The sequence below is a fragment of the Lagenorhynchus albirostris genome, chromosome 12 (assembly GCF_949774975.1).
Source record: "Lagenorhynchus albirostris chromosome 12, mLagAlb1.1, whole genome shotgun sequence".
In the NCBI taxonomy this organism is placed as follows: Eukaryota; Metazoa; Chordata; class Mammalia; order Artiodactyla; family Delphinidae; genus Lagenorhynchus; species Lagenorhynchus albirostris.
In genome coordinates this window covers 2,133,776-2,420,490 of record NC_083106.1, presented here as the reverse complement: position 1 = coordinate 2,420,490, position 286,715 = coordinate 2,133,776, and the positions used below count along the sequence as shown (strand labels likewise).

At 48.3% G+C, this 286,715-nt stretch overlaps 5 protein-coding genes and 1 pseudogene across 14 annotated transcripts; 2 read left to right on the top strand and 4 right to left on the bottom strand.

Annotated features, from left to right (window-relative positions):
- Window positions 1–24,490: 24,490 nt before the first annotated feature.
- On the bottom strand, window positions 24,491–46,902 carry RNASET2 (ribonuclease T2). Its single transcript, XM_060167583.1, has 9 exons — window positions 46,804–46,902; window positions 43,784–43,844; window positions 40,551–40,606; window positions 39,192–39,249; window positions 35,735–35,808; window positions 31,605–31,718; window positions 27,949–27,991; window positions 26,496–26,567; window positions 24,491–25,652 (listed from the first exon to the last, which is right to left on the bottom strand). Exons 1-9 carry the CDS (start codon window positions 46,878–46,880, stop codon window positions 25,452–25,454), a joined length of 756 nt encoding a protein of 251 aa, XP_060023566.1. The 5' UTR covers window positions 46,881–46,902; the 3' UTR covers window positions 24,491–25,451.
- Window positions 46,903–75,969: 29,067 nt separating this feature from the next.
- Window positions 75,970–104,176, top strand: CEP43 (centrosomal protein 43). 4 transcript variants are annotated; one of them, XR_009543740.1, is made up of 15 exons: window positions 75,970–76,127; window positions 76,840–76,893; window positions 79,075–79,129; window positions 79,609–79,697; window positions 80,150–80,287; window positions 82,662–82,742; window positions 85,154–85,213; window positions 93,177–93,403; window positions 96,717–96,829; window positions 98,235–98,303; window positions 99,695–99,734; window positions 100,634–100,730; window positions 102,300–103,051; window positions 103,560–103,630; window positions 103,904–104,176. XR_009543740.1 is itself a non-coding variant. In XM_060167246.1 (13 exons), the coding sequence occupies exons 1-13, from the start codon at window positions 76,026–76,028 to the stop codon at window positions 102,372–102,374; spliced, it is 1,200 nt and encodes a 399-aa protein (XP_060023229.1). In that variant the 5' UTR covers window positions 75,970–76,025; the 3' UTR covers window positions 102,375–104,176. The 4 variants fall into 4 exon arrangements, 2 of the variants coding, with proteins under 2 accessions (XP_060023229.1, XP_060023230.1); XR_009543739.1 differs by having other exon boundaries at window positions 103,560–104,176; XM_060167246.1 differs by having other exon boundaries at window positions 102,300–104,176.
- On the top strand, window positions 102,995–180,745 carry CCR6 (C-C motif chemokine receptor 6). 5 transcript variants are annotated; one of them, XM_060167241.1, is made up of 6 exons: window positions 102,995–103,051; window positions 103,560–103,630; window positions 109,293–109,367; window positions 124,337–124,474; window positions 177,255–177,364; window positions 177,606–180,745. In XM_060167241.1, exons 4-6 carry the CDS (start codon window positions 124,450–124,452, stop codon window positions 178,722–178,724), a joined length of 1,254 nt encoding a protein of 417 aa, XP_060023224.1. In that variant the 5' UTR covers window positions 102,995–103,051; window positions 103,560–103,630; window positions 109,293–109,367; window positions 124,337–124,449; the 3' UTR covers window positions 178,725–180,745. The 5 variants fall into 5 exon arrangements, with proteins under 5 accessions (XP_060023224.1, XP_060023225.1, XP_060023227.1 ...); XM_060167242.1 differs by lacking the exons at window positions 102,995–103,051; window positions 103,560–103,630 and adding an exon at window positions 104,714–104,836; XM_060167244.1 differs by lacking the exons at window positions 102,995–103,051; window positions 103,560–103,630; window positions 109,293–109,367 and adding an exon at window positions 104,798–104,836.
- LOC132530906 (methionine adenosyltransferase 2 subunit beta-like) lies at window positions 110,084–111,935 on the bottom strand (annotated as a pseudogene).
- A 14,600-nt stretch (window positions 180,746–195,345) lies between the features above and the next one.
- On the bottom strand, window positions 195,346–196,299 carry GPR31 (G protein-coupled receptor 31). Its single transcript, XM_060168379.1, has one exon. It carries the CDS (start codon window positions 196,297–196,299, stop codon window positions 195,346–195,348), a length of 954 nt encoding a protein of 317 aa, XP_060024362.1.
- A 15,976-nt stretch (window positions 196,300–212,275) lies between these two features.
- Window positions 212,276–234,721, bottom strand: UNC93A (unc-93 homolog A). 3 transcript variants are annotated; one of them, XM_060168173.1, is made up of 8 exons: window positions 234,549–234,721; window positions 233,220–233,401; window positions 232,078–232,307; window positions 230,351–230,476; window positions 225,804–226,018; window positions 223,814–223,949; window positions 222,591–222,722; window positions 212,276–213,038 (listed from the first exon to the last, which is right to left on the bottom strand). In XM_060168173.1, exons 1-8 carry the CDS (start codon window positions 234,591–234,593, stop codon window positions 212,773–212,775), a joined length of 1,332 nt encoding a protein of 443 aa, XP_060024156.1. In that variant the 5' UTR covers window positions 234,594–234,721; the 3' UTR covers window positions 212,276–212,772. The 3 variants fall into 3 exon arrangements, with proteins under 3 accessions (XP_060024156.1, XP_060024157.1, XP_060024158.1); XM_060168174.1 differs by having other exon boundaries at window positions 234,361–234,688; XM_060168175.1 differs by having other exon boundaries at window positions 233,220–233,396; window positions 234,549–234,632.
- Between the last annotated feature and the right edge of the window lie 51,994 nt (window positions 234,722–286,715).

Genomic DNA, 286,715 nt, shown 5'->3' with positions numbered 1-286,715 from the left:
ATTTACTCATCTCGTGACCCGGGCTGATGGCTTCCCTTCTCTGGGCGTCAATTCCGCCACAGCAACAAGAATGTCCGCCTTACAAACACCAGCGATGGCAGCCGCACCTGCCGGACACCACAGCTCACACCAGAGACAGGCTGGGACCTGGGACCTGGGTGCCTTTGCTGCAGGGCTTGCACCTGGACACACGTCTCCTCCAGCAACAAAATACAAAGAAACTATAAGGGACTAAAAATAACTGCATGTGCAGCTGGGGAAAATTATGGACAAAAAGATACAAAAACACCAAAAACCCAACTGCCACTTCTGAAGAGCCAGGAGCAAAAACAGGGTGTTGGGAGCAGAAGCAGGGCACTGCGCATGCCCCCTGCACACACCACCACCTAAGGGGTGGCAGACCACCTAATGACCCCCCCACCCCCACCCCAAATAAGGAACCAGCTTGACCCTCCCCACACCTTGGAGCAAGTGAGCAAGGGAAGCTGTTACTTGTCCTCACTCTGCCCTGCTGCAGCAGGGGCCCCAGTAGAGACTCGCGTGGATTTCCTGTCTGGCTTCTTATCAATTTCTCTTATCAGCTAAAGAGGCCAAGAATCCTGGTCCATAACACACCCAGGATGATCAGTGAGCTTCCCGGCTCCAAGACAGGCAGGAGCATCTCCCACTTACGTTACAGAGTGGTGCAAACCCAGAACCCAGGAAGGAAGGGCTGCCCCCGAAAGCTGTCCATGGGTCAGATGGTGAGGGAGCTAAGTGCTCAGTGAAGCGTCTGGAATAAGTGGAGACAGTGAGTCCTGCTGGGTCGGGAGAGCGGTGCTCTCGGTGGCTGGTCTTCCCTCCTCCATGTGCTGGCCACCACCTCCTGAATGGGAGCCCCAGCTGGGCATGGAGGACGGGAACCTGTCACCTCTATTAACTTCACCAGGTTGTTAGGGGATCAAGTAGGTTAATGCCTGTGGAAGTGTGGAGGGCTTTTGTCTATCACGATCAACTATACAGATATTAATGTGTTCTATCATTGTTGGTGACTGATTATTCATACTTCAAGTCTTCCTTCAAAATTTGCTTCTCCTTGAGGCTTTCCTGTATTCTTCCAAGGCCACTGTGAACCACTGTGCACAACTCATGGCGGGAGGGGAGCTGTAATGTCAATGGTGCCACTAGCATTGTCCTGTGCCTACACAGCTGTATGCAGTGACCCTGTTCCCAGGCTGCTTTGCACAATCCTTCTCTTAAATCCGCACTGGATTTCGTTAGGACCTTTATAACAATTACCTAAGTGTGTTGCATTTACTTTCACACCCTGATGCTTTATGCCCACCTGTTCAGTCTTCTGACCTGGAATCAAATGATTTGAGACCTTAATTCTACAGCTTTATCTCTAACACCTACAGAATGCCTTGGAATTTGCTCAATGAATTAATAAAGTGAATTATTATTATAACTTTAACACTGCTTCCATCACAGAATGATCAAACCTCATTCCAGCTGGAGCTGTGTGTCAAGTGGTCCAAGGACCAGCACAGGTCAGAAAACAGACCAGATGGTAGGGGAGGAAGTTAGCATGGGTTTATCAGGGGAGTTTACATGTTGGACTGACACTGGGTCCAGGCGAAAAAGAACCACAGCACGAGGGTATTTTTTACATTGGTTGACAGTATTGATAGGGATAGTGTTTAAGGATTAAGTAAAACGCTCTTTTTTTTTTCAGAAAAGATAAACTTTGTTTTCATCACTCAACAAACCAACCTCCTGAAAGTAACAATCACTGACTGTATACAAAATACTAAAACAACTACCCAAAGGCTCTGAGAATAAACTAAAGCAGGTTTTGGAAGGGAAACAAAATTTGGAATTAAGAAATAACACATGGTGAGTTTCTTGTTTTATGATTTTTTGGGCATCGTCACAGTACGGTTCAGCTAAAACTGATCAAAACCCACAGGAATTTCTGTTTTCAGCCAGGATGAAGTAACAGGGTCTGGATCTGCCCTCCGAGCTGAAATGAAAAGATATGAGGCAAATATATTTTTCAAAATATGTGAAACAACGGATACGGATCATATTCTGCTCCTTCGCTTGGCTGAGCATTTTGACTGGACACTGGACGTATTAAATTTCAGCTCAGGACACAGATCCCACAGACCACTTGCTTGAAAGAAGAGAAACAGATAAGGTGAAGCCTAGGACTGCCCCACATTACTGCCTGAGAAGAGTTTCCAGGGGACACAGCAGGAAATAAGAGTCTAAACAGAGTCTGGTGGTCCCCCTGAATTAAGGAAACAGATTTGGGATTTGGGAAGATAACAGCAGCTAGAATTTCTGGTTTTAAAACCAATGAAGGGGGGACTTCCCTGGTGGGGCAGAGGTTAAGAATCCGCCTGCCAATGCAGGGGACACGGGCTCGAACCCTGGTCTGGGAAGATCCGACATGCCACGGAGAAGCTAAGCCGGTGCGCCACAACTACTGAGCCTGCGCTCTAGAGCCCGCGAGACACAACTACTGAGCCTGCTCGCCTAGAGCCCATGCTCCGCAACAAGAGAAGCCACCGCAATGAGAAGCCCGCGCACCGCAACGAAGGGTAGCCCCCGCTCACTGCAACTAAAGAAAGCCCACGCACGCAACAACAAAGACCCAACATGGCCAAAAAAAAAAAAAAAAAAACCAATGAAGGGAATCCCCTGGTGGTCCAGTGGTTAGGACTCCATGCTTTCACTGCAAGGTGAATGGGTTCGATCCCTGGTCGGTGAGCTAAGATCCCACAAGCCACATGGCACAGCCAAAAATAATAAACAAAATAAAATAAAACCAATGAATGTGGGGGATATATATATATACTCAGCCTTTAAAAAGAATGAGATGATGCCACTTGCAGCAGCATGGATGGACCTAGAGATTCTCATACTGAGTGAAGGAAGCCAGAGAACAACATCACATAATGTCACTTATATGTAGAATCTGAAAAAATGATACAAAAGAACTTATTTACAAAACAGAAATAGAAAGCATAGAAAACACACTTATGGTTACCAAAGGGGAAGGGGGGGGAGTGATAAATTAGGAGTTTGGGATTAACATATACACACTGCTGTGTATAAAACAGACACCCAACAAGGACCTATTATATAGCACAGGGAACTATACTCAATATTTTGTAATAACCTATAAGGGAAAAGAACCTGAAAAAGAATATATATATGTATGTATGTATGTGTATATATATATAGATAGATAGATAGATAAATAGATATATCTCACAGAAAAGGATATTATTAATAAAATGCTCTATATATAGAAAATCCTAAAGAATCTATGAAATAATTACTATAACTAATAAGTGAATATAAAATAGTGCTAGGAGATGGAAACAACCTAAGTGCCCATCATCGGATGAATGGATAAAGAAGATGTGGCACATATATACAATGGAATATTACTCAGCCATTACTCAGAAACGAAATTGAGCTATTTGTAATGAGGTGGATAGAACTAGAGTCTGTCATACAGAGTGAAGTAAGTCAGAAAGAAAAAGACAAATACCGTATGCTAACACATATATATGGAATTTAAGAAAAAAAAGTGTCATGAAGAACCTAGGGGTAAGACAGGAATAAAGACACAGACCTACTGGAGAACGGACTTGAGGATATGGGGAGGGGGAAGGGTGAGCTGTGACAGGGCAAGAGAGAGTCATGGACATATATACACTAACAAACGTAAGGTAGATAGCTAGTAGGAAGCAGCCGCATGGCACAGGGATATCGGCTCGGTGCTTTGTGACTGCCTGGAGGGGTGGGATAGGGAGGGTGGGAGGGAGGGAGATGCAAGAGGGAAGAGATATGGGAACATATGTATATGTATAACTGATTCACTTTGTTATAAAGCAGAAACTAACACACCATTGTAAAGCAATTATACCCCAATAAAGATGTTAAAAAAAAATTATTATCCAAAATAAAAAAAAATAGTGCTAGGTAATCAGGTTAAAAAACAAAATTCATATTTTAATGTATTAATATCAAATAAATGGAAAATTAAATTTAAAACAAGTACATTTAAAATACCATCAAAAAATAAAATATTTAAGAATAAATTCAACAAAAGATGCACAAGATCTCTACACTGAAAACTACAGAATATTTTCAAGAGCAATTAAAGAAATTCTAAGGAATGGAGAGATACATCATAGTCATTGATTGGAACACTCAGTACTGTTAAGATGTCAACTCTTCTCAAACTGATCTATACATTCAACCCAATGACTCAATCGCAATCAAAATCTCAGCAGATTTTTAAAATAAAAATTGGCAAGCGGATTCTAAAGTTTATATGGAAATTCAAAGAACCTAGAATATCCAAAGAAATCCCTTAAGAGGAAAACCAAGTTGGAGAACTTGAACTACCTGACTTCAGGATTTGTCAAAAGCTACAGGAATCAAGCCAGTAGGATCCAGTATGATTCAGCAGAAGTACTGACAAATAGAGGGAGTATAATGGAGACCCTAATAACAGACCCCTATTTATGCAGTCACATGATTTTCAATAAAAACGCCAAAACAATAATGAGGAAAGGAATGACTGTATAACCATGTGGTAAGAAAAGGAATCTTGACTCCTCATACTCTACACAAAAAGTGACTTGCATTTGATCACAGTTAAAGCCACAAAACTTTCCAAAGAAAATGTAAGAAGAAACCTTTGTGACTTAAGAATAGTCAAATATTTCTTAGATAGATCACAGAGGGAAGTACCATGAGAGAAAAAATTAGATTTTATTCAAATAAAAACTTCTCATCAAAACATATCGTCAAGGAGGGACTTCCCTGGCAGTCCAGTGGTTAAGATCCTGCGCTTCCAATGCAGGGGGCGCAGAATCAATCCCTGGTCAGGGAATTAAGATCCCACGTGCTGTGTGACACTGTCAAAAAAACAAAAACAGAAAACAAAACAAAAACTATATCATCAAGGAAATAACTAGGCGAGCTACAACTTCAAAAAATTACAAAACCTATATCTGACTAAGAACTGGTGTGCACGACACGTAAAGAACTTCTACACCACAATAATAAAAACACAAACAATCCCCTGAAATGGACACGAGATTTGATTAGACACTTCTCAAAAGAAGATACAGACATAGCCAATATGCACATGAAAAATAGCTTAACATGATTTGTCACCAGAGGAACGCAAATTAAAACCACACGAGGTACTACCACCTACCTACTAGAATTCCTACAGTTAAAAAGGGCAGTGCCAATATGTATGGAAACACAAAAGACCCCAAATAGCCAAAACAATATTGAGAAAGAAAAACAGAGCTGGAGGAATCAGGATCCCAGACTTCAGACTATACTACAAAGCTACAGTAATCCAGACAGTATGGTACTGGCACAGAAACAGAAACATAGATCAATGGAACAGGACAGAAAGCCCAGAGATAAACCCACGCACCTATGGTCACCTTATTTTTGATAAAGGAGGCAAGAATATACAATGGAGAAAAGACAGTCTCTTCAATAAGTGGTGCTGGGAAAACTGGACAGCTACATGTAAAAGAATTAAATTAGAACACTCTCTAATACCATACACAAAAATAACTCAAAATGGATTAAAGACCTAAATGTAAGACTGGACACTATAAAACTCTTAGAGGAAAACATAGGCAGAACACTCTATGACATACATCACAGCAAGATCCTTTTTGACCCACCTCCTAGAGAAATGGAAATAAAAACAAAAATAAACAAACGGGACCTAATGAAACTTAAAAGATTTTGTACAGCAAAGGAAACCACAAACAAGGTGAAAAGACAACCCTCAGAATGGGAGAAAATATTTGCAAACCAAGCAACTGACAAAGGATTAATCTCCAAAATATACAAGCAGCTCATGTAGCTCAATATCAAAAAAACAAACAACCCAATCCAAAAATGGGCAGAAGACCTAAACAGATATTTCTCCAAAGAAGATATATAGATTGCCAACAAACACATGAAAGGATGTTCAATATCACTAATCATTAGAGAAATGCAAATCAAAACCACAATGAGGTATCACCTCACACCCGTCAGAATGGCCATCATCAAAAAATCTACAAACAATAAATGCTGGAGAGGGTGTGGAGAAAAGTGAACCCTCTCGCACTGTTGGTGGTAATGTCCATTGATACAGCCACTATGGAAAACAGTATGGAGGTTCGTTGAAAAACTAAAAATAGAACTACCATATGACCCAGCAATCCCAGGGCATATACCCTGAGAAAACCACAATTCAAAAAGAGTCATGTACCACAGTGTTCACTGCACCACTATTTACAATAGCCATGACATGGAAGCAACCTAAATGCCCATTGACAGATGAATGGATAAAGAAGATGTGGCACATGTATACAATGGAATACTACTCAGCCATAAAAAGAAACAAAACTGAGTTATTTGTAGTGAGGTGGATGGACCTAGAGTCTGTCATACAGAGTGAAGTAAGTCAGAAAGAGAAAAACAAATACCATATGCTAACACATATATATGGAATCTAAAAACAAGTGGTTCTGAAGAACCTAGGGGCAGGACAGGAATAAAGACACAGATGTAGAGAATGGACTTGAGGACACAGGGAGGGGGAAGGGTAAGCTGGGACGAAGTGAGAGAGAGGCATGGACATATATACACTACCAAATGTAAAACAGCTAGCTAGTGGGAAGCAGCCGCATAGCACAGGGAGATCAGCTCGGTGCTTTGTGACCACCTAGAGGGATGGGATAGGGAGGGTGGGAGGGAGACGCAAGAGGGCGGGGATACGGGATATATGTATGCATATAGCGGATTCACTTTGTTATACAGCCGAAACTAACATAACACTGTAAAGCAATTATACTCCAATAAAGATGTTAAAAAATATATATATATATAAAATAAAGAATAAAAACAGCAGTGCCACCAAATGTTCGCAAGAACGTGGTGCAACCGGAACTCTTACACATTGTTGGCGCGAGTATAAAATGACATAACCACTTTGGGAAAAGGCTTGCAGTTTTCAAAAATTAAACAGATACCTATTCTCTGACCCAGCAGTTCCAATACTAGGTAATTACCCAAGAGAAGCAACATATATGCCCATCAAAAGGTCTGAACAACAATAATCAAAATGGCTTTATTCGTAGTAGCCAAAAATGGGGAAAATCCCCACTGTCCATCAACAGAATGGAGAAATAAACTGTTCTGATACAGTGAAATACTGCTCGGCAATAAAAAGGAAGCAACGACTGATACAAACAAGACGGTAAATCTCACGATTGCTATGCAGATGTGGCCGGGCAGACAGAAAATGCCCCCTAAAGACACCCAAGGGCTAATCCCCGGAAACTGTGCCTAGCCCAGCTTATTCGGCTTCCCTTGGCAAAGGGAATTCAGGTTGCTAACCAACTCATCTTAAACAGGGCAATTACCCTGAATTACCCAGGTGGGCCCAGTGTAATCACGAGTCTTTAAAAGTCCCAGAGGGAGGCAAATACAAGTCGGGGAGCTGCAGTGCGAATGCCTGATGGGCCAGGGCAGGATTTGAAGATGGAGGAAGGAGGTATAATGTTGTCATATAATAAATATAGATCCTGGTCTTTGTCTACAGTTCTAGGCTCCTAGCTCCCAACACCTTATAATTTCCTAAGTGATTACAGCATCAGGGGCATCTTTTGTCATAATATTTGGTTTTCGGAGGCCTTGCTTCCTGAAATAGCTTCAGAATAATAAAGGTGAAATGGGTTTTTTTGTTATTCATAACAAACCTCTGAGTTCCCATTAATGAGGTGACTTTTGCAAAGCCTAGGTAGGGGTGGGCGCTGATTGGCAGGAGAACCAGCCATGTGATTAGAGGGCTGGACCTCTCAGCTCCACCCCCAATCTCCAGGGAAGGGAGGGGCCTGGAGGCTGACGACAGCCAACGATTTAATGTCAGGCCTACGTACTGAAACCTCCATAAGAACAAAATGGGATGCGGGGTTCAGGCAGCCTCCAGGTTGATGAACACAAATACGTCCTCGTGCCGGAGGGGGTGCAGGCACCCGCCGTGGGCACAGAGGCTCCGTGCTCGGGAGCCCCTGGACCCTACCCTGTGTACCTCCTCATCCAGCTACTCATTTGTAGCCTTTAATAGTCTTATAATGATGAGACTTTTTGTGTTTTGATTCTGTCAACTTAAAGAAAAACACACAACATAGGAGTTGTGACTCTCAGTTTTATTCGGGGACCTTACTGAGGACTTCAGCCCTGGAGACGGCCTCCCAGTAGCTCTGAGCAGCTGCTCTGAAGAGGAGGGGGGAAGCCAGTTTATAGGTGCTTTTTGTCTGGGGAATGTGTGACATCAAGCACACACATCTTGGTAAAGGACTACTGCTAGTCACAAAGAAGAGACATCTCAAGTTAATGATTTTAGTGCTCTTCTGTGTTTGGGAAGCTACAAGAACCTGGGCTCATTGAGTTCCTCCTGAGACAGACATGCACCTGTCTAAGGGGCTGCTCGTCCACAGCACAGAGCATCCTGTTACCCTCTTAACTCCGTCTCAGAGGGCACATGGGTCAGAGCCTGCCACAGGGTGCGACTCCATCCTTGTAGAAGTGGGTGGTGAGCAAAAACGCTCTTCGTTCTTCGTTGTTAAGAATTCCTACTCATCTTGTGTGAAACTTAGTTTAAGACACGTTTAGTTCAAAATGGAGTCACAGCGGCCAACGTGAATTTCCACATTAGCTGTTCTGACAAAGCCGCTGTAGGATGTGAGTGTCTTAGAGTGATTCTAAGAAAAATTACTCTAGACAAGAAGTCTGATGGGCAACGGACGTCACCGGGACAGACAGACCGCTGGTAGAGCCAAGACCCCTCCCCTGGGGTAACACGCCTTAAAAGGAGACCACTGAGCCCAGTGACCTGGAGGCTCCTGGCTGCAGGACCCGACCCCAGTCACCGAGAGCTGGTCCAGGTTCCACGGGAGGCCCTGGGGGAGAGGAGGGGACGTACCCCTCAGGCTTGTCATGGGACCCTTGCCAGACCGGAGCCACTGCTCGTCCTGAGATGCCTCGTCCCCGACCTCTCCTTGGAGTGGCTCTTTTCCCCCTTTCCCTACTCTGACTAACCTGTGTTGTGCGCTCACTGTGTGCAGTTAACCCAGTGATTCGTCAGTTGCGTGCTGGCTACAGTCTTGTGTTCCTCTAATTCTCACCTGCTGGGCCCTGCGACAGAATAATTCTTTCTAATGAGCCAATGCTCTGCAATAGTAAGTAAACCGTCTTCCTGAGTTCTGAGGGTCGAGCAGGCAAGTCAGTGGAACTCAAGGAGGAGCCTGTGGAAACCTCTGATGTACAGAAGCACAGGTGACAGCCTGGACGCATGTCTGGGATCTGAAGTGGTGCGTGAGGGCAGCCTTGAGGGACTGCGCCCTTCACCTGTGGAGTCTGTGCTCTCTCCTGGCAGACGGTGTCAGAACTGAATCGAATTGTAGGCCACCCAGCTGGTGTTGCAGAATCGCTTGGTGCTGGGGGGGGGCACCCACACATTTCATAGCCAGAAGTGGAAACAGGGTCTTTGCAGATGTAATAAGACGAGGTCATATTGGAATAGGGTGAGCCCTAATCCAATGACTGGTGACCTTACAAGAAGAGAGAAATTTGGACACAGACACACAGGGGAGAGGCCACGTGAAGACAGAGGCAGAGACTGGAGTGAGACACAACCAGCAGCCTGGAGAGGCGAGGAAGCATCCTCCCTATGGCCTCAGAAAGAGCACGGCTCTGCCCACACCTTGGTTTTCGACTTCTGGCCTCCAGGACTGGGAGAGAAGAAACGTCCGTTATTTTCAGCCACCCGTTTGTGGTAGTTTGTTATGACAGGCCTCGGGAATTAAGACAAGCAAGACCTGTCACTCCAGCTCCACCTCTATCCTGTGCTAACTGCCAGGCCTGCCATCTCGGCAGGCAGTGACCAGGGAGTAACAGCGAGAGCCCCAGCCCCGGGCAGGTTTCTGCAGCATCTCTGCATCCCCTTCGCTTTGACAAGAGCCTCTCCCCCTGCAGGCAGAGCGGAACGTCTCACAGTGTTTATCGAGCAGGTGACGGGGCGGAAGGTGGCCTGAGGCCCCGAGGACCAGCCTGATTCTTCTCCTGTGACTCCTGAATGTTGGAAGGTGCGCGCCGGCCTCACTCCCTGTGCAGAGGGAGAAGGGACAGATCGTGGCAGAGGGAGTGCAGAGGGGCTGCCGTCCTGAAGAGGCCCACGATCGTTCCTTCTCTTCCCCGGGGCCCTCGGTCTGTGTTTCACGGGCTCTCAGAAGCGGGATACAAGGACCATCTCTTGGTGTGTCTTTCCTGGGTGGAGACGACGTGCAGGCTTTTTCACTCCGCAGCACCTCTGGCTGGTGCCACCTGAAGGCTGAACCCCATGCAGAACTGAGGGGGACCTCTGCCTGGTATCACTCACTGGGAACAGCTTTTGGTGGGTTTACGGACAGACTTGAGCAGGCCCCCAAGTTAATTTTCCCTCCCAGCATTTAGAAGGCGTATGCTGGATCCCTCACTAAACGTCCGTGTTTCGGGACACGACAGACACGAGACACTGAAACGAGAGACTGACTGTCAGACAGAGCATTTACCACACCCACTTGCTGGACGTGGCCCTGTCGCTGGCTCTGGCCGGTGGGCGTGGGAGGGACGGGTCCTTCCAGCACCGGCATAAGAAGTGGCTGTGCTTTCGCTGCCTCTTCTTCCCTGACTCGTGCCCGGAGGTCTGAACCTGGGTCAGAATTCAAGGGCGTCTGTGAACTCGAGCGCCAGGACAAAATGACATTTGTATTGCTAATCTCTACCCGATCTTTAGCGTCTCCTTCAGTTATGAACGCAGGCAAAAAACGCAGCTGCACCAGGATGAATGATTTTGTATTAATAGAAATCACATTTTCATATTACATACTTTGCTATCCTATGTGCTTTTGAAAATGTATTTAAAAACACTATTCTGAGAAAAAGCCCATTCACGAGACCACCACACAGGGTTCAAGGCATAAAAAAAGATGAAGCCCACCGATAAGGAGAAAGGGGACCCACGGAACCACCACACCAGGAGCCTGGACCCCGAGTCACCGTGTGGAATCTGCCCAACAAGTAAAACATGGGTGCTGGACACTCCAGGAGTGAGAACTAAACTTGCAGGGGGGAGCCGCTGAAACGCTGGGTATGTTATTACAGCAGCTAGATCGCCCAAGTGGTACAGAACACACCAGGCAATGGGTGGGAGCAGGGGTCTCTGCAACTCAACAAGCCTGGTTTGCACACTGGTGTGGACGGCCCGGTGCCCCGCGATCTCTGTTCACCTCCCCGGCATCACAGTGCCATCCTGGGGGTAGAGGCGGCTCTGGGCCAGCCCGAGTCAGGCTGCATGGACTGTTCCTCCAGCAGGTTCACAGAGCTCTGCCCATCTGAACTTTCTCTCGGTGAGACGCAAGGCCACTGATGTTAGGTCATTATCACCCTGGCCTTGGAAATGAGGCCACAGGTCACGTCACCCACTGGCTTCACAAGGGTTGTGGGAGAGTGGAAATGGTTGTGGAGTGACCCCCTTTCATGCAAAGGTGTCCGAGCGCTGTTTAACCAGCAACTGTCTTTCCACCACAGGGGATGGGCAGTCACATCCACGCTGGAACGCAGCCACGTAGCGGGAACGCTGAATCCTCAGCAACGTGGAACAGGAGGACAGGAGGCTGGGGGCGTGGGTGAGGATGGGACCTCCACCCGCAGGAGGGTGGGCCGCCTCCCGGACCAGGGTGATAACTGCGAAGCCTCGGCTCGAGCCAGAGTCAGTCTAAGCCCTTTGTACCTGTCACTCCCTAACGCGCCCCATTTCACAGCAAGGAAAGTGAGTCAGGAAGCCAGTAGGTACCGTAGGCAGCTGGGAGGCAGACCCAGGGCTCTGCATCCCTCCTGGACCCTCATGATCCGAGGCCCCTGCCTATGGGTTTTGTTGCTGTTCTCACTGCCCCCAGCCCCCGACCCTGTCTGTGTTCCTGGCTTGACTCAGCCTTCTGGTTGCTGTCTCAGTGGTTGTGAATATACATGGGTCCATGCCCTAGATCTAGAGCCCAGTCCTACATCTGCCTGGCCGGAAGCAGCATGGCGCAGAGAGGAAGCTTCTCGTCTTCCTGTGGGAAGGACGGGGCAGGGTCACGCAGGCCACGAGACCTCCCAGCTCCAGGCCCCTGGCTGGTGTGTCACCTGAAACCATGCTTCTCACCCTTCACCAAGCACCGTCATCACCTGGGACCCTGTGAAGATGCAGACTCTGACCCGCAGGGCTAGGCAGGGCCCGAGACTCTGCATTTCTAACCAGAGGTGCAGATGCTGCTGGCCCAGGGCCCACACTGGAGTGCCATGACCTCTAGGAGCTGTTTTTCACATCCTTTAGGATGAGCACGAGTACACCTGCCCCACTCCCTCCCGAGAGCCGCTCAGAGCACCCGGTGAGTAGCAGCAGGAGGAAACAGTGAAATCAAAGCTCTGCCCACGCCTCTGTGATTTGCTGCTGGAGGGACCTTTTGGGTTCCTGCTGTCAGTCCCTGAGGAACCAGAGCGGAGATCTTAGCTCAGAAGGCTGACAGCAGGGGCCGGCTGGCCGCCAGGCCACACAGAAGAAAAAGATGCAGACCGCAGGAGCCGGCGGGGAAAAAAGCACCCACGAGACATGGCTCCCAGCTGACAGTGCCCTGGTCAGCTCCCGACACGGTGAGATGGACACCAGCAGCTCGGCTATTACAGTGCCGGGGGCAAGAGGATGCCGGGTAAATCCCAGGTGAGCATCTCAGCTGGGATGTAATTTAAGGAAGAAAAGGTGTGTCACTTCTGGTCTCTCCCTTACTCCTTGAGGGTTATAATGTTAAAAGGATGTTAGAGTCACTAAACACTTGCCCAGCAAGTCCCAGCTGGAGAAGTAAAGCTCAGGGTCAGCTGGGCCTTCTGGTCTACCCAGTCACGTGGCTCCGAGCAAGTGACAGCACATGCAGGACCGTGACCCAGTAGAAGGGTGCAGGGCCATTCGGTGCAGTGACTGTCTGGGGAGCAAAATACCGCAATTGTAGCCTCAGCCCAACTCGATAGATGTGGGCTTTGAAATTCAGGTCACAATTCCCAGCACCGAGATTAAGAAGTCCAGCCTGTGGCTCTGTGTTTCCTCGTCCTGGCCCACCTCCTCCCTCTGCTCCAGCCTTGGCTGTGGTGGGAGGGGCCCCAAGGCTGAGCTGGGTTTCCATGGAGGTGCAACGGCTGACAGCACTCGGCTCTGGACACTTGCAAGAACACATTACGTAACGTCCACAGCAGAAGGGCAAGGACACCCAGTGGTCTTAAACTCCTGAAGGTCTTTGCGGAGGTTTGGAGAGAGATTGAATTTTTTTCTGTTCTGGAAACCACAGACACAGGGCAGGAACCAAACAGAATGTGGAAGCAGATAGAAGAGAGATACTTGGGGACTTGGGCAAGATCTCTGTGACGTGGGACGTCCCCTGAGGGCCTCCCGACCCTGACCTCACACCTCACATGGGAGCATTTAAGTGTCGTCTTCTCTGATGGGCAGGAAGAGGGAGGGGCCGCATTTCCCCTGCTCACATGTGTCCACAGCCTGGGGCTCACCACCCCTCACCCCAGCAGGCACTCTGTGAACTGCTGTTGAATAAGTGAACTAACAAGTGAAGACGACATTGGGTGGGAAGCACAGGAGTTGCAGAGGACAGGGTGACAGACCCTCCCTAGGAAAACGTCCATCACCATAAATAATAAGCCCACAAACCACCCATCACAGAAATGTAAAACACAGCTCCACGCGTATCCAATGTACATTTTCTCCCTCCAGAGTTCATGCGTTCTTTTCCTTAGGACAGATGGGACACTCTGGTAAAATAATTTTTGTCCAGGAAGCTACTAGGAATCCTGGTGACTCTCGGTCTGGGGTTTCCGGAGGGACCTTTCGCACAGCCTCTCAGTCATTCCCAACAGAATGTGCTGCGGCCCCTGACACCCATCCCAGCCACAGCCACACGCCCTCCTTCCACTCCACAAGCTCCATGAATGGTTCTGAACCCCTGCAGTGGACAACCGTTCACTCAAGTGCCGGGTCCAGCTCTGCCCTGCCCCAGCCTCCTTCTGCCCCAGGCCTGGTCCTCCTGCTTCTTCCCTCACTACCTCTCCTCCGTAAGCTCTCCAGCATTCGACTGGAATTGGAGGTGTTGGTGTGAACTCATGGTTTGCCATAGACGTGGATCAATACAGAAATATGTGTAGATGTTAATGGTAGAAAGGTATTTTTTCTTTGGAGAGAAGGCTGGTTCCAGCGCTGGAAAGTACGACACGACCTTGAGACACACTGTTGTACCAGAAAGTCAGGAAATGCTCAGCTGATAACAAAGACGTGTGGAGGGAACAGGGCCAGCCCACAGGCTCCCGCCAGCCAAACTGGGGGCTGTCTGCACATTAGAACAAATAACAGAAGTAATGGATTGCTACTCAAGGAGGAACACAGGAGCCTTGAGTCCACAGTGACTTCAATTACTAAACTGAAAGGATGATAAGAAACGGGATATTAACGTAACTCCAAATCTGTCCACACACAAAGCAGTTTTTAATTACAAAGAAGGAACTTGGCACCTGCGGGGGTGTGACAGGCACCCGCCTGACGGGTCACGTAGGAACCAGGCGCCCGCTGAGCGGGGCCCGCAGAGACTCGGTAGGCATGACAAAGACGCGTGACCCGAGGAAACGTCAGACGAAGCCACGCGGGGGACAGCCTACCAAATACCTGCCTGTGAGTTCCCAGGTGCCAAGACCATGAGAGGCACCTTAGTCCCGGGGAACGGCCCAGACTGAAGCGGACGGTGGCCACTAAGTGTGGGAGGGGGTCCTGGGTGATGCTTTGCTCCAAAGGTGATGTCGGGACAATCAGTGGAGGTGGCGTGAGGTCTGCGGATTGGGCAGCAGTGGGGCATCAGGGCCGCTGTCTGGATCCAGGCGGCTGGGTTGTGAGTGTGGAAGAGAATGTCCTTCCTTGTAGAAAACGCACAGTAAACGTTTGGGGATGATGTGTGTCGTGGCAGCAACTCACTCTCAAAGCCTTCAGGGGGCAAACGTTCTTTGCACCATTCTTGCAACTTTCCTGAATACTTAAAACTCGTTAAAAAGAGGAAGAGATATGGTGTCAGGTGGCCACGTGTCCCTGAGTGACTAAGGGGCAGGATCGGGAGGGAGGGCCACTGGTCACCACATACTTTGGTTCCACGTTTTGCCTGTTTCCACCTATTCTGTTCATGTTGGTAGTAACATCTGTGTATTAGGGTCCCCAGGGAAACCTGCAGGTTTATAGGCTAGAGATACACGTAGGAGGGGATTTATTGTAGGAAGCGCCTCATGCAGTTAGGGACACCGGAAGTCCCACAGTCGACCATGAGAAAGCTGGAGACCCAGGAAAGCCCATGGTGTGATTCAGGCTGAGGTCGAAGGCCTGAGAACCGGGGGCTCCCACGCCCAAGGGCAGGAAAAGGTGCCCATCCCAGCTTCAGCGGGAGAAGAATTCGCCCTTCTTAACCTGTTTGTTTCATCCGGGCCCACCTCACGCCACTGAATCACAAGCTCTTCTCTTCCGGAAACCCCTCACAGACATAACCAGGAGTCTGGGCACCCTTAGCCCAGTCAAGCTGACACAAAGCATTAAGCATCCCAGTCTGTATCTGCACACGCTCATTCTTTCTTGGAGGTGGGGACCCTGCAGGACGCCCGGCATGAAAGCGTGAGATGATCTCTTCATCTGCCCCACAAAGGAGAACATCGGCAAACAACCAGCTCAGAGGGAGACCCAGGAGCTCAGCTGGCGGGGGCCTTGCACGTGTCAAACAGGCAACGCGTAACCCGAAGTGTATACATTAGCCAGGGCTCTCCAGAGACACAGAACCAACGGGTGCGTGCATGCGTGCGTGCGTGCGTGCGTGTGTGTGTAGAGAAAGAGAGAGAGAGATTTTAGTTTAAGGGCTGGCTCCCATGATGATGGAAGCTGGCCAGCCCCAAACCGGCAGTCCAAGTCTGAAGTCTGCTGCGGAGTCCCCTGTTGCTCAGGGAAATCAGGCTTTGCTCTATCCAGGCCTTCAGCTAGTTGGCTGAGGGCCACCCGCAGTGGGGGCACCATCTGCTTTACTCCAAGGCCACCCCTTTAAAAGTAAATCTCATCTAAAAACACCCTCGCAGAAATATCCAGAAAAATGTCTGACCACATATCTAGGCCTTGTGGCCCGGCCCAGCTGACACAATAAATGAACCATCACAGAGGATCAAGACATTGACCACAAAGCCCAAAAGGAAAGCAAAATAAATTTTCAATTCTCCTAGGCTGTCTTTTCATGATATAGTTTCATTGTTTTAATACAGGGTAAACTGCCTGAACTTCATGGCTACGGCCCGAGTGCGGCGACATATTCAAACATCCATGTCCCTGTTCCCCTGCGTTACCAAGTGTGATGGATAGCACAGTGGCTCCCCGTAGCATTAAAGACAACACAAGGGCAGACCCGTCCTGAGCTCAGCGGAATGAGTGACCCGTCTGTGGAATTTACAAGGCTGGCAGACTCTTTCCTAGAGACACTGTCGACCACAGAAAGTCCCTGGTGAGACGTGAATCCCAGCAGCCAGGGAGGAAGGTAGAGGAGAGCTCACGGATCGTGGGCTGCTCACCCAGACGCTTCTGCAAACCAGGAAGTGACAGCAATGCCAACAGCAAAGCCGAGCGAAGAGGAACCAACAACTAATTTTATCGTAACAAGCCACACTCACCTGCCATCCGCCTGCCGTCACAACCTCGGGAAGTTACCATTCAGATCTTCTGATGACAGACACGGTCGTGCTGCCCTTCCTCAAAGCTGGCCAGGCTGGGTACAACTCAGAGGTGAGAGACCCGGGACTGGGGTGTGAGGCCGACAGGACACAGTCTGGAAAACGCTTTGCTTCCAAAAAGGCTCAGATCGTCTTCAGGGCTCTTGTCCCCGGAACCCAAGGTGTCACTGAACCTGTCATCGTGCTTCCCACAAAAAAGGAGGCACCCAGGCCACCCAGTCCTCCTGAGACTCAGCGCCCTCGAGGCTGTGCTGGCTGCAGGCGACACATGCGGAACGGACGTCGCAGGCCCGAGTCAGCGCCATCCTCTGCTCCAGCGAAGAACTTGGGGAAAAGGCGTCACCACAAAACCAGTCGCCCCGGATGCAAAGCACTCCCGCCAGCAGCGGGGCCGAGGGCAGCCTGCTGTCTCCGACAGGACGCGACCCCGGTGTCACTGCATCATCGGAGCCGCCGGGGACACAGGTGGCCAGACGTCCCCTGCCCGGACGTCCCTGCCCGGACGTCCACAGAGCCATTTGAGGAGGTGTCCGGGGGTCTGTGTCCGCAGAACCCCAGCAGGGTTGTTCTGCTGAGCCCCGACCTCTGGGGACCTGGACGGCCCTGCCCCGGCCAGCGGGCCCCCGGGCCCCAGGGCAGCCTCCACCAAGTCCAGAAACTTCTCTGCGCGCAGCAGGGCCCAAAGGAGAGGGGGACACACGCAAGGCCACACCTCGGGCCTCTACCCACAGTTAAAGAAAGTTGGAGACGCCCCTGTAGAAACTCAACAGAAACTCCGACCAAATAGAGCTGGGCGGCCAGAGGGGGGAGCCTTGTGCCCTGTGACCTTGGCGGAGCCCGACGGGAAGAGAAGGACTCGGCCAATGACCATGCGAACCGTGACTGCGGCCCTCCCACCACTTCCTCTTCCTCCCAAACGCTCTCCGTCCGCTGCCCTTCGGGGACTCGCACGGGCTCGCGCCCTCGGCCCTGCATTGCGATTCTCTGCTGATCCCAGGAAACCCATCTTTTTTTTAAATTATTTTTTAATTTATTTATTTTTGGCTGAGTTGTGTTTTTGTTGCTGCGCATGGGCTTTCTCTAGTTGTGGTGAGCGGGGGCCACTCCTCCTTGCGGTGCCCGGGTCTCTCATTGCGGTGGCCTCACCTGCAGCGGAGCACAGGCTCCAGGTGCACAGGCTTCAGTAGTTGTGTCTCGCGGGCTCCAGAGGCAGGCCCAGCAGCCGTGGCGCTCGGGCTCAGCTGCTCCTCGGCACGCGGGATCCTCCCGGACCAGGGCTCGAACCTGCATTACCCGCACTGGCAGGCAGACTCCCAACCACTGCGCCACCAGGGAAGCCCAGGAAACCCATCTTTGCCAGGCAAACCTCTGCCAGGCTGTTTCAGGCTGGCGCCAGCAATCGGCCCGGGTTGTCCGGCTGAGCCTGTGCCCCCAGCGCCAGCCTGGGAACAGGACCGGAGGGCTGGCGAGGGAGTAGCCTGGCCTGGGAGCAGAGGCTGGTCACCCATTTCCGCCCTTCACAAACTTGATGGGCAATCTGCCCTGGTACCGGGAGTGTGCTCGGCTGGCATTTCTAAAAGTTCCAATGCATTTTTCATGCCAGTAACCGTCACTGTGTCCTTAGCAAGTTGGTTTACGTTTTTTTCCCTCTGTTCTTAGTTAAAATGGCAAGGATTACACCCTGCAGGGTTGTTACAAGAATCAAATAAGAACATTCATGTAAAATAGCTCATATGTGACTTTAGGCCCTTATTATGTATTACAGTTAAGCACGAAACATAAAATGTGGTTTCTCTGCTGGAATCCCCCAGCTCTGAATAGTGCCTGTAAGAAGGGGACCACTTGTCCTTCTATGTCTTCTACAGAAGAAATGAAAGAGAAAAAGGAGTTTAGGGAGACTCGGTTCAGGAGAGAGTTGTTTTGCTTTACAAAGGAAATGACCTGGAACCTGCTGCCAGGTGGGCTGGAGGCCTGGCACAGCTGCTGCCGTTTTGTCCCTCATGGAAGCCAGGCTCAGGGAAAAGCCACCATGTGGAGGAGGACAGAGCCCAGCCAACTGTGCAGTAATGGAGCTGGGCCCCCGATCAAACTGTACCTGAAGGTAGCGTTTTCAATTACTTGAACCAATTAATTCCCATCATTTTAAAGAAAGCTTCCATTTTTTTGTTATTTATAAGTGTAAGTGTCCTAACTGATAAGCATACGTGCATATCATGTTGCCATGAAGGCATATGTTTATATTTATGATGGTGATATATGAATGTGAAAGAAATACCTATAAATGTGCTCATGGATCACTAAGACACTTCAAAGGGAAGATTCTCCTAATTCTAGTAAATCCTCCTTCGTTGCTGCCTGCCGGGTAATATTCTACACCTCAGTTCTTTCACCAGCAGTAAGTGGCACCCCACTGTCCCCCACATCGCCAAAACCACTGGGTTTCTAGGTGTTGCCATAGATTAGACCCTCAGTTATAGCAACATTGAATTATATTCATGCGGCTACCCTAGCAGCGCAGTGGTTAAGAATCCGCCTACCAATGCAGGGGACATGGGTTCGAGCCCTGGTCCGGGAAGATCCCACACGCTGCAGAGCAACTAAGCCCGGGAACCACAACTACTGAGCCCACACGCCATAACTACTGAGCCCACGTGCCTAGAGCCCATGCTCTGCAATAAGAGAAGCCACCGCAATGAGAAGCCTGCACACCACAAGGAAGAGTAGCCCCCGCTCACCACAACCAGAGAAAGCCCGCACGCAGCAACGAAGACCCAACTCAGCCAAAAATAAATAAATAAATAATAAATTTGTTTAAAAAAAAAATGATATTCATGGATTTAAATAGAGCTGCCTACCCGGGAGGGAGACACCTAGCGCCCTGGATGGGGCCACTCAAATATTTCTTGCTGTGGCTGTTTCTAGTCTGCTCTAAAACAGAAAAACAATTCAGGTGACATTCAAGTCTCTGATGAATGGGGTACCATACATCTGAATAGGGGGAACATGTTGGTGATTGGGTGAATGTTCTATTTTCAGCCACTAAGTGGCCACTGATGAACATGGTCATCTTTGATCCATTGCTGACTGTCTCTCCCCAATTCTGGGTAAACATTTACTAAGTACCTACCATGTCCAAGCAGCTGTCAGGACACCGCGGCAGCAGGAAGAGCTCACATCTCGTGGTGGGGCCCGAAGGTACCCCAGTAACCAAGAGGGCAGCACAGGTGGGGACCGGGTCACTCCAGCTGTGCAAGCTGGGTCAATGTCTTTGCTGGTAAAAATTGGCCTGTGTTACTCTGTGGGCTGTTCAACATCAAAAAGGAATAAGAAAAGTTATTGCATAATTCTCCTCCAGAAAAAAAGGGCCTGTGAATGTATGACAGCTGCACAGGTTGAAACGTTCAAAGCAAGCCTGTGCAGAGTCACTGCAGGATTTTACATGTCCTCACCCTGTACATCTCCAGCTTCCTAATAACCTCACCTCATCTGAGCCTGGGATGCTAAACCTGTCCTTTCTGCCTATAGCAAATGCAAGACTCACTATAATCACTCAGAAAAATGGAATTCCCATCCCAAAAATTATGTAAACTTGCAGCATTTCTCACTGTCTGTCAAAGGTTTTGCTCAGGACAAGCAAATCCTAGTCACTGCCCTCCTCCTGTCTATGGGAAACTGAGACCATCCCATAAATGATGCAATAGATTTATCTTCTTACAGAAGCACAAATACTGATTTAATTTGGGATTGTGTCCTGCTCATTTCATTTCCTGAGCCAGATCTTGTGAGGAAAGGCAGCTTTCTTATCTTCCCCTAAGGGTTTTTCAGCCCTCTGCAGTGATGAATAGAGCCAATAGAGCTGAATTTTGAAAAAAAAACACTTACAGTACAATTTCAGTTGCCTTAGGCCCTGGATTAAATTCTTTTATTCCTGATTGAAAGTTTACAAAACACCACAGAAAGATAAGACAGACAATTAGACAGTTTGTGAGCCCTCCTCCTCTGGGCACGATGTAAGCTAACATGCTTCACAGACATCTCTGCCACATGCATCTCTTCCTTCATTAGTTCATTCATTTATTCACACAATGACTAGACAACATTTTGAGCTAATGCCCCTCCAGACTCTTTGGTGACTCCACGGGCACAGAAATAACTCCCTGCCTTTAAAGGCTGAGATGACCTTTCAGGCCCTACACCACTGCTGCCTGCTCACAGCCCAGTGGGCCAGTCGCAGCGGCCTCCCTGCTTTTCTCAAACACACCAGGTATGTGCTGCCCCCGGGCCTTTGCACTTGCTGTTTCCATCACCTGGAAGATCCTTCCTCCATGGTTGGCTGCCTCACTTCCTTCAGGTTCTTGTGCAAAATTATATTCAGTGAGGCCTTCCCTGATGACCCTGGCTCCTTCCCTGGGTTTCAGGCTCTGAACACCGACTTCTACCTCCCCTGTCGCCTACGGCCTGGTGCTTACTGGATTTGATCCAAGTTATCAGACATGTCATCACTACCTGCTACTATGCTCTAGGCCACACAGAAATGTTGATTAAAAGTCATAAGCATTTACTGGGCCATGAACATGTTACGAACTGCTAAGCCTGCTCTTCTATTTATCCCACGTGGTCCACAAAACAGCTCTGAAATCACACGACCGTCGACATTTTACACTGTGTTGCGTTTCACTCCTCAGATCACCCCCCCTTACTGTTACACCATCCTGCTGAAGTCCCAGTCTACCCTCAAGAAGTGCTCAGACTGTATAATAATAATTTTTAAAAAGACTTTATTTTTAAAAAGAGTAGCCTATTAAAAAGCGCACCCAGATCTTCCCTGGTGGCACAGTGGTTGAGAGTCCGCCTGCTGATGCAGGGGACGCGGGTTCATGCCTCGGTCTGGGAAGAGCCCACATGCCACGGAGCGGCTGGGCCCATGAGCCATGGCCGCTGGGCCTGCGCGTCCGGAGCCTGTGCTCCGCAGGGGGAGAGGCCACAGCGGTGAGAAGCCCGCGTACCGCAAAAAAAAAAAAAATCATTGAGTTTCAGGTGTATTTCTTTCATACACCATAGAGTTAGGTTTTGCTTTTGAGCCAATTTGAAAAATCTCTTCTTTTTAAACCCACAAGTGAAGTCCACTCACATGTATTTACGTGGCTATGTTTGGTCTCAGTTCTGTCAGTTATATCACGTTGCAATTACCGTGTGCATTATGTTTCATTTACTGTTTCCCTGTGTGGTGTGCCCTTTGTTCATTTATTCTGGTGCTTAGGAAGGTTTGTGTTTTCACTCTAGTGATAATCTTTATATTAAGGCTCTTTACAGTGTAATTGTGTTACCGAGTCCAAGCTCGCTCTGCCCGCCCGCTGCACAACAGGCCAACGAATCGGAGATGAGGTGTTGAAGCAAGGACCTTATTCGGGAGGCCTGCAGACCAAGAAGATGGCAGAATAAGTCTCAAAATAACCATCTTATCGGGGTTTGGATGCCAGTTTCTTTTATAGCACAGAGAAGGGGAGGAGATGGGGAAGTAAAGTATAAAGGTGATAAGTTTTGCAAATATCCCGTGGAATGGCCAGCCCTGGGGAGAGAATGTGTTAATTTCTTCTTTATTGCAGCCATCCCCAGGTGGACAGGGTCCGGATGTTTCCCTGAACAAAGGCACTTTGATTTAACCTTCAGGCAGAGAGTCAGGGTTCCCTGAGGCAGGCCATTATGTGTAGACAGTATCCTTTTAGTGAACAAAAGCGGCTGAAAGCAAAGGTTCAAGTAAAAGAAACAGATCAAACATGGAGTCAGATTTGGTCCTTCCCTGTTACAGTTGGTGTTCTCGAAGAAGAAAATTAAAACATTACAGAACTAACATTTAAAACTATAACCCTTGAAAACATTCCAGAGATAAAAGACATGAACCTACATATTTGAAAGGACCCACTGGGTACCAGGAGAGATTGAACCAGAATGATCGCTGAGACACATCCCAGCCAACCGGCCCCATGGAACCCACCTTCACAGCCCTTCTCAACCATCCCGCCCCCCTTCACCTTCTGCCCCCGGGGTTGGGCTGTTTGCTGCCTCCTTTGCCTCCAGAAGTTCATGCGTATAGAGCTCACCTGAGGACCCACCTGGCTGTAGCTAAGCTACTCCCATCTTGAACGTACACATTGTGAGAACAGACACATCTCAGGTGCTGCTGTCTCATCTTAGTCCTCATGCATTATGACAAAGGCAAAAGTGACAAAGAATAACCCTAAACTTGTCTAAGAAACCCCTTCAGCCCTGACCAAGTCAAGCCACTCAATTGCAGGGGTTTCACCTGTGTTGCTTCTTCAAAGATTTCCTTCTTCATTTTCTTATGAGGCTAATAGGTCAGTGGAGAAACTAGACAAGGCACTGAGCAAGGTCTGCTCGAAAGGGTACAAAGGTGCACAGCCCGATGGGTCCTACTTGCTTGCAGGTGTTGTGGGTGAATGTGTCCCCAAAAGATATGTCTGCATTCGAATCCCCTGTGAATGTGGACTTATTTGGAAATAGGGTCTCTGCAGATATAGTCAAGTTAGAATGAGTTTGTTAGGGTGGACCTTAGTCCATACGACTGTGTCCTTCTAAGAGAAAGAGGAGGGAGATTTAGATGCAGAGACAGACAGACAGACAGACACACACACACACACATAGAGAAGCCATGTGAAAACACAGATGGATTGGAACAATGTGTCTATAAACCGAGGGTTGCCAGAAGCCACAAGAGATGGAGAAGGATCCTCCCCTGAGGCCTTCAGTGCGAGGCTGACACTTGGTCCCAGATGTCTGGTTTCCAGAAATGTGAGAGAAGCCATTTCTGTTGTTTCAAGATGCCCCGTTTGTGGCAATTTGCTATGGCAGCCCTAGGAAGACACAAAAAGCCTTGGAGACTCACCGGAATGGAAATAAAATTAGGATTTCCTCTGATGAGAAATTCACTGTTTAAAAAAAACCTTTATGCTATTAGAATCAATCCCACTTGCTTGTTAGCTAATAATAATCATACAACATGAAGAAGCAGGCTTTATTCCTAAGTGTCACCTTTCATAGTGATTCAATTTAATAGGTTAATTTTTTAAAAAATTATTGTTTATTTATTTTTGGCTGCATTGGGTCTTCGTTGCTGCGCACGAGCTTTCTCTAGTTGCAGCGAGCAGCGGCTACTCTTTGTTGCGGTGCGCGGGCTTCTCATTGTGGTGGCTTCTCTTGTTGCGGAGCAACAGGCTCAGCGGCCGTGGCTCACGGGCCCAGCCGCTCGGCGGCATGTGGGATCCTCCCGGACCGGGACACGAACCCGTGTCCCCTGCATCGGCAGACGGGCTCTCTCTCAACCACTGCGCTACCAGGGAAGCCCCCAAGGTTATTTTTTAAAGATAGGATTATTTTGAAAATATGGTTGTTCTTAGGATTAAGTAACATTTTTAAGTGCTTAACATAACGCCTGGCACATAGTAAGTTCTAATTTGTTAAGTAAAAGAAACAGGGCAATGTCAACCTGATTAAGACAGTATTGGGCGTCACAGTTTAGCCCACACAGCTAAAAGCATTTTAAAAAAGGACAGAGACTGGGGAGAAATAATGTTAAAAGGTAGTTTTAATAAAGCACAGGAAGTCCACTTCACAGACCACTTTAGGTATCCTCACTTTACAGGTGAAATGCCATTCAGCAGGTAAGGACCATGCATGCAGCAGCCCACCTCAGCCTGGGACTCGCATCATCTCCGAGACAAGCCCTGTCACCGGCATCACTACCCAAGGATGCAGCCCGCCCCTGGGGCCACGTCAGCCCCAGCGCTCTAAGGCCTGATGCTGCCTTCCGACAGAAGGAAAGGAAAGCAGATACAGACTGACCTACAGCATTTCTGGTCTGCAGGGAGGAGTGCCCACTGACTCGGGGTGCTGGCTGGCACTCGGTCATGCACCCAGATTTCCTCTGGCGAGAAGAGAGAAGCCTGCAGCACCCCGCCTCCCCCCCCCACAGAGCATCTCACCCTCAGAGGACACGCCCATGCCCACCCATGCCAGGTCACCGAGGGAGACGCTGGTGGGTGACCACGGAACAGGAGCCGGCAGCCCTGAGGTCGGAAGTGGAGACGCCCTCCTGTGCACCCCCTGCGAGGCGGCCCGGGCTCCTGCTCGAGGGATGGTCCCAACGGCCCCCCAGGAGTATTCAGAGCGAGAAGGCAGCTCTCTGAGAGGGACACTGAATCAGTACCATCTGCCCGGATTCGTCCTCCAAGGCTGTCACAGAGACTGATAAAGGAGAGAAAAAGAAAACCATAAGCTTTACTGCGGTCACAAAGCAGCCAAGAGGCGGGGAACTTTCCTCCCTTTCAACGTACCCAAAGTTCACCCCATCTTTACGTGTACCATGAAAATCAACTCCCAGACACGGAGTGCAAAGCAGAACAAACAGAACAGGCTTAGGTGAAGAGGTTGTAAACAGGAGATTTCACTTCGGAGTTGCTTTTTAAAAAGCAGTGGTTTGTCAATTCCTCTTGCTTTTCAAAATAAAGACTATTTACAAAATGTGGGCATCAGTGATTGGTCTTGTTGAGTGCGGGGTAAAAGAGGACGCCGTCCCTGCAGATCTCCAGCCCCAGGCTCGCCGCCGGCCTCGGCGGCCTCGCTTCCGGCCCTCGGGGCGCCGGCTCCCCGGGTTCCATGCAGTTTTGCAGCTGCAGGTCCTTGGAGAAGCACACTTCAATCTGCGCAAGGAGCTGCACCTCCTCGTCGCCCTGCAATGAGGAACAAAAGACGTCTTAGAATTCAGGTTGGATCATCATGACGGTTCTATGATCAGCGAGTTTTAGAACTTGAAGAAAAACAAAAGCGGTGGCTCTGGACCCAGGATCCATGTTCCAGGAGCAGGCCTAGCTCCAGCAGTGAAGTGGGGCTGGGGCCCAAGGCAGCACCTGGGGTCACCATCCAGCCACTCCCCTGCGCCAGGCCGGCGGCGTGAGGGAAGGGACCCCACTTTCATCTTAGAAATTTACACATCAGTAACGGTGCGTGCAGACACAGCCAGACGCACCGCATCTGCATCACTGTCCCAGGAGAAGACACAGCTTTTTGTTGATAAGTAGGTAAACAGCACCCTATCACTAAACGAAGTTAAGACTTTATTAGCTGACAAAAGAAAGTACAATCCATCTATGAGTTGGACAGGTAACTACAACTGAAACGTCTAAGACTAACAATGCGAACACTGAGAAATGTTTACCTGCAAAATATACCCACGCTGCCTCGCCCCTACTGCACCACCCCTCCAGGACGGGAGCCTTGTTAGGGGGAAGCTGCCAGGAAACGAGCCCCATCCTAGCACGGTGTCAACAGTTTATTATTTCAAAGTGTGCGCGCACACACACACACACACACACACACACGCGCGCACGTGCACCCATGCACACACACACACGCGCGCACGCGTGCGCCCATGCACACACAGCACAGCCCGTTTGCACACCCACACATACACCACTCTGTCCCGGGAACTTCACGGTGAGGACAAAGCTCTCAGAAAAGCTGAACTCGTCTTCTTGATGGGGACAGAAAGGATGACAGAACAGCACACGTCTGACCTGTTTTGGAAGACACTGGACTTTGGGCACGACTCCGTACACACTGACAAGGGCATCTTTAATATCTGAAATCTGAAATTAGATAAAGTGCATTAGAAATGAAACTTCAACAGAGAAAATGAACAGTTCCGTTTTACTCAGAACGAGTGACACTGGTTTCTACTCTCACGAACGCAAACAACCGACAACAGCGTCATCCCGAGCTCCCCTGGCTCACAGATAGAACTGGAAGATGCTGGTGAATAAACTGCCCCACCCCCCCATCCCCGAAGGAGACGAGGCTGCCCCCCTGGGCTCCCCACTCCAGACCGGAATCCACACAAGCCGCTCTACAAGGGTCTCCGTTCTCCTTGCTGTCCTGATCCAGGGCCTAGAGGCCGCGTGCTTTTAAAAGCACCAACTCTCCTGCTAGGAGATCAGAGGTCAGGACCCTGCCTGTGCCGTGCATCACGCTACTTCAGACACCAAACCTGATGTCTCCAGTACAGAGGAGCTCAGAAAACATGTGCTGTCACTGTTGCTTTTGCTAGAATCGAAATCAGTTCTCTGAATGTCAAGTTCTGAGCAAGGATGTAAAAAATTCCCTTTATGTACTTAAACGGGAGTCCAGATGAAACCAAGGGGCCGGCAAGCACACGGCCTCACGGCCTCCTGGCAGGATGGACAAAGGGCAGCTGACACTCCTGAAGGGCACCGTTCCCTCTGGTCCCTACTCTCCAGGGAGGGACGAAAACAGCAGATACAAAGAGCAAGACTCAAGTGCAGACTTAGCTCCACCGACTGTCACGAGACCAGAACGATGGTTCAGCATCCAGCCATGGCACCGAACTCAGAATTGCGAAAATCAGTGACTGTCAGGCTTTTATATATCTTGTATCGGGCTTTTTTACAGCCACACCTTCAGGCTTTCTTATATCTGCAAAGGGCCACAGAGCAGAGGCTGCGCGCCTGTGGTCTGGCGGCCACCGATGCCAGGGGTGGCCCGGCTGAGCACAAACGCAGCTGTGCTCACAGAGGGTCACCCTGGGTGGAAACAATGACCTTCTGTAGAGGCCACCAGCCAACAGGCTCTGCCATGCTTAAACTTCTAGTTTTCTCACGCAACAAAGCATAGTTATATCATAAAAACAAATTTTCACTTTCTTCCTTAAACTATTATAAAACGGTGGTTTCCAACTACATATTCTACCGAACCCAGAACACACTTCTCACCATGAAATCATCAATCTGCTTCAAAATCATCGGTTTAAGTAGCCTTTAGTTTACACTCAAAACACAGAGGAAAACAAGATTTAAATAAAACCTATTTAGAAACATAATAGTCAGGTCAGAGGGTCTGGTTTGGGTCGCTTTAAAACCTGAGTGTAGCTCACAGGCTGATGGGACACTTGAACGTGGCCAGGTGTCCCCAGTTAGCAGATACACATTTGATTAAGCTGAAAGCAAGACTTACCTGGTAGTAAGTAGATGGTGTTATCCCCAATTTTTGGAGCGTGCTAAAATTTAAAGTAAAAAAAAAATAACTATAATGAAGGTCCATTTTCCTTTCTTGTTCTTACCATATTTCACAGTAAAAATGAAGACACTTAAAGGAAAGTGTGTACTTTCTATTACCTGGGGCAACAAATCTGTTGACAAGGGCAGCACATAAATGGTGCTCAGGCCGCCTGGACCTCCCCTGACCCTGGGCGCACGCGTGTCTGATCTGGGCCCCCCTTCCAGCACCGGAACCTCTCGGCAGCGGTCCGGATGGCTGCGACCAACTGGAGCTGCTATCACATAACCACGCATCTGCCACGCCCGTCCTAAACGATACTTAGCAATTGATTTGGGATTCTAGCCTTATCCTAACAATCTTGCATTTGGTCAGATCTTTAAAACAGGTTCAATCCCCCCTACAGCCTGGAATCACTTCCTAAAGCACGTGGTTTTAACCAGCTCTAGTGAATGCTAATCATAGTATGATATGGTTAACTTACTAAATGATAAGAGTACGGTGTAAAAATATTCTCAGGTTAAGTAATTCCAAAAATGCTCTGTATCCCCCATCACGGCTCTGGATCATCCCAGCTGTGACCACGTGGAGAAGATGCAGGGACCCCAGGCACTGACATCATCAGACAGGGGTCTGCCTGAGGGAAACAGGACTCCAGCCGGGCCCTGCCTCCGTCAGTCATGGTTTCTGGCAAAAGCATTAACGAGACAGTTTCTCTAGAGACTGCACAGCGGTGACCTATGGATTTTTGCTGTGTGGTCCTAGAACAAGCGGGAAGAGGTCCTTGAAGACACACACCCACTGCCCGTCCTTGTGCTGTCACTGTAGGATAAATGCCAGATTTCAAACACTTTATGCTCCCCAAATGCAAAACTTCTCAATGATTTTTAAGTATTTATTACCAGTTGCAGTGATATTTGGGATATATTGGGTTAAACGAAATACACTATAAAACCAATGTTTCTTTTTGCTCTTTTTAATCGGGCTACTAGAAAATTTAAAACCACGTATGTGGCTTGAGTTCTATTTCTTTGGGGTAACACTGCTCTAGAACCCTCCTGGGTTAAGGCATCCAGGAAATACAGCAAAGAGAGAGAGAAATACTGGGGGAAACCTGGCATCTAGACCAGGATAGAGTACACTTCTTCCTACCGAGTTGATTAGTTTGGCGTTAATCCCCTGGTCCATATCTGTGGGTAATCTGAGCGCTTCGGTTCAAGATAGTTCACATTTTTCCAGGTTTGCTACCTCTATATTATAAATTGAATTTAAAACTGCTACTTTATGATAATGTGACAGGCTTACGTTTGAGAAAAATACAATCTGTAGTAATGGTTTATAATTAGAGAAAAATAGAAGGGATGTTTAAGTTTTGACTCAATTTTAATTTTATGAGTACTAAGAGTTTAGGTTTCCCTTGGAGAAACTGGGAAAGAATAGGATTTCTCTGTGGTTGTTCTATATAGTTTTTTTTTTTTTTTTTTTTTTGTGGAACGCAGGCCTCTCACTGTTGTGGCCTCTCCCGCTGCGGAGCACAGGCTCCGGACGCGCAGGCTCAGCGGCCATGGCTCACGGGCCCAGCCGCTCCGCGGCATGTGGGATCTTCCCAGACCGGGGCACGAACCCGCGTCCCCTGCATCGGCAGGCGGACTCTCAACCACTGCGCCACCAGGGAAGCCCTCTACATAGTTTTTAACAGACATTGTATTCCCAGGAGTGCCTTTCACTCCGTGGGCCCCTGTGAATACACTCCAGTGATTCCAGAATTCAGCAGCTTTGCACCCGTGTGTATAAAGGTAAAGCCACCGGCATTCAAAAAGCGTTAAGCAGGAGGTCCTTAATAAACAGCTGCTGGATGAAGGGACGAATTATTCAGACATTTGACTTTAGAACTGTCAGCATGTCGGTTTATTCCCCTTTTCCTGTTTGATTCAATAAAACCTGGGCTGCAAAAAGGAATGAAACTAGGTCATTTGTAGAGACATGGATAGACCTAGAGAGTGTCATACAGAGTGAAGTAAGTCAGAAAGAGAAAAACAAATGTTGTGTAATAACGCATATATATGTGGAATCTAGAAAAATGATACAGGTGATCTTAGCTGCAAAGCAGAAATAGAGACAGAGACGTAGAGAACAAATGTATGGACACCAAGGGGAAAGGGGTGGGGTGGGAGGAAGTGGGAGACTGGGATTGACACATATACACTACTGATACTCTGTATAGAATAGAAACTGATGGAAACACGCTGTATAGCACAGGGAACTCACCCGATGCACTGTGGTAACCTAAATGGGAGGGAAGTCCCAAAGGGAGGGGATACCTGTATGTGTAGGGCTGATTCATTTTGTCGTGCAGTGGGACTCACGCTGCTCATGAATTGGGACCGTGAGGTCCGTAGTGGGAAACAGAGGGCACCTTCCTTCCCTCGGGGGCTGGTGGGTGGGAAGCACCCGTGGCTCTCGTGCGCTGGGTGCTGCCCGACACGCCCTGGGCTGCCTCTCCCCGGGACCTCTGCAGTGGGGAAATGTGTTCACAGGGCCTGTTCTTCTGCTTCCAGCACGAAGCCCGTGCAGGACACCCAGGACGTGTAAGAGGCTGCCATTTCTATCACATCCTTAGCGCGGGCACTCGGCCCTGCAGATCCAGAGCTGGAGGCGACCTCGGGCTCCGCGGGCGGCCCCCAGCACCTCACAGCAGCGAGCAGACCCAAGAAGGGAGGAGCTACACGACTGCACGACTGGCCCCCATCAGGAACTGGGGCGCTGAGCGCCTGACTTCGGGGGTGCCTTGTGGTTCCCCGTCTCCCCAAGGGCGCTCCCCTCCCGCCTCGGCCTGAGATCCTTCCCATCCAGATCCCAGCCGTCACTCCGCTCTGATCGCAGTGAGCGGGGCGGGGTGTGGGACGGGGACACGTCCCGTGGAGCCCCCAACGCTGGGACGTCGGGGCAGGTGCAAGGAACCGATGGGGGTGTCCTCGTCTCAAGGAGACGCAAAGGTTCTCCACAGGACTCGGGCACGCTCTGCCGGCCCAAGTGAGCTGTGTCACCTCCCCGCCACGGCTTTTACACTAGTTCCCCGTTTGTTCTGAGCACCGAGATGAAGGAGAGGAAGAAACGCTGCCTATATGGCGGGCCGGCCTGCCCCAGCTCCCCGGGTCGAGCCTGGCTCTCAGCAGGGCCCTCGCTGGGTTTCCGAGTCCCCAGAGCTCACCCGGGGCCTGATCGTCGCTAGAGGTTCAAGGACCTCACCCCGAACCCCCTCCTGCTTGTCGCGGGGCACCAGAGCAAAGACCTAAGGATTCCGGGCGTGCGGGTCTTGATAATGCAACACGCTTCTATCAGGATCCACAGCTAAGAGGCGTGCCCCCGTCGGTCTTGCCCGCTTCAGGTTCAAGCACGTCTGATGAGCCCCCCGAGGCTCTCAGGCTGCTCTGAGTGGTCGGGGCCTGCAGGCATCTGGAAAGGCTCAGGGGAGGAGTGGCTGTTTCTCAGGGCCGACCCCACTGGACGCTTCCCCGGGTCCCCGGCAGCGGAGGCAGGGACGCTGCTCCGGGATTGGGGTGACTTGGGAGAGTGGGGCGAGGAAGGCGAGGCTACAGGACCAAGTCACCCACCTGTTCAGGGCAAGCTCCTTAGACAGATCCAGGCTTTTGCCGAAGTATTTCTTCTGGGAATTGAGGGCTTCCAGCTGGGCGGCACAGGTCCCGTGCTTCTCCCACTCATGCTTCCTGGAAGGATGTTTTTAAAAAAATCTCTGGTTAAAAAGTAATGAAACTACCTCCCAGTAAACCGTCTGCACGGGCTCCTCGGGCAGGGCATTCCCGGGCAGGCACGCTGCTGCTTTCACAAAGCGGGAGGGGTAAAGTTCCTCACCTCAACACGGGCAGCTGCTCAAAGCCCCCCACCCCCGCTCGGGACCGAGACCCCTGAACCCAGCACAAGCGCCACGAGCACTCATCACTGCTCTCCAGGCGTTCCTCTGCTCAGCTGCTCCAGTTCGCTTCGACAATTAACAACAAACCCAAGCTGAGAAAAAAGAGAACACCATGGTTCAGGCACCCACAGAATCACACGGCACTGGGCGTCCTCCCGGAAAGCCACGGCTTGCCAGCCAGGGGATTTCACAGGAGCGGCTGAACAGCCACCGGCACAGAAAAGGCAGCTTCACTGATCACCAGCACTGCCTGGGGCCAGTTCCGCACTTGCTTACGGCGCAGACGTCCGTCTACACAGACACCTGTTCTGAAGCAACAGGCCAGCCCAGTGTCTGCAAACAAGCAGCTGCCTGTATTCAAGAAAAACACTGCTATTGATCGTAACTCCTCACATCTTATCAACGATTAAAGTGCTACAAAATGTCTTCCCATTCTTCATTTGATTCTCACAACTCTGCAGAGTGAAAACATTATTGCTGGTTTAGAAATGGGGAAACCGAGGCTCAGAGGGGCTGGCTAGGAACCTGGCTTACCTGCCACCCGGCCAGGTAGCCCCTGACCTGCACCCGACCCCAGGCTCAGGGCCCTTCCCACTGCCTTGCGCTGCCATCCAATCAATTGCTGAACGTAATTTATACCCACTTTAGAATGATTGACAAATTTGTCAGTTCAGATGTTAACCATGGTTAGCATGGAGAAACAAAACGGCCATCAGCTTTATCAGTGATTAATTCATGAAGAGTTCACAAAAAAAGTTCATGCAAGCATTCAAAAGGCACCCACATGCAGTCTCCCAGAAATACAATCTAAATGTGCGCTAATTCTTTGATAACATCACCCAGAGTGCCAATTCTAAGTGACTGCAATGGCTGTAAGTTACAAGTCTCTCAGACCTAAGAAAGCCATGAGGAAAAATAGAAGTAGATAAGTAATTAACTTTCTTCATCTGGAATAGCTTCCAGGGTGATGTATTTGATAACTTTCTAAATTCTATGAAGTAGAAAAAGGAGACTCTTTCCAGCTAACTGAACATGTAACTGAATTATGGGTGCCTCACTTTCTGTAGGACAGGGGCAGCAATTCTAGAACGCCCTGCAGGGGCTGTTGGAGAAGTGAGGGGTTGAAGCCCACAGAGCACGTCACACACGCCCAAACATTCCTAGCCTGCAATAACAGTCAAGATGTCCACTGCTGTTATTCTTGGAGCAAGTTGTTTTTAAATTTTATTTATTTATTTTTGGCTGCGTTGGGTCTTCGCTGCTGTGCGTGGGCTTCTCATTGCAGTGGCTTCTCTTGCTGTGGAGCACGGGCTCTAGGCACACGGGCTTCAGTAGTTGTGGCTCACGGGCTCAGCAGTTGTGGCTCGTGGGCTCTAGAGCACAGGCTCAGTAGTTGTGGCACATGGGCTTAGTTGCTCCGCGGCATGTGGGATCTTCCCAGACCAGGGATAGAACGTGTGTCCCCTGCATTGGCAGGTGGATTCTTAACCACTGCACCACCAGGGAAGTCCTTAGAGCAAGTTTTTTTTAATTAATTAATTTTAGTTTATTTATTTTTGGCTGTGTTGGGTCTTTGTTGCTGCACATGGGCTTTCTCTAGTTGTGGCGAGCGGGGGCTACTCTTTGCTGTGGTGCGCAGGCTTCTCACTGCGGTGGCTTCTCTTGTTGCAGAGCACGGGCTCTAGGCACACGGGCTCAGTAGTTGTGGCCCACAGGCTCAGTAGTTGTGGCTCGTGGGCTCTAGAGTGGAGGCTCAGTAGTTGTGGCTCACGGGCTTAGGTGCTCCACGGCATGTGGGATCTTCCCGGACCACGGCTCGAACCCGTGTCCCCTGCATTAGCAGGCAGATTCTTAACCACTGCGCCACCAGGGAAGTCTCCCTGGAGCAAGTTTAACTCAACAGACATTAGAGATAAGAGGATGCTAAAGTCCTGATATTACTATCGTTCAAAACATCGAATCACACATCTTTTGGAATCGGACACTCTCCATTTAACACGAAATTGTCTGTCACCAATCAGACGCGACTATGGTGTGGCCCTCTCACCCCCAGCAGGCACTTGAGTGATGTCACGTCACCCTCCACCACGGCCTGGCCTGGCCTGTCTCAGGGATGAGAGGCAACGATTCCTGCTGAGGCCCAGGAACACCATCCACAGTGAGGCTGCATCGCCAACCAGGAATGACCAAACTCTCGCTCTTTTTCTTACAAGAATCAAAAAACCAACAAAAATCCTCCTTTGCAGAGGGCCGCGCACATAGTATTTTTCAGGATGGCTGACGGTGTTAATAGATTTAATCTTAGGGAATTACCTTGAGCACCAAGAGATACCAAGACCCTCTCCTTCGCATATACGAGTCTTAATTGAGATTGAAGAGAGCAGTTTTCGGACGTGAGCCTGCCCCTTAAGGACAGGAGAGGCCGGGGTGCCTCCATGGACGCTTTATCACCTGCACGCCAAGGCGACCTGGGCCACAGCTACCCAAGTGCAATAACCAGGGAGCCGGTAATGGCAGGGCCACGGGGACCGAGTCCACATCCAAAGGCATAAATATTCACCCGAGTGCAATATTACCTCTTCCATTTAGAACAACAGTTTTTAAGTGTGTAATTTATCCTGAAAAGGTAAATCATTTTGCCTTTATTAGAACACAAAGTTGAATGTGTATTCTGCCCACACCATTGGACCAAATCTTGAAGGACTCAGCTCACGGGAGGCCATCTTTGTGTACGTTTAGTGATGGATTTTTAAGTCACTTGACAAAAATCTGATTGACTCTATCACGGAACATCCTAACAACTGGAACTATTCTCTTTTGCTCGCTTAGTCAGCAAAGACTCTGCTCTGAAGTATACTGTGAAGTGCTATCTGAAATTTTTTCTATTGTTTTTCACATTCAACTCATCAAGGCCATAATCTACTTTGAAACTGCTTTCTAGAACACAGGCCGCACAGAGCCAGCACTGGAGACCTGGACCACTCGTCTCCCGAACTTTCAGGGGGGCTTCTCTCTTCCCGTGCAGGGGGCACGGCAGCCTCCAGACCCAGACCCGCGCATCCTAAAACACCTCTCCCTGCCACGCACCCTCGAGTGAACTCAAACCGAACACCAGTGAACCAGGGGGCTAGACGTCACTGTCACTCCATTTTGTTTCAAAAAGCTTTTCTCCAAATTTAACTCTTCCTGAAGAGTCTACACAAAAATATTTCAAAGTTAAATTAATCACTTGGGACAAAATCTGACTCATTGTCATGTGAGTTATAAATTGCCGCCCTGCAGTGAGGGAGAAAATGAAGAATTATCTTGGTTAACACAATGTAAATAAAAGGAATGTCAACCTTATCTTCTCCAAAAGCAACCACTGGGAAGACCTCACCTTCTCTCTGCCCTGAGTCACAAGAGAGAAGTCATTGTCTTGTGAGGACGTCTTTTTTCTTATCAATTTCAGGACAACAGCACCATTTCTCTGAGGAACACTCTCTCCGGTCTGATTTGGGGCGATGGCATCTTAGATATGCAAGTATTTGGCTTAATTAAGCCTCAGGAGAGGAAGTTTTTAAAACGAAGTCATGAACGATCTAACAGATTAAAAAGCAAGTTTACAAAGTAAATTCTACCTGCCCTCATTTTTTTATCCGTTGAAGACCAGCTCCACAAATGGCACAGCAGATGCAAGGCCACTCCCGCTTCTGAGCCTTGGGAGACAGGTTCTACGTTACCTGTGCTCCCGTAGTTGCGTCCGGAACAGCCCCGAAGCTCTCACACCCGTGCTTCAGGCTCGTGACGGCCCCCAGAACTCAGACTCACCACAAATGGAGGCTGCGGTTAGGAGACGAATGCAGCAGGTCGGGCCAGTACATCCTCATGTCTGACAAAAGGTCCTGTGCAGAGTGACAGCAATGACAATAAATCGAGGTAGGACCTAACAACTCAAAACCCAGAAGGCAAACCTGAGAAGCTAATACATAAACAGAACTGAGCTCTGCGGATTAGTAACACTCAGGTGAGTCAAGTGATTCTGGGCTTATTTGGCATGAAGTGTTTCTTAAGACATATCTAAACGTGAAATCTGGGTAAGCATGAAAGTGTATTTGAAAATACAAGCTCTGACAGGTGAATGGATAAACAAATTGTGTCCATCCAGATAATGGAATATTATTCAGCACTAAAAAAATCAGCTATCAAGCCATGAAAACACATGGAGGAACCTTAGTACGTATCACTGAGGTAGAGAAGCCAACCTGAAAAGGCTACCTACCGTATGATTCCAACTACATGACGTTCTAGAAAAGGCAAAACAATGGAGACAGTGAAAGTCAGGGGCTGCCAGGGGTTGAGGTTGGGGAGGGATGAACAGGCTGAGCACAGGGGATTTTTAGGGCAGTGAAACTACTGTGTGTGATATCATAATGGTGGATACATGTCATTACACATTTGCCCAAACCCATAAAAACCACACAACACGAAGAGTGAACCTAACGTAAACTATAAACTTTAGTTGGTAATGAAGTATTAACACTGGCTCATCACTTGTAACACGTGTACCTCACTAACGCAGATGTTTGGACTGGGGAACGCTGTACAGGGTAGGGGCATGGGGGGAAGTGTATGGGAACTCTGTCCTCTCCACTTAAATTTTCCATTTTAGGTTTCTAAAACTGCTCTAAAAAAATAGTGTCTACTAATGAAATCAAACACAAAATACAAGTTCTCGCTCTCCCTAGAGAAGAGCTTGTCTGGGCTGGGCAGTCTTAGCCCTACACTGGTCAGTCACCCTAAACTGAACAGCGTTCAAGTTTACTTTCCAATTCCCACACACCCACAAGGCCAGAAAAGGTTCCATTAAAAAAAGGTGTGTAACCAGGCCCAGGACGACCTCACCTTCTCAGTCCTGCCACCACTCCCGCCGTGATGGGTCCTTCCCATCAACCCAGCAGCTATGAACCGATTTCACACACCGCCCCCGACCCCGCACGGCCGGACATCTCCCCGGATGCTGCCCTCCCCGACTGTCTCCATTCCCACCTACCCTCCGCCTGCCCCCACAGCCCTCGGGGGAGCAGGGCGACGATATAATTTATTGCCCAAACTAGGCTGCTTTTGTTTGGGACAGATGCTAGATTGGACACTCTGCTACAAAGCAAGTAAAGCGGCACTGTTCTGAACAAAGGGCTGCTGCCGGTCACCTCCTGGCCTGGGCCCACAAGCCCTCCATCCAAAGGGCCCCCCGCCTTCCCTTCAGGAACCCTGGCTACACTCCTTCGCGAAGCTCCCCTCTGGCTGCTTCTCTGCGTGGCCCTCGTCCCTCCGGGGCTACTGGAGGCTGGTCCCTGCCAGCTCCACGCTACCCCATCCGCACTCACGCGTACGCCTTACTGACTGCGCTGATGCCGAAGTTCATCCCCAGCTCAGCCTCTCTCCTGACACACTGACCCTACCTGGATGCTTCCAGGGCACTTCAAACTCAATGTGTCCACAGCTGACCCTCAATCCCATGCGCCAAGGCGCGGTCCCCTGGGCCGGGGAAGGAGGCTGACACCCCCCTAGTTAGACAAGCCCCCACCCGGAGTCGGTCCTGCCTGTGCTTCCTCCCCCTCCATCCCCCAGCCTCCGTCTATTCCAGGCTCCTGGCCTCTGGCAGGGACCCTGCAGAGCCTCCTCACTTAACAGGCAGGCAGCCGGGGCAACCACAGAAAAGCCACACTGGCTTCCTTCACTCTCCAGCTTGAATGCTTCCAACGACTTCCCTCTGGGTCTTCACGCAGACAAACGACCCTTTACCAGTACACAGGCTCTGTAGGACCTGGCCCTCAACACTGCCCCGGCCCACGGCTCACCCCCCAGCCACACTGGCTTCCCCCCAGTTTCTCAAAAGCTCCGTCCTACCCCGGGGCCTTTGCACATGCTCCTGCCCCAGCCTTCCTCTCCCATCTCCTGGTTAAGTCGGATTCCAGCCCTCTATCACCTCCTCAGGGGAGCCTGGCCCAGGTCCACCGTCCTAAGCTCTAAGTGCTCTCCCCCCAGGCACTCCGCTTGTCACTCTGTGATGTGTGTGCTGGCTCCCGGCTGCAGGCAAGGTGGCCGGGAACCTCGTCCTGCTCTGCTCCCCGTGTCCCCAGCCCCTGGCCCGGTGCCCGATGCACTGCAGGCGCGCAGAACACCGTTACGAGTAAATTAACCTGGATGCCGCTGCAGGATCACAAGACTCTAACCAGGAACGTCAGCGGGAGTCGAAGTCAGTCCGGGAAGAGAAAAGTAGGTCTGAGGAAAGAGACCTCACCAGGCTTTGGGGCTCCGGCCTCTCAGGCCTCCAGGCTCACAGCACTGAAGGTCCTCATGAGAAGGAAAGAGGAGGAAACAATTCCATTTGGACTAGAACCTGTGATGGGTTTGGAACTCATTACCTTGTCCTCCTGGGGGCCACACAGTCCTGGAAGGGGTCCGTAATTCTACCCCATGTTTTCAGGGAGGCCCCAGTAGCCGCACAGGCCCTGCCCTGTGAATCCAGGTATAGTTACCTCGACAGCTGACTAGTCACATGAGGGGCTGTCAGCACCCTGTGCAGAGGTGAACACACGCGTGTGCACGTGTGCGCGTGTAGGCGTGTGCGCACGTGCGGAAGGAGCGTCTGCTACCAACTCTCCCAGTGCCAGGAGTCCCTCTGTACCACGAGCCTTTGTCCTAGAAAGGTCCACCGCTCCCTCGCTGCTCACGGGGCCCACTGAGAAACCCATCCTGCCCGCAGCCAGCACGGACAGCCTGGGGGCCACGGCGCCTCTGCAAGCCAGGGCCGCGCACACACGCCTGAGCACACGCCGAGCGGCCGGGAGTCCCGGAGCAGGGATGACGGGCCGCGGGCTGGGGCCAGGGTCACCTCACACAGTCACTGCGGCGCTTCGGGCCCAGGGCAGAGGAGGATTTAACTAAATGCAAATCGTATTTAACTTGTGGGACTATTTCAGATATCAGTAAATGCTGGTGAATACATCTTAAAGCATGACTTCGAGGGCACACTTAGAGGAGGAATAGATCTATTGGGAGATTGGGATTGACACGTACATGCTGCTCTATTTAAAATGGGTAACCGTAGCACACGGAACTCTGCTCAATATTATGTAACAACCTAAATGTGAAAAGAATTTGAAAAAGAGTAGACCCATGTGTATGTATAACTGAATCACTTTGCTGTACACCTGAAACTAACACAACATAGTTCATCAACTACACTCCCATATAAAATAGAAAGTAAAAAAAAAGTTAATACCTTGATCTCTTCTGGATTAAAATGCCAGGATCGGTTACATCCTTCACTTTTATCAGGCCTTGAAATTAAAATCGAACAAATAAAGAGAAATTAGTCTTGGTTGGGCTGGTTCCAAACGGCATGAGAAAACACCTGCGTTAAGGTCTGTAGAGAACGAAAGGGAGGTGACTTCTAACTGGGAATTCCTTCTGCCACGTGAGTCATGCTCGGGCACAAGCGATCACTATCGGAGTTTCTTTCAAAGTGGAAAGTCGTTCAAAACATCCAGGCACCATGCAAACCGGCCGACTTCCTAGCAGAGGAAGCACAGTAAACAAGCCGGTAGGGGGCGCCCCGGAGCCGGCCCGGCGCCGGCCCGGCGGGGATTTCTAGCCGGGCTCTGAGTCTGCAAATGTCCCCTCATCAGCCACAGTGTGAGAAGAGCATGAGTTCCCGTCTCCTTAAAGGCGATGAGGATTAACGGGACAACACATGTATCGTGCTCAGAAGTGCCTGGTATGTTTCTTTCAGCACCGAGCACGTGTACCCTCCCGACCTGCGCATGTGACGCTGTCCTCACGTGTCTAATTCTGGACGTGTCAACTCTCAGCCTCCACCTGCAGCTGACATCATGAGGGACCAAACCTGCTTTCTCCAGGGTCGGCAGGCCAGCCCAGCACCCGAGACCAGGCCCAGCTCCCACAGCGCTGGGTGCCGTCCCCCAGCTCAAGGACAGCCGAGGACGTGAGCAAAATCCCAGAAACCCAAAGGTGGGATGAGGCCAGGTCCTCAGGCCCCGGTTTAATTTGCTTTCTGCTGACCCCTGTCCCTAAGGAGCAGCCCAGCACGAGCCAGGATGACCCTCCTCTCGGGGAGAAGGGGGACCAGGCCAATCCCTTTGGGCAAATTAGCACACGTAGTTTAACATCACAAATATACGCACATACAACAAAAAAATAAACTAAACAAAATGCAGGCAAAACCAGAAAAATAAATTTGGGTGTCTGTGAAGTACGTATACTATACATACACATCATATATATATGTAATAGACACACATTTATTTATTTATTGTTATGCATTTACTTATTGGCCCCAAAAGGAAATAAGAAAATTAAGATTTAGTGATCTAAAATGTACCGAGAATCCTCAAATGCATATTTAAACTAGACTGTTACTGTTCTATCAAAACAGAACTCAAGTACGGCAGAAGTAGGGTTATGTTAGAAAGACTAAAGATGTTTTTCAATAAGGATCTGGTCTATTGAGTAAACTCCTAACAGAAATCACAAGTATACACATCAGGATCAGACTCAAGCTAGATCTCCAGGTCAGCCAGCTTCCGAGGCTGCTGAAGTTTTAAACGCATGAAGTACTTGCCATAATCCGTGGATGGTCCAGTAATCTGGGGGGTCTTTGCAGTGGTCCTTAACTTCCTATGGAGAAAAGACAGAGAAGACAACTGTTTTGTTGTTTGTTAAATACACTTAACAACCTTCCTTTCTTCTGACAAATATCACTGAGATCCAATACAGGACTAACACGAAATAAGTTCCGTGGTAATTTACCATAAGCAGTATTCATGAGAATACCACAGGGGGGGGGGCGGCTGGATATTTCATTGGAAATGAGTGAACCAACGATTTGGAAAACAGAATTTAATAGCTACTTTTGTTCTTTTTATGTGCTTGAAAATTAAGTCAATCTGATGGATACACTCATATTTACCCATGAATAATTTTCTTGTCATACAATCAAAAATGAGAACAAGAGGCTGACGGTATCCTGCTAAACTCAAGTTTGTTCAGGCACCAGGCCCAAATACAACAGTGGAATAATAAGTATTGAAAATTTGGAGCCAAGAAAAATGCCAAGGTGAGCATAGGAGCATATCCTTAACATTAAAGATAAACTCTAGAGATAAAAATCTCAGTGTAACACGTTCTAGGGACCTCCAAATTGTTTAGCTAAAATGGGGTTTTTCCAAAACAATAATCACCTCAGCTATCAGGCAGTGGGTCAGAAGCCAGGCCCAGTAGCCCCGCCGTGAATAAGCAAATGAATAGTGCATGCCGGGCCTGGTGAGGAGTGCTGAGACATCCTGCCTACGCGCAAGGCCCTCCTGTTTGAATCACCTTTTGATGTAGCGAGGCTGCTGCCTTTTACGGCCGGTCTGGAAATGAGGGCAGGCCTGGTTTAGGTGCCTGAAATGTCTGATGTGAGGCTACAGAACAAGGGGGCAGAGGGCGGGAGGACAAAGTGCGGGATCAGAGCGAGAGGTCGTGGACTTCATCTCATCCCCAAGGAAACCACACGCAAAGCAGGCGGGCCCTTTCCCACAGTGCGAGGCTGGGGACGGGCAGACAGGCCCCAGCGGGGATCTTCCACCTCAGCTCTACACCCAGCGTCTCAGAGGAGCCTCTACGGGGGGAACTGAGGTCAAGGTGCCGCTTCCTTTCCCGCGTCAGCAAGCATTCGTGAGGGGCCGTGCTGAGCACTGAGGACAGACCTGTCCCTGCACCTGTGACGCGTACATCGCTCACAGGGGCAGGAGCCCAGAGACGGCCCTGTCCCCGGGATGACACTTGACTGGGATAGCAGGACCCTTGTCATGGCCGCCCTGGATCGAAATGAATCCCCTAAGAATGATATTTTGCTAGTAATTGATTTTTTTCATCTCATTTCTGAAGCCTCAAGGCAGGAATGCACTTCCATGCATATTTAGTCAGCACACGGGAACACCCACAAGTTTCGTCCCAGGCCCTGAAGGCAAATCTCCCAGTGTTACCCAGGGTAGGAGCTCCACACAGGTCCTTCCTGAAGGAACCCACGGCTCCCATGCGTCCTCACTACGTAGGAGTGAGAGCCAGATTCCCAACAAAACTGAAAACAGCTTACAGGCAACTCCATTCTGCCCACCGCCAACTGTCCTCCCCACCCTGGAGCAAAGAACCAGCACCAGAGGGAGAAAGACACAGGAAGTTGTAAAGTTTGGGAAACTAAAACCAGAGCAGTCTAATACAGTAAGAGATCCCCTGTTAGAAATGAGTTTCCAGGGGCAGCGTGGTGGCTGCCAGGGGCGGGGCTGGGGAAACGGGGAGAGAGATGCTCCTCAGAGTGTACAAACCTCCAGTTATAAGATGAACAAGCCTGGGGATCTAACGAACAGCATGGTGATCACAGCGAATAATGCTGTTTCACGCACTTGAATGCTACAAAGAGAGCAGACCTCAATGTTCTCACCACAAGAAAGATGTGGCGGCCATGTGATGGGCGGGTGGTAGCTAACGCTAAGGTGGTGAGGCTTTGCCATTTACACATGTCTCCGCCTCCCAGCACTTAAGAAAAGGCCTCAAAATTGAGAATTTTCAAGTCAAAATTTCAGAAACACTGTCAAAAAAATTAGGGCCAGCTGAGCAATATGATGAAACGACTTTAGAGTCGTGGCACCAATACCAGGATCGGCGCGACAACTGCCCCCAAGATGGACGGGGGGTGGGCACGGCCCGCAGGCAGCAGGAGGGGCGCCAGCTGGCTGCTCTCGGGACAGAGCCTCTGCAACACGCTCTACAAGGACAAGGGCACCAGGCGAGGCAGGGCCAGACGGAGGCCACCCTGAAGGAGGGAAGGCGCCATCTGTGCCGAGCGGAGCAAAGGAGGCCGGCAAGGCTCCGGCGGAGACATTTTAACGAGATTTGCGATAGTGGACGGAGGGGACAGGTCAAGGCCTGTCCCCGGAGGGCATGCTGAAGTCCTAATCCCAGGCCCTTCTGAAGGTGACTTTATCTGGAACAGGGTCTCTGCAGGTGTCATCAAGTTAAGAGGAGGTCAGACTGGAAGAGGGTAGGCCCTCAGTGAAATCCCTGGGGTTCCTATAAGAAACAGACACACAGGGGCTTCCCTGGTGGCGCAGTGGTTGAGAATCTGCCTGCCAACGCAGGGGACACAGGTTCTGGCCCTGGTCTGGGAAGATCCCACATGCCACGGAGCTACTAGGCCCGTGAGCCACAACTACTGAGCCTGTGTGTCTGGAGCCCGTGCTCCACAACAAGAGAGGCCGCGATAGTGAGTGGCCCCCGCTTGCCACAACTAGAGAAAGCCCTCGCACAGAAACGAGGAGCCAACACAGCCATAAATAAATTAATTAATTAATTTAAAAAAAAGGAATGGAAAAATAAAAAAAGAAACAGACACACGGATGGAGACCACGGCGCGGAGGCGGGGCAGAGGCTGTGCCTACAAGCCAAGGAGCGCCGGCACCGCCACAAGCCAGGAAGAGACCTGGAGCACTTCTCCCTCGAAACTTCCAGAAGGGGCCTCTGCCGCACCTTGGTTTCAGACTTCTGACCCCCAGAATTGGGAGGATACATTCGTGATGCCTGAGCCAGCCCCCGCCATCTGTGGGCCTGTGTCACCACCCCCAGAACCTTATGCAAGGCCCTCCCCGAGGGATGGTCTCCGGCCAGGAAGGCGTCGCCTCGTGAGGCAGGACAGGCCGGGAGGTTCGGTCAGAAAGAGGCGCTCGGTGAGAAAACCTGCTGGGCAACCTCCTCTTCACCTGGGGGGGGGACGGGGAGTCACTGGTCAGAGGGGCCGGTCAAGGCAGAACTCACCTTGCACACTGTCGCAGGCCAGTGGTGAACCATAATTAGTTTATGCCACTCATGGCTGTCACTGTTAAAAGACAAGGGAGGTATTTTTCAGGAGCTTTTTAAAAAGGTACAGAAAGGTCAATTCATCCATCCACTCACTCCAGCGTTCATTCGGGGAACACGGGGCGCCTGCCACAGGCCCGGCGCTGCGGCTGCGCACGCGGCCCTGACACGGCTGGGGGACCGGGTCCCTACCGTCCCGCAGCGCACCTGCCACCTGCCAGCGAGGGGGACAACGGCTGTGCCGACTGAGGACACGCGGGATGCACGGCGCCGAGGGCCAAGGGCTGTGACTAAGGAGGACGGCAGGCCTGCCAGGTGGGGAGAAGGTGGAGATGCTGGATCAGGCAGCCGAGAGGGCCCCCGCTGAAGGGGAGCAGAGAGCGGCAGTGAGGGAATGAACCAGAAGGCGCCCTTCCCCTCAGGTGTTCACGCGGTGCAGACACAGACCCCTTACCCCTCGGCAGCATTTGTGAGACCCAGAAGCCTGAAAACAGAATGGTTTTCGTAGCTCACATGGCCACAGAACAGCACCTAGGGTGGCACGCGAGGCTGCTGTCACCACCCCACCCACCGGGAAGCTTTACTCGTTCTCTGCAGGATGGGTGACGTCTGATCCTAGGGGCTCCTTCCCACGTCCCCGTGAAACCCACCCGTCCCTCCCTGAGACTCCATGAGGGGTCGTGGAGTAGCATTCACACGGGGACCCTCCCTCCCACCAGGTGTGCAAGGCTTAGCACACACAGAGACAGAGGCAGAAAGGCCGGCTTGTGAAAATACTCGCTGTACAGACGGAAAACAGCAGCAGCAACAGGGGATACAACTCGAGCAGACACGTAATTCAGGATTAATGCATTTTTAGAAGCAAAGACTCAACAGCAAAACAGTATTAAGTTGTTACACATTAGTTTTGTAAATAGTTGAGTACTGCTGAATAAGTAGAGAATTCACGATATTTCGAAACTTTTTTCAGTCTGAACTAATGAGCAAGTGCTCAGTACAAGAGAAAAGAGAACTGCAGCATGAGCATTAGAGCTGGGAGAAGCATTAGAAGAGGGTTTTTTTGTTTTTTTGTTTTTCTGGGTACGAAAACCTTATTTCACATAGGTGGAAACTGAGGCCGGAAGGTCAGGCAGAGGCCGGGAAAACTAGACCAGCAGGATGCAGTTTACAATAAAACTACCAAGACTCACAACGTCTGTCACACAATAACCACCTACGACCCAGAGAGAAACATCCTCCCAAGGCAGCGGAGATGCTGACTGTGCTGTAAAGAGAAAGGCCCACTAAGCAGAGAAAGAGGACCTGGGAAAACACCCGCTGACCCGTGAGGCCCTCAGGGTCTGAATCACCCGCACGTTCTCGCCAATTGTATCTGTGGCATGAATCGCGAGAATCAGCTGGAGGTGACCACATACTACACGTACCACAGCCTAACGTCTTCGCTGACATGTACTGATTACTATCGGGCAGGCATGGTTCTAAGCACATTCTGTACTTTAACTGATGTCTCCTGGCACCAAGGCTAGGAAGCAGGTGCTGTTACTCTCTCGGCTTTAGGATGAACGACCTTGATGGAGAGCTCCAAGGTCCTACAGCTGGATATGAGCCAGCAGTTCATACTCAACCCGTGCACCGCACTACGTCTCCGATGATACACTCTTAACTTGACAGCAAAACTTGACAGCAACAATTAGTTAATTAATGGAGCTCTTTTTCAGAAAATACACTTCCTGGGAAAACTGAAATTTAATGGTACTTTTTAAAGTGATAAAACAGCAACGGCAGTTCACTAAAAAAGAAAAACAATGTACACTCCCACCAACAGTGCAAGAGGGTTCCCTTTTCTCCACACAGCCACTATGGAGAACAGTATGAACTGCCCTTAAAAAACTAAAAGTAGAACTACCATATGATCCAGCAATCCCACTACTGGGCATATACCCTGAGAAAACCATTAATTCAAAAAGACACACACACCCCGATGTTCACTGCAGCATTATTTACAATAGCCAGGACATGGAAGCAACCTAAATGTCCATCAACAAACAAATGGATAAAGAAGATGTGGTACATATATACAATGGAATATTACTCAGCCATAAAAAGGAACGCAGTTGGGTCATTTGTAGAGATGTGGATGGATCTAGAGACTCATACAGAGTGAAGTAAGTCAGAAAGAGAAAAACAAATACTGTATATTAATGCATATATGTGGAATCTAGAAAAATGGTACAGATGAAGCTATTTGCAAAGGAGAAATAGAGACACAGATGCAAAGAACAAACGTATGGACACCAAGGGGGGAAAGAAGAGGGTGGGATGAATTGGGGGACTGGCATTAACATATATACACTACTATGTATAAAACAGATAACTAATGAGAACCTGCTGTATAGCACAGGGAACTCTACTCAATGTTCTGCGCTGACCTAGATGGGTGGGATGGGGGGTGGGGTGGGATGGGGGGTGGGGTGGGATGGGGGGTCCAAGAGGGAGGGAATGTGTGTATACATACAGCTGATTCACTTCTTCGTCGTACAGCAGAAACCAACGCAACGTTGTAAAGCAGCTATACGCCAATTTTTTAAAAAAAGAAAACTGACCTTTTCCCAGGCCTGCGAAGTAAGTATGAAATCCTTCTGTTAACTGAAGCATTACCCAAATAAAACAAGAAAATTAAAATCTGGTTCTCAAATCTCGGTCTCCACTACATTAGTAAAATGAGACTCCTCTCCCAGACAGCCTGTTTACCCCTTACACTGTCAGCTGCAACAGAAAGGATGGAAAGAGGGAACGAGAGGGAGCGGAGGAAGGGCGAGAGAAAGAAACCTGGAAAGAGGAACCACGACCACCTCACCAGGATACCGGACCTTGGACGGAAAGCGTGCGCGCCAGGCCTCCGGGAGACGCTCGGTGGCTCCGGGCACCCGTGTCCCCCTGCAGGCCCTCCCGCCCCCCCGCGCCCCTCCGCAGCTCACCTCCTCCAGAGCCCGCGCGCGCCGCCCAGGCAGCACAGCGCCAGGCACAGGGCGCCCAGGCGGGCCGCGGGCTTCATCGGCCGAACCCGGCGGAGGACCCCGCAGGGGTACCAAGGCGCGGCCTTCCGAGGGCGCGAGCCCTTGTCCAGCGCCAGGCCCTGCGCTTCCCTAAAAAGGGGCAGATTTCCTTAAGCCGACCGTGCACCGGGCCGGCGGCCACCGAACAGCGCGGCCAACCCCAGCCCACGGCCGAGGACGCGGCGGGCCCCCGAGAGTCGCCGGAACCCCGCCCGCCGACCACCGGGAGCCCCAGGGGCCCCGCCACCTCACCGGGACCTCCAGGCGCACAGCAGTCCCAGCCCGCGCGCACCGCGACCCTCGCCGAGACCCTCGCCCGGACCCCGCGGCCCAAGCCGAGCCCTGCTTGTTTCCGCCCCGGGCGCCTGACGTCACGCCCCCAGCCCGGGCCCAGCCCACAGCCTCGGACTCGCCCAGGGCGCCCCAACGCCACGCCCCTGTGCGACGGACGCGCGCCCGGCTGGCGAACACGCCACGTGAGGCCCCGACGCCACGCCCCTTCTGGAGGGCACGCCCCTTGTGGTGGACGCGCCCCTTGTGGAGGACGCGCCCCCATCGAGAGGACAAGCCCCCGGCCCAGGTCAGTCCTTCTGCCCCTTCGCCTCTTTGACGCGGCTTCCCCTTCGGTCTAGTTCCTGACCGCCTTTGGCCCGGACCCGTGAAGTCGACTTTAAAGCCACCTTCTCTGATGTCCTCGGTGCCGCGGCCCCTCCTCCCGGCGTTGAGCTGCCCGGGAGCCGGTGCGGTCAGGGCCAAGTGGCCAGCCCGTCAAGGAGTGGGACAGTGTGTGGAGACAGCGGCTTGGGGCCGCAGAAAAGTGCGGGGAGGAGGCTGCTCCCTTGGGGCCATGCTGTCTTCAAGGAGGTGCGACCCTCGGGACCCAGCAGGCAGAGAGGCGCGTGTGCCATGTCCTCCCCACCACAGGGGTGTTAGGGGCAGCCCTCGATCCCCGGGCAATCATGTCTGACCAGCTCCAAGACCGCAGAGGGCCCCCCTACCGTGACCCCACGCGATTCCCTTGGTCTCTGCTCCATTCACATGGGCCCCGCTGTGTGCAGCGCTTCACAGACTTAGAGCTGCAGGACCGTCGGGGCTGAGCCTGCCCCCAGGAGCAACGGGCAACTGCAAATCAAGCCTGTGCCGGCTCCCTCCTCCAACCACACAGGGAATGTCCTGGGTTTAAGAGCCAGGGAAGTGCAGATCCATCAAAGCGATGCTCAGTTCCATGGGCGGGGGAGAGCAGGCGGTAGTGGACTCCACCCCACAAACGCTGGCCTTGTCATTCCTCAGCCACTGTCTCTGCTAAGATGCTCCCCTCACACCATCCCCATCCCCACATGCTACCCTAGTTAATGCCCATTCATATTTACCTTTTGAGTAAAATATGCCTTCCTCAGGTTCCTCTGCCATCCAGGACTGTCCAAGTGCACGGGCAATGTGCCCTCTGCCTTGTTACTCACCCACATAGTACACACCACTGTTTGAAATGGAATATGTGTGTGATTATTCCATTCACTTCTGTCTTTCCCTGTAGACTGCAAGTCAACACTCATATCTAGTTTACTCACCACCGAGTCCCCACTGCCTGGCACGATGGATGGCAAGTAGTAGGTGCTCAGTAAAATAGCGCCTGTGGAAGGAATGCATGAGCTCCTCCGTGGTCTTATGCAGCGTTGTGCCTTTCTTGCCTTCCCCATTTCTCCAACTGCTTGCCTCTTTCAGGCTCCTTTAACCACTTCCTCTAAACAACCTAGGCACACCCCACAATTCTGTCCTCTTCCCTCTCTTTTCTTTCAGGCTAAAAATATCCATTTCTTAAAACAAAATCACCTCCCATAAACCTAGTTCTCCCTTGAACCATTGTCCATCTGTGTAAATCACTCCTCCATGGGGAGGGCTTTCCTAACCACAGCCAAATAAAAACAGAATCTGACTTAGAAAAGATTTTATTCTCGAGGATACTGCAGGGCGAGGGGACTCTAGCGACAGCAGAAAGCTCTGACTTGAAGGTCTGCGAGCTTCTCAAGGGTTAGGCGAAAAGGGCTTTCTTTACAGAGAGGGGTAAACACAGCTAGAAAGAACCGGGGGTGGGAGATGGGCTGGGAGGGTGGCTTCCTAGGAGAGGACGTCAGGAGGGGCTCCTGCTGGCCTGCGTGTGCTCAGGAGGGGCTCCTGCTGGCTCTGGGTGAGGCTGGGCCAAAGGTCTAGGCCTGGAGGAAGGAGAGAAGCTGAACGGAAGGTTGGTTACTGAGCGTCATGTTCCGAATGACCACTGGGGACTGAAGTGCGTTGAGGAATGGGAATTCGGAGGGTCCGTGTCTGGCCTTGTCCCAGGTAAACAGGGGCATCTTGCAGTCGTATCTGAGTCCTTGCAGTGAGCTGTTTTCTGGAACACAAAGGGCAGAGGGACTTTTTAACCTTTGCTGTGGTTCAGGATCACAGGCTCAAGTAACATTCAGCATCGTCACCACTGGCTACTTCCCACTGCATCACCTTGTTTATTTTCAGCAAGGCTCTCTTCATCGCCTTTGAGTTTCCTGTTATCTCTGTGTTCATCCTCTCCACCCCTTCCTCACCCCAACCCCTAGGGTGCTTTGACAGTGAAGCTGATGAGGGTTCAGCTCAGGCCCCTCACTGGCATGGGCCTCCAAGGCCCTGTCCCTCATTTTCTATTCATGGGTTTTTGTTCCGGTTCTCAGTGAGGGACCTCCAAATTGTACAAGTTTTCAACCCCCAAACCTGGATCTGGACCTGGGATGTCATCTTGTTCAATACTGTCCACCTAGCTAGATCCTAAACAGAGCAGGGGGAGAGTCCAATAAACATACAAGAAAGAAGGTATAGCACAGGGAACTGTATTCAGTATCCTATGATAAAGCATAATGGGAAAGAATATAAAAAAAGAATGTATGTATATGTATGGCTGAGTCACTGCTGTACAGCAGAAATTGACGCAACCTTGTCAATCAACTAGACTTCAATACAAAAAAAATATAAAAAAAAAGGTGGGAGGGGCAGCTGGGGTCCAGGCCAAACTGGGGCTCTGGAAGCTGGCGAGTTGTCACAGGGCCATCATGCTGTTTAAGAGATAGAGTTAGCTTGTGAAGAAGCATGTCCACAGGAGGCAGGGGACGAGATGGCAACAGCCATTTCAATGACCAGATCGGCCTTAAACAAGTGCTGATGCCTCAGACTCTCAGGAACCTTTATTACACAACTTCTTATTGGTTTAACTCCCTTTGCTTTCCTGTTCCCAACTCAGGAAACTCTGCAGGTTATACTGCGACAGCAAACACCTCCCAAATCTCAGGGCTTCACTAACTACACCAACAAAGGTCAATCTTTGCCCGTGTTCCATGCTGGTGGTGGGTCAGGTTCTTTTCACTCTGGGACCCAGGCTGAAGGAACAGCTGGAGCTGGTACCTGCCTTTCCAACAGCCCAGCGGTGGCAGAACCACACCCGGGCTCCGATCCCTCAGCATCTGACATCTGGTCTTCTATTCAAATTCTTTTGGCCAGAACACGTCACATGGCCAAGCCTGGTGACAATGAGGAAGGAAGTGTACACCTCCCACAGGGGAGGGCATTGTAGTCACAGAGCAAATGTTGAGAGCGTACGGGGAACGTCAGCCAATAGCTGGGAAGAGTAACATGGTCCACCGTCAATGAGGAGGCGGAAAGAAGGCCTTGGAAAGCCAAGTGGGCAAGCGGAGGGTGGGAGGTGGGCACAGGTTGCTCGTCTGTGCTGGCCGCGGGTGTGCCCCTGCTTCCCCCCGCCCCCGCCCCGCAAGAGATGCCCAGTGGGCGGAGTAACAGGAACCACGGAGCAGCACAGATTTGGCTGAAAAGCCCCGAGTGGGCGTGCAGCACCCGCTGGTGGGGGACTTGTCAGATGCGAACTGATAAACGCTGAGCGCTCAGCTGCAGAGCAGGCACCTGTGCTGAACGTCAGAGCAAAGTTTTCCAACAGTGCACTCCGCGCTGATGTCTGCATTGGCTCTCAGGGAACAGAGCCCGGCGCTGGGGGCCGCGTGACCCACAGGGGCCACGGGAGGGGCTGGCCAGCTGGGGTCCCGCTCACCTTCACTGGCGTCGTGCAGTCTTGCCGCCCCGTCCAGGCCAGGGGAGGCTCAGGTGAACGGGGGCTCTGGGTCAGGTGTCTCCAGTGGTTGGGGACGGGCCTGTCTGGGGGTGAGTTCAGACTCTCCACTTACGGCCTGTGTGACCTTGGTAAGCTAACTGGCTTCAAGAAGCCTCGGCTTCCTCATTTGTAAAATAGGAAAGCAACGCACTCTGAGGACCTGTCATGATGGTCAAAAAAGTGTCGTTAGCGGCTTAGTGCGAGCCCACTGCGCCTGGCACGTATTAGGAGCCCAGTGCTGCTTTGTTTCTTATGACAGAGCCTGTGGACCCTCACCTGGGAGGGAAGGACCTCAAGGGGCTCCTGGGGGTCTCGGCGATTCTGCCTTAGCCCTGAGCCTGGTGCCGGTGGGCGTTGGTTTTAGACCTTGTGTGTTAAAAGCCATAACAGGAGAGAATGTCTCCAGTCTCGGTGGCATCTTTTTAGGTTCTGAAGCTTTAAGTAGCTTTGTCACACTTTGGGGACTCTTTCCTTAAAAACTCCTTTGCATTCTAAATTATTTATATATTGAGAACGTTGGGACACTTTCTGGGTGTTTTCCCTCTGACCCTTCTCCGACTCTCATAGGACCAATACGTGTGGCCTTGCTGTGCCCGCCCGGCTGCTGAGGGAGCTGTTCTGCGGAGCTGCTTTACTCTGAGCTGTGGTTACGACAAAACAGGAACAAGAAAGGATCAGAAAAAGATCAGCCAAGTGTTTTTCATGGTGTCGTTTTTCTTGAAGATTCACTTTAATAGTTGGAACTATAGGGAAGAAACGTTTTGGAAGCGAGAATAAGACTACAACAAGCCAAACAGCATGATATTCTAATGGGAAATAAAAGAATGTATCACTTCCTGAAAAAAGAAAGAAAAAAATGAGCTCACTGACACACACGTGTGCACCTGTGCACACATCCCACACACGTTCCTACATGGATATTAGAAGAGACTGTTTACTTGGATTTTTAAAAAATTACTTATCTTGGGCTTCCCTGGTGGTGCAGTGGTTGAGAGTCCGCCTGCCGATGCAGAGGACACGGGTTCGTGCCCCGGTCCGGGAAGATCCCACATACCGCGGAGCGGCTGGGCCCGTGAGCCATGGCCGCTGAGCCTGCGCGTCCGGAGCCTGTGCTCCGCAACTGGAGAGGCCACAACAGTGAGAGGCCCGCGTACCGCAAAAAAAAAAAAAAAAAAATTACTTATCTTAAAAAAAAAATAATCAGAGGAGGAGGGAGGGGGGGTTTAGAGGAAGGCTGTCAAAAGGGACAAACTTCCAGTTATAAGATAAATAACTACTGGGGATGTCATGCACAGGATGATAAAAGTAATGAGCACTGCTGCAGGTTATATATGAAAGTTGTTGAGAGAGTAGTCCTAAGAGTTCTCATCACAAGAAAAAGAATTTTTTTTCTATTTCTTTAATTTTGTGTCTATGTGGATGATGGATGGTCACCAGACTTACAGCGGTCATCATTTCAGGATGTACAAAAGTCAAATCATTATTCTGTACGCCTCAACTGTATTCAGCGCTGTGTGTCAATTATATCTCAATAAAACTGGAAGAAGACCAAAAATTAAGCAGACTTAGACTTCTGAGATTTTACGACACGACTGAGCTGTTTTCCCTTAGATAAGCACTTCTGCCTTACAAATAATAGTTGAATATTCATTAACAGTTAATGTAGTGGATATTCTATTAATATTTAGTCTTGATCAATAGTGTTTAGTAGCCGATATAAATACATATAACTAATGCTCAAACATACTGGAAAGGGCTCTGAAGTCAGCCATCGAGTGGCCTTAAAGCTACTGTGTGACCTTGAACAGGTGCAGCTGAGGTTTCCAGCTGTGCCCATGCATGCCCGGGAGAGGGCCTGGCACCCTGCATTCAGTGCACCGGCCCTGCCTCCCCACAAAGACCTCCTCTGAGTGAGATGGGTAGTGGGAGCCCATAGGCGTTATATAGGAGGCTGCCGTGCGGAAAAAAGCTCGTGCAAGCTTGTGCTTGCTGTGAATATAAGTCCCAAATAATTAGCCCTTATGTACAGGCACTGACAAGTCAATTTCAAAGAAAAAAAATCCCAGCTTATTCAAATGGGATTCCTCCTTCCCTCAAAGGAATGAGAAGCGTGGGCCTCCTGCTGGCCTTGCAGCGCAGCTCTGGCTTCCTGCTCGCGCCCGCTTCCCCCCTTCTTGGGGCCCCTGTCCTCGTCGCCACCAGCACCGTCCATCCTTCCAAGTCCCCTCCCGGATCCGCTGCCTCGTGGAATCCCTTTGCAGAACTGTCCCCATTCTTCTCCCGTCTTCAAGCATTTAAAACGGACGGACAAACCGAACCGCATCCCAGTGTCGTGTCATTTTCCAAAGTGGCCACGGCGTTCTTGCCAGCCCAGAGACTCTTCCAGAACCTTGTCCTGCTCCGTGGAGTTACGGAGGCCCCTGCTTCAGTGACCCTGGGTGGGATTGCTGACTCTTCGCCTGGGAGAACGTAGCAGAGGGGACGCTGTGTGGCTTCTGAGGTCTTACAGCCTCCCTGGGCTCTCTCTCCTGGGATGCTCCCCGGAGCAAGCCTGCCAGGCGCTGAAGCGCAGACTCAGGCAGAGAGGCACGTGGGACGGCCACCTAGGAAGGACCGGAGCCAGCAGCACTGCCCCAGGTGACCCCAGCACCCAACCTGACTCTTCCAGCTGAGACCCGACATCGGAAAGCAGAGTCAAGTCACCCTGCGGGGGCGTCTGAGCTGCGGCCCCAATTAGCGAGTGTGATGGACGGCGGTGCACGGCACTAGGTTTGGGGCTTTTGTGCTGTAGCCTCAGTAACTGGAACAATTGGTGACCAGTGGAGGAAACTAACCAAGGGACAGGACGGAAGCCGGAATTCTTTGACTGTAATTGTTTGGTAGATTTAACTTCAGAACAGTGTAGAATAAATGTTTCACATAAAAATTCTTAAAAGGCCCCCCCTCAAAACTAAAAGCCAAGTGGAAGAAGTGTCTGTGTATTGGGTAGGTGGCTTGACCACACAGGAAGAGGCATTTCAAGTATTTTTTAAACACAGTGATTTTACTTCCCAGCACTTCCTAGGGGCACATATCCTCAGGCCAGATGCCCGCAGAGGAAACTTACACTGTTTTCTGTTTCCATTTTGTTACTAAGCACGGAGTATTGTTACTGTGAAACTAAATAAATAAAATAAACACAGCAAATAAATCATGATATTAATGCCACTAGGGATGTTTTAAGTCTGAGAGAAAGTCAGTGCAAAAAGGGAGATTAAAGAAATAAAGAAATGCATGAAAATTAAAAGTTGTGTCATGCTAAATTTGAATTGTAAATGTCAGTGAACTCATGATATATTTTCTTTAAAAAGAAAAGAGAAAAAAACAGCTGAGAAACAAAAAGCCTTACTACCTAGCTCTATCCACTGAAAAGTCCTGGTACCAAGGACCAGCTCAGTACCAAGGAACACCAGGACTGTGGTCTCCAAAAGGAACCAGGGCTCCCTGAGAAATGGCTGCCGCCAGGTCTGTAGAAGGAAAGGTTGGACACGAGCCTGGAACACACTGTTGCATCGGAAAGCAAGGGAGCTGCTGGGGCCCTGTCAAGAGAACTCACAGGCGGGCCTGAGGGGATGATTTGGGGGCATCGCAAAGAATAATGACTACAATGGGTTGAAATACATTAAATCTGTTAAAATCCATGAATGCATAATGACACCCCTCCCCTCCCAAATCCTCTTGGTCACCCTTGGGGATTGAGTGTCAACAGAAGCAACTCGTTATTCTGAAAATTTATAAATAAAAAGTAAGAATCACTCATTTATTTATTTTTTTATAATTTTTTTTAAATTTTTAATTTTTTTTAACATCTTTATTGAAGTATAACTGCTTTACAATGGTGTGTTAGTTTCTGCTGTATAACAAAGTGAATCAGCTATAGGTATACATATATCCCCACATCTCCTCCCTCTTGCGTCTCCCTCCCTCCCTCCCTATACCACCCCTCTAGGTGGTCACAAAGCACTGAGCTGATCTCCCTGTGCTGTGCGGCTGCTTCCCACTAGCTAGCTATTTTACGTTTGGTAGTATATATATGTCAATGCCACTCTCTCACTTCATCCCAGCTTACCCTTCCCCCTCCCCGTGTCCTCAAGTCCATTCTCTATGTCTGCGTCTTTATTCCTGTCCTGCGTAGGAAGCACAACTCAGATTAATCAAATAATTGAGGAGGAAGAGTTCTTCTGTATGGAATTCCAGATAAAAGATGAAATAATAGTATTACAATATTACCCTTTTGCAACCCCACATAAAATAACAAATCCCGGGCTATGATCATCAATGGAAGCTAGAGCAGTAGAGGAAAGCTGAGAGGGAAATTTACAATGGATGGGTCAGTCTGAGGTCGTTAGGAGCCACGATCAATACTAATGTCACACAGAGACAAGCACACGTGACGCCACACAGAGACAAGCACACGTGACGCCACACAGAGACAAGCACACATGACGTCACACAGAGACAAGCAGAGAACCCACCTCACCGCCTGTGGAGCAGCCGTGCCACAGTCTTACCTTTCTGTGTGTTTTGCTTTTAGGTTATTTGGTGCTATAGCCTCAGGTTCTCGTTATACAATTTCCCTTTTATCATTAAAAAAAAGTCCCTTTTGTATCATAATGCACTTGCTTCAGATTTCACATCAGTGATATCCATATTGCTATTCCTGCCTTATTTTGTTAGAAGGCACCCTGGCTCCGTTCAGTGGACGTTTGTATTTGGAGACCACAGTCCTGGTGCTCATTGCTACTGCGTTAGTCACTGGTCCTAGTGCTTTCCAGTGGACAGAGCTAGGAAATAACTTCCGTTTGTCCTTTGGTTTTTGTTTGTTTGTTTTTTAAAGAAAATAGACCATGAGTTCATTCTGACATTTATGAATCAAATTCAGGATGAAAGAGCTTTGCTATTTTCTTATTTTGATGTATCTTTGTGTCTCCCTTTAATGTCTTTCAAGCATTTATTTGGCCACAGATTAAAAAGGGGACTCTATTGGTCTACATGCTATCTTGCTTCCTCAAAATATAGCTAAGCATTAAAGTAATTTACTTTTCCCTTGGGGCTGATTTTGGCTTGGGAAACTGATTAAACCACAGAGTAGTTTACCTGGACCAGATTAAGATGCCGACTCATAACCTGTCTTAACTAGCTTAAAGTAAGCAAGACTTCATCCTCAATTGACTTTCATCATGATCTTAAGAAGTAGGGGGTCATTTGACACATCACTGCTGTTAACTCTCCTTCCAGGTCCGTTAATGCAACAGCAAACGCCGCAGGGGAAGACGAGTTAAAAGGGGGTCCCAGGAAGAGAGTGGAGGCTGCTTCCTGCTAGACCAGCAGTAGGATTAGAGCCTGGCAGTGCCCCAAACGTAAAGGCAGCCGTGGTACGTGGGCTCAGAACGCCAGAAATCCTGCTTTTTCCCAGTCGTCTCCCTCCTGCAGCGCTAGCGTTTCATTTTCACATCTCTGCTGGGAGCTCTGTCTCCTCCTGCCCTTCAAATCCCCTCCATTCCTCAAAACACAACTCAGGTTTCATCCTTTTCCTGAAAGCTGACCTCCTTCACCTAATTTCCCCAGCTCCTGAATTCTAATTTCTCTTGTAGGCTAAAGTCTTTGAAAATATGCTCTTGTGTATTGATTTATCCCTCTCTTCCACAATATTATAAACTCCTCGGGACAGAGCTGTGTCTTTCATTCCTTGCATGTCTCCGCTGTGCTGTGACAGGGCAGGCACTTAATAGTTATTAATAAGCTAGTTTATTGCTTTCGTCCCATTCAGCCAAACGCACTTTGTCGGAAGATATGCCCCATATGTGCTAAAAAACAAAACAAAGCAAGCAAACCAAAACCCCCACCAAACCCAACTTACATTTCTATAGTCTTTCTGGATTAGAAAGCATTTTACTTCCATTATCTTACTTCGTTTTCTAACAACCCTGACGGTGGACAGAGCCGGAATTTACGTCCCTTTTCCAAAAGGAGGAAAGTGAGGCCTTGAGAAACTCAGCACCTGACGAAGACACAGCTCCTCGGTGGGTGAGCCAACGGCAGAGCCAGTGTAAGCCTTCAGATTTCTCTTCCTCCTGTACCCCAATAGTTCTAGAAAATGTGTAAGAAATGTTACCTAAAATCTTGGCGATAATGCAAAAAGATGCTTCCAGGTCCTTTGAACGTCATCCTGGAACATCACCTCACAGGCCCCCAAGGATGCTTTATTCTCTGCAACAGCTGTTCTCAAGCTTTTTGGTCTCAGAATCCCTTATACCCTTAAAAATTATTGAGGACGCCAAAGAACTTTTGTAAATATGTGTTATATTAACAATATTTACCTTATTTGAAATTAAAACTGAGGAACGTCCAAAAGTTTATTACTTAATTTTAAAATAATGGCAAAAGCCCACCACGGATTAACATAGATAACATATTTTTAATAAAAATTAACATATGTTCCAAAACAAAACCAACTGAGTGAGAAGAGTGGCATTGTTTCTACATTTTTGCAAATGTCCTTAACGTCTGGCTTAATGGAAGAAAATTGGATTCTCATACTTGCTTCTGTTTTTAGTCTGCTGCAAGAGGTTGCTTGGATAAAGAAAATCCAGGCCCACGCAGGTATGTAGTTGGGAAGGGGAGGAGTATTTTAATAGCCTTTTAGAAACTGGACAAATAATCTAAAGTGATAAAAGCTCAGCTGCAATGTGGAATCTGAAGCTCTATCAGTGAACTTTTTGCACTCTGTTACCTGGGAATCCATTGCTCTTTCTGGAACGTTGAAGGGCATCATTTGTCCACACGTGTAGGCAGAATAATGGCCCCGAAACACACCCCCGTCCTACTTCCCTGAACCTGGGAGATGTGGCAAAAGAGACATTTGCTGATGTGCTTGTGAGGGACACTGAGAGGGAGACAGACGGACAGAAGAGAGTGACAGAGATGCAACAGGAGAAGGACTCAACCCACCATTGCTGGCTTCAAAGACAAGGAAGCAGATTCTCCCCTGGGGCCTCCAGAAAGGAGCACAGGGAGACCCGTGTCAGACGGCAGAACCGCAGAACTGCAAGATCACAGAGCTGTGTTGTGTGAGGCGCTAAGTTTGCGGTGGTTTGTTGCAGCAGCAATGGGAAACTCCGACACCATGTAGACTTTGTAATGTCGTGAGCTGGTCATTTGGAAAGTAGTGGTTCACTGGGTTATGTGCAGATTTTCCCAGTGTTGACGTGGTTCGTTACACAGTCTCAGAGAATCATTAATATCACACTGATTTCATCAGAAAACTCTTTAAATATTAGGAAGCTTTCAAGGACTCAACAGCAGCTATCCAAAATTTTCACTTGAAAACTTTAATTTTATCCTTGGCAATGAATACTGTCAGTGGTTTTCCTTGAAGTGACAGACTAACTTCATGCACTCTTGAAAAATGTCTTCTAAATACTGAAGTCTAAACAACCAGCTTGTCTCTCAGTGGTTCTTGCAGAAGAAAATGGGTCTCGGGCTGGATTAACTGAAGTGAGCAAAGGAAAAGACAAAAGAGCTCCGGAAGCCTCAGGTTCCTCTCCTTTGCTTCTTTGTCTCGGGCTCTGACTCCAGGGCCACCTTCCTCCTTTCCTTCTAAACCACCTATGCCTCGCTATAACCTCCATCCGGTCACACACATTTTCCCACCAAACTTTCTCTTTTCTCACTCCCTTTTCCTCTGAACTTGTCAGAACCCGTCCCTTTAAAATTAAGCCTTCTGAGAATCCAGGGACTAAACCCTGCATTTTTCATATTCCCTGGACTAAAGCTGAACTGCAAACTGTAGCCAAAGATTTTCTCAAAGTGACTGAAGATCCTCACAGATGTGCCGAGGAGCTTAATATAGTCACGCAAACTTATCGACATGGTTTCTCTGACTCGTAGCAGCCAGTTCAGATGCTTATCAGCGAGGGTCAGGCCCAGATTCAATGAAAACTGCTAATTTGGAAAGTCCCAAAAGGTGTCTAGAATCACAACTGGGAGACCAGCCCTCTAACTTATTATATGATCAGGTTCAAGCAATTCCCAGGGCTTCTCCAAAGCCTGTTGCCTGGAACAAAATTCAAGCTTCACACAAAAATCTGATGAACTGTTCATGGTTATTGTAATTGACTTCAGAATGTTTTCAAAGAAAATTCTGGTCTTTCTTCAGATGTTGACTCCACCTGGGTAGCTTTTAGTTCTGTTTATTAATAGGCTGAACTGGGATCTTTCTAGTAATAAGGGCCAGGATGGAACGGGAGGCTGTGTCCACTCCAGATTTAGTCACCCTGCCAAGTCAGCTCTCCCACACTCTAGATCACTCACCTCCAAGGAAGACCACGAAAATTCTTCACCTTCACCTCCAGCAAATGAAGGCTCCTGAACAAACCCCAGACCCTCCTAGCTCCTGCTCCTGTTGCAAAGAGCCAGGACATTGGAAAGGAGAGGGTTACAAATTTGAGCATGTCAGGGGCCTTCCGCTCTCCAAGCAGCCTCTCCAGGGACACCCGGTTCCCGGTGACGGGGCTCCCAGTAACTACAGGGGCTCTTCCCAACCCTCCCTCTTAATTGGCCTGAACATCTCTCCAGGTGGGGATGAGCCTTTTCCAGTCCTAACTGATGCTGGAGTCACGTGCTCAGTGCTCAGCCCCACTACTATGGATGGAAAACAGTCCCTGCCTTGGAGTACTAACACAGTTCAAATAGTGGGGATCTCTAATGAACTTCAAAAGGTTCCTGTCTCTGGGCTTCCCTGGTGTCGCAGTGGTTGAGAATCTGCCTGCCAACGCAGGGCACGCGGGTTTGAGCCCTGGTCTGGGAAAGATCCTCACACGCCGCAGAGCAACCAGGCCCGTGAGCCACTACTGAGCCTGCGCCTCTGGAGCCTGTGGTCCGCAACGGGAGAGGCCGCGATAGTGAGAGGCCCGCGCACCGCGATGAAGAGTGGCCCCCGCCCGCAGCAACTAGAGAAAGCCCTTGCACAGAAACGAAGACCCAACACAGCCAAAATAAATATAAATAAATAAATAAAAATTAAAAAAAAAAAAGGTTCCTGTCTCTGAATCTATTCCCTTTTGTTTAGGCCCTTTGAGAAATACCCAGCCTTTTCTCCTTAGTTCGTCCTCTCCAGACATTTATCAGGCTGAGACTCTTTAGAGAAGTATCATGCCACAGTTTCTTTCTCCCAAAAGGTGGAAATAACTCTAGAATTTGGGAGTAGTCATCAAGCAACACACCAAGTGAATTAAATGACACTTTGACGTCTTTTATTTCCTCTGTCTCTCATTGTACTAGAGCGGATGCTGAAAGCACTGATCATCCGTCCCTATCGAATCAGCTACCACCACCTTATGGGCAAAATCTCTAAGTGGCAAAATTAACAGCACATCTCCCACTGAGGTTCTAACAGACCCCTCAAAAATCTCTCCCCAGAATTAATCAATGCCCTATAAGTAAAGAAGCCCTTCAAAGCATACAGCCTGCAGTAGAAGATTACAAGGCTCAAGGTCTCATCGCCCCTTGTACTAGCTCCTGAAACACTCCCATTTTACCAATGAGAAAAGCCTAAGGGCCAAGGGTGAAGGCTTGTCCAGGACCTCTGAACAATAAACTACATTATTATCCCTGACACCCTGTTATTTCTAACCCTCATATGTTACTAACATCCATTCCCAATGGAAGCAAATTCTTTCCGGTAATTGATTATGCAGTGCATTCTTTAGTATCCCAGTTGATGAACCTAGGCAATACCTTTTTGCCTTCAGTTGGAACGAAAAACAATTTGCCTGGACAATAATGCCTCGGGGTTTTACTGAGAGTCCTTCTTATTTCTCACAAATCCTGAAGGCTGATCTGGGTGATCTGAAGTTCCCCAGGAGTTCTACTGTGTTGCAATATGTGCATGATTTGCTTCTTTGCTCTTTCTCTAAAGCCTCCTCGCAAAAAGGCAGCGTCCACCTGCTAAAGCTTTCAGCCTTAATCACGTCTATATTCTAGCTCTATGTGAGAGTTACTTCTTATGCCTCTGCAAAAGGATGATGGCTCGAATTTTGGACCAGAAGAAACCAAAACTGTTAGAAATGTTGAAAATATTTTATGAATTTCCAACTGTTTCCAGTAACTTTCTCATATTTAAAACAAGAATAGCACGTGAAGCAATAGATAGTGAATCAGCCTCATATGTTGAACATTTATTGTATGGAGCAATGAGCTATGTAAGATTTAAATGGACAAGAGTCTGAAAAATAGCAACTGACCAAATTTTTAAACATTAAATTGAGGGTGAAAAGGCTCAATCGTTTCCACAAGAATGTTCTCCCATAACTGACTTATGAATAAATACAATCTTGACTTAGAGTATTTTAATTTTATCCAGTGAAATTAACTATAGAGGTTAATCACTAGACAGAAAGCATCTATCCTTCTATGTTTTTATCACATTCTTTTTGGTTAAATTTTGAGAAGCTACAGTCATGTAATTTAGTTTGGAAGTAATGTCAGTCTTCATGAGAGGTTATGCGCACACACACACACACACACACAAATGTCTTTTGACAGCATCTAAATGCTTCTGTCCGTATCTGCTTCTAAATCTAAGAAGTAATTCTCTTTGAAAGAACAGCCTTATATAAGCTTTTAAAATCCTAATTACGAGCTCAGAAATTCAGCTTTGAATTACTTAAATTACATAAAATTGATATTAATCATAGGTGCAGAAAGCTCAAGGTCAAGGCAACTGTCCTGAAAGCCACTCAAATGTCTCAGCAAACTGGAATGGAAACAGAAATGAAAGCTATAAAAATGACTAAGAGTGAAAAATTCACAGATTTTCTATTTGTTATTTGGGTTTTCTCACAAAACTCTGCCTGTGAGATATACATACATGCACATATGCACATGCACATACATATATGTACAGGCACCATGTGTGTGTGTTGATTGAAAAATAACTTTTCTAAACATTACGACGCTGAAGTCATTTCACTTACCTATTCACTCAACAAATTTATTTCCTACTCTGCCAGGCATCCAGTATGGGGAAATAAATATGAAAAGAAAATGCTCTCTTTCCTAAAAGGGTCCATGATCTACTTAAGAGACAAACATTTGTAAATTATTGATGAGTAACAAATAGTTGTAGAAATGTAGTAAATGTTATAATAAAAGTGTAGATTAAGTGCTATGTGGATGCAGAAAAAGAAATGGCCAAGTTGCCTATGAGACATAGAAGGTTCCTCAGAGTAGACAGCATTTGAGCTGAATCTTAAGAGGATGAGGACTTTTCAGGTAGACAACACAAGGAAGCATGTTCTGGGTGGAGAGAATGAAGAATACTGAAAGATCATGCTGTGATCAGGGCACGTGAATAATGGCTCAACGTGGCTGAGAGCAGAATTCATAAAGAGAGTGAGGAGAAATTAGGTTGAACGGGGCTGTTGACCTAAAACAAATAGGCTGCCAGATATTTCTCCAGCAAAGATGGGTTTATTCGGGACCAGCAGAGACTTGCAGTTCAGGGTCTGCAACCATGGCGTGAGCCACATGCAATCCCTGCACAGCAAGGGATGATGAATGCTGTTATAGAGGGAAAAGGAAGTTGGGGGGCGGGGGCTACAGTAAACAAAGAGTCCCTGGCTTTTCATTGGCTGAGTCCTTGCGGAAAGAAGATGCCTCTTTCTCTTCCGGTTGGGCTCTGCCATCAACCATCACAGGGAGTGAGAGCTCCTCCTTCTGGTCTCCCAACCCTGGTTAACTGAGGTTTCTGTGTATTAATTTTTCACATTTCCCCTTTTGATCAAGATCTTTCTCTGAAAGCATCACTGATCAAGAGTCAGGTTTTATATTTCAGTGGATTTTTGTCCCTCAATGCCAGGAAGGACTTTTCAGTGTGTAGTGTCCTACGTCGGAGGGAAAGTGCACAGATTGGAAACCTATTGAGGTCACATTTCAGTAGCAAGGAGGACCAGGAGGGAGGGAGAACTCTCAGACACTTTTTGTCAAAGTCTATATGTGGGCTTCCCTGGTGGCTCAGTGGTTGAGAGTCCGCCTGCTGATGCAGGGGACATGGGTTCGTGCCCCGGTCCGGGAAGATCCCATATGCCACGGAGCGGCTGGGCCCGTGAGCCATGGCCGCTGAGCCTGCACGTCTGGAGCCTGTGCTCCGCAACGGGAGAGGCCGCAACAGTGAGAGGCCCACGTACTGCAGGAAAAAAAAAATTCTATATGTTATCAGGATCGTAGACACTGGAGATCATCTAAAGCACTATGTCATCTTCAAAGGTTTGGAGACAAACTTCCAACCGGCCCGGTCTAGATATCTTGGGAAAGCTATCTCATCAATTCTGGGAAATCTTTACTTTCAGGTCACCAGATGACATGCAGGTCCAGTCAGGGTTCAGTGCTTTTTTTTTAGGTGTACGATGTGAACCCAAGAGTCTCTTCTTCGGAGTTTGGTGGCACAAGGGTGGGTTAGCAGCACCTGATAGGGACCTTTCCAGTGAGATGGAAGAGAGTTCTTCTGGAGGTGACTTTTCCAAGAGACCAGAGCTCCAGGTTGCAAGGTGTGATGCTTAAAGTCTTGTCTCCTGAGGGCACACTGTGAAGACTGCTTTACCAAAACATGGCTATTTTGAAATAGAAGCAAGTAGGCCTTTACAGTGTTGGAGTATCTTTCCTTTTATCAGCTGTGGGTCAAAAGAAGGAGGAGCCAAGTGCATCGAGTCCCTGGGACTTTCTCAAACCGTTAGAGGTTGTGAATTCCAAAAAACATGCATCTGAGATTTAGAAGGACCAGTGGCAAATTTTGGCCAAGGTATTTTGCCAACTGAGTCTTAGGAATTCCCTTAGCACGTTCTATGAAACCAGAGGATTGAAGGTGGTTAGCACAGTGGCAGCGTTGTAAAAGCAGCTGGACAGCACAGACCTATCCAAGCACCTGGCCAAGGGATGGGTTCCTCCATCACTGTACAGTTTGAGAGGACAATCTTTTCTGAAAGGACTTTAGCCACCGAAGAGGCAGTAGCCTGTCTGCAAGGGAAGACTTTAGTCCAGTGTGAAAACATGCAGACCATGACTAAACATATTTCTATCCAAGAGATAAAGGGAGTTGTATGAAGTCCACTTGCCAGACCTTGAATGATCTATTGGGCAGTTTTAAATGTCCAGGGCAGTGTGAGTTGTCTTCCCTGGGTTGTACTTTGGACAAGTGGGACAAGTGAGGTAGGCAGTTTTGCGGCCTTTTAAAATGTTTCCCCACTAGGGACTTCCCTGGTGGCGCAGTGGTTAAGAATCTGCCTGCCAATGCAGGGGACACGGGTTCGAGCCCTGGTCCGGGAAGATCCCACATGCCATAGAGCAACTAAGCCCGTGCGCCCCGACTACTGAGCCCGCATGCCTAGAGCCCGTGCTCTGCAACAAGAGAAGCCACCGCAATGAGAAGCCCGCGCACCGCAACGAAGAGTAGCCCATACGCAGCAACGAAGACCCAACACAGCCAAAAAAAAAAAAAAAAAAAGTTTCCCCACCAATATTGATTCATAATAGCTATCGTTTTGCCAGAACAATGTTTTAATGCATGTATAGCAGCGGAGAGTGGGAACTTTAGAGTCTCCAGTAGGACTGGCTTATTTGGTCCCAACCAGAGTTTCTCTTTCTATCAAACCAACAGTTGTTGAATTTCCAATCTTGTTTTTCCTTTTCTGAAGCCAGTTGTTGGCCTTCTCTAGGCAATTTTTCTAAGTTATTATTTGGGGAAATTTCCCTTTGGACCATGACAGAGGTTTGGCTTCTGTAGGTCCTTTTAAGGGTGGCATTCCTAATATGTTATTAATAAGTTCATAATTATTCAAATATTAACTTGATCCCTAGAGGGTCAAGTTTAGAATGCCCTGGAATCTTAATATCTGAAGTGGCAGGTTAAAGTATTGCATTTAATAATTCCTGAACATAGGGAACATTTTAAATTTTACTTCCACTGGAAGTAAGGAAGCCACGTTGCTTCCACAAGATTCCAATATCATCAGCTACTCCAAATGTACACCTACTAAGAGTATAAATATTGGAAGTTTTGTCCTTGGCTAAAGCACGGGAGTATACAATTCAGCCTGTTGGGCTGAAGAAGCCATAGGTTCTTGTTGTCCTTACCTCAGACAACATCAAAAGGGGTTGTAACAGCACACCCAACCCAATGTCGTCTTCTGTCATCTTTTACATAAGAACCCTCTGTGAACCATGGAATCTCCTGTGGCCCATCACAAGGAATCAGGATGTGGTCCATCAGTGTTAAATGGTCACGAGGGACTTTGTCATTGTTGGAGGGCAGAGGAGTAGCCAGGGTAAGGTCATTACAGTGTAAAAGAGGTATGTGGGGGGCAGTTAACAGAAGGGCTTCTTAAGAGGTGAGGTGGCTGGCTGAGAAATGTTGAGTGTGGCGGGAATTCAGGAGGGCTTCCGCTGCATGGGGTAAAAATGGTTACAGAGAATCCACCAGGATTTTGTCGGTGGCCTTAACCAACAGGGCAGAGGCAATAGTGGCTCTGGGGCAAGGGGTAGCTCTGTGCCAGAGGGTCCCGTTCTGAGGGATAATAACCTCATGGGTCAAGGGTGGGCCCCATGTTTTGGGGTGAGTAACCACAGGGCATTCCCTTCCTTTTCATGTACAGAAAGGAACGTGATAACTGAGATGCCCAAGGGAAGGTGGGTTCATCAAACTTTCTTTTAAGGCCTTGAAAGCCGTGTCATCCAGTTATTCCCATAAAACTGGGTGTGCGGTGTTACTGTTGAGGAAAACATATAGAGGTTTGGCTTTAAGAGAGAAATTTGGAATCCAGTTTTGCGATAACCAATTATCCCAAGAAAACCTCACAGTTGGCAATCAGTTTTGGGCTTGGGGAAACTTAGGACCCCATGAAATCCATCTGGATCTAGGTGTAGCCCTTGTTCTGGTATCAGAAGCCCTAAATATAAAACTCAGGTTCGGGCAAACTAATTTTTTCCTTTGTAACCTTATGTCCCTTTATAACGGGGTTGGCCGAATGTAAATGACATTCTAGAAGTTCTCTCATTAAGAACGTTTTGTCTTAAATAATGATGTTTTAAATATAGATGTGAACACATATGTGTATACATAATATACATGGATTGAGAAAAAGCCTAGAGAAAAACTCTGAAAAAATTTCTTTTATTTATTTTCCGAGGTTTTATAATGACCACATGCTACTTTCGTAAACAGAGATATAATTTAAAAAATTAAAATCTAGAAATACAAAACTTCATCTTCATCTGGTTTCTTGTCAATCTAATTAAATTCACAAGTCTTAGCTGTTCTAGAATAGTGGGCACAATACTGAAAAGCAGGCATAGAATTCTCACTCAAAGTAGAATAGAAGTATATAGAAAAATGCTAAATCAAACCTCCAAATTAAAATCTTTCAAGCTGCACGAAATGACTGATTATCAGTCCGAATAATACTTTGTTTTTTAAGTAACATTTGCAGGTCAGTGTCTGCCACATGAAATTTCCTATAAAATATACACTAAACACAAGAAGTTAGTAAACGAAAAAAGTATAACATTTTAATGTTATAACATGTGTCATAATAGTTTCACTTAATGAAGAAATATTCTTAAAGTAAAATGAAAATCTTAAAGTAGAGCATACTTTGTTTCTAATTAAAACATTCATTTTATTATCCTTTTAAAGTTATTTTAAATTATTTCCCAACTGATTCGTGAATAGTTTCCAGTCATATCTTACTGTTCCCAGAAGCAGCCTTTTTCAACTCCTTTTATTGTTTCCACAGATACTCATTTCCCTCATTCTGTGTTTGTACTTACATCTCTCCCTGTATCACTTTATTTATTTATTTTTTTACTTTTAAGTGAAGTTTTTATTTATTTATTTATTTTTATTGGAGTATAATTGCTTTACAATGGTGTGTTAGTTTCTGCTTTATAACAAAGTGAATCAGTTATACATATACATATGTTCCCATATCTCCTCCGTCTTGCGTCTCCCTCCCTCCCACCCTCCCTATCCCACCCCTCTAGGTGGTCACAAACCACCAGGGAGCTGATCTCCCTGTGCTATGCGGCTGCTTCCCACTAGCTATCTACCTTACGTTTGTAGTGTATATATGTCAATGCCACTCTCTCACTTTGTCCCAGCTTACCCTTCCCCCTTCCCGTGTCCTCAAGTCCATTCTCTAGTAGGTCTGTGTCTTTATTCCTGTCTCATCCCTAGGTTCTTCATGACATTTTTTTTTAATTCCATATACATGTGTTAGCATACGGTATTTGTCTTTCTCTTTCTGACTTACTTCACTCTGTTTAAGACATTCTTGGTGGTCATCCAATAATGGAAGATAAAGACTTAATGGCTTCTCTAATCATCTTCCCAAATTTTCCTCTTTCCTGCCATGCAGTAAGGATTAAAACAACATTAATTTACCCTTTATGAAAATATAAGTACTTTTTCCTGCGAGACAAGTTGTATACCATGATTCTATTTCTTATTTCTTTCTTTTACAGTGTTTGCTTTTCCTAGGGTTAAAAATTTAGGTGTCTTCTATCATTTCTCTTCTTAGGCTCGCCAAAAGAATTATGTTAAAAAACAAAACTAAACTAATTGCTATTTCCAAATGGCCAAGCATATCAGCACATCGGGGAGTTATTGTTTCAGTCTCTCTGGCATCATCCTCCGTTCCAGTAGAAATAGGTTTCTTCCTAACCCTTCTGTACACCTGTCCTCCCAGGACTTCCGTTTACTTCTCACTTCTGCTGTATTTGCATCTCCACAGCCAGGAAAAATTCTCCGCTTTTAAGGACCTGTGTGATTAGATTAAACTCATCCAGATGGTCCAGGGTAATGTGTTGAGAGCGTTAATTTAATCACACCTGCAATGTCTGCTTCGCTAGATAAGAAAACATATACTCAAGTTCTGGGGATTAGTATGCGGATATCTTTGGGTACCCATTATTCTGGCCACCTTACATATCTTTTGTATCTTCCTAATTTTGTCCACTTATTTCTCTTAATGCATTATCAGTTTGGTTAATTTGCTCTCGTGTTATTATTTTTTATAAATTTATTTATTTTATTTTATTTTTTGGCTGTGTTGGGTCTTCATTGCTGCGCGAGGGCTTTCTCTAGTTGCGGTGAGTGGGGGCTATTCTTCATTGCGATGCGCGGGCTTCGGTAGTTGTGGCGCATGGATTTCAGTAGTTGTGGCACACGGGCTTAGTTGCTCCGCGGCATGTGGGATCTTCCCGGACCAGGGCTGGAACCCGTGTCCCCTGCACTGGCAGGCGGATTCTTAACCACTGTGCCACCAGGGAAGCCCTCATGCGTTATTTTTAACACATACAAATTTAAATTCTTTCCTGAGTTTGTCACTTCCTTTCTGAGTTTTTCTAAATCTGACATATGTTGCTTTTCCATATCTTATGTCATTCTTTATGTCTGCTGTAAACCTAAAACAATAAAACAGCCAGTTATTTTACCAGCAAAACAGGTTTATTCAGGAGCAGCAAAGAATTGCTATTTGGGACCGGCAACTATGGTGAACCACATGCAAGCCCAGTAAAGCAAATGAGAGAAAACTCTTTTCTAGAGGACAAGGGGACGTCCGAGGCTGTAACAAACAAAATTCCCTTGGAGGAAATTAGTTTAAAGTATAGTGGCTGTTCATTGGCTGAGCTGTTTCCAGACAAGGAGAAAAAAAATCTTTCTCCCCACTGCGGGAGATAGTAAAGTAGCATCCATTCCTGGGGGAGATGCAAGGTACGTCTCTTTTTGTTGGCGTCTGTATTGACCTTGAGTGGTACGTGCATGAGAGCTCCCCCTTCTGGCCACCCCACTCTTTTAGTGAGGTTTCCCTTTAATAATTTCCACCTTAATTTATTTTAAAATATCAGATTATCGTTCCCACCTATGTGGGAGGCATGACTTTCTGGCTTCCCTAGAGCCAGTGATCCCAGAGAGCAACATAGGAGAGAGCGCCCTCCTCTGGAACCCAGCCTCCGAAGCCAGACGTCACCATTTCCCTCGCATCCCACTGGTTGCACACTTATGCTCTCCCTGTTCGGTGTGGGAGGACATATGGACCCTAATTAAAGGACATTCTACAAAAGACCTAACCTGTCCTCTTCAAAAACGGCGATGTCATGACAGACAAGAAAGGCTGATGCCACTCCAGCTTACAGGAGACTAAGGGGAGTTGACCAGTGGTGACTGTGGACTGAATCCTGAAATGGGAACAACGTCTGCTATGGGAACAAACAAATGGGAACAAAGTTTGACTATGAATGGCAGATTAGATACCAGTGGTAGTGGGCCCAGGTGGCCCAGAGCTTACGGTTAAATATTGAGGAATCTTGCAAACTGGGTGTTAAATTGTAGGTAACTTGAAATCAGCCATGGCGAGCCATTTCCCATGGAAGTGGCAAGTGTTAGGAATTAGGACTCCCCCTGCCTCACCCCCAGTGCACCAGCATGCCACGTGACAGTTGGATTGTGACAACATTCAATTTCCTGATTTTGGTCACTCTACTGTGTAGGGCGACCTTCTTTTTCTCAGGGAGTCCACAGTGAAGTATTTGAGGGTAAAGGGACCCAATGTCTGCTGCTTGCTCTCAAACAGTTCAAGATAGATCAATTAATTGATCATACGTAGGTACACATTCACAGGTGATAGACAATAATACAGTAATACAACAAAATGGTGACCTTTGGTAAATCTGGGTAAATAGTTCTTTGTACTATTCTTGTCACTTTCTGTACGTTTTAAATTAAAAAAAAAACAAAACAGAAACAAAAAGCTCCAACTCTCATATGCTGTAGGCTATGAAGCCCTGGAAACATGACTGACTCGTGGAAGTCACACAGGATGTAGCTCTTTAGCCTAAGGCTCTCATAGCACCTTGAAGTGGCCTTTCTCAGAGATTTAAAATTTTCTTTAAAATGTCTTATGATAGGGCTTCCCTGGAGGCGCAGTGGTTGAGAGTCCGCCTGCCGATGCAGGGGACGCGGGTTCGTGCCCCGGGCCGGGAAGATCCCACATGCCGCAGAGCGGCTGCGCCCGTGAGCCATGGCCACTGAGCCTGCGCGTCCGGAGCCTGTGCTCCACAACGGGAGGGGCCACAGCAGAGAGAGGCCCGCGTACCGCAAAAAAACAAAAACAAAAACAACAAAAAAAGAAGAGATGGTATATGTATGTACACGTATATATGAGACATTTGAAGTGGCTGGGGTTTCTTTCAATGGACATATCCTGATCTTTGTGTGTTGTGTATATTTTATTCTTCTTGTTTATTTTTTAGATTCACCAATTAAAGGAGCCTAATTTTCTATATCACCCATGTTTTAGAGAATGAATTCACATCTATCTTGGACTTATAATAGTATTAAATTCCGTTTAATTTAGTTAAGTTAATGGTTTTATTAATTTACCCTAGCTCTAACATACTGGTCAAATTCTGAACTTCGGCATCAAGGGTATTTAACTAGTGGGTTAAAACAATGGATCAAAATAGTAACGACAACTCAAAGTGATTTTTTAAAATCTCAATTCTTCAAGAATGAGTAGTACACAGCTTCTAAAACACAGAGAACGTACATTTCCAAGGTTTGAATGTACCATACACTGATATGGTACCATAGAGATGGCTTCTTGTACCAGCCACTTATGCTTAGACGTGTACTTAGCAACAAGATAATTAAATTCATGAAGAGGGCTAAACATTGTAAAGCTAAATAAATAAATAAAACCTGAGAGAAGTCGTGCAGTAGAAGGAAACCACTTTCATATTGTCCTTGGCATTGAAGAATATCTAATTTAAAGGCATTAGCTAAGTGGTGAATCTATTACCTGACAGCATTAGCTATCATATCTTAGAGCAGTTAATGAAAATTAGTGAGAAAGGTGATCCTTGCCAGTTGTCCTGGTGCACGCTGCCCCCTGGTGGCTCTGAATGCATCTTTGAGAAGGTAGACTCAGCTTTCCTATCTCCTGCAGTCCATGTCTTCAACCAATCATTTTTTTCTATTTCTTTAATTCCATTTGATTTAATCAAGTTACATTATCTAAACATTGGGAGGAGTATTTCCATAAACTATTTTGAGAACCAAGTAGACTTGGATGGTTCATCTTAGCTGCTGTGTGACTGTGGGTAAGCTGCCTAACTTCTCTGAGCATTAGTTGTCTCATCCATAAAACAGAGCTTAGAAAACACAAAAATTAGCTCAGAGTATCATGGAAAAAATGCGATGAGGCTGTATATAAAACCAACTCATAATAGTTAATATTCCTATCGTGCTCTCTGTTTTAGACATTCAATACTATCTAGCAATCTTTCTAACTATACATATTCCCCCACACGGAGAATTTTACCCCGTTTACAAATCGGAAACCAAGGCACAGAGAGATTAAGGAACTTGCTACAGTCAACACAACCAGTAAGAGGATCTGAACTCATGCAACATGGCTCAAAAGTCCACACTTTTTTTTTTTTTTTTTTTTTTGCGGTACGCGGGCCTCTCACTGTCGCGGCCTCTCCCGTTGCGGAGCACAGGCTCCGGACGCGCAGGCTCAGCGGCCATGGCTCACGGGCCCAGCCCCTCTGCTGCATGTGGGATCTTCCCGGCCCGGGGCGCGAACCCTTGTCCCCTGCATCGGCAGGCGGACTCTCAACCACTGCGCCACCAGGGAAGCCCCAAAAGTCCATACTTTTAACCACGACACAAATCCCGTTATCAGAAAATCTTCGTTGAAGTAATGAACTAAGTAATTTCAGAAATGTATGATGAATATGCCAACAGGGGAAGTACAGACTTCTCTTTTCCAGCGTGTTAGTGTCGTTCGCACAATCTATGAAGCATTTATGAGAACTCATAGGTCATGAAGCACTTTGTTCATTCTTCACCTCTGTCTAAACCATCCCGACCTCTCAAGCACAGGACGGCTGACCTCAAGAGAGAAAGCATTAATACTCCTGAGTGCAGATGGAGGGACTATAGCCCCATGAGTCAATATGCATTTTCAATTTCTTGATATTAAAGAAACAGGGACTTTCTATGCCAAGAATATGCAAGTAGGAAGTCAGAAGGCATTTCCCCTGCTCCAGCCTCCTGAACTTATTATCAGAATCTAGTAAAAGAGTTTGTTTCTATAACATAGTCACATCTCTTCAGTCCATCTTCTCTGTACCCTCACTTCCGCAGCATTGCAGCATGAGTCCAGGCCCTTCTTCTTCTTCTTCTTTTTTTTTTTTTAAAGCAAATTGTCTATTTTTAGGTGTCAATCAGAAATACATTGAAAAATATATGTTCACACAAAAAGTTGTACGTGAGTGTTCACAGCAGTGTTTTTCATAATAGCCCAAACTAGGAAGCAATCCAAATGTCCACTGACTGATGAGTAGATAAATAAAATGTTATAACCATACAATGCAATATTACCGCTTATTAATAGTAATACGAAATGAAGTACAGAGTCAATGCCACAACATGGATGAAAATTAGAATGCGGTGATGTTGCACAACTCTGCAGATGTATGAAAATCATTGACTTGTACACTTTAAATGGACGAATGTACGACGTATGAATTATTTCTCCACAAAGCTGTGACAGAGTGATACACTGAATAACTCCCACAAGGAGGTGAGTTCAATAATGTCAAATCATCAACTGTGTGCTGTTTGTCTTAAATAAAACACGGAGGCTGCATTAGAAAATACAAGAACAAGCGGAATGTGAGCACATAATCTGGCACCACATCTAAGGGGATCTTTTCTGTCATTTCATTGTAAGTATTTTTTTAAACTTTTAATCTATCAGTTTTGGTGAGATATGGAAATTAATAAATGAATAGCTCTCTTACCTCCCAACTCAAACAATAATGCATTTCCCATTTCTTCTTTCTTAATTTAAGGCTTATTTGGGACATTTTAAAAATTTAATGGTATGTTTCCTTCAGTTAGTAAAATAAACTTTAAGCAGTAGTATTAAAAATCCCATGTTGAGGCTCTGGGGAGGGGGAAGGGTAAACGGTGACAAAGCGAGAGAGAGGCATGGACATATATCCACTACCAAACGTAAGGTAGCTAGCTAGTGGGAAGCAGCCGCATAGCACAGGGAGATCAGCTCGGTGCTTTGTGACCGCCTGGAGGGGTGGGATAGGGAGGGAGGGAGGGAGGGAGACGCAAGCGGGAAGAGATATGGGAATATATGTATATATATAACTGATTCATTTTGTTGTGAAGCTGAAACTAACATACCATTGTAAAGCAATTATACTCCAATAAAGATGTTAAAAAAAAATCCCATGTTTACAAATGATAAATAGTGACATCTTCGGCCTTAAAGTGCTCAAGGAAGTGAATGCTTTTGCACAGAGCTTCTACTTCGTTGACTTTATGATAGGAAAAACAGCATGCGTTTTAAGGCAAAGTCCCCCGTTGTATAAAGGACTCCCTGGGAGTGAGGAGTTATACTAACTTTTATGATAGAGTAGTAATTGAAATAATACCCTAGTGACTTCGAAAGTTATCTTACAAAGCTGCTAAAAGAATCGAAATGGAGAACCGTAGCTTAGCTGAAAGAGGAACTCTAGTTGCAGACCTAGAAAAAGCCAAATAAAGATCAAGTGCACCGTGGCCTACTCACTGCCCACAAGTTCCCTCTGCCCGCGTCCATCTCCCCTCACCCCCATCAGCAACAAATCAGATCCACATTTATGTTATTTTAAATTACAAAACTCTATGAGTTAGGTTAATACTCGACAGCTGAGGAAACCGAGGCTGAGAAAGGTCAAGAGGCCTTGAGAAGTAACAAACGGTACAAATCCTCAGACCCAGGAAACCCAGCGAAGGCAGATGTGCTAGTAAACGTTTAACACCTGGCTCTCTGTTTCTTCTTTTTTTAAAGCCCTCATTTACAGTATTTGTCCGTTTCCTTAGTGTTTCCTACCATAGTGGGTTTCAAGCTACCAATGTGATATCATGGGAACATGCCTTGGGTTGATAGTTGGCTGTCATATTCTTCCTTCAGCATTTTTCTATCATTAATAAAAAAAACCTGACTCCACAGTCTTTAAAATTTACCATTGCCCCCATTTCCACAAATGCTGGAGAGATCGCACAAGTCAGAGCCCCCCGCCCCACGTGCATCCCCTCCCGCTTAGTCACAACTGCAGAGCTGTGACACCACCCCGGGGGGTATGGCCACCCCGCTTACTACCGAGGGTGGGTCCTTGTGGCCATTCGGCTGGTGAGTACCCCGATTCCAGAACCCCCTTCCCAGGTCTGCTTCACATGACCCGATCTGGGGCGACTGTCTTGGTTTGAGTGCCCCAGAAGCAGAGCCTAAGATAAGGCTTTGGGTGCAGTTTATTTGGGACAGGATGCCAGGAAGCACCAGTGGGGAAGTAGGGAAAGGGGACCAGGCAGGGAAAGAACTAATAAAGGATGTGTTTTCAAGCACCTTTCTATTTAACCAGAGCTCAAACCCGAAACACTGGAAGCTAGTGGACACAACTTAGATGTGCCTCCTGACCCCAGGGGCGAGGGGCTAGCGCTCCTTACCCACTCATTGCCTGCAGGCAGACAGCTTCTTTTCATAGACATATTACAAACACACAAGTAATTTTTCTACTTCCCTAATTTGGATCCTTTGCTTACCGTCTTTTTTTTTTTTTTTGCGGTACGCGGGCCTCTCACTGTTGTGGCCTCTCCCCTTGCGGAGCACAGGCTCCGGACGCGCAGGCTCAGCGGCCATGGCTCACGGGCCCAGCCGCTCCACGGCATGTGGGATCTTCCCGGACCGGGGCACGAACCCGTGTCCCCTGCATTGGCAGGCAGATTCTTAACCACTGCGCCACCAGGGCAGACCCCACTTACTGTCTTTTAATTTACTAATTTCACTTCATAATTCCTAACCATCTCTCTCTCTCTCCCTCTCTCTCTCTCTCTCTCTCCCCCCCCCCCCCCTCTCTCTCTCTCTCTATATATATATTCTGCCTCATTCTCTTTAACTCCTGCATTCTGTGTAAGGATGTTTCACAGTTATGCTTTGTAACGACTACGGTCCATTTGCATTTGTTTTGTTGCTGTGGAGGTTACTCATATCAGTGGTTACAAACACAAGGGGAAAATACTGAAAGGTCTGAGTCCTCCCTGTTCCCCTACGCACCACCTGGTACCATACCCTAGACTCAGCTACAGTTAAGGTTGTTTTTAATTCTTCTAGTTCTTTTCATTATAACTCTAAATAATATACATCCTGACCCATCAACCGTAAATAGCATATTTTCAAAGGATAAAATTTTATTTTCTCTTTCAGCTCCTAATTTTAAAACTTACATTACTTTTAGTTCTAATGGTGGAAGATTTTGTGACTTTATTTACCTAAGTCATTATTTATAAACTCACATATTCCCTATTGGCTCCCTGCAAAGGGAGATGAGGAAATTAGTATATTTACTCTCTCTCACCCCCCCCACCAACGTTACAATTCTGAGTTCTACTTTTATACTGTCAAGAATTTGCATTCGCCTCTGCAATTATGATTACATCTTTCAAACTTTGCCCATAATTGACTGAAAACACTCAGCAGCATTCACGATATTAGGGGTACAGCGGGTCTGTAGGCAGCTCGCATATGCCTTTCAGCTGAACCTTTTCTGCACCCGGGTCAGCCTCCAGCTGTCAGCACTGAGATGACTTGGTGTCAGCTTTGGCTTTTACCGGCCACCCGAACCTCCTCCGCTTCGCCCACCGCCCCCAAAGCCCCCGCCTCCGGAGACGCCCGAGGCCCCGCCCCGCGCCCGTGGCCCCGCCCCCGCTCGAGGCCCCGCCCCGACGTGACGGCTGGCTGCGCGCCGGCGCCGGGAGCGTGGGCTGACCCGCGTTGCCGCGCGCCGTGCGGGCTGCGGCAACCGTCGGCAGTCGGCGCGGCTTGGGCGGTTGTCTTGGAGAAGCAAGATGGCGGCGACGGCGGCCGCGGTGGTGGCGGAGGAGGACACGGAGCTGCGGGACCTGCTGGTGCAGACGCTGGAGAACAGCGGGGTCCTGAACCGCATCAAGGTTGGGCGGGAGGCCGGGGGGCCGGCGGAGGGGAGGCCGGCCGCGGGCGTCACAAAGGGGCAAGGGACGCATCCGGCGGGCCGCCTGGGCTGAGGTCCGAGCTCGCGGGCCACCTCGGGGCGGTCCGCGCTCGGGTCGAGGGTCTCTCCCGGGGAGCTTCCGGGCCGCGCGGCGGCGAGCGGGTGGGGGGGGGGCCCGGCCAGCCTTCGTCGGAGGAGGCCGACCGGCGTCCGGTGGTCGAGTCGCCCGCTACCCACTCTGGTCCCGTTCCAGGCCCGGTGGTCGAGTTGCTCCCCGCCCTGGGTCTCCCCCGCCCCTGGGTCTCCCCCGCCCCTGGCCTCTGCTGCTGGGCAGCGAGCCCCTCCCGCTGGCGGTGACGAGCGGGTGGCGGGCTGCTTCTCGGAGTGTACTTTGCAACCTTGACGCGACCGATGGGCGTCATGAAGGACCGGAAATCAGGATCGCAGCCAGAGTGATGGGTGCTGACAGTGCCAGGGGGACAGACGGTGGGCACGGGGCACAGAGAGCTTGCGCCCCTTCGTCAGGACGTCTCGGGACGCCTTCTGGTCTCTCTTTGCACCTGCCTGCTGAGCGTTATCATCGTGCTAGTTTTCCCTTTGCCTTTTGAAATTTCAGCTGGTGAGCTTCTCGTCCTGAAAATGTCCTGAGATCATTTTTGTTTCTTTACCCCTGCCCCCCGCTTTTTTTCAAGGCTGAACTCCGAGCAGCTGTGTTTTTAGCGCTAGAGGAGCAAGAAAAAGTAGAGGTACGAAATCTACAAAGTTTAATGACTGTATTCGTTTATGTTTAATTTCTAATTACTTAAAAGCCACTCTAAAACAGTGTTTAGAGGAGTGTGTAGCCAGGGACAATTTTGAACTAAGGATTAAACTTCTTTACTGTTGGGAGAGGGTCAAGATTATTCTCTTTTCATGTATATTTTAGAGGTTTGGAGTAATCTAAAGAAAGTTAAGGCACCACAACTCCGAGGCCGATAGTAAATCTCATAGATCTCTTTCCCTAGGGGAAATCCAGAACACCTGAAGAAACGGTTGCACAGTGAGTGGGTTTACTGCGGGACCCCTTAGAACCTTTAATATGCTAATATGCACTGTGAATCCCCACCAGGTGGGAGGAATATCGTATGCAGCTTTTCTCCAAGTTATCCGGTCACTCAGTTATTTTATTTCATTTATTTATTTATGTATGTGTGTATGTATGTATGTATGTTTGCGGTATGCGGGCCTCTCACTGTTGTGGCCTCTCCCGTTGCAGAGCACAGGCTCCGGACGCGTAGGCTTAGCGGCCATGGCTCACGGGCCCAGCCGCTCCGCGGCATGTGGGATCTTCCCGGACCGGGGCACGAACCCGCGTCCCCTGCATCGGCAGGCGGACTCTCAACCACTGCGCCATCAGGGAAGCCTCACTCAGTTATTTTAAAATCATGTAGTCTTTCTTATGTCAAAGGTCCTGTCACTTCTCTCTGTATAAGTGTATTTAGTTTTTTCTCCCTACGGCACGTCCTGCCACCATCTTGAGTAAATATCCTGGAACCTGCCGTCAGCAAGCGTTACTCCATAATCAAGGCCTTCAGCTTCCTCTGTGACAAATCAGCCTCTTCTCCTTCTCACTTTAGACCTAGATGCCTTGCTCCTCTGTCACTTCATGAAGGTCTTCACTTCTGTGTTTTTCCAGACATGTCTTCTCTTAGCTGCCTCTTGTTCTTAGCTGGTCTGGACCCCATGGTCCATATCTCAAAAATCCTCACTACCTCGGGCCTCCCGGGTGGCGCAGTGGTTGAGAGTCCACCTGCCGATGCAGGGGACACCGGTTCGTGCCCCGGTCTGGGAGGATCCCACATGCCGCGGAGCGGCTGGGCCCGTGAGCCATGGCCGCTGAGCCTGCGCGTCCGGAGCCTGTGCTCCGCAAGGGGAGAGGCCACAACAGTGAGAGGCCCGCGTACCGCAAAAAAAAAAAAAAAAAAAATCCTCACTACCTTGCCTTCCAGCCATACTTGATTTGGGGAAAAATCTTAAGGGTCATTTAGTTGAGCCGATTAACGCCCCTCCCCGTTTGTGTCCGTCTGCGCTGGAGCGGTCCCCGCGCTGGACTGCTCATGTTCCTGGTTGGCAGTTCCAGCCTCTGAGGCCGTGAGCTGCTGACCCTGATTCTCGTCTCTGCTCAGCAGCTCCCACTTCGCCTTCACGTTAGCCTCTTACATCACCTGATTCCTTCACTGTTGACAGACGGTCTTGTCTCTCCCTTCACTAAGTAATAGAAGCATCAGATCCTAACTTTTTGTGTCCTCCCCCACAATCTGTCACTCATCTCAGAAAAAGCTCCCCTGCATCTGTGTTCATCTGTTTCTCGTTCCTTCCTGCTTTAGTAGAGGCGACTCTATCTTGTCCAAGAATAATCACTTTCTCTGGGTTTTACCTTCTAGGTGTTGGGTCAGTGCCTCTTCTATACGCTGTTAATCTTTGGCCTCTCCCTTTCTGCTGGCTCTTCTGTTGAGCGTGGGAACATGTTTACGTCTCTCTCAAGGAGAAAGCTGATTCCCTGGACTCATGTTCTGCTTTTCAATACCTCTGCAACTTTCTCCCTCAGTTTTGAAAGACTGTGTCTGTCTATACCTTTCCTTGTGCCCCAGGCACCCTCTAATTCATTAACATCCTAAACCCATCACTGCTACACCTAAGTAATTTCTTTTGTTGCTGTCAAGAAGAATCTCCTAGTTGAGTATATCTCAGTCCTTACCTGTCTTAGTCCTTACCTTAGCAAAAAATAGTTCCTGTAGTAATCAGTAGTTATAGAATGGGTTTAGCCATCATTTTGTGAGTGACAGTATTTAACTTAATATCTTTGCCAAAAAATTAAACTTTAGTCTACATTTTGTAGTCGTTTGGGGATAAATGTATAACACTTAAAATATTTCATTTTTTAACAGAACAAAACTCCTTTAGTCAATGAGAGCCTGAAAAAGTTTTTAAATACGAAAGATGGTAAGATGTTTGTTGTTGTTTATTTTGTCTGTCTCTGAATTTTCAAATCTTGACTCCATTTGGGAGAAATAATGAATTTCAGATTAGTTTTTGAAGTATCTGATTCTTCTAGGTTCTCATTTTAAATTGTATATTATTGTACAACTGAGTTGCCATTAAATATCAGTGGTCATGGGAAATTGTTGGTTACAGCCAATTTTATTGTAAAAAACTGATTTTCCTGTGAAAAGCAAAACACTCATCCATTTATGAAATGTCACATTGTGTTACTGATAGTTCCAGACCAATGGTCCTAATGCAGAAATGACGGAACTGAGATGTTCATCACCTCATTGTATTATTCAAGAGAAGAAATTTGCACTTTGAAACATTGAGAAACTTCTTTTCTCCCTTTACTGTAGTTACCTTACTTCCAGTGTCAGTGAGGAGGCCTCGGGCTCCTAAAGACCCTCTCCCACCTTCTCTTTTGCTCTTTGCAGGCCGGCTGGTGGCTAGTCTCGTTGCCGAATTTCTTCAGTTTTTCAATCTTGATTTTACCTTGGCTGTTTTTCAACCTGAAACTAGCACAGTAAGAATGATGCTTTTTACGTCTGTCTCTGAAACTGCCTTTGATACAGATGGGTTCATTACAAGCTGAAAGTTAACAAAATTTGACAACTTACTGAGTTTAATCTTGCATAAAGATTATATTTTATAGTTGATTATCTTTTTCTCAAAAGCCATCTGAGCTGTCAGATAGCTGGCATCAGTGTCCCTGCTTCACATAACTTGACAGAAGTGTTGTTATAGAGTTAACTTGTTCTGCTCTAAGCCTATACCTGGTAATGGAGACTCTGAATGCAGAGACTTGGTAAAAGAAATATATAATTCTTAAAAATGGATGTTTCATTCCTTAGAAAAATGGCCTCTTTGAGTTGAGAGATGTCTTTAAGTTCTGAAAATATTTTTCTTTAATCTCTGAAAATAACTTTTCTATATTTTGGTGCATTTATACTTCTTTATATCTTATTTCTTTCCCAGTTTCAAGGTCTCGAAGGTCGAGAGAATTTAGCCCGAGATTTAGGAATTATTGAAGCAGAAGGTACGGTGGGTGGACCCTTATTATTAGAAGTGATCAGACGCTGTCAACAGAAAGAAAAAGGGCCAACCAGTGGGGAAGTAAGTACAGTCCTGCCCTTCGTTACCTGTTTCTGTTTTGCAGTCATTGCCTGTCTAGTGCGGCCACGCAGATTAGTGCATACGTAATGAGTCAGATTTAAATAAAAAGAGGTTATTCCTTCAAAACAAAAGAAGACATACTCAGAGATTGTATAAATGCACATTTTGATGAAAATTGGAGATGCGGTAGCTCTGAGGCTGCTGCCGCACCTGTCCTGGGAGTGATGCTCAGATCAGGGAGTTCAGGGGCTGGGCTGTGTGGAGCCAGTCCCAGCTCCTCCACTAACTAGCCTCCGGCCTTGGTCCTCCTTTGTAGATGGGATGGTAGCCTTCGTTGCAGGCGTCGTGGGGCTTACAAGTGTGAGTTAGTCCACGCGTGAGTTACTGCATGTGAAATGCTGAGAACACTCAATTGTTGGTTGTTACTTTTACTACTATTTTTAAATGTAGAAGGGCTGAATTATAGGCTAGTTAACAATTTTTTGAACTTAAAGTCTTTTTTAAACTAGGCTTAAAACTCTAAGCTGTTGATTTTGCAGTTTCTAAACATTTTCATACTTCGTTTTTTTCATTAGCCATTGTCTTTCTTATCCTTTCTTTTTAGAAATCGTGCTAATGAGATTAATGGTCTGATTTCCTTTACAAACATTAGTGTTACATAAAGATATTGTTTCATGGATGTAGACAACATCGTGACTGTTCCAGATACCTGGTTAAATGTGTGCTTTTAGGTCAGGTTGGTCTGTAGGAATGTGGAAGGTAATGAACTTTGGACTTGTGATGCTGGAGAAGAAAACTAGACGTGGATTAGCCCACTGAACTCAGTGAAGCTTGTACCGAAAGTGCATTTTAGCCCCCCCTTAAAAACCAGGTTGCTATGCCCACATCTTTTCAGTCTTTTCTATTCATGATTGCTGAATTAATTCAGCTCTTTCTCTATTTCTTTCCTCTTTAAACGTTACAGTGACTATGTAATGGCAACTGAATAGTCTCCAGGTTCCTCAACTTGAAGATCCTGCAGGATGTGGCACCAACCTGGCTTTCTAGCCTTACACCTTTTTTTGAAATGTGCAACCTTGTGCTTAGGCCAGGTGGAGCTTACCTGTGAAGTGGCTTTTGCTTTCTTGCCTTCCCCCTTTTCTCATCTATTCTGCACCTGAAATGGTACATCCTCTCCCATACCTAGCTGTGCAATGTTACCATCCATGGTCTCTCTCTCTTTTTTTTTTTTTTAGTATATTTATTTTATTTTTTGGCTGTGTTGGGTCTTCTTTGCTGCGTGCAGGCTTTCTCTACTTGCAGCGAGTGGGGGATATTCTTTGTTGCGGTTCGCGGGCTGCTCATTGTGGAGGCTTCTTTTGTTGCGGAGCACGGGCTCTAGGCACACGGGCTTCAGTAGTTGTGGCTTGCGGGCTCAGTAGTTGTGGCACATGGGCTCAGTAGTTGTGGCTTGCGGGCTCTAGAGCGCAGGCTCAGTAGTTGTGGCTCACGGGCTTAGTTGCTTCGCAGCATGTGGGATCTTCCTGGACCGGGGCTTGAACCCGTGTCCCCTGCATTGGCAGGTAGATTCTTAACCACTGCACCACCAGGGAAGCCCCACCATCCATGTTCTCTTGACTCTGACTTCGGGGACGTTTTCTCTTGTTTTTACTCACTCCCTCTTGGCAGCCCCTGTAATTTAGTGCCTCATCCCGCATAGTTGTAATAGTTACCTGTTTTTTTTAAAAAATTTAATTTTATTATTATTTCCTTTAGACAGCAGGTTCATATTAGTTATCCATTTTATACATATTAGTGTGTACATGTCAATCCTAATCTCCCAGTTCATTCCACCCCTCCCCACTCAGTTACCTGTTTTTATGGGAGTCGCTTATATCTATCTGTTCATAGATCTATCTATCTATGAATAACGCAGCACCAGGAGCCGCTTTTGGAATGTACTCCTGTTTTTATGAGAGTTGCTAGTTGATTTTTTTTGAGACCGTGAAGTAAGGAAGCAAGTCAAGGAAAGGTAGAAAGAGTAGATCTTTGAGAATCACAGGACAGTGTTAGTGTGGCGAGTTGGGAAAGCAAAGTGAGAAGGTTAAATAACTCTGGAAAGGAAGCTTGGGGGCATGTTTAAATGTGGCCTGAGTATAGCCTGTTCAAGGTGTTTGGGTGAAATACTCAGCAGGTAATTAGAATCACAAATCTGTTTGCTTTGTGTTTTGGTAAAATTTGAAGAAAATCTAATGAGGATATTTATATTAATAGGAAGAAATAAAAGTGCCAATATTGTATAGTGGTTTTAAATGCTGATATTCTGTTGAGGTATAATTGGTATGTTCATGCTGTATTTTTAAATGTTTTAATTTTAAACTGTGAAATATTTCAGGGTGCACTAGATCTATCTGATGTACATTCTCCACCAAAGTCACCAGAAGGAAAAGCAAGTGCACACACTCCTCCCAGTAAGGTGAGTGGGCTAAGGCTCCACGGGGCTCTGCTTTCTGTCTCTACTCTTGTTGCAAGTTTTGTTGTTGTTAAAGTGCTTTTTTGTCTTTGATGAAGTATATATTTTAATGTTTATTTATTTACTTATTTATTTAGAGAGTCTTCTAAAACTTTAATAAGCTCCTTTGGGACCATTATTGCAAGACAGTAGGTTTTTAAAAATGCCATGTAAACATGCTCTTAAATTTTTTTGTCGACAATTTATATGTTGAGCCGCATGAGATTTTGATCTCAGTACACACTTTCCATTTTTAAAATACTGAATTTATTAAAAAAATTTTTTTTAATTTTTGAAAATTCTTTGCTTTGATATTGTTTTGAATATTGTATCATAGAAAGAAATATGCTGTTAAATAACAGAATTGTAGGATGTTTGGATTCATTTGGTACTTTGAGCGTTTTGTCCTTCAATTAACAAGGAAATTTACTTTTCATTTATAAATTGCTGTAATTTGAGAATACCAGGCTCCAACATATAGAATTGTTGTGTTGAATACTGTAGACAGGGGCCCAGGTTTGGAATTGTAAATGACCATGATTTTTTTATACTAATGAGATATTTTAAGGATTTATAAAAAGTCTATGCACTCTGGTTATATTTGTATGAGCTGTTAAAGTTAAGGCCTTCTGATTTCAGGGATTTGGATTAACGGAGAAAACAATTGTGTGGAACACTTGAATTTAAAATCAAGGCTCTCTGTAACAGTAGGAATGGATAGAAAGGTGGTGGTCTGGAAAGGCATCTTCCTGTGCCTGGCTGAGCACAGCACGGTGGATGAACCAGCCCATCTTACCCCAGGACGGGCTTGGGTCTGATTGTGTTGTGTGACTTCCTCTGACTTCTGTTTGGAGAGGTGCCGTGGAGTACATCCCCAAGGTGGCTCCTGGTGCTGTGTTATTCGTAGATACAAGTTGTGTCTTTTTAAATTAGGGCAGCAAGTGTGCTGCTAGGTTCCTTGCTTTTCCAGATGCCTGGGCGTAGACACCAGTGAATGGTTCCTGTTGCTGTTTATTGCTGGTTCTTTGATTTTGTTGCTCCTTTTTATTTTTTAGATTTAGAAATCAGAGGAATGCTGTGCCTTGGGAACGAGGCTCTCACGCTGCTGGTAGCTGTTCTTTTTCCCGAGGCCTAGTTAGCCTTTCCTAATAGGGTCGGTTGGTCTTGGAAGCATTTTCCCGTGATGCTCATTGGAGCCTGGAACCTGCTGTACAGGGAGAACGAGGTCGTGAGTGAATCTAAAATTCACTTCAAATTAAGTGCCAGATATAAGAGCCTTAGTAAAAAGAAAGGTTTGCTTTCTGTGAAAATATCTGGCTTTAGAGGGATTAAAATTAACCATATTCCAAAACACGTATTAACACCTATAGTATTGAGTTATTTGGAAGTTCTCTTCTTAGCATATTATTTTCTAAAGCATATTGGCAGTACTAATTTTCCACATATTGTGTGTCTTCAAGATAAAATGTTAATGTCTGTTTTACATATCCGTATGCTCTCTACATAAAAAGAGTTTTAAGCTCTATCATGAGAATTATCAAGAGAATCTTAAGTTTTAAGTCAGGAAATGTTGCTCTAAATACAGAGAAGTGATGGTAATTTTTAAGGTGTCTCCAGGTGGTCCCTGCTTCTGCCACCTTCCGATGGTTTTCAGCCTTGCCTGGGCTCTCAGTCGCATCATCGGCCCGCGGGCGCAGTGAGCACTTCCGGACACCGTGGCCCATCTCTAGTGGGGCTGGATGGGGTCTATTTTAAGACAAGGCATTCTTTTGGCAGTTAGACCGCAGTTCCCCTGTTGTCCTACAGGGTCTGGATTTGGGATTCCAGCCCTTGCCCCACCCTTTTCTTGCCCACTTTCTTCTCTCTCTGAGGTCTTTGAGTGGTTTGGGGGCTCTACGAAGGGCCTACAGGGCGCCTCATCGGTCTGGAGAGCACTAAGAGTTCCGGGAAGTTGGGGCCAAGCACAGGGTCCAGCCCGGCCCTTAGAAGCGTGCTTTGTGTCCTCCCGAGGAGGGAGAGGTGAGGCCAGGGCGGGCCCCAGAGGAAGCTGCTGAGGCGTGCAGGCTGGCTTTCTTAGCGCGCTGCTGGACGGAGCGGGACAGGAGTGAGTCCCCACCCACAGGAGCTGAGCAGGGGCTCTGGTCCCTACGTTGAACCCCGGGACTGTCGGAGGGAGAAATTAAACGTGAGCTGAACCACTTTAGGAAGAGTGTGAAGAAAAGACTAAAACATTGGATTTCAAAATGAAGCATATTAGTTAGATTTTCCATTTTTAAGAAATTTTCTAATAGGAATCTGTATTGGTTTGGTATGAATTAGTTTATTTTTAAAGATTTATACTTTGTGGTAAAATGTCATTTTATTCTCATGCTCAGATACCAAGGTATAAAGGACAAGGTAAGAAGAAGCCAAGCAGGCGGAAGTCTGGTGCCAAGGTAACGCGGGGCGGCCGAGGAGGAGAGCGGCCTGGGCCGGGCCGACCGCCGGCCTCACGCGGGCCTCCTCGGGCGCTGAGTTCCCACTGGCCTAGGGTTACGTTTTCCTTCGAAATGTCACTTTCTTTTATCTGTGATCAGAACATGCCAAAGTCATGGTGACGTAAAAGAAAAAGTAGTCTGACTTTCAGTTTTTATCCAGGTGAAAATCATAGTGCTGTATTTTAAAACTCTGCTCTCGGTTTTGCTTTGAGAATTCCTTGTTTTTTTGGCAACAAAAACAAGTTGAAGATACTTACTTTCCTCTTGAATGGATGGTCACCTATGTATTCTTAACGTTATGATTTTTATCTGAGGTAACTAGAACATCAGACTACTTTTTGGATAAGTTCCAGTCGATGAGTAAAGGCCAGCCCTGGTTTCCTTCAAGACACTTCTGTTTGTGTTGAGCAGCTCGTCAGCCCCTGCACGTGTTAGCCTTTCTGAGCGCTGCCCCACAGCAGACTCACGGGGGCGCCACTGTGTCACCGCCTTGGCTGCTTTTTCTCCTTCCCAAAAGATCTGAGAATTCGACTAAGCTAGTAGATGAGCTGCTTATAAAATTTAAGTATTGGAGTTCTCAGAAGCATTAATTATCTGTATAGTTCTTACACTCATTTAGAATAAGATCAAGTTATTTAACGTTCAACTGTGTGAGAATATCACTAGTCCTTGTTGAGCCTGTAGTTTATGTGTAGATTTTTTCACTAAGTTGAGGGCTTCCAAAATTAAAGGCTTTTGAACAATTGTATTTGCTGTGTTAGCTGGCTTTAGTTCTAGTGGTTTCAATGGTAAGTTCCTGTTACTATATTTGTTCACACTATGCTTTATGCACTACTACATGCGAAGATGTTTTTAAATGTATTCGAGTATGTTTGAACATTTACATAGTGAAAGTCTTTGTTAAGTGCTGGGGGCAAGACAGATTTAACATGGGTCCTCACTTAAGCAGTTTATGGTCAAATTGGAGACGTGAGACAGACCTTAAGAAAAATAATTAAGCATATAAACTAGGATGCTTTTTTATAGATGTTTTAAGTCAGTTTCTTGTACTATTTTAAAGTATATTTCGTCATATTAAATTTTAAAAATCTTGTTGGTGTCATGAGTTTTAAAGAAGTTAAAACATTTGAAAGAAGTTGATACGTAGAACCAAAGCCACTAGGAGACACATTTCGCTTTGTGTGCTGGACGCAGGGGCGAGGGCGCAGACATCGCCCTCCCTCTGCGCCTCCCTCTCACGTGCTCTGCGGGTGACTGAAGAGGCTGCACAGGCCTTATTCTGGAGCTGCAGGCTGCACGTCGGGCCCCTTTTATTTCACGATTATATTCCTGAGCCCAGAACACTTCCTCAGCAACTTGGAAACCTTTTCCATTCTGTTTCCCTGTTCTTGTTTCCAAATTGCGTCTATAAGAAGTCCGTGTTGTACCCAGCGTTGCCTGTTTCCAGCCCAGCGGAGGAGCCGTTAGCTCTCCCTCCCTCTGCCTTCACCTTTTGCCCTGTGCATGCAGCAGGGTCCCAGTACCCTTAGTATCCTAACTTTCTTAACATCTTAATAATCCAGATCCTGAGCTGCATCTGGTCATGGGGGTTGTCCACAGCCAGGCTCCAGGGGGAGCCGTTCACAGGGTAGGTAGTGGCACCTTCGGGTGGGCAGAGCTGGGAGTGGTAGCCCAGGGCGCCCAGTAGGAAGTGTCTGTGTCTTACTGTTTCTTTTGCCTGCGGGGAGGCACAAGTATTAACTGCTCATTCAGAGACTTCTGGCTGTTTTCAGAGAAGCTATATTCATATCAGAAATAAACTTTAAAAAATCAGTTACATGTTTAACTGGTTTGTACGTAGTATTGTAAGCCCGTTAATATGCAAAGCAAAATCTAAGGGTTTTGAACTAATTTAATTTGAGTAAAAATAAAAGTTACGTTTCTTTTTGTTATTGTTGTAGGACAATAAAGGATGCTAGAAGAGTTAGAATACAAGATGCATAAATATTAGATGGGAGGGCATTTCTTTAACGAGTTAAACGTTTTAAATGTGCATTAACACTTCCAAAGTATCATCCGTAATAATGTATTTTGGTGTGAACCATTTTGTTGTACCAAGCATGGTGCTAGTTGTCTGAAAAAAATAAATGCATTTTATTTATTATAACAGACTTTTGGTAGGCTCCACTAAGGTTTTTACCATTCAGTTGAAAAAACTAAATAAGGTATTTGATGTTTTCGTTTGTTTTTAACACGAAGCTGTTTTAATCATCACATTAAATGTAGCATGGAAGGTTATCCTTTCTTTTCCTAATCGATTTTTAGGTGTTTTAAAACTGATTTGTGTTGAGGTGTTTTTTTGCTTCAAGTTCTTAATAAATGACATTTCTAAATTTGTTCCTTGTTTTCAAAATTCTGGGATAAGCCCAGCTTTATGTTGATTTAGGGCATTGATGGGGATCACGTGTTGTGTACGTTTGGGAGCGTGTGTTTCCGCATCTTTTGCGGTTGCCTTCGGGTTTTCGAGCTGTAGAAATGATCCCCGAAAGTACAGTCTCACCTGAGGGTTTTCTAGATGAACAAAACAGTATTATTCTGTACACACACACGCGTGCACACACCCACACCCACACCCACCACCCCCTCAATGAAGGGATGCATGTGGGTGAACAAGATGCCAGCACTTGGCCCATAACCCATAATTGTGCCAGGCCTTCTGCTTCAGATCCCAGACTTCTTGTCCGCTGAACCTGCGAGCTGGCTGCACAGGGTAAGAGAGCAGAGCCGCTGGACAGCGGGTAATCTTCAGGCCGACTTCACAGCCAGACATTGGTTCTCATGTGCATCTGTGGGAATTACAGATTGTTTATACGGCATATACAGAAAAACTGAGTTTTTAGAAAGAGGGGCTTGTATGTCTGTTTTGTGGTTTTCAAATTCCACAGTGTTTATTTTCTAGATAAGTAAATTAAACCTTTAAATATATGTGTGTTGGGCTTCCCTGGTGGCGCAGTGGTTGAGAGTCCGCCTGCCGATGCAGGGAACACAGGTTCGTGCCCCGGTCCGGGAGGATCCCACATGCCGCGGAGCGGCTGGGCCCGTGAGCCATGGCCGCTGGGCCTGCGCGTCCGGAGCCTGTGCTCCGCAACGGGAGAGGCCATAGCAGTGAGAGGCCCGCGTACCGCCAAAAAAAAAAAAAAAAAAAAAAATGTGTGTTTTACACACATATACAATGGTAGTAAAACTACTTTTCTAAAGAATTCATTAGTAAGTCATGGGTCACAAACTGTCTTTGGCGGAGTCGGGGAGGGGAGCTGCAGGCTGAAGTGTGGGCGGGGAAGAGAATTAGAATTGCACAAGTATTTTTGAATACTTTTGCAAAACGGGGATGTTTCTTTGGCTTTGCTGTTCCTCTGTTATGAACAGTGCAGATTAAGCCTTTAGTTTAGAAAAACAAAATTATTTCTTCCAGGTTTTTAAGACATTCTACTGATAATTCAGTTTTTGGCTACTGGAAAATTGGTAGTTATTTCTCTGTGAAACTTCTTTATGATGCTGATTTGCTGTTAATCTAGAAATGATTGAAATCTTGAATGTGTAAGTATACTAGTAGAAAATTAAACATACACTAGAACTTCCTTACAGTTTGGCTGTAATTTACCATAAAGCTTATTAGCCCTGGGGTCCATCCAAGGGCTTAAGTGACCGCTGTAGTGCTGTGCAGTAGGCCTTCTGATCTGGAAAGACAAGACTTTGTTGTTTTATTATAATTACCTCTTAGTTCCTCGGGCAGCTGTAACAAAGCACCACAAAGTTGGTAGCTCGAAACAGCGGAAGTTTACTGTCTCACGGCTCTGGAGGCTGGAAGTCTGAGATCAAGGTGTCTGCGGGATTGCCTCCTCCTGAGGCTGGGATTCTGTTCCCGGCCTCCCTCCCGGCTTCTCGCAGCTCGCAGCAGTCCTCGGTGCTCCTTGGCTTGTAGACACATCGCTCCAGTCTCTGCCATCATGTTGACGGGGCTTCTCCCTGTGTGTGCCTGTCCTCTCTTGTTGGGACACCAGGCGTATTGAGTTAGGGGCCTGCCCGCCTCCACTGTGCCCTCCCCTTAACTGGTTACATCTGTAGTGACCCTACTTGTAAATGACGGCACATTCTGAAGTACTGGGTGTTAGGACTTCAACTTACCTTTTGGGGGGATGCAGTTTAACCCATAATAACCTCCAAGGCTTCTGAGGTTGTCCAGGGAATGAATTCTAAGGCATTGTCATAGGAATTTTTTGTTTGGTTGCATTTCTTTATTTTAAACAATTCTTAATCTTAGCTGTTTAGATTTATCCTGAGTCTTAATTTGTCCACATCTAGGTGATAGAGACTTAAGTAACTGAAGTTTGTGTATGAGACTTGTCTTAAGCCATGATAAAAGTTTTTTAAACAGATCCCAGTCTATTTCAATTTCAGTTATAAGAAATAGACCATATTTTCACTAGACCAGTTCTTCTTCCTGTGTTCTCAATATCAGTTGATAGTCTCCAAAATTGAAACAGGGAGCCATTCTTAAATCTCACCCCTCTCGCAGTTCCCATATTAAATCCATTACCAAGTCCTGCTAACTTAACTTGTATATGCTTGTCTGAACTGTCCCGTCTAATTAATCCCTATTCTAGCTGTCAGTTTCCTCATAGGCAAAATGGAATGATACTATGTCATTCCTGTCAGCATTATTATGCCAGCTTTACAGATAAAGAAATGGAAGCATAGGGAGGTCAGGGCCTCGTGTAAAGTTACATAGAAGAGTTGGGATTTACACACAGCATCCAGCTGCTCTACAGCTCTAGTTAAATCCCTTGTACCTTCTTTTTTGGAGTTTTACTCAAACAGCCTCCTAACTGTTCTCCTCTTTTAAGGGTTTTGGCTCTTCAGGTTTGTTTTTTACGTAGTCACGTGATCCTTCTAATATGCAAACGTGACTCCTCCGTGAAATCTCTCTGTGATCTGGGACCTGTCTTGCTTTATTCTGCTGAGCCTCGCTTTAACTTCACACTTTAGGAATTCTGAGCTCTTTGTGTTTCTTGGTGCATATCCGTTGTTTCTCAATTTTGTGCCTTTACTCTAGCTAATCCACTGCCTAGAATACCCTGTCCTTAACTCCTGTCTTCAAAGTTCTGTTTATTTTTAGAACTCAGCTTAGACATCTTTACCTCCAAGAAGACATTTTAAAGCTTCCTTTTTTTAAAGTTTGTATTTGGTGTCTCTCTGTACCCCATGTGTATCTCCATTATTAAACTTACCATTTAAAAATCTAAAAAATAAAAAAATAAATAGATCCCAGGGTATATGCATCGTGAGTTGATCTGTTGTTGCTCAAAAAATTGGGGCTTCCTCCATGGAAAATTGCTCTTAAAGTTTTGCAGTACTTTTGTTTCAATCTACAGAATATTTTGATAAATGCTTCTCCTCTTAGTGTGGATTTTTTTTAATAGTAAAAAATATTCGGAATTAAGTTTAGTGAATTCATTACTAACCCGGTTAGGTAATGGTCTTTTTGATAAAAAATGAGCCATAGTTACGAAGTGATGACACATTCCTATGTGATTTAGAAATTGATTTTGACAGCGCTTCCAAAGCAGATTGCGTGTTTTTAAAGTTTAATTTTACTCCATAGATAAATAGAACTATAATTTTAAAACAAATTATTATTTTAAAAAATACGTATTGTGTTGAACATCATAATATGCTACTCCATGAAACTTGTCTTCCTAAAACTAGTCTTTTGTTTCATAGCAAGACTAAAACCTGTCAAAAATAATCATGGATCTGTATTGGTTATTAAGTTCAGATAGTTCATTATATGGACTTAAATTATGTTGCTGTGAATTCATGGGGAGGAAAGACTTTGTTGGAATAATGATGGTTTCCTGTAATGTGCTTTACATTTGTATTTGTCCGTTTCATGTCAGGTGTCCTTTTGAATTTTCTCACGGATGTTTTGAAGGAGACAGTCTTTCACTGTCTCAGTATCTGTAATCATAAATGTGTTTAAACAGCACAAGAATGCAGGGTATTTATTTCCAAATGCTATTCCTTTGAAAAGATATAAATCAATTTTTAAAATATTTATAAATCAGCAATTATAACGGGCATGAATGTACTTAAGAAATACATAGGTGGATGATGCTTCTCTATAATTGATAATAGGAAAACTTCAAGAAAGTTATTGGGAAGTTTGAAAATGTGTCTGCTTCTTTGAAAATATCCTATGTTGTCTAAAAGGGTGATAACTTGGTATTTATTTCTCCAGACATCTCTTTTTACAACCATTGATGTATCTGTATTAATAACATATGGAATGTATAGCTCTATACAAGGCCCTAAAAATTGTACAGCATATATCTTACCTTCTGTCAACTAATCATGGCCTCTAATTAGTGTAAAACTATAAGTGTATATCTTACTGCATGGTACCTTCTGTCTATACACAGATTGAAAGTGCAGTCATCCTTAGTGTCTCCTTGAGTAATTTCTAACCTGCATTATTACCACTTTTCCCCAGCTGCCCATCCCTTTTTTCTTACCTCCTGGTAATAATTTGACTTGGGAAAGACTACTGTGGTTCAATCCTTGAGGAAATTCATGCCTGAGAACATTAAATTCCTTACAATCATATAGTTAGTAGTCGAGTGTGGACTACATCACACACTCCGTGTTTCAGGAGAGAGCTCATCTCACACCCTGTGGCATCTGACGCAGCACTGCTCTCTGTAGTGTGAAGGCTGAATCTTGGGAAACTGTCATTTTTAACCCATAAAAACTACAGTTTCATATGACTCAACCTAATAGCAGAGCATAAGCCTTTAGAGCTAATCTCTGGAATCAGACTTTGATATCAGACGCCTTTACTCCCCGGCTTGACAAGTGACTGCAGTGTCTCTACATCTCCTTTTCCATTTCTGCAGAGAAAACAGAACCTGCCCCACACACCATAAGGTTATGTTGAGGATTAAAATGAGGTAACACATGGGAAGCATTTGAAGACTTTCCATAAATGTTAGCTACTTTTATTATTACTATCATGATATTTTGGTTTTGTTGTTATTATTTTTATGTTGTTGACATAGAAATGTCTAAAGACAAAAAGAAATCTGACCAAGGATAGAATAAAATTAGGTTGTGAGGGTTAGGGCTACCTGAAAACAAGAAAATACAGTGTGCAGTATATTTTCTGCTGACATCACCAGATCAGTAGGACAGGAGTAAAAATGCTTGAGAATTTTGTATGTTGGTTTCAGATATATAGAAACATATACATCAGTACATGCATCCATGGACGTTGAAGGGAGGTGTGGAATGGGGAGTTACTCTGAAAGTCTAAAGACCAGTGATAAAACTAGCAAAACTTTACTTTAGAAATGTGAACGGTAAAGGCGGCATCTTTCACCTTGATGTCCGCTGTATTTGGCACTGGATGGAAAACTAGTTTTATTGACGACCACTTTGTTTTAATGCTTGGTTCATTTATGTGATGAACTAATGATAATGAACTAATCTTCCTTATATCCTTTATTAGTAATGCTTTTTATTTGAGAGTTGAAAACATATTAAGGTAATTTATGAAGCAGTGATATATAGGTAAGAGGAAATGGGAAAGTTTGTGTATAAATGGGCTAGGTAAAGGTATTTCCATTTAGGGAGGGAGGAGAGGAATGGTACAAACATGTTTGACGTTTTTCCCCTTCAAAAGTTAGTTATGCTCTGAAGGCTGGGGATGAACTGGTAGGTCCGGGGGGTCCCACTGCACCTCATGCAGTTGCAAGACCCCACGTGTGTATGCGCGTGCATACACAGAATTGTGTATGTTCACGTGACTTTTTTTTATTATTTAAGATGTCTTATTAAAGTTTTATTTCGCCAAGGAGACCTTTTCTCTTTTCCTCTCTTTTTCTAGAAGGCCAGCAATGATGCTAGTCAGAGTGATACCAGTATCTCATCATCAGAACCAAAGAGCAAAAGTAGTCTTCACTTACTGGCCCATGAAACAAAAATTGGATCCTTGTTAAGCAACAAAAGTCTAGATGTCAGAGACAAAGCTGGTCCTTGTCCAGATGAAGATGATATGGAAGGAGATTCTTTCTTTGATGATCCCATTCCTAAACCAGAAAAAACCTATGGTTGGTGAGTAACCTGTGCTTTTATATTATCAGACTAGCGGCTTGAAAATAGAATTTCTAAATGTTTTATGTTTAAGAAATAATGAGCTACCAATGGTTCTGTAATTAGTGAATTTGTAAGTCTGATTTTGTGTCATTAAAGCCTTTTACGTTGTCAAACAATTCCAAGTTTTGAAGGACCTAGATGTTAATGATCTCAGCAGGTAGGCTTGTACTGAGTGCCTGCTGTATGCAGGTACAGGTGCAACACTGTACCTGCATACAGGTACAGGTACAGGTGCAACAGGTACAGGTGCAACACTGTACCTGCATACAGGTACAGGTACAGGTGCAACAGGTACAGGTGCAACACTGTACCTGCATACAGGTACAGGTACAGGTGCAACAGGTACAGGTGCAACACTGTACCTGCATACAGGTACAGGTACAGGTGCAACAGGTACAGGTGCAACACTGTACCTGCATACAGGTACAGGTACAGGTGCAACAGGTACAGGTGCAACACTGTACCTGCATACAGGTACAGGTACAGGTGCAACAGGTACAGGTGCAACACTGTACCTGCATACAGGTACAGGTACAGGTGCAACAGGTACAGGTGCAACACTGTACCTGCATACAGGTACAGGTACAGGTGCAACAGGTACAGGTGCAACACTGTACCTGCATACAGGTACAGGTACAGGTGCAACAGGTACAGGTGCAACACTGTACCTGCATACAGGTACAGGTACAGGTGCAACAGGTACAGGTGCAACACTGTACCTGCATACAGGTACAGGTACAGGTGCAACAGGTACAGGTGCAACACTGTACCTGCATACAGGTACAGGTACAGGTGCAACAGGTACAGGTGCAACACTGTACCTGCATACAGGTACAGGTACAGGTGCAACAGGTACAGGTGCAACACTGTACCTGCATACAGGTACAGGTACAGGTGCAACAGGTACAGGTGCAACACTGTACCTGCATACAGGTACAGGTACAGGTGCAACAGGTACAGGTGCAACACTGTACCTGCATACAGGTACAGGTACAGGTGCAACAGGTACAGGTGCAACACTGTACCTGCATACAGGTACAGGTACAGGTGCAACAGGTACAGGTGCAACACTGTACCTGCATACAGGTACAGGTACAGGTGCAACAGGTACAGGTGCAACACTGTACCTGCATACAGGTACAGGTACAGGTGCAACAGGTACAGGTGCAACACTGTACCTGCATACAGGTACAGGTACAGGTGCAACAGGTACAGGTGCAACACTGTACCTGCATACAGGTACAGGTACAGGTGCAACAGGTACAGGTGCAACACTGTACCTGCATACAGGTACAGGTACAGGTGCAACAGGTACAGGTGCAACACTGTACCTGCATACAGGTACAGGTACAGGTGCAACAGGTACAGGTGCAACACTGTACCTGCATACAGGTACAGGTACAGGTGCAACAGGTACAGGTGCAACACTGTACCTGCATACAGGTACAGGTACAGGTGCAACAGGTACAGGTGCAACACTGTTTCAGGTACAGGTGCAACACTGATGAGACAGGCAAAATCTCTGCTTCCGGGAGCTCATACTCTGGACAGCAGCAGCAATAAGTTAAGAGTCCCCAGGTGCTGTGTTGCGTAGATGCAGCCCGTGTTACAGGAACTGAGAGAACGGAACGGCGGAGGGCGGGAGTGTGGGTGTGGAGGGCGGCCGGTTCTCAGTAGCTGTTGGAGAAGGCCTCACCTCAAGGGCGAGCTTATGGAGGGGAGAGCAGGCCAGGCGTTGAGCTGGGCTTCCGGAGCCCTGCACAGGCAGAGGTGAGTGGTGCGGCGGGTCCGAGGACCTGCGGCAGAGGAGCTTGCAGGAGGTGGAGTCGGGCCAGGGGCTGGGGCCACCGCAGGGCTTGGCTTGAACCCGAGGGGCCCGGAAGCCCCGGGCTGTGAGCAGCAGCGTGACTGCTCCGACGTGCTCAGTGACAGGGCCCCCTGGACGCTGGGTCTCCAGGCGGGAAGCTCTTAGGGTTTTCCAGGTGAGGGGTGATGGCGGAAGTGGTGAGCAATAGGCGGTAGGGGATGTATTTTGAGTTTGGATCCAAAAGGATTTGCTGGTAAGTGTGCGAGAGGAAAAGCAATATCAAGGGCAGCTCCAGGGTTCTTCCCAGGCTGAGTAACTAGGAGTTTTTCCAACTGATCGAGGTGAAGAGCAGGGGGAGCGTGGCTGGATCGCGCAGGTGAGCCGCGCGGCGGTCCAGAGCTCACTCTCGACCGGCGAGTTCGAGAAGGTCGTCAGTGGAAAGGTGAAGCCTGTTTTCGGGTGTGGGTGTGGGCATTCAGGGAGAGGTCTGGGCTAGAGGTGACAGGGAGGCATCAGTCTTGGCAGAGGTCACAGCCGGGAGACTGGAAGAGGTCACCAAGGAAGGGGCACTGCAGCGGGAAGGGGACCCAGAGAACCGGAGGGAGACGCGTCCTTGGAGGAGGAGGCCCAAGTGAGCAGCTGAGTTAAGTTCTGCTGAAAGTCGCCCTTTGCACTTAGCCCCGATGCCCCTCGTGGGCGGCCCTGGGGCAGTGTTAAAGGGTTAGCGTGGGTTCAGGAAAGCCTGAGGCGAGAGGACTGTGTGGCAGAATGATTTCCTGATGAGTTTTCCTGTATAGGGTACAGAGGGATGCGCGGTGGCTGGAGAGCGGGCATGGGGCTAGAAATGTTAAACTGCGAAGAACGGTAGCGCGTACGTGTGTTGATGAGAATGATCCGGTTTTAAAGAGGAAAGATGAACGAAGTAAGAGCGGGAGAGGGGAATTCCTGGAATGCTGCACCTCCGTGCTGGCGCTGGAGGAGGTGAGAGGGCGCCAGGCCGGAGGGCGAGCCTGCGGGCTGCTGGGCACTGCCCCGCGTCCGCTGCAGGCTGGCGGTCAGGGCTGTGTGCTGAGGTCAGCTGGTGGCGTCATTTGCGGCCTGCTCTCCGGGGCACGTCTGGGCTGTCATGCTGTGTTCGTCAGCTTCTGCGCTGTCCCTTGCCTGCATCTCTGGGCCACGGAAGGGGCTTCCGATAAAATCCCCGACAGTGAAGCCCCATGAAGCGGAGCGGTTTAATTTGTGAGACATCACACGCAGTTCTAGAGAGGGGGAACTTCCTGTGCGAACCTGCAGTGATTCTTAGTCTGTTTTGCCTTGCCGGGTGTACTTCATGATTTTGAATCTGTGAAATGTATATTCTTTATTTCCCAGCTCCTGTGTTGCCTACAAGATATATTCAAGCTGCTTGTGTTTTAATGGCAGAATGTAAGAATCCCATTTAACTGTACACTTGTTTCTTGCTAGGAGAAGTGAACCTAGTAAGCAAGTAGGAAGCCTTGCTTCGCTCTCGGACGCCCCCCCCTTAAAAAGTGGACTCAGCTCCCTTACTGGAGCTCCCTCATTGAAAGACTCTGAAAGTGAGTGTCTGGAAGTCCTAGGTTTGCTGACTGAAGACGTGGACTTGGAATGCTGATGATATTTTTTTCTCTAATTAATTAAGTAGTGTATGATCATTGTTTATTTTTTCAGGAAAATATATGTAAAATCATAAAAATAGCCCATAATTTTACTACTCAGTGATATTTTCTGTTAATATTTTATTTTTAAAATTTCTTTTGAGCATGGTCATATTCTCTGTATTGTTTTGTATTCTGTTTTTCCTATGCCATGGAAATATTTTTAGGAAATTGACTTTTTAACCGTCTTCTATAATAAATAGACATTATAATTTTTAAGCCATCTCTTTTTTGGACATTTAAATTGACTTATGTAGGATTTACTTACAATTAATTTTTAAAACTTTGTTTCATAGATTCTGTAGATAGCACAGTAATCATCGTAAGAATGTTAAAATACTGTTCTCCCTTTAGGGATTTGGATCAGATGTGTCTTTTTATATGCAGCAGAGGTAGGGATTGTTAGCTAGACGTGGAATGGCTCTCCTACTGCACACAGATGGTGACAAGACCAAGGATTTAAAAAGCAAAGCCTTAAACATGTAATCATGCAGATGAGCTTTGTACAGTATATCATAGTAAATATAGGATTTAATTGGCAGGGTGTTTAGAGTATAAATGTGCCTCTTTGAGTAGATCTTTATTAGGAAATTGCTGTGGGGTTTTGCATAATCTTGTAGTACTTACTAACCATTTTGTGTTATGTGATACCACTGTAGTAGGATTTCTCGGGGCACATAGAGTAAACTAGCCATGAGTCTGTTAGTTCGGCCCAGTTTCCCTCTTCTTCTCCTTTCCCATGGTATTGTCACCTTCAGTGAAGGAATCCAGAGTGTCATGATCATGTCACTCTTAATACTGACTAGGAAATAATGATTTAGAGAGGGCCTTGAGAACTGGGCACTGAAGAAATAAAAACCAATGAGGAGATAAGTTTGGTAAATGAAATAGCGATTAAATTGAAGCAAAATTTAGATGTTCAAAGGAAAAATAAAACTGATGAGAATAATTAACTGTAGTCCATGAATTCATACCCAGTAGGGCTTCTTATAGAAGGCTGATATCTGATAGTTGGGTAGAAAATGATTTTGATGGTCAGGTTCCAATAAAAAGTAGTATGGCTACAAAAAGGACATGTAATAGTGTGGTTAAAAAAGGGCTGTGTGATACATAGTGTAAGCATATTCTATTGTGTAATGCATAACAATGCATAATGCAGTGTAATTAATCACAGTTTGTAGTTTTCTTCTTAGTTTTTGGTTATGATGTATCAACAAACCCTGTACTGCAAAAAAAAGTTGACATGGTTTAGAGACTGTTATATTCTAAAAGTCAATTTAATGTGACTATTTTTTCCTGTTCACAGGTAAAAGGGGAAACACAATTCTGAAAGATCTTAAATTGGTCAATGATAAAATCGGATCACTTGGTTTAGGTCAGTAGATTTCCAGTTGCAGTATGGACTGCTTTAAGGCGATTATTATTATTATTTTTTGCGGTACACGGGCCTCTCACTGTTGTGGCCTCTCCCGTCACGGCGCACAGGCTCCGGACGCGCAGGCTCAGCGGCCATGGCTCACGGGCCCAGCCGCTCCGCCGCACGTGGGATCCTCCCGGACTGGGGCACGAACCCGTGTCCCCTGCATCGGCAGGCGGACTCTCAACCACTGCGCCACCAGGGAAGCCCTAAGGCGATTATTTTTTAGAATAAAATCTTAAATGAAGTGTCGGTCAGCCTACCGTGGGCATCTCATGCACAGATGGTTGGACGGTTTTTATGTATCCAGGGTTACTGTGTCGGCCAGGGGTGGAGGGAGTAGTAACCACAGCGGATTCTGTCCTCGTGGGGTTTAAACCTAGCAGGAAGATGGGTGTTAAACAGGTGCCTTACGGGTACTTTGAGTGTTAGAAGAGTCAGGCCGCAGCCTTACGGAAGCGGGGAGTAGTTTGACTTAGCCTAGCCTTGGCGATGGGGGAGCCTCTCCCAGGAAGTGACTGCTCTGCGAGACCTGCTGGAGCAGGCAGAGGGGAGAGCCTGCCGTTCGGACCGCGAGCATAGTGCGTGCCGAGGCAGAGGCGCTTCCCTGGGGCTGGCGGAACGTGGTCCGGGCCCCAGGGAGTCAGTCTGATGGGGATGGACGTGTAACAGGAACTCTGGGGTGTTGTGCCCCGTCCTGTGGCCTGGAGCAGCAGCGGGAGCGGTACTCCTGCAGCAGGAGAAGCCTCCGAGTGCCCTGGGCCACTTGTGGGCACCGTACCGCCTTCAGAACCTTGACGCTTCTGGAATAAGGCTTTAGAGCACAGTTTAGTTTGGGAGACAAAAATATTAGTCAAAGGCACTCACGTTCACAGACAGGTGCTTCACATGTGTAAAGCACGAGTCGGTCAACTCCTCCTGTAAAGGGCAGATGGGTATTTTAGGCTTTGTGGGCCACACGTGGCCTCTGAGTCTTCTTTGTATTTTTACAATCATTGGAAAATGTAAAAGCCATTCCTGACTTGCAGGCTGTAGAAAAACGGGTTGTGGGCGGATTTGGCCTGCAGGACAGGCTTGTATGTGTGACCAGGAAGTCAGAGGCTAATGTTAGGCTCCAGCCCACTCTTCAGTGACTATTTTGTCCTTGAATTGGCTACAGAAGCCGGAGGAAGGTGGGGGAGTGGGTGGTTAGTTTCCCCCAAATCCAAACTACAGCCCAGCTGTTCTTTTTAATGATGCCATATAATTCAGTAGTGTAGTTTTCGAAGGAAATGTGTGTCTAATTGTAGATAAATTGTGAGGTGTGTTTATATAAATATAACATATATATCTTTTCTTAAACTTACCAGGGACTGGAGAGGAAGATGACTATGCTGATGATTTTAATAGGTAAGAAAAATGGTTGGACAAGAAATACATAAATTGTAAACAGTTCCTGAACAGGAAAGTATGACAGGATTACGTTGGTGCTTATTTTAGTCTTTGATTCTCTTGTTCATATTGATTGAAGGTGAATGAAAGATAGTTAATCCAGAATTATACATTGGACTTTGAAGCGTGTTTTTGATTTTACATTAGAATAAGAACATCTGTATTATGTGCAGGGAACTTGATAAGAATAAGGAAAGGAAGTAACATTGAAGGATCGACTCAGAAGCCAGCAGAAGCAGTTAGGCCACTGGGTTGTCAGTGCTTTCGTTCTCCCCTTTCTGATCTCAGTGGGGGGAATTGTCTGCATTCGGCTTAAACAAATTGCCCCCTCAAATGGTTTTTCTGATTCACGGGACATTTCTTAATATTTTGTTTTAGGTAATTTTTTTATATATGTAAAGAAAATATAACCTATGACTTGGCTAATAATTAATTTGGAAGTAATATTTGTTGTAGATATGATTAGAAATTTTAAATCAGAGTTTGAGAATTTTATGTAACTGATAGTTTTTTTCCCCCAATTTAGAATTTGTGTTTACTTCCTAACATACAGTGTTTTGAGAGATGAAATTTTTAAAATCTGGGTTTGCTTCTTTCATGCCATTGTGACCATAGTCACTAGTATGAAGCTTAGTGTTCTCATCTGGTAAATGGACTGGACTATTCCTATGCCCTTGCTGAGTTATTTTAAGGCTCAAGTGAGATGAGATGTATGGAATTAATGATGTGTAATAGTTTATTCTATTTTATTTAAAGAATTAAAATAATTACATGAAAGACTGAAGAATGCTAGTTACTCTCTCTAAATGTTTATATTCAAAGTTCTTATTTTTCTTTTTTTTTCCCCCTGAAATTAGTACCAGCCATCGCTCAGAAAAAAGTGAGCTAAGTATTGGTGAAGAGATCGAGGAAGACCTCTCTGTGGAAATAGATGACGTCAATACCAGTGATAAAGTATGTTGTTGTGCTTCTCCCATGGAGTGCTATCTGTGCCTGTTGCCTTGAGTTACTGTAAAGCTTCAAAACTTTATACTTTTTGCAGGGCAGGAATAGAAAGGCAGACTTAGAGAACAGATGTGGGACACAGGAGGGGAAGGGGGGAGGGTGGGATGAACTGGGAGATTAGGTTTGACGTAAATACACTAGCATGTGTAAACTAGATAGCTGGTGGGAACCTGCTGTGTAGCACAGGGAGCTCAGCTCGGTGCTCTGCGATGGCCTAGATGGGTGGGATGGGGGTGGGAGGGAGGTCTAAGGGGGAGGGGATGTGTGTACGCGTAGGGCTGATTCACTTTGCTATGAGGCAGAAACTAACACAACATTGTGAAGCAATTATACGCCAATAAAAAAAAAAATTATACTAACTAGGAGAAAAGCAGTTGAAAGTTCCGTAAAGTTTATGATGGAGTTTCCTGGTCCAAATCTAAAAAGAATGTCTGTAATGAATGTGTAAAATTGTTTTCAGTTGTCGCCTGCTTTGTTAACTGAGTGCTTGTGAAATGCTGGCGTGTTATTACTGGGGCTTCAATTGCTGTGGATGTAACTGGGCCATGGTGGGTCAGGATGAGAGTCAGAATCGACCACCTCAGGGTGTAGACACTGTAGGTAGGAGGTCCTTTTAAGAGACGTCAGTATCGAAGGTTTGTGTGTATATAAGATCCCTGTGAATGCAGGAGCTGAAGCAGAGACTGGGGTGTGGACTGTTCTGAGCAGGCAGGGAGACAAGACAGCAGAAACGGGGAGTCAGGGTGTAAAATTAGGAGTGCGTTTTGGAGATCACATTTGACCTTTTCTTGGGCAGAGAGCAGATACTTAGGTGTATGATAGATCTGAGATGTAAGGCAGCATCTCAGGATCAGATATCAGTGCCCACGGTAAACTGTGGGTGAGTCTGCCTTTGAGGTTGTAGGTCGCTACAGCCTGGAGGTGAACCTTGCTTTCCAGAATGAGGAGAGACTCTCCAAGTGCTCGTGACTGTCAGGGACTGTCATGCAGGGAGAAGGCCTTGGAGAGAAGCAGCGTTTTATATGAAACTGGGCCCGCGTTCCTATTCTTTCATGCATGTGCTTTCTCAGGCGAGCTGCAACCTTTGATCCTCGGTTTCTTTATTCGTGAGAGGAGGTGTCAATGCCTCCCTCACAGGCTTGTTCTGAAGGTTAAGTGATAATATATAACGTGCCTTCTCTAATTCCTGAGACGGTATAAGTTTGTAATAATTTGTCTTTCTCTTTTTACCTTATGTCATCCTAAAGAGGCCTGAAAATGTTGCTTTAAAGTTACGAAAAGAGCTACAGATGGGTTATTTTAACAGCCAGTCTTCTTGTTCATGTAGAGTTCAACTGTTAGCTCAGCTTTCAAAAAAATCTCAGAAAAGGAAGAAGAAAGTGAGGGCGAGGCCTCCTGCCTGTGCAGCAGTTTGTAGAGCATAAGACGGCGCTTAAGCTACAGCGTAGGTGTTAAACATTATTTAAGACTCTGCTTGCATCCTGACACTAGTTCTTTTCTTTCTTTTGAACAACGAAGCTTGATGACCTGACACAGGACCTGACTGTGTCCCAGCTCAGTGACGTTGCGGATTATCTGGAAGATGTTGCCTAGGCGATGAAAGAAGGAAGTATTCTAATCGGCAAAGGGACAAAGGACTCTGATCAGTTCTTTTTTTTTTTATCCTGGACAATCTCTCTTTGCTGGAATGTCTGCTCCCTGTTGGTGCCTGTGTTCCAAAAAGATTACAGATATTAAAAAAAATTAACTGTTGGGCTTCCCTTGTGGCGCAGTGGTTGGGAGTCCACCTGCCGATGCAGGGGACACGGGTTCGTGCCCCGGTCCGGGAAGATCCCACGTGCCACGGAGCGGCTGGGCCCGTGAGCCATGGCTGCTGCACCTGCGCTTCCGGAGCCTGTGCTCTGCAACGGGAGAGGCCACAACAGTGAGAGGCCCGCATACTGCAAAAAAAAAAAAAAAAATTAACTTTTCATTATACTAAACAAAATACTCCTATTTGAGACCATGCGTGGAAGATTCAATATTCTTAATTTGGTTTAGCTACGTGCTTCTCTATGGAAGTTGATTACGCTCAAATTCACTACAAGGAGCGAGTCTGTGAAATGCCAGTATTAAGCGCATAACGAAGGCGCCAGTAAAGCCGTAGGTTCCCAAAGCTCCGCGTGCGCACCTGTGGGGCAGCCGCCTGGGGTCAGGCACTTCGGCAGCAGGTGGTCCTGCAGGTAGTTGGCAGGTGGCCTGGGATTTCTGCAGTCCTGAAGCCCATCACTGTAAGTTACATTTGATAGGTTGACTTTATTTTATATTTCCTTCCATTTGGAAGGTTTGTTAGACCATTAAGGTTATATTAAAATACTCGTGTGTGCTACTTAGTTTTGCTTGTTCTAAAGATTAAAATCCAGATGTGGTTATAACTTTTGATTCATGGAATTGTCTCTGACAGCACTTGCAGTCGCCGCGCTATGTCCATGTAAGAAGCTTTATTCACAGGTTCTCCTTGTCATAGTCATAATTTATTATTTGTAAAGATGCCTTGAAACATATTAAATACCAAAATGCATCTGAAACCATTAAGCAGTGCTTTTATTTCAGATCTATAAGTTGGTTATACTAAAATCCAAATTGGACTGTAACAGTAGTAATGGCCTAAGACCATATCCAGTTTGACAAGCTTTATACACTGTACGTAGTTTCATTGTAACCCTTAAAAGTTGAGCCAATGACAGAATTTCAGGCAGTCTCGTTTACATTCTACCCATTGTGCTGCTGTTTATGTAGGTTGCAGACATTACTGGTCCTGAAGTATCAACAAGCACAGTTGGAAGCGATGCATGCGTGTTCATGTTGATGTAAGTAAGGCTGGGATTGTGCTAAATTTTGTACTTTTTAATTTCAGTTAAATTAAAGCTTTTTATTGTCACCTTTATTAATAAAAGCGAATTAGACCTAATTCATTGATCTCAAGAAGTGAACAGACTTTGTGGTTTGTATAATGTTAGTTTTTCATTGCATACTAGTCTAAACATTTCAGAAATATTTACTAGGCTCCGAAATGTAAAGGGAAGTGATCATGTATGGATCAAGGTTATGTGACATTAGAATCTGATTTTATACAATTTAAGTGAAGCTGAGCCATGAACACCGAGAGGAAGCAGGACAGAATGTGGGCCAGGGCAGCCTGGGAGCCGCTCCGCCAAGCTGCCCTCAGTCTGGTGGCCGTGATCTCAGTCTCGATCAGGCTTTTTGTTTCACGTGAGGAAATAGCGCTGCGTGAAGAGGTAGTCTGTTGCTAAAAGTCCCCCATTGTGCTCGCTGTAAAATGTATTTCCTTGGATGTCATCTCTGTAAAAAGTCATTTTCTATAAAGATTGTGGTTCTGTTCTGGCCCTCTGGAATCTGTGTCAAATGTGTGATTTATTTTTGATATTATTTGATAGGAGCTAGGTTTCTGTGCAATGATTTGAAATCGTTTCAATGGAATGATCATTGGGGTGTGGCGCTTTAATTTTGCAGAAAACTTTTGAATAGTAGCATCTGAAATCTGTCATTTTTCTGTTACCCACAGAATCTGATCTTTTTATGGTATCTGGGAGGATGGGGAGAAAATGCCAACTATGAGACTCGCTTTGTCATCAGCAATACATACATCTGATCCGATAGTTTTAATAGCTTAAAATTCAGCTGTGAAAAAGCTCTCTTTCCACATGTGTCCCTTGATTAGATAGAAGGTTTTGAGTGTGATTAGCGTTTTCTTTTTGTTGAGAAGTACATATTGAAACATTAACCCAGGAAAACATTTTTATGGTAAAACCTGTATTGTACGGTGGAGTTTTTCAAATGTTTCTTTGTGTGTCAGATGTCAATAAAAGTCTCGTTTTATTGATGATGACTAAAGTGAGTGAAAGCTCACGCCCTTTGTATTTTGTACTGACAGTAACCGGGCCCCAGTTGTGCTGACCTTGGTCCTGCCCCGATGGCCGCCGCCTGCCTCTGCCCCTCGCCCCTCTTTCCTCGCTCCCCGCCCCAGCGCCGCACAGCACCTGCGAGCTGCCAAGGTGGGTCCTGTCTGGGGTGTATCTGCCTCTCCTTGTGTGGATCGTCCTTCCCGCAGAATCCTGCCGGGCTGGCTTGTTTCCGTCTCGTTCTCAGAGAAGCTCCAGCCGGAAGGGGATGCCCGTTGTCCCTCCCGTCACTGTCACGTTTGCCCTGTGTATTTTCTTCATCTCTCATTGCTGTCTGAGATGCGCTGGGTTATCATCCGTAAGCTCCGTTGGAGCAGGGACTTTGTAAGCAGTGTGTATCCCTGGTGCCTGGAGCGGAGGTCAGCCCCAGTACGTGCACGGGGAGGATCCAAGGCGACCACATGCACAGATCCAGGGGTCTGGGAAGCACAGGCTGGGGCTGGGCAGCTGCCGCCCGGGGACGACACGGTACGCTTTCAGGGGGACAGCCATCCTTACCCTGAACCCAGGGAGGCCCCCGCTTCAAGTCTGGGGAGTGGCTCAGGGACAGCGGGCCTGGCTGCCCCGCCCCCCAGGCTGGTCGGAGCATCGCTCCTGACGGACGTGGGCAGGCCTCCTGTCTGCGGCTCAGTGTGGACACTGCACAGGGCAGCAGCGGGGTTCGAGGTTGTGCACTGACGGCCCCGTTGGATGTGCCGGAGGGCAGCGCTCACCTGGGGAAGAGCACGCCCCACGGCCCAGGTGCAGACCCTCCTGGACTCGGCCTCGGGCTGCCTGGGACCCCACCTGGTCTCTGCCCTTGCACACTAACCCACCCCGCCCTCCTGACACGGTCTACACTGCCAGCCCCCATTGTACGAAGGGGCGTATTTGGTGGAAACAAGTGCAGAGGAAATGAGGGCAGCCACTCTCCTGGGTCATCCACACTGGACAGAGGAGGAAAGTGAACAGCATGTGACAAAGGCTGAGATGAACCAGCAGAATGGCTTTTCTTGGGGGAAACGATTCAGAGAACAAAGTAATTTTGAAGTAAAAACCTAATTGAACTACTTGAGATTTGAGAACGTTTGTACCTACAAAGGGCCGCTATGAAAAAGGGGCAATCAGAATGATCTTTTAAAATCAATTATCTTTGGCTGCGTTGGGTCTTCGTTGCTGCGCACGGGCTTTCTCTAGTTGTGGTGAGTGGGGGCTACTCTTTGCTGTGGTGCGCGGCCTTCTCATTGCAGTGGCTTCCCTTGTTGCGGAGCACGGGCTCTAGGCGTGTGGGCTTCAGTAGTTGCAGCACGCAGGCTCAGTAGTCGTGCCTCGCGGGTTCTAGAGCGCAGGCTCAGTAGTTGTGGCACACGGGCTTAGTTGCTCCGCGGCATGTGGGATCTTCCCGGACCAGGGCTCGAACTTGTGTCCCCTGCCTGCATTGGCAGGCGGATTCTTAACCACTGTGCCACCAGGGAAGCCCCCAAAATGATTTTTGATTAAAAAATTGTTGCGCCAAGTCATTCGGTGGACGGATTGAATGATGGGATAATGCAAAAAAAAAAAAAAAATTAGTAACCTCAAAGGTAAAGAACTCCCTGCACGTGTAGCAAAAAGACCAAGGTGGAAACAGAGTGGTCAGGAGATGTGGACAGAGGATTGACTAAGGACTGCAGCAGGTACGTGTCCATCCACAGGGTTAAAACTGAGGCAGGAAACATTGGCAGAAACGTGCACAGGTTCAGAGACACCTGAGCGTCTGGATGAGTGAAAGCCAGGCCCACAGCTGGGTGGGTCCTGATTAGTGATCATTTTAAAGGAATGAGAATGAAATTGCCTGACCGGATGCTACAAGTCATAGAGCAATAACTACAGAGTTAGGAGGGAAAATGAATTTTGAGCATAGAATTTCTACCCTGATGGAAAAAAAAAAAAAGCAACCTTCCTGCCTTGTCGGAAATGGATCGCAAAGCAAGGTAAGATGGGTCTGGCCTCTAACGTGGCATCAGGCTCACGTCACGTCTCCGCGGGGCAGTCTGTGCTGCTACCGGCAGTGGGAGGGGACCTGTGGACCCCTCCCCACCTTCTGGAGCACACTGGGCCTTTACCAGGGCTTTGCCTCTGCAGTATGGTAACTCTGGGTAAAGTCGGGCCTGCTTCCCCGGAACCAGGAAGGAGAAGAGAGGGCAGGGGGTTCCCGGGCCTGCATCTCAGGGTGGATGGAGAGGAATAGGGACAGGGGAGCAGCAGGATAGAGGTGTCTGGGCCATGCCTTATATACAGGGGTCATTTCGGATATTTTCACCTGAGTTTGTTGTTTTGGCAATTTATGAAATCTTCCGGTTTGATAATGAAATTATTTTTCCCGTAAATGTTTAATTTTCAAACCCTTCTAGTTGCTAAAAGCCAATTTGGGCATGTTTTATAAATCACTAGACTATTGGATATGGACCTTAAACTCTCTTTTAAATCATTTATAGTTTGTAAAACTGAATGGTAGCTCTTCCGAAATGGAAACTTTTGATGAATGAGTTCCCTTTTTACTTCAGGCATTTTTACTTCAGGCATTTAGCATTTTTACTTCAGGCATTTAGCATTTCTCTCCCCTTTCTGTCTCAGTCCATGTGATGTGTGATTTTTTATCTGACCTTATGTTGAAATTTTGGTATACAGAATGCTGTGCTGCGCCCACCATCCTTAGTCTGGTGTTGGGTCTTGATGGCAGGCGCTCCTGCAGCCCCAGGTGCGTTGGCTGTTTGGCTGGGGTGCCACCTTCCCTGACCCCTCTTCCCCATTGCACACACCTGGGCTACGCTTACCCTTTCTCCTCTTTCAAGGCCCAGGTTAGAGGAAGCAAGTGTTTTGTCTCCTCGGTGTGCCAGGTACTTGTCATCTGTCCCTTTGACTCCCTGCACATCCCGTTGTGGGGGAAGTATACCAGAATTCCAGCCGATGTTTACAAACGTTTAAGGTGCTGGGTGCCAGGTGCTGTGCCGGTTCGCGCACGCTCTGTGCACAGTCGGTAACGGGGACTTGGGAAATACCACATCTGTGCCACCGCGTGCTGCTCACGGGCCCTGTGAGAAGGTTACAGCAGGACCACCAGAAAGATGATGCCTGAGATGATCTTTGGACTTTGGTTCCCTGGAAACTGGTGGGCTGATGGGTTCTGCCCAGGGTTGCCGGACTCACGGGGAATGAGCCAAAGGCCCTTCTGAGGAGGAAGGGTGTCACCAGCAAGGAAGTGTGGGGCAGCAGAGGTGCAGGGGGTTGAGTAGCAGAGGGATTGGGTGTACATGTTGCAGCCACTGCACAGATCAGGATCCTGGACACCTTACTTCCTGGCTGAGTGCTGTCGGGCAAGTTATTTATTATCAATGTTCTCAGTTTGCTCAGTACAAGGGGGAGTGAATACTGCCTGACCGAACGGGGCGGTTGTTGTGTAACATAAGTAACGTATGCAGAGTGTTGAGCAGTGGTCTTGGCAAATAATACTCAGTAAATATTAATGTATTTTTTACTAAGAAGGTAAGAGTCACGGGACGTAGTTTAACTTGGATGTGGAGGGCAAGGAGAAGAGAGAGTGCCTTGGGTAATGGCAGATGAATTTCTGTTCCTCTCCCGAGGCCTGATTCAGATGCCACTTCCCACCAAGCCTTCTTCCCCCACCTCGAGCTACCCGCAGTGTAATGTGTTCATGGTCTGGGTTTTCCTTGTGTCCCCGTCAGTGGTGTCCCAACGGGAGTTTCTAGCTGTGACTGCACACCACTTAAAGGAGACCTGGTGTGGTAATGGAATGAAAAACCCAGGCTGTTGGAAAAGTCACAGTATGCCATAAAAATTTATATCAACTATGATTTTAACACCCCAAAATGTGTTGTAATTCCTTTCACAAGGGAATTATGGGATTAAAAAGTAATTTCTTAGTGCACTACAGGCTGAGCTGTTAAGGGTGAGGTTCAAGCTTGAATGTACAGGGTGAGCATCTTTGTTCAGTCTTGCTGCTGGGGGTCTGTGTGATGAAGATGATGGAACATCAGAAGTTACCCCGACGTTAAAAGCTAATTGTAACAGGATACTTTCTCAGATCGTACCAAACGTAGTAATTCATGAGTTAGATTTTGAATAGAAATAATCACTAGGCTCTTGTATTGTTCGATAACCCAATGAATGAAGAGGAGTGCATCATATAAATACACTGTAAAAACATTTAGATTTACTACTGATTTGACACAATATATTGATGCAGACCATATTAACACTATGATATGCTGTATGACAAGAACGTTAATAAAAACTGGTGAATGGACATAATTAAAAGAGAGCATGTATGTTACTAAAATGTTACGAGTCACTGAAAAAAAATTGAAATGCTATAAATTCCAAACTCATGTGAAAAAAGAACTCGAAAAAGGTTTCCAAAATTTGACAGTTCTAAAACTTACATGCATGACATTTCCAAAATGAATTGTGATTGAATTCATCCATCGATGAAACTCTTAAAATATGTCAGTAATTGAAAAACCATTTTGATCAGTCATCCTAGAGTAAAATTATTTTTTTATCTCCATAGGAAGATGTTTTTAAGTCATTCGGATATGAAGAGGTGATATCAGAAAGTGTGCCGTTAAAGCAATGTAGGAAAAATGTGTTACAAAAATACAGCAGTTAATGAGAATATTTATTTTCCTGTATTTTGCGATGTTTGTGGTATTTGTCAGATTTATTTATTTTTTATATTTTTACCATGCCAGCAGTACCTATTTATTATTGTTCATGAATGGTCAAAAGACTTACAAGGCTCCTTACTATTAGTATAACCACACATACGAAATATCACTTGGTGACATGGAGTGAAAAGGACAGTTTCATATATATTAAAAAAATACATACACATGTTCTCTCAAAGGCTCACCACTCACCGCTACAGAAGCAGGAAGCATCAAGCTGCAGGAGTTCCAGTATACATGACAAGTTGAAACATCTCAAGCGGAAAAACTGCACTTCAATTGCAAAAATAAAGTTTCTTCAAACATTTTGATCTGAGCTCAAGCAAAGCAAATAATGAACACCAATGAGTTTTATACTATTTAACACACTTTAAAACAGAAAAGGACCAACAGATGCAAAAGTCCTGAAAATGTAGAGGTTATTTATAGGAATGAACAATGCATTTCATCCAAAAAAAAAGTCTACAGCAGACGTGTTTCATCCTGGCTCTCAAATATTTGAGAATCATAATTTACTATATTCAAACAGCAAGTTAAGCCAGAACAAAATGATAAACAGAAAACTCATGACTTCAAACAAGGCATTATTGTCCTTGGTTTCCTTAGTTTCACCAGTGCAAGAGCATCATTCACCTGAAAGATCGTGAGTCACAATTAAGAGCACTGGTACAGAACGGCTTCCTTTTTTCTTTAAAAAGTGCCACATCTCATTTAAACAACAACAACACACATAATGCTAATGAAAGACCGTTTGTCTCCATCTCTTGTCAATGAGGAAAGGCCAGAGTGATTATTTTTTTTTTTTTTTTTGCGGTACGCGGGCCTCTCACCGCTGCGGCCTCTCCCGCCGCGGAGCACAGGCTCCGGACGCGCAGGCTCAGCGGCCATGGCTCACGGGCCCAGCCGCTCCGCGGCATGCGGGATCCTCCCGGACCGGGGCACGAACCCACGCCCCCCGCATTGGCAGGCGGACTCCCAACCACTGCGCCACCAGGGAAGCCCCAGAGTGATTCTTTGATTCCAATTCGAAATGGTGTTCACTGGCCAATGCCTAAGGCCTCCAATTTGGAGGAGTCAAGCTGAGCGTTTCTCAGACGTGCTCCTCAGACAGGCCTGTCGGTTATCGGTCTCAAGTGGCTGCTGGGGAGCTTGAAGGCGTGTGCAGTTGCACGTGCCGTTTCATACTTAGTCATCTGTTCATTGCCGGACCAGTGAAAGGTTCCGTTAACTGATGGATCCAGCATCCTCTTCTGTGATAACTGACGCACACAGTGCCACATCTTTGACGTGTGTGGGGAACCGCTGCTGCTGGTGGTTGCTGTTCGCAGACTTGTTGCTGAACTGCACTTTATCAAACATAACGGTCACGGCACTTTCCTCAAGCTTTTCGACTTCTCCGTACAGGACAGGAATTCTCAAAACAGCAGCTCCTAAATTGTTCTCCAGGATGGCCCTTTCTCCTTCTAGTTTTGTTCTGCCGTAAAGATTTAGGGAACTTGGTACGTCTTCCTCTCTCTAAGGTGGGCTTGTTCCAGCAAAAAAAAATCATCGGAGCTAATGTAGGTTAGAAATGCTCCGACTGCAGCTGCGTTCTTCACCGAGTTCCCGGAAGCATCGACGTCAGGTTGCGAAGCAGCATCCGGCTGATTTTCGACAACATCTGGCCTCTCTCTGCTGCACAATGTACTAGGACACGGGGCTGAAAGTCATAAGTGATGTGATGAACTGCTTCAGACTCCAAGAGCTTAAGCTGCTCAGATTTTGGTCTTGCTCTTCTAAAACCACAGCCGGCGGCCTGCCGATTATTCTGCTGAAATTCTGCTAAATTCTTAGCTCTGCCAAGAAGCCTGGTGGCACCAGTAATCGGAACCCGCCAGCTGGGGCTGCTAACTTCCTCCTCCACCAAAGGGCAGTTCACGGGGACAAGGTGGATACAGAGCTCCGTCTCCCGCCCGCCGTGCCCGCCGTGTTGGCGTCGCCGCAGACTCGTTTTCACTCCAGCGCCCTCGGCTCTCCTCCCCTAGGTCCGGGCCGGCCGATCTGTCAGACTTTTAAAATTTATAGTTTGCTGGGCTCTTGTGTCTCTTCAAAGTATGTATGTTTATAGCTAGCTTTGTACAGGTCATTTCGTATCCCTCCTCTAGCAGAAGGTAATCCCAGATGTTACAGGCTGCTAAGCGAGGCCCTGCCCTAGGCAGTAGGCTAGGAGTCTAGCCAACAGAAAACAGTGGAGTTTTCTCCACTGTTCTCAAGGAGCGTTGGTCGTTGAAAATATGTAGGCGTCTGAAATTTGAGCAGATTCTGTAGATCAAATGAGAAATATTGAAAGTTTCTTCATGAAACTCGAATCCTGAGAACCTTTGGTGGGAGAGTCCGCAGCACCGTTGGCACCCGTCTTCTCCCCGTTCTCACAAGCCTTCACGCAGCGGGTGTGCGGCCTGCTGGCTACCCGTCCAGAGGGACACATCTGGTCGTCTCCCGGGCATCACGCCTGCTCCAGGGGTTTCAGCGTCACAGAGGCACTCGGCAGTCTGCTGCCGTCAGCTGCTTGTTTTGTACCCTCTGGTTCAATGGCAAGCTTCCTGGTTGCAGACAACAGTCTCAGTCTATCCCTAACTTAGACAGAAATGCAGTTTCTTGGAAAGATACAGGATGGAGAATCAGGCGTCAAACCAGCCAGGAGCCTAGGAAGATGGGTAAAGAAACAGCCTGGTGGTACCGCAGCAGGATTTTTATTTTTTAATTTTATTTTTTCCGTAACGTCATATGGAAAAACCCGAACAAACTTCTTGGCCAACCCTATACATCTTGGATGCTCAGTTGTTCGAGCACCAGTGGAGAAAAAACTATCCCTTCTCCACCGAACTGCCTTTACTCCTTCATCAGAAATCAGACTGTATTAAATTTGACGTTTATGAAGACCCCTCCCTGCAAGTTTCTCAGCCAGCAAGACTGTTTAGTACATAGCAGAGAAATGTAAGGAATGATAGATGTGTTCTCGTTTGTTTTTACCTTGCCTCTTAAAACAAATGATTTGCATTGGCAACTGTTACTAATGGCTGTTACTAATAGCCACCATTCATAGTAATAGGCAAAAACAGCTGAAGACAACCTTTTCGGTTGGTGGAGCGCTCTCCCAGGAGGATGGGCGTTCACCAGGCAGGAACTTTGTTTCAGTCACCGCCGTCCCTTTAGGTCAGTGACAGATGCTCCCAACAGCTCAGGGGGAATTACTTATTCCTCTTTTACAGGTAAGACTGTGTAAGTTGTAGAGGCGGGACCTCAGCATTTTCTGACAAGATGAGCAGGGCTTCTATCCACCAGCAGAACCAGGACGTAGTTCAGAGAGCGAGTTGTGGAGTCTGAGGAGTGGGGCTGCTCGCTGCACACACATCGGGTACTGATTTGCATTGAAGTTTTGGTTGAAATCTGTACAGTGGCCTAGACCTGATTCTGATGGTGGCGAGGGCCGGAGTGGACATACCTTGGTAATTTTTCCACGCCCATGTTTGTTTGTGTTGTCCTGAAAGTCGATCTGGGGTTCCCTGGGTGGGGACTGATTATCCCTAAGAGCGATAACCAGATTTGTTTCCTTTGCTCTAGTGTTTCCCCTTCTGTGGTGAGGTGGTGAGGGCCAGATTGCTGTCACCTTACCCCTTTCGGGGGTCTGTACTGTAGGTGAGAAACCCTGAAATAAGAATCTGCAGGCTTATAGGCACATTGTTCCTCTCTCCTCCTGAGAGAGGGAAAGCAACTTGATTCTCCCAGTATAAGTAAATCCTCCTCAGGAAGAAAGGGGGAAGGCTCCTGGGTTCTTACTCTTTGGAATGTAATTCAGTGTCTCCAGGAGGAGAGATTGCTGGAATATCTCCATGGCTCCAGGGCTTCAAACCCTTTTGAAATGTAAGCACAGATCATGAGAAAGGTGAATCTCTATTCAGTGAAGACCTGCCCTTTGTCCAAGGTCCCAGTAAAATTTGTTCCGTAAGCCCTAACCATGCAGAAATATAGAAATATTTTCTCTGCAGCCTACAGTCCCACACCCAGTTGCTGGTTGTAACTCACCAAAGAACAAGCTGGAATAGCTGAGACAAACTTCGGGGCCAGAAAATGGTCAGGGTGTGCATTGCAGGCCGGAACATGCCGTAATGCAGCTCCTCTCGCTTTCCAGTAATTTAAACAGCTTTACTGAGATATGTACACACCATGCAGTTCACCCATGTCAGGTGTACAGTTCAACAGTTTTTAGTCTATTCACAGAGTTGTGCCACCGTCACCACAGTCAGTTTTAAAATATTTTCATCACCACCAAAAAGAACCGCATACCCATTGGCAGTCATTCTCCCTTTTCCCCACCCCTCCGACCTTCCTCCAAGACAACCACTTCCTGACTCTCGAGAGTTGCCTCTTTCATAAATAGCATTAGACAATATGTTATAACATGTGTTCCTTCGTGACTGCCTGCTTTCACTCAGCATAATGTTTTCAGGGTTCATCCATGTCGCGGCATCTATCACTACTTTATTTCTTTTCATTGCCGAATGATACTCTGTATGGATATGCCATATTTGATATGTCAGTTCGTAAGCTGATGGACATTTGAGTTGTCTCCACTTTTTGCTGTTATGAATAATACTACTAAGAATATTCGCACAATACTCACATACAAGTTTCTGGGAGAACGTTTTCTCTTGAGTACATACCTAGAAGTGGAATTTCTGAGTCATACGATAACCCCATGTTTAGTGTTTCGAGGAATTGCTGAACTGCATTCCCCAGCAGCTGCATCATTTTACATCCCTGCCAGAAGTCTGTGAAGCTTCCAGTTTCCCCACATGCTCAGCAACACTCATTTTTGTGTGTGTGTGTGATGAAGGTGGATATGATTTTATTTTTGAAGTTTTGAATTTTATTTATTTTTTATACAGCAGGTTCTCATTAGTTATCCTTTTTATACATATGAGTGTATACATGTCAATCCCAATCTCCCAATTCATCCCATCACCACCACCTCCCCGCCAGTTTCCCCTCTTGGTGTCCATACGTTTGTTTTCTACATCTGTGTCTCTATTTCTGCCCTGCAGACCAGTTCATCTGTACCATTTTTCTAGGTTCCACATACATGTGTTAATATACGATATTTGTTTTTCTCTTTCTGACTTACTTCACTCTGTATGACAGTCTCTAGATCCATCCACGTCTCTACAATGACCCAATTTCGTTCCTTTTTATGGCTGAGTAATATTCCGTTGTATATATGTGCCACATCTTCTTTATCCATTTGTCTGTCGATGGGCATTTAGGTTGCTTCCATGTCCTGGCTATTGTAAATAGAGCTGCAATGAACATTTTGGTACATGACTCTTTTTGAATTATGGTTTTCTCAGGGTATATGCCCAGTAGTGGGATTGCTGGGTCATATGGTAGTTCTATTTGTAGTTTTTAAAGGAAACTCCATACTGTTCTCCATAGTGGCTGTACCAATTCACATTCCCACCAGCAGTGCAAGAGGTTTCCCTTTTCTCCACACCTTCTCCAGCATTTGTTGTTTGTAGATTTTCTGATGATGCCCATTCTAACGGGTGTGAGGTGATACCTCACTGTAATTTTGATTTGCATTTCTCTAATAATTAGAGAAAAAGAACTGGAAACCAAACAGGAAAAAGAACTGGTCAATTTTTGCCCAGTAGGATATGTACTTTAGGTGGAAGTAGCAAACAAACATAATGAGGAACGAATGCTCATTGGAAATTGGAAGTGGTCTGTTTGAAAGAAGGAATCCTGGGCTGTAGTCAAACTAACTGGCTTCTGGACCTCTCAGCTCGGCCCCTTCTGTGGACTTTGCCTCTCACGAGTCAGCTGAGGGTGCTGGACGCTTGGTTCCGTGTTTTCACACTGGACAGTAGGAGCCCAGGCCTCTCAGGGTGCCTCAGGGGCTGAGGAGGGGGGAATGGAAAGCCCCTTATCTGCCCATGACATATAATCAAGTTCTCATATTTGAAAAGAAGAATTTCCCTTTAACAGCTGCCCTGGGGGAAGCTGCTGGGCTGCGTGCCTCTGTTGCTGCGTCAGCATGCTGCCCAGAAGGTGTAACCGCCGGGCAGAAGAAAGCAACGTTTTGTAAAGAAAGCAGATGGGACTTCTCGGCGAGCAGCCAGCATATTCTAAGAAAACATGGTGTGCATACTGTTGTCTAGTGAGTCTTGCTCAAAGTTACTGAGAGTAATTACTAAAATTAATGTATTAAAAGCAACCCTCCCCCCCAAAAAAACCACCCACCTAAAACTGTGTCATGTTGTTCTGTGTCATGTTTAGGTATTAAATAGCATCATCTGCTGTGATATGCCTAGTAGTAGGAGCGAGTCAAACTAGGTCATTTACCCAGTATGCGTTCTGAAGTCTTAGCACTAGAGAAGGAGGTGCAGTTGATCTGCAGCTATTTCCATTTCTTTGAAAAAGAAAAGAATAATTACCACGGGCTTATGCAGATATTGGCAATGGGTCTCCTAAGAAAGAGCAGAGAACCTTTAAAACTTTTTACTGAGAAAATAGAAGACTCTAAAACTTGGCCATAGAGTGTTTAAACACTCTGTAAGTTTGTAACACTGTAAGCCTATAAAATGGCCAACTTTATAAGAACAAAGAAATAAATAGTGGTTGATTCATTATGGTCAAGTAAGGATGGAGAGGGAGAGCACAGGAGACAGACAAGGGAGAAAGTGAAAAAGAGAAATGGGTCGGGAGGAGGGGGCAGGAAAGCGCAAGGGCTGGACCCCAGGAAGGAGAGTGACCACGTGGGCGGGGGGGGGGGGATCGATGATTCCTGCAGGGAAAGAATGTGAAGCTGTCTTTGTCTTCCTCTTAGGAGACTGGGCCATCAGCTGATACAGTAATGACCCACCATACACATTTGTCTTATCACTTCTATCAGTGATTGACTTTTTGGGATCAATTAGCCGCAGAAACTTCCTGGGAAGAAATATTCTCAACTGCTGCGGTGTGGACAAAATCATCTACTAAATTACTTGCTTCAAGATATAAAATCCAGCAGATTTTCCCTTGTCCAGTTCTGAGGTTGCTAGAATCCGAAAGGCAGGGAGGGAGGTATATATATATATCAGGCTATTTTTATAGGTGATGTCTACTCCTTAAGTAATTCTCAAAAAACGAGTTGATAAAAAACTCCAGGATTCTCTGAGGTCTATCTCTGCATGTTGAAAAAAGAGTGAGATCTGTAGTGCTGTGAAATATTTTAAATATCTCCCAATATTTAAAGCCTGTCTGTGAGATTGAATACAGGGCCAGAGAGGCAAACTCTCCAAAAATACACATTTTTTTCATAGAGACGAGTTACGTCGTGTGGGCTTTAAGAAGCATTAGAAATATAGGCCACCTTAGAATGCATAGCTGAATAGGAAACTTTGCAGAAGATAATCTTGCTATTTCTCTCCAGAGTAGCTGAATTTTCCACTGTGGTTTGGCCTCTGTGGTTTTAGAAATAATTTATATGCTAAGTGCGTGTTCTGTTATATAATAGCAACCGTACTGTAGGTATCCTTGTCCATCAGCCTTTATTCACCATACTTGTATGCGGTAAAGCCCTGCTTAGTAAGATGACTCATAGGTGGAGGGCTCTCGTTAATTAAATTTTACCTTTAAATAAAAGATTTGGAAACTTTAACATAGAAAAGGTTTAAAATGCAAATCCATTAATTAATAATCTTAATGTTCAGACTAAGACGTCAAAGTAGCTACTATAATAATGCTTCTTTTTTTTTTTTTAGGTAAAACTAATTTTAATAATAGATTTTCTCAAACACAACAGATCCAACATGCAAAAACATATTTATATAACCCAATATACTTCATCATGCAAAAAGTATAAAAATATTAATAAGCTGTTTTACATATTTTAAGTTTAGTTTTAGTTAGTTTAGTTAGTTTAGTTTAATTAACATTACTTGATTCGTAGTTAAAAGTAACCATGATAGAAATCAGGTTTGGTTCTCCAGTTTTTGAAAGTTTGTTCCCCAGCTGAGTGCCTTGTGTCCAGAAAGAAGGGGAGAATAGAATTAGTGGGAAAACTGGCCATCAGTTAAATTGCCTTTTTCTGTCCAAAATAAAACTTCATCAGTTTATAAAAAAACCAGTTAAATTTCTGATTTCTCCTTAAGAGTACCCGATTTGAGTACTCCCCTTAAAAGTGCTCTGATTTCAGTCAGATCGGAGAGGGAGACAAAGCGGCTCTGCTCTGGCCTGGGCCCGGCCGTGGGACGGAAAGACGAAGCAGACGAGCTTTCTTCGGCTCCCTTTACAGCGTTTCTCCTCCCTGGTGTGTCCCGTGGCCTTATTCCTCATGATGCAGCTGGCCAGGCACCGGATCTTTCTAGCAACCTCCAGAAAAACTTGGCTTTCTTGTAATCCACTTCTGAAACACCTTGTACCATCACGTGTGGGGAGAGCATGGGACACATAAAGGACAGATTTTGGACTGAAATCTAATTCTGATATGCAGTACATGTATTAGGGCCAAGTTATTTAATCTCCCTCCAAGCCTCAGTTTGCGCATCTGTAAAATGGGGACAGCACCTCATTGGCATAAAGGTTGTGAATACTAAGCAAGGAAGCAGCACCCAGCACACAGTGGGTTCTCAATTCATCGTCTTCCCCCTCACCTCTGTTTTCGAAGACTTATTATCCCTAAGCAATATGTGTGGATTTTAACAAAGATCTGTGGGGCCACCAGTATAAAGTCAGCATCTCCAGATGGTATGTCTTCTGTACGTAGGGTGTGGGTATAGAGATAAGTCAGTATGTTGTAAGTACTCCATTTACTAAGAACATAACGGAGTCCTGGGGTCCGATCCTGGTTTCATTACTTCCTGGCCATGTGACTGTGGGCACGTTTCCTCTCTGCTCTCAGCTGTAATGTTTCCTCCTCGTAGGTGTGTGGGGGAAACAGCAGATTACCCATGCAAAGTGCTTATTAGCACACTGCTGGGTGCAGAGGTAGGGACCCAGGCATGGCGCCCAGAATTGAGTGCAGCTTTTCTAATACCCTCTAGGAGGTGGAGCCCACTCTCTTCAAAGGGCAAGAAAGGACTAAAATAACCCTGCTTTAGAGCCACTGAAGTACGCCTCTTGAAGAAGTGTTCTAAGAAGTTAAGAAAATTTTAGATCATTTCTCTTTAGGGAGATCTTTGTTTACCTTTTGAGTTTTCCAAACTTGTCACTTATGATAAACCAACCAGGTCACTCAGGGTAGGCTAGATTCTGCTACGGTGGCAGCCTCATGTCTCGCCCAGATCCGTGTCCCTCCCGGGCCTGGCCCACACTGCCATCACTTGGGGAGGCAAGCTGACAGGGCTCCCCCGTTTGGAGCACCACGAGAGGAGAGAGGATGTGGCTACTCGGACGCCAGCACTTAAGGGGCTTGCCTGAAAGTGCGAGGGCTCTCCTCCAGTCTCGTTCACGAAGGAAACTGACTAGGTGGGGAGCTGGAATCTGCCCTGTGCATGTGTACGGACATGTATACAGAAGCAGGGCATTTGAGCACACCAATTCCACCTCGCCCTTGAAAGGACTCTGCACTTCTGGCAGCGCTGCACTGGGGATGGCAGGGTACGTGGTCCTCTTTGATTCCCAGAGGAAAATTCCAAACAAGACCCACCATTTCACGGTTGAGTTTACAGTGATTTTTAGGAATAACTTTTTCGAGGAACTAATGATCGGATAAAGATGGATTTGGGACCTAGAGACTTGGAGCCTGGAACTGTGATTTTATCTAAAGTGAAAAGCTGAATATCATTGCTCCTAATAGAAATTAAGTGTTCAATAATTTTTGCCACTGAGAGGCTGATAGCAAAACCTCTAAGGAAAAGACAACGGGTTCATACGGACCATATTCCCACTTCAAGTGTCAGCAGGAACTTTTTTTTTGGTGACAACTTTCACGCCAACAGATCTGTTATTAAATAAGACCCCACGAGTTCTGTGTTACGTTGGGAACTGGTCTTTCTTAAGATGTGTGCCCAGTGTACACATCTTCAAGTAAGTGGTAATTTTAGAAGATCTCACTGATAGCAGCAGATGTCTAGTTGGCTTTAGCATAAACTGTGTCCACTGATTGAGATGTCACTTAATGTAGAAGAACACACAGCAGAAACACTCAGGGATTGTGAGTAATGGAGTGACAAGGGTACGTCCTTCTGCTGGGAGGGTAGATTCCAGGGGTTAGGGGAAGGATTAGAGCTGTGCAGACAAACTGAAATTGGCAAACAATAGGCTTGTATTTTGTCCCATTTGTAGAGTGTATTAATGCGGAAAAGTAAGTAAATAATGAACACGGGGGGCAGCAACATACCTAAAAATGCTTAGTGCCTGGCTCAGAGTGGGTGCTTGACAGTTGCTTTGATGGAACTCCATCAGCGCTTTTGCTGGGTGTTAGCTCTGTCCTGGAAACCTGGGGAAGTCCCGGTTGCTACAGCGAGGCCCTTCACAAAAGCCTCAGTTTCAGGTCCTCAAGTTGAGACATCCTTTTAGTCAACTTGCAGAGTTTCTAGTTACACATTCTTGCCCCTCCCAGGGTTTATTTAGTGGTGGGAGAGCTGGGAGGGCTGCAGACCTTCTAAGAGCGCTCGGTGGATCCTAGATCAGCGCCCGGTCTGTGTTCTGGAAACTTGCTGCCCAGCGAGTGGTCCCTGCACTGTATCAGCACTGTGTCTCCCAGGGCTTGTTAGAAATGCAGACTCTCGGGCCCACCCCAGGGCTGTGGTCCCAGTGTCCGTGCGTTCACGAGATTTCAGGGGATTTATGTGCTCCTTAAATTTGAGAAGCATGAGACTCTCAGAATTAGAAATGATGGTTTTCTGGGTTCTCATCTAAGAACGGGCTGTTGCACAGCTAATCAAAGAAGCCTGCTTCACAAGCCCTGAGTTTTAAACTTCTGGTAGGAGGAGACATGTCTTCTGTTTTCTTCCACACTTTGATCTCTAATGACCACACTCGGGGCTCCTCATGGAACAGAGAGATGACACACAGCTCAGCCCGTAACAGATGACCGGAGGACAACCACGTGAGAACGTTCTTGCCTCTGCTGCTTAGACGGGTCCATGGGCCCCGTCCTCTCTGGCCACCCTGGCTCTGTCTTGACCGCATATCAGCACTTGCAGCGCTCTAAGTCAGCCAGCCGAGGACAGCGTACCCCCTGAAGCAGCACGCGTAAGAGGGGCTTCCATCTTAGGACGCGGCCAGTCCTTTAACTATCTGCTTGTGGGCTGTCTTTGTTCTGTGTTGTTCCTTTCATCTTATGCATTAATCTAATTTTTTAACTGAAGTGTAGTTGTAATATTATACGTTACAGGTGTACAGTATAACGATTCACAGTGTTTAAAGGTTATTTACTCCATTTATAAAATACTGACTGTATTCCCCATGGTGTACAATACACCCTTGTAGCTTATTTTATACATAACAGTTTGTACCTCTTACTCCCCTCCCCCTATTTTGCCCCTCCGCCCTTCCCTCTCCCCACTGGTGAGCATTAGTTTGTTCTCTATATCGGTGAGTCTGCTTCTTTTTTGTTATATTCACAAGTTCGTTGTATTTTTTAGATTCCACATGTAAGTGATATCATACAATATTTGTCTTTCTCTGACTTATTTCATTTAGCATAATACCCTCCAAGTCCATCCATGTTCCTGCAACTGGCAGGATTTCAATCTTTTTTATGGCTGAGTAGTATTCCATTGTGTATATGGACCGCACCTCCTTTCTTTGATTCATAGCTTTCATTGCTGCTTCTCGTGTATCTGGCCCTGCTCCGGAGAGCTAGCCCCTGGTTTCACCTTCTGCCCGTCCTGGGTTGCAGCCTCTGGTCACCCTCGCCAGGTGACTCCAGGTGCCTCCCAACCCCACTAAGCTTTGACCCTGGTGCATCGTCTCCTCAGCCTGCTCAGGGCCCTTCTGGATTCTACCGAGACCCCAGGAGGCGGGAAATTGGACACACGTTAAAACGTGAGCTTCTTCCGTGAAGGGGCTGAATTTGTTTGTTGCAGCCCTGGAATCACGCAGGTGTTTAGTATTAAACGCCGGATGTTAGACGTCCACCTCCTTTTACGACGAAGGAAGCCTCAGGAGAGATTTGTTCCCATCCTAACAACAAGGCGACTCCAGGTCATCTGTCAAATCACAGCGTTTCTTAAGCCCTTCAGGGAGCTTCAGGTGCAAGACAGCTATGTGGGCCGAATTCCGAAGAGAGGGAGAGCCCCGTGGAAGAGAGGTGAGATGCATGAAGCATCCCAGGCTCGGCACGGGAAGGAGGGAGAGCTGGCTGTCCTAACCGTGGCAAAGAGAGCAGCTGATTGCAAAGGATCCGTAAAGGCCAGAGATGGGCTGGAAGATCAGGTTCAAACAGCGGGGCCTGGGACACAGGGACGTCCATACTTGCTTGCAGGCTCTTTTCTTCAGCCTCTCCAGGGGATCACAGGAGTGCTCGGGGGCAGGACCCTGGAGAGAGGCCACTCAGTGGCACAGTTTCCCACGAGGACTTCAGGCTCCTGGGAAACAGACATAAAACTCTGTCCTTTTCCCATTACCCTTTTCTGCCAGGAAGCAAAAGCCTTGAGCTACTGAGAGAAGAGCTGTTAAATCTCTTGTCCAAGGACAGACAATGATCTGCTGCTGCTAGGGGTGGGACAGGAAACTTTCTCCCCCCCAAGACCAACCACAAATACAGGCAGAGTGGAGCTTCCGTGGGAAGGAGGGGCAGGAATGCTTTGAAAACCTTTTGTCAGTGGTCCCCAACCATTTTGGCACCAGGGATCAGTTTCGTGGAAGACAATTTTTCCACAGAGTGGGGGTGGGGGGTGCTTTGGGGATGATTCAAGCGCATTATGTTTATGATGCACTTTATTTCTATTATTATTACATTGTAATATGTAATGAAATAATTATAGAATTCACCAGAATGCAGAATCAGCGGGAGCCCTGAGCTTGTTTTCACTTGCCACTCACTGATAAGATTTGATGTGAGTCTGCAAGCAACTGACTTATGATGGTCTCTGTGCAGTCAGACTCGCTGCTAATGATAATCTGTATTTGCAGCTGCTCCCCAGCGCTAGCATCAGCGTCTCAGCTTCACCCCAGGTCATCAGGCATTAGATTCTCATAAGGAGCACGCAGCCTAGATCCCTCGCATGCGCAGTTCACAGTACGAGTTGTGCTCCTGTGAGAATCTAATGCCACTGATCTGACAGGAGGCGGAGCTCAGGCGGTAACGCGAGCAATGGCGAGCGGCCGTAAATACGGATGAAGCTTCCCTCGCTCACCCGCCACTCACCTCCTGCTGTGCGACCTGGTTCCTAACAGGCCACGGACCGGTACCAGTTGGTGGCCCCGGGGTTGGGGACCCCTGCCTTATGTCAAGGCCCAGATTCATAGGGCTTACCTAAGGCTCAGGACAACAGAAAATCCCTCCTCCTACCACCAGGAGCTGAGCACGAATCATAAACAGTAGCTGTCTATTTCTGCAGGAGGGGCAGGGGCAGGGGCAGGAGACAGAACCTCGGTCTGGTACAGGGACCCAGGAATGGCTTGGCGGGGGATGGAGCAGGGACACTGAGAGAAACCCACCAGCACGTTACCCACTGTAAGGGAAGGCAGCCTGTAGTGCACTGGAAGTAATGATTAAAGACCCAAAAATCTCAAACCCAGCCCGACTCCTGACTAGATAGACAACCTCTTCACCCCTGGAACCACACATACAATGATCTGTTATGAGCATAAAAACTACTTACTTTGGTCTCTACTGTTTCTTTATGCATGGTTTTCAGCAGTCAGTCCAAAGTTGATACTTTAAAAAGCAAAGCAAAACCAAACCAAAGCAAATCATTGCCAACAGATAAAGCAACCAGCAGAGCCAGAACTAGCGATGACCCAGATGTCGGAAGTCTAAGACAGGGACTTTAAAATAACCATGATAGGGAATTCCCTGGTTAGCCTGGGAGTTAGGACTCGGTGCTCTCACTGCCGTGCGCCCAGGTTCGATCCCTTGTCAGGGAACTAAGATCCCACAAGCTGCACAGTGCAGCCAATAAATAAATAAAAAAATAAAAATAAAATAACCAAGATAAATATGTTAAATTATCTAGAGAAAAAGATATATAGTATGCATGAACAGATGGGAAATTTCAACAGAGAGACAGAAATTATGAGAGACAAATAGGAATGCTACAAATGAAAAAGAAATGATATAAAACAAAGAATTCTTTCGGCAGGCTTACCAGCAGACTAGTCTCAGCTGAGGAAAGGTGAATGAACTTGCAGATAGGTCCACAGAAATTGTAAAAAGTGATACACGAAAAGAAGAAAAGACTGAAGAAAAAAACTATAACAGGGCCAGCAAGAGCTCTGGGACAATATCAAATAATCTAACACATTCAGTTGGAGCCCCCGTATAATAAATAAAAGGGAAAGAATAGAGCAGAAGAAACATTTAAAGAGATAGTGGCTAAGAATTTTCGAAAAATAGTGCAAGATAACAAACTCCAGATCCATGACGTTCAGAGAACCCTGACAGTAGAAATACAAAAATAAATAAGTAGACTCCTAAAACCCAAAAAGCACAAAAATCTGCCTAAACATATCATAACTAAACTGTTAAAAACCAAAGACACGGAGAAAATATGGAATGCATCCGGGGGTGGGGATGGGGGTGGGGAACATTACAAAAAGAAGAAAAACAATTACAATAGATTTCTTGTCAGATGTTCAGCAAACTAGAAGGTAATAGTGTGGTGGCACCTTTGAAGTACCCAAAGGAAAAAACAATCTATTAATCCAGTCAAAATATTTTTCAAAACTGAAGGCAAAAATTAAACTTTTTCAGACAAACAAGCTGAGATAACTATGTGAACAGACCTGTGCTGCAAGAGATGTTGCAGGAAGTTCTTCAGGCTGTAGAAAATTACACCAGATGGGAATTTGGCTCTACACAGAGAGATGGAGAGCACCAGAAACAATAACAGTAAATATTTAAAGTATTTTTTCTTACAGCTTTTTAAAAGATTGTTGACTAAAGCAAAAATAGTAAATGGGGTTTATAACATTTGTAGAAGTAAAATATATGAAAATAGTTGCACAGATGATGGGAAGGGGAGGAGTTGTAAGTATAAGGTAAATGCAAACTACTAAGATATGATACTTTGAAATTTTCAAAACAAAATATGTAGGCTTAAAGTAGTCATTTCAGATCAGTTGCTAGTATCAATGAACATTGTTGTTCATGGAAAAGTATAATGTACAAGGGTCAGTCTGAGACTTAAAATTTGAAGGAAACAAAAAAAAATACTTGTTATCATTTAGTTCAGTGGTTCTTCAGTTCAGCCAACATCAGAATCATGTGGAAGAGTTGGTTTAAAAATGGAACCTTCTGGGCCCGGTGCTGCGGATCTCCCCGAGGCAAGGCCTCCTGTTTCACATGGACCCTCCTAACGTGTGTCCTCCTGTAGCGCATGGTGGCGACCCTCAGGGGAACAGGTGCTGCGTCCTTGGTTATGGAGCCGAGTCAGGGTAGGCCACACTCAGGGGCAAACGGACGTTCCAGCTGCTGAGAGACTACAGCCTGGGCTAACGTCCAGAAAACCCCCTCCTTCTATCAAGGAGTCGTATCTTGCAGTGGTCAGCGTGGAGAAATCAGGATCCCTGGGAACAACTGGGTGTCCTTGATGAATCTAGGAACTTGGGGACCATGGAAATTGCGGGCCAAGTGTGGTCGACCACAGCAGCGTCTTGGTGTGGGCCTCTGTGTGGTTCAGAATACGAGGCTCTGGGTCATGGCGAGATCCCACTGCCCTCTTTCCTCCAGACAGAGGTCACAGATCAGCAGTATCTCTTCAGGGACCCAGGTTGGCTCTGGGTCATGTGTGCAGCATGTTCCTTGGGGCCAGGGTTGGGCAGACAAGGTTGCCATGAGTTCCTGAATCCACTATGGCTTTGGTCTGGAGGTGAAGATGAGAGCAGAAGTAGCCATCGGTGTTGGGCCAAATCACCAAGAATAGGGATCAGCCGATGAGTGGAGAAGTGGGGTTGGTGGGGAAGCAAGAGCTGCATCCAGGCTGGGCTCCTGGAATGCGCTGCGTGGGCAGGACGGAGTGGGCGACTCCTTCACTGGAGGACCTCAGATGGGAGCGGGAACTGGACTTGTCCCCCTCCTTCCACGGAATAGCAGGTGAAGGATTTTCTTTTTTCCTCTTCAGAAGGGGAAGTTTTTAGGCTCTGCTAAATAATCAAATGAATGGAAACTGGCGTCCCCTTAACTAGCCTTGATTTCCGCCAGGTGGTAGGAAGAGGAGCGGGCCACCCCACCTCTCGTGGCTGTTTTGTTTCTTTTCTTGTTCCTCCATACCTACTTCCTCCACTTTGGGGGTTCCTCTGTAAAGCACTGGCTGACACAATGGTTGTATCTGCAAACCTCATACCTGAATGAGTAATTTTCCTATTAACCTTTTGTTTTAAAGGGCTATTTATTTATTTAATTTTTGGCTGCGATGGGTCTTCATTGCTGCGCCTGGGCTTTCTCTAGTTGTGACGAGCAGGGGCTTCTCTTGTTGCGGAGCACGGGCTCTAGGCGTGCGGGCTTCAGCAGTTGTGGCACGCAGGCTCAGTAGTTGTGGTTCGCAGGCTCTAGAGCGCAGGCTCAGTAGTTGTGACACACGGGCTTAGTTGCTCCGCGGCATGTGGAAACTTCCCAGACCAGGGCTCGAACCCATGTCCCCTGCATTGGCAGGCGGATTCTTAACCACTGCGCCACCAGGGAAGCCCTCCTATTAACCTTCTAAAGAGATGGTTCCCAAACGGCATTATCAGCTTCAGGTCTGGAGCTGTAGTTTAGCTGCTCAGTGGAAGTCTTTCACAGTCTTCTGACGAGCTGGACCCACATAAATTAGATCTACGTCATTCATCTCTTACGATGACTTAGGCATCACCTGTCTGTTCCTCCCCCTCTTAGGTCTTCACTTTGTCACATCCGCTACCTGTCAAATGCTCCCCTAGGAGGTGGCTACGTCCCCATACGTCACACACGAGGAAGCAGAGACTCAGAGAGATGAGGTAACTTACACAGACCTCCCAGTTAATAAGCAACAGAGCCAAGCTTCAGATGCTGATCTAATTCCAAGGTCTGTTGAGCTGTGTTACACCCTAGTCCAGTCAGGACCTCTGTCTTGGTACGTCTACCCCAGTGACCCTCCCACTCCAGTCACGTCCTGCAGTGTCCTACCGGTTATTTACTTTCATGTCCTAGGCTTGTAATCTTTGTTTAACCAAGGGGGAATTTTAAGTTTAAAAGGAAATCCAAAAGTAATGTAGCCCAGTGTGGGATTCCATCTGTTTCCCCGAGATGCGTTTGTCCAATGGCCAATCTTCGTGTATTCCGTCAAACTAAGGAGCTTCATCTGACGAGACGGTCGTAGCATCTCTGTGGCCTCTGGTAGGGTGGCAAGCGAGGGGTCGAGAGGGAGGACAAGCTGGAAGGGAAGTTGCTTGGCCCCACTGAGCTTTGAGCACATGTCGCACAGGAAGGCCACCTACTTTTATTTCTCTTCACCTTGAAACCTCTTCCTCTTTCGAGATGACAAATCACAAAATCGGCCTGTCCCAGATTGTGGCGAGCTCCCCCAACTACGACCTGATCAGGTCTCAAGATTGCTGCAAAAACGAGATCAGATTTTTTTGTTTTTTTAGCACTTTTGAGATAAGCTTTTGAAAAACCCACACTCTTTAATTTTTGCGTGCCGATCATACTTCAGTCATCCATTCACTCAGCAAACCTTTCTGGAGCCCCTGCCGGTGGTGAGGCCCTGTTCCAGGTGACTGGGCATCTGCAGGAGTCAGCAGGCTCCTTCTCTCTGGGGCATGCGCACACTAGAGGCTGCAGACAAAGGAACGACCGGTGGGACAGTGAAGCCGGGAATGGGCCTGGAGCCGATCGACTGCCCGCCAGTGGGCAGGGAGGGAGGAGACTTGGAGCAGACGCCTAAGGAAGGGAGGGCCCCCCGAGGTTGTCTGGGGGATGCCTTCTCGGCAGAGAAATCCCAAGGACGAACGCCCTGAATCAGGGATGTGCTGAGCAGACTCCAGGAAAAGCCCGGATGCCAGGGTCCCGGGCGTTAACAGTGGAGGGGGTGGGAGATAAAGCAGGGAGGGCGAGAGCGTGGGGCGCGGGTCCTGTGTTAGGGTGCCCTGTAGGTCATGGTTAGGGTGCAGACGTGTACTGGGGGCACCCTGGAGGATTTCGAAGAGAATACAGACATGACTCGAGTAACTGTAGAAGTCCCACAGGTCTGTCGCGTGGAGGACAGAGCGCAGAGGGCAGGAGTGGGCGGGGGACCCCTTGGAAGGTGAAAGCACCGGTCCAAGTGGCTGGCAGGGAAGGAGTGAGAAGCTGAGGGATTTGGGATACAGGAGTTACGTTACATCCCGAGGAGGTAGCCGAGGGGATTGGCTCATGTGCTCGGTGGGGAGGAAGAGAGGATTGGAGTGCCCCCAAGGCCACAGCCTGTGCCACCGGGGTGGAAGGGGTTCGGTTGCCTGTTGCTGAAATGAGCTTGTGGACAAGCAAGTTTAGGGAAGGAAAACTGAGTTTGGTTTTAGACAGGAGATATTTGAGATTCTTCTCAACGTTCTGAGCAGGGATCCTTGTGTCTGGAGTTCCAGAGAGGGGTCCGGACTGTAGACACGGTTTGGGGGTTGCAGTCAGTTGAATAGTGTCTCCCCCAGATTCATGTACACCTGGAGCCTCGGAATGTGACCTTATCTGGAAATAGTCTCTGCAGATGTAATTAAGCTAAGGGAGGGGACACAGACGCAGAGAGGAAGGTGGTGTGAAGGTCGGGCAGGGACGGGAGTGATGCGTCTGCAGAGCAAGGAGCCCCACGGGCTGCAGGCCCCTCCCACAGCCAGGAGGGGCCCGGGGGTGGCGTCTCCATCGGACTTTCAGGAGGGACCAGCCCTGACCCTGCACTTCTGGCCTCCGCAACTGTGAGAGGTTACATTCCTGTTGTTTTGAGCCATCAGGTTTGTGGAACTTTGTGAAAACGTCCCCAGGAAACTAATACAGGGTCTCAGGGTAGAGACAGTGTTGAAGTGAGGTCCAGGTGAGGTCACAGAGGGCCCAGCCCAGGGCAGCCTGATGTCCAGGGAGAGAAGGTGAGGAGGGCCCAGCAGAGGAGCCTGACAACCCTCTTTTCTTTCATCAAGTCCAACGGAATTTAGAACTAGTCATAGTGGAAAACAATAGGGCGAGACTGGGGGCGAGTCTGCAAGTCGCTCTGGCAGAGGCGGGAATGAGGCTGTGCTGAGCTCACGGGCGTCGGGTCTCACTCCTACCCCTGGGCCCAGTCCTGGAAATCGGCCTACCTGCATCTTTAGCTGCTTGGGAGGGGTGTCACGTGTTTTAAAAGGTCAACTTCATTGAGATGTAATTTACATACAACAAAAACGCATTCATTTTCAGGATTGTTTCAGTGAGTTTCCACGAATTTATACCAGTGCAACTACAACCACAACCAGAACAGGAAATGTCTCCACCACCCTCGAAGGTTCCCTGCGCTCCTCGCCTGTCGGTCTCTGCCCCTCCCCGCTCCACGCAGCGCTGATGGCTTTTCTGTCACCGTACGTTAGCTGCTTCCCCCTAGATTCCGTGTCACGGCCTCACGCAGGGGGCCCTCCTCTGGGGCGCCTGCTGCTCTCCGAGTCTCCCACGGGCGCCCTTGCATCCAGGGTGTCCTGGGCCTGGAGGCGCTGCTGCGTCTCTTCCCAGAGTCCTGCGTTCAGTGACATCAGCTTGGCTGCTCGACGTCGGCCAGAGTGGGGGGAGCATTTGCTCAGCAGGGATGGGCACGCCTACCGGTCAGGGCTCTTCCACTCCTGGGGAGCCGGCTGATAAACACGTACGAGTCCACCACCGTCCCGACCGTTCACAGAGTTACTTCCTGATCGCTGTTCCGGCCGCGCTGTCAGGAGACCCGGCATCTACGCTGCTCCCGTCTCCTGGCCCTGCTCACACCTCAATCCCCCAAGGATCCTGAGAGCTTGTCCTCGAGGGCCTGTCCCACTCCGCTCGCAGAGGCGCGGCTGGGGGAGGAGTGGGACCTCTGATGCGTCCCCTCGCTGGAACAGGCGGGGGGGGGGGGCGTTTTCCGTTGTCACGGCTTCCGCGACTGGGAGAAGAGGCATCGTGGCGGGGGGCGAGCGCTCCCCTGCTGTGCTAGGTCTAGAGCGTCGCACAGGCCAGAGGGGTTGTCACGGGAAGCTGGTAGCACCGCCGAGTGTGGGTGCCTTCTGAGCGCGCGCAGCTTGACTTTATTCCCGGTGCGCTCAGCTCCCCGCTGCGGGGCAGAGGCGCCTCGGACCCATCTTGTGGGGGAGCGTTGGGTCCCGGTCACCAGGCGGCGCCTGCTTCCTTCACGGCTTCTTTCCCCAGGAGCTCTGGATGCTCTCCTGGCCAGTGGACTTCAGCTGAGACCACCCGCATCATCGGAAATTTTAGTCCTGCTGAACCCAAGCAGGACAGGTATCTCTCTTCTGCTAGGGGCACCCCGGCCCTGAGGCAGCCCTCATGCGGCTCCCGCCAGAGCTTCACAGTGTTGCACGCTCCGAGTCCAAGCGCAGCCTAGCGGAGCCAGCGCAGACGTCTCAAGGCAGCTGGCCGCCGCGGCCTGCGCGGCCCACAGTCACGTAACAACTTCTGAGAACCAAGGAGACCTGTTCCAGGCCTTCCTACTGTTTCTGCTGCGGAAGAACGGAGACTGCCCCCTTGAAGTGACACCTCCTCCAGCATATCCACTGTTGTCACCTGTGTCTCCACAGCAGCTCCCACCGCGACTTCCTCCAAGGTTCGCGATTATCTTGTATTTGTAAAGAAACAGCAACAATTCAGTGCGATGCTCTTTATCTTGACACAGACCCCTACACCAGCCACAGGAGAGCGATGGGTCTCCCAAGACCTCAGGACGCAAGGGCGTTCCGTCTGGGGCTGCGGTCAGACAGTCCGGGGACCGTGTGAGCTGCATGGGTCAGTAGCCACAGCCTGTCTCACTTCCAGTTTAATCCAGCGGTCCCACGTGACCTAAGTGACTTGACCATCTGTACTTTGTCACCCTTCTGTACAACAAAATCTCCTGAACACCTTATAACTCGGGGCTGTTTTTGTTTTTTGTTTTGGTTTGGTTTTTTTTGCGGTGCACGGACCTCTCACCGCTGTGGCCTCTCGCGTTGCGGAGCACAGGCTCCGGACGCGCAGGCTCAGCGGCCATGGCTCACGGGCCCAGCCGCTCCGCGGCATGTGGGATCCTCCCGGACCGGGGCACGAACCCGCGTCCCCTGCATCGGCAGGCGGACTCTCAACCACTGCGCCACCAGGGAAGCCCCTCGGGGCTGCTTTTAACGCCGGTCGTCGGTCTCTGGTTGGAGCACTTTGTGAGTCTGAATGTGTCTGTGAGCACAAAGCACACTCAGGCGCTTCCCCACAAATCAAACAGCCACAACCGTACAACCGCTGCTAGAACTGGGAGCTGAAGACCCCTCAGACGGCAGCTCCAGGGCCCACACAGGGGAGGGATTCCCTTTATATGTCCTCCAGCTTCAGAACTCACTTGAGGCTGGTGAGTTGTCAGACAGTAAGGATTCTTTTCATCTGTTAGAAAGTTCTCCTTTGGGGGAGCCGGTATCTACTGGAACTTCCCTTATTCTACTTCTGTCTTTGCGTTTAGCACAGTTCCTGACATAGAATTAACCTTCAGAAATTATTAGGGGAACTGAGAACAAGACTGTTCCTTCCACAGGCCTGCTCTTTAATTTTGAAGGTAGCTCTCAGGTCGTCCCTGATCGTCTCATTTTGGAAGCAGACACATACAGTTCCTGTAATTCTTCATGAAGGGGCACAGCCCCAGGTACTCAGCCGTTCAGGCTGCATTCCTGAGCGCGGCTCCCATCACTTCTAGGATGTGGTGCCCAGGCCTGGAAGGAATGATCCATTTGCTCAGCATAGACGCCTGCAGTGACCACCTGAGCTGGGTTGATCGCACCAGTGGCCCCAAATAACAGGCTCCAGCACCCCATCCTCTGTGATGTGGTCTCACAGATCTCCCATCAGAAGGCAGACTCAGCTTCCCAGACAGTGAGCCTGCCTTGGCCTGAGACTTGCTTTGGTCAATGGGATGTGGCAAAGGGGTGGAGTCCAGTTCTGAGTCTAGTCCACATGTTTATAATTTCCTTATCTCCTCTTAGAAATCTCCCTTATCACAGGAGAGGCTTGGGCTATCCTGGGAAGGATGAGAGAACACATGGGGCACAGACAGGCCGTCCCAGCCGAGGCCATTCTGCACCGGCCAGCGGTGGCCCACCTCGTGGCTGAGCACAGGTACATGAGCAGGCCCAGTCACGTCGGCTGTCTGGCCCAATCAGTATAACCATCTAGCTTACCTGTAGGCTCATGAGCAATAATAAAGGGTTAGTGTTGCATCCCATTAAGGTCTCAGGGTTGTTTTCCATGCAGTGTTATTTTGGCAATAGATAACTGATATATCATATAACTAGTGCCACCCAAGATTGGATTATCTATTATAGTGGCTTACATCAAACTTGTGATCAGTTACCTTTATCTGATAATTTTTACATATATCAGTTTCTTTTTTAAAAAATTAACTAATTCATTAATTAATTTTTGGCTGTGTTGGTCTTCGTTGCTGCGCGCGGCTTTCTCTAGTTGTGGCGAGCAGGGGCTACTGTTCGTTGAGGTGCGCCGGCTTCTCATTGCAGTGGCTTGTCTTGTTGCGGAGCACGGGCTCTAGGCGTGTTGGGCTTCAGTTGTTGTGGCTTTCGGGATCAGTAGTTGTGGCTGGTGGACTCTAGAGTGCAGGCTCAGTAGTTGTGGCGCATGGGCTTAGTGGCTCTGCGGCATGTGGGATCTTCCCGGACTAGGGCTTGAACCCATGTCCCCTGCATCGGCAGGCGGACTCTCAACCACTGCGCCACCAGGGAAGCCCCATATATCAGTTTCTTGACCTGTGCTGTTCAATATGGTGGCTACCAGCCACGTGTGGCAGTGGAACATTTGAAGTGTGGTGGGTCTGAATTGAGATGTGCTCTAAGTATCATATGCACATCTGATTTGGAAGACTTAGTACAAAAATGGTAAAGTATCCCATTGATATTCTTTATACTGATTACATATTGAAATGATTATATTTTGGAATCACTGAGTTAAAATTTTTGAAGATTGCTTTTCCCAGTTTATTTTGACCTTTTTAAATGTGACTACTAGAAAAATTTAAATTACATATGTGACTCACATCATGTCTCTGCTGGACGCCATTCAAGACAGTGTCCTTCTAGCCCACGTTTATAATTTTCTTATCTCTGTGTCTTATTGCTTTCACCTCAGAATTCCAACCACATGAAATAATATAGAATCTTGAACATTATCTATACTATTAGTTATCCATCTCAAATCTTATAATTCAGCAAATTTGATAGGCATTTTTTTCCTACTTGTATCCAAGTCATTGATTTAAAATAATTCTGATGACCACAAGATCAATATAACCCCATAGCATTTCACCAATGAATTATTTCCATACTGAAAAAATGATATACCATTTCTGGTTGTAATTCAATCTGCTGAGAATCTGCCTAAGAGTAATGTCATTCAGCCTACATTTTACCAGTTTATTCAGAAGGAATTTTAAACGTTTTTCTAAAATCAGGGTATATTTGATAAAATCAGGATGTGCAGGAGGTAAAGTCAAAGTCTTCAGTGTGGGAGGTGTTTCCTGATGCACCAACACACTAACATGTCAAGAAGGACGACGAAGCAGGAGCCAATAGAGATGGTGACGTAGGAGGCTCCTGAGCTCCCGTGCTCTCAGAGATATGCCAGATACACAGCCACACAGGGAGCAGTTCCCTCTGAAAGAGGGACAGGGACTAGCCGAGTGACTCCTATTCTTCAGGTGAATGAGAAAATACCCACTTCTAATTCTGTAGGAAAGACAAAGACACACTCTTGCCATCCCTGGCACAGTGCCACACAATCTGGAGGGAACCCCCAAATCCCAGCTTTCCCCTGAGGAGCATCAGGGGCTGGCTGCCACTTTTCCTGGAGGACACTTCTCATGCCTTCTCCCTTCATCCCGCTGCAGTAATAAAACCAAATCTCCAGTGTCTCCCTGAAGGGAGTATGTACCCACATGTGTACAGACAGAGTGACAGGATGGATACAAAAATAAGACCCAACTATATGTTGCCTACAAAAGACTCATCTCAGTTTTCAGGACAGAAGTAGATTGAAAGTGGAGGGATGGAAAAAGATATTACATGCAAATGAAAATTTAAAAAGCAAAGGGTTTTATATATACTTATATCCTTTGCTCATAACAGACAAAATAGACATTAAGCCAAAGACTGCAATGAGACAAGGAAGGTCATAATATAATGATAAAGGGATCAATTCATCAAGAGCATATAACAATTGGAGATATTTTTGCATCCAACATTGGAGAACCTAAATATATAAAGCAAATATGAACAGATCTGAAAGGAGAGATAGACAGCAATACAGTAATAGCATACAATACAATGCAATAATACCTCACTTGTAACAATAAAGAGATCATCCAGACAGAAAACCAACAAAGAAACATTGCACTTAAACTACACATTACACCTAGTGGAGCCAAACAACATACATAGAACATTCCATCCAACAGCAGCAGAATACACATTCTTCTCAAGTGCACATGGAACATTCTCCAGTAGAGATCATATGTCAGGCCACGGAGTAAGTCAATAAATTAAGAAGATTGAAATCGTATCAAGCACCTTTTCCAACCATAATGAAATGAAACTATAAATCAATTATAAGAAGAAAACTGGAAAATTCACAAATATGTGGAGATTAAACAACAAGCTACTGAACAACAAATGGGTCAAAGAAAAAATAAAAAAGAAATTTAAAAGTATCTTGAGACAAATGAAAATGAAAGCACAACACTCTAAAACTTCTGTGATGCAGCAAAAGTAGTTCTAAGAGGGAAGTTTATAGCAATAAACATGTACATTAAGAAAAAAGAAAGATCTCAAATGAACAACTAACTTTACATCTCAAAGAACGTCACACCTCAAGGAACTTGAAAAAGCAGAATAAACTTAGCCCAAATTTAGTAGAAGGAAGGAAATAACAAAGAGCAGAGCAGACCCAAATTAAATAGAGGCTACAAAGACAATAGGAAAGATCAATGAAACTAAGAGCTGGTTTTTTGAAAAGATAAACCAAAGAGACAAATTTTTAGCTAGACTTACCAAGAAAAAGAGAGAGAGCTCTCAAATAAAATTAGAAAGAGAACACATGACAACTGATACCACAGAAATACAAAAGATCATAAGATACTACTATGAATAATTGTACACCAAAAAAACCGGACTACCTGAAAGAAATTGATAAATTCCTAGAAACATACAACCTACCAAGACTGAATCCTGAAGAAATAGAAAATCTGAACAAATCAATTACTAGTAAGGAGGTTGAACCAATAATCAAAAATCTCCCAAAAAACAATGGCCCAGGACCAGATGGCTTCACTGATGAATTGTACCAAACATTCAAAGAAGAATTAGTACCAATCCCTCTCAAACTCTTCCAAAAAATAGAGCAGGAGGAAATACTTCCAAACTGATTTTATGAGGACAGCGTTACCCTGATACCAAAACCAGAAAAAAAGCATTACAAGAAAAGAAATTACAGTCCAGTATCTCTGATGAACATATAGGCAAAAATCCTCAATAAAATATAAGCAAACTAATTTAAACAATACATTGAATGGATTACACACCAGGATCAAGTGGGATTTTTCCAGGAGGGCAACAATGGCTCAACATTGACAGGTTAATTAATGTGATTCACCACATTATAAAAATGAATGATAAAAATCATATCATCATCTCAATAGATGTAGAAAAATAATCTGGCAAAATTCAGCATCCTTTTATGACAAAACTTCTCAACAAACTGGCTATAGAGGGAATGTATCTAAACATAATAAAGGCCAGGTATGAAAAACTTACAGCTAACATCATACTCAATGGTGAAACACTGAAAATTTTATTTCAAGATCAGGAACAAGACAAGGATGTCTGTTCTCACCATTTTTATTCAACACAGTACTGGAAGCCCTAGTTAGAGCAATTAGGCAAGAAAAAGAAAAAAAGACATCCAAATCAGAAAAGAAGTAAAATCGTTTCTATTTGCAGATGACATGATATTATACATAGACAACCTACAAGACTGTACAGAAAAAAAAAAGGTTAGAACTAAAAATGATTTCAGTACAGTTGCAGGATACAAAATCAATATTAAAAAATCAACTGCATTTTTATACCCCACAGTTAATGATCAGAACAAAAAATTAGGAAAACAATTCCATCAAAAAGAATAAAATACTTAGGAATAAATTTAACCAAGGAGGTGAAATATCTGTGCACTGAAAACCATAAAACATTGATGAAGGAAATCAAAGAGGATACAAATAAATGGATTGGAAGAATTAATATTGTTAAAATGTTCATTTATCCAAAGAGATCTTCAGATTCAATATAATTTCTGTCAAAATTCCAGTGGCAATATTCACAGAAATAGAAAAAATAATCCTAAAATTTGTATGGAACCACTAGGGACTCAAAGGAATCAAAGCAATCTTGAGAAAGAAGAACAAAGCTAGAAGCATCATGCTCCCTGATTTCAAACTCTATTATAAAGCTCTGCTCATCAAAACAGCATGGTATTGGCATAAAAACAACCACATAGATCAATAAAACAGAATAGAGAACCCAGAATAAACACACATATATGGTCAATTCATTTTCCACAAAAGAGCCAAGAATATATAATGGGGAAAGGACAGCCTCTTTAATAAATTTTATTGGAGAAACTGGACAGCCACATGCAAAAGAATGACACCCTATCTTACACCTTACACAAAAATCAACTCAAAATTGATTAAAGACTTGAACATAAGACCTGAAACTGTAAAATTTCTAGAAGAAAATATAGGCAGTAGACCCCTTGACATTGGTCTTGGTGATGATTTTTTTTTTTGGCGGTACGTGGGCCTCTCACTGTTGTGGCCTCTCCCGTTGCAGAGCACAGGCTCCGGACGCGCAGGCTCAGTGGCCATGGCTCACGGGCCCAGCCGCTCCGCGGCATGTGGGATCTTCCCGGACCAGGGCATGAACCCGGGTCCCCTGCATCAGCAGGCGGACTCTCAACCACTGTGCCACCAGGGAAGCCCGGTGGTGAGTTTTTGCATTTGACGTCAAACACAAAGACAACAAAAACAAAAATAAGCAAGGGGACTACATTAAACTAACAAGCTTCTGCACAGCAAAGGAAACCATTAACAAAATGAAAAGGCAATCTACTGAGTGGGAGAATATATTTGCAAACCATATATCTGATAAGGGGCTAGTAGCCAAAATATACAAGGAGCTCGTACAACTCAATAGCAATAAACAAACAAACAAACAAACCCAATTAAAAATGGGCAAAGGACATAAATAGATGTTTTTCCAAAGAAGACATATAAATGGCCAACGGGTACATAAAAATGTGCGCAACGTTACTAATCATCAGGAAAATGCAAATCAAATTCTCAATGAGCTATCACCTCACACTTGTTAGGATGTCTACTATCAAAAAGACAAGAGATAAATGCCAGTGAGGATGTGGGGATAAAGGACCCTTGCCTGCTGTTGGAATGTCAACTGGTACAGCCACTGTGGAAATCAGTGTGGAGGTTCCTCACTAATTAAAAATAGAACTACCATATGATTAAGAATCCTACTTTTGGGTATATATCCAAAGGAAACTAAGTCGCTATCTCGAAGAGATATCTCTCCTCCCATGTTCATAGCAGCATTATTGACAATAGTCAAGATATGGAAACAACTTAAGGGTCTATCGACAGATGGATGGATAAAGAAGATGTGGCACCTTATATACAATAGAATCTTATTCAGCCATAAAAAGGAAATCTTATCATTTGCAGCAACATGGATGAACCTGGAAGGCATTATGCTAAGTGACATAATCTGCAGAGAAAAAGACAAGTACCACATGGTATCACTTATATGTGGAATCTAAAAGAAAAAGAAAAGTCAAACTCAGAAACAGAGAGTAGAAAAGTGGCTGCCAGGGCTGAGGGTGGGGAAAATAGGGAGAGGCTGGTAGAGGTTGCAAACTTTCAGTCTTAAGATGATTAATGTCTGAGGATCTAATGTAGAGCATGGTGATTATAGTTGATACCACTGTATGCATAATTGAAATTTGCTAAGAGGGTAGAACTTAAATGTTCTCTCACACACACACAAGAGTTAATTATGTGAGATGATGGATGCGTTAATTAACTCAATGAGGGGGAAATCCTTTCACATGTATACATATGCCAGATCATCGCACGGCACACTTTAAATGTCTTACAATTTCATTTGTCTATCACACCCCAATAAAGCTGGAACAAATAAAAGAAATGAAGTTGCTTTGTGACGATGTGCTCATAACGTTTACCACACTCTTCTAAATGCTCACAAAAATATTTATGTTCTAAAATATTTCTGGGGTGCCAAGTCTAGTCTTTAGTGATTTTTTTTTCCCCCGCTTCTCCACCCCTTCCTTTTTGAGCATCAGGACACTGGTCATCTGCAGTTCCATGGGCATCCTTCCCCCTCTCCATCCTTCTCAGGTGTTAGAGGCCATTAGCCTCTTCACAAAACTCACTCAGACCATGCAGAATCTGAAGAATCATCACTGAACTGTCTTAATCAAGGGAATTCTATGTATCCATTTCTAGCCTAAAATTAAAAGTTATGTTCAAAATCAAAACTACAATGAGGTACGACCTCACACCAGTCAGAATGGCCCTCAACAAAAAGTCTACAAACAATAAATGCTGGAGAGGGTGTGGAGAAAAGGGAACCCTCCTACACTGTTGCTGGGAATGTAAACTGGTGCAGCCACTATGGAGAACAGTATGGAGGTTCCTTAAAAACTAAAAATTGAGCTACCATATGACCCAGCAATCCCACTCCTGGGAGTATATCTGGAAAAGATGAAAACTCTAATTTGAAAGATAGATGCACCCCAATGTTCATCACAGCACTATTTACAATAACTAAGTCATAGAAGCAAACTAAATGTCCATCAACAGATTAATGGATAAAAAAGATTTTGCATATATACACAATGGAATATTACTCAGCCATAAAAAAGAATGAAATCATGCCATTTGCAGCAACATGGATGGGCCTAGAGATGATCACACTAAATGAAGTAAGTCAGACAGAGAAAGACAAATATCACATGATATCACATATGTGGAATCTAAAAAATGGTACAAATGAACCTATTTACAAAACAAAGAGACTCACAGACCTAGAAAACAGACTTACGGTTACCAAAGGGGAAAGGGGGGGTGGGATAAATTGGGAATTTGAGATTACACACTACTATATATAAAATAGATAACCAACAAGGATCTACCGTCTAGCACAGAGAACTCTACTCAATACCTTGTAATAACCTATCATGGAAAAGAATCTGAAAAAAAATACATATTTTTTATATATACACACATACATATAACTGAATCACTTTGCTGTACACCTGAAGCGTTGTAAATCAACTATACTTCAATTTTAAAAAAAGAAGAAAAACAAGAAAAACAAGTTTTAGAAGTTATGTTCATGGAAGCAAGCTCAGTTTTTCACTTAAAAAGTGGAAAAAGTTTCACGTGGAAGTTTGATACAGTTCAGTACCTTTGCTAATACCCCCTACAGCAGAGGGGGACCTGTTACAAATGCAAAGTTCCTTTACAAAAGGAAAACTTCTGCCGTAGTTTTAGAGCTTTTCCTGTGTCTGCAGGTACTCAAGAGCCTTTAGCTCAAAAAAATCCATACAGCAAAGAGGCACATCTGGAGGGCATGTCCCACACCCCTCGCCCACAAGTCCAGACCAACACACAAGCCTGTTGGCGCATGGCGGCGCTCAGCCTGCTGGCCTCCAGGGAGCGGTTGGATTCCTGACGCAGGCCATCTCATCCACACCTGGGCCGACCAGGACTTCCTTCTCTCCCCACCTCTGCGGCGTGTTGGCTGGCTATTCAGCACGACTGGCTGTGTGTTGTGGTTTTTTGGGGTTTTTTTTGGGGGGGGGGTATAAAACATTTATTGTTTCACTAGGTTTTTTAAATCTGTTTTTAAACAAATTTTTATTTTATATTGGAATGTATTTGATTAACAACTTTGTGTTAGTTTCAGGTATACAGCAAAGTGATCCAGTTATACATATACACGTATCTATTCTTTTTCAAGTTCTTTTCCCATTTAGGTTATTACAGAATATTGAGTAGAGCTGCCTGTGCTATACAGTAGGTCCTTGTTGGTTAACTGTTTTAAATAGAGCAGTGTGTATATGTCAATCCTTAAAAAACTAAAAATAGAGCTACTGTATGATCCAGCAATCCCACTCCTGGGCATATATCCAGAGAAAACCATGGTTCAGAATGATACATGCACCCCAATGTTCACAGCAGCACTATTCACTATAGCCGAGACGTGGAAACAACCTGTGTCCATCGACAGAGGTGGGGTGTTCAAAGATGCTCTGGGAAGTTATTCTCATGGGACCAGTACAGCCCAAGATATTCTGACATGGCACAAAACCCCACTGATTGAGTTTCCACCCTTTAACAAGCGCCCAGTAGCATACAGGACAGAATTCTCTCCCTCTCCTTCATCCTCTTCCTGTGTCCCTAAACCCCAGATCTCCTCGACGCTGCTCTGGGCAGGTAAGACGTCGGCCGTTTATTGTTTGAATCCCTCAAAGTGAGTTTCCTAATTTGGACGAACACAATGGTCCCCCCGCATCAAACACTGCTCGAAAAGCCCACGTCAAACCTCCTTATCCTGTCTCCTTTCCAGGACCAGCCAGTCTCCGCACTGTCCCCAAGCCGCCCAGAGAGACCTCCCTCTGTCCATTGGCTCCCACCATTCATTCTCAGGGACGGCCTGCTCAGGGGTCCGGTTGCTGCCCAGGGGTCCCCTTTCCTGCCCAGGGGTCCTGTTGCTGACACTGTCTCCTTGCACACCTGGCTTCAGGACTCCTCCCAACTCTAGCCCGGGTATCTGTACTGTTTCACACCCCCAGGAAACCCCCTGGTGGTTGGTTTATGCTATCTTGTATCTTTTGTGTGTCAGGTGGCACTAAGTGGTCCTACACAGAACAGAAAACTGAAGGCAGTTGAGCCTTCAGCAGGAAGGCATTGGAGTCTTCTGTCCAGGTCAACGGGGCCAGCTCTGCTCCACCAGCCCTCAGGCAACCCAGCAATTCCTGCTCAGCCGTCCCCAGTCGCTAGGGGGTGGCCCCAAACTCTCAAAGGAGGTGGCATCCTTGTTCCAGCCAGGAGCATGGACGGACAGACAAAGAAGAGGGGCAAAGGGCACCCACATCTCACAGCCAGCACTTCACCACATGGCCGCTCCAAGATACCAGGGAGGCTCGTGTGCAGACTGGGGGCCTTTTTTCAAGGTGCCTCTGTGTCCAGGCAAAAATTCTATTACTGTGCAAGAAGGAGAGAACCGAAATTGGGGGAGATTAGTCTCTACTACAGCACCCACCTTTACAATCTTCACATATTCATGTCTTAAAGGAGCAAAGATGTCCTTTATACTTGACACAGGATCCTTTATACAGGATCACCCATGGGCCTGAAGACAAAACAATCAGGACGTTTCGGGTGCTTGTTCCACGGGCTTTTGCTGGTTCAGATGTGAGGCTGTGACTGCACCATCTTCCCTGAGCACAGTGTAAGCATGTTGTTTCCATTCTTCCTACAAAAGATGCAGGTTCAGCCAGTTCAAAACCAGGAAATGAACATGTGAATGGTTGGAATCTCATGACACAGGGAGGAAAAGCTGTTCTCATCCTAGATTTGTCCTACAAATGGGGCAGCCACTGCTGAGACCCGAGGAGCTGGGACAGGGCTCAGTGCCTGCCACCAAGAGCAGTGGGGGAAGAGGAAGCCAGCCCCAGGGGAGGGTGACACAGAAAGTGCATGTGGTGCAGGGCCCTCCTGTCAATGATGGTAATTAGCACGCCCAGGGTTTGCTTGGTTAAAACCACGACCCCCCAGGAAGTGAATGGGGCGACATGGGGAGCAAAATAAGAGACAAACACTTTTGTGGACAAGAAAAACAGACTTTGTTTACAGGCTGCTTAGAGAAAGTATGTAACTAACGACCTTTACTGGTATCAACTAGAACGACTAGTCATGGACATGTCATTTCTCTCACTTTTGTTCGTCCCAGGAAGTGTCCCAGAAACCAAAGGTCGTGATCTGGAAGACATTCTGATTCCAGGGAATGAATGAAGAATGGAAGTCTGGACTTGGAAAAATCCTAATAAATCTTAATGAAAAGTTTCAGATTTTAGCACAAAGCAGACACTTGGGAAGTATTGGCCAAGTAAGTGAAAGAAAAATATTTGAGGACAATTTTATTATTTACAAGTTTTATCAGACGGTTGGAAAGAGACACAGCTCATGAGTTCACTATTTTAGATATCTTTTCATAAGTGCTGTCATGTTAGTAAACATCTGAAGAATGTCAAGGAGGCTGGAAAGGAAACTATGGTCCAAGGTGGCAGGTTGAAAAACACAGACTGTGCTCGCTGGAGTTGTGTGGGGCACACCCTGTGTAACTCTGAACAGCAGTCCTTCTCAGCGTCACTTATGTTTAAATGAACATTCAAGAGCCCTGGAGAGCTGTGATGTGGATACAGAGCCCAGGTGGGTTAAGGAAGCTGTCCCTGGGGGGTGTGGATGGCAACCCAGACTGGAGACCAGAACCAAAGCGAAGTGAGAGGGTAGCCGCTCAGGAGGGCAGCGGTGGTGATGGGAGAGTTGTTACGAAGAGGGAGGATTGATCAAATTGGTAAATATTCTGAGGATTAATGGAAGCCATGTTTCCCATGGTCAAAGAAGGAAATTATAAATGTGGAAAGAGTAGAATGAATCCTACTCTTGAATCCTGCTGATTTCAAATTGGAGATTTTGGTGAGAGTCGGGGTTTCAATATATGTACATAGATGTACATGTAAATATAGATGTATCATACATGTGTATGTATGTGTTTGCACTACTGTATGTATGTGTGTATGTGTGTATATGTAAACATAAATACACTCTTTAGATTTTTCCACCAAAATCGGCTGGGAGCAGACACCCCTGTAGCAATGAACATGCTAGACCCAGCTATTAGATTCTATGTTCCATTCTCCACAGAAAAAAAACCCAGACTTGGAGAAATGGCAGATCCCAGGGCTGGGTGGGACTGGGAAATTGCAAGATGGGCTGAAAACAGGAAGTAAGGAAATGCTCAAATAGTGATAGGATGTCAAAAGGATATTTTGGTCAAACCTGGAGAGACTTTTTTTTTTTTTTTTTGCGGAACGTGGGCCTCCCACTGCTGTGGCCTCTCCCGTTGCGGAGCACAGGCTCCAGACGCGCAGGCTCAGCGGCCATGGCTCGCGGGCCCAGCCGCTTCGCGGCATGTGGGATCTTCCCGGACCGGGGCACGAACCCGCGTCCCCTGCATCGGCAGGCGGACCCTCAACCACTGCGCCACCAGGGAAGCCCTGGAGAGACTTTTACATCAAAATAAATAATGATGTTATTATTAATGAAAGTAATAATGGGTTATTCAGTAGCCTACTGAGCAAAATAGGAATCCGTGATCCTGTTCTGACATAAATAAATCGGGAGAGGAGAAAGCTTTTGGTAGCAGAATGCCAGCCTTTCAGCGTGGAAGGACAGGTGGATGGCAGCATCACCAGTGGGTACACTCATAACAATAAGCAACCCAAGAAATATCCAGGTATGCTAGAGCCGGCAGTGAAGGCCTGATGAGGGTAGGGCTTATTTGCAGTCTCAAAACTTCCCCTCATACAATACTTACTCATTACAAAGGGAAAAGGATGACTTCACAGTGGGGCAGTCTGGCAGATACCACATTCATCACGTGATCACAGTTAGTACAAGCCGAGGGACGAGGCATCTGGTGGGGCCCACTGGGAAGGGCACAGCACCAGCTCTGTGACATTTCTGCCAGAACTGTGTATCCTGTGTCTAGACGTAAGGATACGCGAGACAAACCCAAACCGAGGACTGTTCTACAGTTGTCTGAGGTGTCAAGGTTGGGAGGCCAGGGAAAGACTGAGAAACAGATTGTGAAGGAGACTTTGAGAACTAGGCGCAATGTGAGATTCTAGGTCAGATCCTTTTGCCCTGAATGACTTTAATGGGACAAGCGGTGAAACTTGAAGGGTCTCCAAGGACTAGATGGGGGGTGTGGATCTGTGCACAGGAGCTAATTCTTCCTGCCTCAGCATCTCAACACATCCTCAGCTCTACTTTCTAAGAGTGCAAAATACAAAGTGGCCACAAAAAGTTTCTTTTAGGGGCTTCCCTGGTGGTGCAGTTTCAAAGACTAATATATTACAGAATATCTTCTCTGATCAAAATAAAATCGAATTTTAGAAATAAATAATGATGTTTACAAAAGCCCTAATTATTTGAAAGTTCAACAATATGCTTCTAAATAATCCATGAGTCAAAAAAGTTATGAGAGGGCTTCCCTGGTGGCGCAGTGGTTGAGAGTCCGCTTGCCGATGCGGGGGACACGGGTTCGTGCCCCGGTCCGAAGTTTCTTTTACATTTTCTGCCCACTTAGGGACGTAAGGCATGATGATGGTAAGGAAAATGGAAAAATACGGTGTCAGTAAAGGAGAGAAACATAAAAGAGGATTTGGAAGAAATTATTTAGTGGAGAGTAAGAAATGAGAGAAATATGTTCATCGGTTGAGTGGTTCAGCCAGTGGAATCAATATTTTATTTGTATCATCACTGTCCTTTTAACATCAGACATTTGGTGCTTTGATTAACTTTTTATTTTTATTTATTAAAAATTTTAAAATTTGACCATATGTTGGTTCTGAAGCACTAACATATGGAAACAGGCAAAACCAATGAAAACCTTGCCCTTGGCAGTTCCTAGCTGAATGCCCTAATGTGAGAGCTGCTTAGAAATTTAATTCTAAGAAATAATAAGGTTACGCTTGGGAATGGTAATGACTATGTTCAGCTTATTCAGAGTTTAAGACGTCACACTGGTACCTTTTCTTAGGAGAGGTGGGAGGGAAAGCAAGCAGATGAAAGATGGAGCCTTTTCGTTCTAGTCACTGAAACTTTGCTTTTCATTAATAATTATGGCAATCCAGTACATGCTATGAGATGCCAGCAGGCAATATTTCTAAATAATTACATCTTAATATGTATATTAAAGGAATTACATTGAGGATGCGAATGAATAAATCTTCATGAATTATATTCACACAGCATCTCCAAATTCCTTGCGTGTGGTAGCACGTTCTCAGATCTTCACAGTTCAGTTTTCTTTTTAGTAGTTGATGGTTCTTATTTAAAAATCATCTACACATTGTTCTTTTTGCTCTATAGGAGGCAGAATGTGGACCTATTTTATTCTTTCAGAATTAATGAATTTTGTGATTAGCACTGGTTTCTTCAGCAAACGTGAAAAATTTTACTTCCAAATGGCTGTTTTGTTTACTCTGCTAGGGTCCCGTTGGCATCCTTTTAATTAGGTATTTCAATAAACAAAGCCAAAACACTCAATTGTAAAATATGTTTTGTACGTATTGAAAAAAAGTATGTATTAAAACGGAAGGACACATTTATCCCAGGATGAAACTCCGACAGTGTTTACATGTTTCATAAGTTCTGCATAGTTTGGGGTTTGCTAGAAGCAGAAGCTGGATTCTAATGGAAGTATTTTACAACCTGGTGGGTAGTCCAGGACCCTGGAGAGCGACCGAGGGCAGGGGGAGAGGGGCAGCCAATGAGAGCAGTGCCGTCCTGCGAGGCCCCTTGCAGCAGGGACCCATTGTGAGTAACTGGCTTGATTCCCCTGGGAAACTCTGGCCCACCACACACGGAGTGGGGCCACTCCTGTGGGTGCTGGTTCTGCAGCGCTTCCTGTCTGCCATACTTGGGTCTGCAGGCTCTCGTTTCACAGAGATTCCGGGCACAGAGGGAGGATGCCTGAGGCTGGAAGCCTGGCCGCTGGATTAGAAGGTCGAGGCCTGAGGGCACATGAAGGGCACGCAGGATATCTGCTTGAAAATCACTTTCAATTATGTAGAAACAGTAAGCGTTAACTAAAACGTCTGGATAAATGAATGTGGAAAAAATCGTGTCGCTACAGCATACGCTGGTCGAATGAATGTCTTATTGGTGATGAAAATGTAATTCTTAAACTTACCAGTGTTTGCTTCTTTCTTTCAAGCTGAATGTCTTTGGCTCTTACTAAGTTTTTTTCAGCAATGGCAAATATTGTCAAGAGCTAACTTACACGTTTATGATGGTGAAAGATGACTTCTTGGAAGGAATATTCATGCTCTGCACAGTTCTCAGTCCTCTTGGGGGGAGTGGGAATCAGAACAAGGTGTCTATTATTTTCTGAGCTACCGTGTCCTCATCGGTAAGTGAGCACGATGCTGAGGACCTCACAGGCTCTCGTGAGCACTAGAGACAAAGTATAAAACGTGTGCATACAGCGAGTGCCCCATTGATGACCAGGTTGCCACCCTAGCAGGCTGTCCCAGTTTTTTTTTTTTTTAAATGAAGAGTGATATCTTCCCACCCAACTATTTAATTAATTAATTAATTATTTTTTTAGATGTTGGGATTTTATTAATTAATTTATTTTGGCTGTGTTGCGTCTTGGTTTCTGTGCGAGGGCTTTCTCTGGTTGCAGCGAGCGGGGGCCACTCTTCGTCGCGGTGCATGGGCCTCTCACTATCGCGGCCTCTCTTGTCGCGGAGCACAGGCTCCAGACGCGCAGGCTCAGTAGTTGTGGCGCACGGGCTTAGCTGCTCCACGGCATGTGGGATCTTCCCAGACCAGGGCTCGAACCCGTGTCCCCTGCGTTGGCAGGCGGACTCTCAACCACTGCGCCACCAGGGAAGCCCCTGTCCCAGTTTTAACGTGCATTATTTGCCCTGATGAAAAATTTCAAAATTTGAGTGAATTTTGGTTTCAAAGTGATGAAGACTTGAACACCCATTGAAACAGACAGTCTCCCGGTCAGCGGGCTTATCAGTGAACCAAGGTCATTCCTTTTGGAAGGAAATGAGGATGTGTGAATGCAGGAACTTCTGAACGCCATGAGTCTCCAGAGTTATGGAGATGAGGTGTGTGTCACAACGATGCCTCTGCAGAACTGGTTGCTTCCTTGGAGGAACACGTGAGCTTGCAGTCGATCCCGGTAAGACACCTTGCTTGCTTTCTTGGGGGTGGTTTATCGATTCTTTGAGGAGAGTTTTCAGGAGATCTGGCTGAAAGACAGCCATGCAGGTATGACCGTCACCTGGAGCTGGAGGAGTTTGTGCCGGACACTGGGTGGGGCCTGGGGCAGCCGCCTGGGCTGGATGGGTGAGGTCTTCCAGGGGGTGTAATGTTTGAGAGCGATGTGTAACTCTGGTGAGCTGGACCTAATGCTATGAGGTGGCAGTTCTGTTGGGAAGGGGTGGGGCAGGTTCCCGGGGGTGACCTGGATGGGACGGTGATGCCCATGGTTCCTGAAGGCAGTAGAAATCCCCACCGTTAATCATCCTGAGAAAGAGATCTTGGAATTAGGGGCCAGAGCCATGGGAGCACAGAGGGTCGTCTCCCTGCCCAGCGCCTCTGCTGCTGGGGCTTGGGCTCTGAGGCTGACTGACTGCCTTTCCAGTGGGAGCGGCTAGTGCCTTGCCCAGTGCAATGGCAGTGAGGTGACCACCCGGGAGCCAAGCAAAGAGAGCGTCTGAGGGTCCCCTGAGGACGGCTCTGGAAATATGAAGTCACTTCTAATAGCAACCTAAGTTCCCACAAGGATTGGAGCTTCCTTTTATGACCCCTCAACCTTCAGTAAGATCTTGTTTAAGAACTAGTCCTTAGCATGCCGTGGGAATACAGATCAGGGCTCAGTCCATGCCTGAGGGTAATAAAGAAGGGGGAGCAAAAGCCCTCTCTCGAGGCCAGCACGGGAGGGGCAGCAAACACTCCAGCCTGGACCACCCGGGAAATCCTATCTTGTTCTTGGACCCGTTGAGAGCTGGCATCTTTTCAGGTCATCCAGTAAATGGTTTAGGATAAGATAGTCTCATATGTCACGTCAAACCACAAAGAGGGCAGATAGATTGGGGCCTTCCTTGTGGTAACGAATTTCAACCCAGATGCCTGGGTCCCCAGGAGTATCCTCGAGAACACAGGCTCTTTCGATGTCAGAAGACTTATCTGCCACCCTATGGCCCACGTGCGTCTTTTCAGAGCAATGCGACTTTCCGCTTCTGGGTCTTCTCGGCCATGCTGGCAGCAACGAGTGAAGCACTGTGCTGTCCGGGTGACATGCCATGTGCTCAGATGACTAAATTAGTCCAGAAGGTAAGCGTCAAGTAAGCAGCCCGATGGAGAGGAGCCCAGGATCACCTTCCAATTTCACGCTTATCTGTAGTGTGTTGAAAGCTTGTAGGGTCATGTGGACCACGGCAAGGCCTCTCTCGGGGATGCTTGGGGATTTCCGACGACCTGGGCAGCCACTTTCTCTGCTAACACCCCCTCTCAACCCCTAGGCACGCTTCTCTTTCCACTGTGGGTGCCTGATTCTGAAGACCATCTCTTTTCTTCATTCTTGGAAAGCACCTCTAGCATATGTCTAGTGTACGCAACAGAATTTTACTTAACATTTGGGGGTATTGGAGTGCTGGTTACATCACGGAAAAGACCAGGAAAACCTAAAACCAAATATTAGAAATTTCTGCTCACGTTATTTTATTATGCATGAGGAATGTCTCCCAGACTGGTGTCTGGACCTACATTTGTTTGTCCAAAGCACCATTAGCAAATCTTCCTAATCAATAAGGACAGATAACACCAAGATTACTAACATTACTAACACTATTGTTACGTTTGTACTTGACATCAAAGAGGGCAATTATATCCCATCAGAATGTATTCCTTGACACCAATGTCAGAGACATTGTCAATGCAGAGACCCATGTCAACCGTGAGCTGGACAGACCCCGTTTCTGAATCTAGATGGTGATCATTATGCTTCTTTTCGATGAATCTGTCTGTGGGCCATCACTAGACTATCGTGGGGTGGAGTGATCCTTGGATGGTTAGAAGGCCATGTTATACTTTCATTGCACAACCCACTGGCCCTCTGTCTGTCTTACTCAGCTGGCTAAACCACAGCTCTTGTTGGGTTCAGCTCTCCTACTCCCTGGCTCTTGTGTCTACATAATGAATGTGTCTAGAAAAGGATAACAAACAATCGTCGTGACTGGTCTTGCTTTAAATTCATGGTTGCTCCCTGATGTTGCCTGGAAGTTATGTAATTCTGTCCCCCTTTCATTCTCCCTCTCCCCTAGACGGCTGTTGCATTTCTTTTCCTCTCTTGTCAAAGCTCTGATGCCTCTTTTTCCATCTTCACTCTCAGCCAATTACCTGGTTTCCTTTTTCACTGTGAACAAAGGAACAATCAGAAAAGAACATGCATAAACACTCACCACCACATCCACCTGTGTACTGTGCCTGTGGACGCTGCCGCCTTGCCTACAACTGAGGAAATCTCTTGCTGGTGCACAGTCTCCCAGCCTCCTCGGTCCACTTGAGGATGGGACCGAGTGCTTCTCCCTTTTCTTTCTTGCATAGTCAACATTTTCCTCCTTACTGGGTCATTCCCACCAGTGTGTAAACATCTCTTATTTCTACCATCTTAACGACAGATTTTTGGACTCCAGTGTCATCTCTAGCTCCTGACCATTTCTCTCTTTCCTCTTGTGTAAACTCTCTGAAATAAGTGTTTGTATCCTCTCCTATTTCCAGCCCCCTTCCAGCTAGGTTTCCCCATGCCACTCAGCAAAGACTGTCACGGTTGCAATGGTTGCATGCTGCTAACTCTAATGGTCATTTTTTTTTTTCAGTTTTGTGTTGCTTGGTCTGCTAGCAGCATTGACATACTTGGTTATTCTCCCCTTCTTGAAATACTTTTGTGCTTGGCCTCCAGATCTCAGGCACTGAACCTCTTCTCTTATCCATCTGTGCCCACTCCCTTGGTGATCTCATCCACCCATAAGCTCATGACCCTTAAATTTACATCTCCAGCCCAGCACTGTCCTCTGAGCTTCACTTTCAGATAAGCAATTATTTATTGTATTGGTATCTCCACTGGGATATTCTAATAGGTATCTCTAACTTCTCAAGTTCCTAGCTAAATTCCTGATATCCTCTTCCATGCTCAACCTACTGCTTATGCAATATTCCCATTTTATTTAATCAACTTATCCTGCTAATGTTCAGGTCAAACACCTTAGAGTCATGTTTTGTGCTTCTCTTTCTCTCAAATCCAATATCCAGTCTGTTGGCAAATCTTGTTGACTTTATCTCCAAAACAGACCCATCATATCTTACTGGGATGTTCTTCCTAATTCCATCTGGGTTCCCTGTAATCTACGTTTCACATTGCCACCAGAGTAATCTTAAAATGTAAGTCAGACAGTCCTTAAAACGTAATGTCACACAAAACCTTCCAACAGCTTCCCATCTCACCCTAAGGAGAAGGTAAAGTCATTACAATGGACTGGAAGACCCCCTATCTGGCCCCTCTTACCTCTTTTATTTATTTATTTATTTTTGCGATATGTGGGCCTCTCACTGTTGCGGCCTCTCCCGTTGCGGAGCACAGGCTCCGGACGCGCAGGCTCAGCGGCCATGGCTCACGGGCCCAGCCGCTCTGCGGCATGTGGGATCTTCCTGGACCGGGGCACGAACCCGTGTCCCCTGCATCAGCAGGTGGACTATCAACCACTGCACCGCCAGGGAAGCCCCCCTCTCACCTCTTTGACCTCAACTCTCCCCACGCTTCCTGGGCTCACTCTAGTCACACTGCCCTCTTTGGTTTCCCCTGAACATGTCAGGCAGATGTCTGCATCAGGGACAGTGCCTTGCTGTCCCTTTGTCCTGAAATGCGCCTCCCCCATATAAACCCATGACACACTCCCACACCTGTCTCAGGGCTCCACTTAAGTGTCACCTCTCAGTGACACCTTCCCTGTCCACTCGACTTAAAATTGCCTCAGTAATCCCTATCTGTCCTCCCTGTTTGATTTTTCTCCATGGCACTCATTACTTTCTACCATATTGTAGATCTTTTTCTTTATTTTGTTTATGGCCCAGCTCCCATGACTGGAATGTAAATCCCATGAAGTCAAGGAATTTGTCTGTTTCACTCACTGCTGCAACACTTTGGCCTAGAAAAGTTCCCGTCACATAGTAGAAGCTCAATAAGCATTTGCTGAAAACATGAATGAATTGTGGCTTGGTGTAAAGAGGACTTGGAAGACCCAGGCCTTATTTTTTGGAATCCACTACTCCTGGTTTATAGACTCTTGAGAAAATTACTTAACATCTTTATGTGCTAGTAACTTTCCATCTGTACAATGTTTTCCCAAAATAGTTTGTCAGGATTAAGCGAAATGATAAATATGAAAGTTCTTTCTAATTTTATTAGATGTGTTAACATTAACAATACTATTTATAATCATATAAAAAAGGAAGGAGACAGTTAGACAAACCAGGGATGAACATTCTCACTTCTTGCCCAGCAGGGTCACCGGTGTTTTCTACCAAGGGCCAATTTAGAACTTTCCATAGGGGGATTTGTGGCTTGACTAATTCTATTTTAGATTTCAGAGAACGTAACCCAGATTCCCCCTCAAATTACAGGACTATTCCCAAACTGAAGAGTTGCTCTGGGGATATAGACACTCAGGTTTCTGCTATCCCTGCACAGGTCACGTTACAACATAATGGCCACACATTGTAGAAAGTGGTGGAGAAGGCAATGTGAATCTTTTGAGGGCAATATTTCTCCTTTGCAACTGGGTTATGCCTTCTTTTGGAGCTGATCGTTGACCTACATTATTTGTGACATGCAAATTCTCAATTTATCATATCTTTACTTTTAAAGGATAAGTCATGTGGTTTTTTAGGCTTTTAAGCCAGAATGTGGGTAGATGACTATAAAGTTCATTAGGTATTATGTGGAGCTTTTCAGAGAACTTTATAATCATTCTGATTAATTTGTAATTTCCAGGAAGACTAAAAAGTATTTCACAGACTAATAATTCTGAAACGTGAAAAAAACTTGTCTCTAAAATTGAAATTATTAAGTGACCTAGTTGCATCAGCTTGCCTTCCTTCCTCCATCTTATTTTTTACCTTCCTATGATCTGAGGTGTAGCTGGAAGAACGAAGCTTGTGGTGAGACGTTCACCACACCACCCAGTGTGGGCAAAGTAAGAGCACGAGCACAGGCACACGTGAGGCGCAGGCGCTGAGCCCGCAGCATCAAGCCGCTTTACTCCGTATGAAGGCCAGTGGCCTTGCGCTGGCGGAGAGGAGTCTAGAGATTAAAGAAACCTGACACTCAAGAAAGAAAACTCCTGTGGCTGTTCATTTGCGGAACAAGAAGCTACTTCTTTACTGGTGAGTTTTTATTTCATCCTGGGATTTAGGAAACATTGTATCCCTGTTGTCGTGACTGTTTAATGCTTTGAAGATAAAAGAAAATTGCGAACATTTATGTTATCAAGCCAGGCATTGATTGTCACTTAGACCACTTAGCCGCACCGTGGGGAGAGAAGGGGAGACACTAACTTTTGCTGAGTCCGTGATGTGCTGGCCACTGTTCTAGAGACATCACCTGTGTTATTCTAAGTAATCTTATGTTATGTTATGTTACGTAATTCCAACCGCAGTCCTGAGAGCAGGTGTGGTTAAAGGGTTAGGGAGATGAAGTTACACCATCCGTGGGTAATGTGGGGGGAATCGAGCCCCTTCAGGTCGCCTCTGCCCTGCTGATGGTGACTAGCACTTGTGAAAGGACTGCAGGAACAAACCACAACCACCTTTGAAGGCGCCATCACTTACGTGAGCCATGACTGTGAAGAAGAAACGCACACTCTACAAGCCAAAACCAGACAGTCTCCTTAACTTACCATTTGTGAACATGCTGGGCTGCACCCCTGTGCCCCCGTGGACAGAATGAGGGGTGCTGGTGGATCTAAGTGTGGATGAAGCATGACGGGGCGGGGGGGGGGTGGTGGGGGGAGGTGAGCGACTGTGTGAAGGGGGATAGGAATGGACCTGGAGAGCAGGGCGGTGCTCTAGGTCAGGAGCACAGGGCAGGGGCGAGTCCCACATCACAGAAGAAGAGAGCCCCAGGGCGCTGACAAATGGGGGATGGGATGGGAGGAAGGGCTGGGGCAGCCTGGAGCCAGCTCAGCAGAAGGTACAGATCCGCGTGTGGACGTACATCCACATGTGGACCTACTCATGGGTCTGGCTCAGGAGAACGGATGAGGCTGCATTCATGGGAAGAAGTTCTCATGATAAAATCATCTTTCAAGTGAAAGTGACAAATGGGTGGCAATGAGTTTCACTGTGTTGTGGGTTCATGTATTTATGCTATTTAAAAAATACTGTTATTCTGACACCTTATCTTTGATAAAGGTGGCAGGAATGTACAGTGGAGAAAGGACAGCCTCTTCAATAAGTGGTGCTGGGAAAACTGGACAGGTACATGTAAAAGTATGAGATTAGATCACTCCCTAACACCATACACAAAAATAAGCTCAAAATGGATTAAAGACCTAAATGTAAGGCCAGAAACTATCAAACTCTTAGAGGAAAACATAGGCAGAACACTCTATGACATGAATCACAACAAGATCCTTTTTGGCTCACCTCCTAGAGGAATGGGAATAAAAACAAAAATAAACAAATGGGACCTAATGAAACTTCAAAGCTTTTGCACAGCAAAGGAAACCATAAACAAGACCAAAAGACAACCCTCATAACGGGAGAAAATATTTGCAAATGAAGCAACTGACAAAGGATTAATCTCCAAAATATACAAGCAGCTCATGCAGCTCAATAACAAAAAAAACAAGCAACCCAATCCAAAAATGGGCAGAAGACCTAAACAGATATTTCTCCAAAGAAGATATACAGACTGCCAAAAAACACATGAAAGAATGCTCAACATCATTAATCATTAGAGAAATGCAAATCAAAACTACAATGAGATATCATCTCACACCAGTCAGAATGGCCATCATCAAAAAATCTAGAAACAATAAATGCTGGAGAGGGTGTGGAGAAAAGGGAACCCTCTTGCACTGCTGGTGGGAATGTGAATTGGTTCAGCCACTATGGAGAACAGTATGGAGGTTCCTTAAAAAACTAAAAATAGGACTACCATATGACCCAGCAATCCCACTACTGGGCATATACCCTGAGAAAACCAAAATTCAAAAAGAGTCATGTACCAAAATGTTCATTGCAGCTCTATTTACAATAGCCCGGAGATGGAAACAACCTAAGTGCCCATCATCGGATGAATGGATAAAGAAGATGTGGCACATATATACAATGGAATATTACTCAGCCATAAAAAGAAACGAAATTGAGCTATTTGTAATGAGGTGGATAGACCTAGAGTCTGTCATACAGAGTGAAGTAAGTCAGAAAGAGAAACACAAATACCGTATGCTAACACATATATATGGAATTTAAGAAAAAAAAAAGTCATGAAGAACCTAGGGGTAAGGAAGGAATAAAGACGCAGACCTACTAGAGAACGGACTTGAGGTTATGGGGAGGGGGAAGGGTGAGCTGTGACAGGGCGAGAGAGAGTCATGGACATATACACACTAACAAACGTAGTAAGGTAGATAGCTAGTGGGAGGCAGCCGCATGGCACAGGGATATTGGCTCGGTGCTTTGTGACAGCCTGGAGGGGTGGGATAGGGAGGGTGGGAGGGAGGGAGACGCAAGAGGGAAGACATATGGGAACATATGTATATGTATAACTGATTCACTTTGTTATAAAGCAGAAACTAACACACCATTGTAAAACAATTATACCCCAATAAAGATGTTAAAAACAAAACAAAAAACAAAAAAAATACTGTTATTCCATTAATATGACAATACTGGAGGCATTTGCTCTAATCTTGCAGTATGTCTTCTTACTAAACATCCTCATCCTTCTGAGCCCTCGCCTACCTGGAGGTCTCTTATCTAATAACATCAAGCCTCGAAGACAACTTGAGAAAGAGGAAATGAACACAAGAGGAGACTCTTGCAGCCAAAATAGATACCACAAAGTCCATCCCCTCTCCCAGGGGAGACCCTCAGGTGCACATTCAGATGTACTGACTCTTATTTTAGGTGAGGTTCTGGTAAGTAGGGCTGTTTGGTTTCCCAGCCCAGAGCTTATAGAAGCAAAAAGTTTCAAGCGGGAAGGTCACTCCTGGAGTCAGGCGCCGGGAGGAACGCGGCAGGAAAGAGGACAGGGTGGGATGGGAACACCCCAATATACAGAGAGGACGACTCGATGTATTTCAGTCTGGGGCCATGTAACGCACAAGCAAATAGCCCTCAGTATTTGAGCGACTTCTGCTTGGAATTTGGTGCTTTCCTGCAGAGGAGAAAAGCTCACGTCTGCGATGGTGACAACAAAGGCATCAGAGGCAGGGCTGGACCATGGCGATTTTATTAGAAGATGCATTTGAGCCAGAATTTCATCAACCAGGTCTCACATTTTAAAATACTTAAAACGGCAGACGATCAACCTCAGTTGAAAGTTAATTCAGAATTACCTTCCCCCAGGACAAGGTGAACTAGACAATGCCAAGTTCCTCTGTCAAGTACACTCAGCATCCAGCGAGCTCTTCCTGATGGCCAGGCGAGGTCGTAGGATCTACAGAGGATTCCATGTCAGAGAAGGTCGATATCTGTGAAATGCGTTCCATTGTACTTTGCACAACTTCTTCTGTTTGGGGAGTAGAGTGAGGAGTTGGATGCATGAAAAAAGAGAAAAGGGAACAAAGAAAGGATGAAGATGTGAAGGAGGGGGCGGTCTGAGCAGAAGGTAAGGAGTGAAATAGAGGGGAAGTGTTAAGATGGTGAGCGAGGCCATCGAGGGGGAGGTGCAGCCACCCAGGCCCAGGGGAGGGCTGGCGGCAGAGAGAGCAGGGCTCGCCCTCAGCCCCTGGCAGGAGCCGCTAGGACTGGGGTGCGGCCAGGCCTCTGCACTTCCCCCCTCAGCCTCCTTCTGCATGGAGTTGTAAGGCCTTCACCCTCCCTGTTGTCTGTCTCCCTGCTCATCGTACCAACCACCTGAGATTCTGGGGGTGAAGGGAGGATGAGCCACAGGTTAGCGCAGCCCCTGGTCTTTCCTGCTCACGAGTGGCCTCCTGGGCAGCAACGGCCCCAGGGGTGTTAAGAACTGCAGGCCCGCTCGGTCAGAGTCTGGAGAGGGGATTCAGACCCTCACTCCGTCTGCTCACTCGGAACCCCTCCCCGGCCCCCCCTCCGCCCCGCCTAGGCAGAGGAATCCTCCATCCAAAGGCTCATTACTGTTTCGGAGGCGGCGGATCCTGCTGTTGTGTTGTTACGTTTCTCTCCCCAACCATCTTAGTGGCTGTTGAGGTGACGGCTAGGAAAGCAGCGGGGCTGTTGTCACATTATCATAACCTCGTCCTTTCTCATTTCTGTAGGACCTTTATAAGTCAGCCTGGCTGTTCCCGTTAGACAGAATGAAAACAGAGGCCTGAATCTGGGTCACGAGGAATGCAATGAATCAGTGGAGGCCCCAGGCCCTTTGCTTGGCTGCCCTCCCTCCCATGCACAGAGAGCACCGTCGGGAACTGGGGCAGTGATGTCTTTACGGGTTCAAGGAGGGAGACGACAGATTTTATTTGCGGGTTTATCTAACATCAGAATTGTTGGATTGGAGGTCCCCAACGTAAAAGGACGTGTGGCTTTCAGATTTGTTTCTGACCGATAAACAGAGGTTTTAGGAAACTAAAAGCCACTGTCTTGTATGTAAAATTAAAGGAAAATGCAATAAAATAGCTTAGTCTTCTTTGGCTTTTCTGTCACTTTTAGCCTTTTCAGATTCTGTAAAATAGGCTGAAGTGATTTGCATAACTCCTCCCATGTGCTCTGGTCAGGGGTGGGCGTCCTCTCTCCAGACCTGAGGTGGAGGGACTTGCTGGCCTCCTATGCGGTGTCTGCCGGGGACCAGCCCCAGTGCCCTTCCTGTCCTCCTTCTTGATTTGGTAGAACAGGTGGAAAGGGGGCCTTTCTGCTGTCCCCACTCTGTTATCTAATCCTGTCTATCCTGATAAAATTAGTCATGCCCTCGTTGAAGAGTTTTGTGATATTTTAAAGTTAAGTCTGAGAAAAGCCAATCCCACTGGAAGTTAGTTTTAATGCTACTTAGAGCTCTTTCATTGATTGTAATAATCTCACTCTGGTTTTCCTGTTCTGAGCCGGCAGTCGTGTCCAACAATTCCTTTCACCATTTACTGTAACTGATTTGAAGCAAAATAGCATGTTCACTGTTCTGGAAACTGATGGAAAAAGTGGTGAATATGGGAGCAGTGAGACAATGAAGATTATCAGGAAATATCTAGAAGGTGTAATTTCTGCAGAAGTGAACATTAGTGATATCGGCAACAGTTACTACAATTAGTCTTTTTACAGTTCTCAGAGATTGTTTCATTGTACAACCAATGTATCTCATTATTAAATACATGGAGAACACAAAGATTTAGAAACAAAATTATATTTCTTATATTTCTAGCCCCCCCACCAAGCAACCATAGTTATCATTTCAATATATTTCTTCCCACACCCCTCCCCCACCCTCCCCCACACCCTCCCCCATGCCCCCACACCCTCCCCCACACCCTCCCCATGCCCTCCCCCACACCCTCCCCATGCCCTCCCCCGCACCCCTCCCCCATGCCCTCCCCCACACCCTCCTCCACACCCTCCCCCACGCCCCCCACACCCTCCCCCACACCCTCCCCACACCCCTCCCCCACGACCTCCCCCACCCCTCCTGCACGCCCGCCCCCACACCCTCCCCATGCCCTCCCCCACACCCTCCCCACGCCCTCCCCCACCCCTCCCCACACCCTCCCCACACCCTCCCCCACCCCTCCTCCACACCCTCCCCCACACCCCTCCCCACACCCTCCCCCACACCCCATCACTCCTTCTCCCAGCGTTTCCCTCCTTCCACCACCCCCCAGAGCTTCGTGTTTTGGGTCGGGTCAATCTTTTCTGTTTAACCCCCTTTCCTCGGGCACATGATCTAACAGAACCTTTCTCTCCCCAGCATGTCTGGCGAAATCAGCAGGAGGAGGGCACCCACTCCATGGCTGGGCAGCCTGGGTGTCTCAAAATCCCTCCTTCCTCCCGGCTGAATCCACCTCCTTCCACTCTCCTGTCTTTTGGCCCACATCCTCCTTTTGGCACAGTGGAGAATAAGGCCGTTCCTTTTCCTTGCTGGCTTTCTTCACACACCAAAGGCTGCATCTTCCCTGAGGTCCCCTCCCGACCCCCTCCTTCCTGGCGTGTGCTGGTCCCAGGCCCCTTCATCTCCCTAATCACGCTCTGCCCTCACCATGGCTGAGTAGAAGGGCTCCCCGCCCCCGGTCCTCAGTGCCGTGACTTCTATTAGATCCTGGTCTGTCCAGGACAGCCGTGGTCTCAGCCCTGAGGCTTCCGCATTCTGGGAGACCAGGACGGTTGGCCACCCTAATCCTGGCAGCCCACGAGGAGGGGGGCTGGGCGGTTGCTGCTGGCATGAAACGTTGGCTCCCGTCTCTGTGGTGTGAGGGCTGACTCCCCTCCCGCTGCTGGTCCATCAGGGGACACCAGCTCCTCTGTACTCCTGGGCTGTGCCTGAGGGCTGAGCAAAGCCTGGAGTCAGAAGACCAGCGCTTTGGGTGTTGAGATGGGGTCTGTGCAGGGGGCAGTCTCTGTTCCCACAGTCACAGCTAAAAGCGGGCGTGGGCCGGGGGTGTGGAGTGGGGTCAGCAGTGGTGTCTGCTCGGTCCCAGGGCTCAAAAAAGAAAGCCTCGCTTGTGCCTGCCGCCCCCCCACGCCGTTCTACTTCTTTGCGTCTTACTGCCAGGTTTTGGTCTTTGTTTGATTTTTTATTCATGCATTTTAAAATTGAAGTCTAGGTGATTTACAAAGTTGTGTTAGTTTCTGCTGTACAGCAAAGTGATTCAGTTGTACGTATAGACCCTTTTTTATATTGTTTTCTATTATGGTTTATTACAAGATACTGAATATAGATCCCTGTGCTATACAGTAGGAACTTGTTTACCGCAGCCAATTAAAAATTTTTTTTTCTACATCTGTGGTCTTTATTTCCTGAGGCCACACTATCGTCTTAGATCCTTATCATAAAGCTTTCACTTGAACATTCAGACTGAAAGTTTATCTTCCAAGAGCACCGTAAACACGAGTGATTAACTCCAGAGGTCAGTTTCAGTCCTCAGAGTCTCTACTCCGCAGGTCTTTCTTCAAGCACTTTTCTCCCTTTGCTCCAGTAACGCTGTATTGATTTCAAGGGACCTATTCTTCTGGCCACTTCTTTTCTGTCTTTTTTCCTCACTTCCATCTGTTCTCCTGTTTCCTGTGCTTAAGTGCAAGCTCCCAGAGCTTTCATCTGCATCTCTGAGTTCAGTTACAACCTCCTGTGCATAACTCTCCCTGCATCTCATGCTAGAGCGCCGCTTTAGGACAGAATGAGAGGGGGGAGGGGCGGGGGGGAGGGGTTGGAGGCAGAGAGGGAGGAGGGGGAGGGGAGGGGAAGGAGTGGGGAGAGGTCAGCTCTGGGGGTACGTACCAAACACGCGGGAGATCTGCACTTCCCGTGTCTCTAATCTTCACCTGAAACCTTCACAAATCTCTCCGCTTCATTTTATTAATGAGGAGACGGACACCCAGGAATTAATTTCAAAAGTGGCCAGCCCGTGGCTGACCCAGATCTAAAGTCAAGACTCTGCAGTTACACAGTACTTCAGTCTCCTCAACCCCATGTACCTTAAATGAATCTCATTTCCTTCCCCTTACATCAGCTTCTATACCTTCTCTGGTTAGAACTATGTTAGAAACTTAGAAATAAGTTTCCAGTTCTGATTTCCCTATTTCTGTTGAGGTGGAAAATCTGGCATCATTTTTACTCCTTCTTCCTCTTGCTTTTTACTGATTTTTCAAAACATCATTTCTTCTTCACATTTATCCCAGAAATGCATAAACTTCAGGGTCGGATGACATGGCTTTGCGTCTTGGCTCTCCAAGTTGTGAGATGCGTGAACTTGAGGAAGTTGCTCTATTTCTGAGTTTCAGTTTGACAACACCAGCACCCTCTAGGCTTCTCCTGCAGATGAACAGAGCAGGGTGAGGGGAGCAGCGAGACGCCTGGCTGTGAGCCATCAGCCCTGCCAGTCGCTCTTGGGCTCTGGGCTGCCTACCTCTGGACGGTTTCCTGTCCACGTCGGTGCTGGGAACTTGCTCCCTGTCACTCCACAGCTCACAAAACTGCCACGTCTTTGCGTTGTCACTGAGACCAAGTCCCAGCTCTTCGGCCAGCCTTCCTCGACTTCCCACTGCAGCCCAGCCCCTCCACTGCTGCCCAGGCTGGCCCAGGACGGTGCTTTCCTGCCACCACACCTTTGCCCTGAGACTCGCCCCCTCCCCCTCCCTACTTGGCCAGTGGGTCAGCTCTCCTGGCTCAGCTCTGGCCCGTCCCCACAGACACTGTGCTCTATGCCTCCTCAAGCTCTCCGCATTCTCAGTCCTGTGAAACATCACTCACAGCCTTGAACTCACTGCCTGAAATGTCATGTGTTTGTGCCTCACCTCGGCAACTGTGCAAGTCCCTTAAAGTCAGGAAGTAAATCACATACTTTAAAGCGCCTCTGTACGTGGTGCAGAGCACGGGGTAGCTATCTGAGGGTTTAATTTGCAGCAGGCGAAGGAGATCGGTGTGCCCCTGGCTCTCTAGCAGTACAACGTTCAGGCTGCATCATTCAGTGCGTAGAGTGAAAAAGAGTGTCAAACCGTGCAGGCCCAAAGCTACAGCACGTGCCCCGAACACGAAGGCTGTACAACCCGAAATCTTTGTCAGTTCCAGAATACGAGGGGTCAGCGCGGTTGACGATTCCGTCTGTAAAAGGCGCTTCTGTCCCTACTGGGGAATTCGCTGGTGGAACGTGATGCATAGCATTTCCGTATTTCTAGATGGAGGAAAATCTACCAAGCCACACCACAAGGCGCAGACCTAAGCCGCTGCTGGACGAGATAGTCTGTTCTTAGAGTTGCCCGGCTTCATCTCTCCAACAGCATCGCTGGCCTACATTTCTTATCCCCCCACTTCCAGCATCTCTTCTCACTGTTGGCTTTCTTGGGGAGGATAGTTTTTAAACAAAGAAAGTCCGTTTTTGTTTTGATTGTTGTTCTTTGTAACACATCTCGTTACTTCAGAAGAGGGTGAGAGCTCGAGCTGAAGAGGAGAGAAGGGCTCCCGTTACTCATTGCTGCTCAGCAAACGACCTCCCACTGTGGTGGCTCAGAACAATTTATTATTACCTCTCAAGGCTCTGGGGTTGGCGGGGCTCAGCTGAGCGGTTCTCAGGAGGGGCCTGTCATGCCGTTACACCCAGAGGGTGGCTGGGACCCGAGTGGTCGGAAGGCTCCACGGGGCTGGCTGTTGTCTGGGGTCTCAGCAGGAGCTCTGCGCACGCGGCCCACGCGTGGCTTCTCTGCAGAGCCTGGGCTTCTCAGCCCAGCACAGAGGCTGGCTTCCAAAGAAAGCACAGCCCAATGGGGAGCTGCAGGGCTCCTGTGAGCCAGCCTCAGGAACCCCGGATCACTGCTTCTGACATGACGACTGGTCAAGCCAGTCAGCAAGGCCAGTCCAGACAAAGAAGAGGGAAATACGGGAGCCGCGTGCTCGTTTTAGAAGAAAAGGCGTTGAAGCTGGCGGTCTCCAAAGGCTGTCTAGCACACGAAGTGCACATCTCGTTAAGATACAGGTAACGCCGACATCAGCTGCGTTCATTTTCCAGGTCCCCGAGATCCCAGCACTCCAGCCACCAAACCAGGACTCAAGCGTGTCCCTCAGAAACACTGCAAACCACCATCTGCTGGGCCTGCACAGGGGCCGGCAAATATCAGACACCGGAGCTGTTAATCAGTGAGGACCGAGGTCCTCTGAAATGCCAAAGGCAATCGGCTTTATCCGCCACAATCCCATCGGCAGATACTGGTGATCCGGGCGTCATGCGTCTTTGGAAATTATCCACAAAGTTGAAAATGTGTGAAATCCTTGTTATGGGTCTTCCCTGGTGGCGCAGTGGTTAAGAATCCACCTGCCAATGCAGGGGATGTGGGTTCCAGCCCTGGTCCGGGAAGATCCCACATGCCGCGGAGCAACGAAGCCCGTGCACCACAGTTACTGAGCCCGCGTGCCTAGAGCCCATGTTCCACAATGAGAGAAGCCACCACAATGAGACGCTCACGCACCGTAATGAAGAGTAGCCCGCCCCCCGCTGCAACTGGAGAAAGCCCGCGTGCAGCAACGAAGACCCAACACAGCCAAAAATAAAATAAATAAATTAAAATAAAGAAAGAAAGAATTAAAAAAAAAACAAACCTTGTTGTCCCTTAAAGGAACATTCTATATCATCTGTGAGGAAGTCCATTTGATTGAAAAACTTTATGAAATTTTTGCCTAAAATCACTTTAACTCTTATAATGAAAAAATGTGTTTGTTCATAATAGACACACACTTCTCAAGTTCCTATTTTTCCTTTTAAATTCTTCCTTCTTAGGGGAACCCACTTGTATTCTCTGCCCTGCTTGTGTGGCCAAGACTCCCCTTCCTTCTAATTAAACAGGGACCTGCAGCTGGACGAGCTGCCTTTCCACACCCCAGGGTGAACCCCGCAGTTAAGAGGAGGGGTCCCCAGGAAGCCCGGACCTACACAGGAGTGTCACAGGCAGCCTCACCGCAAAGTGTAAAGCACTTCCTACTTGGTCGTGATCTTTATTTACCAAACTGTCCCTGGACTTTGTTCTGAATGAATTTTTCACACCTACTGTCAGACTTTCAGACTGGAAACTATTTATGTAAAGTGCATCACCGCATCGTGTACTTGTTGCTTTTTACATCCCTCACAATGCCATGCAAATGAGCAGCAGATTTTATTTAAATGAGGTGAGAGCTCCCAGGATCTGTAACGTGGGACACGTTCTAGAGAGAAAACAAAATGGGTCTGAGCTTCCCAAGGATGACATATAATTTGGATTTTACTTTGAAGTACAGAAGGGGTGCTGGGGCAAAGGACATATGAGGACCACACAGGCCTGGAGTTCTACAGAAGAGCAGCCTTGTGCACGGCGTGGGAAGGCCAGAGGCCCAGGGCTGGAGCTGCTCGGAGGCCAGGGCCAAACCCTCTACGGATTCTCCTCCCTCTGGGGGCAGAGAAGTCGTGTGAGGGGCAGGGGTCCCTCCTGGGGGTGTCTCCCACTCTTCTGACAGGCGGGCCAGCATGGGTGCCGAAGCGTGCGGCTCCGGTGATGAAGCCTCCTGGCCCGTCGTGTGGCCTCACGGTGTCGCTTTCCTCAACATGCTGAATCCTACTCACTGTTCTGTCTTGGTCCTCAGCGAAGTCAAAGCTGTTTTTCTTGCTTTAGGCAGGCCAGTTCTAAGGGTGATAATGAGCTGCTAAAGGGTTTACCTTCCCACCTTCTTGCTAAACAAGACCATCAAAGGGGATTTCAGAAAGAACGGGCAGAAAAGGTGTGTGCGTGACACCCGTGCCCCCAGCCCCTGAGGTGGCCTGTTTTTTCCTCTGCCAGGAGCCTGGGGCCTGGTAGGCAGCACTTCCAGCAGCTTCCACCCAAAGCAAGAAGCAGGACCTCGGAGGAGGTGGTGGGTGGTGATGAGAAGCAGGGGATGTGATGGGGCAGCAGTGGGAAAGGCAGAAAGGACACACTCCCTTGCTCTCCATCCAGGGATCAGCGGTCCAGGCCAGGAACCCCGAGGGATGTCACGTGAAGGGCTCTTTTCAAACAGAGGAGGGGATGGGACACCCGTGTCAATGCAGAATCGTGAGCTCCATCAGAGAAAAACAAGTCAGGACTTGGAAAGAAGCAAATGACATTCAAAAGGATCATCGTGAGGGAGGGAATGGGACGGTTGCGACATCGGTGCCCTGGGATCAGAGGTTGGCAAGCACCTCGAAGTCAAACAGAAGAAGGCTTTTCTTCTATAGGGTTGGGGAAGGAGACAGGGATGAGCGGAAACTTTGCAGGGAAATGATCCACAATGGCCGCGAAGAGGGTCCCGCTGTGCTGATGATTCCCCAGAGAAGCTGACAAGGGGACAGGTCCACGTTCAGTGTTGCTCAGACTTGGGGACAAGCCGCGTTCTGGGGTCTGGAGGAAGGAGAGACCCCTGACTAGCTCTTAGTCAAGACAAAGCAGAGGGTGGGCCGTGGGCAGCTTGCACAACTCAGGAAGAGAAAGGAAGCTAAAGAGAAAGGAGGAGGGAACATTCAGTTAACCTGGTCTTGCTTTTAACTGATCTTTGCTATAAAACTTTGCTATAAATTTTTTTATAAAACTATTTCCTGGGACTTCCCTGGTGGCACAGTGGTTAAGAGTCCACCTGCCAATGCAGGGGACACAGGTTCGAGGCCTGGTCCGGGAAGATCCCACATGCCATGGAGCAACTGAGCCCGTGAGCCACAACTACTGAGCCTGTACTCTAGAGCCTGCAAACCACAACTATTGAGCCCGTGCACCACAACTACTGAAGCTCGTGCGCCTAGAGCCCGTGCTCTGCAACAAGAGAAGCCACCACAATGAGAAGCCTGCGCACCACAACGAAGAGCAGCCCCCGCTTACCGCAAGCAGAGAAAGCCCACGCGCAATGACGAAGATCCAATGCAGTCAAAAATAAATAAATAAATGTATAAGAAAAAAATAAAAAAACCTATTTCCTGAGACTTGAATCACAACAACACACTACATCATGGTGAACACTTTTATGATTCCAGAATTCTTTTTCTTTTCTTTTTCTGTCTTTTTTTTAAAAAATCGCTTGTACCCCAAAATGAGTTCTCCAAATGACTCATCAATTGCTTTTCCTTCCATCAACTGCTATACCTAATGACAGGGCACTTGTTAGATCTGTCACCTGCCATCTCATACAGATCGAGTGCCCAGCTTTTTAGCATCTCACGCTTTTCTTTTTTTTAATTGAGAGATAATTGACATATGACATTATATTGGTTTCAAGTGTACAACATAATGATTGGATATTTACATGTATTGTGAAATGAACAATAAGTCTAGTTAATATCCATCACCACACATGGTGTTTTTGATCCCAAATGATACAATAGTAATACTTGTGTTTTTTTATCCCCCCAAAAAACTAGTGTTTATTGAGTAGCTACCCCACTCCAGGCACTGTCCTACCAGCGTCACATGAACTGAGGCTGCTCTCCTCCGTGACACTCTGAGGCTGCCCCGTCATGGTCTTTATTGTACAGAGGAGGGAATGAGGGGTGAAGAAGGTCAGTACCTCCCTGCGGTGCACAGCTTTCGGGGTGAACACAGGCAGGGGGCTCCAGAGGCTGCAACACTAACCACAATGCTCACACGGCCCTTTCTAAATACTTCTAAATCTTTCCAGGCAGCCCGCAAAGTGCCCTTGCTCCCAGAGGTAACTGACCAGGAGACGGAGTGAGTGTTTGAGCATAAATTCATTGTCACACCTTGAAAGGCAACTCAGAGTCCTTCTTCTGGGAGATAACAGCACCCAGGTCCCTCCCTTCTCAGCAACTTTACCACCAGCTCCAGGGAGTCATATGATTATTTTATAACCTACAGGATATAGATGGTTAACCATCTGTATTTGGGCAAATAGGCGTTCCTTTTACATAGGAAGTGGTAATTCAGCGATTTGCTTTTGGTTAATTCTGGCCTCTCACTGCTTTTTTCTTAATGACCATTAGAAAGTGCATCTGGTTAAGAGAATCACACTGGTGCTGTGCGTTCCTGGGGTGTCATGAGGGGCGTGTAACCGAACTGGGCACTTTGGATCACGGCGTTTCTCAAGGTGAGCCCCGCTAAGCCCCCTTGACTCCTTTTAAAAGTGTATTTTCTTCTCTGATACCCGCATCTAAGGAATATTAGACATGGAAGTGCTTTACTCTTAAGAATTCCGGAATGCTGGCATGCTGTCTGTGTTTACACTTAGTGAAACATTCTCACTTTCACACATACAGTGTCCTAATAGTTTTAGGAATCGTACTGTGTGTTCAAGAAGCTCGCTTTCCCTCTAAATGTACAGGAAGTGATTTCATTCTAATTGCCTCGAACTGGAGCTTGGGCGATGGTTCGGGCATTGCTTCATAGGGGAAAAGTCCAGGGGGCACCTGTCTGGAGAGCAATTCTTTATTTAAATAAGTACGTAAAGAGTTTGCGGCGCTAACATCTGAGCTAGAATAATGTTTTGGCGGCCACGCAATAGGTGATTTATGCACCGAAAGATGATGAGTGAGGGTCTCGAATAGCTGGCGATGGACTGGGAAGGAGCTTTTCAGGCAGTCATTTAAGAGAAATTGATTGGGTGGAAATTTTTATGAGACTCAGTGAAATACAGGAAAAGCTCTGATAATGGCTGCAAATGCCACAGTGATTGTGGAGTGAGTGTCTCATGACCATAAAAGAATGCGCAGTGGTCTTTAAAAGAGTCTGCCGTAGGTTCCATCCAAAGCCTGTGGAGTTGCAGAAAATAGCTATTGCAGACATCAGTAAAGAAACAAATGCAAGGTCTGAATTAATGAATCACTAATTCTGGAAATGATTAGAGATATGAAATATAATTTCTGTAATGAAAAAGAAAATGTAAAAGTGAGCTTTTAAAGAAGCAAAGGGAACCAAAAGAAAAAAAACGCAAACTTACATACCAATCACTGGAAAAAACCCTCTGGCTTCTTTCTTAACCACTCTTATTCAAAAGCAGAAGGAAGCCAGACTAGGGTTTCAGCTCCACTGATGTTCATCTAAAAAGGGATAAAACACCCACGGTTCAAATGAATTAAGAGAACCTACATTTATTGAATACTTACTTTTGTAGTTTGTGAGATTCTGATATACATATCGTTTAAAAATAAACATATTATTTAAGATCATGTGGGAATTTTATAGTCCTTCCGTAAGACCTGCTGGAGACAAGTTGAATTAGGTCTCTAATTCACAGCCCTAGAGGAACTGCAGTCTTCCCATCTATAAATGGGTATAAGTCTACCTTAGAGGGTTTTTGTGAGGCTATAAGGGATAATAGATGTAAAGCAGTGATCCCAATGCCCAGGGTGTAGTTAGAACTTAATTTCAAGCGTGCACACCCGCTTTCCACACACTCAACCAACATACACACGCATACACGCATGCAATGCATACACCCGTATATAATATACCTACATATGACTGACTATACGTGTGTACACAACATATATACATGCACACACATCACACGCATGCAATGCATAACACGACATACATACATACACCCATACTCACAATGTGACACACATACATGCACACACATTACACACACATGTATGCATGTGCATACATGTACTCAACATATGTACGCATACACATTTAGTTCTTGTTCCTTGTCTTGTGGGCCGTCACTATTTATGAAAATAAACACAGATTTAAAATCTTCTGCTTTAACTTTAACAAACTAGTAAACTTGTTATTAAATTTGTTTAAATCAAAAATTTAACAGTTTCCTTGCTGATAATATTTTGTTAAAATTATTCATGTTTTCCCTGTATTTAATTTTGGTGGGTAGATTCTGCCCTGGCCAAATGCACAAAAAGGTTGAAGTCGGTCTGTTACCCACCCCCTTCTGCTTTTCCAGCCGCCTCTTCTCTTCTCTTGGGGATCTTACTTCCTTTTTGCTGCCACCCACCCCTGGTCCGAACAGAGAGCAGACCAGTAATCGACAGACAGACCCTGCGAGGCTGTCCTTGGTCAACTGATACCAGTGAAGACGCTGGCTGCTAATGACCTAGACTGTTTTCTGCCTGTCCCTGGTCCTCTGCATGTGACCAGAGGGCTTCCAAAGCCCTCAAAGACCAGAGCAGAGGAGAAGCTCCTGTGAAGTGGAGACCCGGGGGGCGGCCTCTGGTGGATTTGAGAGCAGCTGAGTAGGGAGAAGGGGCACTGCCTGGAGTTTTTTTTTTTAAATTTTTTTTGTTTTAATTAATTTATTTTATTTATTTATTTTTGGCTGCGTTGGGTCTTCGTTGCTGCACACGGGCTTTCTCTATTTGCAGTGAGCAGAGGCTACTCTTCCTTGTGGTGCAGGGGCTTCTCATTGTGGTGGCTTCTCTTGTGGAGCATGGGATCCAAGCACATGGGCTCCAGTAGTTGTGGCTCTCAGGCTCAGTAGTTGTGGCTCGTGGGCTCAGTAGTTTTGGCTTGTGGGCTCTAGAGCACAGGCTCAGTAGTTGTGGCTCACGGGCTTAGCTGCTCTGCAGCATGTGGGATCTTCCTGGACTAGGGCTCGAACCCATGTCCCCTGCATTGGCAGGCGGACTCTCAACCACTGTGCCACCAGGGAAGCCCTATTCTTTTCATTTTTGAATGAAGTAGTCAATTAGCTGTTAGTTTCTGAGATACCTTCTTTTGCATATTGTACCTAATGAAAATGGTACTAGGAAGCCACAGTGTTTAACTGCAAAAAAAAAAAAAAGTAAATTAGCATTTAAAACACTATGTTAAGAATGTTCATCTAATTAAGTAACATTAAGTTTTCCTTGAAGTAACACTTTTTTTTTCCTGGGTCGTAACAAAATCTTTGAAATGTGACAGCTGGGAGGCAGACGCTCTCACCACGTGCATACGTTGAATCTTGGGACTTCAGCACGTTTACTTTTCATTTAAAACAGTAATATATTTGTGGTTTCAAATCTTAAATGCAAATGTCATATGAAGGTTCAACTTATCACTGTGTGTCTCTATAAGCGGACGAAAAGCCATTCAAAGATATATCTTTTAGGGGCTTCCCTGGTGGCGCAGTGGTTGGGAGTCCGCCTGCCGATGCAGGGGACGTGGGTTCGTGCCCCGGTCCGGGAGGGTCCCACGTGCCGCGGAGCGGCTGGGCCCGTGAGCCATGGCCGCTGGGCCTGCGCGTCCGGAGCCTGCGCTCCGCGGCGGGAGGGGCCGCAGCAGTGAGGGGCCTGCGTACCGCAAAAAAAAAAAAAAAAAAAAAAAGATATATCTTTTAATAATAGATGAATTCTAAGTATGTCCACGATGAGAAAAGAATCCATCAGGAGTTAGCGCGAGGCCTGTGTACTTTTCCTTTCATGCAATTTCTGAGCGGTGGATACACTCCTAGCTGGAGGCCGGCATGGAGACCAGCTTCCTGCCTGAAGATAGGGGATCTGTTCGCCTAATGAGATCCCTCACCGCCAGGCAGTGCCAGTGCTGGGCAGAGCCCGAGCTGCTGGCCAGCGGCCGGCATGGGGGCCTGGCGTTTATACTTGTCTTGGAAGGAAGGAAGGAAGGGAGGGAGGGATAGCTCCTCTAGGTCAGCTTTTTCCAAAGTGTTTTCCAAAGAACACCGACTCTAAACTTCCTGTGGGTGGGCAGGTTGGGAAGGTGTGGTTACTCAGCAAGGCTCCGAGCCATGGTAATAAACCGTGACATAAACACCCAAGAGGAGGATGCAGGTGGTAGCGTTGCCCAGTCTCACTCAACCCCAGAGCAATCTTTCCCCTGCTCTTCCTTTCTCCCTCTCTCCTGCTGTTCTTTGTACCCAGAGCATCTCCCAGGAACTCACTTTTAAATGCTGATCTAAATTCCAATGGTCTCAGTTGCTGGATGCTGGAATTCCAGGTGAAGCCCCAGTTCTCACCCACAAACGTGCATTAGAGCAACCCGGAGACAGTGTGAAAGGAGATGGTCCATGATCACAGCAGACATGCACAGGACTCCAGAGCTTACCTCACCCCCAACTTTACTGATGACTCAGAAGACACAGGCAAGCACAGGCACAGGGTGACATCGCTTTCCTGGAGGGGCCCCGAACCATCAGATACAGCTTACTAAACGTGCGTTTTGGTTTCAGATCAGTGTGAAATGTTATGAGCAGCACACGTGGAAACACTGCTCTCAGGGCTCTGCAGGTTTGACTGCTCACCGCACAGTTGGAGGCTGCCTCTTTCCCGCGCCCCGCACCCTCCCGTGGACGGGGCTCCAGTGGCCCCCATGCCACATCCAGGAACAAGGGTGTTGTCTGCCTCAGAGCCGCTCCGTCAGGGCCTCCACAGGCAAATGCACTTAGCTTGGTTCCAAGGAGGCCGGTCAAGGTTAGTCCTGCCCCCATGTCTCCAGCTGGAAGGGAGAGCTGCACCTGTCCAACCCTTGCCTCACCAGAGAGCTCATCACCAGAGACTCTGACTCAGCAGGTCTGACCCACGCCACACCCACCTCGTGTTCTGTAAGGACTCACCACTGTGCCTGCCAGAGAGTTTGCCGTCCCCCAAGGCAGCTCGTGTCATTCTTACTAAACGGTTCAAGTGTTCTTTCTCATGTTTGGTCGAATCTGTGGATACCGTCTCCACTCACCGGGCACATTCTGACCCTGTGCGGGGCGGGTACGCCTAGACCCTCTTTCAAATGACAACCTTGCGGGTAGTTGATGACCTCATTCCTCCCTGGCCCTCCCTCCGTTCAGGTGGAACATCTCCACTTCGGGCACATGGGGTCTGTCTTCACCATCATAGCCACTTGGCTTCAGTTGATTCCAGCTGGTCATTTTTTCCGGAGCTCAACTCAAAATTACTATGTAAGTCTGATCAGCGTAGACTTGATGAAACTATCACATACCTCATTCCAAGCCTTGCAATAATTTGGCCTAAAAATAAAACATCCATTACTTTTAACAGGCTGCATTTATTGAGCATTATTTTAGTTTTCTATTGCTTCCGTAACAAATTACCACACATATATTTAACTCTCAGTTCATTAGAGAAGGTACAAAATATCTATTTTTAAAAGGTCTTAATATCACAATTTTCATAACAGAAAGTCCGCAGATTCTTTCTCCAAAAAGTTGACTATTGCTGCTCGAGATTTGAGGTAAGTTACTTGAGGAAAAAAGAAAGGTTCTTTCCATGTTGTGATGCCCCTGATGCCAATCTGTCACCAGCACAATTTCCTCCAAACGACTCACGTGATTTTTGTAATGAACATGGTGGTCTGGGGCAGGGTGAGTCACTTCCAGTGACTGCGAGGCCTTGCGTACGTGTCAACCTGGGAGCAGCCTGTTCTGAGAACACTGATTCTCAACCACAGAAGCATTATGTTCGTCATCATGCAGATTTCTAGATGGTTGACACCCAACCGTTATGTAACACTATCCCTGAAAGATGCAGAACGTACAAATTTGGGTTATTGTGATTTATTCTGCCATTCTAATCAGAAATAAGAGTACATCAGAGGAGATTAAAACAACGTCTCAGGAATAGACATAATTCAGACCGAACTTCTAAGGTCTCTGCTTGGAGCGCACCCCCCGGCAGCATGGCCTGAATATCTGGTTTCTTGGGGTACCAGCTTAGACCCTCCTGCCGACACTCAGGACAAAGACTTTCCTGACCCTGGCCTTCTCCTTACCAGAGGGAACCCCTTGTTTTTCTGTGCACCCCACTATTGGTGCTAGTATTGCACAGTTTTATAATGATTTGCTTACCTGACAGCTTCTTGAAGCTGGAGCTGACGTTCAGTGCATCTCCTCATCCTCTGTGTTTCTCCTCAGTAGATACTCATAAACATCGGTTGAACTGAATTCAATTTGAATTCAGAAAACATTATCTACCGCAGTGTGGTTAAAAAGTATCTCCCCTAAGCGGGGTTCCAGCTGGGCCAAGCATGCTGGGTCATCCCCTCCCGCATTATAACTGGGCTGCCTTTCCCGCCGTTGCCAGCCCCACCTGCACCCATGTTGCCTCCCCAGGTCTGGACTCCGTCTGGGCTCGGTCCCTGCACAGCTCCCCAGCAGCGTGGTCTCCACGGCAGCCCTGTGTCCCTGCTTCCGTGGTATCCCCTCCTGCTCTGCTTCCGTGGTATCCCCTCCTGCTCTGCTCCCAGCCCCCTTCCCACGCACCTGTAGCCCACCCCTCCCTCAGTCTGTACCTTTTCCTCCTTCTGGAGTCCTTGAAAGTCCTTCTTCCCACACACCTTCCACAACCTGCTCAGTCCCAAGCGAGGACAAGTCCCCCGCATCAGCGCATTTGTGTGAAGCTGTGTGCACGTTATTTTTATTAGCTTTTTGAGGCATAATCTATAACAATAAACGTCACCAATTTGAAGTACACCCTTCAGTGGGTTTTGACAACAGTCACCGTCCTGACAGGGAGCATCTCCCGCACCACAAAAAGTCCCCGAGCCTGGCCCAGCCGGTCTCTTCTTCCGACCCCTCACCCACGGCAATCACTGACTTGGTTCCTGCCACTATTGTTTTGCCTTTTCTAGAATTTCATATAAATGGAATAATGCAGTACATGGGTCTTATATATGTTTGAATTCTTTACCCAGAAAAATGCTTTTGTAATTCACGTGTGTGGAGCGGGCGTCAGTAGCCACTCTTCATCTTCCGGCTGCGTTCTAGTGTGTGGAGGGGGAGCAATCTACACATCTGTTCCCCAGATGATGGGCACTGGGGTTCTTTCCAGTTTGGGGCTGTTAAGAATAAACCTATGAGTACAAGTCTTTCATTTTCATTCTCCTGGGTGAACACGCAGGGGTCACCTGTGGTTCACGTGGTAAGTGTGTGTTTAACTTATGAGAGACTTCGACTTGTTTTCTCAGAGCGGGTCTCTGTGCTGCGTCCTCACCACTTTGGTGAGCATGCGAGGCTCCACATCGACTTCCACAGTCTTGTGTGCCTTTCTGATTTTAGCCAGTCTGGTGAGCATGAAACGACTTCTTATTGCAGTTTTAATTTGCATTTTCCTAATAATTAATGACATGGAGTGCCTTTTCTTGTGCTTATAAATACATCTATGTATTTTCTTTGGTGAATCGACTTAAAATTTTTGCCTGATTCTTCTTGAGTTGTTTGTCTTCTTGACATTGAGTTGTAAGGGTTCTTTGAATATGCTGGCCACAATGATCAGATATAAATTTACAATTTTTTCCCCATGCAATGGTCGTTTTCATTTTCTGAAGCCTTTCGAAGGGCAGAAGTTTTAAATTCTGATCAGTTACAATTTATCAGTTTTATAACAGTTCATGCCTTGAGCAATTTATACAAGAAATCTCTTTCATTCCCAAGGGCGTGAAGATTTTCTCCTATGTCTTCTTCTAGATGTTTTATGGGTTTAGCTCTCACATACAGCTCTATAACCTATTCTGAATGATTTTTTTGCCTAGGTGTGATATAAGGGGTTTGGATCAACTTTTATACATGAATATCCAGTTGTTCTAGCACCATTTACTGAAAAGACTTTTTCCCACTGAATTACCTCGATAGTTCAGTTAAAAATCTGTATTTATTCTGTTCTATTGATTTATGAATCTATCCTCTTGCCAATACCACACTGTCATAATTGCTGTAGCTTACAGTAAGTCTTGAAATCAGGTATTGTGAGTCCTACAATTTTGTTCTCTTTTTCAAAGTTGTTTTGGCTATTCTAAATCCCTTGAATTTCTTAATAAACTTTAGATTTACCTTGTCAATTTCTACAAAAACCCTTGCCACAATTTTGATTTGGGTTTTGTTGTATCTGTAGATCAGTTTGGAGAGAACTGACATTTTAACAATATTGAATTGTTTAATCTACATATGACATACCTTTCCATTAAGTTAGATGATTTAATTTCTCTCAGCAATGTTTTGTAGTTTTCGGGATATGTATACATCTTGGTGGATGTATTCATAAGTATTTCATTTCATGTTTTCTGATGCTATTACGATTTTTTTTTCAGTTTCAATTTCCAAATGTTGCTGGGGCATAGAATTACAATTGATTTGTGTCCGTCATTGGTGTCCAGTCTGATGTTAATCCTAATCAGTGTATTATTATTATTTTTTTTTTTGCTGCACCGTGAGGCATGTGGGCTCTTAGTTCCCCAAGCAGGGATCGAACCCATGCCCCCTGCAGTGGAAGTGCGGATTCTTAACCACTGGACTGCCAGGGAAGTGCCCCAATCAATGTATTTTCATTTGACATATTGTGTATTTCATCTATAGGACCTTTCCTAGGTCTTTTTATGTCTTTCCTGACACTCCTCGTCATGTCTATGCCTTCCTCTACCTTCTTGATCACATGGAGTATATTTACAGTAGCTGTTGGCGCAACTTTTGGTGCTAATTCTATCATCTCTGTCATTTTTCTGTTTCACACTCTTCTGTTATTTTAAATGTCTGTGCTTTAGTCAGTTTGAGCTACTCTAACAAATTACCACAAATTGTTGTTTGTTGCTGAAACAACAAACATTTTAGTTCTCACGTTCTAGGGGTTGGGAAATCCAAGATCAAGGCCCCAGAGGATCCAGGTCTGATGAAACCTTGCTTCCTGGTCTGCAGTCTTCTCACTGTGTCCCCACGGGGTGCAGAGCAGAGAAGGGAAGCAAGCCCTGTCGTGTCTCTTCTTGTAAGGGCACGAATCCCATTGTGGGGGGAGGCCCCATCTCTACCTGCCATCACACTGGGGGTTCAGCTTCAGCATACACATTTTGGGGAGCTGCAAACATTCAATCTACTGTGGTTTGGAAATTTTTGTTTGGGTGCCTGACATTATGAGTTTTACATGTTGAAGGCTGAATTTTGTTTATTTCTTTAAATAATTTTGGGCTTTATTCTGGAAGGTGGTTGTATTATTGGAATCAGATGGATCATTTGAGACTTCCTCTCAGGCTTTGCTCTGGACGGCAGGTCCAGAGCAGCATTTAGGTCAGATTATTTTAACCCCGTTACTCCTAAGATGGCGCCCTCCTGAGGACGCTCCCAGGGCCCTGGGATGTGGAAGGTCATGGTTGCCACTGATGCCAAAACCCCACCTCTCTTTACTGGTGCCGAGTAGAAATGCGGAGACAGAGTTTTGGGTGAAGTAGAAAAGAGTGCTTTTATTGCTTTGCCAGGCAAAGGGGGCCACAGCAGGCTTGTGCCCTCAAGATGTGCCCTCCCTTGAGAGGAGGAAAGGCTCTGTAGTCTCGGGTGGGAAATCGGGCGGCAGACAAGGGTCAAGCGGCACATTCTTCTTGACTTCAGCAAAGTTTCAGAACCATCAAAGCTGGCGTCAGGTGGTCCCGGGATGGGCTCTGGTGGTCCTTGAGGCTATCGTGCCATGACCTTCTTTCTGGAATGAAGAAGGCTCACAAAGGGAGGGGTTGTTAGGGAGTGTTTTCTCCAAGAAGTAAACACCAGGTGCATAGTTCAATTCTAACCAGAAAACGATCATTTTCAAATGGCAGTTAAGCAAGAAGAAAAAGAAAAAAAAAATATATATGTGGGGGAGAGTGGCTGGATGGGCTAAAAGAATAAAGTTTAACGTGAGGGAGGCTATCGACTGATTTCTGTTGCAACAGCGATCTGGCCATGGGAGAGCTATTTCCAGCCTGGGAGGACACTGTGAGCCCCGCTGCCCATCCTTTCTGGTGGTTCTTCCCCCAGTCGCGTGTCGCTTCCCGTTAGGGACACCACTCTGCTGGTCTCCTCGTTTTTCTGTGTGAAGGGCCTCCTCTCCCAGCCGCCCGTTCTCCCTGAATTCTGGTCCCAGTCTCCTCAACTCAGCAAGAGGGCCATTCTCTGGGTTACCCTCCTGCTCTGCACTTGGGAACTGCTCCCCTTGAGAGCTGGGGGCTTCGCAGAGCTCAGACCATTGCCCACTTCACTGGTCTCCTGTCGGGGACCATAGTCCTGTGATGTCTGTAAACTGTGATTTACTGCATTTTACAGGCTTTCTTGGTTGTTTAATGCGTAAGGTGCATTTGGTCTCTGTTAATCCATCATGGCTGGAAGCACAAGTCTTGAGTTTTGATTGATACGTTTAATCGGATAATCTGATCGACGGGTCCACTTCCTCAATATGCTTTCGCAGCACAGAAGCTCTGTATTATGCATCTTCTGCATGCTCTGAAGTGCCCATTAGAACTCTACACTTGCAGGCAATTGCAAAAGTGCAGAGGGGAGCCCAGCCTCCCTGCAGTCCTGTGTGCACAGCAGGGACCGGAGCGGCAGCGAACACTCAGTGTCCAGGCATCCGGGAAGGAGTGGGTTCAGGCCACCTGATCTGTGATTGGGAAGCAACAGCGGGAGAATCAAATGATACAAGAAGTATGTTCAGAAAATCCTTCAGGGTGACCTCTGTGATCCACCGAATCCTTCCCCCAGATGTCAGTGTTGACTCTGGAGGTGGGGACTGACTTGGCGCAGGTAGATGGGTTATGGGACACATTTCTCCTTCCTGTCTGAGCCTCTGAGGCCCGCATTTCTGCTGTTCCTTCGTCTTCTTGACGTTGCTGGGCCACATGGCACGGGGGGAGCTGAAGGAGGAGAGTGAGTGTGCATTTCACAGGAGTATCAGGATTCCAGGACAGGGATTTTGCCGGGGGTGCGGCTGGATAATAAAGCAGGATGATGAACAACACCAAGCAAAGAAGGATGAGTGAGTATGGGGAGAGCAAAGAATCCTTCCTTCCTTCCTGTTTGCTTCAAATGATAGATTTCAGAGTCCTGCGTGCTGAGACTCCAGCTCCATCCTTTCTTAGTCTCCTGGTGAATTTCTTGAGCCTGGACCCCGTGTCACCCCTCTTGGCGTTCCCAGCATGTCACATGGTCCATCAAGGTTGTTTGGACTGTAGTCAGGCTGACCCGGCCAGGCTGGTCACACCGTTTCACAAACACGCAGCGCTCAGTATTCCTTTTCAGCCAGAGCGGTCACCTGCAAGGGACCTGTTCTCCAAGGACCCAGAGTGGGCCTGTCCACAGAGCCTTCCCTAACCACGCCGACCTGAACCTTCCTTCCCAAACTCTGGTTTCTGAGGAGTATGATGTGTTTGCCCCAGTAGATTAGTGGTCGTTAGCTAGACTGTCCATGGGACGCATCTGTGGCTTTTCAGGATTATATATATAAAACCATAAATATATACCCAGCCTTTAATATTACATATAATATTTTCAGGCTAGGACTATAAATTATAAGTATCCTAGCAACATCTACACTTCTATAGGTTTTGTTCAGTGGACTCTTGTGAATGTAATTAATTTGAATTTTGCAGAAGGTTTTTCTGCAGATCAGATCTGTGGTTTTGCTGATATCGCCCTTTTTTATGCTCTAGATCAGGGATGGGCAAATCACGGCCCACGGTACCATGTCTGGTCCGCCCACTCATTTGTGTAGCTGTCTGTAGCTGCCTTCACACTGCACCCGCAGATCTGAGTAGCTGTGTCAGAGACGACAGGACCTGAAGATCCTAAAATACTTACCATCTGGCCTTTTACAGAAGGAGGTTGCTGACACCAGCTCTAAATGAATATTTCTGTGTAAAATAGTGCGCTGTGCACTCTTGGTGTTGAAATGGGAAGAAATCTATTTCCTTAATTCTCTGGCTCTCTGAGAATACTTAGCTGTAATGCATTTTGCTTTCTTTCCTCCTTAGATTCACTTCTCTCCTATTCTCTCCGCTGTGAGCCAGAGGAGTTGAAAATCCACTCCCCTTCTAGTCCAGGCCCGGACACTCTGCCCAGATCAAGCACCACCATGAGAGAGGTGAGCATCTTTTTTTTTTTTTTTTCAGAGTGGCTAAACCATTTTATTTTCCCACCAGTGACATGATATAATTTTTCTACGTACTCGCCAGCATTTGATGTTGTCACTATACTTTTTTTTTAACATCTCTATTGAGGTATAATTTGAGCATCTTTTTTATTTTGGTTGGGAGTATAATTTCGGTCAATCGTGCTCCTTGAAAATGACACTACTGCTAACTCTATCTTTGTTCACTTTCCAGGAACCCATGAATTCCACCAACATCTACGATGCCAATGAGGATTATTTTGGGTTGGCTAATAGTTCAGATTACTCACTCGATGTTGATAGCTTTCTATGTTCCTTGCAGGAGGTCAGAAAGTTCTCTGGGCTATTTGTGCCACTCGCTTACTCCTTGATATGTGTCTCTGGCCTCCTGGGCAATATTTTGGTGGTGGTCACCTTTGCTTTTTATAAGAAAGCCAAGTCTATGACAGACGTTTATCTCCTGAACATGGCCGTCGCAGACATCCTCTTCGTCCTTACCCTCCCGTTCTGGGCCGTCAACCACGCTACTGGCGAGTGGATATTCAGCAACGTCATGTGCAAACTGACCCGGGGCATCTACGCCATCAACTTTAACTGTGGGATGCTGCTCCTGACCTGCATCAGCCTGGACCGCTACATCGCCATCGTGCAGGCCACCAAGTCCTTCCGGCTCCGGTCCAGAGCCTTGGCCCACCACAGGATGATCTGTTTGGTCGTGTGGGTGGTGTCGATCTTCATCTCCAGCTCGACCTTCATGTTCAACCAGAAATACAAGCTGCAAGGCAGCGACGTCTGCGAGCCCAGGTACCACACCGTCTCCGAGCCAATCCGGTGGAAGCTGCTGGTGCTGGGACTGCAGCTCCTGTTCGGCTTCTTCATCCCGCTGGTGTTTATGATATTTTGCTACATGTTTATTGTCAAGACCTTAATTCAAGCTCAGAATTCCAAAAGGCACAGAGCCATCCGCGTGATCATAGCCGTGGTCCTTGTCTTTCTGGCTTGCCAGATCCCACATAACATGGTGCTTCTCGTGACCGCCGTCAACCTGGGCAGGACGGACCGCTCGTGCAGCAGCGAGAGGCTGCTGGGCTACACCAGGAACGTCACCGAGGTCCTGGCTTTCCTGCACTGCTGCCTCAACCCGGTGCTCTATGCCTTCGTCGGTCAGAAGTTTAGAAGCTACTTTCTGAAGATCACGAAGGACCTGTGGTGCGTGAAGAGGAGGCAGAAGTCGCTGGGCTTCTCGTGCTCCCGGCTGCACTCGGACACCCTCACCTCCCGGCAGAACAGCGAGGCCGCGGACAACGACAGCCCGTCCTCCTTCACCATGTGACGCCCCCCAGGCTCGGCGCGGACGGGCTAACAGGCAGGACAAAAACGCATGGGGCGTGTGGACATGAAGCCAAAGCGAGGGGGGTCTTTCCTGCAAGGTCAGGGCTGCACGCGCTCGGGATGCCAACAGGCACCGACGGGCAGCATCCCCCAAACTCATTTGACGGGGATGCTCTGTGCCCCCGTCCCTGCTGGCTGGCATTCTGCAAAACAGGCTTTGGGAAATGCTGAATGAAAATGAATTGCTGACAAACGTGAACACTTTCAGGAATATTCACGAAGCAGCCCTAGACCACAATTTCTTCTGGTCGTCGCAAAACATCCCACGGCTTAAAAACCCAAAACGGATGGGCTTCCCTGGTGGCGCAGCGGTTGAGCGTCCGCCTGCCGATGCAGGGGACGCGGGTTCGTGCCCCGGTCCGGGAAGATCCCACATGCCGCGGAGCGGCTGGGCCCGTGAGCCATGGCCGGTGAGCCTGCGCGTCCGGAGCCTGCGCTCCGCAACGGGAGAGGCCACAACAGTGAGAGGCCCGCGTACCGCAAAAAAAAAAAAAAAAAAAAAAAAAGGAAAAAACAAACGAATGCCCTCGTGTAACTCATTTTAGGCAGAAGGTTAAACGTCTTTCCATCGTGATGGTTACTGTTGGTGTCATAATAGCAAAATGGGCTGACTTGAGCTTTATCTCATTTCCCTGTGAAAAAGTGTGAGTTTTTTCTCATTTCTCAAGCATGAGCTCATAAAAAAGCAGAAGAAAAACAAGCTCAGAGACAGAAGAGGTGGCTGCATGAGCACTAGAGACACTTGTCACAGTGGATAAGGCAGTTGAGGTTGTAACCGGCCGTCAGGAAGTGTAAGTTTGCTTCATTTCCCTCTGTGACTGGAAATTCTCCTCTAAAAATCCATTAGACTGCATGCACTTAGCATACAGAAGGGGCTTAATAATTATTTGTTTAACAGAACACAATAAAATTGGAGCTTATAGTGCAGTTTAAAGAGTTAGTCGTTTAAATTTTTTTTTTTTAATAAATAGAGTACTTTTTAAAAAAGAACCAGGAAACTTTACTGAGACAATAATGTAAGAACTTTTGTTCATTTCCATCATGGAGTTGAAGAAAGCTGTGTGGAGGGGACTCTGGCAGTGACGAGCTTCAAATTAGCTTCTCAGAGAGCTTGGATCACATTGGCTTCTGCTGCAGTAAAGTGGTTTTACCTAAAGTCTGAGCTTAACTATGGAATCAGTTTTTAACAAATCTCTTTGCGTTAAAAGTTCATAGAACTCAAGTTTTGAAAGTGCTTTGTAAATATATGAACCTAAGTGGAAAAGCATCAGCCCATCTTACAAAAACACAAACACGGGAATTCCCTGGCTGTCCAGTGGTTAGCACTCTGTGCTTTCACTGCTGAGGAACCAGACTCGATCCCTGGTAGGGAAACTAAGATCCCACAAGCCTTGAGGTGTGACCAAACCAAACCAAACCAAACAAAACAAGCAAACAAAAAAACCCACCGATGCTTATTAGAAAAGTCCTGACATGAGCTGCAAAGATACTGACGTGTATATAACGTGTTATCTGAAACTTGCTCTTGTTCTTACATGCTTCTGCTACAGCTCTACACGAAATTCAACATGATCTCTTAAGATCCAAAGCCTGTATTTTTAACACATGGTTTTGGCTTTGCAAAATAAAACTGTTCTGTGGGTGAAGTAGGAACTGTCTTCCAGTCTCAGGGCTCGGACTGGGAGACCCTGGTGTTCAGGGGTCCCACGTCCTTCAAATCTGTTAGCGTGTGACTTCAGAAATCAAAGCAGAGGAGGCGTTACTCAGATGCTTCTTTCGGTTTGACCAGAGCACTGATGAGATGTGTGAAAGCGTGTTTCAAAACCGGCACAGAAACATCACGCTGACTCGGCGAAGCTGGGATCAAGGTCTTCTGCATCTCTGTCTCCAGAGGAGTGAAACTTGCTTCTTTATGCAATAACCCTTTTCAGATTTCAGCCATAGTGAATAAAGGTGTTTCTAAAATGGGCTACATATTTCATTTCATTAATGGCATCCTTTCTTTGTGCTGCCTTGGGCATCAGAACAGGTGCATCGACAACCGTTTGGTGCTGCAGAGGCCGACGCCCCCGGGGACCCGGGGCTGCCGGGGTCTCTGCTCCTACACTAAAGGGCTCCGGACTGTTCTTTAACGGTTCCCGGGTCTCCTTTTCATCTATTTCTCGTATCTTCTCTGACTGTCAGGCTCTGGCTGGACCTTAAGTGTGTGCCTTTCGTCCCTCCTCTGACTCTTTGCAAACATTGTTCCACTGTGTTTGGGGATCATCTGTCTACACTTGTCAGGACTGTGTATTAATAGGGACAATGGGTTCGTGCCTGCCAGGCTGTTATTAATACATTAATCATATGCACATGTGTAACTTATTGCATATGCATGTGTGTGTGTTTATGTATAATCACATCTATGTGCTGACCAGAGGATAATTTTTCTTGGTTCCTGTTACAAAGTAGTTGAGACGCGGTCTCGATCAATTATTTCTGGATAACTGAGATTTTACTGTATGTATATCTCAGCAAAAGTGAAAATTCAGGCACGGAGGTATTATCTTGCAAATTGTATGTTGATTTGCTTCTGAGGACAGATAGCCTAGCTTTTAAGTGAAGCCAGGAAAGTACAATATTTTTAAATCCTTTTAAGATTTCTGATAGTGTGTGCAAATTCCAGGCGTTCGGGAGGTATGAGAACACAGAATCTGGTCTAGATGAATACAGTGTGTATTCTTAGAGCCTACTGGGGTATCACTTTGGGAGGGCTGCCGTAACAAAATATCACAGACCAGGCTGCTCAAACAACTGACGTTTCTATCTCCCCGTCTGAGATCCAGGTGTGGGCAGGGCTGGTTTCGCCCCAGCCCTCTCCCCTTGGCTTGCAGACGGTCGTCTTCTCCCTGTGTCCTCACACAGTCGTCCCTCTGTGGGGGGAGTGTGTGACCTCCCCTTCTTACAGGGACACCAGTCACATGGGATTAGGGCTCACCCTGATGGTATCGTTTTAACTTATCAACTGCTTAAGGCCCTCTCTCCAAATACAGTCCCGTTCTGAGGAATAGGGGTCAGGACACCAACGTGTTAATTTGGGGGGACACAAGTCCAACTAGCCCATAACAACTAGGTTTCTAAAGGCAGAGCAGCTTTTCATATTCGAGTTAATTTCAAACACGTGATAATTCATTTCCGGGTGGTGTCCCCCTTTCTGGTAAGGTGGGTTCCAGGTAGTCACTCCCAGTTCAGGCTTTCAGTTTTCAGGTGCATATCCCCATAAAGTGAGGATGACAACGGACACTGTGGTGCCGGTCAGCCACACCTGCCTGGTCAGCCCGCACAGTAACTGAGCGCTGACGCTCCCACCGCGGATGGCCCTCCTCTGAGGATCTCTGCTGGCCGGTCTGCCGCCCTCCATGCCCCCTTGGGGGCGGGGCTTCTCCCGCCTCCCTGCTTCACCCTCCAGCTCTTCAGTGCAGTGGGAATTTCCCCAAACTTGGGCCACTTCTGTACTCGATGTCGAGAGCACCCTCTTCTCTCGGGGGCCTCAGGGTGGCGGGCAGCAGCTGTGGCCGCAGAAGGCAGCTGTGACGGTGCCGGGGGGGTGGGACCCCCTTCGCCCACCCATTTGTACGAACAGGGCACTCCTGGCTCGAGACTTCCGAGGCCTCTGTTATCTCATCCGGTTCCTAGAGCAGCCCGTATCCTCGCTCACAACTGCGGGAAGACCGTTCGAATCGCTGCAGCCCTCACGGAGTTCAGGTCCTCGGATGTGGAGCTCACTGCCCTGTGGGAGCCAGAGGTACCTACGCTGTCTTTGTGCTCAGGGACTTTACACGCGGGGAGGCTGCGGAAGCAGAGCTCGGAACGAGCAGCTGTGACTTATTTTCACGTTTTATGGTTCAGTATATGAACACCCGCCACACTCACTGCGAATTGCCAGATGCTTTCTTACGTTCTTGCTTGAGTTGCATTTGCTAATATACTAATTTTCCTGATGTTTTATTTGGGAAAATCTACAGGAGAGCTAGCAGTAGGAGCTGTATCTTTTCTAATGCCTTAGTTTATTTCTCTCTCGTATTAGAGTCCAGGTAGACAATCCAGGACACTAGCGGGATGCCGTTGTCCTCAACTTCAGTCTGTCTTCATGGTGCAAGGGGGCTGCTGTAACTCCCTCTTTCACATTTTCACCCCAGGCTACAGAAAGAGGAAAAGGGGGAGGCAGGGGGCCTTTCCTTTAAGGGCACAATCTGAAAGTTGTGGGAATCACTTCTCCCAACCTATTGGCCTCAACTTAGTCGTGTGGTTACAACAAGGTGAAAGAAAGTTGGAGAAATGTCTCCCGCTGGGCGGCCACGTGTCCACACACGTGTAATAACAGTGAATACACCACAGTTCTGTCACCATGGACTGTTACTCTGTGGGAGGGGAGGGGAGACGGTGGGAAAATGAACTTCAAGGGAAGGAAGGGCAGCTGTACCACTCACTTCAAAAAAAAGAGCAAAGGTTGCAAATTTTAAAGAAACGTTCAAGTTGCAGTAGAAAGAACAGAGCACAAGAAGCGGGGATGGTCTTGGCCAGGGTCTCTGAGAAGAGGGATAGGTCCAGCCCCCTCTGCCCAGGAGTGGCCTCCCTCCCCACCTTCGTGATAACCTGGTCAGTCTGAATTGCCCAAGTACCGTGTTTGGAATCAGGGTTAATATTTTAATGAGAAAGTTTTATTTCTCTGCCTCATTTTGAAAGATTAACTGGCTCCTTGAATTTACAAAGGACATCTGGGGGTCCTTTCTCTGAACCGAGCATGTAGGCGGTGACCCAGCACATCTCTCCACGCTAGTAGTGAACAAGTGCATCTATGAGACGCTGTAAAGGGGTCCTTACAAGGGTCCTTACTTCACCGGAGATGTGCTGCCCACTGGCCTCCTGGACGGGGCGCTGCCGCCACCTGCTGGACGCAGGCTGCAGTCATAGGGGCTCCAGGTGAGATGCCCCTGCCTCTGGTCTGCCGGTGTGAGTGATGGGCGAGGAGGGGTGGCCGCACTGGAGACCCCCATCAAAGGCTGCTGACAGCCTCGCCTTTGGGGAAAGCTTTCCCAACGAGCTGTCCTCGGTCACCCGCAGACCTGACTTCCAAGGTCAGGTCTCTGCCACCACGCAGAGACCCTCCACTGACCCACCGCATCTGGGGAGCAGGGGCTGCGGGGTGGCGGTTCTGGAGACGTTCATGACCTTGGTGGCCATCTCCTCAGACCCAGGGGCCACCTGCCTCTCAGCAGCGTCTCCAAACGTGTCCTGGCCGGGGGCGTTCTCTCCCGGGGCTCATCCTCTGTGCTGCAGTGGCGGCCCCTCCTGCTCTATCCGCCCCCGCGACGCGGAGCTGCTCCGACTGGACTCTCTCCCTCCCCACGTGCCCCCCACCCAGGCCACCTCCCATCCCTGGATTTCCGCACCCCCCCCCTCGCCCGCCACTTGCTGATGACAAGTCTGGAACTTTCCCCAAGGTTCTGGGCTCGCAGACAGACCTGTCTCTTGGATGTGCCCGCCAGATACCTTCACTGGGCCTTGAATTCCACACTGAACTTGACAAGTGCTCCGCCTTTCCCAGAGAGCTGATTTGCCCCAGCCTTTCTCTCCTTGATGACTGTTGCCTCTGCCCACCGTGTTTACCAAGCCCACTCCCTGGAGAGCCCCCGTTCCAGGCTATCTCCAGGCCCGCCGGCTCTGTCTCCCAGCACATCTCTGCATAGCGGGGACCACTGCCCCTCAACCCACCACATCTTCTTTCACACAGACCATTGCAGTAGCACCATGGCCTGTCTTCTCACCCTCCCTTCTGCCTTTACACTGCAGCCCGAGTGGATTTGTAAACCCAAAGTGCATCGTCTCCGTTCCCTGCTTAATCCCTTTCGGTCACTGACCTTGCAGTTAGAAGACAATCCTGACTGCCCCCCCGCTGGGCCTGACATCCTGGACCCCATTGCCCCTACCCACTGCAGGCCCCTCTCACGCCCAGGGTCCCAGCCAGAGCTTGGCCCCCTTCCGCCCAAGGCCATGCCTTCCCTCCTTGGCACGGTCCTCTCCACCTGGATGGTCCTCTTTGGGCACGGATCACACTTGCTCATCCCGCCAGGTTTCCTTGAAAGGTGCCCTTCTTGGTGAGGCCGTCCTGACGTCTCTCCCTGACCCGGGTGGGTCCCCATGCATCCTCTTGGTGGCCTCCTAGCCTCTCACACATTCCTTCCTCCGTTTGTCCTATGTATTTCACTTCTTAGTGTCTGTGCCCAGCTCTAGACGAGCCGGCGTTAGGGCGGATCGTGTCTGTCTCACCAGTGACGGCCAGTGTCTAGCACATGGTTCCACACCCAAAGCGTGTTTGTCTAATTAACACACAGAGGAAGACACAGATCTTAACACTTTCATACTCAAGTACCTTTTCTGCCCGACTCTCCCTGACCTCTGGGGCTGGGCTGCAGCTCTGATTCCAGTGCGCTGTGCGAAAAGCACACATTCTTCTGTTCAAACGGCAGAAGGTCCCCAGGGGAGGCCCTGTGGTCAGGGGGCCATTTTTCAAGTCCGTACCCTGTGCCTAGAAAGCCTGGCCTGTCGTCGGCACTTGGTTCCTAGCTTTGCTTTCCATAAATACTTTGGTCCCACTTGAAATGCCAGCATTGCTGTTCCGATTTGTCTGGGCAAGAGGGTGCAAGTCGCAGGCCCTGTGAGACCCAAGCTGAGTGTGGAGGTGGGACAGCAGACCCAGAGGAGCAGACGCAGAGCCCTCTGTGTGGGAATTATGACGACCCTCCTGTTAAGTCACAGCTGGGCTGCCTGCACCCTCACCTGCTGACTTTCATACCCTGTGCGCCCACCCTCGGGGCTGAAGGAATCTGTCGATGTCTCACACCTGAGGAAGAGACACCGGCCGGACACTCGCCAGGAACTTCGGCCCAGAGGTCTCTCCAGGCTGGTGACGGCCACCATGGCTACCAGGCAGCTGGGCAGGACCAGGAGGGGAGCATCCGCCTGTCACCAGCGCCCAGGAAGCCCCTTCCCATCTGCAGACACTCAAGCTGCTGTCCAGTGTGAAAGGGCAAAGAGCCTGTGAGTCCTCTGGTCAGATCCACTGGACGCCCCTTCCATCACTTGCCCACTGAGGACGCAGAGTCCCTTTGTCTGCCTCTCTGCTGGTGAATCTGTTCACTTTTCTCAGTCTCCTCCCATCACACACACACATCCACACCCCTTAAATGTCAGGTTGGGAATTTAATTTTCAAGTATTGCGACTGGTAAGTTACCATGGTCTCTAGGTAACTATGGTAACTTTCCAGGTAATTTTGCTACTGTGTTTTTATTGTTTTCTTCCTTTATCTTAATGGTGTTTACCTTTGTATTGGCAAAAGTAACAGCTAATGCATTTTTCTAGGCAGCCAGCTCTTAACATTTTAGGATGCTGCTGTTGGGAATCAAACTAAATGTTTTAGCCGTAGATTAAAGCTGTAATGCTTTTAATGTGTTGTGGGTAAAATGATATAATCACAGGAGAGTCCCAGGCTTGTTAATAAGAATAACAGGCTTGTTATTATGCAGCTGGACTGGAGTCTCAGAATCATAGAAGTATGATTGCATCAGAGTTCTAGTGAAAATGAGAAAAGTGAGTCATTAAAGACTTCGGGAACTTCTCCCACTCGACGTAGAAATTCACGTTTAGAAACAAAAACAATGCGTTTGAGTCTCCCCCGAGCCGAGCTCGTGGCTGCCTGGAGGAATTATTTCCCTGAAACACATTTATTTTCTCTAGAACGGCCAGTGTGTTCACTCCCCAGTTTCCTGTTCAGGATTAAAGAAGGTTTCTTTTGCCTGTAGTTTTAATTTGGGAATAATTGCTGTTATGAAATATACCTTTGTTGAGTTTTAATTGACAAAAACCTGCAGTTCAGAGCTGGTGACTGCATTTCATGCAGGTGCTGGATGGGGTTAGGATTTTGGTGAGACCTGGCCGCTTTTTTCTTGCTAAATGAAAAAAGGTGTCATACGAATGTATAGATAACAGAGCAGTTCGAGCTTTTGTCCAGAGGTCAGAAACAAACCTACCTTCTGTGCTGAACATTCATGTTGAACAGGGCTGCACAAACATACAGCCGGATCCGATATAGGCTGAATCTAACCGAGAACCGTTCAGGTTCATGTTGAACAGAAACCAGATGCACGAGCTCTGGGGACTCTGGACTGTCTCCAGCTCAGGCACAAGAAGATTGTAGAGAAAAGCCAGAGGCAGAGGGGTCTGAAGCGTGTCGGGGGAGAAACGAGGGCGTCATAGGACAGGAGGACGCTCTGGATGAGAAGGGGACAGAGGCCCAGGTGAAGCCTGCAATTAAGAGCATGAAGAGATGTGAGTGAGAGAGACTGGGGGTGATGGAAACAGAAATAAAGTGATAAAAGCAAATCTTTTGAAGATCTGCACTGGTAGCCACCACTGAAATCGCTGCGTCTGCTAAATGGGAAGGTGGAGGAGAGCCCTCCTTCCCGAGGGACCGAGCAGGTGTGTGCGCAGATACAGGGATTTTTTAGAGGAATTGACTCCGATGTCTGTGAGGGTGACAAGGCTGCAGCTCACAGGGCTGCAAGCTCCGGTGGGTTTCTGTGTTCGGTCTGGGGGCAGAATTCCTCCTTCTCTGGGAAACCTCGGGGCTCTGTCTCTAAGGCCTTCTCCTGATTGGACGAGGCCCACCATGTTATGTGGGGGGTCTCCTTTGCTCACGACACTGACCTCGTCCACAGGCACCTTCTCGCAACAGCTGGGCTTGTGTCTGATGAGTCGCTGGGCACCACTGTCTGGCCAAGCGGACGCAGACAATTAAACATCACACTTACCCAGGAGGGGAAACTGAAAACTGCGTTTGAAACTCCGTGAGGTGTAGCTCAGGGTCTACGATGGCGTAAACGCTCGCTGGGACCAGGAAGGACACACACCTGCCGAGACGCAGGGACTGGTAGGTGAAACCCACCCGAGGAGTGGGGCTCCAACCCCACCGATGCCGGGGGAGTGTGCACCCAGGGCTGGCGGATCTGCCACTTTTCAAGAAGAGCTGAAAATCTGAACTTTTAAAAAGGTAGAGTCTTGGGTTTTTTTTAAACTACGTATAATATAAAGTCAGTAAAAATAACTTGTGAGTCAATCAAAACCTTCTGTGGGCTGAACGCAGCCCTTGGGCAGCTGTTAAAGAATTCTGAGATGGAGAATGATTTAACCATCCAGACGCAGCAGCAGGCTGGAGAGCCACCTCCCAGGACCGTCAGATTGCTGCAGTGATGGCGCAGTGCACAGCCGGGTGACCGGGGCAGCGGCTGTGCAGGGCCCCTGAGGTCTGGGCCCGAAACCCCGTCCCTTCCTCCCTCTCTCTCCCCCCGTCCACTGCACACAGATCTGTGTCCTCCCCTCTCTGAATCTCCGTCTGCCAGGACTGCCTGGGCGTCTAGGATCAACAGGAATCCTCTGGAACACAATCTCCTGCCGTGATCTCCCTTTACAGGATCAAGAAACTGCTGAGGATGTAACGTAAAATGTCACAGAACAAAGACTGTTGTCTGGTCCGTGCAAAGTGGCCCATCGGGCAAACCGTCCCATTTGAATGAAAATGTGGAAAGCATCCTGTGCTGCTTGTCAGGGGCTGGACCTCGGGTAGAAGATTCCATTGTGTTCCCTGACAGCCTAGCCTGGGGCCAGGAGCGGCCCTGGGAGGAGGGGGGGTCTGGGGGGTCGGGGGGTCTCAGCTCCACCCAGCCCTTTGGCACACTCAGGTGCCTGTTCCCGCATGACTTCTGGTGACATCTCCGCGTCCGGGGAGCAGGCGCTGTCTGGAAGTGCGGCCCCCAGGGCTCACCAGGACGGACACTAGAGCACCCCGAGGTGTAGAAAGGAAGGCGGGGCCCTAAGGAGGTCGGCGCCCTCTGTTATTCTTTTTTTTTTTTTAACATCTTTATTGGAGTATAATTGCTTTACAGTGGTATGTTCGTTTCTGCTTTATAACAAAGTGAATCAGTTATCCATATACACATGTTCCCATATCTCTTCCCTCTTGCGTCTCCCTCCCTCCCACCCTCCCTACCCCACACCTCCAGGCGGTCACAAAGCACCGAGCTGATCTCCCTGTGCTATGCGGCTGCTTCCCACTAGCTATCTACCTTACGTTTGGTAGTGTATATATGTCCATGCCACTCTCTCACTTCATCCCATCTGATGCTGTTCTTGATTAGAACACTTAAGAAAAAAGTTCCGTGTTATTATATACTTTTCCAGTAAAATACGTGAAAGGGAGATCTTGTAGCAGTTTTGGTGACTATCACGTGCATTTGTAAGTTTTCATTTAAGATATTCTCCAAAAATCAGCTTAGTTCCCTCTGTCTGTAGATGTGATGCTGTTTTATTCACTCTTTAGGGAAAGGAGGACTGAGCCTGACCCAACCAGGACCCCGAACTCAGTGTGTCCAGACGTGTGGGACCAGGAGCTTTTATCACGCTGAGCATCTCAGAGAACACACCAATCTCACTGGGCACACACTTGCATCACCTCCTCGCTGCAGACGTGCAAACAGCGTGGCCATGCGGCTCTAGGGGGGCAGTTGGAAGCCGTAAGTGGAGAAGCTGGAATTCCAGCCTGAGAATACCCGACCTCTTCACGTACCATCTGCTGAAGCACATTGCTTCCTGTTAGTTCTTCGGAAATCCGAGGTCTTGCCTTCCGTTATCCTCTGCTTACTACAGCTCACACTTCCAAGCATCCCACTAGGTTTCTTCTGGGGGCCTGGGTTTGACTGGCCTTTTGGTGGCCTTTCAGACAAGCTCTTTGCAGGGTGTTTCCAGAAGTCTCCACGAGGGGCACGTGATACTTCTGGTGGGCAACGAGCAGGGCTGACAGGGTTAAAGGCTGGCACGGGATCACGGGTGCCTTACACCCTCCCGCGCATCCCCCTTGCCAACCCCTAGTGGGGACTTCTCCCCGCCGCCCCGAGGTCTGCGGGAGATTCTTCTCTTCTTAGCGCATTTCATTTTGTCCTTGTCTTCTTGTCGGGTGACCCGGGGTGCGGGAGTGAGATGCACATCATTCCCGGGGACTGATGGCCAGGACAGGGGGAGGGAGGGGGTCACAGCTGCAGACTCCTCGGGGAGCCCTCGGGAAGCCGCTGTGAGTCGGTCACAGCTTCGAGTCAGCCACGTGGGAGGGTTGACACCTCTCGACTGCTGCAAGTCAGGGCTGTCGTCTCTTCCCAGACAGCCTGGTACCAGCACACGGCTGCATAGAAGCGGGTCCAGTACTGGCCGGCGAAACTCGGCTCAGCACGCCCTGTGTGTGCGAGTGTAGACCATCTACACCCTCAGACCACCTGCCCGATTAGTGGAAAGCCTGTCGGATTACAGAGGAAGAGAAGATAGAAGAGCCCGGACCATGGAGGAGCGTCTGTAACCCCGCACGAGAGGGAGAGGCCACGGGGCTGGGCTGGCGGCAGAGAGAGGCGGGCAGAGACTGGGCTGTGGGTGCCGGGTGGGGGGAGGGGAAGGGTGTGAAGTGGGACGGCGCCTCGCACGTCCCGGTTCTCCTCTTTTCTGATCACAGCCCACAGACTGCTGTCCTGCAGGGGCCGTTTCACTGAAGACCCCGTGACATCGAGCGTGGATGGGTCAGGACATGGCCCTGGGTGGTCAGCCGTCCTCCCAGCCATCCTTCCAGGACAGGGTCGTCGCCCTCACTTTTCAGATGAAGACGTGACCTCCACAAGGTGATGTGCCTGAGGTCCCCTGGCCAAAGAGCAGCAGGGCTGAGCTCCAGCCGAGGCCGAAGGACTCCCAGCTGGACGGCAGCCTGTCTGGTCCTGACTTCAGAGCCGAGGGCACGTCCGGCGTCTGTGGCTGGGATTTGGGAGAGGAGTGGCGCGACTCTGCAACCAGGGGACGGCTTCTCTGACCATCCCCGGTGCACTTGTCCTCAGGCCTATGGTTTCAGTGAAAAAGAGCCTTAGAAACGACCCTGTGTGAGATCTCGGTGGGTTAGAGAACAGTGCGGCCACAAACGAACTCATGGTGGGCCTGGGTCTGGTGCTCCGGGATCCAGGCACAGGGATGTCTTCTTCTTAGTCTCTGACGTTATCAAGCATTTCCCGATTTTCAAAGAAGCATTTCTCTACTTCACATCCATTAGGATGGCTACTCTAAAAAACAAACAAACAAACAAAGAAAAAACAAACCCAGAAAACAACAAGTGTTGGCGAGGTTGTGGAGAAATTGGAGCCCTTGCACTGTTGGTGGGAGTGGAAACTGGTGCAGCCGCTGTGGAGGCAGTGTGGAGAGTCCTCAAACAACTAAAGCTAGAATTAGCATATGACCCAGTATTCCTCTTCTGCGTACAGACTCAAGGGAACTGAAACCAGGGTCTTGAAGAGATATTTGCACACCCATGTTCATAGCAGCGTTAGCCACAAGAGCCAAGAAGAGGAAGAAACCCACGTGTCCACTGACACCCATGGATAAATGGAACGCAGTGCAGTCGTGCAGTGGACAATTATCCAGCCTTAAAAAGGAAGGAAAGACTGACACAGGCTGCAGCATAGACGAAATCCGAGGACGTCATGTGCAGTGAAATAATCATTAAGAAAAAAGCCAAGTACTGTCTGCTTCTACGTATGTGAAGTTTCTGGAGGAGTCAAATCCATAGGGACAGGAAGGAGGGGGTGAGGGAGGAGCTGGGGGAGGGGCAGGGGCGCTAGTGTTTAATGGGGACAGAGTGTCAGTTTGGGCCGATAAAAACGTTCTGGAGGTGGACGGTGTCGATGTTGCACAATGGTGTGAAGGTACTTAGTGCTGCTGAACTGTATGCTTAAAAACGGGTAAGATCGTACATTTTACCCCAGTTTTATAAAAGAGACACTTTGAGGGTGACTGTTGTTTGTGGAGGGGGTGTTCCCGTGAGCACGGGCGGTGTGCTCGGGAAGCCTCTGAGAGGCACGTGATGCATTTCCCAGTTCCCGCCAAGGCCACGGCCAAACACGGTATCCGTTCACCATCCCGGCCCTTAGCTAAATCAAAATCGTTGCCTGAATTCTTGGCAGAAGTTATTATGAAAATATAGAGGAAAAACTTTTCTCCATTAAATGTGCAAATTATATTTTCCTTTGTATTGTGTTTCCCTAGAAGATTCTTTACGATACAATTTTAAGTTTGCCTCTGGATCTAGTGTTTCAAAGTGAATTTTTTTTTTAAAAAACCTATTAAATAGTGGATAAAGTGAACTTTTTAACTTTAAATCTGGTCGATTTGTTTATGTGTTTATTCCACAGATTTATTAAGCGTCTACTGTGTGCCGGGCCCCGTGCGAGGAGCTGACTGGGTGGGGAGGGCAGACGTGAGGCCCACGGGAGGCCTTTGGGCTGGGTTGAGTCAGGCGCTATGCTGGGGTCTGGCTGGGGCCTGTCAGAGGTAGGTCCCGGAGGCTGGACCTGAGTGGCGGGTAGGGATTCCCAGGACAGACACTGGCACCTGCAGGGTGTGTGCAGGGACGGCTCGGGGGCCTCTGCTGGATTTTGGAAAGAAAAAGGCGTAGATGACCAGGATTTTGAAACAGGGATGGCATTACCTGAATAGGGAGAGAAATGCACCACTCACATGAAGATCTGGGCTCCTGAATATGTCGGGATTAAGACAGTTCTGAGATTTGCAAGCCTGGCAGCCAGGGCTGGGTACCTGCTGTCTTACAAGAAGCGAGTCACACGGGAAAAGAAACCAAAATCTGCTACTGGGCGCACATAGCTGTGGTTCTGAGGCCCATCGTGTACTCTTTAATCACACTTTCATTTTGAGTCTTTTCCTTTTCTCAGAGAAAATAATTTGGAGAAGTCGAGAACCTTGTCACTCTACGTCTTTAAAGAAGACAACTGTCTGAGTGCAGAGCTGGTGTCTTTGACGGGAGTGACAGGACAGGGTGACCAAAACATCCTCAGAGATGGGTGTTCAGAGGGTCCTGAAGCTTCCACTACAAAGCATCGTCCTTTCCACAGAATCCTTGGAAAATATGCAGAAAAGAATTACTAGGAAGAAAGAACAGTAATAAAGCTTTGACCTAGCAGAACTGCTTGACACCCAGTCCACGAGGCTCTGTGTTGAGGGTGCACTGGCGAAAAACTGTGTCTGCAAAGGGCCCACAGACTGTTGGAGACATAAACAAAGATCAGGGAATAAACCTATCGCTTGGAAACAGCAAAGTAACACCCACTGAATATGGTCGTGTACAGGCTCTGTGCCCAACAGAGTTTTATGTATTATTTGGTCTCCACAATAATCCCGTACGGTCTGTTGTTATTATCCCCATTTTATGGAAGAGGAAAGCTCAGAGTGGTTCGGTGAATTGTCCCGGGTCACAAAGCAGGGAAGTGACCAAGCAGGATACTGACCCAAAGGCCCTGACCGTGGCCGGTAACCCAGGGACTCTCAGCCCTGGCTGCACAGTAATGGGATTAATGAGGGGCCTTTGAACCTACCCATGTCTCCCAGATCAACCGAGTCAGGCCACCCCGGGGTTAGCCGAGACATGGGGGGTTTCAGGAGCTCCTGGACCCCACAGCGAGTCCAGAAGAAGGTCAGTAAGAGCCCGAGAGGCAGTAATGCTGTGAGGAGACCTCCCCGTTTCACCAGGCAGAGCCGCTGGCCGTAGCATCGTGGAGGGAGCCAGGCAGGACCGACCGTGCGTGGGAAGCATTCGTGTCCAGTGTTCGCCAGCAGGCCTGTCTAGACAACCACATGAGCTGGCTTTGCCCCACCTAAGGGCGCCTGATGTCTGTAAATGGGTACATGCTTTCAGGGTGTGGAATTTACTTGTGTAGGGAGTAAAGAATCTAAATGTCATCAGCAGGAAAATGGTTGAGAAACAGCTTCTGGGAAGATGATTAGGTCATCAGTAATGCTTACGGGGAATTTATCATAATATGGAAAATATTTATATTAAATGTTGGATTTTTTTAAAAGGATCATTAAAAATTGTATATGCAGTAAGATCAAAGGAAGAAAAATGGAGACATTTCTTTTCTTTGAAAGGGAAGAAACACAGCCTAGAATGTTCCCATCAGAGAATTTTATTCGACCTCTTTGCATCTCATCTGGTCACATTTCCCTTCTAAGCCCTTTGAAATTCTGTTCACTAAGGAGGAAATAAAACCCGAGAAAATAGCACAATGCTGCTGATGGGACCCTCACTCCCCTGGGGACACTGGGCACATTATACTGGTGTCAACAGGGTCTACATCCTTCAGAAGCACAATAGTGGGGGTCACACCGCATTTCAAGTCTGGTTCTGGTAAAAGGAACCTACCCGGGAGGCAAACAGCTCCGGGAGAGGGTGAGGATTTGCCCTTTTCTATTGCCTAATGCCAGCAGTTTTAACCTTAACTATTACAGCTATCGTAGGACTACCTCCTGGGAAAAGCAGAGGTCTCTCCCTGGGGGCAGTACAGGTGCAGCTCCAGGTGAGGCTGCCTGGTGTGGGCTGCATGGGACCCTGTATTACACGCAGACCCCGGTGAGTCCCTTTGGGGGAGAGCACAACCGCCTTGAACAGAGAGTGAGAGAGAAGGCAGACAGGAAGCGGACTTTCTAAATCCTTTGTCACCAGCATGAGCTACAAATTCGGGACATAATTTAAGAAGAGTGAGAGGAAAAGATGCAGCCCTTGTTGGTGTCCAGGGGCTGCGCCCACCCTCCCTGCAGTGGCCTTGAACCCGGGCTGGTCCCTAGCTGCTGTCCTCAGGAGTTGCCATTGGGTGGAATTCACCATTTCACATGCAAATTGGTATCTCATACTGTGTGTTTCTCCCAGGAGGCTTAAAGTACAGTGATTTTTTTTAGAGCAGGGGAAGCAGATTGAGTTCCAAAAGTATTCAGACATTCAAACTTAAAAAAAGTACTAGAAGCAATTTTGAGACGTTTAGTAGGAAAGTATTCCTTATAATAAACGAGGACACTGACTGTGTTGTCTTGGAGGTAATGTGTAAAATCTGTGCAGGTGAAGCTCAAGTTTACCATCAGTTGTGAGCTAAGAAGAACCGAGCTCAGGACTTACACCCTGCGGAACCTGTTTTTAGACCCAAAGCCCCACTTCCCCATGTCAGTTGCCACAAGTCTGTGCAGTAGGTAGAAAAAGAGCATAGAGTTTTTGCATTTTTTGCATTCAAGCATAGAAGGATAAAGTGACTTGCCGACACCAGAGTCAGGACCGCGTCTGCCACGCCGCCTTCCACCACCTTCCGCGTCACCGGTCCACCACCTTCCACGTCACCGGTCCACCACAGCATCTTCTTCCAGCTAGGACTGTGTCGTAGTCATTTAGTGATTGAACCTGCATGGGAATTGTGTAAAGGCTCTGCTCGCTCATTTTGCTGAACTGCTCTGCAACACAAAATAGCTGAAGGAAATCCTGGTAAACAGCAGTGACACGTGCTGAAGTTGCGTTCAAGCTTGTAGTGCAGAATCTTAACTAACCATCATGACTGCTCAGCGCCCCCCGGGTAGCTGTCGTGGACGTGAGGTGGGGAGCTGGCCATCCTCAGGAGTAAGAATCTCTGAGCTCACAGCCGGGAGCCTCTGCTTCCTGCTTTCGGGCCCTGAGGGTGAGGGTGTAGAAGAGCTTGCGGTAGGAGCGTCTGAAGGCGGGGTTCGAGAAGCAGTACACCACGGGGTTCAGCACGCCCTGCAGGTAGGTGAGGCTGCCGGTCACGTCGGCGGCGTGGACCATGGAGCTCAGGACCCCGCAGCTGAGCGCCCCTCGGAAGATGGCCAGTAGGATGCGGGCCAGGAAGCTGGGCAGAAAGCACAGCGTGAACAGCACCCCGACCATGGCCACCAGCGCCTGGGCCCTCTGCAGCTTGGGCTGCTTGTGTGGGTCCCGGAGCCGCTTCTGGAGAGTCCTGATGACGCCGGCGCTGCAGAACAGGATGAGGCCGAAGGCGAGGATAAACTGGAGGAAGGAGAGGGCTTCCTGCCAGACGAGGCTGAAGGAGGACTCCGTCCTGGGCTCAGAACTGGGGCACTCGGCCTCAGAGAGGAACACGCTTTGGTGAGTGAGGGCTGCCGTCACGAGCCAGACCAGGACCGAGATCCCCCAGGCCGCCCGCACGGACAGAAGGTTGACTTTGACCCGCAAGTGGACCACCCGGAGGTAGCGGTCCAGGGCCACGGCGGTGAGGAAGGCGACACCCGCCCCACGGCACAGGGACCGCAGGAAGAGCATCCCTTGGCAAGACGCACGTCCCAAGCCCCAGGTCTTCTGCCGCAGGTAGAAGGCGGCGTGAAAGGGCAGGCAGGCAGCCAGCAGGAGGTCTGCTAGGACCAGGTTGAACAAGTAGACGGCGTAGGGCTTCCACACCTTCAGACGGAAGAAGAAGGTCCAGAGCGCCACGGCGTTGCCCAGCGTGCCCAGGCTACACTCCAGCAGCAGCAGCAAGGCCGTGCTCACCTCCGCCGCGTAGCTGTGCGCCACCGAGCAGTTGGGTGGCAGCATGTGGCCAAGTCCCCGCCGCGGCCGAGCCTGACGCAGCGGAGCACAGGGACGCAGGCCCGAGTTCGTTCTCTTTCCCGCAGACGGACAGAAAGCACACTGACCAGCATCGAATAAAGTCAAAGGCAAACTAAAATTTGTCTGTGGAAAGAGGATTGGGGCAGAGGGAAAAAACCTCTTGCAGTTTTGTTTTGCCCTGAAAGCAGGGAAATTGTGTTTCACTTCCCACATCTGGCATTAAACTGAAGCCCTAGTGTCCTGAGAGTGTCCGCGTGAGCACGGCTCTCCATCCACAGCTGTCACTGAAGGGGCTTGAGAAGTTTGGGAAGACTTGCTGTCTATAAAGTTAAAATAATGATGGAAACAAATAGATGGTTCTCAAGTCTGCATTGTTTTCCGGTAGATCTGGCCCCGCATTCCCCTCGAAGAGGGTATGGGGTGGGGGGGGGCCTGGCCATTTTGTAGTTGCCCATTTTCACCTGTCCTTTCGTTTTGTTAGATTGGATTTTCTGCTGAGGAGGCTTCCCTGACCAGGGATGGAGCCCGTGCGCCCTGCAGTGGAAGCTCGGAGTCCTAACCGCTGGACTCCCGGGGAAGTCCCTGCTCAGCCTGGTTCGGGCTTTGGAATCAAACGGACTCTGGTTCTACCTGGTCTCTCCACTTAGCAGCAATGTGGGGTGAATATGACAATAGCTGCCTGTGGGGTCCTTGTAGCTGAGGTTCTCTTACAGGTACAGCACTGTGCCCTGTATCTGGGGCATCTCGGCTGCCAGATACATTTGCTGCAGTAATTACTAACCTCTGTCTGATGCTTAGACTTTTAACAAAACGATGCTTAGACTTTTTTTTCTTTTTTTGCGGTACGCGGGCCTCTCACTGCTGTGGCCTCTCCCGTTGTGGAGCACAGGTTCCAGACGCGCAGGCTCAGCGGCCGCTGCTCACGGGCCCAGCCGCTCCGAGGCATGTGGGATCTTCCCGGCCCGGGGCATGAACCCGCGTCCCCTGCATCGGCAGGCGGACTCTCAACCGCTGCGCCACCAGGGAAGCCCGATGCTTAGACTTTTAACGAAACTTTTTTTCCCCAATGTAGTAATACAATTTCGCACCCAGCTGCAGTCCCACGGTGCTTCGATGCCTTTGTTTCTGAGACCTAACTTGGAAGCTTTAAGGGGTCTCAACAGCAAGAATTACTATTTCGCTGCATGTTTTCCACGTGTCATGTGCTCTCCTGTGTTATTGCAACGAACCGAGCAACACGAGGTGCAGTAGGTACAATTTTAAGCTCTATTTTTTTTTAAATAAATGCATTTATTTATTTTTGGCTGCGTTGGGAAAGCCCTATTTTATGGATGAAGGCGTGGCAGCTCAGAGAGGTTAGGTCGCTTGCTCCAGGTCACAGGGCAGTCAGCGGCAGGAGCAAGGTCCCCCCAGCCCAGCTTGCACCAGAGCCCAGGGTCTTGACCACGCTGCCCACCGCTTCCCTGCTGGCAGCAGCCTCACTCCTGTGTGCATGAGAAGTCCATGTCTCAGGGAGCCCACCACGACTATTGATTTACGTGACATTTTGGGTCACTTGACATGTAGTCCTTCTTGCTTTAATTTTATCAGGGTTTTCCTTTCCAACTGGGCCACCAGCCCACACGTACCCCCATCTCTGCGTCACGCAGGTTCACCTGCCTCGTGTTTCCTAAGGAGGTGCACTTGGAGAGTCGTCCAAGCGTCCAGAGCTGCAGAAACGTCCCGACTGGTACCTCTAGGGACACCTCCCATGAACTGCATGCCTGTTATAAAGGGTTCCTTGGGGGCACAAAAGGATGTGTTTGTTCCAGGCGAGGGCTGGCTGGGGACCACGTGTCTCAGCTCCAGGGACGCCGTGGCACGCGCACGGCCACACCAGAAAAGCTGGTACTCACTCGTCTTTTCAGGGACGGGAGTTACACAAACGCCGGGAAGAAACGGATTAAATCCTTTCTCTCAACACAATGATAACTTGAGAGACGTTAAAAACTACCCCTTAATTGCAGATTTCTGTCCACAGTACACCAAAGACTTTCTAAATTATAAATATTCTAGCTCAATAGGTAACACAAACATTAATAATTACACATTTTCCTTTTTAAAGATAGAAAATCAAAGTTACAGAATTTTTGAAAATTCTGCTTGTCTTTATCAGCACCCTGGTGTATTTCCCTTACTTCTGAAAGACTGAATTGTCCTTTACTTCCTCTCTTTTAAAGTTATAATATTCGAGCTTTTCCCTTAGGGTTCTTGTTCAATCTTTTTATCCTTAGAAACTCCATTTTCAAAAACCATTCTATTTCTTCAATACTCTTCCTATTAAGGAAACTTCTCTGTTCTCACTCCAGTTGGTTTCACTTTTTGTTCAAAGTCAATAAATGAAGAATACTTGGTCAGTAAACTGTGATTCTCTTTCAAAGTTTCCCTCCCCTTCAAGCCCTGTGGGAATCTACCACCCACTCGCCCACGAGGGGGCTGCCCGTCCAGTGTCACAGCTTGGGGAGCGGCCGGCTCTTCGTAACCACAAGCCTAAGAAACAGGAAAAGGAGGGCCTGTCCCTGAAACTCACACTTTGGTGGGCCGAGTACAAGTTCCCAGAGCTGAAGAGACCTGGGGCGAGCCCAGCGAAACCAGGTCACTGACAGAACAACAGAGCTGCAGCTCTGCCGGGACGCGACACGGTCCCAGGGCTGCAAGTCTGGGGCAGGGGGTAGGGCCTGGTGTCTGTGGACGCAGGGTCCCGTCCTTGGAGAATCCACTCTCAGTGCCTCCTCGGCAGGTCCCCTCAAATTATTTTTCTTCCCCAGATTCCTGGCCTGATAGATCTAGAAAGAACACCGAAGGAACGTAAGACCTTCTTTGTCAACTTTACACCTATTTACTAAAAACAAACAGCAAAAATTAAAATCAAACACACGCAAAGCCCTCCTGTACCTTGGACACAAGTTCCATGTCTTAGAGTCTTTCATAAAGTGATAGCTAGTGACATAAGCAAAGACTGAGCGACAGGAGATCCCTGTGACGTGTCTATGATGCCGATGTTCTAAATATTTCAAAACACAATGACATGAGAAGTTGTTTAAGGTTACAGATTAGATGGATAAAAAAATCCACATTGTCAACTGTGCAGAGCAGCACCTAATCTTGCTTGTTTATAGAAAGTACTGGGAGGAAATTTACCAAATTTTTAGCAAGTAGCTATCTCCAAGTAATGGGATTACAAACGATTTTTTTTTTTTTTACTTTAGAGCTTCCTATATATTCTATAACAGAATAGATCACTTTAATAATCAGGAAATAACTGTAAATTTTAAAAATAAGTTTTTAAACTGTGAGTTTACACATGAGAGGGAACCATTTTCTTTGGAAGCATCAGTCTGAGACTAAGGCTGGCAGCGTACGCTGTGTGGTAGCCACAGCCTCGCAGTGTGGTTAATTATGTCCAGGTGGGCATCACACCCTCTGGGTGAAAGAGAGACACACACAGAGACAGAGATAGAGAGAAAGAGAGAGGGAGAGGGAGGGAGAGAGAGAGAATACGTGTGATTAAGATGTTGTGACTGATCTCATGAAAACAAGGGTTTAAAGTCCACTAAATGCCTTTCCGACAGCTCTCACAGCCAGAGAAATGATGTTGGCCCATCTCAATGTCTGGGGAAAGAAGAGCTGAGAAAGAGAGGAAGAGAGAAGAAACTGCAGACAGTGCTGACCAGGGGAGGCTGAGGAGGGGGTGGGCAGGGGGCAGTCCCACCACCCGCCAGGGAACCCACCCTGCAGCATCGTGTCTTCTGATCTGGGAAAATGATCACATAAGCCACAAAAAATAGTTGTTGTGTGACACAGTTTATGCTTAAAAATACATGTGTAGGGCTTCCCTGGTGGTGTAGTGGTTGAGAGTCCGCCTGCCGATGCAGGGGACACGGGTTCATGCCCCGGTCTGGGAAGATCCCACATGCCGCGGAGCGGCTGGGCCCGTGAGCCATGGCCGCTGATCCTGCGCGTCCGGAGCCTGTGCTCTGCAACGGGAGAGGCCACAGCAGTGAGAGGCCCGAGTACCGCAAAAAAAAAAAAAAAAAAAAAAAAAAAAAAAAGTATTTTACTGAAGTATTGAAGTAAATCAACTGATTTACAATGTTGTGTTATTTTCTGCTCTACAGCAAAGGGATTCAGTCATACATATATGTGTTCTTTCTCATATTCTTTCCCATTGCGCTTTATCACAGGATATTGCCCTGTACTGTACAGTAAGACCGTGTTTATCCATTCTATGTATACTAGTTTGCATCTTCTGACCCCACACTCCCAATCCATCCCCCCGCCCCACTTGGCAACCACAAGTCTGTTCTCTACATCTGTGAGTCTGTTTCTGTTTCACAGATAAGTTCATTTGGATCGTGTTTTAGAGCCCACATATAAGTCATATCGCGAGGTACTCGTCCTTCTCGGTCTGGTGGACTTCACTTAGTGTGAGCATCTCCAGGTCCACGACGTTGCTGCATAAATAAGGACTAAGATTCCACTGCTTCCCAAACGTGGTCAAGGCAGGAGGCTACTGGCCACCTCATAAACCGTTAGCAGCTACGTCCTGCTTGCCTGTCTTCCAGATTTCGAGCTCCCGCGTGTATCCTCCGTCTGAAGGGAGAAAGGGGGCCCGCGTCCTGGGGTTGCTCATGCCTGTTTCCCTGGTGAAGACACTTTCGGTGAGTTTCCCCCGAGACGTGAGGTCTCCTCCAGCAAGTGCAGAGCCCTGGAGGTGACGTCCCTTCTCCCTGCCTTTCCCCGACGTGGCACGGCTTCCAGTGACCATCGTCTCATTTACGGCATGGAAATTTCAACAGCGGCATGAAGGTCACTGCTGAAACCTGCCTCCTGCAGGGTTCCTGGCCGGGACAGCGGGGGGCACTCAGCTGGCCACACCCCATGCCGACCCCGCCCGCTGGGAGCCTGTACCCTACGGACCGTCTCTACTCACTGGTGCTAGCTCCACAGAAGGGCGTCTGTGATTTCCTGTGATGCGACAGAAGGAAAATTTTTAAACAAAAGTACAAAATATTCAAAAGCAAATTGATCACATTCTACATATTTGACTTTATTTCTTTACTACTTATTCCCTTCCACTGAACTTTCAACTTTCTAATTCTGCATCAAGATGAGATTGTTTTAATTTTCGTAACCTGAGAGTACGTGGTAGTATCTAATTTAGAAAATGCTCTTGGATACTTTTACTTATTCTTGCAAGAGAAAGTCACAGAAACTTCTTCAACCTCTAGGCGCCGTCGTGCCTGTCTCCGCGCCACACACAGATGCTCCTGAGCTCACTTCCCTTCAAGAACTCGCTTCAACTGTCACTTGTCAAGAGGGCCTTCGGGGACCAGCCTTCGAAAATAGCACTGCCCTCATCGCCGCTCACTCACCACCACTGGGTGACCCAGGTGTGTCACCCAGTGGATCAGACGCAGCTCCACCCTTAGGGGCAGAGAGGGACTGCGTGTGTGGCAGTGATCCACTGATTTCTTTTTTGTTAATTAATTAATTTTTGGCTACGTTGGGTCTTCGTTGCTGCTTGCGGGCTTTTTCTAGTTGCGGCGAGTGGGGGCTACTCTTTGTTGCGGCGCACAGGCTTCTCATTGCGGTGGCTTCTCTTGTTGCGGAGCACGGGCTGTAGGTGCGCGGGCTCAGTAGTTGTGGCACGTGGGCTCAGCAGTTGTGGCTCACGGGCTCTAGAGTGCAGGCTCAGTAGTTGTGGCGCATGGGTTTAGCTGCTCTGCGGCATCTGGGATCTTCCCGGACCAGGGCTCGAACCCGTGTCCCCTGCATTGGCAGGCAGATTCTCAACCACTGCACCACCAGGGAAGTCCCCACTGATTTCTTGAATAAACAACTGAATGAATAAATAATTACAAATTCTCAGTTTCACAAAAAATATAAGGAATGCCATATTTTGATATAAGTTGATTTCTCCAGGAGCAATGAAACTAAAAAGAACACCTTTGAAAACAAGTCCTGTGCCGTCACCTTAACTTCTGTCCTCATCTTCCTCTTGTGTATCCACTCAGGAAGGTCTATGTAGGGGATTTTCATCATTTTGAGTTTGAAACTCTGTTCATTTACACCTGTCCTGAAAAAAAAATGAAGAAAAACATTAAAGGGCTTTTTTGTTTTAACTAGGAAGTGCATTTGCACACCGTGTTGCAGTTTAAGTACAATTACTCAACTTCTGCTGAAATTTTACTTTTGTAAGATTAAAAATTTTTCCGCAACAATAAATGATGCTCAAGGTGATTTCTTAGGCATGAAACACGTGCTATTCACATCCTAGGAACATTCTGAGTTTGCTAAATTTCCTTGACATGAACCGTAAACTCAGACTGGTGCCCAGGACCCTCGCACACTGCCCCAGGCGGGGACTTCCAACCTCTGAGACTGCTTCCAGCGTCTTCTCTGAAATGACCTCTTTTCCTGGAAATGACATAGCTCCTTTCTATAAGGTCCCCCTCCCAGGCCGGAGGTGAAAATCAGATGAGAGAGTGAAGAGTCAGCAAGTCTCCTGGAGAGTCAGCCCACGTGGGATAGAGCAGAGGCCCCTCGGGAAGGGGAAGGGCAGGACTCTGGCCGGGGCCGTTGCCTGGCTCCGGGGACTTCTGAGAATCTGTGGGGAAGTCACTAACCGAGGCTGAGAGAGGTGGGCGGCCCTCCCAGCATGGGACCGGTGGGCGGTCCACAGCTGTGCCTGAGCTGCGGTTCCACATCCCTGGCTGCCCTTTCCAGGTGCTGGGCCTCTCCCTGCGCCTGGCCGCCTTGGGATGTTTCTCCTTCTTCCCTGACCCCGCTGCCGCTCAAGTACACATTGTATTGAATTATATATCACGTCGCTCTTTACAGATGCGTGTCCTCATTGGTCCTCCTCACTGGTATATAACTCGCTTAAAGCTGGGAAGTATTGTAAGAATTATAAGTATTTGTAGTCTCAGCACAGAATGAGCAACACAATACGTTCTGGATTTTTCTGAATAAAAAAGCATTTAATTTTGCCCAAAAGATGTCTGCCCCACGGCTCTCAAAGCCCACTTACTTGCCCTTTGTCCCTTCCCACCGGCAGGATTCTGCCCCCTCCTCTGGGCCCACGCCACCTCAGACTTGCTTTGTGGAGCACGTTACAGCCATTTGTGTCCCTGGAGACCCTCTTGGTCAGTCTCATGGCCCTGGCGTCCCTCTGCCTGGAGACCCTCTTGGTCAGTCTCATGGCCCTGGCGTCCCTCCGCCTGGAGACCCTCTTGGTCAGTCTCATGGCCCTGGCGTCCCTCTGCCTGGAGACCCTCTTGGTCAGTCTCATGGCCCTGGCGTCCCTCCGCCTGGAGACCCTCTTGGTCAGTCTCATGGCCCTGGCGTCCCTCCGCCTGGAGACCCTCTTGGTCAGTCTCATGGCCCTGGCGTCCCTCCGCCTGGAGTGATGGAGACCCTCTTGGTCAGTCTCATGGCCCTGGCGTCCCTCCGCCTGGAGACCCTCTTGGTCAGTCTCATGGCCCTGGCGTCCCTCCGCCTGGAGACCCTCTTGGTCAGTCTCATGGCCCTGGCGTCCCTCCGCCTGGAGACCCTCTTGGTCAGTCTCATGGCCCTGGCGTCCCTCCGCCTGGAGACCCTCTTGGTCAGTCTCATGGCCTTGGCGTCCCTCCGCCTGGAGTGATGGAGGCCCTCGGCTCTTCGACGTTTGGTTTGCATTCAGTCGGATGTCTCCCACCAGCTACGGGGTGCACCAGGGTTAAGCTTTCTCCCTTTGGTAACGTTTGTCACGGACATTGTTTACCCTATTTACCCTGTGTGGTGATCACCCAGCACACAGTAGGCCTCTGCCTATTTTCTGGATTGGCAGTGGCTGGGAGTAGGAAACTCAGCTGCAGAGCTGGAGGGGCAGGTGGGACAGCGAGGGGGCTGAGGAGACAGCAGCAGAGGGGAGGGGCTGGGGGCAAAGACCTTCAAACGGTGGCTCTGGGGTTCCTCACGTCCCTGGAACCTCCCACAGACCTACATTAAATGTGAACCCTCCCAAGCCTGGTTTTCTTTAAGGACGTTTCCCTCGCCTCAGAATTTCATCGATGGAATGCGTGTTTCCCTGTGCGTGTCCACCAGTGAATCCTTGTGGATCTCATGGCCACAGGTTAAAATCTCCACTCGGGTCCCTGATCACATTCCAGGGTGGTAGGTGGAGGGAAACAGAAACCCCACAGAACTGGAGATTGGAAGGAAAGAACTAGTCTCTAATTAAGGGCTGCTCCATGCAGTATGAAAACATCCTGAGGGCGGACATGGCCGGAGCCTCGTAGGAGAATGACCTGCTTTTGAATTCCTAGATAAGAGGCTTTCCCTCCCAAAGCAGCCTGGTGGGGAGGCTTGTGGTTTTTTGTTTTATTTTTGTAGGGAACTGGGGGAGAAGAGGTGAAGGAGCGTTGCACTGAGAGTCGGACTGATGTTCTAACAGAAATAACAAGCGGGCCACTGAACCAGAGGAAGGTGGGCCAGGAGCATCACCTGTGGCTGGAGCATGGCCCGGGGAACTCAGGTGAATGACCGGCCCAGGACCGCCCGCCCGCGCGCCCTGTTCCGCCCGCCCCACCCGCCAGGGGGCGCCGTACACCCGTCGTGCCCGGTCCCGCTGCCCGGGTGATGCGGCGCCGCCCGCCCGGTCCCCACGGCCCCGGCCCCGGACACGCACTCCTCTCCCACCTGCTGCCCCTCCCGGGTGCTGAGCCCTGGCGGGAGGAAAGGACAAACTAACCGACTGCTGCTCCAGACCCAGGTTCCTCCAGCTGTGGGATCTGCCCACGTTCCCACCCTCACGCTGGGGAGGGGACAGACAAGGGGACAGATTGTTATCCCGGGAGGAGCCTCAAGGGCCGGCGAGGAAGAAAGGGCAGAACCCTCTGGGGAAGCCATGGAAGGGCACCTGAGCCAGCCAGGCTGCTGCCTGGGGGAGGTTAGGGCAGTTTTAAAAGACTTCCCCTAAGGAAAGACATCTAAGGGGAATTTTGAGCACTAATGTGGGCCAGCAGTGGAGGAAGAAAGGCATTTCAGTAAAGCCAGCAGTACCCGCTTAGACGCACAGATGATTATAAGTAATACACACAGAGACTTGTATTGGGGGAAGTGTGTATTATATCTCGGGGAGAAAAGGGATGGCGGGGGACAAGGACGAGAGAGGACCGAATCCTGGAGGGTCCTGTAAACCAGGCTAAGCCGCTGGACTTCACCCTGAAAGAAAAGGACCATGGCTGGTGGTTTGTGGTCAGGGGAAGCAGCATGTGACTCCGGCACTTTGGAAGATTGTTGTTGGCTCGTGAAGCACCAGAGACCAAGGAGAGAGGGGCTGGAAGCTTTCGCAGAAGCAAAACCCACAGGGGCTGGCGACCGAGGGAGGTGATGCTGGAAGCAGAGGAGTGTCTGGGGCCTGGCGGGACAGAGCCGAGAGCCGAGGCCCAGACCCCCCGGAGCTCACGAGTGTTGTCTGCCCGTGGCTGAGTTGGGGGGCAGAGATCCGCAGGGGAGGCCTGGCCCCCGGAGTGGGTGGCTGGAGGCCGGGGGGAGCACGCTGCAGCAGCAGCAGAGAAATAACATGATTTTAAAACCAGGGGAGCCTCACACTGGCTACACTTTCAAACACTCGGGGAGCTTTTAGAAATGCTGATGCCTGGGCTCCACGCCAGGCTGGACCCCTGGGTCAGAGGTCAGGAGAGACAAACTCAAACTGCCCCCAACCGTGAGGATGAAATGAGCTAACACACGCAGAAGGCTCATGGCTGATCAAGGGCTCAGCAAGGTGGTGGTGACGGCCCTGTGGGGGGCCACCGCGTCGCCTGGGCTGGGGGCGCCCCTGCAGCTCACGAGACGCGCCCCCCCCAGCAGGCTGCTTTACCCAGACGCTTAGCCGAGCATCTGGAGGCCAGCAGACGAAGCACCACCGTGAATGTGTCCCAGCTGGTCTGCCAGCAGAGCCTCACCTCCCCACGGCACGGGAGGGGGGAGACTTGCCCTTGAGCGGAGACGAAGCCCTGGAGACATACTTGGCAATCAGATTGATACGTCAAATATTTAATTCTGGTATTTGAAAGAGAAAACCAGGAAGCTTGGGCCCCGTGAGCCGGAGTGGAGGTAATTTGATGGGGCAGTTGGAAGCGCGTGGGGAGGTGGGAAATGGGAGATGAACACAGGTGATGGGCAGGAGGGAGGCCTGGAGAGGGCCGTGCGGCTGAGGGAGGGGGAGGTTCCGAGAGCAGGTCTGGAGGGGGCTGGAGGGGGCTCAGGGATGCGGAGGAGAGCTGCGACCCGGGCCTGGAAAGGGACTCGGGAAGAAACACCATCCTCATCTTTGATGTGAGCGTGAAACTGGAAAGGAGTGCCAAACACCTTAGTCCTTTTTTTTTTTTTTTTTCCCGGTACGCGGGCCTCTCACTGTTGTGGCCTCTTCCGTTGCGGAGTACAGGCTCCGGACGCACAGGCTCAGCGGCCATGGCTCATGGGCCCAGCCGCTCCGTGGCATGTGGGATCTTCCCGGACCGGGGCACGAACCCGTGTCCCCTGCATCGGCAGGCAGACTCTCAACTACTGCGCCACCAGGGAAGCCCCCTTAGTCCTTTTTAACCCTCACATTCTATGTGATTTATTTTGTCTTCCTCTCTGACTAGTAAAATGGCTTGTGTACTTTACTCCCTGACTACGTAAACCCCGTTGGAGCGGTGCTAGTACGTTCTGGGTGAGGCTGAGGGTGTGGGTCACCTAGGGCCCAAAGCCTGGCCTTGAGTAGAACTTTCCAGGCTCCTGGAGGGCTCAGTGGGAAGTGATTGACCTTATTCACTGAAAGCCGCCCTCCTGGCCCTGCAGCACCCCTGGCCCTACCTGTCCACGGAATCACCGTCCGGCAGAAGTCCCTGAGCTGCTGTCAGTGGTCACCAGGACCAACCAGCCAGAACATAGCCAGCATCCAGGGGCTCGTCCACATTCCTCACCTGCGACCCACGTGAATACTCCTTTACATCTTAGGACCTCGGAAACTATTCTCTCAGGACCCAGAAAATTATTCTCTTTTGAAACACTGGCAAGCCTCCTGGTATCAGATAATGATTGTTAGGCCATCTGTGTTCTTTTTTATTGCCTGGGCTGCCAGTAAACTCAGCACTCGTTTTAGACAATGACCGTGAGTCCGGCAGCATAAGCCTAGATGACTGCCATGCTCACTTTCTCCTTATTATTATATGCTTTTAACTTTGCTATTTCTACATTTAACATTTTATTTTAGATATACTTTTAATTTTAGGAAATTTTTAACAATATATTGTGATATACTTTCATACATTATATTTTTAAAAACCTGGCCCTCATTAATTACTCTGAGCAAGTAGTAAGATTATGCCTTTGTTCTTGAGCCCTGGGAGGTGGGTCAAGAGATTTATGATTGTTGGATCCAATCCAGTCGAGGCTTGTACTAACTCCACCCGCGTTCAGAGATAGACGAAACCATTGCATTTTAACCTTGGTCTGGGGCGTTCATTCTCTTCACTCCACTGTGTACAGCCCTTCACAATGTTTTATAATAACACACTGTCTTTTTAAAAAAAATTCGAAGCATTTTATTTTTTTACATATACATATTCCCTCTCTCTCTCTTTCTCTCTCTCTCTCTCTCCTCTTTTTCAGATTCTTTTCCCTTATAGCTTATTATAAAATATTGAGTATATTTCCCTGTGCTCTACAATAGGTCCTTGTTGTTTATTTTATATATAGTAGTCTATGTTAATCCCTAACTCCTAATTTATCTCCCCTGCCCCTTTCCCCTTTTAATAACACACTGTCTTACTTTTTTTTTTTTTTGTGGTACGTGGGCCTCTCACTGTTGTGGCCTCTCCCCTTGCGGAGCACAGGCTCTGGACGCGCAGGCTCAGCGGCCATGGCTCACGGGCCCAGCCGCTCCGCGGCATGTGGGATCCTCCCAGACCGGGGCACGAACCCACGTCCCCTGCATTGGCAGGCGAACTCTCAACCACTGCGCCACCAGGGAAGCCCACACACTGTCTTAATGATTCCTTATGAAGCAGGAAGAGTCCCATTTTGCAAATGGAACAGTAAGAGCAAGATTAAATCACTTGCTTTCTGCCACCATTCAGCCTTCCCAGAGCAACGCTGACATGATGCAGGGGCCCCACCGTTCACCCTCCCCACCCGCTCCTGCCCAGGTGGAGACAAGAGCCCCGAGGACTCTGCCTCTCGGCCCCGTCGTTCCAGGGCACCTGGGCACACGCCCAAGTTCAAAGGATGAGGAGGAAAGAAACGGCCCGAATGCCGTAGGCAACCTTCCAGGAGGGCCAGCGTGACGGCCCTGCAGCCAGTTGGCAGGGGGGAAAGTGTTATCCAGCTGGGAGGCTTCGGCAGCCCTGGCGGCGGTCCTCCAGACGCCCAGGCCTGCGTCCAGCTGGACCTGACGCCCTCCCGTCCCCGGAGGGGCTTGGGCTCCTGGCAGAGTTTTCTTTGGGCAGCAGCAGCAGCAGCAGCAATCAGAACAAGGTGCTCAGCCATCTGTTCAGAGCCTGGTGACGCCTCGGCCTCGAGTGCGCTCTTCAGGCAGCGGGATCTGCCTCAGGGCCACGCGGAGATGCCCTCCGCTTGGCTTCTCTGCCTGGAACTGGGAGACGGGGCAGCCTTGGGCCGGACATTCAAGTCGGGGCCTCTCTGCCCACATCCCCCTCATTGCTGGGTGTCTGCTGGATCTCTGCAGGCAGAGTGCCCCCAGCACCAGCACCCAGGCTCAGGAGGACTGAGCACTCCCAGCAAGGGTACCGAGCGTCTCGCTGCTGCCTTCTAAGCCAGGTCAGCCCATCCTCGGGGCACAGGCCGGTGCTCAACGGCACGCAGCCCTGCGTTAGGTCCCACCAGGGCTGTCAGTCGCCAAGGGCGCCTCCCCGGCCTCCGAAAAATTAAAATAAATCAAGGAAAGCCAGGACTGCCTGGGGGGCCTGTCTCCGGGCTCTGACGCTGGGACACTGTTGGACACTGTGCATCCCTCAGCCCAGGGCACACTCCTGGCGCCACTGTGTCTCGGGGCCAAGGTCTGAGGGATTCCTGCGTAAGGCAGGGCACCTCGGGTTCAGATGCTCTGAGCTGAGCGAGCACCCACAGCCCAGCTCCGAACCAGGCCGTGGTCAGCCCGATCTGCAGGCAGGGCCCACGTGGCTTATGTACAGAGCCACAGCGCTGCAGGTCGGCGGGTGGTCCGTGCCATCCAGCCCTTGTCGAGGGCCTTCTGCAGAGATGCTCACTGAGCTTTGACTCGCTGTGAAATGACTTGAGCTCCGCATTGGTGGAATGCAAAGAGGTCAGGCCTCCTGCAAACAGACACAGCGCAAGGTGGCCAGCAAGACTGGCAGAAAAGGGGAAACGGTGCTATGAGATTTCGAGAACGTAAAGCCTCAGTGGTGTTAAGAAGACTATAGTTGTGGTCCGTTCAGACCGTGAACTTGGGAGCCCTCAGAAGGAGCTGGGCTGTGGGATGGAGGGGGTCGGTCCTGGGCGGAGGGGAGGGTCTGGCGCCGGCAGAAAGGACTGGAAGTTGGGAGCCGTGAAAGGCAGGCAGGACGTGAGGGGGAGCGGCTGTGTGTGTGTGTGTGTGTGTGTGTGTGGCCTGGAGGAGACCGGCTGGAGGACGGAGGGGAAGCACAGCACCTGAGCTGTCTGACGGACGGGTGGGGCAAGAGGGTGCCACACGGACAGGACGGCCCAGCCTGGACGGCGGGGTGTGCGGAGCGTGGCCAGTCCTGGAGCCGGGGGTCCTGGGCGAATCCCAGCGGTGGCAGGTGGCATCTGAGAGGCCTCATGTGTGTACTCACAGCAGCCGAAATGTTTATTTATTTGATTAACACCTGTCTTCTCACTTGGCTGAAGCTGCAGGAAGGAAGGACAGCGTGTGGACTGGCTCAGCTTGGCATCTGGGGCATCTGGGGCTCGGTTGGTACTGAGTGAGTGAGTGAACGAACGACTGAGGAAGGGCCAGGCTTTGGCTGGAAGCTCGTGGACAGGCCAAGGATGGGTTCATCCTTCTTTGAATTATTGCTACATTTTCTTCACTCAACAAACCTCCATTAGGCACCCACTAGTATTACATAGTGGACCCTGGGAGGCTTGAGGTCCAGCAGGGGGAGATGCTCATACAAAAGACCGAGGTCAGAAAGTGTGTGTTCATGGGCCACGAGCATGGCCCAGACAAACTCGATGGGTGGGGGCTGAGGGCAGGAGAGCGTTCAAGGTCGGCGAGGCAGGTGAGCAAAGCCCCAGAGGCAAGAGTGCCCCTGAGAGTGGCCAGGTGACCTCCTGGAGGGCGCTGGGCTGGGCTGAAGGACGCACCTCGGAAACACTGGCCACAGGGGGGTGGTGTTTAAACAGCGGTCTAACTGACAGGTCCATGAAAGGAGAAAAGAGGAAACACGGGGAACACTGAGAGGTGCCAGAGGGTTGGGATGCCTCAGAAAGAAAGCGGGGCTCAAAGAAGGGCCGTGACCGCGTTACCAGGTGTTCCCGAGCCGTCAAAGATGGTGAGGAAGGAGCAAGACAGAGGGACGTAGGTACTGCTGGTGAGTGGGCAGAAGGCATGCGACCGGCATGCCCCACCTCCAGGCTCATCGTGTTACCAGCCTCACATGTCGTATCCTTTTGGAGATTACTTCTATACAATCTTTTTTTAAAAAAATTTATTTTAGCCAGGACATGGAAGCAACCTAAGTGTCCATCAACAGATGAATGGATAAAGAAGATGCGGCACATATATACAATGGAATATTACTCAGCCATAAAAAGAAACGAAATTGAGTTATTTGTAGTCAGGTGGATGGACCTAGCGTCTGTCATACAGAGTGAAGTAAGTCAGAAAGAGAAAAACGAATACCGTATACTAACACATATATATGGAATCTAAGGAAAAAAAAAAAGGTCATGAAGAACCTAGGGGTAAGACGGGAATAAAGACACAGACCTACTAGAGCATGGACTTGAGGATATGGGGAGGGGGAAGGGTAAGCTGGGACAAAGTGAGAGAGAGGCATGGACATATATACACTACCAAACGTAAGGTAGATAGCTAGTGGGAAGCAGCCGCATAGCACAGGGAGATGAGCTCGGTGCTTTGTGACCACCTAGAGGGGTGGGATAGGGAGGGTGGGAGGGAGGGAGACGCAAGAGGGAAGAGATATGGGAACATATGTATATGTATAACTGATTCACTTTGTTATAAAGCAGAAACTAACACACCATTGTAAAGCAAGTATACTCCAATAAAGATGTTAAAAAATTTATTTATCTATCATTTATTTTTACATGCATTGGGTCTTTGTTGCTGTGTGCAGGCTTTCTCTAGCTGTGGCGAGCGCGGGCTATTCTTCGTTGCGGTGCGCGGGCTTCTCATTGTGGTGGCTTCTCTTGTTGCAGAGCACGGGCTCTGGACACGCGAACTTCAGTAGTTATGGCACGCAGCCTCAGTAGTTGTGGCTCGCAGGCTCTAGAGCGCAGGCTCAGTAGTTGTGGCACACGGGCTTAGTTGCTCCACGGCATGTGAGATCTTCTCAGACCAGGGCTCGAACCCATGCCCCTTGCATTGGCAGGCGGATTCTTAACCACTGCGCCACCAGGGAAGCCCTGGAAATTACTTTTGTCTGTTGTCTCCAATGGTCTACAACAGGGTAATGTGATGACTTGTGTGTGTGTGTGTGTGTGTGTCCAAAGTATGTGGACAAGAGTCAAGTCCATAATGTAATTGCATTTATTTAGAAACTCATACTCTATAAGTTTCAAGAGACATAAACCCTAGTCTGGCTTTGTCACTTACTGACTCTCAGAGGTAGTCACTGACTTGCCTGGACCTCAGTTTACCTGTTTGTAAAATGATGGTGTTGGGCTGCAATTTTTTTTTTTTTTTTTTTTTGGTGGTACGCGGGCCTCTCACTGTTGTGGCCTCTCCCGTTGTGGAGCACAGGCTCCGGACGCGCAGGCTCAGCGGCCATGGCTCACGGGCCCAGCCGCTCTGCGGCATGTGGGATCCTCCCGGACCGGGGCACGAACCCGCGTCCCCTGCATCGGCAGGCGGACTCTCAACCACTGCGCCACCAGCGAAGCCCTGGGCTGCATTTTTTAAGCAGCGTTCCAATTCTTAACAACAACAACAACAACAAGCATCAGCTGTTACCCCCATGATTCTAGGCAAGTTCTGAGTGGCTGATTGTACCCTGAGTTTATATCTTTCACATATACTCTGGATCTCTATGGATGAGAGGGTGGACTGAAAAATTTGATAAAATAGAAAAAAAAAATTCACGTAAAAAATGAAACGTTGAAGTAGTCGTAAAGAATCCACTATAAACTCTGAGGCATCTTCAGGTAAAACTCTCCCGCTGATACGCTCTGGGTTCATCCACCGTGGGGTTTGTTGCTTCACATTTCTGTCTGTGTTACTCCTTCCTCAGCTGGTTTTGTCTGCTCTTCGGTGCGCAGCCTGGCCACCTTCTTGGACCCCAGATACTCGACAGTTCCATATGCCGCCATGGCCAGACTCAGGACGCCCAGGAGGACGTAGAGTTTGACGCTGACACACAGGAACATGCTGTATCCGAACGCGATGACGAAGCCCAGGGCTTCCCACAGGCGGTAACTGGCAAAGGCGGCCTCCTTGTTCTTCTCAAACAGGACCCCGAAAAGAGCTGCAGGGGGAGACGGGTGAAAATATGGCTGTAAAACCGCAAACGACCCTTCTGATCATTACCGGAAATATGCAACTTCCCCACGGCCCAGTGTTCCCAATAAAACCAGGACCTTCCTTTGTAAAAACTGGAATTATTTCACGCTGTGGATGATAGCAAGTCGGGTGATGTTCTCTAGCAGTGAAGAGCCACCGTATATACAAGAAGCAGAACGGATGAAAGTTAGCACCGTAGGGCGCGCGGCCCAAGCCCGAGCTTTGCAGGTAAGAAAAGCAAGGCCGAGAGGTGGGACCCGCGTAGGTGAAGGCGAGAAGGGGGAAGGCCATTCATTCCTGCACTTAGGGGAAGTGCACAGTACATAAGTTATTCAACCGTGGGGTTTTTGGTGCCTGCCGCAGGGCAAGGGGATCACCACTGTGTGGGCCTTTCCTGCCCCTCCTGGAGACTTTAGGGGTAAGAGCGTTCAGCCAGGTGAAGCCTCCGAGTGAGACCGCCCCACACCGAGTTCTTGATGAAGGGACTCAAACCCCCTTGGGTGGTTTTTTTTTTTAACATCTTCATTGGAGTATAATTGCTTTACAAAGGTGTGTTAGTTTCTGCTTTATAATAAAGTGAATCAGTTATACATATACATATGTTCCCATATCTCTTCCCTCTTGCATCTCCCTCCCTCCCACCCTCCCTATCCCACCCCTCTAGGTGGTCACAAAGCACCGAGCTCATCTCCCTGTGCTATGTGGCTGCTTCCCACTAGCTATCTACCTTACGTTTGGTAGTGTTTATATGTCCATGCCACTGTCTCGCTTTGTCCCAGCTTACCCTTCCCCCTCCCCATATCCTCAAGTCCATTCTCTAGTAGGTCTGTGTCTTTATTCCCATCTTACCCCTAGGTTCTTCATGACTTTTTTTTTTCTTAAATTCCATATGTGTGTGTTAGCATACGGTCTTTGTCTTTCTCTTTCTGCCCTTGGGTGGTTGTCTGAAGGTTTGGGAGAGAAATGACCTGAGTCTGTGATAGGGGCTGAACTGTGTCCCTCAAATCCACATGTGCTAGTTCTGGCCCCCAGGACCTCAGAGTGTGACTGTATTTGCAGTTGGGCCTGTACAGAGGTGATCAAGTTAAAGGAGATCATCAGGGTGGGTCCTAATCCCGTGTGACTATATAAGAGGTGTCCATATAAGAAGAGGAGGTCAGGACACAGACATGCACAGAGGGACGGCCACATGAGGACACGGGGAGAAGATGGCCGAGTACACGCCCAGGAGAGAGGCCTCGGGGAACAGCCCTGCCACACCTGGATCTCAGACCTCAAGTCTCCATTTCTGCTGTATTTTGTCGTGGCAGCCTTCGCAAACTAGTACAGTCTGATAATGCTTCTAGGTGAAGGGAAATGATTTTCTGTTCCTGCTTGCAGTGTGGTAAAGTTTCGCCGAATGGGAATCAACCCCATCCCCAGGACGTGAGCGAGGCAGCAGTGTGTCTGGAAGGTGGACACTTAGGAAGGGAAAGTTTTCAACAGGGGGACCTGCCTGAGCATCCCGGCCGATGTCCTGCTGCACTGCCCGGAGCTGCCTGGTCACCACGCCTACCATTTTGGCCGATGGACTTGCCCTGCGTCCCCCTGTCCTCTGCTAGGCCGTGGGTTCCCTGAGGCAGGAACCCATCTTATCTGGAATGATAATTCCAGCGCAACCCAGTGTCAGCGAAAATCCTTATTGAATGACTGAGTGGACGCATGGGTGGATGGTGACTCATGAAGTGGCAAAACGCTGAGCCCGGTCCTGCAGCGTCAGCACGTCCTGCAGTGTCAGCGCGTCCTGCAGTGTCAGCACGTCCTGCGGGTCAGCACACCTCTCAGAGGATAAACAGTAACCCAAGTAAACGGTGGGCAGTCCTGGGGGGAGAGCTGCTCCTTCCTTTTCTCCCCTTCCCCTTACAACCCAAAAGCCCACGCTGGTGAGGCAGTCCAGGTAACAAAGGACACGTGACCCCACACAGCACGGCACGGGCCAAGGCACCCCCTTTGCATGTGGGTCAGATAATGCGCGAACCAAAATGTCAAGGGTGGACTCCAGAGCGGGGGGGATGGGCAGACAGCCCCGAGCCCAGCGGGACCAGACGTAATCTGCACCCGGAGTCCTTCATTCCCAGAGGCAGCGCAGTCCGCAGGGCGGTGGGCGTGTCCTCAGAACTGTCCCGCCTACAGGGCGGGCAGCTGTGGTGGGGAGAGCGGACGGCGGAACTTTCATGCACATATTCATTTTTCAGCTTTCATTCTGTTCCTTTAACTTTGCCCCTTTCCTTCTACCCCTCCCCTTCTCCCCCGCGTTTAGAACAGGCGAGGGGAGGCTTGTAGGGGGGAGGGGCCCCTCCAGCACTGGGGGGAAAGGTCTGAGGGCAGCAGCAAGGTCTCCTGCAGCCCTGCCTGGAAATGTCAGCGCCCAGGAGACGCCCCTCGGCATTTGGTTACTCAGATGTCCATCTGCACAGGAACCGCTCAGGGCGGGGTCCATCAGGCAGATATAAGATATGACATAAGATACACATTTTAAACAACACATGCCTATTTGGGAAAACTGGAGGCTGTCTGGAACATTCAGAAGGAGGTGTGCTTCTTGTGTGGAGTCTGCAAAGCGCCCTCTCTAATGGAAGTGAATGCACAAAGAGAACCTAATAACCACACCCTGGGACTTAACTTCTGAGATTACTTAAAGGTCTCTTGTCTTTCTTCTGAGGGTGACTCTAAAATAGGACCTAAAAACAAGATGCTAGAGAAGAAAATCCAAGGTGAGACACCATGGCTACAAGTGGTGGATTCTGTCCTGTTCTCCGGCAAAAAGGTCCAACTGCTTCCTTAGCGGGTTGTGGTTCCTGACAAATGCACCCTGACGTTCTGAAAATCCAGTAACACAGCCAACTCTAGCTTTAAGTCAACGTTTTTGGTCTATAGGTTGGGGTCTTTAGGCGAGTTCAAGGTTAAGTTTAGGTCGTGACAATTATAGACCACTGTGCTCCAGGATAAGGGGACCCACTGCCCACTCTCTCCTGGGCAAGTTCTGGTTCAAATCCAGTTCAGCCTTTTAAGTGGCTATGGGATCCTCAGCTTCCTGAGGTTTTCCCATAAACTTAAACTTTCTGGGCCCCCAGGGCCTTAAATGCCAAATGAAGAACTCGCCGTTCTGTGAGTCTGATTCTGAACTGTGACCCTGGTGAGGGGATCCACCCGCAGGGAAGAGAGGTCGAGTGGCTGTGAGCTCACAGCCTCGCGTGCAGAACAGCTCAGCAGTTTGGGAGGCAGGAGGGGCCCTCACCGGGAGGACCTGGAACCCAGAAGTCTGTGGGAAGCTGGCTGTGCCTCTGGATGAACGACAGAGACGGAAGAAGACGTGTGACAGCTGGACAAGAGGGAAGGACCCCTCCCTTGCCCCCTCCTCAGATGGCTGTGTCCAGGAGAGGCTGGATCACGGCCGGCAGAAGGCTGATGTCAGCAGCCGGAACTGCCGTCCAAGAAAACGCAGAGAAAGGGAGTCTGGGGGACTCCATTTGCCCCCATTTGGGAATATGGCCCAGCCTGAGGAGAAGAGGGCAGAACCAGTCATAATTAAAGTCAGGCTTTTGGGGAAATTACTCATGATCTGTTTCCTATTTTAATCCAAACGTAAAGAAGGCAGCACGTTAATTGTGTCAAATTCCAACCGTTAAGGACACGGAGGGCAGAAGGGAAAGACATGAAAAAGAGAAGTATTCTCAAAGCAATAGTTCAACAACTCTGAAATTACATGTGAGCTAGGACTGAACAAATAAGCAATGTGGTATACAGAGTGGAAACTGGGTTTCTCACGGTCAAAGAAAGAAGTTACAGATCAGCAGTGGGGTGGGGGGTGAGAAGGGGGTGCTAGAATGAGCCTGTGTGCTGGGACGTCAGTGTGAGTTCAGCCTTATTTTACAGATACATGATAGATAGATAGATATGCAGATACAGAAATAAATAGATGTGTGTGTATATATATGGGCCAGTAAGCCTATGCCCACCTCCTCACTCTGTCCACTGAGAGTGCCTCAGTAGCAATGAGCGCACCCAGCACTCAGATCTTACTTCCTAATACCATTCTCCAATAAGACACACCAGGCTCCTTGGAGAGATGGCTAACCTAGGGCTGGTACAGGAGTCACCAGATGAGCCTAGACTATTCTGGAGTGCCTAACAGTGAGGAGGTACTAAAAACACCCAAAATAGGTAGCGGGGGGGGGGGGGGCGAGTCGAAAGGACACAGGTGCCAACGGGAAAGACCCCAGTCGCCAAAGTTGGAACAATTAGAGCAAAGGAGTAAGTAACGTAGCATTAGATTGTAACCCAAAGGATACCATAAATACATGAGCCCATACTGATGTAGACAAACTTCTGAGTAAATAGCTAAATAAACGGGGGAGAAGGGACAAGTGTTCGTCCTAGAAGAACTATACCTGATGCACGTACACACGCCTCTTCCAGGAGGTGAGGGGTAATTACTTCCCCCTGAATCGTAGCCTTGGTGACTGGCTTCCAAAGAACTGACAGTGGAAGGGAAGAGCAGCCCTCTGCGTGGGAGGAGCCAGACCCTGGCTTGACCAGCGATCGAGGTCCACAGCATCCATGACCAGTCATGTGCTGTCCTGTAACCCGATCAATGTGACGAGAAAGGCGCTTCACTCTGGGGTCTTCCTCCCCCAGACCCTTAGCTCTATAGCCTAATTGTGAGAAAACATCAGATGAACCCAAATTAAGGGACAGTCTACGAAACACCTGATCAGTATTCCCCAAAAGTCAAGGTCATCAGAGACAAAGAAAAATGAGAACCTGGCACAGACCAGACAAAGGGGGTGGGCCGGCTACGCGCACCGCGGGGCCTGCCTGGGGCCCGGGAGCACACAGAGGATGGTGCGGGGGAACCTGGAGAAATTTGAGCGAAGTCTGAAGCTTCATTATGTACCAATATTAATTTCTTGGTTTTGACAAATGTACTGCAGTTCTGTAAGGTGTTCGAGTTAAGGGAAACAGAGTGAACAGTATATGGGAACTCTGTACCGTCTTGGCAACTTTCCTGTTGCTCTAAGATTATTCCAAAAGAAAAAGGAAGAGAAAAGCCTGCTTGCAGCCTGACCTGGGAAAGGCACCAGGTGGAAGTGACCGGATGCTGACCGCTGTCGTCGGATGACAGGATGTGAATGAGTATTGTTTGTTTGGAAAAGACAGGATACATGAACTGGACATGTAAGAGAAGACAGGCTTTTTGAGTTTGTCAACCTGAAAACAGCCCCTTTGGTGGCTGACAGGGCAAAAGAGTATTTTTAGGCCAGACATTCTGAATCTCAAGTGCAGGCATTGGCGCGCGCAAGGGTTGCCATGGCAACGGTACCCACCTTTCGTGAACTGTCAGGGCGGATAAACAGAAAGCCGCCCAGATCACCGGCTCCAACGGCCGGAGGGATCCCCGGAGCCCAGTGGGAACATGGGCAGCAAGAAGCACGGTTCTGCCCCAGGACGGGGCGGGGTGGGGGGGCTTGGACGCTTCCCGCCCCTGATCTGCCTCTAAACTGGAGAACTGTAACAATGTTTGTAAACTGAGAGGTGATGACTGAAAAGGAGGGTTGAATTGTACTGACTTGTATCCAGTCTCATTAACTAGGAAAGTATGTGGCTCACGGATCTTCTTAGAAGAGAGACACGTTCAGGGAGAATAGGATTAGAAATCCAACTCGCTATTGAAAAAGCAAAAATGAGAGAGAGCTGATCTTGGGAGGTGGCGAAAGCTACACAAAATTTCCAGTTTTTGAAAATACAGAGACGGTATGGATGGACCATGCTGCAGGGTGGTGAGCCCGAGAGAGCCTGGTGGAGCCAGCCTGCAGGGAACTCAGTCATTAAAGCATTCCTCCTATAGCCAAGACGATCGCCAGTATAGACGCCGAAAGAAATTCTCAAGTCGTACACGAAAACAACAGTCTTCCCCAGCAACTGATTTTTCCTTGAAACAAATTACTTTTGATCTGAACAAAAAGACAGAAATAATTCATTTTAAATTAGCATTCCTTATTCAAGGAGGTCTTTATCCAAGTTATTCACTGGACCTCATGTAACTCTGCACAATTTTGACAGGCTCTGCCTGACGGTCTCTCATGTCCGTGGAAAGAAAAGGAGAGTTAAAGCAATTACTCCTATATCTCAGGGAGAAAGAAAACCAAACATTTTATTTGCAATCATTTGAAACACCTAAGGAATTACTGTATGGACTATTGCGTGGCTGCTGACTTCTAATGTGTAAATACTGTAAAAAATTCAAGTGAACTCAGAGATGTCAGCTAATTAGAAAACAAGACGGCAGAAACATTTGGACTGTTCAGTAAAACAGTGGGCGTCTTTCACACCTCCTCTGGGATGTTGAAAGCAGTTCTCTCCTGATGCTCCCTGGGGAAAATGCCTAAGATTCCTACGGGGGAAGTTGTGACCTGCACTCGTTTAGAAGTCTGCACGGCCAAGAAAAGCTAGCGCGGTGCCTGTGTACCTTTCCCCAACCGATTAAGTATTTCTTCTGTTGAGCAACATCGCAGCCCAGCCTGAGACTAGTTTGTCATTGCTTCCACCAGCTGACCTTTGTCCAAACACACCAGATTACGGCACTGAGCCTCACACACCTTTGTCACCTGGTTCAGAACTTCAGGAGAGCCTCCTGCCAAGATTGTGAAACCCAAACCCCTTGGTTCCAACAGCACGGGGTTTGTTCAGTGATGTTTTCAGCTGTTTCATAAGCCAGCAACAGATAAGATAGTAAGGAGAGGCCGTCCTGGAGTACTGAGTCCACCGTGGGTGAGGTCACGTGTACCTGTTCTCTTTGGGTGTAGGGACAGCGGCCAGGCCTCCTGCCCCTGGAAACGCTGGCCTGTGGCTTGTTTGTGGACTGGCCTGACCCAGTTTCCAGTCCTGGGTGTTTCCCCGATAAGGGCTGAATGGTGGGTGGTGTTTCCAAAGGAAGAGGCTCTCTTCTGAGCCAGATTCACCTCTGGGGCCCCGGGCTCACGCAGCTGCAGGATGCCGGCAGTGTAGACGGCTCACCTCCTGGGGCCTCCAACACCCTCCCGCCCGGGGCCAGGGACGTAGGTGTTCGGGAAACTCAGGGCCAAGGATTCCCGCCCTCAGCCCTCGTCCCATTAGGTCACACAGAACTCAAGCCGCCCTCCGTGTCCTCCATGGGCCGCCCGCCAGCCCCCTTCTCCCCTCTCTCCCGTGGTCTCCCACCCAGACCCAGTCAGCTACGGCTCATCCCCTGGCAGGACATGCCGCCAACCCGCCAACCCAGGGCGCCTCCTGACCCGCGGGGAGCCTGCGTCCACAGGAGGCCTCCCTGGGCCTCGGCTGGACGTCTCCTCCCGGGCTGCGGCCACTCCCTTCCCACCCGCCATGGGCGGCCCGGACTCCCACCCACTGCAGCCCAGGGAAGAGCTCCCTGCACCACAGTCTGAACCCTGGGCCTCCAGCCCAGGCCTGGCTCCGGCCGTCCAGCTCCCCACGCACTCGGGGCTCCCGGGACCTCTTCCCCTGATGCCCCCCGCCTGCCTCTCCCGTGTCCCTCACGTCCACAGCCTGGCCTCCGAGGCCTTTGTCGAACGTCTGGTGGCCGCCCTGTCGGGGTGCAGGGCCCCCGAGGGTGCCGGACAGCACTGGTCACGCACACCGCTCTCGGCGGCCTGAGGGCAGCTCTTCAGTTCCCCTGCGCTGGCGGGGGCCCCCCTGCCCTCAGCGGCTCTGCCTGCCTCGCCTCTCACCCGCCCTCTTTGCAACATCAGCTGAGGCTGCGGCTGGACCTCTGGGCCCGAGTCCCGCTCTGCCCCAGGCCCGGGCCGGTGGCCGCGCTTCTGCAGGGGGCAGTGCGCTGAGGGTGATGCCGCCCGGCTGGCCTACATCAGCGAACGAATCCTCGCAGGACTGACGGCCGGCTCGCGGTGAAGACCGTCTGTTAGGTCGTCGCCAGCTGTGGCTTCTCTAGGAAGCCACATGTCTCAGGCGTGAATTAACTCCTTTCCCCGTGGTGACAAAGGGCCCGTATCCTTCCTTCTGACTGCCTTCCCCCGCGTTCCAAAGAAAGGGCACCCCTCCCCTCCCGGCCAGGGGCCTCCTTTTCTGGCCCCTCCCCTCACAGCCCTTCAGTCTGAATCTAAAATCCTACGAGAGGGACTTCCCTGGCGGTCCAGTAGTGAGGACTCAGCACTCTCACTACGGCGGCCCAGGTTCAATCCCTGGCCGGGGAGCTAAGATCCCGCGTGCCGTGCAGCGCAGCCTGAAATAATCGTAAGTGATACGCGCCCCAAACAGCCCCTTTTCAGTGCTGGGTCCCCCCGCCGGAGTCCTCTCTCTGTTGTGTTCAAGCTCAAGCCAAGCCCCTCAGCTGATGCGTCCAGGTCTGTGGGCTCGTCTGCCGCCTTCAGCCTGGGGATCCCGACGCCCAGCCTGGCCCGGGGACCACTGAGTCCCTGCGTCCAGAAGCTCCGCCCCTCGGCCTCCTTCCCAGCCCCCGCCCCTGCCCTCCACCTCCCGGTGGGTCCGCACAGTCCCCTGAGTCACGGCAGCAGTGACCCTGCCAGCCCCCGCCCTAAACCCTTGCTGCTGCGTCCACCAGTGCTGAGTGAAAGTGGACCCTTCAGTGGTACGTCGGCCCTACATCGGGCCAGCCAGCCTCTCCTCTCAGTGTCTGAAACCCCAAGGCGACGGCCTCTGGGAGGGGCGAGGTCGTGGGGTGTGGCCCTCAGGGAGGGGTCAGTGCCCTTGCGAAGGGACCCCAGATCGGCCCCTCGCCCCAGCCTCTACGTGAGGACACGGCAAGAGAGAGCCTCTGTGAACCAGCCCTCCAGACGCCGAATCTGCGATGCCTTCCCCCTGGACGTCCAGCCCCAGAGCTCTGAGCAGTAAATGTCTGCTGTTCACAAGCCCCCAGTCTGTGGAGTCCTGTTGCGGCGCTAAAGCGACAGAGACGGCTCCTCCCGCCCCCCCCCCCCGGCCTCCCCAACTCCCTGCCTCCCCCAGGCTCCCCGCTGCTTGGAGGACTATCCGCCAGGAGCCCACTCGGGCGTGGCCCCCACGGTGAAGCCTCTGCTGACCCTCCCGCCCTTAACTCCGTTCTCCCGAAAACTGACACCCCCCCCACCCCCAAGCCCTAGAGCCACTGCAGGGACGTTGTCACGGTAACCTGTAAGCGCTTCCGCCTGTCCCCAACCTCAGCTGAGAGCGGCTGTTCTGTTCAGACCAGCTCTTCCAGGGGGGAGCCACGAAGGAACCATCATCTCAGGAAAGAAAGCTGCACACTTCATGGACATCATGGATCTGAGGAGACGCTCAGAGAAAGCACTGCAAATCCCCAGTGTGGAACTGCAGCCCTCCCGCCTGTGTGGTCCCCGCTCCACTGCCCTTATTGCACATGTCACCACGTCCCCCTGGGGGGCCCTCCACCCACCACGTGTCCCCCCATGACTGGCCAAGGTGGGGCCACCTGAGCAGGAACGGCTCTGTGCCGGGCACTCACCATTGTTCTGTGTCTGCCAGACGGCGTCGGCCGCGCCCCAGAGGCCCGGAAATACGAAGAACAAAGGCAGCTGGCGGGGGTGAGGCTTCCACAGCAGGAGGGCGATGATGCAAGACAGGTGGGTCACGGCACCTGTGAGCGGGGAAAGGGGCTTCTCTCAGACACTCTGTGCTACAGGACGAGTCTTCTGACCATTTGCTTCCTGGCGGGAATGATGTTTCCTAAAATAATCCAGACTGATTTCTTCAGGTGGGTTTTAACGTGGCACACGGAGACTGAAGGTGAAATGCAGGGCATGCCTGGCAGGTGTGCGATTCCGTCCACCTCTGGCCTGCACATCATCGGGTGGGGGGCCTGGGGGTGACACACCTCTGTGTCTTAGAGGAAAGTGTCGCCTTGCTGGGCAGAGGGGTCCCCAGATTATGGGGCTTCAGAATGGGAGAGAGAAGGGCTTCTTCATTAGGAGCGAGTGGTGGGACCCCTGCTTCTCACTGAGTAGGGGGCATGAGGAGGGGACGGGAAGGGGCGCCCCAGCCGGGGAGCTGGGGCTTCCAAACAGGACGAGGAGGGAGAGGCTGGGGGAGAACGTCCTCATTCCTCCTGACTTTATCATGATGAGCCCTAAGCCCTGGCCTCGTGATTCTGCAGACGCTGTGATGTCCCTCGAGTGTGGGAACAGAGCAGCTTATGACCCTCAGGGACTGCCAAGGAGCAGAAACAGCAGGTGCAGCCTGGGTTCTCCGAGGCTGTGTGACCTTGGGCAAGTTACTCTCCTTCTCTGTTCTCTCCTCGATATAAAGCAAATTACTTGGCCCCCAGTGAGCACTGACCAATGGTTAATGTGCTCCCTCCCTCTTGCTCCCTCACCACAGACCCTTTGGGCCTTGACCGGGCCACCAGTTAGCTGTCTCCTTAACACCCTCATTTCTCCTTATCCACGCTGTCTCCGATCTTTCTCGTTCCCTCAAGAAAAATAGCAGGTGATGCCCGTTTAGAAGACCAGCTTCATCCACCACGTGAACACAGATCTCCTCCTTCTGGAAGGCTCCCTGTCTCCTGCCTGACCCCATGGCCCCCACTGCGGGTGTGGGCCCCGTTTCTGTACCTGCACCAAACCCCGTCCTTACCCCAACCCTGGCCCTCATCACACACGCTCTAATCGCCCGCAGTGGAGCCAGACCTGCCCCAGGAGTGCGTCCACTGTGTGTCCACGGTCCACCTACCTAGCGCAAAGAGAGCAATCCTGCCTGTGTACTGGGCCAGCTTCCCATACAGCACGGAGCACAGTGCGTTGACGGCTGCGAAGCAGATCATCACGTAGCCCACGAACTGGATCCCCAGGGCGCAGGTGATGTAGGACTGGGGGAGAAGCACAGGCCAGTCACCCGCGCTGCCTCAGGCCTGCTCCAGGGCTGAGCTCGGAAGTTGCAGTTTGGGGGTTCACTTTGATCCGGGAATACAGCCCATGCTAAAACGCTTTCTGCCCTGTGACCGCTGGCCCGCGAAGCTGGCCTCCAGCTCCCAGGGTGGAGAACGCCTGTGCTCATAAGGAAAACCCTCCTCTGAGTAAGAACTAACAGGGAACGCTCTGCATGGCTGCCTGGCAGACTTCTCCCCGCGTATCTGTACCGTATGTTATTTATACAGGGGCGAATCTGAACTCTTCTTGCTGGTGTGGGTCATTTCCCATCCTGCCTATAAGACAGCTGGGTGAGGACAGAGCCGGGGAATGAACAGGCAGAACTCAGGGGATTTTTAGGGCCTTGAAACTCCTCTGAACGACACCATAATGATGGCTTCATGTCATTATGCACCTGTCCAAACCCTGAGAATGTAGAGCACCAAGAACGAGCCCTCAGGTAGACTGTGGGCTCGGGGTGATGACGATGTATCCAGGTAGGTTCCTCGGTTGTAACAAACGGACCCTCTGGAGGCGGGCAGCGGGCGAGGATGTGCCCGTGTGGGGGCAGAGGGTGTGCGGGAACTCTCTGTCCTTTCCGCTCAGTTTTGCTGTGAACCTAAAACTGCTCTAAGAAAATAAAGTCTTAATAAAAAAGAAGAAGATGGAAGGAACAGGAAGGGAATCTCCATAGAGATGAGAAGAAGCGCTCCTGCCGCGACTCGGGGGCAGGGTTGGGGACAGACAGGAGACCGGCTAGGAGGCCCCTTGCATCTGGATAGCGGGGAGACTGTTTGTCATTCTGTCTTCATTCTTTGAAACTCCAAGACCCCAACAGGACTGTCCTAAGAGTAGGGCTGCCAAAGAAACTCTTGGGTGTCCAAATACTCAGGACCATACTTATACTGAGAGATATTGGTGGTTTATCTGAAATTCAGATTTTTACCCTGCCTTTTATCTGGCCCATTTGGCAAGCCTTCCCGGGAGGGAGCTGGGGTGGGGATGGAACATGGAAGCAACCTGCTGACGTCCATCAACAGAGGAATGGATAAAGAAGATGTGGTGCCTATATACAATGGAATATTACTCAGCCATGAAAAAGAATGAAATAATGCCATTTGCAGCAACATGGATGGACCTAGAGATTATCATACTAAGTGAAGTAAGTCAGACAGAGAAAGACAAATATCATATGATATTGCTTATATGTGGAATTTAAAAAAAAATGATACCTCTGAACTTATTTACAAAACGAACTCAAAGACTTAGGAAAAAAATGGTTACCAAAGGGAAAATGTGGGGGGATAAACTAGGAGTCTGGGATCGACACGTACACACGGCTATATTTAAAATAGAAAACCCTCAAGGACCTACTGTACAGCACAGGCAACTCTGTTCAATATTCTGTAATAACCTAAATGGGAAACGAATTTGAAAAAGAATAGATACGTGTATATGTATAACTGAATCACTTTGCTGTACACCTGAAACTAACACAACATTGTAAATCAACTATATTCCAATATAAAATAAAAATTTTTAAAAACTAGGTAATAAGGAATTTCAGTGTTATTCGTGGATTTCATGGTTTTCCCTATTTTTCACTCTAAAATGAGGACACAGGGTGAGATGCAGGCAGGTAAGTGTCCCTGCGATGACTCCGGAGCAGCTTTGGTCCTTTCCCTGAACACATCTCAAGTGAGGGGTGTCCCCAGGTGGGCTGATGTCCTAACCACACGGCGGCTCTCCTGAGGCCGGGAAGGACCCAGCGCAGCCCCGGACCCCGTGCCGGCCCCGCCGGCCTCGTCGCCTACCCGCGTGTAGTCGCCGGCCAGGAAGGCTTGCTGGAACCCGCTGTACAGCGGCAGCAGGACCAGGAGGCAGAGGCGCTTGTCTCTGAACAGCTTGGCCGTCGACAGCAAAGTGGACCAGAACGGTGACGCTTGCTTCTCTCCCTCACTTTCCTGCTGAGCGTCTTTTATGGGTTCCAGAAACACGGCGATGAGCAGGACCGCCAGGAAGCCGCTCCCTGAAAGGACAGGAGACGGGGACGGGCTGCTGTGACGGGCTCCAGTGGCACCGCGCACGCCCAGACTCATCTCCTCACTTCCTCCTCCTCTCGAAACGGAGGGTCGGTTTCAGATCCACATTTCAGGTGACGGAGGCAGGCTGAGCCCCTGACCCCTGTTGTGGACTCGGAGGCCACACACGTTGCCTCGATCCTCGTGTGCTGGTTCTGTGACTGTCGGGCTGTCTCACCCACAGAGCAGGTGATGGGAAACACAGACACCTGGGGAGAGACCCCCGAGGTCCTCAGGGCCCTTAACCATGCGCCATTTCTCTCGTCAGAATCCTCAAAGTAATTTCTACCAACAGCTAGGCTCCCTTCTCAGGGTTATGGGTCCCGCCAGGAAAGTTACCATTGGCTTCTCTTCATGTTCATCCCAAATCTCTTCATCCAAACGTCCTGTGGTAGGAGCTGCACGTATTAGGGTATCTCCCAACCCCAGTGGGATGATGCGTTTGGAGAAAGGAAAGGAGCTCTTTGCATACTGAGATGGGAAGTTTCCCCCCAAGACAAATGGCTGAAAGGAAAAGCCAGGTGCAGAGCTGGGAGTCTACTGTGCTCCCATTTGATTTGGATAAGGAGGGGCATAAAGACATTTGTTTAGACGTGCGGTAGGTGTGTCTAAGAATTAAAGACTATGTGGGCTGTCTATGGCTGCGGGAAAGCTGGGTGGCGGTGAGAGGGGGATTTTCCCTTTTACAATATTTGTATTTGGGACCCTGTGAACAGGGGATCTATCAAAAAATGACTCAAGACAACTATTCCTTTCACCCTTGAGGGGATATCCTGTACTTTCATGATTCCAGAAGGTAATGACGAGATCTTTTTCTCTGCCATGAACCCACCTTCCTGTCTCTCGAGGGAGAACAAATGTCTGTTTAATCTTCCTGTTCTTTACGTGGACATCTTTTCGCTCCCTCACGGAGGCTGAGGGCCCTTTGTCATTTCTTATGTCTCTACTGTTCTTCCATCTACCATGATAATGATACACGTGGTTTGGGACCCACAGATGAACTCAGGTCCAGTGGTGGTCTTTCCTCTCCCTGGTGGGATCGGGGACACTTCAGGACAGTTTTTATCGCTCATTGCTGGCTTTGACCCATCACCCTTTAGAGAGGATTTGAGCCACTCTGTGTCTTTACTGGTCCCCAACCTTGTCTGCTATTCTTCCATCTCTTGTAGCCCCAGACGCCCAAGGCAGCAGGCTCGCCCCTCACTGTGGCGTAGCTGCCTGAGCCGTACTGAAACGGTGAGGCTCACCAAGTCAGCCCTCCTCCAAATTGCCCGAGAAATGGTAAAACCAGTCCCCCCACGCGTCCCAGAGAAGTCCGTAGTTAATCACTGCATTTCCACGCTGAGGAGCACCACTTTACAGCTAAGCTTCATCTCTGTAATTCAGCTGCTTTTCCTCCTGGCTAAGCATTGGTCCCCTCCCCCATTTCATGCTAACTCAACCTGGTGACCAAGTTTATGAGGCCGGACTCTTGTCCGCAGACGTTTCACAATGGCACTGACGTCCTCTGGGGTCATGATTCCCACTTAACTGTCAAAGCAAGTCAGCACACGCAGGCGCTCCTCCAAACCGGCACATCAGCTGGCTGTGAACACCCACCACCTGCCACAGCTCCTTCCCCGGCCTGAGCTCGGAGCAGCCCCAGGACACAGCTTCCCCGGGACAGGGGCTGAGATGCAGCGGCGGTGGCCGGGGGTAGGACTAGAAGTCACATGTTCACCAGGAAACAGACGCGTGTCCAGAGGGTCCCTTGGTCCAGGGCCATCTGCAGGGGCGTGGACTGGGCGATTGCTGGTGGTAGGGCTAATACGCTGCCTCGTGAGGGCAGAGCTCAGGAGTCCTAGAAAATTACTCCAGGGAGATGGTGCTCTCTTTGCTTTGGTCTGTTTTTCTCCTTTCTTATTTTAGTTCTGTTTTTTATAATTTTCTTTTGTCTTTGTGGTAACATGGCCTTGCTTGAAGGAAGAAGGGTGTGAAGCCCTGCGAACCAGGATCCAGATACTAAGAGAGTTTCCCCGTATGACGTCTGCAAGGTCCCTGCTTTACATAAACGTCTGGACTTAGGCGGCTGGATTCTCTGTGAACCAGGACCTCTGTGGAAGGTCCCTAACTGCCCAGGGGACACACTGTTCTGCCCTCACGTCAGGCTGAACGTTTCCCAAACAGAATGTCGGCCCATCGCTCCCATATACCGTGTCCAGTCTTGCTAGTTGTCACTCTAACTGTCTTGAGCCGCCCCTCCCTCGCTCGGCACACCGTCCTCACTCCCCTTCGTCTTCTGGGTCACTGTATCGCCCCTGCACTGGTTTCTCTGTCCGTAGTTTTTCTCACGCTCACACTAAACTAACACGGGAATCTGTCTGCAAGACAAATAAGTGCACGTCCAGACTCAAGGCCACTGCTGGTCACGCCCGTCTCTGGCTCCTCTGCTCCCTCCAGACCCCTGTCCTCCAGCCACTCTGGCTCCCTCTGGGGCTTCTCTGCCTTCAGTGTTGTTCACGTCCCCTTCTCTGCCTGGTAAACTCCTACTCACCCTTCAACACCTGGCTTGGGTACCACCTCCCCATCAAAGCTGCCCTAGAACGCAACTTCCCCAGAAGATGTAACTACATGTCAACTGGGAACTTTGTTCAAAACACGCGTCCTATCAAATCTTGGTTAGTTGAAGACACATCTGGACTCTAAGGTCACTGAAAGTCAGGGTCTTGTCTGGCTGGTTTCTGGGCCACAGAAGTTCGAGCACATTGCTTGGCGTCTGCCAGCGCTCGCTCTGCCTTGTAGCATAAAAGGCTCACTTGGCACCTCTGACTTGGAAGCAACCTTGAAAGAGACCGGCGTGTTGGTGGCAACTTATCTCACAGGCGAGACCAACTGACCATGCACGTGGCCTCTGGACCTTTGATTCCCAGTGGAGTCCTGCACTCAGTCCCACCAAATCCGATACCTACCAGACTCTTGACCTTTAAGAAGGACACGGTCCAAGACCTTTACAGATTCTAGAATTCAAGAATGACAGGGCTTCCCTGGTGGCGCAGTGGTTGAGAGTCCGCCTGCCGATGCAGGGGACACGGGTTCGTGCCCCGGTCCGGGAGGATCCCACATGCCGCAGAGCGGCTGGGCCCGTGAGCCATGGCCGCTGAGCCTGCGCGTCTAGAGCCTGCGCGTCTAGAGCCTGTGCTCCGCAACGGGAGAGGCCACAACAGTGAGAGGCCCGCGTACCGCCAAAAAAAAAAAAAAAAAAAAAAAAAAAAATGACAAAGAATACCCTTAAATTTTCTTCAAATGGTAACAACAACAAAACTACGCGCGTCAAAGTGGTGATACATGGGACTTCCCTGGTGGAGTAGTGGTTAAGAATCCACCTGCCAAGGCAGGGGACACGGGTTCAAGCCCTGGTCCGGGAAGATCCCACATGCCACGGAGCAACTAAGCCCGTGTGCCACAACTACTGAAGCCCACGCTCCCAAAGCCCCTGCTCGCTGCATCTAGAGAAGAGCCCACGTGCAGCAACGAAGACCCAATGCAGCCCCCCAAATAATAATAATAAATAAAATTAAAAAAAAAAAAAAAAAGTGGTGATACATCTGTAAGAGCAAAGTCATTTAGAAAGCTATTAACATAAACATTTTCCATTCAAATGAGCGTCTAAGGATAAGAACCATAGGGGTTCACTCCCTCGGGCAACCATCTTTCATGAACTTCCAACGTCCTGTGCCTTCCGCTGCCCTGTGACCAGCAGGGGGAGCCCCAAGGCCTCGCCGATGCCCGAGGGCGGGTGCTGGGGAGACCCGTTCCCAAACCCAGACTCTCAGCAGAAGCCGTTCAAATGTACTCCTCGGAAAAGGCGATAACACCGGGATTTGGGACTTCCCAAATCCACCTGGACGTACTTAGAACACGAGTAGCCACAACCCACCAAGGCCATGGTCCACTTGCTGGGGCTGCCATCTTTCCGCGTGGCCATTCAGCACTTGGAACGTGGTTGCTGTGAGCTCAGAACGGTAATTTTACTTTCGTTAATTAGAATTTAAGTAAGTGCGCGTAATGGCTACCGGCCTGGATGGTGCAGACGCGAAGTGCTTCTATCACCACAGGAGACCTCGGTCAGCAGAGGCTGCTGCGTTCGGTTTCATGTGGAAAAGGCTGAGTACAGCCCAGCTGGACGCGTCTTGTGGGGCTTTTGCAGGTGAAGAGACTATTCATACCTTGAGCAGGTGGTCTTTTCAACCCAGGAAGGCGATGGGCTTGCTTTGCCTGGGTTCCTGGTGCCCAGCACGTACCTGTGTAGATGCCCAGCAGGGTGTAGATCAGCTCCTGGGAGGGACGGTTGGTGCTGTTGGTGGACGCCGTGGTCATGAGGCAGTCACTGGCCCCGCAGGACAGGAGCTGCTCCTCCGGGATGGCCCCTGTGAAGGAGGAAGCAAAGAGGTGCTTTGAGGACACGGGTAACTTGACAGGAGACGGTACACAAGGAAGAAAACGCCCAGGGAAAAGGAGCCTGGACACGCAGAGGACAAGACATCACCATAGGTCAGAGTCACGAGACAAGGGCTCGTTTGACCCAGTGTCCCAGAATGCTTTTCCCATTGGGCACGTGTCTGGGTACTTGATTTTAAGACACTCTGGACCAATGTGCAATAAATGTCGGTGACTTGTTATATTACATTCTTGACGTAATTGAACCTTGTCCCCTTTTCGGAATTAATTAAGAACTAGAGTACATCAGACTGGGTGTCAGGCCCACTGGGTTCTCTCTCAGATTCACCTGGAACCAGTCCCATGACCTCCGGCAGGTTATTGCATACCTTCTCTGAATGTTACTTTCTTCTCCATTAAAAGAATAAAATTGGAACGATCAGTGACCCTCAGTAGACCTACATCAGAATCTCGGGAGAGAGACGATGGATGTCATGGAGGAAAGAACACTCAGTGTTTCATTGTTTCCATCAAACAGATTCTATCACATAAAATTCTGCAAAATCCCCTTGGCCGGTGAGATGCGCAGCTCGTCGTGTGGAGGCTGGAAGCCTAGAAAGGCTGAGAGAACTTGCAGTGCTCTCTCAGTGCCTTCCAGCCCTCACATTCTGTGTCCTATGATCGGCAGAGACTGAAGCTCACTTGTCTGTATGTCTTTAAAAGTAAACCCGTTTGCTCCTTCACCACAGTCATGTCAGAGACTGAACCTTCACCCCAGCTTCTGTTGGCTGATTGCTGACGGTTTCTCCAATACTGAGTAACGATTGGTGTCTGTCCACCGTAAAGGTTCCCTTCTGTGGATGCACTTAGCAAGGGATGACATCACATGAGCAAAAAGGGGAGACAGATTTTTTATTACAGTTTCCCAAACGTGGGACTTTACATGGGTTAACAGGATCAGGGCAGAGAGAGAGACATGATCCTGATAAGAGCAGGAGAGTTAGAACGTTTTTCCCCATTAATACATTTCCTGTGAGAATTGAAGGTATTTATTTCCTCTGTCCTTGGTCTAAGTCCTCAGACATCAAAGGGTGCAGGCATAGGGCAGAGCCACACTTTGCAGCCCTGTCTGTGGTCAGGCAGACAGATGAATTAAAGCATCAGTCACCAAACGTTCAAATCTGTTAAGTGATAAGTGGTCCTTTGTGTAACAAGGAAAACGCTGGTGAATGGACCAATTCAGGGGCAAAATAAATCCATGGGACCCGTTCTTAGTCTAGAAGGATAGTAAAGGACTCCGTGAACCCGAGTGCCACAGCTGAGCGGTGGCCCTAAGTTTCCCCAGGGCACCTCAGGCTCCCCTGTGCTCAGGGGAGGCCAGGGTTGGAATTGATGGGGCACCCGTGGACCAGACGGACCCTCAGACCCGACCAGACTGCCTGGGGAAGAGCCGGGGGCCAGCTGACCCTGAGGCACAGGCAGCCTGAGAGCCATGCCTTGCGACCTCACGGGACCACCTGCTCAAGTCCTGAATGAGGACGTGTGTAGAGGGACCAGGGGCCCTCCATGGTCACCACTTCCTTCCTGTTACCTTGAGTGGGCGTCTGGCCGAACACCAGAGACGAGATCAGGTTGCCAAACACACCAGCTGACTGGAATATGAGGAAGAAGATGCCAAAATACTGGCTGACCACGTCTTTGCCAAGCTTTCCTGTCTTCTCTGCGTGCGTGCTTCCCATGGTGGTGAGGTAGGTGCCCTGCGCGGACCACAGCGGGGCCGCTCCGAGTCCCAGCAGGATGGAAGTGGGGATCAGCGTGTACCTGAGAAACGAAACGCGGGCATGGGCTGCCTCGGGCCCTCCGCTCTTCCCTCCGTTCGGGGAGAAGGAAGCTCCTTGCCTGGCCCAGGGAAGCACTGCCGTGTCATTGGTGGTGCTCTGCTGGACAGAGTCGCCCCTTAGCCTCAGATGAACGCAAAAATCTGTGTCTTTTCTCGTTCAGCATCATTTGTAAGAGTGAAATTCGGTGCCTGTGCAGTTTCTTTGTGTTTGGACGTAGCTACAATGAGCTGGGGTTACAAATAAGGCTGGGCGGGTTCTAGGTATTTCTAATGGCAGTACGTTAGAAACGATTTATTATCTATCAATCTATCTATCTATCTACCTATCCGTCTAGCTGTCGCTCTCCTCCATGAGGATTCTGTATGAGAACTCTACGGTAACAAGAAAAAGAATGACGTGAAGCCATCCTATCAGTACATCCTGGATGGCAGCGGGGTGTCCCTCAAAGAGATGCTTGATAAGTGTATGCCTGGCAACAAGGGCACGTGGCCCTCGCCCTCAGAGCTTGGTCCCCAAGGGTCCCTTTCCGTCAGGGCGCAGGTAGAGCTCATGCCTGGCCTGGGGCACTGGCTCCAGCCCTGCTGCGTCCACTTCCTGTGATGGGGTGAGGGTGTGGGGTTTGGTCCGCAGGTCACATTCTGCTAAGTCCCCCTGAAATTCACCCTCCGCATCTTAGGCAGATTCTCCCCTCGTTGCTGGGCCATAAAAGTGCCCTGGCCCAGGAGGGAAGCTGGAGGCCTCAGAAGAGGCCAGGATGGGCAGTCGGGGGAGCATGGGCCCAGCAGAGGGGACAGAGACATCTCGGTGGGAAAACATGGGAAGAAGGCCACGCTACCGTCCTGTCCCAGAAGCCGAGAGGGGAATGTCGGGAAGCATCTGAACGTGGGCATACCAGCTGGCGTAGAAGTTGCCCAGGGTGAAGGTCACGTAGCAGCACATGGCGATGACGATGGTCCACTTGCAGCCGAGCTTCTTAATGAGGATGGGCGGCAGGAACATGGAGGACAGCAGCATCCCGCCATAGAGTGTGCTGAGCGCCGCCACCCCCAGGCCGTCCTCGCTGTACAGGCTGCTCTGCGGGGACAAGGCCAGCCCGGTCAGGGGCCCGGCTGCCAGGGCTAGGTGGTCTGGGTCATCTCCAGGTCCTGGAGACCCCCAGCAACAGGCTGCCTGGGCAGGCGGCCTGTCCTCCAGCCGAGGGATGGGAGGGGAGGAGACTGCAGTGAACTCTGGTCAAGGGGAATCAGCAAGTGGAGACGCGGGGGAAGCAGCCAGTGTGCCCCGCCTGGGGCAGAGGGGCCCTCACGCCTCCTGCTTCCTGCAGCCCCTGCCTCATCCCTGAGAAGGCGGGGGGCCAGGGCAGCCAGGGGCCTCCTTGGAGACCAAGGTTCCCGCTAGGCCTGAGGCAGAGCCAGCAGCCCCAGCTTAACGCTGTGTAGACACAATGCACACTTTTCTTGTTTTTGTCATTCCTCACTTGGTGCCTAGCATAGCGTGGTGTGAAGCGAACAAAAGGTCAAATAGGTAACCAGAGCCAGCTCAGGCCAAGGCAATGGCAGCCGTGACTTCCGGCTTTTGCTGCGAAAGAAAAACCTATTAGCATAATTGCTTCCTCCATTTATTTCACTTGTAAAGGGAAGGGAGGGGGAGGGGGAGGGGGTGGAGGGGGAGGGGGAGGGGGTGGAGGGAGAGAGAAGAAGGGGAGTAGGGGGGAGGGGAGGAGGAGGGGGAGGGGAGGAGGAGGGGGAGGGGAGGGGAGGGGGAGGGGGAGGGGAGGGGAGGGGAGGGGAGGGGAGGGGGAGGGGGAGGAGTGGAGGGAGAGAGAGGAGGGGGAGGGGGAGGGGAGGGGAGGGGAAGGGGAGGGGAGGGGAGGGGGATGGGGAGGAGTGGAGGGAGAGAGAGGAGGGGGAGGGGGAGGGGAGGGGAGGGGAGGGGGAGGGGAGGGGAGGGGGAGTAGAGGCTGGGGAGGGGAGGAGAGAAGGGGTAGAGGAGGGGGTGGGGAAGAAGACTAGTGCTTCCCTTCGCAGCCAGACCTTCCTTCACAAGGGTCCGTCCGTGTGTTTCCTTCGCTTCGGCATCCAGCTCAGCCCGACCCTGTGGTCACTGTGCAGGGGGTCCCCGCTGTGCCCCACACAACTGACCAGACACCAGAGAAGAAAACTTCGCACACAGGGTCTCTTCCCTTGCAGACGCCAGAGCCCCAAACTCAGCAAACCAGCACCTTAGAGCGTCGGCAAAGTGCAAACACCGGAATGCGAGCTGTCATGCTCCTTCTCCTTTATGGCTGAGACAGGCGTTACTACCTCCACGGGGGAAAGAAACACGCGGCGTAGGATCATACACTCAGCTAATTAGTCCAGATGACCCCAAAGCCAGGACTGTAACGCCTGGACTATTACCATTCCTTCCTGCCTGGTCCCCCAGCAAGACGACAGAAGATCCCACCCATCAGTGGGGGGCCTCTCTGAAGCCCTCCCCGCCCATCCCTTTCCTGTTCTCCTGGAGACTCCAAACCCCATAGGCTGTGTTCTCACCCCAGGATTTCCTCTCCCTTTCCTCAACACACTCTGACCGCCTTCATCCTCTTTCCAGATGGTGCCCTTCCTTCAAGTGCATGCCAAGGGTCTCCAAGGGTCTTGAGCGCACAGAACGTTCTGCTTTTTCTGAATCTCTCCCAGTGCCTTGCCCCAAACAGGTGCTTAGTCATGTTTGCTAATTAATTGAAACAGAACAAGAACATCTGGTCCCATGAAAATTCTAAAGTCTGGTTGGAAGACAAAAGTTGAACAGTCTGCCTGAAGTGGGGTTATCTGGAAATCTTTGCTCCTAACTCCAGTTGCTAGGAGTGTGGAATGTGGGGACTGCTTCGCCGGGGCCCTCTGTTTTCTTAATACTCACGTATTAAGGTCTCACGTATTAGTGACCTTGCCTCTTTGTGTGCTAATGAGAGGCTGGCAGCACTGCTCTGCTCTGGAATTTCCTTTCCACCCACAGCCCTGCTGCCAGTCGGCGGCGAGGTACATTTGTTACTTATGATGGAGTTCCGCTGCCCACCGCTGGAAAGGAAGGCGGGTTTCAATCTCCAAAGTGGGAACCAAATTTCGAGACCAAATGTCTTTTTTTTTTAAGTGAATGACCATGTTCGAATCCCTGTCTCTCCATGTGTTAGGAGAGCCAGCCTGCAAAATCCACGCCCGAGGAGAAGCCCACGGGAGTGACCTGTATGTAAGCAACGAGGACGGTCACTCAGCTCACTCGGCAAGTCGATCGACGGATCGGCCGTAAGCACTGACCAGCAGAAGCTTACGTGTGGCTCCTGGGATACGAAAGGGAAAGACATCAGCCACCAGCCACCACCCAGGAGTGGGTGACGGACAGGACCGCCAGGGCCAGGGATGCCTCCAACAGGCCACTTGCAGTGGGACAGTGAGTCCTGCAGGGGGAAGCTCAGGGGCCGAGCTCCTGGGGGGGCACGAAGTCCAGTCCAGAGGCGTCAGGAGACTTTCTGGAAGGAGTCAAGGCCTCGCGAGACCTGCAGGGTGCGGAGGGGACCAGGGAAAGGTCGGGAGGTGTGGGTGAGGAGGGACGTTTAGGGGATGTGTTTGCGGAGGCCCCGTCCTGAGAGGAAAGGCCCCAAGGAGGTCTTTGGGGTCTTTGGCCGCAGCTGTTGAGCTCTTCCGGTGAGGTGAGGCTGGACAGCCGGCCAGACTAGACCAACAGGAGCCCCAGACGCCATACTGGGGAATGGACTGGATCCACTGGATCCAGTGCTGAGCGCTGTCTGAGGCAGGGGATACAGCGATGGACGGGGTGGCGGGGCCTGGCCTCGGGGAGCCGCCAGCGGACCTGGCGTGCACACGGGGCGCCTCGCCCAGACTTGGGACCCAGGGCACAGGGCAGGGGGAGATGGAAGTGCGACGTGTACACTGAGATCTGAATAATAAATAGGAGGCCGTCTGCTGTGGGGAAGGCGCTGTAGATGCGTGTCTGCGTCCCGGGCAAGCGCACGACCGAATCCAGACCGGGACTGGCAATCCGGGGATGCCTACGGCCACCTTTGCTGCCTCGCTGGGGCCTGAGAAAGAAGCCAAGCAGATGAAAGCAGAAGGAAGTGATGGAGACCGCAGGTCCCTTCAACGTGGCTGGGATCCAGCCATCCCTAGGGCCACATCCATCCCTGTCCTTACCTGCTGTTTCCAAAGCCAGTCCTGACTGACAGAGTTAAACCATGTTTACATGTTCTGGAGCAGTGGGCAAGGAAATAGGGCCAGATAAGGGCGGGGACGGAGCAGCGGTGAGTGGCGGGTGGGGTAGTTCCATGGCTGGGCGGGAGGGCTGCTTCTCTAACATCTCCGGTCTTCTGGAGAGGAAGAGGCCACACCAGAGACAGCAGTGCCCAGCCCAGGAGCCCCGGGGAAGGCGTGGATTCCAGCGTGGCTCCCCCTCAGCTGCGCTGCTCTCTCCACACAGACGCCACGCCGAGAGTTCCTGGCTGAGGCTTCCACGTGTGTGTGGCCTCAGCTTCCCACAGCCATAGCCCGAGAGAAGGGACTCCTGGCAGCTCCTAGGGTCCCCCCACTCCCTCCCCTGGCTTCCAAGGGGGCCAGTTTGCCGTCATTCAGCTGCAGCTGTCAGATCACAACTGCTTCCTGAGAATTCGGATCCCATCAGTCACGCCCGAACCCAGGGAAGCTGCCCCACCTGCTGACAGCAGGACCTCCTCCGGTGGGGCAAGCTTCTGTAGGGACAGTGTCACTGATGGGTCCATGGTCTCGCTACGTTCTCCTTCCAGAAAGCACACACTGCATTCAGCGTGAGCTCAAGGCCGCATGACACAACAGGTGTTTCACACACATTAGCATTTTACAACATCACAACGTTCTGAGCAATGTCTACAAAGTCATGGAGTATCCTGGCAAGAAAGAGGGCTGTGCTTCCCCTTCAACTTGATTCTGGGAATCACCATGGGCTATAATTTCATTCTCTGTGACCCTAGTCAGAAAAAAGACTGAATAGGGGTTCATGGAGGAAAACATGCACTTGGAATTCAGGGCTGAATCTGAGCTACCTCGCCAACCTACAAGTCCAAAGGGTTTGTACTGTAAAAATGAAGACAGAAAATTTGAATCTCTCCTCTCTTGTCCTGCACCTCCGATTCTGAGCCCCCTGCACATGCTTTTCTTGTTCAGCTCTGTGCACACAGTAGGCGCCTACTTCTTGTCGCTAACTGACAGACCTTCCAGGACCACACTAACTCGTCATCAGAAACCTTGCAGATGCTCCACTGTGCGGCAGCCCCCAGGCCACAGAGCACGAAGCTGGCGAAGAAAGCACAAGGGCGTGATGACAGGCTGCTTCCTGACCAGCCCTGGGGCTTCCTTGCGGTTTCATTCACAGTTAAAGATCAGACTTAAAATGGAACTACCCGGGGGAAGATCTAGCAGGAATCTACGTGGTATCAGGACCTCTGATGAATTCTCATTCCTGCCCCTGGCCACAAATTCACAGTGATTCGTCTTGTGTCTCCTTTTACCCACGCAAAGGCAAAGTGGATTTTATCACTAACCCAAGACCAGCTCTCCTTGTCTGAGGGTCAAACACCCGCAGTTGTACCATCCTGCTGAACTGGGAGTTGGGGCTGCACATAAAAACCTCTGTTTGTTTTAGAGGATTTTGGAGGGTGAAACCCCACGTTCCTCGCTGTCTGTGCCACGGGAATTCTTGGAGTCCCAGAGACATTCAGAAGGTAAGATCACATGACGACTGTATACACCTACCTGCAGACTCTGCAGACCTCCGTAGGCAATAAAAAGAAGTAGAAATCCAAAGGAAAGCACCAGAACGTTCTTCAGGCTTCTTTCCATCGTGCTGCCTAAAAGCTTCAAGCACCAGGAGATTTGTAGTTCCCTAAAAGAAACCAATCAGGGCCCAGGAAAAGCAGTCAGTACCTAGAAGTCACATTCTGTCTTGGAGTCTGAGTTAGACGTGTATCAGTCACTAAGGCTGCTGAGCATTAATGAACTTGACAGTCACTGAAGCACCCAGGGCTGTTACTCATTCACCTTCTCTGGAACCCACAGTAATCACTTTCTAACTGGGCAAAAATTAGGACTCTTATCAGCTCATATGGACTGGAACATTTTTCTACTAATTTCTGATAGATATGGTCCTTATAGGAAAGTGGTGATTTTCATATTATATATATTATATAATCGCATATATTATATAATTATATATATTACATAGTATTACATGTATATACACTCACACACATACATACATATAAATGGTACCATCCTCATTAAGAGAAATTATCAGTGGTGCAGAACTTGGAATGTACTTCAGTCTTAAAGAACAAAGTATAAATGTCAGCATCAAGATCTATAGTTCATCTTCTGAAAAAGAGTTAACATGATTAGAAGATCCAAGGGCCAAAGTATTAGTACGTCCAAGACTATGATTTTACAACACTGCAATAATTAAAAAAAATTATATAACACTTTATAATTTGCAAAGCACTTTTACATGCTGTCCTCCGACAGTGCTGTGATACTTATCATTAGAATTTAGACCCATTACCAGACAGGAAACAGCTTCAGAAGACTTTGGAGGTTTTGGATTGCAGGTTTAGAGCAGTGCTGTCCAAGAGAACTTTCTGCACTACGCAATACAGTAGCCACTAGTTACACGTGGCTTTTGAGCGCTTGAAACGTGGCTAATGCAACTGACGAACTGAATGCGTAATTGCACTTAATTTTAATTGATTAAAATTTAAATTTAAATAGCTACCTGTGGCCAGTGGCTATCGTATTGGACAGGACCAGTCTAGAGTTTAAACATACCCCACATCTCACAGCCAATAAGCAAGCAAAGTCATTTGTCTTTCCAATTGTTAGTTCAGTTGCTTTATTCCATTGTTGGTAAAATTTGGAGTTTGGGGATTGTTTCCAAAGTTCTGTGAAATCAGTTATTTTCATCTAGTGGGGATCAATAAGGCAAACCTTACAGTGTAGGTAAATGTCACACGGGGTGGTGACGCAGCTCAGGGAAGCAAACCTTTTACCATTTGAATAGCACGATACAGTTCTTGCCCTTGCAGCTTAACTTATTCCTATGAGACATTTTGGGGAAAATAAGAGTTTTGGGGATTGACTAAACATGTATTTTCACACTTAACAGAGACATGTGAGCAGCACAGTCTAGGAAAAGGGATGATAACCCTGGACACGAATGAGATCTGGAAGTTCTAACCCTAATCCTGTAATTTCTTAGCTGGACCATCTCAGGTGGATCGTGTGACTTTCCAAACCTCAGTCTCCTCTTGAAAAAGGAGGGTTGCAAAATTTCAAGAAGCTAACCATTGGGAAAGCCCTTGGAAGAGCCCTGGCACATAGAAATCACCAGTGAATGTAAATCAGCTAAGATGACGTTAACTCTCAGTGAAATTATCAGTGGGGACAATATTTAAAGAAATGTCACACTTAGCATAGCATATGCACTTTTCTCACCAGTCTTGTTATCAGTTATCTGAGTTCCTTTTTGTTTTTCAGCGGCACTCCAGCTTACTTCAATTTTGACCTGTCTTTACCCACAGATGACTTACATTTTGATATCAGAAGACCTTCCTGAGGTTTTCTTCTGCTACTCACTGTTCAAAGTTACCAGACGATCTTCTGGATTTTCTAACTGGTTCCAGTGTGCAGCTCCCAGTAGCCGCTGATCCAGCCCTTTCCACAGTCAACCAGTATCTCCTGAGGATCTCTAAGCTTGTGCAAAGGAACGTCGGAGGTCTGCATCCGGTCTCTTCCACCCCTGTCCCGTCCCTCTAACTGTCCTTCTTCTAATCAGGAATCAATCACTAAAATAATTGCTTTAATCATGTTTGGCTTTTCAGTCTCCCTCTCTGTTTTTCCCCTTTATTTTAAGAGGGATATTTTAGATGAACAAGTGGTTTTCAGTTGACCTCGCTCTCTAGCAAGACAAAATGTTTCTTTTCTCCCCTCCAGTTTTATTGAGAGATAATTGACATACACCACTGTATATGCTTAAGGCGTACGGTTTGATTTACCTGTGCAGTGTTGTGGGGTGATCCACCACAATAGGTTCAGCTAACATCCATCTTCTCTTAGAGATCCAATAAAAAGAAACGAAAAGAGAAAAGAAAAAAGGAGAAAAAGTTTCCTTGTGACGAGAACTCTTAGGATTTACCCCCTAAATAACATTCCTGCATATTAAAGGGAAGCGCCAACTGTAGTCATGTCATGCACTATGTAACTATGTAACTAGTACTTATTTATCTTATAAATGGGCGCTTGTACCTTTAGACCACCTTCCTCCAATCCCCCCTCCCTCCTCCCTCTACCTCTGGTAACCATAAGTTTGATCTCTTTATCTATGAGTTTGTTTTTAAAGATTCCCAATATAAGTGAGCTCATACAGTATTTCTCTTTCTCTGCCAGACTTAACTTCACTTAGTATAATGCCCTCGAGGTCCATCCATGTGGTCGCAAAGCACAGGATTTCCTCGTTTTTTACAATAATAAAAAACAGAATAATATTATCTTGTGTGTGTGTGTGTGTGTATATATATATATATATTTATATATATATACCACAACTTTATTCATTCATCTGTTGATAAACACTTATGTTGTTTCCATGTCTTGGCTATTGTAAATAACGCTGCTATGAGCCTGGGGGGTGCAGATCTCTTTTTATCTTTATTTTAATTAATTAATTAATTAGTTAATAATTACTTTTTTGGCTGCGTTGGGTCTTCCTAGCTGCACGGGCTTTCTCTAGTTGCGGCAAAGGGGGGCTACTCTTCGTTGCGGTGCGTGTGGATGGCTCATCGTGGTGGCTTCTCTTGTTGCAGAGCGCGGGCTCTAGGCGCGTGGGCTTCAGTAGTTTTGGCACACGGGCTTAGTTGCTCCGTGGCATGTGAGATCTTCCTGGACCAGGGATTGAACCCGTGTCCCCTGCATTGGCAGGCGGATTCTTAATCACTGCACCACCAGGGAAGCCCCCCAGATATCTTTTTAAGTTAGTATTTTCATTTTCTTTGTATAAATACCCAGAAGTGGAATTGCTAGACCAAATGGTAGTTCTGTTTTTAATTTTTTGAGAAGCCCCCATACTGTTTTCCATAGTGGCTGCACCAATCTACATACACATGGACAGTGTGTGAAGGTTCCCTTTTCTCTATATTCTCGCCAGCATCTCCTGTCTTTCTGATGATGGCAGTTCTAACAGGTGTGAGGTGATATCACACTGTGGTTTTTTTTTTTTTTTTTTTTTTGTGGTGCAGCCAAAATTTTATTTTATTTTATTTTATTTTTTTTTAACATCTTTATTGGAGTATAATTGCTTTACAATGGTATGTTAGTTTCAGCTTCACAACAAAATGAATCAGTTATATATATACATATATTCCCATATCTCTTCCCGCTTGTGTCTCCCTCCCTCCCACCCTGCCTATCCCACCCCCTCCAGGCGGTCACAAAGCACCGAGCTGATCTCTCTGTGCTATGCGGCTACTTCCCACTAGCTAACTACCTTACTTTTGGTAGTGTATATATGTCCATGCCTCTTTATCGCTTTGTCACCGTTTACCCTTCCCCCTCCCCATAGCCTCAGTGTCCATCATCGGATGAATGGATAAAGAAGATGTGGCACATATATACAATGGAATATTACTCAGCCATAAAAAGAGACGAAATTGAGCTGTTTGTAATGAGGTGGATAGACCTAGAGTCTGTCATACAGAGTGAAGTGAGCCAGAAAGAGAGAGACAAATACCGTATGCTAACACATATATATGGAATTAAAAAAAAAAATGTCATGAAAAACCTAGGGGTGAAACAGGAATAAAGACACAGACTTACTAGAGAATGGACTTGACACACTGTGGTTTTAATTTGCATTTCCTTAACAATTAGCAGTGTTGAACATCTTCCATGTACCTGTTGGTCTTTCATATATCTTCTCTGAAGAAATGTTCAGGTCCTTTGCCCATTTTTAAATTGGGTTATTTTATTTATTTTTTGCTATTGAGTTATGTGAGTTCTTTATATATTTTGAATATTATCCCCTTATCAGATATATCATTTGCAAATATGTTTTTCCCATTCTGTAAGCTGTCTTTCCACTTTGTTGATGATTTCTTTTCCTGTGAAGAAGCTTTTTAGTTTAATGTAGTCCCACTTGTTTATTTTTTATTTTATTGCTTGTGCTTTAGGTGGCATATCCAAAAAATCATTGCCAAGGTCCACGTCTGTGAGAATGTTCCTATGTTTTCTTCCAGGAGTCCTGTAGCTTCAGAACTTACATTAAAGTTTTTAATCCATTTTGAGTTAATTTTTGTGAGTGGTGTAAAGTATAGGTCCTGTTTCATTCTTTTACATGTGAATATCCAATGGTCCCAGCACCAACAATGGAGTATTCTTGATTCCCTTGTCAAATATTAGTTGATTGTATATGATTAGGTTTATTCCTGGGCTCTTGATTCTGTTCCACTGTCTAATTTTCTGTTATTATGTCAGTACCACACTATTTTGATGACTATAGCTTTATAGTATAGCTTGAAATCAGGAAGTGTGATGTCTCTTGCTTTGTTCTTCTTTCTCAGGGTTTCTTTGGCTATTTAGGGTCTTTTGTGGTTCCATATAAATTTTAGGAGTGTTTTTTCTACTTCTATAAAAAATGTCATTGGAATCTTGATGGAGATTGCGTTGAAGCTACAGGCAGCTTTTGATAGTATTGACATTTTAACAATGTTAATTCTTCCAATCCATGAACACAGAACACCTTTCCATTTATTGGTGTCTTTAATTTCTTTCATCAGTGTCTTGTAGTTGTCAGAGTAGAAATCCTTCGCCTTCTTAGTTAAATTTGTTCCCAAGTGTTTTATTGTTTTTGATGCTATTGTGAGATCAATTTCTTTATTTCTTTTTCAGAAAATTTGTTGTTACTGTATAGAAACACTACTGATTTTTATATGTTATATGTTTGTATCCTGCAACTTTACTTAATTCATTAATTTGACTTTTTGGTTGAGTCTTTAGAATTTTCTATATATAAAATCATGTCACCTGCAAATAGGGACAATTTTACTTTTCTCTTTACAATTTTGATGCCTTTTATTTCTTTTTCTCGCCTGATTGACCTGGCTAGGACTTCCAGTACTATGTTGAATAAGAATGGTAAGAGTAGTCTTGTCTTGTTTCTGATCTTAGAGGAAAAGCTTTCAACCTTTCACCATTGAGTATGATGTTAGCTGTGAGCTTGTCATGTATGGTCTTTATTATATTGGGATATATTCCTTCTATGCCTAATGTGTTAAGAGTTTTATCATGAATGGATGTTAAACTTCATCAAATGCTTTTTCCGCACCTATTAAGATGACCATATGATTCTTCTCTTGCATTCTTTGAATGTGATGTGTCACACTGATTTGGGTATATTGATCCATCCTTGTGTCCTAGGGATAAATCCTAGCTGATCACGGTGAACGATCCTTTTAAGTGTTGCTGAATTTGGCTTGATATTATTTTATTGAGAACTTTTGCATCTATGCTCATCAGGGATATTGGCTTATGGTTTTCTTTTCTAGTAGTCTTCTTTTCTGGTATAGGTATCAGGATAATGCTGGTCTTGTAAAATGAGTTTAGGAGTGTTTCCTCCTCTTTGACTTTTTGAAAGAGTTTGAGGAAAGTCCTGCTCTTATGGTCTATTTCTGGACATGGTCTATTTCTGGACATCTGTTCGAGCTCTGAGGATGGGGATTGTGGGTGTGGTGTCACTGGCTGAGAACAGTGGGATAGGACTTGTGTTTCCTCCCCAAGTGAGGTCGTAGAGCGGGCTCCACAGTTGCCTGGATTTCCTGGTCAGAATTGGATACTGTATCCATTAGTAGATGGGGCCATGAAAAACCTTCCCTCCCTGGCAGGGTGGCAGGACGAGACCCAGGGTCTGTATAGCATGTTGCTTGGGGACCCAAGTTAGGTCTGAGTGTGCACTGAATTTTCTGGTCTGGGAGGCCACTGGCTCTGCTCTTCAGACAGGGGAAGCCACAGGCTGTGCTCTGTGTCCACGTCCCACTGTACGTGGAGCTGTTGAATGGGTTTTGCGGCTCCCGTGTGCTCCGGGTGTGTTCTCTGGTCAGACAGGCTGAAGGCTGTATTCAGTGATGAACAGGGCTATGGGTTAGATTTCCTGCCCAGGCACGGTGGGAGAAGCAGCTCTACGGCCAGGGAAGCTCTGTGTTTCCTTAACTGAAGCTGACCTGCATCCCAAGCTACTGAAGCTGACCTGCATCCCAAGCTCTCTGATCAAACAGTCACTGGCTTTGCTATGCAAACCATGAGCTCCCCCTACCTCTCAGCTCAAGCACAGCTGGGCCACACAGCTTCCAGGAGTCCTCGCCAGCCCTTCTGGTCAGATGCGGCTGGAAATCAGTCTGCACAGAGGGCAGGGCTGTGACTCATCTCCTTGCCTGGACCTGAGCAAATAGAGCTCTTAGGTCAGTAAAACTCCTGTTTGAGGATCTAAAGCAGGCAGATCTGCACCCAGCAAAGTGACCCACAATGCTGGGGGCAGGGGGAGGTTGCTCTGCCCACCATGGGTTCTCTTTTCCCACTGGGGATCGGGGGGCTCGGGGGCTCGGGGAGGCCTCTCCCCGTGGTGCTGTGCCGGCCTGGGGGAGGGTAATGCGGTCAGCCTGTGGCCGCTTTCTTACCCGGCAACGCAATCTCTCTTGGTCCCTGGGGTCGGGGCGCTGCGGGCTCAGCCCAGAGCTCTAGGGTTCCCTCAGAGCTGTCTTGTGCTCGAATGTTGTTAGTTGCCCTTCCTGTGAGGGGAGTGAAGTCGGGAACGACCTACGTCAAACCATCTTGGCGACATCACTCTCCCAAAATACTTCTTAAAAGAAACGTCCACCAGGACTGCTCCCAAATGGTTACTGTGATGAGGACGGTAATGTGATACTTTCCTCATAATCAAAGGGACCCAGTGGGGACAAGGGTGTCCCCACTGACTCACACTCCTGCAAACACGTGGTTGGGATGGGAAGATCATGGGAATTTCCAGGACCCTGGAAGGTGTCTTGACCTTTCAGTCAGTTTCTGCACCATCGGTGATGTGTCCCCAGAGCCGTGAACCCCAGGCCAGGGCAACCCTCAAGTGGCCAAAGAGATGAGGATGAATGACTCAAAAGACACCAATAATCATTTCACTCTCAATATGAACGTCAATACCATATCACTTTGAGGACAAAAGATGATTTTGTAGACCTGCTTAAATTTTCATGATCACTTATTGGATAGCAAAGTGATGGAATGTTCTAGAGAACAGGGGACAGCTGACGTGGGGCGTGATTCTACCAGCCACTAGGTGTCACTGTTCTGTTACCCGAGTTCACCAGAAGCCGCGTCGCATGGATTTGAGAGCTAAAGAATCCCGTTTAAAATCAGCAAACTTCCTGCTAAGAAGATAAAATTACTCCTCATTTAAGGGAGTCCCGTCAACGGGTTGCTCTTTTAAAGAAATTACTTATGTAAGAAAATTAATATCCCCTTTCCTGACATTTAAATCTGACATCTTTCTTAATAAAAGCAGTGCCGAATGAATTCAGATTTGTCCTGTACGTTAATTAAACTCACCTACATAAAGATGAAAAATGTATAGGTAGGGCATGGAACACATTACTGCCTCAGTTAGGAATTCCTACACTTTGGAAATAAATGTACTCAGTGCTTTGTTTTTAAGGAAAAAAAAAAAGAAAAGCGATTTACGTTAGCATGACTCTGGCTTGAGAAAGCGTCTTCTCACAGCAAGTCTTCCAAAGCGGCTAAAGCCTTGGAGCTGCAGCCTTGCCTGCTGTCCTCTGCGTTGAGATGGGGCGGGGACAAAGACGCTGGAGCTGGGCGGGGGCTCTTCTGGGCCGAGCCCTCCCTCTGTCAGCACCCTTTAGTTCATTCCCATCACTTATCAGAGACAGCAGAGACCCTGAGGGAAACTCAGCTGAAGCAGGGCCACAAAAAGACATGAAACAGTCCAGCTATTATACTTCCACCCTCACAACACTCACACGTGGTATCAGCCCCCAGCCCGCTCAAGATTCTGGGTCTTCTCTGCCCTTGGGGTCCTGAGCCATTTCCACCTGGGACATTTGAGAGGCTTAACTGTGCAGCCAGAACCTTCCAGGGGAAGCTGCAGAGCCCCCTGCCCTGCGGCATCTGGTGAGGTCGCACGCCCTCTGTTAAACTGAGACAGGAGGGGAAGGGGCAGGGCACAACCTTAAAAGAATGACATAGCCGTTGAGGACGACATAAACTGGTTAGAACTAAGTACGCCCAAGATGGCAGAAGATTCAACTTCCAGTGGAGCCTCAGCAGACGCTCATGGTAACACATCAGCTAAATGATGCGCCCACAGGTCCATCACAGTTCCCAGGCCGACCACAGGGGGCCAAAAAGTGGGCGGTGGCCCAGTTCCTGGAAAGCCCCGCCCCTCCCCCAAAGAGTTGGAGTAACCTTCCCACCCATTAGCCCGTGAAACTGCTCAGCTCGTGGAAACTAAGCACCCCACACCTCGGGGCGCTCTACCTTTTCAGAGGGACCACATCCCGTCTACGGAACGGGTGTCTCTCTCAGTAAACCTGCTTCCACTTGACTATGGCTCGATCTTGAGTTCTTTCCTGCTTGAAGCCAAGGACCCTCACTTGGCGGCCCGTCCCAGGGACTCCCCTGAGACCTGGGACGTGACCGTCCTCTCGTGCCCCATTTTCCTGCAACATCTTTACAAAGGAAGAGGAAGCAGGTGGTCTTCTCTCCCTCCCCACTTTTCCTTTGGTTACAAAAAGTAGCTCACTAAGTTCTCGGGGCACAGCCCTCTCACCTACCCGTTGATGTCCCTCGCAAGCATCCTGTATTAATAAATCTACTTCTGGCCCATCACTTTGCCTCTCGCTGAGTTCCTTCTGTGCTGGGACATGAAGAACCTGAGCTTCATGTAGAGCCTGAGATGAGTTGTGTGGTTTCGGTTAGAAGATTGTGGGTTCGAGTCCCAGCTGAGGTGTGACCGGGTTCAAGGACCCTCCTACCTAAGGCAGAGACTGTGGGTTTGAGTCCATCCGAAGGAGTGCGGTTTCAGAACCCGGTGGAGGCGGCCAGCAGGCCACAACGACCACGCCTTTCACTCGCCCCGTCAGCCGTGCAAAGTGGAATGAGTCAGAGGGGACGATCTTCACCGCCCCCCACCCCATGGTACTCAGAGGGGTGATGGCGGCTCCTGGGGTAGAACACACTCGTGCGTGCACAGACGCACACACACGTGCTGTGCACACAGGTGCACACACGCATGCACACCTTTCCTTTCCCGAAGGCATAACCTTCTCCCTTTCCAATGGACCCTCTGCTGCCTTAGACAGAGAACTGCTTCCACAGTCATTGCATGCGGCCTGTTGGGTGCCCACCTCTGCCAGGTACCACTCCCGGTGCTGGGGCTCCGCACGGATGGGATGGCGAGGGCTCCTGTACTAGTGGACGAACAGGAAATAGCGAAGCAAAGAGAAGAATCAAACGAATTTAGGGGAGGTATGTGTCATCCCCCAAATAAAGCAGGTCATCTGATAGAAAGTCTGGGGAGGCGGTCCTATTCGGTTCCCAGCCCCACATCTCCACAAAGGGGCAGAATAACCTCAAGCCACTGATACAGCCGCTCAGCTCCCCAGATGAAAACCTAGACAGATTTCTCTCCACGGCAACTGAAAGTTCCAGTTCTGCAGCTCACAGCCCAGCGCGGTGAGCCCAGCACACCAGAGCAGGCAGCTCCAACGAGGCCCGGCAGAGCGCTGAGTAGCTAAGGAGTCTGAGGCCATAATTTGGACAGCCGAGGGCCAAATGCGCATGGGCCCACGACGCCCGATGGGGGCAAAAGGGATGACTATGCTGTAGTTTTTGATCGATTATATTTTCTGTACAGGCAAAGGCACAGCGATGTAGCGTTACATTGGTAAATTGCCAAAGACAATTTTGTGCCTTTCTGTCCACCACACATAAACATCTATAAAATTTGAATTTTGTCCCCAAACCAAATAATGCCATCCTCTGTCAATTTGACCTAGTTCTGTGACCTCCTTAAGTCCCAGTCACCATCCTAGAGGGCGGCTTCTCAGTCTTGGAGAACTTCGGAACGCTGAGATGTTTCCCTGGTTTGCTTTTGGTTGCGGGGAAATAACTCCTTCCGATAGGATGTTGGGGAATCACGTGGTCACACCTATTGTCGCTCCAGCAAGTGGCAGGAGCTGTTTGTAAATTACAGGTGCACTGGCGGCTGCTGACCTGGGAACTACTTTGGAAAAGTAGTTGGCAAGATGTAGAGAGAGAGAGACTGGAAGAGGACTTGGTGTGATTAAATGAGAACATTTTGTAAAGACCTCTATTGAAAACGATGGCGTGGGTTCTGAAGAAAAATGGTAGGAAATCATTTTAATGAAAAGGATCGTCTACATCTGTGTGTATGCATGTAAGAATATGTGCATATGGACACGCATCTATACAGGCGCGTGCATACCTACATGCAATGAGTCTGTAAGTAGATTCACATCAAACCCTTCTCTGGAGAACAGAACCTGTGGAGCTGGAGAAGCTCCAAGAGGGGTGGGAGAAGACAGAGCAGTAGCATCCTCTCTCTCTCTCCTTCCCTCGGCCCACTCATTTATTGATAGATTCAGCACAGGTTCTGGGAAGGGTACCGTGAGCCAGGCTGCCATTGGAGACACCGCCAGCAGTGGGCAACGGAAGCCAGACCGACCCCCGGAAATTCGGGAGTCCCTGTGCAGGTCTGGGTTTAGAAGTGGTTTTCAGACAATGGATGGGCACCACCTCATTTCAAAAGAGGGCTCATCCTTCATAGCTCTTCTCTCAAGTGAAGTAAATTCTGGCGATGTTTGATTGATTTTGCGACACAGGGCGTTTTGTGCTTTATTCAAAGATCAATTAGATACGGATTTCACAAGGAATTGGATTTACATTTAGGTCGGTGAAGCTTCCAAACAAGACCCCCACCCTGTTCCAGGATAGAATTCCCAACATTCCTAGTCCCAGATGTGCAGACCTGGGTCAGCATCCTGGCTTCAGAAGATAAGAACTGAAGTATGATTTTATTTTTCTTGGAATTTTATTTTATTTAATTTTTAAACAGCAGGTTCTTATTAGTTACCCATTTTATACATATTAGTGTATATATGAAGTATGATTTTTTTAAAAGTGAAAAAGAACACAGAATGGGAGAAAATACTTGTAAATGATGTATCTAATAAGGTTCTAGTATCAAGAATATATAAAGACTCTTACAGCTCAACAATAAAAAGACAATAAAACTAAAAACTAGACATTTATTTAAAAAGGACATTTATCCAAACGGCCAATGGGCAGGGCTTCCCTGGTGGCGCAGTGGTTGGGAGTCCGCCTGCTGATGCGGGGGATACGGGTTTGTGCCCCGGTCCGGGAGTATCCCGCGTGCCGCGGAGCGGCTGGGCCCGTGAGCCATGGCCGCTGAGCCTGCGCGTCTGGAGCCTGTGCTCCGCAGCGGGAGAGGCCACAGCGGTGAGGGACCCGCGTACCGCAAAAAAAAAAAAAAAAAAAGATGGGCAAGGTCATTGGTCACTAGGGTAAATGCAAATCAAAACCACAGATGCTTAAGAAACAATGTGTATACTTTTTAGTACAGACTGGTATCTATATATTTTTTCTCTATTAGATGAAGCTAGTTTAGTGCACTTCTCAAAATATCTATGTTTTTGATTATTTTTTGTCTTCTTGACCTGTTAGTAATTGAGAGAAATAAGACTGAATCTCACACTATGATGGTGAATTTACCTGTTACTCCCTTGGTGAGCCATCAGTTTTGCTTTAAATATTCTAAAGCCTATTTTATTTCTTTTTTTCCTTTTTTTTTCAAAACGGTTTGTACTTTTTGACTGCTTTCATTTAATTCCCCCTTCCTCCCATCCTTTACCCCTGGTAACAACAAATCTGATCTCTTTTTCTATGATTTTGTTTGTTTGTTTGTTTTTTGAAGTATATTGACCTACAACCCTATGTTAATTCCTGGTGCACAACTTAGTAATTCGATATTTCTATATATTACAAAATAATCACCATTATAAGTCTGTTACCATCTGTCACCAATCAAAGATATTACATAATTATTGACTATACTCCCCACACTGTACATTTCACACACGATTCATTTATTTTAATACCTAGAAGTTTTGTCCCTCTTAATCTCTCTCACTTATTATTATTATTATTATTATTATTATTATTGGCCGTACCATGGCTTGCAGGATTTTAGTTCCCTGACCAGGGATTGAACCCGGGCTCCCCGCAGTGGAAGTGCTGAGTTCTAACCACTGGACCGCCAGGGATCTCCCTCTCTCACCTATTTTTTTCCCTCCCCCAATCTCTCTGCCCTGTTTGTTCTCTGTATCTATGACTGTTCCTGTTATGTTTATTTGTTTTGTTTTTAGATTCCACGTATAAGTAAAATCATGTGGTATTTGTCTTTCTCTGCCTGACTTATTTTACTTAATAAAGCCTATTTCTTTATAAGTTTAGATTTGTTATATCTGCTTATTGAGTTGACTCTTTTTTAAAAAAGATTTTTTATTTTATTTTTGGCTGCATTGGGTCTTCGTTGCTGTGCGCGGGCTTTCTCTAGTTGCTGCGAGTGGAGGCTAGTCTTCCTTGTGGTGCGTGGGCTTCTCATTGCGGTGGCTTTCTCTTATTGCGGAGCACAGGCTCTAGGCATGCAGGCTTCAGTAGTTGCGGCATGCAGGCTCAACAGTTGTGGTTCGCAGGCTCTAGAGTGCAGGCTCAGTAGTTGTGGCTTAGTTGTTCCACAGCATGTGAGATCTTCCTGGACCAGGGCTCAAACCCATGTCCCCTGCACTGGCAGGCGGATTCTTAACTACTGTGCCACCAGGGAAGTCCCTGAATTGAATCTTTATAATTATTTAGTGACTCTATTTATTCAATAATGCTCTTACTTGTCCTAAAGAATTTTTGTTACGGATATAATAATGATAAATTTCTAAAGATTGCTATTTGCTTAACATATACTTTTCCATACTTTTATTTGCAACTTTTTCATATTCTTATAATTTAGGTGTGTCTCAAGATATAGCTGAATTTTTAAAGAATCTAATCTGAAAAATTCACCTATTCACTTGAAATTTAGTTCAATAATATTGTGACTATTGAAATATTTAAACTTATTTTTGTCAATATTATTTGTGTTTTCTCTTTGTCCTAATTTTTTACTCTTTTTGTTCTCCTATACAGTTTCTTTTTATTCGGTTGACTTTCTACTTGTTTTCGTGCTCCATTTTCTCTCTATTTTAGAGATTAAGTACTCTTTTTCTACTCCTTTAATGGCGATCCTTGACTTTTAACTACACATGTGTAACTAACCTTAAGTGAATTAATGTCTTAACCCTTCCATTTGAATAATAAGAATTTAAGAGCATCCTTCCCAATTTATATGTTGCTGTTTTGTAGTATATTAGCTATTTTAAATTTAATCTCCCAAATTAAACTTCAATTTCTATGGACAATATTAATTTACATTTATTTGTATGCTCAACAATGTCTTTACTCATTACTCCTTCTTATGTGTCAGACCGTTCTACTGGATAACTTTCCCTTTTTTGAAGTTTATTATATAGAATTTCCTTTAGTGAGTTCTTCTTGGGTGGTAAAACCTCCCAGTTTTTTGTTTGTTTGTTTTAATCTTAAACTGTAATTACGGCACTGTTATTTTTAAAAGATGGTTAATTCTGGGCATATGATTCTAGGTCAACACTTTGAACTTTGAAGATCTTCTAGATGCCTGTGGTTCAGAAGTTCACATCAGTCTAGTGCCATTCATTCGGGGGTGATCTGAGTTTTCTCTCTGGCTGCTTTCAAGAGCTTCTTTTGGTCTCCTCTCTTCTGTCTTGCATTAAGCCAGGATTTCTAAGCAGTGTAACGCAGCTCCAGATGTGGAATGCCTCTAGATCGCTCTGAGAGCAAATGCAAATCCTATCATCTCTCATGTAGTTTCCTAGAGGCCCATTATTTTTTCAAAATGTCACTGACTTTTCCATAAGTGCCCTTCCCTCCCTATAAAGTTGGGTCTGGAGACCTCAGGTTCCAACCACTGCTGTGAGTTACTCATCTCCAGGTGCTCCCACGTGTAAGTGCAATGCACACCTTAAACTTTAAACTTCTGTCATTTGTCTCTTGTTAATCTGCCTTTTGTGAGCCTAATTTACAGGGCCCCTGCAGACAACCTAAGAAGGTATTTTTCTTCTCTACACTGCTCTCTTGTCCCCACTTTGCTCTCTGTAAAGCCCATACTCTGAACTAGCTGGCTGCCCTTCCTTTCTCTTTGTCTTTATTGAGCACATGTCGTGCCTTCCTACCTGCCTTCCCTCCTACCCACCTCTCTCTGCCTGGTGAACTTTCCTTTAGAATTTAAGTCCTTGCAGAAAAATTACCTCATCTCAAAGTCTTCTCCAATCCTTCCAGCCAGAGTAGGTACTATGCGTTCTGTTCTCCCAGCATATTTGTTATAATGGTGTGTCTGTTATGCTATTCAGTGAACTGTAATTGAGTTTTTCATTGAACATTGCCCTCTCCCTTCACTGAACACTTAGCACACGCCATCCTCTGTAATAAAAACTCTACATACGTGAATTCATTTAACAGTCACAGTCTGTCATCACTCTCGTTTGTGCAGCACTTTATGTTTTGCCAAACACTTTATACTATTCATTTTGTAAGAACGATACTGTGATGGACACAGGTAGTGCTGTGCCCTTAAATTTAAGGTAGAGGAACTGACTCTGCCCCGCACATCAAAGCCATGCCTTTCCCAGCATATCACATAGTCTGTACAGTTTCTGAGTTTCTTTTATTGGCCTTCAGATACTCTTGGAGTTTCAACTTTCAAATCACAGACTGGCTTCTAATTAACTACACAAGTGCAATCTGGTGCAAAATTAGAATTTAGTTTTCTTTTGTTAAAAGAGCACAATTTTCTTAGACTATTGTTCTGCTCTTGATAAGAGAGTGTGAAAAGTTTTTCTTTACCTTTTGGGTAATCTGCCTGGAAAATAAGATTTTGTGTCCTACCAAAATTTCCTGTGTTTCGTGTCTTTATCAGGTCTTTGCTTGGGAGAACTGAGTCTTCTCAATATTAAAAGAGCTAAATTTTATTCACAATTATGTAAACTTCTGTATTTGCCTTTAAAATCTCCCATTGTCACTTTGTTTCAATAGACGATTAAGCATTATTTCATAATGATCTGTGATCTTATTTGATCAAATGTTCAAATCTGTTGACATTTTTGACAACTTCCCCAAATCAAAGTTTGAATGGAATCTTTTTGACCTCAAACTAACTTTGAAATTTCCCAGAGGGACCCTGCTGAAAGATACGTGAAGTTAAACAAAACTAAAAGACAATCTACAGAATGGGAGAAAATATTTGCAAACGATGCCACCAACATGGATTAATCTCCAAAATATACAAGCAGCTCATGCAGCTCAATATCAAAAACCAAACAACCCAGTCAAAATGGGCGGAAGATCTAAATAGACATTTCTCCAAAGAAGACACACAGACGGCCAAAAAGCACATGAAAAGATGCTCACCACCGCTAATTATTAGAGAAACGCAAATCAAAACTACAATGAGGTACCACTTCATACCGGTCAGAATGACCATCGTCAAAAAGTCTACAAACAGTAAATGCTGGAGAGGGTGCGGAGAAAAGGGAACCCTCCTACACTGTTGGTGGGAATGTAAATTGGTACAGCCCCTATGGAGAACAGTATGGAGGTTCCTTAAAAAACTAAAAATAGAACTACCATACGACCCAGCAATCGACTCCTGGACATATATCCAGAGAAAAACATAATTTGAAAAGATACATGCACCCCAATGTTCATTGCAGCACTATTTACAATAGCCAGGACATGGAAGCAACCTAAATGCCCACAGACAGATGAATGGATAAAATATGGTATATATATATACAGTGGAAAAGCCATAAAAAGAATGGAACAATGCCATTTGCAGGAACATGGATGTACCCTGAAATGATCATACTAAGGGAAATAAGCCAGACAGAAAAGACAAATATCATATGACATAGCTTATATATGGAATCTGAAAAATATTGGGTTGGCCAAAAAGTTCATTTGGGTTTTCCATATGTTATGGAAAAAGTTCATTTGGGTTTTCCATATGTTATGGAAAAACCCGAATGAACTTTTTGGCCAACACAATAGATACAAAGGAACTTATTTACAAAATAGAAATTGACTCACAGACATAGAAAACAAACTTATGGTTACAAAAGGGGATGGGGGGAGGGATAAGTTAGGAGTTTGGGGTTAACACACACACACGACTATATATGAAATAGATAATCAACAAGGACCTACTGTAGAGCACAGGGAACTCTACTCAATGTCTTGTAACAGCCTATAATGGAAGAGAATGTAAAGAAAGAATGTGTATATATATATATATTTATAACTGAATCACTTTGCTATACATCTGAAACTAACACAACATTGTAAATCAACTATATTTCAATAAAAATTTTTTTTAAAAGATACATGAAGTTAATCTGGTATGTGAAATAGGAACTGATGATAAACCTTCTTAGTTTACATGTATATAAATATTTCTCAGTAATATGGGTATCCAGAAACAGTTTGAACTTCATAGAAATTTGTCAATACCCCCATCGTCCAGTTATTATCTGAAACTGTTGTATGGCACGGAAATAACTAACTTTTCTTATCAAATGCACTCTCATCAAATCTCTAACCATAGTGTTTTTTTTTTTTTTTTTTTTTTTGTGGTACGCGGGCCTCTCACTGCTGTGGCCCCTCCCATTGCGGAGCACAGGCTCTGGACGCGCAGGCTCAGCGGCCACGGCTCACGGGCCCAGCCACTCCGCGGCATGTGGGATCTTCCCGGACCGGGTCACGAACCCGTGTCCCCTGCATTGGCAGGCGGACTCTCAACCACTGCGCCACCAGGGAAGCCCCCATGGTGATTTTTGAAAAGTCTTTTTTTTTGTCATTTACAGACCAAAAGACAGTTATTGCTTTACTCTGATGCTTTTCCAAAAGTACCTCTCAGAGAGATTCATGAAAAGGCCTCTGACAAGTACAGGTTTCTGATAACGTTCAGATTACATCACTGAACTGGAAAAAGAACTGCCCTTGAATGTCCTTGGAAGGGACCATGCCAGGTCCTCCTCAGCACCCAGAGAGCAGACAGACATCAGGGACTTAAACCTTGGGTCCACTTCTCTCAATTAAACAGGGCGCCTTCAGACTCTCAGAATGGCATACCACTATCTGGAAATCTAAAATTAAAATTGAGCAGGGAGGTCCCCCAGAAGCAGAGGACATCTTGAGGTGGACAGCTCCCCCAAGATCATGGGTCAAGATCCTCGTCTCCAGAAGGAAACCTTTACTCCTCCAGCAGTTTTGCTACTTGGCTCTCCTCTCTGTTAGTACGCAGGGAGGGGATATTCCTTAACTCTGGTAACATTCGCGGAGTCTACCACTGAAGTCACAGCTGTGCAACAGAATCCCCTCGGCTTCCTCGCTAAGGTGACTTTAGGTCAGAGAATTGCTCTAGATTACTTGCTGGCTGTGATAGGGACAGAGTAAAGGGACAAAGCAGGTAATTAAATAGTTAACCCCACTAGACGATGGGAAGTAGAAAAAAAAAATGTGGGATACCCCCGTAAGTTAATGATCACTCATGAAAGCGGGTTTGCTTAACCACAAAACCAAGCAGGCTTGTTTAGCAACAAGACCATGCAACAGAAGCATGCGACATGCCCCCAAACAATACAACAATGGTGGCCTGAGACCCACATCCTGCCCAGTGAGCTCAGTAAGTTAATGCTTCCTAGGACATGCTCCTCTGGGCACATTAAAAACAAAAATATAAGGAAAGGCTGACATTATACTGAAACCTGAAATGATTTACTATTTTTAGCATATGTCACGTTTTTGCTCATTTCCTTTGCACCATGACAGTCCCGGCTTGACCACGTAGGGACAAGAAAACTCCCCCAGCCACCATGAAGGAGGAGCTGATGGTGGAAGCTTGAAGTCTACTCAAGAATGAGGAAGAAGGTGGTCTTCTCCCCCTCCCCACTTGTTCTTTGATTATAAAACTGTAGCCCACGAAGTTCTCAGGGCACAGCACCCCCTTTTGCCCGTCTGCTGGTAAGCCTCACAAGCGTCCTATTCTAATAAAGTCACGTCTTATCTATCACTTTGCCTCTCGCTGAATTCTTTCTGTGCTCAGACGTAAAGCACTGGAGCTCCTTGGAGCCCCCCGAGATGCCACCTAGAGGTTTCAGCTGAACAAGGAGGAATCTGCACCATAGTTGTTACCTCCTGCTGTACCTGGATCCGCACCTCCGCTATAGCAAATACAGGGAATTAACAAACAAGCCACTTGGTTAAAAGAGGTTGATGCCCTCTCAGGTGCATTCTTTGATTTATTTGATACCAATTCCTTTGGTCCATGGGGTCCTGGCTAAGGAGTATACTCCAGTCTCCTGGAATTATCCTCCTAATAACCATCACTGTAGTCTCCCGGGTGTACTATGTTCTCTCAAAGTTCTTAGATATTGGGTCCCCAGCCACCCACAGTGCATCAGATGGTCTCCCTGTGCTTGGAGAAACAGAAACCAGTTGAACAACCAAAACAATTCTTCCATGGACCTGACATCAAAACCTACGAGTTTCACAATGAGACAAGAACAACTTAACCCTGATCGTGACTGAGAGTGGCACTGATTCCAAAATGCTTCCCCCAAACCCTGGGGGAACTGTTAAATTTATTAAACAAGAAGTCCATTAGACTGGGGTGGTTTAGTACTTTTGCAGCCTACCCAAGCAAATCAAAACCAAAGCCTGAAACTGAAACTTCTGGGAGGTGTTTTGGGGGCTCCAAGGAGCTCCGTTTCTTTATGTCTCAGTGCAGAAAGAATTCAGTGAGAGGTGAAGTGACAGATAAGAAGTGATTTATTAGAATAGGATGCTTGTGAGCACACAAGCAGGTGCGCAAGAGGGTGCCGTCCCTGAGAACTTAGTGGGCTAGTTTTACAATCAAAGGAAAAGTGCGGAGGGGAGAAAGACCACCTTCTTCCTCATTCTTTTTTTTTCAGCCGCTCCGCGGCATGTGGGATCCTCCCGGACCGGGGCACAGAACCCGCGTCCCCTGCATCGGCAGGCGGACTCTCAACCGCTGCGCCACCAGGGAAGCCCCATCTTCCTCATTCTTGAGTAGACATCAAGCTTCCGTCACCAGCCCCTCCTCCAGGTTGGGCAGGGGAGTTTTCTTGTCCCTATGTGGTCAAGCTGGGACTGTCAAGAAACAATGGGAATGAGCAAAAAGGTGGTAACAAAATACCTCAAAGTTTAGAAACCAGCAGCTAAGAGAAGCCAAACATAAACCGCCAACTAGGCTTTGAGCTGGAGCCAAGCGAGAAAGTCGTTCTCTGCTCCTGCCTCTTCTCTGCTCCTGCCTCTTCTCTGCTCCTGCCTCTTCCCTGCTCCTGCCTCTTCTCTGCTCCTGCCTCTTCTCTGTCCCCGTCTTTCTCCAGCTCCTGTTGAGGGAGCGCTCCTCACTTCTGCTTCGTGCTCCCCTGCACTCCCAAGACTCAGAACAAGATGAAAGGAAGACTAATCAGACCAATGGTTTTCTTCCTTATGACAAACGCATAAAAAACAAAGAAAAAGAGTGACTCTCCACAAACCGAGAGTAATTTACCAAATTTCCCCAAAGTCACTGAGCCAAGGAATTAGCACAAGTATTTTCTCCTGCTAATATAATTTTAGAAAAGATATAAAGGGCACTTACCACTCTGTTTCTAACAGACCCTGCAGGCAGAGATCTGGGAGACTAACTGACAATAAAAATGCTTACCTCCTGCCTGCTTTTCTCAGGTGTCCCAGGCTCTCTGAGCTGCAGCAGCCTTGGGGCAAGGAGTGTTCAGCTGGTAAAGTTGAATCCAGCCACCTATGCCAACTGCTGGCAGGGAAGAAATTGTCCTCTACCCTTTTAGGTTCTTTTGGCGAATCTAAGAATTAAATTGACATGAGACAGATCAGCAGGAGAAAAATTACACAAAAGTTTAATGACATGTATACATGAGAGAGACCCAAGAAAACTAAGTAAGTCACCAAAATGGCCAAAGCCCTCACCTTGACACCATTTTCAGCTGAACACAAAAGAGGATGTTGGGGGTTTGGGATCTCAAAGGGGAGGAAAGCAATTCATGTGGGGATGGAAAAGCAAATGTTGGGTAAATTAATGTTTGCTGAGCCAGCAGAGACAGTGGGACACAGAGAGGAATTTTAACAAAAACATCCTGGCCAGCCCACCTGTGAACGACTACAGGGAAGAAGAAATGAACACATCCCCTCTGGAGGCTGCCCAGAACCAGGAAGTGTTTGACTTTACTCCCTCCCCTTTTAGTATAAAAAGAGCCTGAATTCTAACTCAGGCAAGATGGTTCTTTGGGGCACGAGCCCACCATCTTCTTCGTCTGCTGGCTTCCTGAATAAAGCCACTATTCTTTGCCCCAACAAAAACCTGTAGACAGGTTCCTCCGTGTCTATACACCTTCATACTATAGTGAACTATGGAAATCTCTTCCAAGAACTGGCCCTTTAATCTAAATTCTTTAGGTAGCTAAAGGGGGAGGTAAAAAGAGAAACTTCTTGAGTCTTCTGTTTCTTAAAAATAAGGTGCTAGGACTTCCCTGGTTGCGCAGTGGTTAAAAGTCCGCCTTCCAAGGCAGGGGACACGGGTTCGAGCCCTGGTCCAGGAAGATCCCATGTGCCACGGAGCAACTAAGCCCGTGCACCGCAACTACTGAGTCTGCGCTCTAGAGCCTGCGAGCCACAACTACTGAAGCCCGTGCGCCTGGATCCCATGCTCCGCAACAAGAGAAGCCACCCCAAGGAGAAGCCCACGCACCTCAATGATGAGTAGCCCCTGCTCGCTGCAACTAGAGAAAGCCCGTGCGTAGCAACGTAGACCCAATGCAGCCAAAAATAAAAAATAAATAAGGTGCCTAAAATAATTGTCGTTGCACAGAGACACATTCTGGGGTGGTAAATTTTCCTCCCCTACACCCTGCAAATTCCAGCCTTGGCTCTAGTCCTGAGTCCACGAGGGCACAGGAAGGCCCTGCCAGCCCATCCATCTGCTGCCTGGGAGCTGGGCCTGGGAGAGGGTCCAGGTCCCCTGGTCCTCAGAGCCCTGCACTGTCCCTCTGGAGCCGGTGTGAGCCCAGCTGTGGGCTCCACAAGGGAGGTCGCTCAAGGCGTCCTAACTCAGCCTGCCTCAGGCTTTCTTTGAATCCCTTAAAGACTGGGATGTCAATAATGTTTTTTAATTTGTCATTTGAAACAGCAGGACCAAAACTGCCCCAAACTGCCCACATTCCTTGTTGAACACGTCAACTGAAAAAAAGCACAATGTAAGAGTCGTGAGTTAAGTTTCATTTGGGGCAAAACACGGACTATGGCCCGGGAGACAGCATCTCAGATAGCTCTGAGGAACTGCTGCAAAGAGGCCGGGGGAAGGTCAGCGTTATGTACGATTTTAGAGAAGGGGCGCGTGTATCAGGCACACGTGGCGGCAGAGGCCGGCTGCCGGTCACGAGGAGCAGATGTCACGGCTCAGGATTTTACTGCTTTTCTAGATACCGGGAGATGCAAGAATTGGGCTCCTAAAATCTTCTCCTGAAAATATCTAACTACCCGAAGGCCTGTTCTGCCAGCTTTTCCCAGAGCACAGAGCGTCTCATCCCTGCTCTCCACCCTGAGCTCCTTTCAGGTTGCTGTAGGTCAGTGGCCGTAACAGTTTGCAACTTAGTCTTTATGGAGGCAGACGGCAAGAGCCAATTTTTAGCTGGCAAACACATGAAGCCCTTTGAAACAAAAACTCAGGCACAGGGTGCCTCCTGCCTTCTCTGAAGACAGAACTCGGGGTGCTGTTGCAATGAAGCTAGGGTAGGGAGCAGAAGGGGTCGCCCTGAAATGTGCCCCTTTGGAGTATTAATTATTTTAAGGTGATTATTTATAAGAAAGAGCACACATGGAAAAAACTGAAACTGAGTAGGTTTGTGAGGGTGTCTCCCTTTCTATACCTGGGAGAGGAAGGTGACCATATCTCTAGAAACTCTTTATCAGTGGAGACGGCAAGACTTAAATCTGCGTCACAATCATCTTTATCTACTGCACTTTTCCTGGTGACTTCCCATAACTGACTCTCCCCATCTCAACATCCTCTTTTATCTTTATGGTATTTAAGGTGAGGGTTTTGGCCATTGTGAAAAGTTACTCAGTTTTCCTGGGGGGTCTCCCACGTATACACATGATTAAACTTTTGTTTGATTTTCTCCTGTTAATCCGTCTCATGTCAGTTTAATTCTTAGACCAGCCAGAACCTAGAAGGGTAGAGGACAACTTTTTCCCCCTCAATATTAGCACTTCCCCCGTAAAGCACTTTCTTTTCCCCAGAAGCAAGGGTGCACCTATATCCCCCAGCCTCTACAGACCTCTGAAAGGGAACCCACCCGGGCTTACAGCAGCCCACGCAGGGTTAGGTTGGGTGATGAGTCTGCTACACAAGGCGGGAATGGGGTTCCTTTTGCTGATTGCAGGACCTGGTTCTCGCTTTTGAACATCTCATTTACATATGAGTGGGCAGCTTGAAAGATGAGCTTGGGCCGTGAAACCTGCTGCTGACAGCTATCAATAAAGGTCAGTGATGTGAGCTGACGGTGAGCTGGGGGCTCTGCGATTCGTGGAAAGCAAACGTCTTCTTGAGCTCACCGTGGCAGTTGCTTTCCTGGATTTCCTTGAGAACGTATTTTATTACACTGTCTCACAGTAAATTATGGATCGCCTGGCATTGTCGTCTAGGTATTTCATATAGTCTTATTTTCCCAGATAATTCAGATTCGAATTCAACTGGCATCGTGTAACTGAGCCAAACTTGGGTCCCCTCGCCAGAGCAGTAAAGCCAAGCCACTGGCCCCGGGCTGTGGGGAAGGAAAGTGCAGCGTTCACTGCAGGCGCCGAGCAAGGAGTCCAGACAGCTGGTGCTCAAAACACCCGAACTCCCCGATGCATTTCAGGAAAGCATTTTCAAAGGCCAGCTGAGGGAGCAGGGGGCTCCCAGTGTGTGTGATCCGCTCGTGCACAGTTCTGATTGGTTGATGGTGAGGTCACAGGGCGGGGTCACAGGGGTCCACATGATCAATCCTTACGTGCCCATGGTCGTCAAGTAGTTAATTTCTTCCATTTGGTGGCGGTTTTAGCATCTGTAAAACAACTCGGGAAAGGTGCATCAGGTACTATGATCTGGGTACTTCAGAGCGGAGCTGATGAAGAGGACCTGGGGGAGGGGCCTGTTCCAGGAAGGCCCCATCGGGTCCTGCTCGGTCACATTACTTTGAACCACAGAGCAGGGTGTTCCAAGCCCTTCACACACTGCACGCTCTTTCACTCTCCAAGGACAAGGGTCTGGCTGCTTTGCTCTCTGGCACCTTGCAGAGCACACAATTGGTGCTCACTAAATTCTTTGACCCCCGATTTTCCTGTGGTAGTGCCCCGCCTGAGGCAAACTATACAAATATTTTCTGCAGAAGTGTTGTAAGTATTGGATCCTTCCTACGGTCATACTTGGAACAGAATCAAGGAGAAAGTATGCTTTCTGATTCCTGGAAGCCCAGAATCTAAAATGGTCACTCACATGTAATAGAACATTAACCATGGACCAAAAGTCTAAACAGTATAATGCTGTCCACTGAAAAAAATGCACAACCTAAAAGTTGAGAATTACGTTTTATTTGCTGGACTTTCTGAGGACTTTAGTCTGGAAGACAGCTTCTCCAATGGCTCTGAGGGACTGCTCCCAAGAGGTGAGGGGGGAGCCAGGATACGTGCAACAGAAGCCAGGTAGTCAGAACATCAAAAGAGTACTGCTAATTAAAGAAAATCAGACATCTCACGTTAATGAATTTAGCGCTTTTCTGTGTATGGGAAGATGCAAGTGTCTGGGTCATTGAAGTCAGTCTTTTTTTTTTTTTTTTACATCTTTATTGGAGTATAATTGCTTTACAATGGTGTGTTAGTTTCTGCTTTATAACAAAGTGAATCAGTTATCCATATACATATGTTCCCATATCTCTTCCCTCTTGCGTCTCCCTCCCTCCCACCCTCCCTATCCCACCCCTCTAGGTGGTCACAAAGCACCGAGCTGATCTCCCTGTGCTATGCGGCTGCTTCCCACTAGCTATCTACCTTACATTGATATGTGCCTTAGCTCCCTGGGGCCGGCATTCTGTTCTTTCCCATCCTGAGTACCCTCAGGGTGCACCTTTGGGGACGGCTGATATGGCAGCAGCATTCTTCATTCACAATACATTCTGTGCACTGTGTCTGTATATTGCGTCTGAAAGAAAATCTTCAGAGAAAGGTAAAATCGCGATGTGTCGTGCAGAAAGAAAGTTTTCTCTGTCCTTCTAGAGAAAAATAACAGGTGTGCCCCCTCCGTGGAGGGGCCCTGAGGAACTCCCTCTCTCTCTTAAGATGTCCCCACGTGAGCTTGTAGGAAATGCTGAGTCATAATGTTAGTGGAACCACTGACAGAAACCACCCACCCTGGCCAGGCACCGTAGTAACCAGTTGCATGGGTTATCTTACAACAGGAGGTAAGGAACTTGGAACTAACAAGCTACCACCAACCGGAAGAATTTGGGAAAGGTCAAAAGGAGAGAGGAGACTTCAGTCCGTATGTCCTACCAGCCTCCCAGAATCCTCCTGGCTGGAATCCATCTTGACTGAGTGATGTGCGTGCCACCAGGAAGGATCCTGAGTCAGAATGATCGGCCAGAGACAACCTGGAAACTAATCCCATCACCATAAAACCTGAGACTGCTTACCCCGCTGCTCTCCACCAGGGTGCCCCTTCCCAATAAAGTCTCCTGATTTGTCAGCACGTGTGTCTCCGTGGACAATTCATTTCCGGGTGTTAGACAAGAGCCCACTCTCGGGCCCTGGAAGGGGTCCCCCTTCCTGCAATAATAACATACTTAGCAGGTGAATTTATAAGAATCCAAACAAACCAGTGTATACAAAAGAATAATTACATTGTTTTCCAATTTTGCTGTATTGCTAAACCCAACATTTTTCAGAGTGCAACATCTACCTGAAAGGGGGATAAAGGTTGGGTCACAAAACCTCGAGCATTTCACCTCGAGAGTAATCGCTAGAGAATGGCTGGCAAAAGTTTTTAGGAAAAAGTTTTTATCTTCCTGCAGCGGATACTATTCTTAAATTCTAATCTCAATGGCCCGGAGCCCATCCTTGTTGCTTTTTCCCTAATTCCAGGGAATTCAGCTCAGATCCAAATCGAAGGAAAGACTCATTCTTGGGATACCAGAGCCTGTCCTTCGGGAGGAACAGGGCATCCGCTCCGAGTGGAACAGAAACAAAGGCAGAGAGATTGACCCAACGGCGATAGGTCCCGTCTGGGCTCCGGGCTGTGGCAGAGGAGTGATTGAGGAGAAACCAGCCGGCCTGGGGGGCTTTGCCCGCTCAGGTGACTGACACAGGCTGGGACTCTGACCACTTTTGTGCAGACGCACGGGAAAGTCACCTCATCCAGGTGGTGAAGAGCCAGGCCCCAGAGCCCCTTGGCTGCACTGCCCCTTGGGGCTGGCTTCTGGAGGGGCGGGGGGTTGTCACCCCAGATATGCCGCTCTAGCACAGGGAGGATTCTGAGCTGAAAGCATTGAGAAAAAGTAAATACAAGAAAAACTCTCCCCCACCCCCATCAGTAAGGGCCAGGCTATTCTTAATTATGAGATGACTCTAGACTCTTCTCAGCCCGGAGGTGGCACTGAGGAACCTGCGTGACAGCCTCCGCCCCTCCCTGAGACACCCTCACCTCCCGTCAGCGCCCCATGCATTTGCCGTCCCATCTTTCGCTGCGTCTGGAAGCTCGAGGTCCCTGTCCTCTGGCCTGTCCCTTCTCTCCAAGTCTGTTGTTCTTTTGCGGGGAGGCTGTGTGAGCTGTGGGTTCCCACCACCCTGAGTTCCTCATCCCTGAGTTCTCGGTGTAGACACGCCACGCATGCCTTAGTAACTTCTGTTTCTTTTTCTCCTGTTCCTCTCTCTCAAGTCAGCCTAATTTGCAGCCTCTGCAGTGACCCTAAGATGGGTGAGACCTGAGGTGCCCTGGGAGGTGGCGAGTGGCCACCAGGTGTCAGGAAAGTCCATGTCTGGGGGCTCGTACTTGGAGACTGACCTGCATTCTCTGGGCAACCTTGAGAACCGCCTGGAGAACGGAGGGATGTGAAGAGGCCACACCCCATTAGACAGACAGACAGAAAGACAGACAGAAAGCCAGCAGAGCCCAAGGTCCCTGAAGCAGCCAGCTGCCTCCACAGGGACCGAGGCTCCCCCAGGCCGGCAGCTGTCCCAGGTGGCCGGGTAACAGGCTGACGCGGCCTAACAGGGGGCCCCAGAGACGCCTCGCAGTGCTTCAGCAGGATCGCCAGCAGTGCAGTGAGAAGTGGGGAGAGAGACCCCAAGTGCCTCCAAGGGCAGCGTCCTGAGCAAGGCAGGCTGTGCCCGGGGCCTGCCCCAGGGACCCCTGTGCCACGCTCTCAGCGTCCTCTGTGGTTGAGAACTGGGGCCTGGCCTATCGTGGACACCGTGCTGGGATCATCGGCTGGGTCTGGGGGCAGCGTGTACGGGGAACTCACTTCTCTCTCCACTGAGAGATGCTTCCTCCAGGTGCTAAGGGAAGGGTCCTGACCAAGCAATTTTCACTGACAGCATGAGCTTAGGGGGAGCGTACTTCACAGATGTTTCATCACGTCCTTACCGAGCGCAGCAAGGCCCTCTGCTTGGCGGTTTTGCTGTTGGGTTTGAGGATGAGAAACAAAGCCTGAGGCTGGGGAGGTGCCCGAAGCAGGGAGGGAGGTAACGGAGCCTGGATCCCAGCCCTTCTCTCGACGGTTGCAGCTCTGGTAAGACCATCATTTCAGGAAATATCAACTGTCACCCAAGGAGATTTTACAAGACGTGATGGGAATCATCATTTCCCACGTAGACCTGTAGCTGACGTGTGACTGAGAAGGGAAGGGCCCCCGTGTGGGACGTGGGAACGTGGGCAGTGGAAAGAAATCACCGCGCCTGCAGCCAGGGGACCCGCTGTCACCACACACACGCGGATGCTTCGGCTGGGAGGATGGAGGGCCAATGGCACTGATCTGTTAAAATACAAAAGTGGACTGAGTAATGCGAAGGTCCAGTTGGCTTTATTCAGTGATTCGCGTATCTGGCAGCAGCCCTTAGAGCAATGAGAAGGGAGCTCTGAGGAAGGACCCAAAAGAAAGGGTTTTCCAGGGGGGCAGGGTGAGGGGGCAGGAAGATGTCACAAGAGGAGGAAAGGGACTGTTCCAGGCCAGGCCACCTTCCTCTGGGGGAAGGGAAGGCAGGGGTCTAATCACACCAGTGACCTCACCAGGGCTGATCAGGCATTGCGGGCAGTCTCTTTAAAGGTCCCGTTTCTGGGAGAGCTTGAAACTGCAATGAACAGAAATCAGCAGAAGTTGCTGTCCTGGGGGGGACAAATGACTCCATTTCGGGCTTGTTATTTCTTTTTAATAGATCTTTCTATTAAAGATAGAAAGATGGTGGTGCCTGAGTCCGCGCCACCAGATCAAAGGAGGGTTTGCAAAGTGCACGTCTGAGTCTTTGAAACGTCAAGTCAGAAGAAATCTTTGTCCTGCATCACACTCCGAAGGTTCTGGTTGCACGTGGGTCCTTGCAGTCTCCAGAACCTGGTGCAAGATCAGAGCCAAAGCCGCCCCAGCCAGCCTGGCAAGGAAGCATCTCCAGGTGTGGCCTCCTGCCTTCACACACCTGGACGAGGGAGGGCTGCTCTGTGGCTTGGCAGCCAAGGGTCTGGACCACCGCTTTGTTCCTCACATGCCCGAAGGGGTCAGCCATCACAGGTGACAATCCCTGACCCCTGAGGGCAGGAACTGCGGGAAGGGAAGGACACACACGTGCACACGTGCACATGCCGACTGAACATCGGTACTTGCCGTCTGCCTCTACAACAATTAAATCACAAGCTAATGTGACCGCTGACCTTCAACACCCCCTGCAAGGAGTGACCAGCAGAAACCTTCTGCAAAATGTGCGCTTGGTTGCCTGCACCCACCTTCACCAGAATCACACGTACGCTGACCTTCCCCGCTGCCTCTTTGGAGCAGTTCCTCAGAGCTGTCTGAAGTGCTGTCTCCCGGGCTACAGTCCACATTTTGCCCCAAATAAACCCTAACTCACAACTCTCACGCTGTGTATATTTTTTCATTGACATGTACACACACATGCGTGCACACACACGTGCACATACATGTGTGTACACACTCACACACACACACAGTTTCTCTTTGCAAACTGTGTAGCCGTCCTCAGCCCCATCTCTGCATGGGGAAGCCCCAGACCCGCAACCTCCCTTCACTTTCTCCGCCGAACGCTGGTCCTGTCTCCCCCCTACCCCCTGCCCTCAGCTGGCGGCCCCCCTTGGAAACCTCCCAAGTCTGCCATTTCCGGGAAGCAAGTCACCGGTATTCTGGTCTGCAGCCCGCAAGACTCTCTTTCCCCTCATAGGAGAGATGAATTATTCGTGGGGTTTCTAAGGCCTCCAGGGCACGGCTTTTGCCCCACGAGGTGAGGAAGCCCGTGGATCTGTCCGTCGTGGGGATGGATGGCCGGCAGACAGCCCTTCCCCTTGGCCGTCCTGTCTGAGATCTCAGGGCTGATGAGGGCCACAGGCCAGCGTTGGGTCTGGGGACGGTGTGCTTTGAAATCACACTGATCGGGGAGAAGAAGCGGGATTTTGTCCCGTGCCGGCTCCTCGGGTGAGTCATCACCTCCGATGGCAGATACAAAACAGCAACAGACGTGACTCCGCTGAGACGGTGTCAGGCCACTGGCCTCGGGGCTCCCCCGCCCCTGTGCACGGAGGTCAGAGGTGTGAGTGTAGGGGTGTCATGTGAAGCAGACAGCCAGTGCCTGGTTCACTGCGGTGGCTTGTGGGAGAGCCTCGTGAGTGTGTGTGTGTGTGTGTGTGTGCACGCGTGTGAGACACAGGTGGTGTGTAATGTACGAGCTGCATTTCCTATGGTCCATTTTGCCCCTGCTTCTGGGGACCCTAGTTGGGCCCGGTGGTGTCCTTGGTGAAGGAGCTTCCCGCCCAGGCCCAGCCCTTTAATCACCTTCTTCTGACTCAGAGCATCTCAGAGTCCACTTGAAAGGGGCGCCTGCAGCTCCTTCTTTGCTCTGATCTCTGAAACAGGCCCCAATTCCATCTGCTCTGCACTCCCCACGTGAGGAATATTATCCAGCCATGACGAGGAAAGAACTCCTGTCGTCTGCACGGATGGACCAGAGGGTGTCTGGTGCAATGAGCCAGACACAGAAAGGACAACACTGCCTGTCTTACCTGTGCTGCATCAAAAGCAGTCCAGCTGCCGGGCCAGAGCAGGGCGGTTGTCACCAGCGGCTGGGCAGGGAATGGGGAGATGTCGGTCGAAGGGCGCAAACCTCCACTTAAAAGGTAAGGACGTCCTGGGATCAGGTGCCGGCATGGGGCCTGTAGTTAGTAATAGGTTTCTGTGTACTTGAAATTTGCTCAGAGGGTAGATTTAAGTGTTCTCATCATCACCAGTGGCTATGTGGGGTGTGGATGTGTCAGTGAACTTGGCGTGCTAGACAGTTCCCACGTACTCCTACTCAACACACCACGGCCTACACCTTACATATGTAAGTTTCATTTGTCACTTACACCCCAATCAAGCTGGGCAAAAGAAATTAACGTTTTTAAAAAGGTGGGCCCTGCTCTGTGGGTGCCCCCAGGGCCGGGACTTAGGGACATGCTGGTGTCCGGCGCCCAGAGACAGGCTGCGGGGCTGACCTCAGGACCAGGACTCCGCCGGCCCTGGCGGGGCCCCTGCTTCCTGCCTGGAGCCTGTGCTCGGCGCACTTCTGCCTGGGCGTGCAGGTGCCAGGCACATAATTGTGAGCTCTTAGGGAGTGATACCAGCCTGGTTCCTACTGGGAGCGACTCCGTCATCCTGACAATTGTGGGACTGGAGCCCTCTGGGTATTAGGTGTCGGTGTGATAGACAGACACGTTTGTCCCGCTGTCCTGATTTTGATCCCCTTGGTGGACCAGATGAAGCTGGCGGGGTGGAGGGAATGTTACTTGGCAAGAATGACAACGGCAGATGGCAGAAGACAGGGCGTAGCCCGCTGCAGAGTCATGGCGCTGCCCTCACTGTGTATCATGGGCAGTTGTGAGGACTTTTCTGCCACACAAATGAGCAAAGGGATGGAGATGTTTCAGAGAAAGGCAGCGAAGATAATCAGAGAGGTGAGAGCCTGTCTGCCGAGGCCAGACAGATGCTTGATAAATATTTGGTTTGTCAAATATTTGGGGGTGGTCAAGGCACACCCCCAAATTTCATGTCCTGTCATCTTGGCGTGAACACAGCAAGGCAGGCAGTGTTATTTCTCACTCTGTGTAGACAAGAGAACCAGGGCTTGGAGGTGGGGTAACAGGCCTGTGTTTCTCAGAATAGTCCTAGCTGACCCGACACATAAACCCCCAATTCTGCAGCTTAATCTCAGAAAGTTAATTTTTGCTTAGAAAACATTGGGTGGGTGAGTGACCTTTTCCGTGGTTGTGCTGGGTCCCTCCGTGTTCCCACCCTTCCGTCCCCGCAGTCCTCCCCATTCAGCCAGAGGAGTAGGGAGAGAGGCCCCGCCTCGGTCAGAAGCATCCGGAGACAGGGCTCGTCTGCCCCCTCCCCACAGGCCAGAATCAGCGCGTGGCCTCGCCTGCCAGGTGGGGAAGCTGGAAAGGTCCTGGGCTCAGAAAACCCCGCCAGGCTGTCAGGGCCGCCGCCAGCCTCGCTCAGCGGAGTCCAGGCCGGGCTTTCTCTCACACTTTTCCAAACCCCAGGGCCTCCCAACAAAGCGGGGAGAATTCAGGAATGAAAAAGAAGCTGCCCATGGAAGGGAAGGAAGGCAGGTGTCTCCTCCATCCTTAACTCTTAGTTAGGGACCAGGAACCTCACCAGACAAGCCTGCCTCCTGTCTCTCCCCATCCGGCCCCTCCCGCAGGAGCGGGCATCCCATCGCACACTCATCAGGCCCTTTGGTGAGGCGTCACCTAAAAACCGCCGGGGCCGAACAGGAGGTGGCAGTAAATGAAAAGATAGTTTTCCTAACTTAGCAGAAAAACCTGAAGGAGAAAAGGATATAAAGCCGCCTTCTGAAAGCGAGCAATAAGCAGCTGCGGCACGTCTTCAAAGCGGCAGCTTTCAAACAGCACAGCGGCGGCGGGAGGCCTTCCTCTGATCTTGGGATTCCCAGAGCGGCCAGGGTTCCCTTCACGCCGCACGTACAAGGGCTCAGAAGCATTCAGCTCTCCAAGAGGACCCTGGAAAGCTGCAGTTGTAGGTTGGAAAATGTCTGTTTCTCTTCCTTCCTTCAGTATACCCTTCCTTCCTTCAATTCTTTTCCTTTGCTTTTCTTGGAAAAGAAAAGGAAAGAATGGGAGCGATTGCTTGACTGACTAAAGCAAAGCGAGCCACTGCTTGGTGTTACTCTCCCGGTTAATTGGGAGGAAACAGGGTATTCGCCAGAGCCCCAGGGATGGTCTGTGTCTCCCGATTTTGTGGGCTGCAGAAGGAGGAGGCCATGCTTCCCTCCCTCTTTGCTGTGTCCCCGGGAAGCCGTGGGGGAGGAGGGGAGGGGTGTGAGCAGCTTCGGGACCCCCCAGGTCAACTTCAGCGTCTCCCTGGGGCTTGAATCCAGCACGAGGCTCCGCAGGGTCGGCCAGCATGGAGACATCAGTGGTGGGAAGTGAAGGAGAATCCCCGCAGGCCACGTGCTAGCCTCTGAGTCCACTCACTTAGCAGCGTGGACCCAGAGAAAGGAGACTCCAACGGCAGGGCCCCTACCGCTGGCTGTGGTCCAGGGACAGCCAGGAAGCCTCTGGCCTGAGGTTAGGGACACACAATTCCCTCCCCTGCCAAGGGCCTGAGCCTGGGGCGAGTCCCTCAGGGCCTGATGGTCACTGCTTTAATCCCATGCCTGCATCAAAAATCATTATTTCAGACTTAGTAAGTCTGGGCTCAGCTCATTAACATGGCATTTTTGTTGTGAAAGGCAGAGTCCAGAAGCCATCTGTGAGCTGTAATTTCAGGGGCACCAGAAAATTCCCCACTTATTCCTGAATCTTTCTTTGTCATGTCTTCTGAAATCTCCCCACTAGACATAGATTATCTGAAGAACTTTAAGCACTTCAGTCTTCAAGAGCCGTGATGAAAAATGCCCACAGCCCGGAACAGTAACCCCGAGAACCACTATTCATAAGCGCAGTTTTATTTGATCAGACAGCACACCTCCCCCGCTGCAGCGAACCTGTGTGATGCTCCTTCATGATCTGCAAATGGAATTCACAGATAGCACAGTCTTTATAAAAAGCAATATAAGGCCCTCACCTTTATATGAAGGAGAAGTAAAAAGAAAGCAATTGTGATGGTAAATTTTGTGTCACCTTGATTGGCACAGGGCGCCGGATGAGACAGGACTCTGGACGTGTGTGAGGGTGTTTCCGGGCGAGATGAGCGTTTGAATCTGTGGACTCAGGGAAGCAGGTCGCCCTGCCCAGTGTGGGTGGGCAGCGTCCAGTCTGCTGAGGCCTCAGTGGGACAAAAGTTGCAGGGAGGAGAATCCTCCCGTTTTTCCTGCCTCACTGATGCGCTGGACTGTCCCATTCATCTTCTCCTGCCCTCCGGCTGGGATTTACACCATCAGCTCTGCTGGTTCTCAAGCTTTCAGACCGAGACTGAATCCCACCACCTGCTCTCCTGGTCTCAGCTTGCAGACGGCATGTGGGGGGCTTCTCAGCCTCCATAACCTCGTGAACCAATTCCTTTCATAAATATATGTATTTTATGTATGTATATATATATAATTGGTTCTGTTCCTCTGCAGGACCCTGACGAATACAGTAATTTAATAACATAACACGTATTTTGGTATCTGAGTGCTTGGGTGCCGCAGCTGAGAAGATAACGATGGTGTCTGCTGCTGGCCAACCGCTCACTCATGTTAGGATCCCCATGGACGCAGTGAAGATGCAGACTGACACCAAGAAACCTAGAGTGAATCGATCAACACGAGTTATTGAGAATTTCAAGCAAAGCCAAGTGCGATCTGCCTGCAAGTCAGAGGGTTGTGTGTTCCAGGTAAGTCCAGTGCTTGTTGAGACTTGGCCTGAAGACGGGTGTTAACAGTAAAGCAGGCTTAGACTGTGTTCCTGTGATGAGAAGTAGGTTCTCCCCCTGCAGGAAGGTCCCCTTCCTTTCAGGGTGGTTAGCACCCTGCTGCCAGCCCCTGAGGGTCAGTTGTCTTGGCGATAACGGAGACAACACGAGGACGTGTTGAGAATGTCCCCTAGGGGGCGATGTCACACAGGTTGAGAAGCGCTGTGATGAGTACCATATGATGATAGGATGGTTGTCAAGAGAAAAGAATGAGGGAGGAGCAGAGGTCAGCTTGGGAGGCTGGAGAGGGGAGACTGTGCTTCAGAGGAGGGTGGGCGGGCGCCTCAGGGGAACGTGGGGCTAAGGGTCCCATGCATCATGTTATGGAAGCCATGCCCTAGTTAGCTCCTGACATCAAAGGGAGTGATTGCAGGACGATACCCGCTGCACACTGGAACCCGTGACTGAGATGGACCTGCACGTACGCCCTCCTCTCTCCATCTGCCCACACAGCATCCAAATTGCCAACCAGGCACCTGGAAAACTCCTGATGAGGGGACTTTTCATGTTAAACAGTATTTTAAGGTTCAGGGAGAAACGGCAGGAGAGGTCTGTCCAGCCCTCTATTGGGAGATGTAAGGGACCTGGAATCATATCCGGGGCAGGCTTGCGTTCAGACCCCTGAGGAGATCAATCCCTTTCCTTCAGTCTTCAGGATGAGGTTCTCTCTCAAACAGCTGCAAGACCAAAAGCATTAATTAGCTTCATCTCTTCCAAAGACCCAAATAGAATGTTACAGCAGGCTATAGATGCCAGCTACTTTCAAATTCTAACTTCGAAAAACGAAAACTGAGACCATAAAGAACAAAAGTAGGGAACAAGCAGTTTTAATAAAAATCTACTAAGCATCAGGTGCTTTCTATACACTTCTCTATCCCATTTAATCATCAAAATTTCCCTTCTGTAGGGACCAGGGGAGTTAAGTAACTTCTCCAGAGGTCACAGCTCAGGGAACTGCCTGCCGCTGGAAGAGCATATGCTAGACTGTTGACTTCTCAGTGCTGTTTATATTAGTTCCTATTTCCCGGAGTTAAAAGAGATATTTAACAAGAAATAAGAATGTATTTTCAGGCAGAGAATCTTACCTACTTTGCTATTGATATTTTGCCACAGAGTAGCAGTAAAGTTTGCTCTCTACTCATTACATTAAAACAAGTAAACTGTTGGCTTGTCTTCACTGAGTTTTGCAACAAGCATAGAGGCAGCTTGGCAGAGGTGAGGTCTTGCTGAGGGGTCCCCCTTCCTCAACCAGGGGAGGGGGACCGAGAAGCAAGCCCACTCCCTGAGGCTGCCCCACCGCCAGGGCTGACATGCTCAGACAGGTCAGCAAGCAAGCTTCCCCAGGCTCAGTGTCCAGGGCAGAGACCCCTCCAATCACTACCACCTGTATGCTGATCTTTGAAGTGGGGTTTCAAGCTGTGTTCCAGAAAGCCAGATTTGACCTGAAAAAAAAAAGGCTAATTCAGAAGCAAATTCTTATAACCAACCTGGGAGTCTACTGGGGTCATTGCTAAGAGAACAAGCAGAAAAGTGTTTGGATGATAAATGTTGTCATTGTTTGAAACTTGGTAGCATCAGAAGTAACTTCAAATGCTTGAACTATGTTCTTGTTGAAAAGTAAAGTTGGATGGGAAAAGTGGGAGTCCCCTTTTGGTAACAGAGCCTGTATGGAAAGAGCTGCTTGGACAACACTGCCTTCTGGTGAAAGTGTATCCCTATTGCAGGCAAAATGTCCAGGTCATAAATAGTCCCTTGAGGGACAAACTTGTGAGTTTCTTGCTACACTAGAGAAAAATGACCATGCCGGCACTTTACTCAGACATAAACATGAAATATTACTCAGGAATATTACTCTAGTGTAAAAAGTGAAATGTTTCCAGTTGCAACAACATGAGTGGATCTAGAGAGAATTATGCTCATTGAAGTAAGTCAGAGAGAGAAAGACAGCTACCATATGGTCTCACTTATATGTGGCATCTGAGAATCAAACAAACAAAACAAAAACAGACTCAAAGTTGCCGAGAACAAATGGGTGGCTGTCAGAGGGGTGGGTGGGGGGTGAAGGAGGTGAGGGAGACTAAGAGGAACAAACCTCCAATAACATTGTAATAACTTTGTATGGGGACAGAAATTTACTAGATTTATTGTGGTGGGCATTTCAAAATGTGTGTGAATGTCAAATCGCTATGAACTATACCTGAAACTAACATAATATTGTATGCCAACTATAACTCAATAATAAAAAATAGCACTCTATATCAGAACCCCAGAATATTAAAAAAAGGCACACTTCTATCATTATTGCTATAAAGCTTTTTTAGATAAATGTAAGTATTTGATAGTTATTTAAAACTCCTCAATAATCATGCCCTCTTTGGATGACTCTTTGAAGTGGATTACAAACTTAAATTTGAGAAATATTAAGGAAGAGAATTATTAACAGAAAAAAATCTTAACCTGATGGGTTTCATTATCTTCTAGTTAAAGGGTCTACTCCTGAAATTTTGGGCAAGATCTGAAGGAAGACACAGTGAGGAAGATGGGAATGTGAACAGTGCTAAAAGTGCCCGGTGCTTGTGTGTATTGTGGCAGCTCTGCCTGTTTACCCTAGCTCTGGCTCTCACTGTCCAGTTCTGGAATTTCTAAAATAATACAAAGTGAAGAAGATTCACAGATGTATTAAGTAATACGTACCTACCCAAGGGAAAGAAACATCTTATTTTCTGGCCAATTTTCAAGTAACTAAAGTATCAGAAACCTGCATGTATTAGTTGACACTCACTCTTTTCCACACCCTCGTGCTCACCCGCGGGGTCAGGGGAGATGGGACGAGGCACACCTCTCCCTTTTCTGTATTAGTCACCTGCTGCTGCGTGACAAATTACCCCAAATTTTGCAGCTTAAACAAATCAACGCTTACCGTCTCAGTGTTGGTGGGTGAGGAATTTGGAAGTGGGTTGGTGCGTGGCTCAGAGTCTCCACTGAGGTTGCAGTCAAGGTGTCGGCCGGGGCCCCTTCACCCGAAGGTGCGACAGGGGCTGGAGGGTCCACTTCCAAGATGATGCCTCACATGGCTTCCATTCCTCACACACGGGCCCCCCCCATCGGGACGCTTGGGTATCTTCATGACATGGCACTGGCCTGCCCCTGAGTGAGTATTCCCAGAAGGAGCGAGGAGGAAGCCAGGTGCCTTTGTGATCAGTCAGGGGACTGATATGCAGTCACCTCCGCCTATTCCACATGTGAAACGCAAACCACCAAGTGCAGCTCACACCAAGAGGCGCGAACATGCTTTAAAACCAACACCTTTCTTGAAAATTCTGCTATAGAATTTCTGTTTTTTTCATTCTTAGTGTAATTACTTCTTAGAGAAAATGAATGAGACCTGGCTCTACCACATGAATTTATGCACTTGGCTTCTTTCCATTTCATGAATAAGCCAGGTTAGGGGATTAGGAACTAGACCTTGAGGCTACAGGTCTCATGGCTAAGATTTCCCAGCCTTTGAAATGCTGAGAATTGTTTTCAGGAAAGGGATATCCCTAGAGTCCTTGTTGATCAATTTGGGGTATTTTGGGGTCTTTGTCTCATAGCATTCTCAATACTTACGGAAAGATTGGTTTGGTTATTTTGGAATAGAGGCGAATTCATTTTCCAAATATTTACAGTTCCTAACTGTATCTGAATGTCAAAGCTCACGCAGCCCACACCTATAAACTGTGGTTTACTTTAGGAAATGGGCCTGAGTAGCAGTATAGATTGATTTCTAATTCCCAACCTTAAAACAACTCTCATAACCATCAAAATGATACGATTGATTCTAGAAAGAGAAACAACTGGACCTGAGGTTTACCCACTGCAGCCTCTGCCATTTGGGGGGGGGGGGAGTCATTCTTGGAGTCACAACTGATCTGAGTCTATAATCATGCCCTATATATTAATCAATTATTTGATAACGTACGTAATTGTACAAATGCATTGAGTGGCCTTGGCAAAGAATGTGTCCTCATAAAATGCCCTACATGCTCCACTTACATTTACCACAATCCTATTCACATAGATAATTGCACACCTTCCAGCAAAAAATAAAATTATACCTCAGCACATTTGCTAACCCACCAAAGACAACATATGACTCTCCTTAAAATGATGAGACCAGGGCATAGCCACATCTGAAAGGCAAACGTAAAAGCCAATTGAGTTGGAATTTGAATAATTAAAGCTTTCTGGTTTCTTTAAACAACATAAAAATATAAGAAGCTAATTATTTCAAGTAATTAGCACATCCGAAGTCAAGTGCAAGGGCAGCTTGTACAGAGCCCAGAAGAAACTGTGTAATCAAGGAACCGAGAAAATGCCGTCATGTTCTGCGTTGGTCCGCTAACGCCACATAGGAAGTGATGCTGACGCATCTTCTCGGGCACCACACCTGCTCACTACCTTTACCCGCAGTTCACTGCTTCCAAAGTAACCTGGTCCCAACGTGCTTTAGGATGCGTTTTCAGTTTTTAAAGTTGTATTTTTGGCTTCCTTTCTGAAGCTGGAAATGTACCTGGTGAATGGATGGGTCAGATCTTACTATCAGCCGGAATGTATTTACACTTAAAGGCATGTTTGAGGTTGTTTACCATGAGCAGTACAACAGAAAATGTCCTTGACATGTATGAAGAATTCAGCCGGAGAGACACAGGATGGAGCGGCAGGAAAGGAGGGGAGGGGAAGGGAGACCTGCAGGAGAGCTGTGTAATCACGCAGGCAGGGAGTGGGCACCCCATGTCCACAGTGTCCTCTGATCAGAGACCTGCGACCCTGTCTCTCAATCATGAGAAAGGAGAACGCAGACAAAGGCGGAGTTCAGGGCTGGAAGCAGAGCATCAAATGGCAGAAACACCTTTCCCCCTTGGGGCTGGACACCAGGGTATCAACATGGCCCTTGGGAGACAAACATGTTAATAACTTCCTCGAGGCTGCGTGTTTCAAGGTTAATGTCTCTTGATAGATGCCTCCATCCTTTCATAAAGGATTATAGCAAGAAGAAGAGCAATGTGGGTATTAAGGCATCAGCACCTCAAACACCTTTTGTTGGCTTCCAATTTGTACCTTTTAATGAAGGCGCACGTTGAAGTGTTTGGTTCTCTGTTTTTACTACCATCCTGCCCTGGGGATTTAGGTGGGTCTGTGATATATGCAAACCCGTATTTCTACCCTGCGGTTCATGGCCCTGTGGCCCCTCCTCTGAGATGCCTAGCAGTTAAGTGACTCACGAGATACATCAGGCAGGGTCCCGAGGGACCACAGATGGGAATAAGCCAGTGCTGTTGGCATGAGCTCTGTCAACCTGACTCGGCCTTCTAGAATCCATAAGCCTGGATAGGCTAGCCCGTTCGGAGTGAATGAAAGTGGCCCAGGTTACATAGCTGAAAGACTGCAATAACCAAAGAGCACTGACCTAGGAGCCAAGAGGCCTGGTTGTCACAGGAATGATGATGTGAGCTTGAACAAACCACTCACCTCTGTGAGACTCAGTTTCCTCCTCTGTGAAATAGGGACATTATCACTTTTCCAGGTGTGGGAGGTTGGATAATTAGTCCCCATTCTTCTGTCACCTATAAAAGAGGTTTAGACCTCATGACTTTGCAGGACCTCCCAGGAGGGTCTGACTATGTGTCCCGGCCCACTGGTATTGGGCATGGCCATGGGGCTTGCCTGCCAGGGATGTGGGCAGAGGCGTCAGTGTGCCGGCTTTAGGAGGAGGCTTCAGGGGTCCCCACTGTCTCGAGGTCTAGCATGAAAGGAACACACCCCGGTCAGCTGCTGTCCTTCAGCTGCAGCCCCAGAATAGCATGTGGGACAGAAAGAAGTTAAACCCACAGCTTGGAGCCAAGCTACCCAGACAACCAGCTGAGCCCAGTGTAGACCAATTGAGCCACTGGTGACCTAGACACTCATGAGAGTGAAAAACAATGTTTGTTCTCGGAAACCACTGAGTTTTGGGATGGCTTGTTACCCAGCATTACTATGACAATTGTTGACTAATATACCCACATATTTGCTGTTTCTCCTAAAGCCATGAATGTAAAAATGCTTTGTAATCTGCTTTAAAAAAAGATACGCATCTGGAATGAATCGTCTATAAAGGCAGAAACGTTTGTTACTATGCCTAGAAGAGTTCCTGGTACAAAACAATAACTCAATAAATACAGTATTGGTTGAGTTGAAGAATGGATGGACTGTTTGATAGAAAATATGTTTATTAACATTGGCGCTTCTCCCATAGGCACTGTTTCCTTGGGTTTAAGTAATTCATTTCTGTTAATATAAATACCCCTGAGAAAGATAAATTGTTTTTCATAACACTTCAGTTTGAGGGTGTTCAATGCTAGTTACCTGTAGTGATTATCGAAACTGTAGAAAACCAGGGGTGAAGAGCCAGGGTGTGAAAATGGATTTCCTACTTTGACCCATGGATAACTTGTTTACTTTGACAAAACTTTGGGAGTTTTGCTAAAACTAGCATTCTGCCCCCAAAACATGTCTTTCATAAAGTACAGGCACACAGATACAGACCCAAACATGTACACTAATATTGTGCTATATACATTTATTGATACATAGGCTATATTTGTGAGTGTATGTCTATCCATCTGCCTGTCTATCCATCTGCCTATCCATCTGCCTATCTATCTATCTATCCACCTGCCTATCTATCTATCCATCTGCCTATCTATCTATCTATCCATCTGCCTATCTATCTATCCATCTGCCTATCTATCTATCCATCTGCCTATCTATCTATCCATCTATCCATCTGCCTATCTATCTATCTATCTATCCATCTGCCTATCTATCTATCTATCTATCTATCCACCTGCCTATCTATCTATCCATCTGCCTGTCTATCCATCTGCCTGTCTATCCATCTGCCTATCTATCCATCTGCCTATCTATCTATCTATCCACCTGCCTATCTATCTATCTATCCACCTACCTATCTATCTATCTATCCAACTGCCTATCTATCTATCTATCCATCTGCCTATCTATCTATCTATCTATCTATCCATCTGCCTATCTGTCTATCTATCTATCTATCCATCTGCCTGTCTATCCATCTGCCTATCTATCTATCTATCTATCTATCCATCTGCTTATCTATCTATCCATCTGCCTATCTATCTATCTATCCATCTGCCTGTCTATCCATCTGCCTATCTATCTGTCTTCTATCTCTCTATGCAGAGATTTGTTGGAACCACCAGGGAACTCATGTGCTCTGGGAGGCTAGAAACAGAACTGCGAGGGGATTATTCCAATTGCTCTGAATCTAAGCACAAAATGTATGTGTTTCAAGGAGACGGGACCCAGAAATATGGGCTAGAAGCTTTGCTTCTCTCATTGGTGGTGGGACCTTGGGCAAAGCATAAAATAAGGTAGTTTGGGTTAGATAAACTCCAGATTCTCTGAAATTTATTCTCTGGAGCTTTTAAAGGGAAAAGAAGATATGTTTACCTGAATCACTTGGTGATGGCACTGGGTTAGCGCACAGTTCCTGGAAAGAGTCGTCTGGAAATGTTTAATTTCCCAGTCTGCCGTCAGGATGGCTGTCACATCTACATCACTCCCTCATCCCACTGCCCTGGTGCCTGGGGTAGTGTTAACATGGTTTCTTCAAGCATATTTGCTAAGAAACCTGCAGTTCTCAGCACGTTGTTTAAGTGATCAAGAGAGATTTGCATCTCAGCATAAGAACCTGAGTAACACACATGCAGACACGATACATCGCTTCTGGCTCTGGGTGTCTGTTTTGTTTTGTTTTTCCTGCTATTTTTTATGATCGTCAAAAGTTTCTCTACATTTGGATGTTCCTGGGGCCAAATGCTGCCATTTGGATGCCTTTTGCAAACTCCCATTAACCTTTACCACATGACAAACGGTGTCTGCACTGACTCAGTCACTCTCCAAAGGTGGACAGGTGGAGGCCCAACTCCTCAGGGCTGTTTGTTCCCTCACTGGGCCAACAACGACTGTTTGGAGACCTCCCCAGTGGGGTTCCTGCCCTGCCTCAATCCCACCCCACCCCTGCAAACCCATGTTTATGTATATTTCAGTGTGGAGCCCCGGGCCACTCATTCTAACTGTCCTCTCGCTGAGAATCCCTGTGTCACTGCTGTGGGTGGCAGATGGGACATCATGACCCAAGCGCAGGCCCAGGGTTTGTGATGAAGACTGGGCTGTAGGGTATCCTCTTGTACCAGAACTTGCCCCGAAACCGCGAGCTCCAGAGCCCTCCCTGCGCCGGCCTGGGCAGCTGAGCCCGCCACACCAGCTGCACTTTCTGAATTCTGGGAGCAGCTATTGTCTGTGTCACTGGCCAGACACTGTGTTTTGGGGGCACGAGAACTCATGGTTTGCATCCAAAAGCTCTGCTGAAGTGTGGTCACAGGAGAGACATTTGTTGTTCGGGTCTTGTTCTCATTCTGTGGGTCTCCAAACAATCCCCAGGGCATCGCCTCTCTCTGCAGATGGGGAAATGGTGGCCACGAGGTTAAGTGACCGACAGGAGGTACATGTGGCATCAGCACAGACCTGGGATGGACTGAGCTCTCCTCCCAGGCTCCGCTTCTGTGTCCCTGCTTCTCAGTAAAGACCTTTATTCTCTGAATATCGCTCAGAAGGTCCTCGGCCCAGAGCTGTTTGGCCCTATTGGTCTTCCAAGTTGGTGGGGGGATTGCAGAAAAGAGATGGCATTTTTTTCCAGGAAACATGGTCAGAGTTCCACCCAGTCCCGATTTCTACCAAACAGTCATGGCTATGTGCGAGCTGCACTCGGGGTGTTGCCATGAACACGAACAGGGTGGCCCATCACCCCATTGCGGTCTGAGGAGTGTTCCCAGGGATGTCTCTGGGCACTGCCATTGGCCTCACAGGACAGCGGTGGCCACAACCTTGTGCCCAGTGACACTCGGCACGGGGCGCGTCACCCACTCTCTCTGCAGAGAGTCTCGCCCGGTGGGAAGAGAGGCTGGCCCAAGCGGCCCCGACCCAAGGCCACGTGGGTGACGTGTGGGAAGAGGCCACGGCGGCCCGGCACCCGCGGTCCAGGACCAGTCCCGAGGGCCAGACGCGTCTTTCCTGTGTCCTGCGTGAGGCTCTCAGCGCAGAGCGCCTGAGCCGCGGCCGAGCCCACATTCCTTTACCTCCCGGGCAGTTTGCTGGGACGGCTGCTTGTGGGGGGACCGCTGAGTCTCCGCCAGCCTGGATCCCTCCCTTCCCCACTGCCTAGGGTTCAGGGAGTGGGGAGCCGGGGGAAGTGGCAGTGGGCTGGGAAGGAAGTGTTCTGGGAAGATGGACAGAGCCGGGCTCGCGTGGGGCTGCGACTGCTTCTAAGTCCTCCCTCCCCGGCTTCCCCCAGTGCACACAGCAGGCCCAGGAGTGACGCCCCTGACACACGGGAGCCCTTTCTTGTCTTGTTTTCCCGTTTAAAATGTCAAGCTTGTCATCGTCCAGCTGCATCTCCCGCTCTCCGCCCCTTCCTGCCGCTCATTGAAGAGCGAAGTGAATTCTGAGTCTTGCTGCGTCACAGTTAGAAAGAGCAAGTGATCTCATTATCTCCCAGGGACCTTGGGGAGCGCGGCCGCCCAGGGGGAGGGTGCTAAAGTGGGGGGGCCCGCCCGGGCTTCACACCCAGCTAGAGTTTGATGAATGTTTATGGAATGGGATACAGACAGGGAAGCGGATAAGGCTGTGCCCGGTCCATCGTTTCTGGTCTAACAGTGCCGGGCAAGGCCCCTGCCTCTGGGGCCCTGACGGCTACCCGGGCTCTCTTCTGTGGCTGCAGCCGGGAGCCGAGGGTGCGGGCTGGACACAGGCCTTTGGCTCTGGGCCGGCTCAGGGCCCCGCTAGACAGGGGTTTTCCCCAGGAAACTCCCCGCTGTGCCTCAGCTACGGAGCCCCTGTGCCGCTGTGAGCAGGAGATGGTAATAGCGTCTGCCCACGTGTTTGGAGGACAAAATGCATTAAAACACATGAGGGTGTGAGAACAGTGCTTGGGTCGTAGAGCTGCCAACCTCTCCGGCCCCGCACGAGCCTCTGATGTGGCGCTACCTCTGTCTCTCTCCCTCTGGTCCCTCTGGTCCCAGCAGATGCCCCACAGATAAGGCTCTCCTTGCCACCCCCCTGCCATGCCTGCCCCAGCCCGGCCACCGGCCCATCAGACCTGAGCCCGGCCAGGCCTCAGTCTTAGCCCTACAAGTGGCCCTGAATTGCAGGAGCGGCGTAGGGGCGGCCAGACAGCCGTCACTGCAACAGCGAGACCGTCGTGTCCCTGGCGTGCAGGCCCTCACACAAGCGATGTTATTTATCTCCCAGGAGCGCCGTGCGTGGTATCATCACACCCATTTAGAGGTGAAAACTAGGACTCAGGCCGCACAGCAGGGCGGGATTTGAAGCCAGGCTCTCCCAGCCCCAAGGCCTGTGTTAGCCCCTGGCACCGTGACCGTGGCCCCCATGAGGGGCAGGCGTCCAGAGGGCTCCTGGGGACGGGACTCCATTCCCTGGCCCGATGCTCCTCGTGACTCTAAAACCTTTCCCTTCCGTCCAGGTCCATTCCGGCCCCCGGGCCCCAGCAATGACACGTGTGCCCTCCAGGTCCATGTCGGCCCCCGGGCCCCAGGAGTGACACGTGTGCCCTCCAGGTCCATGCCGGCCCCCGGGCCCCAGGAGTGACGCGTGTGCCCTACTGCGCGCAGGTGTTTGCTGCACCGGCAGGAGAGGGTGAGGGCATATTTGGTGCCCAGATGTGCCCCAAAGCAAATTTCTCCCCACTTTTCTTCTGGCTGTCCATCAAAGCCTTTTTTTTTTTTTTTCCTTGCGGTACGCGGGCCTCTCACTGTTGTGGCCTCTCCTGTTGCGGAGCACAGGCTCTGGACGTGCAGGCTCAGCGGCCATGGCTCACGGGCCCAGCCGCTCCGCGGCAAATGGGATCTTCCCGGACCGGGGCACGAACCCGCGTCCCCTGCATCGGCAGGCGGACTCTCAACCACCGCACCACCGGGGAAGCCCTTTTTTTAAAAAAATATTTGTGTATCTATTTGGCTGCGTCAGGTCTTGGTTGTGGCACTTGGGATCTTTTAGTTGTGGTGTCTGGGATCTAGTTCCCTGACCAGGATCCGAACCTGGGCCGCCTGCATTGGGAGCACGCAGTCTTAGCCACTGGACCACCAGGGAAGTCCCCAAAGCCTTCTCTTACACTCAGATTTTCTCCCGTCAGGAAGAAACCAAAAATCTACACTCTGAGGGGTCTTCTAGAAGGCGTGATGCTCTCGGAGCCAGGCTCCTGTGTCTGCAGGGAGACGTCCTGCCGGACTGAGTTGTGTAGGGAGGGCATTGGGTGCAGGCGGACCGCGCCCGGCAAACAGCAGAGGGCAGTGCGGTCCCTACACTTGACGCGCGTGACAATCCGGGGAGTTGCTGTCCGCCCCTCCGCGGACCAGGTGAGATCTCCTCCACGGGCGGTATTCAGTGCTGGTGCCCGGAAAGGCAGCGCTCTGCGCACCTGCTCCGCCCCTCCCTCGGCACCGATGGACACGCAGCAGCCCCCGTGGACGCTTTTGCACACTCAGGTGGGACGAGGGCAGAGCTGTCAGAGGACAGCCGGGAGGGACCTGTGTGCGGCGACTCCTGCATCGCACGGTGGACGCTGAACTTGTTCGCGTACAGGTGACCCGCAGGCTGACGGGGGAGCTCGCGTCCACGGCGCTTAGTGAGCTTGTGTCTGACGGCACCTGCACCAGACACTCTTCTTCTTCTGCCTCTGCCCTGTGAGATGGAGCCCCAGGTACCGACGGGGCCTGGGCACCGGGAGTGACCGCCCAGCCGCATCAGGCCCGGCCCGGCCGGCAGTCGCCCTGCAGCACGTCTGGAGCCTGTGACCATGGGAGTCCCCAGCTCCACTGGGGACCCGATCGCTGTCCGGCCTGCAGCTTGGACATCTACACTGGCCCACAGCACCTCCGCACGATCCCCTGCAGGCCGCAGTCTTCCAGATGCCGAGGGACTCACCCTGCGGCCGCTGACCAGGCTCTGCCCTGAGTGGCATCTCAGCCCCGCACCGGGCATGTTCAGGGTGGAGGAGCTCGGGGCCTGGGTGGCGCTCAGGTGGCTGCCTGGTTAGTATAACCTGAGATAACTTGGAAAGCGCTCCTCCTTTAGAAATCCACCCTGATAATCCCGCTTCCGTGCCCCTCTCTGTTCAGATCTGAGTGTTAACTCTCCCGGGGACAGTTTGAGCCTTAGGCAGGGAGACCCCCTGCCGCCGTGCGCACGTGGGTTTATCAGCTCACCGGGCGTGACACAGAGCAGAACCGGGGGCAGACGGATGTGGGCCTGCTGGCGAGGGGCCTGGGGAGCCCCAGCGGTGTGTATTTAAAGTGGAGATTGGGGTGAAAATAAAATTTGCCTACTTTATAATTTTCCCACAGTGTGCAAAAGTCTGAATGGAGAGTTTCATGCGTCAGCTCCAGAAAGTTGTAGGATTTAGCTCTGTTCCTCTGCAAAAGAATCAGTTGGATTTCACTAAAATTATGGATGTGTGGTGTGTGTGTATGTGCATGGATGTGTGATGTGAGTGGTGTGTGTGTAGGTAAGTGTGTGGTGTGTGTGTGTGCAGTGTGTGTGTGCGTGCACGCCTGTGAGTGTGTGGCATGTATGGTGTACGTGAAGAACACGTAGCAGGGGATCTACATACTTGTATTCACACACTTTGAGAAGAGCACGGCACTGTGCTGTAAAGCACACAGCCAGCAGGTCTCTAGGACTTACCCTGCATGGCTGCAGCATCTCCCCCAGCCCCTCCCTCTCTGCTTCCGTGAGTCCCCTCCAAAGGAGAAGGAAGCAGAGGTGCACGTAGCATCCTAGGTGATGGGGGCTCTGGCACCCTGGGGGGCCGGGAGGAGTTCTGTGAAAGGGAAAGATGAAGGGCAGTGGCCGCACGTGGTCCCCAGGCAGCTGGAATAGCTTCAGTGGGAGGAGTTAAATGCGTCGGTGCCTCCCAGGTGCATTTTCTGCATGTGCTCGTGCTGAGTCAGCCTGGGCCTGAGATGGCCACAGTCCTCTCCATGCACGGTTCCTTCGTCTGAAAAGTTGCACCATCAGGACATCACGTCGCATCAGTTAGGTTACAAAGATGCGCCATTGACCACATGCGCTGAATGATGCTCTATCAGAGAAGAAATTTCATGAATCGTTTCTATCTATGTCTTGGTTCCAAATCTTAAATCAACAAGGGTAAAGGTTAAAAGGATGAGCTACCTTGCTGATGTACTTTTCCTTACATCCATTTATAAGCTATTGATACCATAGTTGTGCCCTGAATTCCATTAAACACCTAGCCTCACGCGTTTTAAAATAGTGAGAACATCACAGAGGCTGTTGTTAATCGGGGTGGTCAAAGTGTTCCTCAATGAAGTAACCGCAGCTAGTAAGGCCGGCTCATGATGAGAACTCAGAAATGTCAGCATCAGTGATTTATTCTTAATATTGAAGTTGCTTTACTGAATCTTCTTTACTCTTTATTCCTTTCCCACTCTTTATTTTGGGTGTGGCATGGGAGGCTTGCTTGGCAAGCTCCCTCCCTCTCTCCATCTCTCTGCCACGTGACCTGCAGTCTGAGAGTGGGGGGCGCCCCTCCAGCTCCCCCATGCTTGGCTTGCTTCTTCTGATGGGCTGCGAGGCATAGGACTCGTTTGGCCTTTGAGCCAAGTACACACCACGCAAACCCACGCCCCAGAGAACTACCGTCCCTTCCAAGAGACCTCAGCCGGCCTGGGATCCAGAGCCCAGCTGGCCGGCAGCCTGAGGCAGAGCTGTCCAGGGCACTCAGTGTGAGAAAGAAAGTGCTACTGTCGTCAGCCACTAAGATCTGGGGCTCTTTGTTACACAGTCAAATGACTGACCAGTGTATGTTGTAATGCATGGACTTTGTTCAAAATTTGAAAGTACCCAATTATTTATAGCGACAAATCTCCTCCAACCCCCTCCCTCATCTTCCCAGTTCCACTGTCCCAAGACAACTAGTATTATTATTACAACAATTCTTAATTGTTCTATAATTGCATAGAATTATAAGGAAAGGCGTTAGAAAAATAATGACACTAGTGCAGTCTCTACAAAGTGTTTTAAAATAATACGGTAAGAGATCAACTGTGGATCAAAACTCAGTATGTACTGTCTGAAAATTCCCTCTTCCCCACACCAGGCCAACCTGTCTTTGCCAGGAAGAAAAAGGAAGGAAGGAAGGAAAGGAGGAGTGCCCACCTCCTGCGCACCCCAAGGGGGATGTCCACAGGCCACACCAGGAGAGCCCACGAGGCCACCTAAACAGCACACACTCACTTCTCAGATCTCCTTTCTAGGATCACGCCGGCTCCTGGTGTGACCCGGAGGCTGGGCTCGGGGCTGTGGGGAGCGTCTCAGGACCCTCTAGAATCTACTACCTCCAGCCCCCCCCAGCTCCCCTGCCCAACCTCCTGGCATACAGGATCCATCTACTCTTAGGTGGGTGGACATGGGCATGGGGGGTCAGGAAAACTGAGGTCTATTCAGTGTCCTAAATATTTCATCTTTGCCTAGGATCATGGTTTCTTCCAACTCAAGAGCCGACAATTGTCCTATTTTGTTGTCCGCCCTTTGCAGAATTATCTCCCTCCTGAAGCATAATCGACCAGGACAAGGGGCAGGCACTTTGGGAACAGGAAATTTGGGGACGCATATCAGTTAACGTTCACAGGTACCTTCCTGCTCGACCGGTATTTGACCTGTCGTGGACGCGAGGTAGACTGATGGTCCCAGAGCCCC

Bases quoted from the DNA above. Each gene is read 5' to 3' on its own strand.
- UNC93A (XM_060168173.1), bottom strand. From the start codon at position 234,593: ATGACAGCTCGCATTCCGGTGTTTGCACTTTGCCGACGCTCTAAG. The intron at 226,019-230,350 runs GTACGTGCTGGG...CTGTCCTTTCAG, and splicing joins CCTGCTGGGCATCTACACAG to GGAGCGGCTTCCTGGCGGTC. The intron at 222,723-223,813 runs GTAGGTGGACCG...CCCCGCTCACAG, and splicing joins GATTGCTCTCTTTGCGCTAG to GTGCCGTGACCCACCTGTCT.
- CCR6 (XM_060167241.1), top strand. From the start codon at position 124,450: ATGGAGAGCACCAGAAACAATAACA. The intron at 124,475-177,254 runs GTAAATATTTAA...TTTCCTCCTTAG, and splicing joins GAGCACCAGAAACAATAACA to ATTCACTTCTCTCCTATTCT. The intron at 177,365-177,605 runs GTGAGCATCTTT...TTCACTTTCCAG, and splicing joins CAAGCACCACCATGAGAGAG to GAACCCATGAATTCCACCAA.
- RNASET2 (XM_060167583.1), bottom strand. From the start codon at position 46,880: ATGAAGCCCGCGGCCCGCCTGGGCGCCCTGTGCCTGGCGCTGTGCTGC. The intron at 40,607-43,783 runs GTGAGTTCTGCC...TTTTCTCCATAG, and splicing joins GGCCTGCGACAGTGTGCAAG to GAAGTTAAGGACCACTGCAA. The intron at 27,992-31,604 runs GTGGGTGACTTG...TTTAAATTTTAG, and splicing joins AAGGAGCTTGCCCTGAACAG to CACGCTCCAAAAATTGGGGA.
- CEP43 (XM_060167246.1), top strand. From the start codon at position 76,026: ATGGCGGCGACGGCGGCCGCGGTGGTGGCGGAGGAGGACACGGAGCTG. The intron at 80,288-82,661 runs GTAAGTACAGTC...GAAATATTTCAG, and splicing joins AAGGGCCAACCAGTGGGGAA to GGTGCACTAGATCTATCTGA. The intron at 99,735-100,633 runs GTAAGAAAAATG...CCCTGAAATTAG, and splicing joins TATGCTGATGATTTTAATAG to TACCAGCCATCGCTCAGAAA.
- GPR31 (XM_060168379.1), bottom strand. From the start codon at position 196,299: ATGCTGCCACCCAACTGCTCGGTGGCGCACAGCTACGCGGCGGAGGTG.